This window comes from Canis lupus, chromosome 21 (genome assembly GCF_048164855.1).
Source record: "Canis lupus baileyi chromosome 21, mCanLup2.hap1, whole genome shotgun sequence".
NCBI classification, from domain to species: Eukaryota; Metazoa; Chordata; class Mammalia; order Carnivora; family Canidae; genus Canis; species Canis lupus.
The window spans coordinates 16,183,452-16,435,090 of NC_132858.1; the positions used below are offsets into that span (position 1 = coordinate 16,183,452).

At 35.9% G+C, this 251,639-nt stretch overlaps 17 protein-coding genes, 1 long non-coding RNA gene and 1 pseudogene across 22 annotated transcripts; 6 read left to right on the forward strand and 13 right to left on the reverse strand.

The window, feature by feature from the left end:
• The first annotated feature begins 6,989 nt into the window (after nt 1–6,989).
• LOC140613392 (olfactory receptor 5L1-like) lies at nt 6,990–7,925 on the forward strand. Its single transcript, XM_072791921.1, has one exon. The coding sequence runs from the start codon at nt 6,990–6,992 to the stop codon at nt 7,923–7,925; it is 936 nt and encodes a 311-aa protein (XP_072648022.1).
• A 6,433-nt stretch (nt 7,926–14,358) lies between these two features.
• LOC140613619 (olfactory receptor 5L1-like) lies at nt 14,359–15,318 on the forward strand. Its single transcript, XM_072792051.1, has one exon. The coding sequence runs from the start codon at nt 14,359–14,361 to the stop codon at nt 15,316–15,318; it is 960 nt and encodes a 319-aa protein (XP_072648152.1).
• Nucleotides 15,319–27,776: 12,458 nt separating this feature from the next.
• On the forward strand, nt 27,777–28,712 carry LOC140613393 (olfactory receptor 5I1-like). Its single transcript, XM_072791922.1, has one exon. It carries the CDS (start codon nt 27,780–27,782, stop codon nt 28,710–28,712), a length of 933 nt encoding a protein of 310 aa, XP_072648023.1. The 5' UTR covers nt 27,777–27,779.
• Nucleotides 28,713–31,066: 2,354 nt separating this feature from the next.
• On the reverse strand, nt 31,067–34,623 carry LOC140613620 (olfactory receptor 5W2-like). Its single transcript, XM_072792052.1, has 2 exons — nt 33,674–34,623; nt 31,067–31,149 (listed from the first exon to the last, which is right to left on the reverse strand). Exons 1-2 carry the CDS (start codon nt 34,587–34,589, stop codon nt 31,067–31,069), a joined length of 999 nt encoding a protein of 332 aa, XP_072648153.1. The 5' UTR covers nt 34,590–34,623.
• A 20,323-nt stretch (nt 34,624–54,946) lies between these two features.
• On the reverse strand, nt 54,947–55,941 carry LOC140613621 (olfactory receptor-like protein OLF2). Its single transcript, XM_072792053.1, has one exon. The coding sequence runs from the start codon at nt 55,883–55,885 to the stop codon at nt 54,947–54,949; it is 939 nt and encodes a 312-aa protein (XP_072648154.1). The 5' UTR covers nt 55,886–55,941.
• An 8,255-nt stretch (nt 55,942–64,196) lies between these two features.
• Nucleotides 64,197–65,132, reverse strand: LOC140613394 (olfactory receptor 5W2). Its single transcript, XM_072791923.1, has one exon. The coding sequence runs from the start codon at nt 65,127–65,129 to the stop codon at nt 64,197–64,199; it is 933 nt and encodes a 310-aa protein (XP_072648024.1). The 5' UTR covers nt 65,130–65,132.
• A 9,540-nt stretch (nt 65,133–74,672) lies between these two features.
• On the reverse strand, nt 74,673–120,904 carry LOC140612759 (olfactory receptor-like protein OLF2). Of its 5 annotated transcripts, XM_072790823.1 has the most exons (9): nt 120,833–120,904; nt 117,494–117,612; nt 115,709–115,862; nt 115,457–115,482; nt 106,754–106,863; nt 103,302–103,415; nt 98,483–98,616; nt 77,831–77,876; nt 74,673–76,848 (listed from the first exon to the last, which is right to left on the reverse strand). In XM_072790823.1, the coding sequence occupies exon 9, from the start codon at nt 76,757–76,759 to the stop codon at nt 75,824–75,826; it is 936 nt and encodes a 311-aa protein (XP_072646924.1). In that variant the 5' UTR covers nt 76,760–76,848; nt 77,831–77,876; nt 98,483–98,616; nt 103,302–103,415; nt 106,754–106,863; nt 115,457–115,482; nt 115,709–115,862; nt 117,494–117,612; nt 120,833–120,904; the 3' UTR covers nt 74,673–75,823. The 5 variants fall into 5 exon arrangements, with proteins under 5 accessions (XP_072646924.1, XP_072646921.1, XP_072646922.1 ...); XM_072790820.1 differs by lacking the exons at nt 74,673–76,848; nt 77,831–77,876 and adding an exon at nt 92,392–94,285 and having other exon boundaries at nt 98,509–98,616; nt 120,833–120,903; XM_072790821.1 differs by lacking the exons at nt 74,673–76,848; nt 77,831–77,876; nt 103,302–103,415; ... (3 more) ...; nt 117,494–117,612; nt 120,833–120,904 and adding exons at nt 92,392–94,285; nt 101,184–101,222 and having other exon boundaries at nt 98,509–98,616.
• Nucleotides 85,397–86,561, reverse strand: LOC140613395 (olfactory receptor 5W2-like). The gene has a single exon (XM_072791924.1). The coding sequence runs from the start codon at nt 86,408–86,410 to the stop codon at nt 85,478–85,480; it is 933 nt and encodes a 310-aa protein (XP_072648025.1). The 5' UTR covers nt 86,411–86,561; the 3' UTR covers nt 85,397–85,477.
• LOC140613396 (olfactory receptor 10AG1-like) lies at nt 113,005–113,996 on the reverse strand. The gene has a single exon (XM_072791925.1). It carries the CDS (start codon nt 113,980–113,982, stop codon nt 113,047–113,049), a length of 936 nt encoding a protein of 311 aa, XP_072648026.1. The 5' UTR covers nt 113,983–113,996; the 3' UTR covers nt 113,005–113,046.
• LOC140612761 (uncharacterized) lies at nt 120,845–189,858 on the forward strand. The gene is made up of 3 exons (XR_012013914.1): nt 120,845–121,027; nt 127,591–127,640; nt 189,613–189,858. It is a non-coding gene; the product is annotated as an uncharacterized lncRNA (long non-coding RNA).
• Nucleotides 124,477–129,496, reverse strand: LOC140612760 (olfactory receptor-like protein OLF1). Its single transcript, XM_072790825.1, has 2 exons — nt 129,367–129,496; nt 124,477–125,587 (listed from the first exon to the last, which is right to left on the reverse strand). The coding sequence occupies exon 2, from the start codon at nt 125,547–125,549 to the stop codon at nt 124,605–124,607; it is 945 nt and encodes a 314-aa protein (XP_072646926.1). The 5' UTR covers nt 125,550–125,587; nt 129,367–129,496; the 3' UTR covers nt 124,477–124,604.
• LOC140613397 (olfactory receptor 10AG1-like) lies at nt 151,535–152,535 on the reverse strand (annotated as a pseudogene).
• Nucleotides 165,593–166,567, forward strand: LOC140613398 (olfactory receptor 10AG1-like). Its single transcript, XM_072791926.1, has one exon. It carries the CDS (start codon nt 165,593–165,595, stop codon nt 166,565–166,567), a length of 975 nt encoding a protein of 324 aa, XP_072648027.1.
• Nucleotides 175,570–176,535, reverse strand: LOC140613399 (olfactory receptor 10AG1-like). The gene has a single exon (XM_072791927.1). It carries the CDS (start codon nt 176,533–176,535, stop codon nt 175,570–175,572), a length of 966 nt encoding a protein of 321 aa, XP_072648028.1.
• A 5,199-nt stretch (nt 189,859–195,057) lies between the features above and the next one.
• Nucleotides 195,058–196,008, reverse strand: LOC140613622 (olfactory receptor 10AG1-like). The gene has a single exon (XM_072792054.1). It carries the CDS (start codon nt 196,006–196,008, stop codon nt 195,058–195,060), a length of 951 nt encoding a protein of 316 aa, XP_072648155.1.
• An 8,530-nt stretch (nt 196,009–204,538) lies between these two features.
• On the reverse strand, nt 204,539–205,462 carry LOC140613400 (olfactory receptor 10AG1-like). The gene has a single exon (XM_072791928.1). The coding sequence runs from the start codon at nt 205,433–205,435 to the stop codon at nt 204,539–204,541; it is 897 nt and encodes a 298-aa protein (XP_072648029.1). The 5' UTR covers nt 205,436–205,462.
• An 18,060-nt stretch (nt 205,463–223,522) lies between these two features.
• Nucleotides 223,523–224,497, forward strand: LOC140613401 (olfactory receptor 5T9-like). The gene has a single exon (XM_072791929.1). The coding sequence runs from the start codon at nt 223,523–223,525 to the stop codon at nt 224,495–224,497; it is 975 nt and encodes a 324-aa protein (XP_072648030.1).
• A 5,600-nt stretch (nt 224,498–230,097) lies between these two features.
• On the reverse strand, nt 230,098–231,054 carry LOC140613402 (olfactory receptor 10AG1-like). The gene has a single exon (XM_072791930.1). It carries the CDS (start codon nt 231,052–231,054, stop codon nt 230,098–230,100), a length of 957 nt encoding a protein of 318 aa, XP_072648031.1.
• Nucleotides 231,055–243,937: 12,883 nt separating this feature from the next.
• Nucleotides 243,938–244,909, reverse strand: OR5F1 (olfactory receptor family 5 subfamily F member 1). Its single transcript, XM_072792055.1, has one exon. It carries the CDS (start codon nt 244,907–244,909, stop codon nt 243,938–243,940), a length of 972 nt encoding a protein of 323 aa, XP_072648156.1.
• Between the last annotated feature and the right edge of the window lie 6,730 nt (nt 244,910–251,639).

A 251,639-nucleotide genomic window follows, 5' to 3' on the forward strand; every position in this document is an offset into this window, starting at 1 on the left:
AAACTCCAAGCACACAAAGTAGTATCTCTGCTATACCCAGTGGTGACACTCATGTTGAATCTTCTCATCTCAGCCTGATAAATAAGAAAGTCAAAAACAAAGAAAAGGGAAAAAAAGGAAAAAGAAAAAAAAAAGGGGGGGAAATAATAAACACTTTTCTTTTTTCATATTGAATGCATGCACTGGTAAATATTTATTTCTGTTATTATAGAACATCTTTCTGTGATTTTGAATGACCTGCATATCAATCTCATTTTTTAAAGATTTTTATTCATTTGAGAGAGAAAGAGAGCACACACATGCACACAAGCATGAGAAAGGGGTGGATAGAGGGACAAGAATTCCCATTGAGCTAGGAGCAGGTGCTCAATCCCATGACCCTGAAGCCATAACCTGAGTTAAAGTCAGATGCTCAACTGACTAAGTCACCCAGGCACCCCAAGCTCATTTAAAAATAAAAATCACTTCAAATAAAAAAAGACAAAACATTTACAATGGAAAAAATATGAATTTCAGGTCAGAGAAATTATACCTGGCTCTGATAATATAAGCTAGACCAGTTGATTTATTGGAGTCCATCTTTATCTACAAAAGTGGTATGTGATGTAGTTCATAAAGTGGTATGTGGAACAAAATAAAGGTAGACAACATATCTGGCTTATATGTGTGCAAGAAATTCTAGTTCTATTCTCTTTTCTTCCTTGCTAATGGATAGGTTGTAGGTGTTAAATAAGCACCTTTGTATTTTAAATTTAATGAAATAGATGACAAGGAAAGATATACATAGTCTCAGGTTCAAGAAACTCACAAGCCAGTGTTGTTAGTAAATATCATAATAGGTTTGGTAAGGAGACACCTCAAACTCATTTGTGGATATCAGAGAGATTGTCTCATAATTGCATGCCTCTTTTGCTTGATCCTGAAGAGTGGGCAAGTTTTTAGGAGAAACAAAAGAAAAAGACACAAATTTTATTCAGAAGTAAAGAACATGAACAATATTCAAGAGGTGAGCATATATAGTTAAGTCAATGATTCAACAATAATTTTGAGCTACTATTTTATGCTATAAGCACACAAGATATCATGTTAGGTGCTTGAAGGATTAGAAGTTTGCACAAAATAAAATTACTAATTCAGAAGGAATGCAAGTGCACAGGATACAAATATTTACAAGAATTTTAGAAATATTAGCTTGTTTCTCAGAATATTTAGAACAAAAGCAAAGAAAATATATTCATGTCCTATGTTTTATCCTTCCTTTTCATCACCTATCAATCAGCATAGATATATTATTAAATTATAGGGCCAATTGACCAAATTCATGTCCAATTCTCTTCATCAGAACTCCTTAGGCAGTCTTCATAAAATAATTGAATATATTTCTTGTAAATACTGAGAGCCATTCAGGGGCGCTGGGGTGGCTCACTGGGTTAAGCATCTGCATCTGGCTCAGGTCATGATCTCACAACCCTGGGATAGAACCCTGCATTGAGGTCTCTACTCAGGGCAGGTGAATCTGCCTTTACCTCTCCCTCTGCCCTTCTCCTAGCTGGTGCTCTCTCTTTCTCTCAAATAAACAAAAATGTAAAAAAAAAATCTCAAGAGTCATTTGCTTTTCTTAATTGTCATTTTAAATTAACTGTCATTTAAAACTATAATCTAAACAAATAAGTAATCAAACTTCGATTATTGTATCTATTAGGAAGGATTAATTTTTCTCTAGTACTAGTAATATTTATTATAAGATGGCCTTGTAGACACAGGTCCTTACATTTCAAAAATTTTACCAATTATATTTATCTTTCTTCTATCATTAATTTTGCTTGAATTACTCATATATCTTTTGTTCTGTACTCTGTTTATGGATAAAGCCCAAATTAGTGCAGTAAATTATATATAGAAAGAAAAAATTAGCTGTTTTTGTGGAGGGTAAAGTAAAAGGGTAGAAACAGAGGAAATTCCACTAATTTATGCAAGATGCCTACACTAAGTGCTCACAAACAGATTGGGAGATTAATAGATTGGTAAATATACATAGAAAGATAGATACATAGGTTAATAAATCAATAGGTCCACCAGTCATCCAGATTTGAAGTAAACTGATTTTATTCACATTATCCATGATATGTTAAGAAGAAAATCCTAAGCAATTCACACATACACACACACACATGCATACACTCACCCTACTAGAACTATTAGGACGAATAAATGAATTCATCATGATGAAAAAATACAGCATCCAATGCCAAAATTATCTTATTTTTTCATAGTACCAAAACAAAATCCCAAAGTAAAACTAAGAAAATAAGTTCCTGAAAACACCAGAAAGATGGCAACGCTGAAAAATATATAACAAAAGACTCCTACTGAGAACCTGAAAATTAGAAAATGTTGTAATTGGTACTAATATATGGTGAGCATATTATTTTTGCATAATAGAATTGAGAGTCCAAAAGTAAAGATATTTATGGTTGATTGACTCTGACAGTCTGCCCAGGAAGTCTCCTGGGTCTGTCTTTTCAATAAATGCTGATGAGTAAATGGATAAATTTCAATCTTACCTCACATCATATACAGACATCAACTCAAAACAGACCCGAGACTTAAATTTGGGAGCAAAAAGTGCAAGTTATATATCTGATGAAGGTTTTGTGCCCGTGACACATAAAGAACACTTACAAATAGAGAATAGAAAAGCAAATAATTTTTTTAAATAGACCAGATATTTGATTTGACATTTATAGAAGATATAATCTGAAACAAAAATTGTATAAGATGGAAAAAGGGAGAGATGCCTGATTGATTTGCCAGTGCCCTGAATGATGACCTTAAGAACACCAATATTCACATTATCTCTTTGTTTTGGCCTACAGATTCCCACTTAGTGGGCAACTTCAAAAAAGGTAGTTGATGAGAATTTTTTTTCTCTTTTGTTAATTGTGAAAGGTGATTTGGGAATAGAGATCCAAAGGGAGTATCTCCTCAGCCTTGGGTGCAGTCCTTGGCACAGCAATTTTAGGAACATATTATAGAGTATACAAATTAATTTACTTGAAATTACTTTCTGACCATATATACTTTTTAAATTTTATGTGTACAGCCAGTGATACACAAAAACAAATGGAATCCTGTGGCCTGGATTGATATTATAAAGTCAGAAGAACACACCTAGAACAGATAATTGATGCAGTCTCATTTGATGGCTTCTAGCATTGGACATGCACTAGGAAAAATGAAACCTCAGAAGCCTCCCTGGCTTTGTTTTTTCTTCTGTACATTCATAGGAGTGGAAAAACCACAATTGCTTTGTTGGCAATTTATTTTGAATTTATCCAAGTGGCAACTGTCTGTGTCTCCATCATCTCCTACGTAAGATTGGCATGAAACCCAGAACTCTCGCCTGGCTCGTTACTATGAAACTAAAAGGATTTAATACTTGCATAGTATTTAGTCTAGATTACAATACAAAACAAGGGCTCAATAAGCGTGAACTATCATATAGTTTTCTGACAAGTTAGATCACTACTTTTATGGTATTTAAAGGAATTCTGATGTGGCATTGGTCACTGTGTCCTACAGGAATCCAGGGGATTCTATCAAGTTATAAGAAAGAAAGAATTCCCAAGAAATAGTCACATTTTTTCATAATGGCCTTATAAGCTGTGTCCCACACACATATGACATTGAGATGTAATCACATGGCACCATGAAATCTGTCTGGAAAGAGGCATGTTTGCTTTTGAGCAGTTGTTTCCCAAGTTGGGATAATTTAAACAATAAATCTCCTGATGCTATGCCATAGAGAGTAATTATTAGTTGTGTTGTATCACATGTAGTCTCAGCTTCATTTTTATATATTTTGTTATTCCATAGAGATTAGTAATTGTTTGGGGGCCTAAGGAGCTCATTCCCTACATAGAAGTCTCTGTTTGATATACACGTCTTAACGTCTTCAGCACCAGGGAGAAAACGTCTGTCACTCAGGTCTGTTAGCTAGAACTAGGCTCCAGTTACTTGAAAATAGAAATGTCAACAATTATTTTAAAAATGTATGGAACTCATGTCTCTTCTAATTAGAGAATGTTCTAACAGGACTTCTATTTGTGTGCAGTTACTGTTTAAAATGCTTTTGTGTTTTAACATTTAGAAACAGTTAATGGTGAATTTAGAACAGTTTTCCCTGTCACATCAAACATGGGTGTGTATGAAAGAATACAGAATGAGCAAATGGTACCCCTCTTCTCTCTCTCTCTCTCTCTCTCTCTCTCTTTCTGTTTCCTCCTAACAGACCAGTTTCTGTCATGAAATCAAGAATTTATGATGATGGAGGAGCTCCCTTCATTGTCATAGTAATATGGAGGTTTGAATTTATGTGCCTGCCAGATGGTCTTGGACAGTCAGGACCTGTGAGCTCTCTCTGCTCAGAAAATGAGATGACTTCTTTTGGATTTGTTTTGGGGTTGCCATGAAATAGGTTCTCATTATCAGCCTAGAACTTTAGGAAGAAAATTTACCATGTTGATTTTCTTGTTGACTGAGAAGCAATCAAATAACTCAAATATTTTATTTTGTTTTGTTTCTGTAGTTGGTTGGGTGATGAAAAAAACATGACTTCAGGAAAGTGATATATTCCCACTTCTTTAAAGTTAGTTTAATATATGGAGAAAATACCAAGTTATTCTTCTAGTCCTGAGCGTCTTCCCTCAGTTTTCATTACACATATGTGTAGAAGTCATGAGTATATTCCTGCTGACTAGAAGGGAGGGCAGAGAATAAAATCCCTCAATGTTAGTTTGCCTTTTCTTTAAGGAAAGATCTTGCGGAGTCTCAATTCCCCTTGTATAGGATATACAGTGTAACTCTTTCTCCCAACCAATACAGAATCCGGGAGAGTTTTCACTTACCTCTTTTTTAATGTGGGTAAATTATAGATAGAACTCTATCATATGAATTCATACCTCTGGGTGGAACCTTTATTTACATCTACGTATATGCAGCAAGTGTACTATTTGGTGTTCTTTCTTTTTTTTTTTTTTTTTTTTTCAAATACCACCTCCAAGATGTAATCTTATTATTTTTTTATTATTTTCTTGGAGATTTTATTTATTTATTTGACAGAGAGAGACAGAGAGAGAGAGAGAGAGAGAAAGAAAACAAGCATAAGAAGGAGCAGCAAAGGGAGAGGGAGAAGCAGGCTCCCCACCGAGCAGGAAGCCAGATGCTGGGCTCAATTCCAGGACCTGAGATTAAGATCTGAGCCGAAGGCAGACGCTTAACTGACTGAGCCACCAAGGTGCCCCAAAAATGTAATTTTAAGTAGCATCATAATTTTATGTCTTAGATATGGTGGATCACAGTTTAACAATTACTCTATTTCTCAGAATTAACTTTTTCATTGTTAATATTATAAACAGGACTGCAATATAGTTTTGAACATAGTTATTCATGATTTTTTCAATAAACCTAAGTATTTTTTACAACAGCTTATTAAGAATAAAATCACTCATAAGAAATACCATATAGCTTTTATTGTTGTCAGGGTTAAGACTTTGGATGTATATTTCCATATTACATTCCAGAAAAAAAATGTATTTAAGAATCTTATCTTTTTTCTTTTTTTTTTAAGATTTTATTTATTTATTTATGAGAGACACACAGAGAAAAGCAGAGACATAGGCAGAGGGAGAAGCAGGCTCCAATGCAGGGAGCCTGATGTGGGACTCGATCCCAGGACTCCAGGATCACGCCCTGAGCTGAAGGCAGGAGCTTTAGCTGCCAAGCCACCCAGGGATCCCAAGAATCTTATCTTTTTTCTTAAGATTTTATTTATTTATTTGAGAGAGAGTGAGCATGAGAGATAGAAAGAGCACAAGCAGGGGGAGCAGTAGGCAGAAGGAAACGGAGAAGCAGACTCCCTGCCCAGCAGGGAGCCCAATGCAGGGCTTGATCCCTGGACTCCAGTATCATGACCCAAGTCAAAGGCAGACACACAACTGACTGAGTCACACAGGCACCCCTCAAGAGTTCTATCTCTTTGAGTCTATGTTAGCATAGATCATTACTGTGGTAATTGATTAAACCACTTAATTTGATAGGTAAAACTCTCACTTTCAAAGTGTAATTCATTTATATATATTTATATATATATATAAATATAACCTCTTATTACAGTAAGTATACTATATCTATATATAGATATAGTATTTTATATATATATATATATATATAACCTCTTACTATGGGTTTCTTTCTTTCTTCCTTTTTTTTCCCCCAAAGATTTTATTTATTCATGAGAGACACGCAGAGAGAGGCAGAGACATAGACAGGGAAAAGCAGGATCCTCGCAGGGAGCCCCATGTGGGACTCGATCCCCATACTGGAGATCACTCCCTGAACCAAAGGCAGAGGCTCAACTGCTGAGCCACCCAGGTGCCACTCAAAGTACATTTTATCTCTCTTGTTTCATAATTCAAAATTTAAAGGTTTTTTGTGAGCCACAAACCTCAAAAACTTGGTCACACTTTTCCAAAATGGACTATTAGAAAGCTTTGTTTCAAACTTCTGTTCCTGATACGCTCCAATAAAAAAAAAAAAATGTTTTAGAGAATCACAGTAGGTGTCACTGGGCTGGATAGAGCTTATTAAGTTTCTGCAGAGAACAGAGCTAATTTCTGTGGGGTTTTGAAATATATCACTGAATCTATTTTATCTTCTATCAAACAACTTAATCATTTCAATGTTCTGTGATAGGTAAAAGTTGGTTCATTAAATTTTTCTACTGATGCTGAAGTCAATTTTGATCTGTGGGATCCACTGAGACATTTAACATTTTGAATTAACAACTGTGTTTCTGTTCTATCTTATAAATACAGTATTTGATATCAATTTTATATTTTTCTGAAGTTAATATTAGCCCATTTTGTCCTCCCATTTTAGAAGACACAAAAGCTTAACATTTCGTTCTGTAAGGCTGACATACGGCAGAAATGGGGGAAGAGAACTGCACCAGTGTAACAGAGTTCATTCTGCTTGGATTAGCAGATGCCCCAGAGCTGAGAGTCTTCCTCTTCCTGCTGTTTCTTCTCATCTATGGAGTCACGGTTTTGGGAAATCTGGGCATGATCGCAGTGATTCAGGTCAGCTCTCAGCTTCACACTCCCATGTACTTTTTCCTCAGCCACTTGTCCTTTGTGGATTTTTGCTACTCCACGATCATCGTGCCAAAGATGCTGCCCAATATCTTAAACAGGGACAAAGCCATCTCCTTCCTCGGTTGCATGGTGCAGTTCTATTTATTTTGTACTTATGCAATCACTGAGGTCTTCCTGTTGGCTGTGATGGCCTATGACCGCTTCGTGGCCATCTGCAACCCACTGCTGTACATGGTCACCATGTCCCGGAATCTCTGTATGGAGCTGGTGTCCTGTTGCTACCTCTGTGGGACGGCCTGTTCTCTGATCCACTTGTGTTTAGCCCTTCAGATCCCATCCTATAGATCAAATGTGATTAACCACTTCTTTTGTGATCTACCCCCTCTCTTATCTCTTGCTTGCTCTGATGTCACTATGAATGAACTGTTGCTGTACATCGTGGCCACCTTCAACGAGCTCACCACCATCCTGATCATCCTTACCTCCTATTTGCTGATTCTCATCACCATCCTGAGGATGCGCTCTGCAGAGGGAAGGCGCAAAGCCTTTTCCACCTGTGCCTCCCACCTCACAGCCATCCTTGTCTTCCATGGAACAATCCTTTTCATTTATTGTCGGCCGGGTTCGGGCAACAGTATGGATGCTGACAAGGTGGCCACAGTGTTCTACACCATAGTGATTCCCATGCTGAACCCCCTCATCTATAGTCTGAGGAATAAGGATGTGAAAGAAGCTCTCAGAAAAGTGGTGAGCTCCAAAATGTTTTCCTAGAAAATCTTTTCTTAGCAGGACTCAGAGTCCCAAAGTGGAGGCTGGTGGACACATGAATGGGTGGGTTGTAATGTTGGAGTGGAGGGAAGAGCCAGGATGTAGGTGGTTCTGAGTGATCCTTTTTGATTCACTTGCCTTTGTGCCTCTTCAATTTGCTTCCAGGTTAGGACTGACCACATTTCAAACTTGAAGCCTACTTCTTTGCTTTCCTTCAATCTAGTGTCTTAAATGGATATGAGTAATGCATTCTTCAGACACCTTTAGTTTGCTCTAAAACCTTCATGAAATTAATGAAGAACACTTGAGGATAACACTTTCTTTCAGTACCTATTATGGAACTTTGGTCTTTTCCAAAGTTGAATTTTTCTTAGTTTACAATGAAGTGCACATCTTTCTCCAATAGTTTATGTACAGAATGAGATTTCCACATGCATATGGGTCTATAATATGCTTGTATCTTTTTTTAAGATTTATTGCCTATTTCTTCTTTTTGTTATTATATTTGCTGCCGTTGCAATGTCCAGTGATTTTGGAACTTCAGATATGATCTCATTTGAAAATATGGAGATGGTACTAATGATGAGTTCCCATGAATGTTAAGAAAATTAAATTACATGTCATATGCAAAGAGACTGGAATGATTTCTGGGACACAATTATTTCCTCACTGTTCCTCTTTCCCTCCTCCTCCCTGTCTTATATTTCATATTTACTGTCTGTTTCATATATATACACACATATATAGGAGTGTGGATATATTACAGATAATGCATATAAATAAAAATATATATAATATAAATATAAATAAATAGATATATTTATATATATAAAATCTCTACACAGAGATATACTTGACACAGTGAGTAACCATTTCCATGGTAACTACATCTCTGACTTAGGTCCCTTGTCACACTTTATTTTTTTGCTTGTTTATTTATTTTGAATCTTCATCTAACTCTCCTTTGTGGAAAAATGCTGTCACTGCTAAGAGGAATTTCAACCTTTTTGTAGAACACACGAATATTTCATTTTCAAGCCAAATTATGGAAGGAGCCCAAATGTCCTTCACCTGAATAATGGACAAAGAAAATATGGTATACACATATAATGGACTATTACTCAACCATCAGAAAAGATGAAATCTTGCCATTTACCATGGTGCAAATGAGACTAGAGAGGATTATGCTAAACAAAATAAGTCATCGGAGAAAGAAAAATACCATATGATTTTACTCATATGTGGCTTTAACAAACAAAACAGGTGAACATAGGGGGAAAAAAGGAGATTCAAACCAGAAAACAGACCCTTAACTATAGAGAATAAATTGGGGGTTGCTGGAGGGGGGGATGGATTAAATGGGTGATGGTTATTAAGAAGGGAGAGGGAAAGAGAGAATCTCAAGTTGACTCAGTAGTAAGAACAGAGCCAGATTTGGGATTCAATCCTAGAACTCTGAGATCATGACCTGAGCCTATATCAAGAGTATATAGCTTAACTGACTAGGCCAACCAGATGTCTCTTAAATGTGTTTATAAATTAACAGTCATTTTTTAATTATAATCTAAACAAGTAATCAAACCTAAATTATTGTGAGAGTTAGGAAGGATTAATTTTTTCCAGTACTAGTACTATTTATTATAAGACGGCCAAATAGATATGGGTTCCTAATTTTCACGAATTTTATGATATCATGTTTATCTTTTTTCTTTTTTTATGTTTATCTTTTTTTATCTTTAGTTTTGCTTGATATACTTATATATCTTTTGTTCTGTACTCCATTTATGGATAAATACCAAATTAGTTCAGAAAATTATTAAGAGAAAAAATACTAGCTGTTTTTGTTGAGGATAAAATACAAACTGCACAATAATGCTTTATTGCTTAATGAAACAATTTGGGAAGGTGATGTGATTTTAAATTTATACTAAGAAATTAAAATGAACTTCATTTCAGAAATTTTGATATATATTATATCCCACATTATTTTACATAATCACATATATGACACTGTCTTCCTTTAAACATTGTCACTTACTTGATTTGAACTCAACTTGGAACACTTGTAGAAAAGTATCAGAAATGTTACATTGCTCCTGATTGGTGTCAATGATGAAAATGAAAATCAACTATGAAATTTTAATAGACGCTTCCTAATGTTTGCAAATAAATTTAGGTCTTTAAATAACTACATAAGAAAAGAGGAAAACTCTTAAAACTAGATGCTTCAATTCCACATTAAGAAACTAAAAAAAAAAAAAGTAGAAGAACAAAGGAAGCTTTTTACAGACTAGAACACAAGCCAATTAAGTAGGAAGATGAAAAAAGAGATGGATGAGTTTGTACTGTGAAAAGACTAATATAATTGACAACATTTTAGCTAGAATTGCTAAGAAAACAAGAAACAAGAAACAAAATTTGCACAATCATTAAGGATAGCAAACTTGAATAAATTAAAATGAGTGTATGAATAGTATAAACAATTTTGTACCAACAATTTAGTCAACTTAGATGATACAAACTCGAAAATGATCAATTTACCTAACCTGACAATCGAAGGAACAGAAAATCTGAATGGATATGTAATGATAAATTCAATTTGTAATGAAGATATTCCCTCACTCCCCCTACCAATATCCAGACACAGATCACTTCAGCAGTTGCTTTTTCTAAGTAAGTATATAAGCAATATCACCAATTATTAATTACTTCATTTAGAAGATAGAATACATGATGCTCTTTCCAGTTCCTGTGAGTATGCCAGTATTCCCCTGACACCAAAGCCAAACAAAGACAATGTAGGAAAGAAAACACAAATCAATATTCCTCATGGATATAAATACAAGAATTCTCAACAAAATATTCTATCCAATAGCAAAATAAAATAAATGGAATAAAACATATAAAAGAATTATGAACAATGATTAAGTCAAATTTATCCCAGAAATGAAGATTGGTTGAACATAGGACAGACAATGCAATATGTCACTTACATAGAAAAACAGGCAACAAAAATCACATGGTCACCTTAGAGGTACAGAAAAATTATCTGACATCAATCAACACCCATTCAAGTCAAAACTTACCAGTAAGGTAGAAATGGAGGAAATTACACTAATCTATGCAGGATGCCTACTCTCAGTGCTCACAGACAGATTGAGAGATTAATAGATTGGTAAATATACATAGAAAGATAGATACACAGATTAATAAATCAATCAGTCCACCTATTGGTCATAAAGATATGATTAAATTGTTTTATTCACATTATCCATGATTCTTTAAAAAGAAAATCCTAGGCAATTCTCTCTCTCACACACACACACACACACACACACACACACACAGACATGCATGCACTCACCCTACTAGAAGTATTAGGATGAATAAATGAATTCTTCATGATAAAAAAAAAGCATCAATATGCCAAAATTATCTTATTTCTTCATAGTACCAAAATAAAATCCCAAACTAAAACTAAGAAAAAGTTTTCTTGAAAATTCCAGAAAGATTACAATGCTGAGAAATATATAACAAAAGACTCCTACTGAGAACCTGAAAATTAGAAAATGTAATTGGTACTAACATATGGTGAGCATATACTTCAGCATAATAGAACTGAGAGTCCAAAAGTAAAGATATTTATGGTTGATTGATTCTGACAACCTGTCCAGGCAGTCTCCTGGGGATGGATAGTCTTTTCCATGAATGGTGATGAGCAATGGATATTCTTTTTTTTTTTATTTTAAAGATTTTATTTATTTATTTGAGACAGAGTGAGTGCTCATGAGTGAGGGAGAGGGGTAAAGGGAGAGGGAGAGGCAGACCTTTCCTCGCAACTTATTTTGAATTTATCCAAGTGGCAACTGTCTGTGTCTCCATCATCTCCTACGTAAGATTGGCATGAAACCCAGAACTCTCGCCTGGCTCGTTACTATGAAACTAAAAGGATTTAATACTTGCATAATATTTAGTCTAGGTTACAATACAAAACAAGGGCTCAATAAGCGTGAACTATCATATAGTTTTCTGACAAGTTAGATCACTACTTTTATAGTATTTAAAGGAATTCTGATGTGGCATTGGTCACTGTGTCCTACAGGAATCCAGGGGATTCTATCAAGTTATAAGAAAGAAAGAATTCCCAAGAAATAGTCACATTTTTTCATAATGGCCTTATAAGCTGTGTCCCACACACATATGACATTGAGATGTAATCACATGGCACCATGAAATCTGTCTGGAAAGAGGCATGTTTGCTTTTGAGCAGTTGTTTCCCAAGTTGGGATAATTTAAACAATAAATCTCCTGATGCTATGCCATAGAGAGTAATTATTAGTTGTGTTGTATCACATGTAGTCTCAGCTTCATTTTTATATATTTTGTTATTCCATAGAGATTAGTAATTGTTTGGGGGCCTAAGGAGCTCATTCTCTACATAGAAGTCTCTGTCTGATGTACACGTCTTAGCGTCTTCAGCACCAGGGAGAAAACGTCTGTCACTCAGGTCTGTTAGCTAGAACTAGGCTCCGGTTACTTGAAAATAGAAATGTCAACAGTTATTTTAAAAATGTATGGAGCTCATGTCTCTTCTAATTAGAGAATGTTCTAACAGGACTTCTATTTGTGTGCAGTTACTGTTTAAAATGCTTTTGTGTTTTAACATTTAGAAACAGTTAATGGTGAATTTAGAACAGTTTTCCCTGTCACATCAAACATGGGTGTGTATGAAAGAATACAGAATGAGCAAATGGTACCCCTCTTCTCTCTCTCTCTCTTTCTGTTTCCTCCTAACAGGCCAGTTTCTGTCATGAAATCAAGAATTTATGATGATGGAGGAGCTCCTTTCATTGTCATAGTAATGTGGAGGTTTGAATTTATGTGCCTCCCAGATGGTCTTGGACAGTCAGGACCTGTGAGCTCTCTCTGCTCAGAAAATGAGATGACTTCTTTTGGATTTGTTTTGGGGTTGCCATGAAATAGGTTCTTATTATCAGCCTAAAACTTTAGGAAGAAAATTTACCACGTTGACTTTCCTGTTTAACTGGGACTCAGAAAAATATCTCAGGTATTTCATTTTGTTTTGCTTTTGTTTTGGGTTTGTTTATGTTCCTGACAAAAAAAGTAAAAAAATGAAAAAAACATGACTTCAGGAAAGTGATATATTCCCACTTCTTTAAAGTTAGTTTAATATATGGAGAAAATACCAAGTTATTCTTCTAGTCCTGAACTTCTTCCCTCATTTTTCAGTATAAATATGTGTAGAACTCATGAATGTATTCCTGCTGACTAGAAAGGAGGGCAGAGAATAGAATCCCTCAATGCCTGTTTGCCTTTTCTTTAAGGAAAGATTTCAGCGGTAGACCCCACTGCATTCAGTACATTAATTAAGCACTTTTCCTAGCCAACTAATTAGAGAACTTGCAAGAATTTTCAGGCACCTCTCTTATGGTTAAAGGATTAATATTTCAGTTATAGCAAAATAAAAAAAAATATTGGTAGACAGATCTATCAATTTCTATATGTACATCTATATTTACATCGAAATATGTACACTAAGCAGACTATTTGATATCCTGTTTGTTTTTTAATCACCAACCAGCATGATAATTTTGTCCTAAATACTGCAGTTGAACGATTGCTCTATATCTGATCATTAAAATTTTCCATTGTCAACATTAAAAACAGTACTCCAATGTAATTTTTTCACAATTTTATTGATGTAATTAAATATTCCTAACAATAGCTTATTAAGAATGAAATCTCTCATAAAATATATAGCTTTTAGTGTTGTCAAGATTGAGACTTTATTACTGTAGATCATTACAAAGACAATTGATTACATGACTTTGTTAATTTGGTATGTAAAACTTTCATTTTCATGGTATATTTTAAATTTCTTGCTTCATAATTCAAAATTTAAAAGGATTTTGTGACCTCAAAAACTTGATCACACTCCCCAAAAATGGAACATTAGAAAACTTTGCTTCAATATATGTTCCTGAGAGACTCAGTGGAAAAACGAAAATATATGTTTAACAGCATCTTAGTAGGTGATACTGTGCTGGATGATCTTTTAAGGTTTTTCAGAGAACAGAGATTCTTTTCTCCATGGCTTTGAAAAGTATCATTGAATACATTTTAAAATCCACCAAATAATCAAACATAGTTAATCATCTCAATGTATTATGATAAAGACTGGAATCATTTAAGTTTTTTAATGTTTATGCTGATACTGAAGTCAATTTTGATCTGTGGGATCCACTGAGACACTTAATAATTTGAATTACTTGATAACTAACTGTGTTTCTGTTCTATCTTATAAATACAGTATTTGATATCAATGTTATATTTTCTGAAGTTAATATTAGCCCATTTTTGTCCTCCCATTTTAGAAGACACAAAAGCTTAACATTTCGTTCTGTAAGGCTGACATATGGCAGAAACGGGGGAAGAGAACTGCACCAGTGTGACAGAGTTCATTCTGCTTGGATTAGCAGATGCCCCAGAGCTGAGAGTCTTCCTCTTCCTGCTGTTTCTTCTCATCTATGGAGTCACGGTTTTGGGAAATCTGGGCATGATCGCAGTGATTCAGGTCAGCTCTCAGCTTCACACTCCCATGTACTTTTTCCTCAGCCACTTGTCCTTTGTGGATTTTTGCTACTCCACGATCATCGTGCCAAAGATGCTGCCCAATATCTTAAACAGGGACAAAGCCATCTCCTTCCTCGGTTGCATGGTGCAGTTCTATTTATTTTGTACATGTGTGGTAACTGAGGTCTTCCTGTTGGCTGTGATGGCCTATGACCGCTTCGTGGCCATCTGCAACCCACTGCTGTACATGGTCACCATGTCCCAGAATCTCTGTATGGAGCTGGTGTCCTGCTGCTACCTCTGTGGGACGGCCTGTTCTCTGATCCACTTGTGTTTAGCCCTTCAGATCCCATCCTATAGATCAGATGTGATTAACCACTTCTTTTGTGATCTACCCCCTCTCTTATCTCTTGCTTGCTCTGATGTCACTATGAATGAACTCATGGTGTCCATCGTGGCCACCTTCAACGAGATCATCACCATCATGATCATCCTCACCTCCTATTTGCTGATTCTCATCACTATCCTGAGGATGCGCTCTGCAGAGGGAAGGCGCAAAGCCTTTTCCACCTGTGCTTCTCACTTCACAGCCATCCTTGTCTTCCATGGAACAATCCTTTTCAATTATTGTCGGCCCAGTTCTGGCAACAGTATGGATACTGACAAGGTGGCCACGGTGTTCTACACCATAGTGATTCCCATGCTGAACCCTCTCATCTATAGTCTGAGGAACAAGGATGTGAAAGAAGCTCTCAAGAAAGTATTGCGATCTAGAGTACCCTTTGAAAAACTATTTTCTTGACAAGACTCAGAGTTTCACCAAAAACTTTTAATGAGTGGCTGATTTGGGGTGGATGTGAAATAAAAATAAAATAACGAAAGAAAAATAAAGAAAGAAAGAAAAATATGAAAGAAAAACAAAGTAGGGAATAATTCCATGAGCTGGAGGACTTATGCCTGCTTTTTGAATTTCCACTTGATTATCTTATTAAGCCATATATTATCTCTTTTATGAATAATTCATATACATTTAGTGGCTTTGTTGCCCTTATCCAATCTTTAATTGATTTTTAAGATTTATTTATTTATTTGTGAGAGACACAGAGAGAGAGAGAGGCAGAGAGACACAGTCAGAGGGAGAAGCAAGCTCCCTGCAGGGAGCCCGATTTGGGATTGAATCTCAGGACCCTGGGATCAGGACCTGAGCCAAAAGCAGACACTCAACCACTGAGCCACCCAGGTGCCCCAATCTCTAATTGTTTTCAATGGGTTTGGGTTGGTATTGTTAGACTCAATATCTTGGTTTGAGATGACTTCAATATATTTCTAACAAAGTGCACATAGATAGACATGTATTTTCATCATCATTAAAGCATTCAGCCTTTTTTTTACTAAATTGACTTAATTTCTTTTAATATGCAATGAGTGTACATCTGCCTGATATTAATGTTTTTAAATGAAAATTTAGAGTAAAATTTCTGTGTATTAATTTTTGTTTTTAATTACTTTTTCCAACACTATATTATAACTTTAGAACTCTTTTTTAAAATTTTTAAAGAGTTTATTTATTTAATTTTTTTTAATTGGAGTTCAATTTGAACTTTAGAACTCTTACAACTTCTTTTAGGGAGATTAAGAAGCACGAACTGCTAGTTATAAAATAAATAATTCACTGGGATGGATAGTACAGTAAAGGGAATACAGTCAATAATATAATAATCTTGTGTGTTGATGAATGATAAGCACATTTATCACGGAAGCATTGTGTAATGTACATGATTGTCAAATCACGATGTTGTACCCCTGAAACTAATATAACATTGTATGTCAGCTATACTTTAATAAAATAGTTAAAAAAACTTTCTCATATTTTTTCATAAGATTTCCATGAAAATTAAATGATGTATCATAAATTCTTAACACTATATATGGTATAAGTGACTAATAAAGTATTTGCTGTTATTACTATTGTTACTTTTAGTTTTTTTTTGTTACTTTTAGTTTTACCTTTTGTTATTTATTCTATCTTAAATCTTGATCAAATAAGTATATCATGTATTTGATGCCTTACCTTTATTAAGTTTATGTTTTTGTTAATATTTTTTTTTGTTTTGCCTGATATTATTTTAGGCATTTACTATATTTTCAAGTCTATTACATTTTAAACCTATTGATTGCATTAGTTTCATATGGCTTCTGAAAAAAATTACTATAAATTTGATGGCTTAAAACAATAGATTTTTATTCTCTTACAGTTCTTGAGGGAAAAATTTGAAATCACTGTCACTGGGCCAAAATCAATGTGCCAGCTGAGGGGAAAATGCTTTTCTTAGCTCTTCCAGTTTCTGGGGGGCCACAGGCATTCTTTGGCTTGTAGTTGTATTACTTCAGTCTTCAAGGTTTGCATCCTCAGACTTCTCTGCTCTCCATCTTTCCTACATTTTCTCGTGTGTGTGTGTGTGTGTGTGTGTGTGTGTGTGTGTGTGTGAAATAGTCTCCCTTTTTCTTGTAAGGTCACCTGTGAAGGAATTTACACCCCACCAGGTAATCTTTAAGATCTCCTGATCTTAAGATCTTTTCCCTAATCATATCTGCAAACAACCTTCCCCCAAATAAGGTGGCATTTACAGTTTCCAGAGATTAGAATTTGATATATATAAAAGTCCATTTTCAAACTTAACATACCTACCTTTTATTTATTTTTTTTTAAAGATTTTATTTATTTATTCATGAGAGACAGAGAGAGAGGCAGAAACACAGGCAGAGGGAGAAGCAGGCTTCCTGAAAGAGTCCGATATGGGACTTGATCTGGGATCCTGTGATCATGCCCTGGGCCAAAGACAGATGCTCAACTGCTGAGCCACCCAGCCATCCCAACATACCCGCCTTTTAAAGGCTGAAGTATGATTCGTTATTCCTGCATCCCTGCAATGTTAATATTTCATTTGTTTTCTCACTTTCTCAGGATTTCAATCTATATTAATTATTGTTTATATTTTTATTGAGATCACTTATTTTAAGTAACATATGTCCTTGTTGGTTTAGTGAAGTAAGATGGGCCCTAGACTTGGGATTAAACAGGTGGGTTCAGATTCAGATCCTCAAGAGTGATTTGAGTAAAATAGTTAAACTTGCTTAACTTTGATTCTTTCAAATATAAACATGATAAGCTGCAAGCCTCATAGTTATCTCTGAACCTAAATGTAGTGACAAAAATAACTGCAAAAACCTGGCTCACAAAATGCACTGTTTCTAATGCTTCTTTTTTAAACTGTTATTTAAATTCAATTAATTAGCATAATATATTATTGGCCTCAGAGGTAGAGGTCAGTGATTTCCTAAAAAAATTTTTTTTGAGGGCAAGTTATTTAGAAGTATTCCAGTATACCTGCAAAGACATCTACTCGTTATTTCTTTTAATAAATTAATAAATAATAACTAATAGAATGGAGTTATGTAGTGCATATGATGAAAACATGGCTCTGTATTGCTTTTCAAATATTGTAAATGGAGTGAGATTTCCCACTCCCACATCACTCATGAGAGCTTGGATTTTAAAGTGAAGGTGAGAGAAACATCTTTTACCTTTGGTCTTCCAACTAGAATAGTTTCTCCACCTTGGCACTCTTGGCCTTTTGCTCTAGATAATCCTGTTCTATGTGTGAATTATGAGATGGCTAGCAGCATCTCTGGCCTCTACCCATTAGTTGCCTTTACCACCCATCCCCACATTTGTGATAGGCAGAGTGTCTCCCAACATTGCCAAATATCCCCTAGAGAGCAGAATCACCTGAGTTGGAGTCATTGGACACTAGCAGGCATCCATATACAAGAATTCTAGTCTCCTCAGAGGAAAGCTCAATATTGAGTTTCCCAGTGTTTGAAAAGCCTTTTCAGCATCCAGGAGCTGACAGTTTAGCCACTTAGTAACTTGATCTCTCTTCAGAATCTGCAATATCCCCTTCAGAGACCTTGGGTTTTAGGGCCTCAGGGATATAGGGTAGCTCACTTGAGCCTGGGTAACTACTTGTCTCCATATCCTAAGAAACAGACATAATTTTCATACCCAAAGACTGATTTGTTTTATTAACAAAAGGGAAGTCTGATTTACAGTCAGCTTCACAAAATGTTTCAAGTTTCTTTCTCCCTCCCAAAGTGACTCCATAGGTAACATCCCCAGTTATCTGGAGATAATCAAGTTACATTGAGTGCTTTGCAAACATATATGAAAAACAACCACTTAAATTTTATTTTATATTTATATAAATGGTTTGATTTCATTCATACAATCTGATCACACCCTCACTTGTAAACTATGGGAGTTGATATGTAATTCTTATTCTCTTACTAATTGCCTGTAAGTTTTCTGGTAGGGATTCAGCCGCTCCTATTCTTGGTAGTTCTCTCTACTTGCACTGTTGATTTGCAACCCTTTTGGGAGCTTCTCGTGTGTAATTAAAAACTGGCCCTTTATTTGTTTGTTTTTTTATTATTTTTTATTTTTTATTGGTGCCCAATTTGCCAACATATAGAATAACACCCAGTGCTCATCCCATCAAGTGCCCCCCTCAGTGCCCGTCACCCATTCACCCCCACCCCACCCCCAACCACCTCCCTTTCTACCACCCCTTGTTAGTTTCCCAGAGTTAGGAGTCTCTCATGTTCTGTCTCACTTTCTGATATTTCCCACTCATTTTTTCTCCTTTCCCCTTTATTCCCTTTCACTATTTTTTATATTCCCCAAATGAATGAGACCATATAATGTTTGTCCTTCTCCGATTGACTTATTTCACTCAGCATAATACCCTCCAATTCCATCCACGTTGAAGCAAATGGTGGGTATTTGTCGTTTTTAATGGCTGAGCAATATTCCATTGTATACATAGAACACATCTTTTTTATCCATTCATCTTTCGATGGACACCAAGGCTCCTTCCACAGTTTGGCTATTGTGGACATTGCTGCTAGAAATATCGGGGTGCAGGTGTCCCGGTGTTTCACTGCATCTGTATCTTTGGTGTAAATCCCCAGCAGTGCAATTGCTGGGTTGTAGGGCAGATCTATTTTTAACTCTTTGAGGAACCTCCACTCAGTTTTCCAGAGTGGCTGCACCAGTTCACATTCCCACTAACAGTGCAAGAGGGTTCCCCTTTCTCCGCATCCTCTCCGACATTTGTTGTTTCCTGCCTTGTTAATTTTCACCATTCTCACCGGTGTGAGGTGGTATCTCATTGTGGTTTTGATTTGTATTTCCCTGAAGGCAAGTGATGCGGAGCATTTTCTCATGTGCTTGTTGGCCATGTCTATGTCTTCCTTTGTGAGATTTCTTTTTATTTTTTTATTTTTAATAATAAGTTTATTTTTTATTGGTGTTCAATTTGCCAATATACAGAATAACACCCAGTGCTCATCCTGTCAAGTGCCCCCCTCAGTGCCCGCCACCCATTCACCCCCACCCCCACCCTCCTCCCCTTCCACCATCCCTAGTTCGTTTCCCAGAGAGGAGTCTCTCATGTTCTGTCTCCCTTTCTGATATTTCCCATCCATTTCTTCTCCCTTCCCCTCTATTCCCTTTCACTATCATTTATATTCCCCAAATGAATGAGACCATATAATGTTTGTCCTTCTCCGATTGACTTATTTCACTTAGCATAATACCCTCCAGTTCCATCCACGTCGAAGCAAATGAGATTTCTGTTCATGTCTTTTGCCCATTTCATGATTGGATTGTTCGTTTCTTGGGTGTTGCGTTTAATAAGTTCTTTATAAATCTTGGATACTAGCCCTTTATCTGATACATCATTTGCAAATATCTTTTCCCATTCTGTAGGTTGTCTTTTAGTTTTGTTGACTGTTTCTTTTGCTGTACAAAAGCTTCTTATCTTGATGAAGACCCAATAGTTCATTTTTGCTTTTGTTTCTCTTGCCTTCATGGATGTATTTTGCAAGAAGTTACTGTGGCCAAGTTCAAAAAAGGCGTTGCCTGTGTTCTTCTCTAGGACTTTGAAGAATAGAGAATCCAGAAGTGGACCCTCAACTTTATGGTCAACTAATATTCGACAAAGGAGGAAAGACTATCCACTGGAAAAAAGACGGTCTCTTCAATAAATGGTGCTGGGAAAACTGGACAGCCACATGCAGAAGAATAAAACTAGACCATTGTCTTACACCATACACAAAGATAAACTCAAAATGGATGAAAGATCTTAATGCGAGACAAGATTCCATCAAAATCCTGGCCCCTTTATTTGGAGGGCAGGGAGAGACTGGAAGAAAGAGGCAGGCCACTCTGGGTTGATAGGTACCAGTTTTATTAAACAAAGGGAATTTATATATGAGGCTTGCCTTGGACAACAACAAGACAAATGGATCCCTATGGATCCCTACACTGACTCATCAAATCCTAAAAGTTTGTAAAAAGACCCTAACTGTGTTCAGTCAACACCATGCAGGTATCTCTTTTTTTTAAATTTTATTTTTTTATCGGAGTTCAATTTGCCAACATACAGCATAACACCCAGTGCTCATCCCATCAAGTGCCCCCCTCAGAGCCTGTCACCCAGTCACCCCCACCCCCTGCTAACCTCCCCTTCCACCACCCCTTGTTCATTTCCCAGAGTTAGGAGTCTCTCATGTTCTGTCTCCCTCTCTGATATTTCGACTCATTTTTTTCTCCTTTCTCCTTTATTCCCTTTCACTATTTTTTATATTTCCCAAATGAATGAGACCATATAATGTTTGTCCTTCTCCGATTGACTTATTTCACTCAGCATAATACATTCCAGTTCCATCCATGTTGAAGCAAATGGTGGGTATTTGTTGTTTCTAATGGCTGAGTAATATTCCATTGTATATACAGATCACATCTTTATTCATTCATCTTTCTATAGACACCGAGGCTCCTTCCACAGTTTGGCTATTGTGGACATTCATGCAGGTATTCTTAATGCCATATCACTATCCCAAGCCTAAGTTCTTAGAGCAGCCTCTGGGAGGGGCAAAGGCAGGGAGAACCTACATTTCAAAGACAAGGGGGAAGGTGAGGACCCTCTGAATGCTGAGTCAGGTTCATGGGTTATTCTGTAGTCATGTCTTTTGATGATGTTCCCCAGCAGGCAACCAAAGGGATTTGACAAAGTGTTCACAGCCAGTCAGCAAGAGACACAGTGATTGGTTTCTGAGTAGTTAATGAACTAGTGACTTAACTGTGAGATTCTGCTGGAATTATTGGTAAAGAAGTTTCTTTTTATTGATAGTAATCCCCTGGCCATATAAAAACTCAAATCTGTTCGTTATTCTCTTTCCCAAGATAGATAGGTGATAGATAGATGACTGATAGATGATATAGATAGATAGATAGATAGATAGATAGATAGATAGATAATCTATACAACCCCTCCCTACACAAAAACACAAACGCACATCTAGTCTTATTTCTCTTCATGAGGCAACACATTGTCTCTAAATCTCATTTTCATGTCTACAATCATGCCACACAATTTCCAATCCTTGTGCAATTGCTTATGTTGCTTCTTTTACCATCTCTCATTCACTAATCTGTAGTTGGCAAAATTCTTAAATGTGCAGTGTAAGTTATCCGCTTTTCTGTTTTGCTACCTGGCATACACTTTCATAGAGTAGATGTAATTTTTAAAGTTTATTTATTTAAGGAATCTCCACTGCCACAGTGTGGATCGAACTCATGACCTTGAGATCAAGAGTTGCATGCTCATCAACTGAGCCAGCCACATGCTCCAAATAGATGTATTTATTAAAAAAAAAATTCTCTGATCTATTCTGGCCTTGGATGGCTAGAATTATACTAGTAAATAACACATATCAAAGTCATTAACTTCATTCATAATTGGTTTTCCACTGATACTTGAATTTCAAGGTCTCCTATGTTCAACAGCCAGATAGATATATTTTTGCTTCTTTCTAATTTATTCTCCTATCCTATCACCTCGGATAATACTCTGATAATTGTTTGATAAATTTCTCTGAGTTGGTTAAATCAAATTATTTTTCTTTTCTTTTTTTTAAGATTTTTATTTATTTATTCATGAGAGAAACAGAGAGAAGCAGAGACATAGGCAGAGGGAGGAGAAGCAGCCTCCATTCAGGGAGCCTGATGGGGGACTCGATCCTGGAACTGTGGGATCATGCCCTGAGTCGAAGGCAGACACTCAATCACTGAGCCACCCAGGCATCCCTAGTTAAATCAAATTAGACAGCAAATAACATAATAAAATTTTATACATAATAATCTGCCATTTCAAAACCAGAAACATATTTTTCTTTGATACATCCTCAACATGTAGAAAAACAAATTTCATCATTTCATTTTGTGTTGATTAACCAATTCCTCAGTAGAACTGTTTGTCACATATCTTTCCCACTGGGATTTGCATATGAGAGTGTATGTTCCTGGGATCCTAAGTGAGATCTGAAAGCTAACCTCAAAAGACTGGATGCAAAATATAAAAGGTCTTGTGTTAGCCTAAGAAACCAGTACCTTCCTAAAGGAGGCACAGATTTCTTCTATGAACACAAAAGGCCTGCCTAAATGGATTATGGAAAATGTTGCAATGGGTCAATTTTTTAACTCTCTAGCCATCAAATCTAATTTTTCCAATGAAAAATGAACTGACACTGACAACAGCGTAGCAAGCAGGAACATGAAAGAGAGATCTGGTACGTACTCTTCACATAATCCTGGGATATCAGAGTTGGACAGGTTTTTAAAGAGTTCATCTCATAGTCTTTTGTTTTACACCCAGGAAACTGATGTTTTGAGAATACACATGCCTAGAATAACACAGGTCTTAATCCTAAAGATATTTCCAACAAAAACAGCACTATCAACAACAACGAAGTACATTTAATGGATGGTTTTCTTAAGACAATCTTCAGCATCACTGGACTCTAATTAGAAATCTAACTATATACATAAACCACATCTTCTTTATCCACTCATCTTTCGATGGACACCGAGGCTCCTTCCACAGTTTGGCTATTGTGGACATTGCTGCTAGAAACATCGGGATGCAGGTGTCCCGGCGTTTCATTGCATCTGTATCTTTGGGGTAAATTCCCAACAGTGCAATTGCTGGGTCGTAGGGCAGGTCTATTTTTAACTCTTTGAGGAACCTCCACCACCAATAAAAAAAAAAAAAAAAGGGAAAAAAAATAAAAATAAAGTTCATAGACTTATACACCAAAAAGGAGAGGCAATTTTAAACATATATAATCAAAGAATATAATCAAGAAAAAATTTAAAAAAAAGAAATCTAACTATAAACAAAGTGTTCATTGCCTATTATCTTTTTTTAAGTTGAGCAGACTGAGATATAAATTAAGGCTAACTCAACTTGTATACCATATTACTTATTCTATCATGTGGTAATGTGTTGATACAAACAAGTATCAATACATAGGTAATAGGACTGGGGTAGGGTTAGGGGAGTGGCTTTGAGGAAACAAAAAAAAAGCATACATTCATTTTTGTTCTCACCTGCCAAGTGCATAGAACAGATTTGGCTCCTCTTCAGACTCTTCTTAATTTTTTTATCTTATATTCCTTTCCCCTGCTATTGTCCCAATGACATTCATATTTTTTTTTAATTTTGAAAGTCTTTTTCAGTCTTAAAGCATATAACATCCATGAAGATTATTACAAGTAAATAATCTCTATATAAATGGGTTTCTTCAGTACCTTTACTTCTATGGTTAGAAATAAGGCATTTGGTAGAAAATAGCTTCAGCAGTGACTGTTCTCCATGGCTCAGACACCAAGCTTATTTAAGCATTGTCCCTAAAGGTAAGCCCCTTTCTTTCATGTCTACTTTTTAATAGTCATTTTTCATGTTTCCCAAAAGAGTGAATAGCATGGCAAAGAAGCATTTTCATCCACCTTGCCTTTCTAGACACTGGCTATATATTTTTCTTTTCATAATAGTGGCATTGTTCCACTTTTAGGTCAACTGACAATCTTGCCTTTCATATTCGTCAATAGGAGCAGATGGGCTGTCACTCAATGACAGTCCATATTTTTTAAGGAGGATGCCATATGTATTTCAGGAAAGAAGAACTCCAAAGAGCTCCAAGATGCTTCTTTCTCCAGTTAACACTTTTTTTTTTTAAAGCAAAGTGTTTGGAGTGAGATGGAATATAGGAGATAAAAATGGGAATATATGTGAAAACTAAGTATTTTTAAAAGCTAAGCTTGTAGGGGACAGGAAAGAATTTAAGGGTTTAAGAACAGCAAAATAATACAAAATCTATTTTATACAGGTAAAAGCGGGATCCCTGGGTGGCGCAGCGGTTTGGCGCCTGCCTTCGCCCCAGGGCGCGATCCTGGAGACCCGGGATCGAATCCCACGTCGGGCTCCCGGTGCATGGAGCCTGCTTCTCCCTCTGCCTATGTCTCTGCCTCTCTCTCTCTCTGTGACTATCATAAATAAATAAAAATTAAAAAAAAATAAAATAAAAAAATATATACAGGTAAAAGCTCTCACAGTGGTTTATGGATACATTTTGGATCATGTTTGGAAGCAGGAAGGGAATTAATTAGAGGGAATTGGGACAATTAAGAGGTTCAATTGAGGAAAACGAGGGATGATGGAATAATGGAATGTCAGTGATGATAAGAAGGAAACATTGGATATTTGCCATGTTTTGCAGATTGAATCAATTGTTCTTGTTCAGTTTTTAGCTAGACAATGTTTCTTATTTGGACTATCAGTGGAGGTGGGAGAAATATATACCAAGATAGGGATAGAATAGGCATAAATTGTAGGAAGTGATGGTAATTACATTTTTGTTTTAAGCATGCTGAAATGCACATGTGCCTGCTTGATAGCTCTCTTTGAGTTGGACCCATGTTTTGGAATGGGTACGTGAAAATTATCACTATATATTTGGCATTGTAAGAAAAGGCACAGAATTATATAGGGAGAGTATATAATAGTGAGGAGAGAAGTAGGTTGAAAATGAAGCCCTAGGAAAGTGCCACCATGTATGAAGGAGGTTGAGAAGGACTGAAATCAAGAGAGAAATCTAGAAACTGAAAGATGAGGCGATGTTAAGAAGAAAGGAGAGATCAAAACTATTAATGGAATAGAGAAATAGAGTTTATTACCTACTGAAAATCTCTGGATTTGACAGCTAGGATGTAGTTTGGGATTGAAACAAAAAGGACTTTAAATTGTTGGGATAAAAATCCTATCGGTAGGCTGAAGTGAGAAACTGGAAACCAGTGTAGATGTCTGTAAGAAAATATTGAAAAAAGGAAAGAAAATAAATGGAAGTAGATACAGAATATTATATTTAAAGGTGAAATTGACTTCAATGTGATATGCTGCAAGTTTATAAAGGAAAGATTTGTAATAATAGGATAAGTATCTTAATTGATGCAGATAGTCAGAATTGGATGCACAGTTAAAGGGATTAACTTCAGAGTGGCAGAGCACGATATTCCGAGAAAAGAAAGGAAGGGCCGGAGGAAGTCACTGATGAACCCAAAGGCTTATATGATGACTTGATGAGAAAGATGAGCACATACTTCTTCGCTATCGGGTATTTTTCTCTACAAGGTAGAAATCATTTTCTGACAGTGAGAAGGTCATAGAGTGAAACCTAAAGAGAGTGATGCAGGTTTACAATAGTGATTAAAGGAGGAAAAAGGTTGTGTGAGATATGAAATAGTAAAGAACTTTTTTTTTAAAGATTTTATTTATTTATTCATGATAGTCACACAGAGAGAGACAGAGAGGCAGAGACACAGGCAGAGGGAGAAGCAGGCTCCATGCACCGGGAGCCCGACGTGGGATTCGATCCCGGGTCTCCAGGATCGCTCCCCAGGCCAAAGGCAGGGGCCAAACCGCTGCGCCACCCAGGGATCCCTAAAGAACAATTTTATTCAATCATCCATACACATATATATGTCTAAGAATTGTGACTTTTATACAAATATAAATTGGAACTGTGTCAATGATTTTACTTCATTCATTCATTGATTCATTCATTTAACAGTTCCAACTGGTATAAAAGATAATGCAAAGGATTATAGATAAAGAATTCACAAACAAATATACAAATAGATACAAAATTGACTTTTTCCACAGGAGGGAGGGCAATTGATTGTCTGTACACTGAATAAAATGTGTATGTCTGTAGACAAGTATCATGTGTGTTGCTGTTGGTTGTCTAATAGATTTCTAAACCAGAGCAAGGGCAATGAAAGGCAGAAAGGTATAGAGGTAGGTGCATGAGGAATTTCCATATATTTTACAATTTTTCACTGTGGAGGGCATGGGAACATTCCTGGATAGCATTATCACATTGCCTGGATTGAATTTAACATTTTTGTAGGCATGAGGATGTCTCTAGTTGTATTCCATAGCTTGAATTCCAAAAAAATAAAACAGATGCCTGGATTGACTCAGAATTGCTATGCTGCCAGCTTTAGAACCATGAAGGAACAAGATGGTGAGGAGACTTAATCTGCAGAAAGACATTCCTTTAACACTATATCACTCTCATATTTTAGATGATGGACGGAAATTCGATGGTTCATTGACCTGACTGAGGTCTCACAACTTCTGAGTGACAAGAGCTGGGATTCAGTGACTTTTATAAATAATGCATAACCTTTCTTCTTTCTATTTTATCAGTGGATTTCAAATAACTCTAAGGTGTTCCTTAGTTCCTCAGAGGTGAAACCACATTGTAAGGTTAGAACTTCTGCTCCTCTATTTATACAGGGTTTTACCTGGAACAGCAATGCTGTCTGTTGTGAAAATAAAAACAGCACAAATGGGGACAGGGGATATTTTTCCAGTTTGCTATATAACCATGTGATTGACCACAATTCCTTGATATTGGTGGAAGATGAGGGAGTTGAAGAAAGTGGAGTTCAACAACTGATTTGATGACGGTGCTCCTAAATTTGGAAAACAATTTCTTTAAGTAATAGAAGTGATGCATTCTCAGTTTACTAAAAATGCAAAAATCTGAAGGGCCTGTGTGACTCAGTTGGTTGAGCATCTGCCATCGGCTTGAGTCATGAAAATTTATAATGCATGATACTACATGAGCTATAGATGTGCCTAGATGTTATGAGGATGCCCACGTGGAGTTAGAATTCCTCTTCTATTTATTTTGACTGTTTTATTTCTTATTTTTTAGTGAATGCTGAGGTTGTTGTTAATATTGCCATCACTATCGTGCCACCACTTCAGAAGTCCAGGGACACTGCGGAGAATGGAGTTGGAGAACCACACTGTGAAGTCTGAGTTCTTTCTCTTGGGATTTAGTGACCATCCAGAACTTTGGAGGGTGCTTTTTGTTATGTTTCTTTTTATCTACTCTGTTACCCTCATGGGGAACCTTGGGATGATCTTATTAATCACAACTAGTTCCCATTTGCACACCCCGATGTACTTTTTCCTCTGTATATTGTCCTTTGTAGATGTATGTTACTCTTCTGTTATTGCCCCCAAATTACTTGTGGACTTGATTTCCAAAGAAAAGACCATTTCTTACAAGGGCTGTGCTGCACAGTTATATTTTTTCTGCTCTTTGGTTGACACAGAATCTTTCCTCTTGGCTGCTATGGCTTATGACCGGTACATAGCAATCTGCAACCCTCTGCTTTATATGGTTATTATGTCCAAGAGGGTTTGCTCCCAGTTTGCCATTGGAGCATTTTTGGGAGGTACCATGAGTTCAATTATTCACACTACTAATACCTTCCATCTGTCTTTCTGCTCCAAAGAAATTAATCATTTCTTCTGTGATATCTCCCCACTCTTCTCTCTGTCCTGCACTGATACTTACATGCATGACATCATTCTGGTAGTCTTTGCTGGTTTGGTGGAAGCTATCTGTCTTCTAGCAGTCCTTCTGTCTTATGTCTGCATCATAGCAGCTATTCTTAAAACAGGGTCTGCTGAAGGAAGAAAGAAAGGGTTTTCCACTTGTGCCTCCCATCTGACCGTAGTCACGATCTACCATGGTACCCTCATTTTTATTTATTTGCGCCCCAGCACTGGTCATTCGCTGGATATTGACAAAGTGACCTCTGTGTTCTATACATTGATCATACCTATGTTGAACCCCTTAATTTACAGTCTAAGGAACAAAGACGTCAAAAATGCCTTTAGGAAAGTAATAGGCAGAAAATTGCTTTCTTAAGGAAGAATGAAACTGAGCCTGACAATTTTTCAATAATGTCTGTTCTTTGAACTTTGGTTCTGTTGGGAAAGTCAGTTTAATATGAATGTTTCCCAAATTTGTAGGTAATGAGGTCTCAACTACAGAATACTGCCCAGGCCTAACATCAGAGCCAGATCCCATCATATCGTTGTATTACATCTCTCTCTCTATTATTTTAAATTTGACATTTTTAATACATATTCCAGAGTAGATTTACCTTTTGCATAATGTCCTATAGTCCATAGTCTTATTCCTTTTCTCTCCCATCCTAAACTTTATCATAATTATTCTCAGTATTGAATAAGCCATTAAAATATCACAACTTTCTTTTGCAGAAGAAAATAAATGCAATTAACTAAGACTTTTTCAATTAATTTTTATTTCCATGTAAATATGTGTGCATTGCAGCTAAGCTAATTATATTCTCTCTAAAAAAATTTTCCTCAAATTTTAACTTCTATATGATTTTTTTCTAATACCCTTTCAATTAGAGACGGTAAGTAACATCCTAAACCTCACTAGAACCTTAAGGGTACTTCTTTTAAAACTCTTAGAATTTTCTGTCTAATCTTGTAGTTTGTGTTTATCCCTCTACTAGACTCATCATTAACTATTGTCCCTTATTTGATGCCTTACCTCTTTATCACATTTTCTCCAGTGCAGTTATTGAGTAAGTTTTAATGAAATAAATATATTTGCTATTTGTTGTTTTTAATTTGGATTATACACTTATAACAGGCAGAAACTATTTCTCTTGCAGTTTTTTGTTTGTTTGTTTGTTTCCTTCTCTGGAGGAGTACTGTATACACATGTGACAATTGCATGATATTGTCAAGTATAGTGACTTATTAAAAAACAATTTGCAAATATCAACAAAATTAAAGTCTGGCTCATAAACTATTTCAGTCTGAAATCTCTTGATTGTTAAGCAAACAGCTGAACTTCCTGAAGGAGGCTATCCTCTGACAACCAAATATGGGATCAGAAGCCAAGAAATGGTGGGATCAAAGTTATGTAGGCTGTTGGGACATGACCAATAGACATCATAGCTGAAAGCCTAAAGAAAGTGCTGAACCAAAGGAGAGGTTGAATAATGGGAGAGAAGGCAAATTAGACATGAAAGTCGTATGACAGTGAAAATGCATGTTGGGGTATAAACCAACATCACAGTTCCATTCTCAGCTCCAGGCTTTAAAAGTAGGTTTTTGTTCATATAGCTCAGTGGTGAGGTAAAGCTCTGGTCAGTGTGGGCTATCAATAGGGAAGAGTGGAATGTCAGCTAGTGCCAATGAAAAGCAAGTGTTTCATCCTAAACACTTAGTAGAAAATGTTCACCACAGTGTATGGGTTCATCACAACATATGGGTATTGATTCCTTTGTTGTTAAGTGTATGCTGGTTCATTAACCTCTCCTCTATCTCCCTAACCCTATGGAAAGTAGGGAGAGACAGAAGAAAGAAACAGACAACTCCAGACTGGTAGGTGGCAGGTGCAATGAACTTTTGGCTACCCAAAATAAGCCAAAAGATGAGTAGATCTCCACTCCTGCCCTCCAGAATCTTAAAAATTTATACAGAGGCCTTAATTGAGCTTGGTCATATAAAGTGTCCAGGTGGTGTCAACAACACATTGATCTCTCAAGGATATGTCCTTGGAACAATTCAAACTGTGGGAATTGTAGGCAGAATGTACATTCCAAGGACAGAGGAGGGGTGAGGATCATTTGATTCCTTGAGTCCAGCTAACAGATCAACCAGTAATCACCTCCTCTCCATGACCTTCTCCAACAACATCCTATTTCAGCTGTGGCTCTTGGGATAGAGCTGCACAAATAACATAAAATAGGTATTCTGGGATTAGTTATTTAAACTCATTTTTTGGCAATAAGTCTGAGACAAATCGTTTTTTGGCAATAAGTCTGAGACAAATAAGTCTGAGACTTATTTCAGAAGTACAGATTCAGGCATCTAGCCTGGACATGGAAATGATGTGTCCAGCATGGGTAGTAGTGAAGAAATCTTTGCTCAGCTCTAATGAGGAATGAAGGTAGTATCAGGAAAAACAAGTCCCAAGGTATCTGGGCAGGGAGCGCCATGATGTACAACTGGAATCTGAATAACTGGGTGAGCAGACTCTCAAGTAGATAAAAATGGATCTTGGAGATACGATTTCATGACAGGACACCAAGGATTATACCATGTTTTCTTGCAGCCTTAGGGTTTAGTTCTTGAGAGAGACTTAGTTGGCTCTGAGTGATCTTAGAAACTCCATTATCATCCTCAGATAAATAGATATATACCTGGTTATAAAAATAGCTATGTCTATGAGGACACTTAGTGTTCACAGAACAAGTAATCTACAGTCCCACAGCTAACAAGTAAATGATAGTATATAGATGTGAACCAGGTCTGTCTCTCTCTGAATTCCAGTTCTTATCTTAAAATTTCTCTCATCTTTACTATTCTTTAAAATGAAAATAAAGGGGATGCCTGGGTGGCCCAGCAGTTGAGCGTTTGCCTTTGGCTCAGGGTGTGACCCCAGAATCTTGGGATCGAATTCCACATTGGGCTTCCTGCATGGAGCCTGCTTCTCCCTCTGCCTATGTCTTTGCCTCTCTCTCTGTCTCTGTCTCTCATGAATAAATAAATAAAATCTTAAAAAAATAAAATAAAATGAAAATCAAGCATAAACAAAAACAAAAAAAAAAATCCTGTTTTCCTGACCATGTATAAAGGCTATTCATTCATATGGGGAATATAAAAAATAGTGAAAGGGATTATAGGAGAAAGGAGAGAAAATTCCTGTGAAAAATTAGACAGGGTAACAAAACATGAGAGACTCCTAACTCTGGGAAACGAACAAGGGGTAGTGGAAGGGGGAGGTGGGCAGGAGGATGGGGTGACTGGGTGACCTACACTGAGGGGGGCACTTGACAGGATGAGCTCTAGGTGTTATGCTATATGTTGGCAAATCAAACTCATATATATATATATATATATATATATATATATATATATATAATATTAAGGTTTTTAAAAGAAAATATAAAGAAGAAAAGGGAATATCTTTTATTCTTACATATATATATATGAAAGCTGACCAGTGAATCCAATTTTGTATAATATGGATAGGTTTAATCTTTACAGATAGGAATATATTTAATACAATTTCAATAAAGTACATTGTGATGGGAAGGGATTTCAACAGTGATGGAGAGGTCCTGTTATATGATACATTCTATGAACAACAAATTATTTAAGGTTGTAAATTAAATTACTCAATAGATAATGAAATACTAGTAACTTGCTGAAAATTGCAACTTTTAAATGTGTTATTTAATTCTATGGCATTTTGAAGTACACTTAGCCCATTTTAAATACTAAAGGAACTTATAAAAATATTTAAGAAGATTTAAATGGAAAACTTTGTACTGCCATTATTTTCTCCTCATGGAACCAGAAAAAAAAAATGCTCCTATATTCTCTTCTTGACAATGACCTAAAATAAAATGAATACTCTTGAGAACCTCTTGTTATGTTTTTCAGAAGTGAATTAATTCTTAGTGCATATAACATATGCAATTGAGTTTATAGAAATGATACAAGATTACTTAACATCAGCTACTCAGTAATTAAAATTGTGTTTATTTCATAGATGCACAGGGATCCTATTATTACAAATAGAATTCTATGTAAATATTACTTTGTCTTTATTTCATTAAACATAATATTAATACATTTTCCTTTCCACTTAAATTGTATTAATTAGGAATTTTAGTTTTTTTTTTTATTATTTTGTTAGTATAATGCTGTGAACACATCAAGGGAGACTGAGTCATCTTTCCAGTGGCATTTGGACAAGGTAAAGACCCTCAATTTTCTTTTGTACAGTTTCTGTATAGTTGTCAACAGCGTCATATCTGCTCCCCAGAGTAAGAGCAAGAAGGGAAATTCACAGGCTAATGTGCAAATGAGGTGCAGCATAAATTAAGAGCAATTGTTCCTTCAGATGTCTACTGGGCCAGAATGATGAGGAATACATGGTCCAAAAAGATTTTTACTGCAAGTGTTATCTGTCCCTGATAGTTATTTCAGCGTAGGCCAAAATAAAAGATGTGCAGGAAGATTTAATCTAAGACAAACGTACTAGAATAATATTTAAAAGTCAGGTTTGTGTGTGGGTGTGTTTGTGTGAGTGTATGAGTATGTATTGGCATGTTTGTGTGTGAGTGTGGGTGTGTGTGAATTTGCAAAGGCTCCTTTGCATCAGTTTTGCAGGAGACACAGATGCATTTATTTAATAAATGTTTTAAATGACATCTGGAGCTCAGCTTTGTAAATAATAAAGTAGAAATATTGGTAAACAATCCTGGAAAGGGCATTGCATTTATGGAACTTTGAATTAGGGCACAGTATTTTTTTATTTATTCTTATGTATTTACTTACTACTGATATACATCTAAGTGCTATGATGGAACGTTTATAGGGTGATACCCGTCCCTAGAAAGGATACAAACAAACTCAGCTTAACTCATTAATACTACCTTCTGGCTGGGCAAGTTTATTGAATTCATGGCTTCAAAAATATCATAAGTTTAAGTGCAAAAGTTTAACTGATGTGAGGAGAGTAGTTGCTATTCCCATGTGATCTCACTGAGCCATCTCTATGAACAGAGAAGGCAGGTATAAAAAGATCTTTTTTTGCAAATCAGCAACCAAACCTAGTCCTACTCTTTCTTAGTTTAAACAGAAAAATAAGATCAATAATGACTCTCTCCACATTCAGGTTAGGTACAATGATAAATAGTAGGAAACATCTAGAAGCTTGTATTGATGAGACTACAGGAATTGATGTCAAAGGACCATACTTCAGCTCTCAGAATCTTTAAATAAACACTTTTGGGTGAAAAACACAACTTCACCCAGAACATAATTTAGTGCTGATTGCTTTTTTCAGGGCACCTTTCACATCCTTATTCCTTAAGCTGTAGATGAGTGGGTTTAACATAGGGATGACCACAGTGTAGAAGACAGAAGACATTTTGTCTGTGTCCATTGAGTAACTGGAGCTCGGTCGGAAATACATGAACAGAAGTGTGCCGTGAAATATAGCCACTGCGGTCAAGTGGGAGGCACATGTAGAGAAGGCTTTGCGTCTCCCTTCAGCTGAGTTCATTCTAAGGATGGTAGTTAGGATATAGCTGTAGGAGAGGAGAACAGTGATGATGCTGCAGCCCACTACACAACCAATGAAAGTGAACATCACTATCTCATTGATGGATGTATCTGAAGAGGAAAGGGCTAGCAAGGGTGGGATGTCACAGAAAAAGTGATTGATGATATTGGAATCGCAGAACGACAATCGAAATGTGCAGCAGGTGTGGATTGCTGAATCCACAAAACCGACGATGTAGGCAAGGGACACAAGCTGGATGCAGATTTGCCTGGACATGGCGATTGTATAAAGAAGTGGATTACAAATGGCTACATACCGGTCATAAGCCATGACAGCCAACATGAGACACTCCACATCTGCAAAGACCCCAAAAAAATACATCTGAATTGCACATAAATCATATGGAATTCTCTTTTGCTCAGACAAGAAGTCAGCCAGCATCTTGGGAGAGACAGTGGAGGAGTAGCAGACGTCACAGAGAGACAGGTTGCTCAGGAAATAATACATGGGCGTGTGGAGCCTGGAGTCCAGCTTGATCAGCAGGATCATCCCTAGATTGGCAATCATGGTTGTGCTGTAAACTAGCAGAAAGAGCACAAAGAGCCCCTGCTGCACATCTTTTCTGCCAGAAAGTCCTAGGAGTATGAAATCAGTAATCACAGTGCAGTTCTCAACAGCCATCACTCAGATCTGGGAACCCCTGCTTGTGAAAGAAAGAAATGGTACCAGGATTAACATCATTTTAGTAGCTAAACTGCTGGTCTTCTTTCTTTCTTTCTTTCTTTCTTTCTTTCTTTCTTTCTTTCTTTCTTTCTCTTTCTTTCTTTCTTTCTTTCTTTCTTTCTCTTTCTTTCTTTCTTTCTTTCTTTCTTTCTTTCTTTCTTTCTTTCTTTCTTTCTTTCTTTCTTTCTTTTGTATTTAGGAAAAGAGGCAATGTCAAGACTGCTAAGGTGAAGCAGACTTTCCTGGAAATATATCCAAATCAATACATTGGTATAGTGATAGTGATATTAACATTGCCTACATTTGAACAGCACTATACAGAATTCATAGCACACTTTCATTCAAATTAAAGCATACTATTTTCATACCAACATACACTGTATGTATGATAGATTTTGTTACTTCTTTCTTATATAAAGACATTAATGTCTTCATAGTTTGAGGCGATGGTTCTTATAATTATTTGGCCAGATAACCATGTATTCTACAAGATTTTCTTTTTAGATCTAGTAGAAATATTGATATATTCTGTAATAGAGAAGCTTAACTGAGAGGCACAAGTAATGAATATATTCCTTTGTTTTCCCCCCAAAAATTCCAAAATAGAGGGCCATAAGAAAAAATCCTTCATGCAATATGCTTCCACTTCCCCACTCACCCCAGGTCCTATCCAGACTCAGTAAACAAGGGTTAGAGATAGTCTGTGATTCAGGACCCACTAAAGCAGGGAGGGTGTGGTTGCTGAAGAACAGGGTGGGAGGGTCTCCATGTTCAATACTCTAGAATGAGAGACCACAAAATGTCAAGGCTAATCATGTTGCTTTCTGACAGTTGCTGTTGCTCAGGGGAGATTATGGAGAACATTTGGGCTCTAATCATAGGGATTCTGGAGGGATTCTGGTAATGGGTGATGGAGCGTTAAATGAGGGAATGTGGTGTACTGAGTCTCCCTGCCCCAGTTCATTAGAACCCTCATAGTCTATTCACCAACTGTTCAGATCTGTAAGAGGCATGTTAAAAATACTGATGCCCACAGTCCCACACCCCAGAGAGATTCAAGCCTGACCTATACCTTTTTCCCACTTCCCTAGGCTTTTTAAAAAGATTTTATTATTTATTCATGAGAGACAGAGAGACAGGCAGAAATGTAGGCAGGGGGAGAAGCAGGCTCCTGGAGGGAAGCCCAATGTTGGACTCCATCCTGGAACTCCAGGATCACATCCTGAGTGGAAGGCAGATGCTCAACCACTGAGCCACCCAGGCTTCCCTTTCCTAGACTTTTAATTATTGTTTTATTTTATCACTTTGTCTTTAAATATCTCTGAAATCTGCCTCCTCTTGTTTAAAAAAAAATGGTGGTTGAGGGTCAGTTAAATTATATTGCCCCACTGTCTTATTTTAAACCAACTATATTGTATGTAATATCATACAAGTCCTCCTCTATTCATCAGAATATAGGAGATGAAATTAGATGAAGAAGAGATTTCAAAAAATACCTAAATAATGATCTAGTGATCAATGTGTAGGTCTCCAAACCCTTGGCTTAAACTCATTTAAATAACAGTCCCTGTAGACACATTAAAAAAAAAAATGCTTCCTTAGAAGGATTGAGAATAAGCTTTTTAAAAGAATATATAAAAATACAAGTAAGAGATTAAAAAAAAATAGGTGATATCTCTGCAGTCCATACTTGCTTTTTTTCCTCCCTTCTTTCTATGTGTATATTTATTTTAAACAAGCAGATTTATAAAAGTAATTGAAATAAAAGTTTCTATAGCATATCACACACTTCTTTGGTTTTATATCATGTTTTCAGTTAAAAAAGGATAAAAAAACCCTAAAATTTAAAGTATAAATCAGAAAAATAGCAAAAAATGTTAGTGTCTTCCCCAGAATTACTGACCTCTTTGTTCCATGCATTTCTGTCTGCAAAAGGGTTCAACATTGTCTCCTGACTGACCTGGATTTATACATAATTATCTCTGTGTCTGGTCCCTGGTTTCTTGGTCTCCCAGGAATAAGCAAGATATATTATACTGTGATGGTTTATTTTCTGTTATTTCACAGGGGTAAGGTGTTTGAACAAGAAATACAGACCATTAAAAAAAAATGTTGTACCTCTCTACCTTACCACCTAAAATTATTCCTATTTCAGCAGTAGCAAAATGACCCCATTCAACAAGCATTCCTTATTTCTAGTTTCCCAATTCCTACACTCTTATAAAATTTATTTTTGTGATAATTTAATAATTTATAAAACAAATACATACCTATTCAAGACAATTCATCACAATGTAAAAATTTTGTAGAAACAGAAAAAAACTGACCAAAATCACATTGTCTATCAATAACTATATATTGTTGTTCAAATCACTGAATTTTTAATTTTTAAATAAGTGACATCATGATAAACATACTTTATGTATATAAATAAGTATGATTAATACAGGCCATGCATTCCATTGTATTAATGTACATTAATTTGTTTTATTTATCCTCTGCTAAGTGACCACTTAATTTATATACAATTCTACATATCACAAAAACTTTTATGTGACTAAAATTATATATGTATATATAATTTATCATATCTATATATTTTAAAAAATGAATTTTAAATGTCTTTTAAGAGCACGAAGATTGACTTTAAATAAAGGCAATTTTGGCCTTTCACCATAGTCAGATATTTCATGTTATCTAATTATAAGCACATATTATGACATATTTCATAAGTATCCCATGTCCTGACTTGTCTCTTCCCACTTCATAATATGATACAGAAATTGAAACTGAGAGGTAATAAGTAAAGCTCTAGAGTCTCACTGATACTAAGTTTCATTGAATCTATAGAAATTATTCACAAGAGATTCTTGAAAATAGTTCAGTGAAACAAATTTTGTTCTAAAAAAAACAGCACTCTAAATCCTCTGATAGAATGTGATAGTGTGTTTGTGTTAAAGTGACATTCGACTTCCCAAAGATCCTTAGATTCCTGACAGAACTGAGAAGCTGTCTTGTCCCACTTCTCCACCAAAGTAGCATCCCAACAATAATGGAAGGCAGAAGTGTTGTCACATGAGAGGTAATACAATTTATTTATATTAGCTGGGTACTTGCACATTATTAATGTTGGCATGAAGAAAAAGTGATTTGAAAAGAACCTGCATTGCACAATTCCAAGAATCAAATAGAAAAGAAAGAAATTGTATTTCTTTGAACTTGTGCAATCTGGCAATTTAGAGAAATCATCTCCGTATTGCCTGTTTTCTGAGTCATAGTATATCATGTGGGTGAATCGTGTGTGAATCATTGCTATCCACTTACAAGCATAGGTTGCTATGTATTCTTTAAATATCTACTCTTGACTAATGTTACAAAGATTTTTTAAAAATAACATACATTAGATTTTGAGGCAGGTAATTTAATGGCCACAAACTTATAAATGCAAAATCTGTATAAACAAATAGCAAAATAGTAGGATGCACAGGCACCTACCAGTCCTGCATCCCAATGCCTCAGGTACTTTCCTGTTTCTCCTGACACGTCACCTGAAGCAAATAGAAACATAGGTTTTGTACTTTTTTCCCCCACTTGTTTGTCTTTTTTGTCATAGAATTGCCCCTTACTCGCTATAAAATTAGATCATCCTTCAAGCAAAAGTCAATGAAATAAATATATTTTTAATTTTTGGAAAAGTGATATTCGTGGCAATTGTTAATGCATTTTCCTACATGTATTGTTGTTTTTGCGTGATGATCACAATACCAAAATACCAAATGTACTCCTCTGGGAGATATTGTTGAGACAACCCCCAAAGCTCCTAAGTAATTGTCAATACCTTGCCATCAGATGAACTCAAGAAAATGATGTATTTGTGCTACCTCAGTGCTTTCCTACTGCTTCTCTCTTTTTAGGCATCTTCAGTCACCTTCCTCTGATTCCTTTCCATACCCATTTTCCCTGCAGATGTTTTTCTGTCTGCAGGGCGGTCAAATTTCCCCAGGCTACACTCTGTTCATATGGGAGCCAGACTCGAACTTAAATATGGTCCCCTAGCCACCCCTCCCCTCGACTAAGTAGTCTAATCCTAGTCCCCATTAGATCTGGAGTGGGTGTGGAAATACATTGCACAAAATTGGATAATCTAAATTAATTCCCAAAGGAATTTGTTAATGGACAGTAGCTTTCTTTAATTATAAGGTGGGGGAGAGGCAAGACTAAAGGTTAAATTTAAGATGTCAGAAACAGACAAGTGAGAAAAAAAAATCTACAATTCAAGAACTCCCTTGGTGACATGGGTGCCCTTAAATATAGCACTATCGGGCAACCTGGGTGGCTTAGCAGTTTAGCGCCGCCTTAGGCCCAGGGCATGATCCTGGAGACTCCGGATCGAGTCCCATGTTGGACTCCCTGCATGGAGCCTGCTTCTCCCTCTGCCTGTGTCTCTGCCTCTGTGTGTGTGTGTGTGTGTGTCTCATGAATAAAATATATATAACACTACCTAGGAACTCCTTCCTTCAGGGGTACCTGGGCAGCTCAGTCAGTTGACCGTTGAACTTTTGATTTCCGCTCAGGTCATGATCTCATGTCATGATCTCAGGGTTGTGAGATTGAGCCCTGCTTAGAGCTCCATGCTGAGTGTGGAGCCTGCTAAAGATTCTCTCTCTCCTTTCTCCTTCCCCCTCTACGCCTCTGCCGCCCACAGTGTGATCTCTCTCTCTCAAAAAAAAAAAAAAAAAAATCCGAAAAAAAGTTCCTTCAGATAGTAGTGTCTGGCCCCAAGTTAAGAGCCTTTATGAATAAGTTCCATGTGTGATACTGGTATCAAGTTCACTAAGTCTTCCTGTTTCAGGAAGCATGAAAATCAGGAGTTGTAGATTGCTAACATCTCTATTCTATAAGCAAACAATCCATTTTTAGTGGCATATAAGATAATTATTTAGTGAGATATTTTCAAAAAGTTGCAGGCTTTATTAGTTTTATATAGGTATCTTGAAAACATCATGAAAAAACTGCTAGAGATTTTAAAAATTAATATGAAATTCGGTAGTTGTCTACAATCTGATAGTAAATATCTTTCCTTTTAAAATTAATTTTGAAAACAAAACAAAACAATAAAATTAATTTTGCAATTATAATGTGTGTATTTACTACTTAAAAAAACAACTAGTGACTTTTCAGAAAAAATGAAACATCTCTGCACACATAACTTAGACCAAAGCACGAACATAACAGCATTTCGGGGACTATAAGCCCCAACACAAATTGATATAAAATATGGATAGCTTAGTATTTTTTTTAAAAGTATATGGAGATGAAATTATGTGGTTTGTAACCTTGTATATCTGGATTCTTACACTCATTGTTATATATATGATTCCCTTATGCTGTTGCACGTGGTGATAGTTTTTTCACTCTCTTTGCTGAGAGGTATCCCAAATGAACAAATACCCTATGCTATTGTCAATTTCCAAATAATGCTACTATGATAATTTTTTGTACAAGCTTTGGATGTACATAGTCACTCATTTGTATTGGATATAGAGGTAGGGATAGAATTTGGAGGCCAGTTATAGTAGATCCTGCCACACAGCTGTCCAACGTTGCGCATCAATTCTGATCTCTGCTGTCAATGTATGAAAGCTATAATTGCCCCATATCCACACAAGTGCTGGATGTTAACATTGTGAATCATTTTCATTATGGCCATTCTTTAGGTGGTCAAGGTATAGCACTGAGGTTTTAATTTTTATTTACCTGAATACTAATACTGTTGTATAACCATTTCTGTGGTGTCCATTGGATTCTGTAAACAGAATAGAAGACCAGGAAAGAACCTCTATTTATAAGTATTTGGCCTTCCACCACTCATACTCTCTAGTAGTTATCATTACCACTCAGGTCAAATCAGCCTAGAGACATAATGCCATTCTTTTGTATAAAGAGGAAGTCACTTGTTTGGTTTGTTGGCTTATCTTTTTAAATATTTCCAATAGTGAGCACAGGTTTACACAGCCGCAGAACCACAGGAATAGGAAGATGAATTATAGCAACTCGAAAGGGCCTTAGAGAGAATCTAGTGAGAGGTCCTCTTTTATAGAGTGGTGGGGATGAGGTCTAGTGAGGAGGAAGAGCGAGTTGTTAAACACCACAGTGATTTCAAGTTGCATTTGCTGCCAGATTCGCAGCATATTTCTGGGGAGGAATGACCAAAGAGGTTTAAAGTTGCTGCCTCTGACATTTACACAGGAGCACCCACTTACTGGGTTATTGAGCTTTACCACTGTTGAATTCTAACACATGGTGCTAGACAGACTACCACTAGTATGCGTCTATCTGCTCACTGTGTTACACGAATGCCTAAATCTATCATCACTATGTCATTTTTATCCATGGGATTTCAATGGAAGGCTAAAGGAAAGGAGTCCAGATATAGAAACTAGCCTATTATATCAATAGTCATTTATCATATAATACTGGATAATGATTCTTTCATCAGCCCATGGTGGATATGTGAGAACCCTGTGATGTAGCCATGCAGAGAGTGGAAGGGAACAGGTGAGGAAGGAGGTAAATGAACCAGAATAGAGCAAAACCTTTTGATGTTTTTCCCTATTTCTGTAGAATCCCACATGGAAGGGTTAGTCCAGGCCATCTGTCCCAAGTTCCTATTTAAGTCATGAGTCTAGTAGTCAACATTCCCAGTAAGTGATTTTTTTACTAATTACATAAATTCAGGGAGATGAAAGCCTACAATTAATTAAATTGATCTCTTCCATTTTTAGACATACATTTGTTGAGCTAAAAACATCTCATTTAATTGGTTTATGATTTTCTTCTTGTCAGTTCACATTCATTATATGTGATTGAAGAGGCCAACATGCAGATCAAATCAATCTTTACATGATATTACTGTCATATGTCATATGGAAGGACGATGGCATATTTATAACTTCTGAATTAGAAGCCTCTCATCCACTGAGACTCTTTGTTTAGACTTTAATACATTTCAAAAAAATGGCTTTTGCTTTGTTGTTTCTCCTAAGAAAGATTAACAAAAAAAAAAATATTGATAAATTTTGGCGCACCTGGGTGACTCAGTTGGTTAAGCATCTGCCTTTGGCTCAGGTTGTGATCCCAGGGTCCTGGGATCGAGTCCTATATTGGGCTCCTTGTGGAGCCTGTTTCTCCCTCTGTCTTTTTTTTTTTTCCCTCCCTCTGTCTTTATCTGTCATGAATAAGTCAATGAAATCTTTTTTTTTAAGTATTTATAAATTGGGAAAATATGGCACAAGTGGAAAACCTTATAACTTTCTCCCCAAAAGAAGCCTTCCTTATAGATTTATTTTTCTACCACCACACTTTCCCCACAATCTGTCATAGTTTCCCACAAATGCCACCATCAAAATCAGAGGAGACTTTTGAGGTTTGTTTCCTTTCTGAAATTCTTTCACCAAGAACAATTATAATTACTTAAGGGGTACAATTCTAATAGTTGCTTAAGAATGTCATTGGGTCTTACATGGTCCTACAAACACATAGCCATATCCATGTTTTCTCAACAAGCTGCTTCCAGTGGTCGGCATCAGAAAAGTTGAGTAGAGGCAGATGAAGAGAGCACATCCAGAAAGTACACAGGTCTGTGTACTTCTTATGATTTTCTTCTTATTCCCATGTAATTAATATAAGTATCTTTATAGGTTTATTACTTTAGTATCCACAACCATTTTTATGTATTTTCTTAAAGGCTGTTAAATATATATATATAGCACACATTATACCCTTATTTAATTAGGTTTCAACAAATATCTCATAAACATTCAAAAATGTTATCGTGTGTGTGTGCGCGCACGTGTGTGTTTAAGATTTTACCTATTTATTTATGAGAGATGCAGAGAGAGAGGTAGAGACACAGGCAGAGGGAGAAGCAGGCTGCCCACAGGAGCCTGATGAAGAACTGGATCCCAGGACCCTAGGATCACGACCTGAACCAAAGTCAGTCTCTCAACCTTTGAGACACCCAAGTGCCCCAAGTATATGCTTTTTATTATTTATTTGTTCTTCCATTTTGTGTTCCAGATATGATAAAGGAGCTGGGTTGATAAGAATGATACTCAACCTTCAGCAAACAATGTTCATGGTCTTATATTGGAGACAGTGCTCAGATCAATTGAGCCATAGGTACAACGATGCCTTGAGTGGAGTTTTATTTATAAACCACAAAGAAGAGCATTTAACCAGGACTGAGAAGTTGGAAGAGGGGAAGAAGTGCCAAGTGGAAGTGACTGATTTGAATTTCAGTACAAGGATGTACTTTACAAGGACCCCCTACCATGCACTTTTATCCTTCCCATGTTGGACTTTGAGGAGGAGCAGACTATACCACACCAAAATAAACCACTTTGGTTATTGATTATTTTAAGTTAAAGTTATTTAGGAAACAGAAGGTGCAAGAAGGACACTCTGGCCCTCCTTTGTCTTTCTGAAAGCAGGAAATAAATTTCCCATCTGAAGGGTACTCTCCCTGTACCAGGAGAAGGAGAGACCTCTTCATCACCAAAGAGGGAAATTAGGGCTGAAAAGGTTGTTTAAACAAACTCTGTCACTTTACTTTTTTACTACCCCAAGTCGAAACTGTATTGGCATGTCAATTCTTCACAAGTACATTGTTTTTTGTCTACAAAATATATCAAATACCTTCTTTGGTCACTTCTTTGAGTTTCATATTTTTATGAGATGCTGTACATATAAAGTTGAATTATTTTTCTCCTGTTAATTTATCTTATATCAATTAAATTATTAGATCAACCAAAGAACCAGGAAAGGTAGAAAGAGAAAGTTTTGTTCCCATACAACTATATAACCTCTAAGAAGACATTGTCTTGTCCACCTCAGGATCTGTAATTCCACCCTCTCTGCCTGGATTCTTCTCTCTATCCCCACTGTATCCCTCTTCACCATTTAGATCTGAATAGAATTTCAAGGAAGCTTTTCTTCTCTATACTCCAGAAGTAGATATTTTGTTTGAACTTGGAGTATCCTGCCTTTTCACTTAAGAGAGATTTAGAGTTTATCATGAATAATTTGTAAGATTAATTAATTTTACTTATTTTTATTATGTTATTGAATTAGTTGGAATACAAACTAGTGGAGTCACCATGAAATTCAAGATACCTATAATGCAAAAAAGTGTATACTAAATACTTGTAGTTCCTAGAATAATTAAATTAATGCATAAAATAAACAACTAATGCAAGACTGGGAGGTTTGCACTAAGATGAAGACTGGAAAGTTTTCCAAATATTAAGTGTGCCTTCCTTAGAATGGACACATACAATAAAATATAGCATATTTAGGAAACTCCAAATATTGGTATCATAGTAGCATAGTAAAATACTTACTGTATTAATTAAGATATTTAAGACAACTGAATAGTATAGTATAATATAGTGGTTAATAGAAGATTTGAAAACAGAAGAGTATGTTTGTGTGTATATGTGTATGAATACATATTTATTCACACTATATGACTACTTAAAATCAAATTTTATTTTTCAAATTTTTCCACCATTTCTTTCACATTCTTTTCCATAGGCTGTAAATCAGAGAATTTAACATAGGAATTACATGAGTGTAGAACAAAGAGTTCATTTTGTCTTAATCTAAGGAGAAAAAAAGAATTTGGCCCAGAATATCTGAAAAGCATAGTTCCCCAGAAGATTGCAACAGCTCCTAAGTGGGAGGTGAAGGTGGAGAAAACTTTGAACTTCCTTTCAGAAGAGTGGTTCTTCAAGATGAATAGGATAGTAAGAGTCAAGCTAAAATGGTACTCAGTTCAGTGAAGACAAAAATGTTAAAAATAATGAAATCATTGAGAGAGAGAGATATCACAGAAGAAATGATATATCACATGACCTACAGACAGACAGTGGAATGTTAATGTCAGGAGTATCAAAGCATTTGACATCCCTCATGAAATCCTGGCCATGAGCAGGAAGCACAAGGGTTGCCAATAGCTTTGTATCAATCAGAGATTGTCACCAATAGCAATAGACATTCATTCTGCAGGTGCAGAAGCTCAAGAGTGATGGAAGCCAGTGATGGAAATTGTTTTGATGTTGGCAAATGGATCCAGCAACATCTTGGGTCCAATTGATGTGCAGTAGCAAAGGTCACAGGAGAGGTGGCTGAGAAAAAAGTATTGGTGTGTGAAGTTGGAAATCCATTCGAATTATAATGAACATTCCAAGATTTGCCAGGAGATTAATAAATAACTAAAGATATGGTACATGGGTTCCCTTTGATGTCCGATTATTGGTAATTCCCAAGAGAAAGAATTTATCTTGCCCATCTTCTTTTATTTTTGCTGTAAACTCTTACAAAAATAATCAAGAAAATTATAGTTCAGAATTTGACTCTTTGGGATAAATCCAAAAATTATTATTTCTAAGACAGAATGTGATTTTAAAAAAATATTTCTTCGTGGGAGACACAGAGAGAAAGAGGCAGAGACATAGGCAGAGGAAGAAGCAGGCTCTCTGTGGGGAACCCAGAATGTGATTTGTTTTTTGTTTTTCATAAATTGTCCTTTTTAACCTCAGAAAATAGCCCACTAAGTGTCACTTTTCAAACAGCATTTTTGTCTTGTGAAAAAAACAAATTTTCTGGGATTGGAAGTTGATAAACTTTAATTCTGAACCTGTATATTATTGCTGACATATGTGACTTGTCTTGGTTTCTGAAGCCCAGTACCAGGTACTTCATTTAAATGAACTGAAAGCTCTTCCTAGATTCAAAATAACATTAAAGAGACAATAAAATTAGAGATAAGACTAGAAGGTACAATACTAATATATGCTTGACAAAAAGAAACACATTTATTGCATTATTAGGGAAACATAATTGATTCTATCACTGAGAATGATACTGCATATAAATTAATAAATGAAATTATACTACAGATTTTGGCATGTGCTATCTTTAGTGTTTATGGAAGCATGAAGCACTGTTTTATAGAACTATTTCACCATTCTTTTCCTCACTGGTTTGTCACAACATTTAGAACCATTTGCGTGACTGATCTTACCCATAGGACAAATTCTTTGATAAGCCAAAGAAAAACGATAAAGAGAAGAGGGAAAGATTATGATGCGTAAAGTTGCATATTTTGGATTTTAAGTTGACTTTCTTTATTAAAATGAAAATGAGAAGAGGGAAAACAAATGTTCCTGAAGCATAGGGTTTTTTCTCTCTTGTATTTGTATAACAATTATGTATGTGTATCTCTGTTGATAAATGAATATTGTAATATGGATAATGGTTTGATTTTTACATTTTCTAGACTCATATATTATAGTCCATAAGGACTTGGATTTATATATATTAGTATTTGCAATATGTTATCTCTAGAACAAATTTTAAATTCACATGTACAGCAATATCACTTATACAGTAATAAAAAAGTGATGGTTTCCTTATCTATCTCTATTATAGTATGAGTAATTAAAATCTTTACTATCATTATAAAAATGTCAACCTAAAACTGTCAGGAGGCAATATTAAGTAAGAGTATTTGTTTGGGATCAAAGAATCACAATTCAGGGTATGTAGATTTGGGTAGCAATGTAAATAGTATCACACTAGGGAACAAAAGTGTTTAAAGCCAAAAGGAAATGTTTATATGCATTCTTCACAATAATTTTTGATTAGTGTTGGCAACAGAAAGCCAAATCTTGACTGAATATAATTGATTGCTAACACTGCTACTGAGAAAAGTCTCTTCCTGTAGCAAGTTGCAGGTGTTCAGGCTGAGTCACTGAAATATTTCTGGTTTGGCCCACTTCAAAAGTTTACGCTTCTACCAGTGAGGATATGCATAAGGCCTATTTCTTTATAGTCTCCCAATTCTATTTAAAAATCCCTTGAAAGGGGCATGTGGGTAGCTCAGTAAGCTAAACATCAGACTCTTGGCTTTGGCTCAAGTCATGAGCTCAGGGTCCTGAGATCCAGCCCATCTCAGACTCCATACTCACTTGGAGTCTGCCTGAGATTCTCTGCCTCTCCCTCTCCATCTGCTGCCCCTGCTCTCTCTCTCGCTCACTCTCTCTCTCTCTGTCTCTCAAATAAGTAAATATATAAATAAAATCTTAAAAAATAATAATTAAAAAAACGCTTGGCACAGGTGACCCAATTTTATTTCATGTTTCACACAAACAACAGATTAGTCAAATGAATACAGACAGCTAACAAAGAAATATAATTGTTTGGCTATTAGATAGCAGAGTTAATTCAACTGAATAAACAGGTATAAAATGATTATTTTACACATTTCTTCGTGCTTCTTTGATTCCTCATTTTTACAAAAAAAAAAAAAATACTTTCTTTCTGGTATTCTTTGAATTTAGTAATTTAGAACCCTACTTGAAATGGGTGTTTCTGTTCTTACAGAATACACAATAGCAGACTGTATCTATTTTCTATCTAGTGATTATTAAGACTTCAATCTAAAGCCACTGCCTTCACTCATCTATGTTATGTTAATATAGTTGATTAGATTTGTGATTCTGTATTTTCCTTGGTGAGTGGTGCACCAAATTTAATAATGGTCAAATTTTCTACTATTACCAAACTGATCATTGACAGAAATTAACAGAATTTATTTTAATGTTATTCTCATGGCCACCATGAATGTACACCCTCCTTTAGTAAAACCAGATGTCTAATGAATTTCAAATAGATCTACTTAATAATTCTCGTCTTTGTCTCATTATTCATCCTGTTTCTTCCTTTTCTGAAATATCTCCTTCACCTTCTATTTATAAATATTGTAATCTTACATACTGCTTTTTTCATTAATCATTTCCTGGTTCTTTCCCCTCAATTACATACCATAATACCCATTTCAACGATTTTATGACTGTATAACATTCATTACTCCTAATGCACTCTTTATTGAATATGACTTTTGTCTATTCATATATGTGTATTTCTACATTCCCATAATCCCTGGCACATATAAGTGCACTAGTAATGACTCAGGAAACATGTGTTTAATATTTTTGCATTGTAAAGCTGGTGGATACTCAACAAAGAGTAAAAGTAAAGAAGTTTTGAGAGCTCTTTCTACCAATATACTTCATTTGTACAAGAACAATTATTTTAAAAATGTGTTGGGATGATGCTTTAATAAAAACAACAACAAAACCAAGTTCTGTTTATTTCCAAAAATAATCTTTGCATGCTATAATTTAGGGTAGTAATTTGAAAATTGGGAAGTATTAGAAGTGTGAATTTTGAGTCTATCCAGATTCCTCCCCCACAGCTATCAATGTAATGCTCTACCTTCCCTGAATCTTGATCAACCATTTTGCTGTTCCCTTTGGACTCTTTCATTGGGACAGAGAGACAAATCCTACAGTCCCATTTTTCTGACCATAAAATCACCTCTATCATCATTTTAATAAATGTCTTTTAAGCATTTTTTTATTTGACACTGGATTCCAGAAAGCAAAAGGTGTGAACTTAATATAGTTTATTGTGGAGTTCTTAGCAAATGCTTCATGTTTTTCATATATAACTTAATTAGATTATCTCATATTTATCATCATATATTTCAAATAATATCTTGTGTTTTCTGAACTGTCTCTAACAACCTCATTATACAAATACTGAAAGTATGGTACAGAAGTAATCAGTAAACTGGAGTTCCCTAGCCATTATGTTTGTTTGATCCAATAACTTCCTCTTAATAAGTTCCCAACTACAGAGTAATTAAAAAAAAAATCCCTCTTTCCCAAACAAATAACTCTGTTGACTATTGTCATGAAATGTTCTAGTGTGCTTATTTAAACTTACAAAAACAGCAATCCATGGATTCTTAGATTTGTAAAAAACTGAGACCATGCCAGTCCTACTTCTAAACCAAGAGAAGATTCAACAGGTAAGGAAGGGCAGATGAGAACAATAGGAAGGGGTTGCAGATTGAGAAAAGAATCTTTCATTTTATTTTTTTTTACCTTAGCTTGACACTTTATTATTATTGTTGTTCAATGGGCTACTACTATGTTGTGCAAATCCAGGGAGCATATAGGAAATAAATAATGTAACAATTAACTTATTCTCTATATTTATAGGGCTGATTCTGCTTTTTGTCTTTCTGCTTTTTTTTTTTTTTTTTTTTTTTTTTTTTTTAGATTCCACATTTAACTGATGGCTGCCAGAGGAGAGGAGGGCAAAATGTATGAAAGAGAGTGAGAAATGTAGACTTCCAATTATGGGATGAATAAGTCACAGACATGAAAAGTAAAGCACAGGGAATATAACCAATGATACTGCAATAGCATTGTAGGGTGACAGATGTAGCTACACTTATGGTGAGTATAACATTAAAGTATGGACTTGTTAAATCACTATGTTGTACACTTGAAACTAATGTAGCATCATGTGTCAACTATATTAAAAATATATAAGTAATCTAGTGGCCCTAAAATCTTGCAATATGGGAATCTTGGGGAGTACTCACTTGGCCACGTTCTGTGTGATACTTTATAGTAAGTGAATCATTGCAGGATGCAAATGTAGGGGCCATGGCAGGCCACTTGAAATGTGCCACCTAGGCATATTGATTATTTAAAATAGAAATTTTTTAAGAGACAGCCTGTGCAGGGAGGACACTCTGATCCTCCTATGTCCCCCTGAAAACAGGAATGAAATCTCCCATGTGAAAGGTACCAGGAGGTAGAGAGGTAGAGACACCAGATGTCTAGAGCCTAGAAGGCTGTATAAACAACTCTTATTACATTTTATAATTTGCTACCATGGGCCAAATTCTGTTTGAAATTTCTTTTTTTTTTAAGATTTTATTTATTTATTCATGAGAGAGATAGAAAGAGAGAGAGAAAGAGAGAGAGAGAGAGAGGCAGAGACACAGGCAGACGGAGAAGCAGCCTCCATGCAGGGAGCCCAACGTGGGATCACGTCCTGGGCTGAAGGCGGCGCTAAACCGTTGAGCCTCCATGGCTGACCCTGTTTGAAATTTCTTAATTAAAACTTGAGAGTTCAGTTCTCTTTGTTCTGCCAATCTCTTACGGATTTATTATCCTTTTGTAAACGTAATATATAAAAACTGCTTGCCTTGGTCATTTCTTTAGATCTCAATTTCATTACTGGGCCACTGTGAGCATGTAATAAAATCTTATGTTTTTTTTTTTTTTTTTAATGCCTGCTAAGCTGTTTCATGTCAATTTCATTCCTAATTCACCTAGAAAACCTCCAAGGGTAGAAGGAAATTCCTTTCCTCCACTAACAAGCACAGATGTATATGTGTCATTAAAGTCTACTGTTTACTCCAGTGTATAGTGATGCATTTCTGCTCTATATGTTATCCTATTGAAGTTAATTTATTTCTTTAAACCAAACCAAGTAATGCCAGATTTGTGTATTCAAAAAATAATTTATGAAGTAATAAGCACAACCAGTGTATGGGCACAAATATTCCAGGTGATTTTTCTTCATCTGAGTCCTCAGTAGGGACTAGACAGGGGCATAGTCTTTTATGATGGTTCTTACAAATCTAGAAATCTAGATCACATCATAGGTTAAAATCATTAAAATAAAGTATTCTTGATGTGGGAAAAATGGCTTTGAGTGATACATTTCAACGGCCTTTTTATTTATTACTATACAAACATAATCTCCTCCCTCAGAGATACTATTGTATGTAAGGCCAAACTCAAACCAAGTAATTGCAATAATTTGCCACCCATTCACCTGAAGTCATAAATGCAGGAGTGTGGTACCCTAGAACCGTACTACCATTATTTACTTCTCTGGTTCATTTTAAAGGAATTATATTTATTCTAGGTCACTTTATATGATTCCTTTCTAAATTCATTTTTGCATCAAGTGTTTCTCTGTGTCTAGGAATGACAAACCTCTTCAGGTTATGTATGCTCTGTTTAGATAGAAAGTAAATTTACCTCCCTAAGCTTGACTGCTCCTTAGATCATCTAGTTTCATTTCCCTTTAAACTTTTCCATTAAAATCTGAGCCTTAGTGACTGTATTATTATTAAAAATTGGATAATTAACATCTCAAAGGATTTGTATTTAATTGAAGATGGCTTTCTTAAATAATGAAAGATAATGACTTTGTTGCAATGTAAAACACCAGAGACAAACAAGTAAGGAAGAAAAGAGTATCTAAATGGCTTCTTTGGTGCCACTTTGATGGATGTAGGCAACTATCTACTTATAAAATCCATCCCTCAGAAAGCAGTTGCACAGCTGAGTCATAAGCCTTTGTGAATAAGCTTAGTGCATGATAATGATATCAAGGAAAACAAGGTTTACTAAGTCTCCTTGTTGCTGAAAATAACAATAAAGGGCTTACAGGTTAAATAAGACATATTTGCTTTATAAAAGGATAGCAATTTTTAATAACAAAAGTCATGGTTGAAATATTCTATGAAATTTGCACCATTTATTTTATAAAATACATATTGAACTTTGTTGTCTACATGGCCTTACTAGAGATAAAAATTTATAATAATAAAATTCTGAAGTTTCCTACAATATAATGGTGAATACACTATGTTTTGGAAAGTTATTTGATATTTAAAATACATATAAAAATAAGTAGATGATAAGTATACCCCTAGATAAATGAAAGCAAAACAAAACAAAACAAAACAAAATACCTGTAACCAAGACACTGCCCAAGAAATAAAACATGACCAGAATGACCAAAGCCTTCCACTTGTTACTTTCCAAATTACTAGACTTTTATCCCCAAGGAATATTTACTTTCTTACCTCTTATCACAATAGATTAGTTTCATATTTTTTGAGTCATATATAAGTAAATTCCTGCCTTGTATACTGTGTTATTCAACAACATACTTGTGTAACCCAGTTCATTCCTTCTTATTGCTGTATATACAGATATAGCATTATTGATTTATTTTCTCATTGATGTGAACACGAGTTTGGAAAGGAATCATATAAAGTGACTAAGGTTAAATCCCATTCCTTTAATATGAACCAGAGATGTAAATAATGGTAGTAAAGTTCTAGGGTACTATAAACACATTGGTGTCTTCAGTTGAATGGGTGGCAAATTGATTTATCTACTTTGATTATAGGAAATTTCAGATGGGTAGTCAAGTTAATTTCCCTTTTTCTATTCCTAATATTGTTGAATGGACATTCTCATATATGCATTCTGATAGAGATATACACTTATTTATTTTGTGTATGAAACCAGGAATAGGAAATGTGTGTTCACATGCGCATGTGTATGTGTAAAATTTAGATTTACCTAGTGTTAGCATACAGTTTTCCCAAGCAGTATACCAATCTACACTTCTGCTATCACTCTCAGTGAGTGAATCCTGTGTGTGATCCACATCCTCACTAGTAGGTAATGTTGTCTGCTATTTTAATTTTGGCTATTTTGTGGAGTACATGATTCCAAGTTGGATATCCACTTTTATGAATTGTGTCTTAAAGTCAAAATGAAGAATAGAAAGTCAGTTGAATGGGTCCACCTTCTTGGTATGGGAGCTCCTACAGTCAATGCTATCTGTCTGTCATTATTGCCAATTCCATTTCAGGTCAAATTGGCCTGGGATTATAATATAGTCTCACCCATCTGTTATATTCCAAATCTCCCCAAAGATAGAAGTGGGTTTATGCATTATGCATTTAGAGAATCATATCAGTACGGGTACAAAATGTGGTATCTGGAATGCACAATAAGGATTATTCAGTTTAAAAACCCTTTCGATAGAGTGAAAACTGTGGCCCAAAAGAGAAGAATGATTTGGTGAAGGTCACAATTACTGTGACTTGATAGTAGAGAGTCACATCCAATTTTGCTGTCATTGCTTTTCCAATACACAGCGTGTTTGCAGAGTTCAAGCAAAATTTGCTTTCTCTGAAGAACTACACAATTACCAGTTTGTGAGAATTATTACTGTTTTGATTTAACAAATTTTCCTAACCAGCTCTTCCTCAGTATAGAGCTGATTGCTTGAATCATTATACACATTTCCTATCTTTTACCACAGTAACATTAATGTTTAGGGATGCCAGTCCCTGGTCAGAATAAGAAATTTTTAAAAAGAAAGACCTATAATATTGACTCATTACATAGAAGCATTGATAAATGAGCTATAATTGCTGCCAATTGGTGGTGGGTATATTATGAGAAACATATAATTTATGGATATGGAGTCTAAGAAATAGTTAGGATTGAATTAGATAAAATGAATTAAAATATTTTGTTACTAACATTCCCTGATTTTCTATGGAAAATAAAGATATAAGTCTTCCGTAGTCATTAGCCCAAGCCCCTACTTCATTCATTAGTTCCCTAAGTGATTATTTATCCTCTAGTATTACAAGTTTAGGCATAGGCATCTCACAGATTTTCCAACTCAATCAACTCCCTTTTTGGACACCCTTTTATTGAACTTAAAATGCCTCATTTAATAGACTTAATTTTTTTTTCTCTAATTCACGCATTAGACTTAGATTTGCTTATAGAAACCAAGATTCAGATCAAATACATTACAATAGTCTTATGGGAGAGTAGTGTGTTAGTTGATGGCATCTTTATGACTCTAAAGACACCCCTCTGTGCTTGGGATTTAGTCTGATTCAAATCTTCTGTTGTCCTGATCTTCAAGACAATGTCTAATTCATAGGTAAATTTTTGAAAAAAACCAAAAACAAAAAAACCCCAGAATCATTGAGGAGAGATTGTAACTAAAAGAAGCATCCCCTGTTTGTTTTGTTTATCTGTTTGTTTTACTTTTACACCTCCTTCTTCCATGTCTCAGAATCCCAGGAAAAAATATCATCCTGGACAACAGAAGGATCCTCATTATTCTACATGGGTTTTATTGGCAATCTGAAAGGTTTTCACCAAAGCCTTTTATAATGGCACCTAGGTAGCATTAAACATTAAATAACTTTAGCTTGTGTAATTGTAGAAAACATTTAAGAGTGCCCCTGATTCTTGTATGGACCTTCAAATATATGTCGTTGTCCCTGCTTACCAAACAAGTCACCGCAGTGATTTGATCATCATCAAACTAGAGCAGAGCCAAGGTTAGTCACAAATATCTTGTAAATGCCTGAAGCTCTTTGGTTTAATTATTTTCCAAATAACTTTGCTCTAATTATCTTCCAAATGATTTGTACTTCCTTAACTTTTCCTTATGTTTAGCATCCACAACCATTTTATGTGCCTACATATATGATACAAAAAAATGTATTTAAGACACATACTTGAACTCAGTGATTTTTTTCTTGCTGCCCATAAATAAATATTCAATAAAAATTAACTTTTTTTTTTTTTTGGATGTTTCTTCCTTTCTTTACCCAGATGCTATGGTGGTGCTCAGGTAAAGAGAGAAAAATGCATAGTCCTTAAACTCTGAGTGTTCATTACCCAATATTGAAGGGAATGATTTAGGAAGCACTCATAGATTCAACAATGTTCCCAGACACAGGGTGGTGTGTGAACCAAGATTAACAAATGCTGGAAGAAGGAAAGCCCCTGGAGGAAGTGACTGATTTGTGAAATGTGGCACTAGAATCCACTGGTTTTCTTTGAATTCCACAGAAACTATTAAGGTCTTGTGCCACTGACAACCTTCTAGTTGCTGATCCATCTTCATAGAATGGTTTCTCTACTTACATGTCTCTCTCCTTTGATGCTTACTATTCATTTAGATCCCAGATTGTCTCCATTACCAGAAAGCACTTTTCAACATTCTTCACTATATTTGAACGTTGTGCATAGGGCTCAGTCTTTTTACTTATGGCATAATTACAGTTTATCATAAAAAATTTGAAAAATATTTAATTAATATTTGCCATTTCCATTAGAAGACAAGATTCATCAGCGTGAAAACTACTGGATTTGCTATAAAATGCAAAACACATAGAAATGGAATAAGTACCTATGAAATGCTCAATAACATTTAGAAAATTCAATTTATGCACAAATGAAAGATTGAGGAAACAAAAATTTGGCAAACTAGGAGTCTAGAAATTTTCAAATAAAGACTACCAAATACAAACTCAAGACATAAAATGAACCATGGAGTATTTAGGGAATGACACATTTGGGTACGGCAGAAACGTATTACAGATAGTTTTTAGATCATACCATATTAGTCAAAACAATTTTGATTTTCTTGAATAAGTAAGACTGGGAGAAAAATATGCACATGCAAGTTTTCAATGAAACCACTTATTTTTTATTTATTTTTAAGTTTTTAAAATTTTTTTTAGTTTTTTTTTTAGTTTATTTTTTTAAGTTTAAGTTTTTTTTAAGTTTCTTCAGGGCCTCTTTCACATCCTTGTTCCGTAGGCTATAAATCAGAGGGTTTAGCATGGGAATCACAAGGGAGTAAAACAATGAAGTAATTTTGTCTTGATCAAGGGAGTAGGAAGAGCTTGGCCGGAAATACATAAAGAGCAGAGTTCCCTGGAAAATTGCAACAGCAGTTAAGTGGGAGGTGCAGGTGGAGAAAGCTTTGAACCTCCCCTCAGCAGAGTTGATCTTTCTCACCGCTAGGATAATATAGCAGTAAGACACAAAAAGCCCTGAAAGAGTAATCAGTTCAATGAAGCCAAAAATGGTGAATATCACTAACTCATTAACTTGTGTGTCTGAGCAAGATAACAAGAGGAGAGGTGGGACATCACAGAAGAAATGGTTAATCACATTCGACTCACAGAAACATAACCGGAATGTTAATATTGTATTTACTGAAGCATCCATAATTCCCACCATGTAAACCCCAGCCATCAGCAGGGAGCACACTCTGCTGGACATGCTGACTGTATAGAGCAAGGGGTGGCTAATGGCTTTGTACCGATCAAAGGCCATCACTGCCAGCAGTAGACACTCAGAATCTGCAAAAATACAGAAGATCAAGAATTGCAGAGCACAGCTGTAGAAGGAAATTGACTTGTTCTTGGCAATGAAGCCTACCAGCATCCTGGGTCCGACTGCTGTAGAATAGCAGACGTCACTGAAGGAGAGATGGCTCAGGAAGAAATACATGGGTGTGTGAAGCTGGGAGTCCATCCTGATTAAAATGATCATCCCGAGGTTTGCAACAAGAATGATGAGATAGATAATTAGAAATGTGATAAACAGAGTCACTTTAACTCCAGGCTTATTGCTAATTCCCACGAGAAGGAATTCATTCACGGAAGAGCAATTTTTTCCATCCATTCTTCTTGATTTTTCTAAAATGCTACAGAAATGATCAAGAAATGGTATATCAAGGTTTTAACTCTTCTTGACACTCAGAAAAATATAATCTATGTGTCAGAAAGGATTTATTTCAGAAAAAAACCTGGACATATATCATTGTTATATTGCTGATAAAGTTAAAAGTTAAAATTGTTTGACATAGTATTTAGGGAAAGTTTGATTCTAAATTTGGAGATCACCTACAAAGTATATGGCTTGTGTGCACTTTCCCTGCTTTATCTCAGTAGCCAATCAAGAATGAAGTCTCAACACAGGTCAAATATAATTTGAAAGTCACATCTAAATTAAAGACAAAGCTGAATATACATCCTTGTATCTGAAAAACAGATATCTGGTTGAGTATGAAAGTAATTACACTTACCAAGTTCAAGAATTAGGATTTCTTTAAGAATGTATTAAATTTGATCACAGTAAACAGATATCCAATTTAAAAATAATAAAGAATACAACATTTTTACTGCTTTGCCACATTTTTATTACTTACACTCAGGAGTAGTCTGGTGCTAGAAGTCATGTCCCTTGACCAGCAAAGGAGAAATGCTAAAAACAAATGAAAGTAAGAGAACTTAACATATACTTAACATATACAGTTCCAATCTTTTGGTTATTTAACTTGACTTCTTCATAAAAAATAAGACAAGGGAGTGACACCAGGGTAGTGTAATTGGTTAGGCATATGCCTCTTGGTTTCGGTTCAGGTCATGATCTCAGAGTGGTGGGATTGAGCCCCAAGTCAGGCTCCACACTCAGGGTAGAGTCTATTTAAGATTCTCTTCCCTCTCCTATTGCTCCGCCCTCTACTTTCACGCTCTCTCTCTCTAAAATAAATAATCTCAAAAAATTAGAAATGGGAACAAAATGTATATATTTTTGATATTTTGCAAATTTTATTTGTATTGTGATATCTTAATTATTATTGGTTTAAAACTAGAACAAAATTAATTTGCATATACCCTTTCACATGTTTAAAAATGTTTTTCTTTACTTTGGTTTAGGTATAAGTAAAACTACACATTTGCTAATGAAAATTACTCCAAAACATCCTACTTTATAAGAAAAATATATTTTTGCCACTAGATTGATGATTATTATCCAAAGGAAGAAAAGTAAAAAAAAAAAAATATTCATTTACAATTTTCTTAATATTTGATTACTCATTTTTTCAAATGTAACATTTTTTATTCTTCATTCTTTAAATTTAGTGACTTGGAAACCTACCTGTGATGAGCAAGTCCTTCTGAGCTTGCCCCTGTTAGCTGAATACAGATTGTATTTTGTTTTTATTTAGTGTCATTTGGGACTGAAGTCTCTCAAGCCTCTGCCCTTACACTTCTTTATTATACAAACATGTGATTAATTAGATTTCTAGTTCTGTGTTTTCCCCCTTGAATGTTGCAACAGTTTTAGCAAAGGCTGAATTTAAATTCTTTGCACTTGAACCAGATGGATCATCTTTAGGACCGTAAAATGATTTTTATAGTGTGATTCATTCTACCCTGAGTCTGTACCATCTTCCTCCAGACTTCTAATGAAATTTAAATAGACTATTATGTAATTATTTTATCTCAATTACTATTCATTATGTTTAATTTATTAAATAAAATTACTATTTATTTGTTAAGCATTATGTATTACTAATTACTTTTATAGTGTTTTTTTTTCACTTCAGAAACAATCTCTTTTCCCTTCCCATTTAGAAGTATAACCATTCTTCAACTGTTATATTTAATACTTTTTTATCATGAATCACATTTGATGCCATTCTTTCAACTACATGTTATCCAACAGGATTTCAATTATTTTATGATAATAACATCCATTTACCTAGCACACTTTTTCTTGAATTATTTTTATTTCATTCAGATGTGTGTCTTTTACTATACTGTAAATTCCTTAGAAATAATAGCTGGCCTTGGCTAATTTCTGTATATCCTATAGCCCTAGCACCAGGACTTGCACAAGCAATGTCTAATTTACTGCTAGTCAGTAAATATTTTAAGTGATTAGATGAATTGGTGACAGAAAGAAGAGTAGATAAAGAGGTTTTACAAACTACTTCAACTTATAGAAGTCATACATACATTTATACAGAGAAGAGGCTTGGGATGCCTGGGTGGCTCAGCAGTTGAACATCTGCCTTTGGCTCAGATCGTGGTCCAGGGGTCCTGGGATCAAGTCCCAAATCAGGTTCAAATATCATTGTTATATTGCTGATAAAGTTAGGGTGCCTGCTTCTCCCTCTGCCTGTGTCTCTGTAGGTCTCTTTCTGTCTCTCATGAGTAAATAAATAAAATCTTTTTAAAAAGAAGTTTTAGGGAACACCAGGGCTCTATTTGTTTCTGTTTTTTTTTTTAATAGTTTTCTTTCATTCATTGCAACTTTTACGAAGTTAAGAAGTATTGAGATATAATTTTGTGTCCTCTCCAAATATTTTTTAAAATAGCCATCATATTACCTACAGTTATCTACATATTCAATGCAATCCCTATCAAAATTCCAATGGTCATTATCACAGAAATAGGAAAAACCATATTAAAGTTAGTATGAAACAAAAAACAAGCTTAAAAAGCCAAAGCAATCTTGAGAAACCAGAACAAAACTGGAAACATCACACTTCCTGATTTTCAACTGAACAGTAATTCTTCCAATATATAAGCATAAAATATCTTTCCATTTATTTGTGTCTTCTTCAATTTCTTTTATCAATAACTTCTAGTTTTTAGTGTACAGTTCTTTCACATCCTTGATTAAATTTATGCCTAAGTATTTTATTTTTTACGTTAACGTAAGTGGCATTTTATTTTTAAATTTCTCTAACAAGTCATTGTTAATGCATAAAAAAACAACTAATTTTTTGTATATTGATTTTATATCCAGTAACTTTACTGATATATAATATATTATTTACTATAATATATAATATCTAATACATATTTATTATAATATATAATATATATTATTAGTTCCAGTTTTTTGGTGGTCTTTAGGGTCCTATATATATTATATCATGTCATCTGCAAATAGAGACAATTGGATTTCTTCCTTTTCAATTTGGAGGATTTTATTTCTTTTCATTCTTAATTGCTATGGTTAAGATTTTCAGTATTTTCAGTATTGTTTTCAATAGAAGTGGCAAGGGTGGATGTCCTTGTCTTACTCTTTATGTGAGAGGGAAAGTTTCACCTTTGCACTGTTGAGTGTTATGTTAGCTGTGGGCTTTTTATATATTATCTTTATTTATGTTGAGGTAATTTCCCTCTTTACCAAGTCTGCTGATAGTTTTATCATAAAAGCTTGTTGCATTTATTGAGATGATCATATAATTTTTTAATCTCTTGTTTTGTTAATGAAGTAAACACATTGATAAATTTAGGGATGTTGGAGCTTCCTGTATCTCTGGATTCTTGATTATTGCTTGATTCTTTCTACTCACTGTCGAATTTGGCTTGTGAATATATTGTGGAAGCTTTTTGTATCTATGTCCATCAGGGATATTGGCCTTTAATTTTCTTGTAGTGTCCTTCTTTGGTTCTCGTATCAGGGTAATGCTAGTCTCATAAAATGAGTTTGGATTGCTTCTTTTTCTAATTTTTGGCAGAGTTTGAGAAGATCTTTCTATTACATCTTAAAATATTTGGTAGAATTCACCAATGAAGATATCTGGTCCTGAATATTCCTTTTGAGGAGGTTTAATTTTTTATTTATTTTTTCAAATATTTTATTTACTTATTCATGAGAGACACAGAGAGGCAGAGACATACACAGAGGGAGAAGCAGGCTCTCTGTGGGAAGCCTGATACAGGATTTGATTCCAGAACACCAGGATCACAACTTGAGCCAAAAAGATGCTCTACCACTGAGCCACTCAGGTCTCCCTTGAGGAGGTTTTAGATTACTGATTTAATCTCCTTGATAGCAATTAGTCTATTCTGATTTTCTATTTATTTGTGATTCAGTCATGATTAGTTGTGTCCTAGAAACTTACTTTTTACTTCTAGGATGTCCAAATTGTTGGCATATAATTGTTCGTAGTAGCCTCTTATGATTCTATATATTTATGTAATATCAAGTGAAATGTATCTTCTTTCAGTTGTAATATTATTTATTTAAGTCTTCTCTGTTTTTGTATTGGTAAGTCTAGCTAAAGATTTGTCTTTTATCTTCCCAGAAAACCAGGTTTTAGTTTGATTGATCTTATTTATTTTCTTTTTAGTGTCTCTTTCACTTATTTCAGCTCTAATCTTTGTTAATTCCTTCCTACCACCAAATTTGGGCTTAGTTTGTTTTTCTTTTCAGGTTCCTTGAGGTGTAAAGTTAAGCTGTTTATTTCATTTCTTTTTTTTCTTAATGGTAACATTTATCACTATAATTTCTTACTTAGAATTGTTTTTGCTGTATTCCTTAACTTTTGATACATTGTTTCCATTTTTCTATCAAGATATTTTTTGAGGTATTTCTGAGTTTCATCTTTAACCTACTGTTGTTCAAGGACATGTTGTTTAATGTCCACAAATTTGTGAAGTTTTTGTCTTCTTTATGAGTTCTAGATTCATACCATTATAGTTGGAAAATATGCTTGAAATGATTTTAAAATCCTATGGTATTGCTGAATGGAAACACTGTTGGCTATCAGAATCAGATGATGTGGGAATACATTCCTAAGAATACAGTTGCAAAAACTGGGGTGCAAGCATTTGTACAAACTCTTTCCCGGGAGATATTGGTGATTTGGGGTCAACGGGAGGGAAAGAGTTGGGGACATATCCATAGGCTTCTCTGGTGTACATGGAGGATCCCAGTCAGCTCCTAGAAGCATGCAAAATCAGAAGCCTGACACTTAGGTTTCTAAATTGTACAAAAGACAAGACTGAGAGATGGGCTTTTCTGTTATCTTTGCTCTGAGCTCTGGTGTGATAGCTGGAGCTCTTATTTTATTTGCTATAGTCTTATGAATCTTGTGATTTAAGACTAATTGGCTTTTGGAGGGGGAGGATTTGGAAGTCAGCCCCTTAAGTGGGACTATTAAATGTTGGGACATTGGATGTGGGATATAAAGCTTTCACTTCTCATGGAGAGGCTGGGAGCCAGGGGATCCCTCCCAACTATATGTCCCTGTGCCCAGGGTGGGGTTTATAGCAAAGTTGTGTCTTAGTTTTTCTTCTGATTTAATGTGGATATTTTCTCATTTGTGCATTGGGTAAAAGTTACTCAGTTTCTTGTTTTCTTTTAGAGGGAGTTGCACTGTCTGTAGCTCTTAATTTGGGGTACCCATGGGAGGAGGAGAATTTGAGGTCTCTTAAAACATCATCTTTAAAGACCTCTCCTTTACTCCAAAAAGCTGCATTTGGACTATAATATTTGCTATCAGTCATTTGGTATATGTGATACAGAGATTATGGAGGGAAGGGAATGATGAGAATTGAAGTAGGCTAGAATATATCAAAGCCTTTTGATGTGAGGTTCCTTATTTAGGTAAAATAACAAGATAGAAGAGTTATGGTAAGCCATATACTCAAGCTTCTATATGAGGCACAAATCCCCTAAAAATTGTTCCCCATAATGTGTTACTAAACCTCTCAAAATTCAGGGAAAGGAAGCTCATAATTAATTAAATTAGTCAATTCTACATTTGAAATTACATTTATTGGGCTTAGAATTTCTTTCTCTTTAAAATCTCCTTCCCTCGAAAGATGAATGTATAAAGAAGATGTGGTTTATGTATAATGATGGAATATTACTCAGGCATTAGAAATGACAAATACCCACCATTTGCTTCAACATGGATGGAACTGGAGGGTATTATGCTGAGTGAAATAAGTCAATTGGAGAAGGACAAACATTATATGGTCTCATTCATTTGGGGAATATAAATAATAGTGAAAAGGAATATAAGGGAAGGGAGAAAAAATGGGTAGGAAATATCAGAAAGAGAGACAGAACATGAAGACTCCTAACTCTGGGAAACGAACTAGGGGTGGTGGAAGGGGAGGAGGGTGGGGAGTGGGGATGAGTGGGTGATGGGCACTGAGGGGGGCACTTGACAGGATGAGCACTGGGTGTTATTCTGTATGTTGGCAAATTGAATGCCAATAAAAAATAAATTTATTATTAAATATAAAATTAAAATAAAATAAAATAAAATAATAATAAAATAAAATAAAAAATCTCCTTCCCTCTAGCTCAGACTCACTAGATCTGATAAAACTGCCAATATATAGATCAAATCAGTCTAAAGACTGATGTCTTTAGATGTTGTTAATATATAGCTGTTGAAAGGGAGAGAGATGGGTTAACTAAATAACATATCACATTCCCTAAATAACCAGCAATCTACTTACACCTTACTTTTTTTTGTACAATGTATTTCAAACAGTATTTTCTACTATGCTCCAGCTCATAAGTAGCAATTTCAAAAGAATATGTGTTAACTGAGAACATACGGTTCAGATACAAACACTTAAAGCCTTTTGTATTAAAAAAATATACTCCATAGATTTTTTTTCCCCCAACATGATACTGTATGACAGGTGAGGGGTCTCACAAATGCTCCTTTGAAAACTGGAGAACCTTCTTGGGTTTATGTCTTTTTTTAATATGTTTTTATATGAAGGCATTTCAAAATAGCAACTAGAAAATCTAAGATATTCAATGGCTTTTTTAAAAAAAGATTTATTTATTTGAGAGAGAGAGAATGCACAGGTGGGAGAGGGACAGAGGGAGAGAATCTTTAAGCAGACTCCCTGCTGAGCTCCAAGCCCAAAATGGGGCTCAATCACATAAACCACGAAATTATGACCTGAGCCAAAAACCAAGAGTCAGATGCCCAACCAACTGGGCCACCCAGGTGCCCCTATATTCAGTAGCTTTTAATTTTTATAATTATAATTAATAATTAAGGGTGTCCTTGCATCTTATATGATCCTGCAAATATATGCCATGCCCATGTTGTCTCACCAAGCGAATGCAGTGCTTTAACCATCAGAAAGTAGAGTACAGACAGATGAAATGGCATATATCGAGCAAGTACATGGAAAGACACTCTATTTCTAGTGTAATTAATATGTAGTTCTTTATAGATCCATTACTTTAGTATCCACACCATGTATGGTGTGTATGTATGTATGTTCTGAAGAAATATAAAATATATGTGTATATGTTTATTCAAACCATATCTCATACCCTCAGTTAATTGTGTTGTTGATGTCTAATAAGCTCTTAAAATGTTACTTAATATTTCATTTGATGTATGTTTGTTTTGCCATTTCTTGTCTTTGACAACACACGGGTGCTTAGGATAACAGGTATAGAATGCTCAATCCTTGAACAAAGAATGCTTACTATCTTATACTGGAGGTAGTGATTTAATAAACCAAAAAATATTAAAACAATACTTAAAAGAGATGGTTGCCTATGAATTATAAAAAGGGACATTTAACCAGAGCTAAGAAGGGGAAAGATTGTAAGGAAACTTTTCCTGAAGACGTGATGGACTTCTTAATAATTTCAGCGCAATGGTGTAATTTACCAAGGTACTTTACATCACTCTTTATAACCTATACATGTTGGACTTCGTGAATTCCAAAAATACCAAAAAGGGATAAGGTATAGAACTATTCACCTCAAGACTTCTGTAACTGTCAGACTCTCTGCCTGGAATCTTTTACTTTCCAACTTGCAGTTTTTTTCTTAAGATATGAGATTGAATATCATCACCCAGGGAAGTCTTTCTTCTGCACACTAGCTTTTGACATTCTAGAATTTTTCCATTTATTTTTAGATATTTTTCATTTTATCTAGATTATTAACTCCTAATATTTTACTTCATGAGAGTTTTAAGGCTTATTATGAACTATTTGAGTGCTTAGCTAATTAACATTTGTTTATTCCTCTAGATTATAGAATTCATTAGTTTAGAACTACTGGATTTGTGATGAAATGCAAAGCATGTAAATATACAAAAAGTACATAGTGACTACTCAACAGTAAATCAGAGTATACTTGTAATAATGCTTAAATGAAAAATATATGAGTAGATATACGGCAAAATTAGAAGAGTCAGGATGTTTTGCATAAAGTAGTTTCATAAGTAAATTGAAGACCATAGTGAAGCAAGATAGGTTTGAGGAACTACAGCATTTTCCTATGGATGAATTTTAGTGCAGATACTCATTTATTTAAGTATTTGAGAAAATTATGTTTTTCATAGATCATACCATATAATTTTATGAAAATAACAATCACTATGTGTGCATGTGTGATATATAAATATTTAAAGACATATTTTATTTTTCAATTTTTCTAGGGCCCCTTTCACATCTTTGTTCCGTAGGCTATAAATCAGTGGGTTTAACATGGGAATCACAAGGGTGTAAAACAATGAAGTAATTTTGTCTTGATCAAGGGAGTAGGAAGAGCTTGGCCGGAAATACATAAAGAGCATAGTTCCCTGGAAAATTGCAACAGCAGTTAAGTGGGAGGTGCAGGTGGAGAAAGCTCTGAACCTCCCTTCAGCAGAGCGGATCTTTAAGACTGATAAGATTATATAACAATAAGAGACAAGGACTCCTGTGATGGTACTCAGTTCAATGAACCCGAAAATGGTGAATATCACTAACTCATTCACCTGTGTATCTGAGCATGAGAGCAATAGGAGAGGAGGTACATCACAGAAGAAATGATTAATCTCATTTGATCCACAGAAACATAAACTGAATGTTAATGTTGTGTGTATCAAAGCATCTGCCGTTCCCAGCAAGTAAACTCCAGCCATCAGCAGGGAGCACACTCTGTTGGACATGTTGACTGTGTAGAGTAACGGGTTGCTAATGGCCTTGTACCGATCAAATGCCATCACTGCCAGCAGTAGACACTCAGAATCTACAAAAGTACAGAAGATCAAGAATTGCAGAGCACAGCCTATGATAGGAATTGATTTGTTTTTGGCAAATAGATCCACCAGCATCTTGGGCCCAATTGCTGTGGAATAACAGAGGTCACAGAAAGAGAGATGGCTGAGGAAAAAGTACATTGGTGTATTCAGCTGAAAATCCATTCTAATTAGAATAATCATTCCAAGATTTGCCAGGAGATTAATGAGATAAATAACCAGAGTGATGGTGAATAGGGTCACTTTCATCTCAGGATTATTGGTAATTCCCAAGAAAAAGAATTCAGTCAAGGAAGAGCAATTTCCTTTGTCCATCCTTCTTTCTGCTTCTTCTGAACTGTTTAAAAAATGATCAAGCAAGTGATAGATCAAGATTCGACTTTACTGAATACACAATACACTATCTGTAAGACAAAATATGATTTTATATTATCTTCTTAACCCTCAGGAAAGAGCCCAATGAGTGTCACATTCAAAGAAACATCATTGTGTTATGAAAAAACTGAACATGGTTGGGATAGAAAGTTGATAACTGTGGGTTCTAACTACATATGTCTTTCCTGAGATATGTTACTTGTTTAGGCTTCTGTTGTCCAGTGTCAAGTACTAGATCTGAATAAACTGAAAGTTTGCTCTAGATCCCTAATAGTATAAAAGAAACTACAAATTGTTGAGAAAACTCCAGAAGATACTGGACAATGTTAGACAATAATAATTTAAATAAAAAATAATAATAATTGCATGTGCTGCTTTATTACAGAAAAATAATTGAGTTTATCACTGAAAATGATATTGCATATAATACATGAAAATTATTATGGTATAGTGTTTAGTATATGGGTGTATGCTGACTTTAGCGTTTACTGAAATATGAATATGTTCTATACAATTATTCTATCACTCCTCCTCACTGGTTTGCCACAGCCTTTAGAATGCATTTAAAAGACTGACCTTTGCTATAGGACAAATCCCCTGAAAGACAAAGTCTGTTGATAAACAGAAGAGGAAATAACAGACTATCATGTATAAATTTGCATATCTTTGGGTTTTAAGTTGTCTTTTCCATCAAAATAAAAAAAGAAAGAAGAAAAACAAATGTTTCTGAGATATATAACCTCCTGTCTTGTGTTTATATACACATTCTGTATGTGTGTGTCTGTTAATATACAGAAATTGTAATGTGGGTGGTGGTCTCATTTTTATTTTTCTAGATTTAAATACTAGGATATGTAGTCTATATATACTTGGATTTATTTGTAATGTGTTATCTTAATTATTTTTTGATAAAACTAGAGCAAATCTCAAGTTTACATGTACAATATCACTTGCATGGTGATAAACAGTGATAGTGTACCTATTGAACTTGGTTATCTTTACTAACCTTACACAAATGACAAACAAGGTCAAATCCACACAGATCTCATAAAGAAATATCATTGTTTGGATGATAGGTTGCAGAATTTGTTTAACTTAGTTACACAGGTATAAAATGATTAATTTATAAATTCCTTAATACTCAATTCCTAATTTTTCCAAAATTAGTAAGGTACTCTGCATCCTATATTTTTAAAATTTAGTTGTTTAGGAACTTACCTGAAATGATCATATTTCTGTTCTTATTTCTGGCACATGAACAGAAAGCAGATGGCATTTTATTTCTACCTGGTGACTTTGGGGACTTTAATCTCTAAAGACTGCCTTCAGTCTTCTGGGTTATATGAACATGATTAATTAGATTTCTGCTTCTGTATTTTCCCTCATGAATGTTGCTTCAAAAGCTAGACTTTCAATTCTTTGCTCATTACCAAATTGATCGTCAGAAATTTACTAGAATTTATTCCAATGCTATGCTCATGGCCATGAATCTACAGCCTCCTCCAGTGAAAACGAATGTCTAATTAAATTCAAATAGACTTTCTACTTAATAATTTTCAGTTCCTTTTCATTGTTCACCCTGTTTCTTCCATTTCTGCTTCATCTCCCATTTGGAAGTATGATAATCTTACATACTGCTTTTTTAAGTAGTCATTGTTTGTTTCCTTTCTCTCAACTACATCTCAACCACCTATATTTTTGATTGTGTAGAGGTGCAAAACTTTTTCCTTCTTCTAGGTTCTTTCAGTGGCCTAGTAATTAAATTGGCATAAGGCAGATTAACAGGAGAAAACAAATTTAATTTCATACATATGAAAGCCCCATATAAAATATGAGCTTTAAAGAAGTAACCAAATCAGGCAGCCTTTGTACCTTTAGTCAAGAAATTGATAAATCTTGAAGAATTGATAAGGCAGAGGTTTGGCCTCAGGGTAGTATATTAGTGAGGAATTAATGTTTTGTTTGTTTTTACAGCCTTCTTGGGCCTAAATTCCCTCTCTGGTAATAAGGATATCACTGTACCACCTGGTACAGGGAGATTAATTTCCTGCTTTCAGAAGCCTATTCTGCTCTCCTTCAACTGTATAACATTTACTATACCTAACATCCCTTACTGAATCATTTGTTTTGCCTATTTGTGTCTTTTTACACTCCTACAATCCTTAATATAGACTATGCATAAGTAATGACTCAGTAAATGTGTGGTATTAAATATTTTCCTGTTGTTAGGCTGGTAGATATTCAACAAAGAGGAGAAGTAAATGTTTCTACTTATATAGTTCACGTGTGTGAGGATGAACTTTTATTCTTTTTTTAATTTTTAAAAAGATTTTATTTATTTATTTGAGAGAGAGAGGGAGCATAAGTGGGGGGAGGAGAGGCAGAGGGAAAGGGATAAGAAGACTCCCTACTGAGCAGGAACCAGGACATGGGGCTCAATCTTAGGAATCAGAGATCATGACATGAACAAATGTCAGACATTTAACTGACTGAGGTACTCAGGTACCCTATGGGATAAACTTTTATTAAAAATGTATTGGAGGGGCAGCCCAGGTGGCTCAGCGGTTTTGCGCCACTTTCAGCCCAGGGCCTGATCCTGGAGACCTGGAATCGAATCCCACGTCGGGCTCCCTGCATAGAGCCTGCTTTGAGCCTGCTTCTCCCTCTGCCTGTGTCTCTGCCTCTTTCTCTCTCTCTCTCTGTCTCTCATGAATAAATAAATAAAATCTTAAAAAAAAATGTATTGGAGGGCAGCCCGGGTGGCTCAGCGGTTTAGCGCCGCCTTCAGCCCAGGGCGTGATCCTAGAGACCCAGGATGGAGTCCCACATTGGGCTCCCTGCATGGAGCCTGCTTCTCCCTCTGCCTGTGTTTCTGCCTCTCTCTCTCTGTGTCTCTCATGAATAAATAAATAAAAATATTTAAAAAATGTATTGGAATATGCTTTTAAAACAAAACCAACTTTTGTTTGTTAAAAAAAAGTTTTGTGTGCTATTATTTTTTTTATTTTTTTAAAGATTTTATTTATTTGTTCATGAGAGACACACACATATAGGGCATTATTCTGCCCTATAAAATGTCTCTATTCTCTATCCTGTAACCATACCTTTCAGCATCTCTTTATTCAACACTAGATTTGTGATACAAAAAGTATGGAGATCTTACCAAATTCTTTGTGGTTTTCATATATTATTTAACTTATCCATATATATCATCACATGTTTTTACTATTATCTTGTATTTTCTGAGCTGTCCTTAATAACTTCATTATACAGACTCTGAAAATGAGAGCCAGATAAAATCAGTAAACTTCTGGGGTTTCATAGCATTATGTTCTTAAGAATCAAAGAGCTTGCCCTTAATAGTTTCCTGACTACAGTGTGATGAATTGCAGCTCATTATGCTAAGTGAGCTAAGTTAGACAGAAAAAGAAAGACACTGTGTGATATGACATATATATATATATATATATATAAAATCTAAAAAAAGCCAAACTAACAAAAACTTTAGAATGTACAATGGTGGTTACCAGGGACAAGAATTGAGTGAGGGAATTGGGAGATGTTGGTCAAAGGGTACAGACTTGTGGTTATAGGATGAATAAATTCTGAAGATCTACTGTACAGCATTATGATTATAGTTACAATATAATACTGCGTGAGATACTTCAAAGTTGCTAGGAGACTAGATCGTAAAAGTTCTCACTACAAAAAATAACATAATTACATGATGGAATGCAGATATTAGCTAATGCTATGATGGTAATCATATTCCAATATATAAATGTATCCAATAAACACTGTATTTCATAAATCCAGGAGGCCAAGAAAATAAGTAAAATGGTGCCTTTCAGGTTGTGCAATTTGGCAGTCTTGGGGGACACTCTGTGTTGACTGTGTTCTGAGTGACATTTTAGAATATATGAATCATTGCAGGATGCTAACAAGTACAGATGTTTGTATGTTGTTAAAAATCCACCCTTGATTATAATGTAAATAATATATTCTTGCTCTATATTTTGTGTTACTGCAGTTAATGTATTTCTTTAAAAAAGTCAAGTAAATACCAAATCTATGTGTTCCAAAAATAAACATGTGCTACCTAGGAACTTTATTTTCCAAATTCATTTTCTCATCAGATGAGAAATGCAAATTCTCTTCAGGTTGCATTCTGTTTAGATAGAACTTAAATTTTCCTTCTTAAACTTAACTGCCCCTATAGGCAATTTCATCTAACTTCCCTTCATACCTTTCCATTAAAATCTGAGCTTCAGCAACTACATTATTATTAAAAATTGGAAAATTACTATCTTAAAAGGCTTTGTTTTTAATTCAGTTGACTTTCTTACATTATGAAAAATTGTCAGTTAGAATTTAAGACATGAGGGTCAAACAAGTGAGACAAAAAAATCTTTGCCTGCATGACTTCCCTGACACCATGGTGCTTGTATATGTAATCCTATATAGGCAAGTGCTTACTTATAAACTCCTCTCTTTGCAAAATAGTTGTAGGGCGTTGAGACATGGGCAAGTGTGTCATAGGCCACTGTGAGGAAGTTTAGTGCATGATAATGGTGCCAAGGAAAAGCAGGTCACTAAATCTCCTTGTTGCTTTAAAGAGGATGAAGAGTGCTTATGGTTTGAGTAAGACAATTTTGCCTTTTTCTTTACATTAACAGTAAAAGATATAATTATTCAGAGAAATATGAAAGTTGCCCCATTTATTTCACAAAAATATGCTGGATTTATTGTGTATAAAACATTTCTAGGTATAAAATGTTATAATAATAACATTCTGAAGTTTCTTATAATCTAAAGATGAATAGCCCTTGCTTTTGGAAAGTCTTTCTGATGTATAATATAAATATGGAGAATACTTTATATATATATTTTTACACACATAATATATATAACATCTATAAATATATGACATAACATAATATGTATTATATTCATATATATATATAGAGTGAGAGAGAGGGGGAGGAGAGAGAGAAAGAGAGAGAACTTAAATGATAAGTATACTGCTAGATAATTTTTAAAAAAATACCCCTATATCCAGGTGGTATTTTTAAATACCAGACCTAGAACAGGAACATTATCAGAATCAACAAAGACTTCTACATGTTCTTTCTTAAGTCATTAATTGTTTAGTCCTGAGGAGTAAATAATTTCTTGACTTTTATCATGATAGAATTTTAGGATTTTTTTTTTTTTTACTCACACTTTAGTGGATGCCTACAGTATGTGCTGCTTCATTCTAAAACATACTTGGCAATCCATTCGTGTTATTTTCTCAGTTACAGTCCATGTAACTCTCATTATTGAATAGTATCCATCATAGAAAAATATCATTATTTACCTAACTTTAATGTTAATAGACAATTGAGTTATTTTATTTTTTTCTAATACCAGTAATGTTAGTTTGAACATTTTCGTACTTTGGTGGAAGTATGCATTCACTTATCTTGCATGTAAAACCAGAAGCTGGAAACATGTGCATACACATGTATGTATAAAATTTAGATTTATTTTATTTATTTTTTAAAATATATTTTTTAAAGATTTTATTTATTTATTCATGAGAGATACAAAGAGAGAGGCAGAGACACAGGCAGAGAGAGAAGCAGGCTCCATGCAGGGAGCCTGATGTGGGACTCGATCCTGAGTCTCCAGGATCACGTCCTGGGCTGAAGGCAGGAGCCAAACTGCTGAGCCACCCAGGTGTCCCATAAAATTTAGATTTAATAAATATCTTTACATAGCTTTCTAAAGAAACATGCCAATCCATGTTCCCAGTATCCCACTTTCAGTGTGTAATCCCTCTGGCTCTTCCACATCCTTGTCAACACTTAATGATGTCTGTCATTTTAATTTTAGCTATTATGTAGAATATGTGATTTCCCAAGGGCTAATAAAGTTGGGTATCCACTTTTATTAAGTGTCTCTTAAAGTTAAAATGCAGAGCAAGAAGACAGAAAAATGAGTCTAGTTTAATGGTATTGAGGTTCCTATAACCTATGGTATCTGTCATTATTACCACCCTTTATTTTGGGTCAAATTGGACTAGTGATGTAATGTGGTCCTTCAGTAGGAATATATGCCCCCATATCTGTTTTTATTTTTTAATCTTCCCACAGATAGAAGAAGGCTTCTACATTATTCATTGATAGAATCTAATCAATTCAGATACAGAACGTGGTACCTGGAATGTATGATAAAGATTATCTAGTTAAGATCCCTCTTTTGACAGCGTGGTACTGAGACCCCAAAAGGAAAAGTGATTTGTTAAAGGTCACTGTTATAGTGAGTTGCAAACAGATTCAGATGCAACTTTTGTTGCTGCTTCTGCAATGCATAGCATGTTTCTAGGGAGGATATCAAACTAGGTTAAATTCTCTGCCTCTCTTAAGAAAGAGCCACACATAGAGTGCCTGGGTGGCTAGTCAGTTAAGTGACAGACTCTTGATTTTGGCTCAGGTCATGGTCTCCGGGTCATGATATCAGCATCCTGAGATTGAGCCCCACCTCAAGCTCTGCATTCAGTGGAGCATCTGCCTAAGATTCACTCCCTCGACCCCTCCCTTAGTCTCTCTCTCTCTCTCTAATGAGGACATAGACCTATATGATTGACACATCACATGCAGACATTGATAATGTCCTCCTGGGACAGTTATATTTGCCACCAGTAAGTAGTGGGTACATTATGAGAGGCATATGAGTTACAGATATAGACAGTAAAGGGAATGATAAGGATTGGGTTAGATAAGTTAACATAAATTATTTTGATAAAACATTGTCTGAATTTCTGTGGAAAATCAAGAGAGATTTCTCTACTGACCTTTTGTAGGTCTTAATCCCAACCTCCTATCTTGGTCTTAAATTCCCTAGTTTTTCATGAAATGGTCACTCATCTTCCACTCTCACAAATTTAGGCACAAGGATTTCACAAATTTTATAGATCAGTCAGTTCCATTTTTGAACACTTTTTTATTGAGCTTAAAATGCCTCATTTAATACACTTCACGTTTCCTTCTTTTTAGTTCACACATTCGACTTAGATTTGCTTATAGGAGCCAAGATACAGATCAAATCTGAGCTTAAGCCCACTCCAGTTGTCTTAGAGAAAAGTAATGTGGTAGCAGGTGGCATCTTTAAGATTCTAAGATTGACACCCATCTGTGCTTGAGTTTTAGTCTGATTAAATTACACTCCTGCCATGCTGTTCTTCATAAGAATACCTGATTTATAGGTAAAATGTCCAAATAGCATTGACTAATTAAGAAGATATTGTGACTAAAGGAAACATCCTCCATTTATTTGTTTGTTTGTTTTTTACTTCTATACCACCCCCAAAAGAATCTCCAAAAGAATTTCACCCTGGACAACAGAGGACTCTCATTATCTTACTTGGGCTTTACTGGTAATCTGAAAGATTTTCACCAAAGCTAACAATGACATCTAGGTAACCTTAGACATTGAATGGCCTTTAGCCTGTGTAATTGTAGCAAACAATGAAGATTGCCCCTTGTGCTTTTTTTTTTTTTTTATTTTTAAGATTTATTTATCCTTTTGAGAGAGAGTGAGTGAGTGGGGGGAGGAAGGGAGTAGAGGCTGAGGGAGAGGGAGAGAGAGAATCCCAAGCATATGCTGTGCTGAGTTTGGAGCCCAATATGGGGCTCAATCCCATGACCCATGAGATCACGATCTGATCTGAAACCAAGAATCAGACACTTAAGTGACTGAGCCACCCAGGCTTCCAAGGATGCTCCTTATTCCTGTATGATCCTTCAAATGCAAGTCCTTGTCTCTGTTTACTAAACAAGACACTTTAGTGATTTTGATGCAGGCAGGCTGCATCCAGGGACACAGAAGGAGGTCCTGCAGGATCAGCCAAAAAAGTCTTTGGCTTCATGCAGGATAGAAATCAAACCTGAGCCAGCAGGAGATAAAAGCAGAGTTTATTGAATATATATATATATATATATATATATATATATATATAGAGAGAGAGAGAGAGAGAGAGAGAGAGGGAGGGATACAGATGGATCATCTGGGAGATTTGGAAAAGGATAGAGGGAGTCTTTTCTTTGTTTGGGTTTGAAATTTTTATTGGTGATTGTGGTCTGGTGCATGTGTTTTCTCAGGCATCCAAGAACTGGTCGGAAGAAGGATGGGGTTAGGTGTTTTTCAGAAGTCACTCATTCCTTGAAGTCAGGGATTTTTTTTTTTTAAGATTTTATTTATTTATTCATGAGACACACACACAGAGAGAGAGAGAGAGAGAGAGAGAGGTAGGCTCTATGAGGGGACCCCCATGTGGGACTCAATCTCAGGACTCCAGGATCACACTCTGGGCCGAAGGCAGGTGCTAAACCGCTGAGCCATCCAGGTGTCACCAGGGATCTTGACCTTGAGATAATGCCAGTGGTCTGGCCTAGTCACATGACTCGGCTCCAACATTCCTTATATATCATCTACTGTGCAGGAGAACTACAATGCTATCATTACATCTTTGTCCTTTACAAGGAGGACATGTGTTATTTGCATTCCAAGGCATGTGTAGAGTGGGGTGGGGTGTAGGTGCTAGCAAGAATAGAAGCCAGAAAAGAAGTAAAGGGAAAAAAAACAGCTTTTTCTCTTATGAGGTCCTTTCAGTTTTCCTGTCTCAATTTCACCATCAGCAAACTAGAGCAGAGCCAAGTTAAGTTGTCAAATATCTTGTAAATACCCAGATAAGGGCTCTTTGGTTTCATTATTTTGCAAATAATTTTTATGTCTTTAACTTTCCCTTAACTCTTAGCATTCACAATTATTTTATGTGCTTACATAAATGATACAAAAATGTATTTAAGGCACATACCGGAACTCAGTGATTTTTTTTTTTTGCCCCCATGAATAAACATTCAATAAAAATTAACTTTTTAGAAAATATTTTTTTCTTTACCCAGATGCTATGATGGTGCTTGAGTAAAGAGATAAAAATGATTAAACTTAGAGTGTTCATTAGCATACAATGAAGGGAATGATTTAGGAAACAGTCATGGGTTCAACAATGTTCCCAAGCACACCATGGAGTGTGAACCAAGTTTAACAAATCCTGGAGGGAAGAAAAGCCTCTGGGGGAAGTGAATGAATCTTGAATTTCAGTGATAGAATCCAGCCACACTGGTTACCTTTAAATTCCGCAGATTACTAGGTCCTGTCTCCCTCAGCACTCTCTAATTGCTGAACCATTTGCATAGAATGCTTTTTCAATCTACCTAAATCTCTCAGCTAGTCCTTATTTTATCTTAGATTCCAGATTAATTGTCTGCATTTGTAAGAAGTATTTTTTAACTTCTGTGTTTTTTGGGGGAGTGTGGGGGAGGCAAATAAATGCTCAGAGACTGAGTTTGTCTTTGCTAGCAATTTATGTAACAGAAGTTCACTGTAGAAATGTCACTAGCCTATAGCACACACAATAAGGTCTCTTCACAAACCAATAAAGGAATAACATACTCCAATCAATAATAGATGAATCACATTATTGCTCCAGGTAGGGGGAGATGAAAGGAATGAAGTCCAAATTTAGTTGAAGTGGAACTTTATAAGAGTTGATGCTCAGGAAAGACAGCTTTGCCAATATGTCCAGCTGCCAGTGCAAAAGTAAAAGTCCCTTATTGCTAGAAAGAATTACTGGAGAATGACAGATTAAGTGTTGATGAGCAGGATGATCTTCATAGGCTGCTACCTGGCTATCTGTTATCACCACTGCCCCTAGAAGAGTCACCTTTACCAGGCAGTAGCTACTTGTTCCAAAATCATTGGAGAGCTAATTAAAACAAACAAAACAACAACAACAAAAACAACTTATTTCATTCTTCCATCAAAACACATTACTCTTTATTTTTTTAAAGATTTTATTTATTTATTTTAGAAAAAGAGACAGCATGCTTAGGGAGAAGGTCAGAGGGAGAGAAATGCAAACAGATACCCTGTGGAGCATGGAGCCCAATGTGGGGCTCAATTTCACCAACCTAAGATCATGACCTGAACCAAAGCCAAGAGTGAGAAGTCTAACCAACCAAGCCACCCAGGGGCCCCCAGCTCTACTCTTACAGACAAAATTATTTTCTCATAAACAAGTCAATTTGAAGTCATCTCAAACAACAATTTCCTTCACTATATTTGAACAGTGTACTTTGGGGTCATAGTGTCTAGTTTTGTTTGTTTTACATATGAGTAATTATAGTTCATTATAAGTAATTCAGTATTACTTAATTAAAATTATAATTTGCATTAGGTGATAAGATATATTAGTAAATAAATTGCCAGAGTCACCATGAAATTCAAAGCTCATAAAGGTACTTAGAAAAACTTAATAACACTTAGAAAAGTCAATTCATGCACAAATGAAAAATTGAAGAAACAAAAATTTGGCGAACTAGGAGTCTAGAAATTTTCCACAAATAGAGAGTACCACATATAAATTCAAGACATAAAATGAACCATGGAGTATTTAGGGAATGACACATTTTGGCATGGCTGGGACACGGTATAAATACTTGTTGAATCACACCATAGTATTCAAAACAATTTTGATTTCCATGAATTATAGTGTAAGATTGGGAGAAAAAATACATACATACATGTTTTCAATGAAACCACTTTTTATTTTTAAGTTTTTTCAGGGCCTCTTTCACATCCTTGTTCCGTAGGCTATAAATCAGAGGGTTTAGCATGGGAATCACAAGGGAGTAAAACAATGAAATAATTTTGTCTTGATCAAGGGAGTAGGAAGAGCTTGGCCGGAAATATATAAAGAGCAGAGTTCCCTGGAAAATTGCAACAGCAGTTAAGTGGGAGGTGCAGGTGGAGAAAGCTTTGAACCTCCCCTCAGCAGAGTTGATCTTTCTCACCGCTAGGATAATATAGCAGTAAGACACAAAAAGCCCTGAAAGAGTAATCAGTTCAATGAAGCCAAAAATGGTGAATATCACTAACTCATTAACTTGTGTGTCTGAGCAAGATAACAAGAGGAGAGGTGGGACATCACAGAAGAAATGGTTAATCACATTCGACTCACAGAAACATAACCGGAATGTTAATATTGTATTTACTGAAGCATCCATAATTCCCACCAAGTAAACCCCAGCCATCAGCAGGGAGCACATTCTGCTGGACATGCTGACTGTATAGAGCAAGGGGTGGCTAATGGCTTTGTACCGATCAAAGGCCATCACTGCCAGCAGTAGACACTCAGAATCTACAAAGGTACAGAACACCAACCATTGCATAGCACAGCTGTAGAAGGGAATTGACTTGTTCTTGGCAATGAAGCCTACCAGCATCCTGGGTCCGACTGCTGTAGAATAGCAGACGTCACTGAAGGAGAGATGGCTCAGGAAGAAATACATGGGTGTGTGAAGCTGGGAGTCCATCCTAATTAAAATGATCATCCCGAGGTTTGCAACAAGAATGATGAGATAGACAATTAGAAATGTGATAAATAGAGTCACTTTAACTCCAGGCTTATTGCTAATTCCCACGAGAAGGAATTCATTCACGGAAGAGCAATTTTTTCCATCCATTCTTCTTGATTTTTCTAAAATGCTACAGAAATGATCAAGAAATGGTATATCAAGGTTTTAACTCTTCTCGGCACTCAGGAAAGCATCATCTGTAAATCAAAAAGAATTTATATCAGCATATTCTATTCTTTATATTCTTAATTTTCAGACAGTAGTCAAGACAAATTTCATTGTTATGTTGCTGACAAAAGTTAAAAAAAGTATTTGGTATAGAATTTAGAGGAAGTTTGATTCCGAATTTGGAGACGTCCTTAAGGTATATGATCTGTGTTCACCTGCAGTGCTTTTATTTCAATGGTCGATCATGAATGAAAGCTTATTACAGGTCAGATAATATTAAAGCAACACTTACATTAAACACAAAATTGGAAATTGCATTCTTATATTTTAAAAATAAATATAAAATTGAGCATAAAATGTTTATGTTCACTGACTTCTTCAAGAATCATGATTTGTTTAAGCCTCTGTATTAAATTTGGGAACAATGAATATATCTTTGATTTAAGAATAATGAATATGTTTGTGATTGTTCCCATTCACATTGTTTTTTGTATTTATTGAGACATTAGATATATTTTAATAAACTTGTCTCTAGTAGTATGTTACTACTTTGCTATGTTTTTATTACTTAACATGCAGGAGTGATCTGGTGCCAAAGAGTGTTTCTTTTGACCAGTAAAAAAAGAATACTAAAACCAAGTGGAAAACACAATATTGAACACATACATTTCCATCTCTTTGGATTTTAGACCTGACTTGTTTATTAAAAATGAAGACAGGAACAAGAGTAATAAATATATCTTTTATAGGCTTCCAAGTGTGTATGCATGCACCTTTCTGTTGATATGTGAAAACTGGCATATGGGTGATGATCTGATTTTTTTTAGATTTAAATAAATATGATTTGTGGTTTGTATGGGTTGAATTTACACAAATTAGTGTTTGTGTTGTGATACCTCAACCATTACTGGGAAAAAATAAAAATAAAGTCAGTGTTTTTCTTTTTAATTTTGATTAGGATAGAAGTAAGTAAAAACAGTTCATTTGCTAATCAAAATGAATTTGACTCACCCTGCTTAAATGGGAAACACCTTCTTTTCTGCCATCAGATTGCAGACTATGAACCAATGAAAATAAGTAAAAAATCATTTTTAATTTTGTAAATATTCAACTCCTCATTTTTCCAAATATAAGCATTTTTTTCTTGATTCTTTAAATTTAGTGCCTCAGAAACCTACCTGGGAAGGGCAAATCATTCTGTGCTTGCCCCTAGCAGCTGAACAATACAGACACATGCATTTTATTTTTACTCCATGTCATTTGGGACTGAAATCTCTCAAGCCTCTGCCCTCACACTTCTATATATACAAATGTTATTAATTAGATTTCTAGTTCTGTGTTTTCCCCCATGAATGTTGCAACAATTTCAGCAAAGAATGAATTTAATTTTTTGCACTTGCACAGAATGGACCATCTTTGGGACTATAAAATGATCTTTATAGTATGATTCTTTGCTACACTGAGTCTATACCATCTTCCTCCAGTCAGATCAGAGCTTCAAAGAAACTCTAATAGATCTTCTACTCAGTTACATTATCTGTTAATTATTCTCTATTCTGTTAAATGTATTACATTAATAAGTTTATGAAATAAAATGATTATTTTCCTGTTAATTATTTCTTTTTCTTATTTTTATCCTGTTTCTTTTATTTCTGAGCAAACTCCTTCACCTTCCCATTTACAAATAGAAAAATTTTTCAATGGTTATATTAAATACATTTTTTCATTATGTGTGATTCCATTTCTCCAACCATGTCACCTGATTGGATTTCAATTATTTTATGACTATCACAGCCATTTGTGCATAGCATACTTTTTCTTGCATTATCTTTATTTTATTCAGATATGTGTCTACATTGTAAGCTCTTTAGTAAGAATAGCTGCATGAGAAATTTCTGTATATCCTGCAGCCCTAGCACCAGCACTGGTACAAATAATTGAATCTTTGTTCTTATTTTAGGTAGATAGGTTGTAGGTGACAGACAAATAGTTGAAATAAAGAGGTTTTTAGTTGCAAACGGTTTCAACTAATATAGATCATATATACATGTGTGTATAGAAAAGTGTTTAAGAAAAAACAAGGTTCTATTTGTTTCTTAAAAGTTTTGTTTGTTTTTATTTTACTTATTGAAATTTTTACAAAGTTTAGAAGTATTGGAGTGTAATTTTGTGTTTTTTTCCAAATCCCTTCCAACAGTTATGATGTAATGCTCAATGATCCCTGAACCTTTTCCTGACCTCTTGGTCCCTGGCACCACTGATATCCATCAGCAGTAACCAAAGCTAATCAATCATTCACACCAGCCTGACTGATACAAACTTCCATTTACCTTTCCTTTCTGTAATGTGAAATTCAAGTATATTTTCAACCAGTGCATTTTGTTCCGTGTATGCTTGTAAGGAATAAGAAAAAATTCATTCACACGTACTTATGTATTTAATTTGAATATATGAAAAGCTAATGACAAAAGAATGGGAAAATGAAAATTTTCAAGGTTCTACTACTAACTGATGGTAACTGTGTCTAATTAAAGATGATTTAAAATTCTGACATATCTCCCATGGACATACAATGTCTTCCCCCCCCGGTTACATTGAGCTGGCCTTTGACTGCTTGGATGAATACAGTATGGAAAAAATACTTACCTTTCTGGGATTAGTTTTCAAGAGGTATATACTCTTTACAAACATAATTATTTTAACAAAGTTAGTAGTGATCAAAACTAGAAATGAGGAGATGCTCATGAATAGGGTCATAAATAAATGGATTAAGATAGCTCCATTAAATGGAACATGATATAATCATTAAAAGGAATATATGAGAGTCTTTTATATAGGTGGAGAAAGATTTGCAAAAGATTACAGTTAATTGGGATATTTAACATGCAATGAATTATATATACACTATTTCCTGAAAAGCAAGTGATGATCATATATTAACTAATGAATGAGCACAATGAAAAACTAAGAAAAGATAAAGAATAAGCTGTTATCATGGGTCATGGGATTTTTGAGCTGTACATTAGAAAAAAAAAGATGTAGCATACTAGAGATGAATGTGTGGAATAGAGTAGTGAGGGGAAAGATCATCTACTAAGAAAATAAAATTTAAAAACTTTAAAAAATTATATGTGTATGTATGTGTGTGTTTTGTGTGCATGTCTTTTCATTTATGTATTTCCTTGAGGATATTATTTCCTAGTTTTACTGAGATACAATTGACATGTCACATTGTACAGGTTTCTTCCGCTTTTTGAAAGTGTGTGTTACACTACATTTTTACAGAAGATCTACATTTATACTTGCTTTTGCTAACTTCCTGATGTGTAGGAGTCACTCAACTAATTTCTTGATCTCTTTCAGAAGGAATTTTGCCATGTGAGCTACTCATTTGGTGTGTTCGTGGAAAGAGAGGTATTGGAGTCTCCTATGTTGCCATATTTAAAGACTTTCCCTTGGCCCTGGTAATACTGCCTTTGGAAACAGCTAATTTCTATCAGTCCCTGGGGATATGTGAGAAGGATATGGTGTAGAATGACTCAGAAGGGAAGAGAATGATGAGGATTGAAGTAGACAAGCAAGAATACAGAAAGCCTTTTGATGTGGTGTCCCTTATTTATGTAAAGTACTGAGATAGTCATTATAGGCCATCTGCCCCAGCTTCTGTTTGAGTCACGATTCCCTAAAAAATATTTTCCATAATGTGTTATTCAATTTCACAAATTCAGAGAGAGGAGGCCCATGATTAATTGAATCAGTAAATTCTACTTTTGTAATTTCTTTGGTAGGGCTTAAAAATTCCCATATTTTTAGTTTAAAAACCACTGGATCTGATAAAACAGCCAATGCATAAATCAATCAATTTTTAGATGCCATGATATATAGCTGTCCTAAGGCAGAGAGATGAGTTAATCTTATTACAGGTTTACACGGTCTTAATTAGTAGTAATCCACTGACATCCCATCTTCTTGGACAATATATTTCAAACAATGTTTTCTACCATGCTGACGCTGATAATACCTTCAAAAGAGTAGGTATTAATTGGAAAAAGATCATACAGGTGAAAACCCTAACAGCCTTTTGTAATAATAATAATAATAATAATAATAATAATAATGATGAAATTCTTCATAGGTTTTTCCAGCGTGGTACCTCGTGAAAAATCAGAGTATCCCACAAATGCTCCTTTTAAAACCAGAGACTCTTCTTGGACTTTACATCCATTTTGAAATGTTTTCACACAAAGGCATTTTGCAATAGCACCTGGAAAATCTAGGTAGTAGTTTTCATATATCATTTCTTTCATTTCTTTAAACTATCACATATTTCTATGTTAGCTCATATATTCCAACTGGTTATTAACAACCTCCTCGTACAGATGCAGACATTGCATATGGAATCTCAAAGACACTAGGTTTTTCTGGCTGCAAAGCCCTTGCTCTTAATAGACTCCTGATGACAGCATCATGAAATAAGTTCCTTTTAGCAAATAATTCTTTTGGCTAATCTTATAAAAGGCTAAAGTGTGTTTACCATTAAGTTTCATTTGAAAATGAATAAAACCTCCTAACTCTGGGAAAAGAATAGGGGGTAGTGGAAGGTGAGGTGGGCCGGGGATGGTGTGACTGGGTGACAAGCACCGAGGGGGGCACTGGACGGGATGGTCACTGGGTGTTATACTATATGTTGGCAAATCAAACTCCAATAAAAAAAATACAAAAAAAGAGAAATAAAAAAAACTAAATAAATAAAACCAGGGAGGACAGGTTTTCAGGATTCTCAGCATCTGGGAACTCCTCTAAGTATGCTCTCTAATGCAGCAAGATTTCAGTCTGTGTGATGAATGAATGAGAGGGCAGCCTAGACGGAGGGTCACCAGATGGAGCCATGGTCTATGTTATATATTATAATTGAACTCTTGAACCTCACCGACATTAGTGTGAAGAGAAAGTAATGTGGAAAGTGGCAGCACTGCACAATTCCAGAGACTAAATAGAAAATAAGACAATCGGTGGCCCCTGAAATTGTGCACCATTGCAACCCCAGGAGAAACTCTCTGTACTGGCCATGTTCTGAGTGACACTTACAATATGCCAATCAAGACAATACGCCTGGCATCACAGATTGTTCTATATTCATTGATGATCTACTGTTGATAGATATTTCCCGATAATATATAATAATCATGTACATCCCCTGTATTTTCTGAGTCTTACTGTAGTTAATTTTATTGCTACTAAACCGGTAAATACAAAATTTGAGGAGGGAAGAAAGTAAGTTGTGTTAGGCATAGACTAGTTTCTGTTCTTGAGTACTCCGGGCACTTTCCTGTTTATTCAGAAACTTCACCTGGAGGTTAGCAGAGGCACAGGGTTTCTTTCTTTTTTTTTTTTTTTTTCTCTTTTATTACTGTGTTGCTTTTGTCCTTTGCTTTCTATAAAGCTGGAACAATCCTCAACAAAATTAATACATTTTTAAGTTTGGGAAAAGTGGTTCTTAGTGACAGTTTTTGATGCCTTCATATATTTCTTTGTCATTCTTTGTGTGATGGTCTCAATACTAAGATACCAAAAGTATTCCTGTGGGAGATTTTGTGGAGGCAAGGCGGAATCATGCAACCAATTGCTACTAATTGTTCACCTGTTAAACTCAAGAAACTGATGCATTTGTGTTCCTCAAGACATTTTCTATCATTGTTTACTTCTTTGATCCATATTTGGAGGATGTGGAATTGTCCTTGGTCCTTTCGTCTGATTCCTTTCAAATTAATTGTTCCCTCAGGGGATTTCCCTGTCTAGAGGGGTGTGAAAATTCCTCAGGTTCCATTTTGTTCAACCAGAACCTAAGTTTAGCCTCTCAAGCAGGGCTTTCTCCTCAAGACCATTCAGTCTACTTCTTCCCATGATTTACACCTGAGCTTATGTGACAACATTATTACTGCAAGTTAGAAAACCTAATTTAATTCTCAATGGATGTCAATTTTCATTAAGAATAAAGTTATAAATAATTGAAAAAATAATGTTTTTAGGATAAATTCTATACATCAGTTAAAAGCAAGTGAGGAAAAATTATCTCTAACTACAGGTTTGTGGATAACCATGGTGATACTAAAGCAATACCAAGTAGGTGACCATCCACCCAGAAGATCATATTCTTTCAAAGTAGTTATCTGTCCCTGAAACATTGAGTATCATGACAGAGTGTTCCTGACATGATGCTGGTACTAAAGTACACTAAGTTTCAATTGTCTGCATTTTTTATAATCTGGAGGGGAGTCATAATATACTACATTTAAGTATTCATTTTTATTCCTTGAATATCAAGAAAGTTGGATATCCATTTTAGAAGTTTCTACGAAATTTTGAATTTGCATAATTGTCCACTAAAATGGGTCATATTTACAAATATGTGACCTTCTGAAATATACATTACCAGGCTTTAATTTTAGGAAGAGGAAGCCCACAATCAATCGAATCAGTTCATTCTATTTTTTAGAATTCCATTTCTAGGGTTTAAAAGTTCTATTTCTTATTTCAAGCTCACTAGATCTGATAAACTATACAGTATGTGGATCAAATTAGTCTTTAGATGCTGTAAAATATGGCTGCCATAAGGGAAAAAGGTTGGTTAATCGAATTACATATTAAAATTCTCTAAGTTGTTTGTTTGTTTGTTTTTAATGATTTTATTTAATTATTTGAGAGAGAAGCATGGAGAAGCATGAGCAAGGGGGAGGCAGAGGGAGAGGCAGAAGCAGACTCCCCACTGAGGTGGAAGTCCTATGCAGGACCTACCTCAGGACACTGGGATCATGACCTGAGCCAAAGGCAGATACTGACTGAGACACCCAGGTGCCCCTAAAATCCTCTAAGTTTTAACAGCAATCCACAACCTTTCTATTTTTCTTGGACTTTTATATTTAAGGCAATGTTTTCTTCCATGCTGCTGATCATAAGAAACAATTTCAAAAATGTATATGTTCCTTGAGAAAAAAAATGTACACATAGAAACCTTTAAAGCATTTTATTTAAAAAAAAAGTAAATTTCTTTACAGTTTTTTTTTTTTTTTTCCCAGCATGATTCCTAGTGACAGGTCACACTCTTCAACAAATGCTGTCTTAAGGAGCAGAGGAGCTGTTTCTTCCACTCTGAAAGGTTTCTGCCCAAAAATAATTAAAAACAGCAGCTACAAAATCTAAGAAATTCAGTGGCTTTTAGCTTCTACAATTGTAATGGGTAATTAAGAGTGTCCTTGGGTCTGATATGATTTTTCAAACCTAAGAATATTTCCATGTTATTTCAACAACTTGCCTTTTGCTTCAATCATTAGAAACTAGAGCAGAGAGAGATGAAATAGACAAATTTCAAGAACATACACACATGAATACTCTTTACCTCTAGTGTAATTAATATGTAGGTCTTTATTGATCCATTACCTTAGTATCCACAACCATTTTATGTACTTTCTTAAAAGTTATAATATATATGACTATATAATGCATTATGATACATAATATACATACATGTAACATATATAATGTATTATATATACACTATAATGTATATATAATGTATTATATATACACTATAATGTATATATAATGTGTGTGTGTGTGTGTGTGTGTGTGTGTATATATATATATATATATATATATATATATATATATATACTGGCCACATACCATATAGTCATATAATTGTGTTAATAAGTTCTAATAAACACCCAAAAATGTTATCTGGTGTTTTAAATTTCTTATTTATTTGTTTTTCCATTTTGTGTCCTAGAGTATATACAGGTACTTTGGATAATGGGACTGTAATGCTCTATCCTTGAAATACAATGCTCCCAATTTCATATAAGAAGCAGTGAGTTAATAAATAGAATTATATTAAAACTGTTTTTAAAGGAGATGTTTAAGATCTGAGACTCAGTATCTCTAGCCAATGAAGCTTTTCTTTTACACTAGATTTAGATATTTTCTTTGGATAAAGCCCCCTGTCTTTACTTCATATTGAGTTTGAGATTTGTGAATTATTTGGTGCCTTGTTAAGTATTGTTGGTTACTTTGAATAGATTATAAGATTCATTAATATGAACACTACTAGGTGTACTATGAAATTTAAAGCACTTAAATACCCAAGTTCACTTAGTAAGCACACAGTACATCTAAATGTAATAAATTCATGTTTGAGGGATGCCTGGGGGACCAGTGGTTGAGCATCTGCCTTCAGCTCAGGTGGTAATCCCAGGGTCCTGGGATGAAGTCCCTCATTGGGCTCCCTGCCGGGAGCCTGCTTTTCCCTCTGTCTATGTCTCTGCCTCTGTGAGTGTGTGTGTGTGTGTGTGTGTGTATCATGAATAAATAAATAAAATAAAATAAAATAAATTAATGTTTGAATGAACAAATGAACACATAAAAATCTGGCAAAATTAGAAAGGTCAGAAGAGTTTTACACAAAGATGGAGTACCATATATAAACTCTAGACACCTAATAAAGTATGTTATATTTAGGGAACTGTAAAATTTTTGTGACAGAGCATTAAAACAAACTCATTTTGTTAAATTAAGGTTTTGAGACAACTTTCTTTCTCTTGTGCGATGCAGTATAATTTTACAAAACAACAACCATGATGCCTGTGTGTGTGGTATAAATATTTAAAACCACTTTTTAATTTTCAGTTTTTTCAGCGCTTCTTTCACATCCTTGTTCCGTAGGCTATAAATCAGTGGGTTTAATGTGGGAATCACAAGGGTGTAAAACAATGAGGTCATTTTATCTTGATCAAGGGAGTAGGAAGAGCTTGGCCGAAAATACATGAAGAGCATAGTTCCCTGGAAAATTGCAACAGCAGTTAAGTGGGAGGTGCAGGTGGAGAAAGCTTTGAACCTCCCCTCAGCAGAGCGGATCTTCAAGACTGATAGGGTTATATAACAATAAGAGATAAGAACTCCAGAAATGGTACTCAGTTCAATGAAGCCAAAAAAGATGAATAATGCCAACTCATTGATCTCTGTATCTGAGCATGAAAGGAGGTAGAGTGGAGGTAAATCACAGAAGAAATGATTAATCTCATTTGATCCACAAAAGCATAAGCGGAATGTTAATGTTGTATGTATCAGAGCATCTGCCATTCCCAGCAAGTAAACTCCAGCCATGAGCAGGGAGCACACTCTGTTGGACATGTTGACTGTGTAGAGCAACGGGTTGCCAATGGCCTTGTACCGATCAAAGGCCATCACTGCCAGCAGTAGACACTCAGAATCAGCAAACATACAGAAGATCAAGAATTGAAGGGCACACCCAAAGAAGGGGATTGATTTGTTTTTAGCTAAAAGGTCTACCAACATTTTGGGCCCAACCGCTGTAGAATAGCAGAGGTCACAGAAAGAGAGTTGACTAAGGAAAAAGTACATTGGTGTGTGAAGCTGGGAATCTATTATAATTAAAATAATCATTCCAAGATTTGCAAACAGATTAATGAGATAAACAACAAGAAACGTTGCAAATAGGGTCACTTTCATTCCAGGGTTATTGGTAATTCCCAAGAAAATGAATTCTGTCAAGGATGAGCAATTTCCTTTATCCATTCTTGTATATTCTTGTCTCAAATTTTGAGAAAATGATCAAGAAAGTGATAGATGCACATATAACTCTTCTGACCACCACAAAATATCTGTAAAGCAGAACACAATTTCTTTTTGAGATTGTCTTTTATACTCATAAAATTACTAGGTCAATAGTTACTCTTTAAAGAAGCACTACTATCTAATGTGGCAATAACAGAAAATATCTATGGTAGGTGGTTGAGGAACTTTGATCTAAATCTAGCTGTCGGGATCCCTGGGTGGCGCAGTGGTTTGGCGCCTGCCTTTGGCCCAGGGCGTGATCCTGGAGACCCGGGATCGAGTCCCACATCGGGCTCCCGGTGCATGGAGCCTGCTTCTCCCTCTGCCTATGTCTCTGCCTCTCTCTCTCTCTCTCTCTCTCTCTCTGTGACTATCATAAATAAAAATTTAAAAAAAATCTAGGTGTCATTTATGAGGTCTGTGACTTTCTATAAGCTCTTTGATTTCCCTGGCCATTATCTTCCTTATGTCAAGGAAGATATTTGGATGAGCTAATAGATCATTACAGCTTCAAAATTATATGGAAGAAACACCAATGTTAGAGCACGATGCAAGATGTAGGACTAAGCATTTTGTACACTTGAAAATGTTCCATGAACACACAAAAAAAGAGTAATTATTATATCCTTTCAATAGCATGATTTGTTTAAAAGATTTTTTTTCTTTTAGTTTTAGAAACAATGACCATATTACACACTAATAATAATGAAAATAATTATGTTACTGATTCTGGTCTGAGTTGACTTTAGCTTTTGCTGAGACATGAAATAAGCATTATTGACCTTTCTCTGGAAATGTATTATTGCTTTGCCACGGTACTCACGACCTATTTGTGGAGTGGTCTGGTGCTGAAGAAGGAGTCTTTTCACCAAAGAAATGTGCTAAAAAAACCCAAAAAAACAAAAAACAAAACAAACAAACAAAAAAGTGAAAACAACAGAATGTAACACACACATTTGCATCTCCTGGATTTTGAATGGACCTCTATAATATAAAATGGAAATAAGATAATGGCTGAGTCAGCTAAGTGTTTGACTCTTGACTTTGTCTGAGGTCATGATCTCAGGGTCGTTGCAGTCCCACATAGGTCTCCATGCTCAGCATGGAGTCCACTTCAGAGTCTCTCCCTCTGTCCTCGTCTGTCCCTCCACACCAACCCTGTTCTCTGTCTCTCGAAAAAACAAAAAACAAAACAACAACAACAAAAAAAAAAACCAAAAAACCAAAAAACAAAAGGGAAAAGGAATTAAGATGAAGTACATCAAATGCTTCTGAATGATAACGGTTTGTGTATGTATGAATGTGACATATATTTTCATGTGTATATGTCTCTGCTGTACCTGAGAATAGAAAATGGACAATGGACTTGTTCTTTAGACTGAAGTGAATATGGCATGTGGTTCACATGAAAATGCATTTGTGTATATTGCTATTTGTAAGGTTGTACCTACATTATTTTTTAAAGAAAGCAAAACAAAACAAAACAAACAAACAACAACAACAAAAAAAAAAACCCCACTTAGATTCACGTATATAATTACCCAGTGATGAAAGGAATAGAAGCCTGGTTGGTTCCTGTAAATCAACATCAAAGTAAAATAACCAAAAGATTATATTGCGAATACTAAGTTCAGATAGATCTTTTCAGTTTTGAAAAGAAAATATATTTGGTCATTAAATTGTGGAGTTTCTTTAATTGAGTAAGCAGGAAAAAGATGCTTTTAGAAAAACACAAACCTTTTTTCCCCCTACACAGTAAGGATTTTTCCTTATATTCTATAAGTTGGAACCTTGAAGCCTACCTGAGATGAGCAGGTCTTTGGTGGCTATACAATAGGCAGCTGGCATTTTATTTTAGCAGATGCTTTGGGGACTTAAATCTCTGAAGCTACTGCCCTTAGGCTTTGATGTTACACAAACATGTCATTAATTATATTTCTGGTTCTGTGTAACCTCTGTGAATTCAGAAACAACTTTAGCAAGGGCTGAGCTTTAACATTTCACTACTGTCACCAAATCGATCTATGCCAGAAAGAAAACTTCAAATTATTATTATTATTTTCAAATATTTTATTTATTTATTTGACAGAGAAAGAGAGGGAGAGAGAGAGAGAGAGCACAGGCAAGGGGAACTGGAGAGGGAAAATCAGGCCCAGCTGAGCAGGGAGGAACCCAGCACCCTGAGCCAAAGGCAAATGCTTAACCGACTAAGCCACACAAGCACCGCACCCCCAAATTATTTTTATAGTATGCTTCAGCTTCTCCATATTTATATCATTCTCCTCTAGTCAAAGAGAAAATCTGATGAAACCCAAGTCGACCCCTCCTTAATCATTTCTAACACCTTTGGATTGTACATTTAGTTTCTTCTGTATTTGAAACATTCTCCTTCACAGCCGATTTAGGTATGTTACTACAATTCCCTAATACTTTATTTTTTTATTAAAGTGTCATTGAGTGCTGTAAAACTTACTCTTTCAGAGTATATAGATTTGTTTTGTTTTGTTTTGTTTTGTTTTGTTTTTTGGTTTTTAACATATTTTCAAGGTTGTTGAGCCATTACTACAGTCTAATCCCAGGGACCAATAACCAATTTTCTGATCTGCACACTGCCTGCTCTGCACATCCCATAGAAACAGCATTATATGGCATTTGTTAAGTGGGGTGAAACTTCTTTCCTCCAGCCCAATGATTATAAAGTTCATCCATGATTATGCTTGCATCAGAATTCTTTTTTTTAAATATTTTATTTATTTATTCATGAGACAGACACACACAAACACAGAGAGAGAGAGAGAGCGCAAAAGACTGAGAGAGAGAGAGAGAGAGGCAAAAACACAGGCAGAAGGAGAAGCAGGCTCCATGCAGGGAGCCGGATGTGGGACTTGATCCTGGGTCTCCAGGATCATGCCCTGGGCTGAAGGTGGCGCTAAACTGCTGAGCCACCCAGGCTGCCTTTGTGCCAGAATTCTGTTTCATTTTACGGCTGAATAATATTTCAGTTTCTGGATATAATACTTTTGGCTGATTCATTCTTCAGTTGCATGAACATTTGGGTTGTTTCTGCCTTTTGGCTATGTGAACAAACGTGCTAAAAGCATTCTTGTCAATTATGCCTTGCTTGCCAGGCTGCTGCTCATGAGGGAGCATATCTTCTTCCCACCCCCCATCACACATCATCCAGCATTTCATTGACTTTAAGATTCCATCACCTTTTCTATACCTAGTATATCCTTTACTGAATTATGTTCCCTTTGTTCATATAAAAAATATATAAGAATATATAAAATCTACTACATTTGAGACACTTCAGGAATAAGACCAACTTTTATATTTTGTGTTCTCTAAGCTTCCTAGTACAAGATTTGCAAAAGTAACTGCTCTGGGATGCCTCGGTGGCTCAGCGGTTGGGCGCCTGCCTTTGGCTTGGGTCGTGATCCCGGGATCTGGGATTGAGTTCTGCATCAGGCTCCCTGTGAGGACCTGCTTCTCCCTCTGCCTATATCTCTGCCTCTCTCTCTCAGTCTGTTTCTCTCATGAATAAATAAATAAATCTTTAAAAAGTAACTGCACTAAATATTCATTACTGAGTCTTTTTAGCTATTTAAAATGAAAGATGATATGCAAAGAATAGTAATATATTGGATTTGGGGATTTTTCTATTAATATAACTCATATATCTACCTAGATGCTGGTAATTCTAAAAAGGCAGAGAAAAAGAGGTAGCCCCCGTCTTATTATTCCTAATGAAAAAATTTGCTTCCTATCCTCACAATTTTAGGGGCTGTTGGCCTTTATTTAAAAAAAAAAAAAAAAGTAGAGATGCCTACCTGGCTCAGTGGTTGAGACTTTAGCTCAGGGCATGAACCCAATCCTGGGATCAAGTCTTTCATCTGCCTCCCTGTGAGGATCCTGCTTCTCCCTCTGTCTATCTCTCTGCCTCTCTCTGTGTGTCTCAAATAAATAAATAAATAGATATAAATACTAAATAAATAAATAAATAAATAAATCTTAAAAAAAAAAAATCTTAAACAGGGAACAGAAAGTGATTCCAATGAACTAACACCAAGACTGCATCTGGTCACTTGGACCTTATGCTACTTAGTCAACAGCCAAACAGTAGTTTCTCTACCATTTGAGGGTGATTGTTCTTAAAATAAGGGGAACAGGTGATTATTACTATAGAGTTAGGGTAATGAGGTGTGTTTCTGGAGTGTAAGAGAGCCTCTGAGGGTACCTCTGAGAAGTCCCATGCCTGGTATTAAAAAGAGGATGGAAGGATGCCTGGGTGGCTCAGCGGTTCAGCATCTGCCTTCAGCTCAGGGCGGGATCCCAGGATCCAGGATCGAGTCCCATATTGGGCTCCTTTCTCTCTCTCTCTCTTTCTGTCTCTCATGAATAAATAAATAAAATCTTAAAAAAAATAAAAAGAGGATGGAAAACTTAAAGAGACCCAGATAAAATGATCTAGAAATGATACCTATATTGAGGGATAAAGCTTTGGGCCACTTCACAAGACAAAAAAAAAAAAAAAAAGACAACTGGGATGCTTCTTAAAATTAAAGGGGATACAGCAGAGGCTGTGGAGGAAAGGGAATTCTATGTACCAGCTATGATCATGTGGCCTGTGGGGAAAACAAGACTGTAGAAGTTAAAATGTTGCTTTTCCTTTGTTGTGATATAAATATATTGACTAATATTTCTTTCTCTCCCTTTCTGTTCCCCTGATTCCTAACATAAGATACAGTGAGAAGGTTTAAACTTTTATCTCAACTTTTTGCAAGTTACAGAGTATCAAAGATGTGTGACTTAGCCTGAAGGACCCTAGACCACTGCACAAGGATAAATTGGCATAAATACTTTCCATTGCATCTTTTTTCTTTACATTGTATGCATGCATCTGTTAGCAAAAGTAAGCATTCTTTTGCTGTTGTCTTATTTGAAAGTTGATTTTGTTTTCAAGATGCCTCTGAATGGCATGTTGAAAAAAGGGGTGGATTATTTGAGAACCTGCTGCCAATGTGGTTGTGGCTGAGAGCTGCATTTCCCAAATCTTCCCAGCTTGGTTTCGATTTAGCATTATTAAAAAGAGAAATTTGCATGAGGTTTGGGCATAAATAGCCTCCTTCCTTAATATTTATAGTGTTTTTGCTTCTATTATCAAAATGCAGCTTCAATAATACAGGCCACACTGCTTCAACACAAACCACAGAGGAAGGCCCAGTTAAGTGGGTGGCTTCGGAAAGTTCTGACCATGCTGGAGCTAAAATAAAAATTCAGGCCGTGGAGGCAACCATACAGTCTTGGGAATTTAGCAGGTGCCTGTACTCTCCAGGGATGAAATATAGGATGTTCCCGGTGGGAAAAGCAGTGTGGGCCATCTAGAAAGCTTTGCAAGTAATAGCAGCCCTGTGGACCTTGAAAAAATTACAATACCCTATAATTTTATATGTGTCTTCACTTGGAAATGGCTATATTTTCTCATAAATAGTGTAATATTTGGTGCCATGATTATTGAGCATCAAAGGCAGTGCTGTTGCAAAACTAAGAGTTTCATAAGCAGCTGGATATGTAATATTGCACCATATACACTCCGCCTAATAGATACTTGTGTAATTTTAGAGCTTAGCAAGCATGAAAAGCTGTAGATAATTACTCATCTGATACGGCTTTGTGTGATTTTCTATAATCTCAGACAAGTAAATCTTGCTAAGAAATATAAACTTAATATTGGAGTACTTTGGTGAGTGTGTAGCTGTGAGTGACTCTTCCCTTCTTAGCAAATGAAATAATCAAAATGCTCAGGAGAAACACTATTGGTCTGAAATCCAAAGACAAGATTCCTGCAGGAATTTAAAACTGACAGTGATTCACACTGTGTCTTTTGTGGATTTTTGCAACAAAGAGTACACAGATTTAAACATACTTTGTAAACGTTGATATTTCCAGGTCAAAGCTTATAAATATTTATTATCATAGAGAAAAAATAATATAGTAATAAAAATAATGTACAGTAGAAAATTTTAATTATGGAAATACACTTTGCAGGTACATGCCTCTCATTTCAGTCCTCAAATGTGCCACCAGGTCATGTGGGTTGATCTCTGCTTGAGGATACAGGTGATATATTGTGGGGCTGATTCTGTGTCTGAGATGCCAGAGAAAGATGTTCCATCCCTCTAGTAATACTTTGGTACTTAAGATAAAAATATAGACAGGAAGGCAAATAGTCTTCCTTGAAATTGATCTATATTCTTCAAGGTGCTACTTAGACAAAGCTTCCAAATTACTTTGGAGTAGATTGGGTAGAGAAGGTTAGCATCATATTATTAAACTGAGGTTAAGAAAATGGATTTATTTTGTATTATTGCTTCCAAGACATTCCATGACATTCCATAACCATCTAATTGTACAATGTACATTTCAATTAATGTGAGCTATTACACAAATATATGTACTTAACATCTATCAAGGACTTAAAATGGTGCAGGTATTATTTACAGCATAGTACTATTCACGTTCTCATCTGTAAATCTACCATGTGAATGAGATACACTACACAGGAACAGACACATGCACACCGCTACACACTTTTCTGAGGTATTAACTATATCCCTTAGGACAACATGAAAAAACACATTTTAGCATTAACTTCAAGCAAATAATCTTTCAATAGTAATCTTATTATTTAGCAGCAATTTTGAAACTTTTAAATGCTTTCTTACATTGTGAATTTGGCTGTATGAAAAATGAGTGTTTGATAACATCCATTGTGTATCTGCTGGTGGGCATGTCACAAATTCCATTTAGAGTTTGTAACTGGGGATTTAGATGAATCCCAGAACCTTATAGCTCATGAGGAATCCACTTTTAACCTTACAGCTCTCTTAGCGGCATCTTTTACATCTTTATTTCTCAAACTATAAATCAATGGATTCAGCACTGGGATAATAATGGTGTAGAACACGGAGATAATTTTATCAGTGTTGGGAGAATACAGATAGCTGGGCCGTGAGTAAATGAAGAGAAGAGTCCCCTGATAGATGGCCACAGAAGTCAGGTGAGAGGCACACGTGGAGAAGGTTTTCTTTCTGCCACTGGAAGAGCGGATCCTCAAGACTGAGCGCAGAATGAAATAGTAGGAGATGACAATGACGATGAAGCAGATAATTTCCACTGAGCTGCCATATGTGGAGAGAAGCCACTCATTAACTGAGGTGTCTGTGCAGGATAGCTTAAGCAGGGGAGGGAGGTCGCAGAAAAAATGATTAATGACATTTTTATCGCAGTATTTCAAAATAAAGGCAAAGGACGTGTGAACCAGGGAACTCATGTTACCTCCAATGTAGGACAAGACAATCAACCATACACAGATGCCCCGAGACATCACAACTGTATACAGTAAAGGATTACAGATGGCAACATAGCGATCGTATGCCATGGCAGCCAGGATAAAGGATTCTGTATCAGCAAAAGCACAGAAAAAATAAAACTGTAGGGCACAGCCATAATAGGAGATAGATTTATTTTCTGAGAGGAAATTGACCAGCATTTTGGGAACAATGACTGATGAGTAACAAAGATCTGCAAAGGAGAGGTTGCTAAGGAAAAAATACATAGGGGTTTGAAGGTGAGGGTCTGTCCTGATTAACATCATCAGTCCAATATTCCCTGTTAAAATCATACCATACAATGTCAGAAACATGAGGAATAGGACAATCTGCAGTTCAGGGCGGGTCGGAAACCCTAAAAGAATAAACTCAGTCACCAAGGTGTAGTTTCCATCCATCAATTCCATATTCTGTGTTGTTTTCTTTCTATGAGAATTCAAACATCCTAAAACGGTATATTGAGGGAAACAGAAGAGAAGATATAATAATATGGGTATTTTATTTTTGCGGTGAACAAACAAACAAGCAAGCAATAAAAGACTCCAAGCCCAAACTCCCTTTCAAATATAAACCTGAGAGATGTATTTCAGAATTTAGTAGCTATCAGGTCCCATGGCTGATGGTTTTATCTTACTGGTTTGAATGACTCTGTCTTCCATTGGAGAGTTGGCTTCTGCATGTAGGGATCTGAATTTGCTTACTTTTTTGTACCTAAATATTTCACAATAGCTGGTTCAGAGGATTAAAGAATTGATGGATCAATGGATGTACTGACGATGATATAAAGAGAAGAAGAATATAGCTATTATTAAACAGAAATTGACTTTAGAGTCTGCCTTAGAATGATGGCTAGAGATGAGTTTGCTCTTTCTGTCCAGATTCAATAGACAGTGGTATGCTGTACTCTTGGCAGAGCAGATGGTGTGGTATAATGAAACATTCTGGTTATTTTTTAATTTAAAGTATAAGTGATAATGATGAAGTGAAAACAAATGCCAGGAAACATCATCTGTGAATATATTTTTTGATTGGAAGGAGTTTAGGGTGACTCCACAAATCCTCTCAAGACACTAAACCAAAATGATTAAATTAATCATTTCTCCATCTTTGGCATTTACTAAAATTCTTGGCTTCTAGTGAGTGCCTGATGAATATTAGTTGGCTGATTGAGGAAAGTGGGCAAAAAATTAGTCATAAGTTGTCTTCTAATTAAAAAATATTACTTTATTGGCCTCCTCACTGATTATATGTTCTGTGCAAACAAAAATAGTTAGCTGCCATTTACTTTCATGCTAGTATAATTCAGGATGTTGAGTCTAAAAATTCTGCCAATGCTTGCTTCTGGGGTCTCTGAATTTTTCCAGGAGTGGAAAAAAATTGAACTCAAGCTTGAAATGCAAAAACTTTTCTCCTAATCTTAAAAGATATGCTTGGAAATATTTAAAGCAAACAAGTAAAGTATTCAATGAGCCTTGTTAATATTGCCAGCAAGGGAACAAAATGTTTTTGGTTGTTCTCTCATTTATGTAAAGCATATCCTGTCAGTGATTGTGATGTGAACTTCATTTGTTTATGCCAGCTAACCATTCAAACACCCTGTGGGGCAGGCACAGAGAAACCTAAGGGAACCAGAAGGATTAATATGCTGTCATGTTATTGCCTCGGAGTGTGAATGAGATGTTGGACTACAATGGACTACAGTGGGACAGTGGTTCATTTATTCTTTTGTATGTTTTCAGTGGTTCATTTATTCTTTTGTATGTTTTCAAAGTCATCAAAATATTCTAAAAAGACAGGATTTTACTCTAGAATTAATAAGAATTTGGTTAGAGTCTCATCTTGGCCACAAGTGAGCCATGCGTCCTAGTGCAATTTAACATATAAATCTTCATCTGTACTGTAAAAATGACAAGTATCTCACAAGGTTGCTGCATGGTTTAGAAAAATTTATCTGTCTGTCTGTCTGTCCCTATCTATCCATCCATCCATCTACCCATCTATGTAACTATGCTTCTTTTTTTTTAAATTTTTATTTATTTATGATAGTCACAGAGAGAGAGAGAGAGAGAGAGAGAGAGCAGAGACACAGGCAGAGAGAGAAGCAGGCTCCATGCACCTGGATCCTGACGTGGGATTCTATCCCGGGTCTCCAGGATCGCGCCCTGGGCCAAAGGCAGGCGCCAAACTGCTGTGCCACCCAGGGATCCCCTGTATCTATGCTTTTTTGTGGTCAAAATTTTACAGAGACTGACACATGGGAGGTAAACAGCAAGTATTAATTTCAATTGTTCCCCTGCTCTCTTCCTTCCTTAGCTTATGAGCAGCCCTAAGTGGCAAGGCTTTATTACTAATGGCTATCTCTTATATAATGGTTATCACATTCAATGCAATATTCTAAACACATTATATAGAATTTGTCAGACACACACACACACAATAACAAAGTAAAAGTGATAGTAACGTGTGAAAACAAATGCCAGCAAACATCAGCTGTGAGTATATTTTTGACAGGAATTTCAGGGTGACTCCACAAATTCTCTCAAGACACTAAACCAAAATGATTAATCAGTTCTCTATCTTTGGCATTTATTAGAATTCTTGGCTTACACTCATTGTCCTCTTTCTTTTTCAGATGAGGAAACTAAGGTACAGAGAGTTTGATAGGTAAGATGTGAAAGAAATGAGATTGAAACCCAAGCTCCTGACCTCAAAAAGTTGTGATACACTGGGTCTCTTAAAGCTGCATTTTTATTATTAATTTAATATTTTAGATATAAACATTATGAGTAATATGCCACATCATTCAACTACTCATTGATAGGTGTAATTCAAATCCAAGTGTGTTCCCTGCCAAAGCTCATGAGAGTGACCATGTGGTGGTTGGAATTTTAAGGAGGGGTGGCTATGGTGAGACAGGCTGAGCTGCAGATAGGTCCTGAAAGGGGGAAGAAATGCCTATATGTTTATAGAAAAGCAGGGGACGTGTTCATGAGAACTTCTGATTGGTCACCTTTTCCATTTAGAGAGATGAGGGAGGCATGTGGGTCAAGGTAAGAGAAGATAATGAATCTTAGATTCTTGCTTCAAAAAACAATGAAAGAGATTAAATCAAAATATTACGATTCAATTGTTGGTGGGAATGCAAACTGGAAAACAGTATGGAGTTAAAAATAGAACTACCCTACAATCCAGCAATTGCACTAGTAGGTATTTACCCAAAGGATACAAAATACAGATTTGAAGGGGTACATGCACCCTGATGATTACAGCAGCATTATCAGTAATAGCCGAACTATGGAGAACACTCAAATGTCTATTGACTGATGACTGATGAATGGATAAAGAAGTGGCATTCATATATGTATATAATATGAATAAGTTATATTCATTATATTCATATATAATATAGGCATATATATGTGTATATATATATATATATATATATATATATATATGATGGAGTATTACTCAGCCATCCAAAAGAATGCAATCTTGCCATTTGCAAAGACATACTTAGAGCTAGAGTATATTATGCTAAGCAAAAAATGTCAGAGAAAGACAAATATAGTATTTCACTTATTTGTAGAATTTAAGAAACAAAACATGAACATATGGGAAGGAGGGAAAGAGAAAAAAAAAGAGAGTGAGAGGGGAAAAAGAAAAAAAGAGAGTGAGAGAGGAAAGCAAATTATAAAAGAGTCTTAGGGATCCCTGGGTGGCGCAGCGATTTGGTGCCTGCCTTTGGCCCAGGGCGCAATCCTGGAGACCCGGGATCGAATCCCATGTCAGGCTCCCGGTGCATGGAGCCTGCTTCTCCCTCTGCCTGTGTCTCTGCCTCTCTCTCTCTCTCTCTCTCTGTGACTATCATAAATAAATAAATTAATTAATTAAAAAAAATAAAAGAGACTTAATTGTGGAATAGAAACTGAGGGTACTGGAGCGGGGAGGTGTGTGGAAAGATGGGTTCAGTAGGAGATGGGTATTACAGAGGGCACTTGTGATGAGCACTGGGAGTTGTATGTCAGTGATGAATCACTGAATTCTAATCCAGAAACCAGTATTGCACTGTATGTTAACTAAAATTTATTTTTTTTGTTAACTAAAATTTAAAGAAAAATTAAAAAAAACTATAATTCTAAATTCTTCCCAAAGCTATAGCAAAATAATCTTAGTATAGAAAATAATTTTTTAAAGATTTTATTTATTTATTCATGAGAGACACAGAGAAAGAGGCAGAGACATAGGCAGAGACAGAAAGAAGCAGGCTCCATGAGGGGACCCTGATGCAGGACTTGATCCCAAGACTCCAGGATCACACTACATGAGCCAAAGGCAGACACTCAACCACTGAGTCACTCAGGCATCCCTATAGAAAATAAATTAATTCAAACTATCAGCTAGTCATGCTTCAGTTTTCTTATCTGTAAGAAAAAAGCTTATTTAAAACAGAAGTATTTTAGACCCCTGTAGAAGCTATGTAAAAAAGAATGACCCAAGATAGATTATGCTGTGGGTATAATACTAACTGATGCGTGTGATTTCTGAACCATTTAGACACAATTCGGTGGTTCTTGCTCTCAAATCCACAAAAGCTTGTTTCTGTGCCATTAAAGCTAATCTAGTAACCACAGAAGCCACTTACCAAGGAAGGAGTTGTTTTCCAATTACCTGTGTGAATAATTTCACCAGAAGAACCACAGGCCTTTACATGCATTCTCATGTCCTTGGGGACCTAATAAATGAAGGATTCCAAACATGCTCATTTCCAAGGGGCACCTAGAGAACAATTAACAGATTATTGTTATTGTGAATTACTTTTCTAAAAAAGGGGTTTGTAATTATAGTAGAAATTATTTCAGTATTAATTTGAATAGACAATTTTCATTATAGTAATATTATGGTTGTTTGTAATGACACCTAGAATCCTGCAGGAACCCCATTATAGTAGAGATTCTTTGGAATAGTTCAAATATTTGAAAATAGATCACTATTTAATTTTTTCCCAAAAACCTAATGGAAGCTCAAAAATTGTTAATTATTATTATTATTATTATTATTATTATTACCAGTACCGAAAATTGGTCATTTTTTCTTGTGTCCTCAAACCTGATAACAGCAGGTGCTTTCTGAGAAGATGGGAGGATTTACAGATGAGTATGTTTTGCCAGAAAACATAAATGGCAGAATCATCCCAGTTAGTAAGGACAAGCTCTCCTCAGCTAATTAGTCTCTCTCTCTCTTTTTTTTTAAAGATTTTATTTATTTATTCATGAGAGACACACAGAGAGAGAGAGAGAGGCAGAGACACAGGCAGAGGGAGAAGCAGGCTCCATGCAGGGAGGCAGATGTGGGACTCGATCCCGGGTCTCCATGATCAGGCCCTGGGCTGAAGGGGGCGCTAAACTCCTGAGCCACCTGGGCTGCCCTAATTAGTCTTATATACACATTATCTGACAGTTTTACTACAACAACGGTATTTAAAGGCTAGTGGTAATTAGCAGAACTCCGAATTTTTTCACAGCATAACATGGGTTTATTAATGACTCATATTTAAGAATCTTAGAGGGAATCCTGCTAAAACTTATAGCCAATGTAAAGGTCTACTTCTAATTCAGGATTGTAAAATGGCCAGCCAACTTCAGTTTAATTGTTTCTAAGGGCAAGAGTTTCACAACTTCAATTTATTGTGGGTTTTCTAATCTTTGAAAAATTCTCCATTAGAGTGAACTGCAATTGAATTTATTTTTCTACTTTATTTGCAGTGTATCTTCTCATCTATATGCAAGCCGTATTGAAATTATTTTCTTTAGTGATTAGGTTGAAGGACTATAAGCTAATAATTTAAGCAAAAATGAAAGTTCTTTTAGCATACATGGCTGTTATGGATTTTAACAATTAAAAAAATTTATTGTAAAAAAACAAAAATAAAAAAAATTTTACTGTGATAATAATGATGGTAATGAAAAAAATTAGGAAATGTTTTAAAATAAATAATTTTAATAAAAATGATTTCATATAAACTTTCCATACAAATTTACATTTTAAAAATGCAATTATTTAGAATTTCATCCATTAAAAGATAAAAATACCCATTCCCTTTCCCTATTCCTACCTTTCAAAGAGGAGAGTAATAACCTAATACCAATTGAGTGATCTATTTGACCCACAGGTGGAGGTCCAAGTATTTAAGACTGTTGTAAAATGCACTAGTAACAATGCTTCTGTAGTAAACATTTGGAATCTTGGTATAAGTCCTGGGATTTTACATTTTTCGTGATAATTTGAAATGTCCCTACCATAGTATTCAGGAGAGCTAGAAGGCAAGGTGGAGCAAAGGGAATCTTTCTTATAACGATAAATTAATTATACTCATTTTGGAGTGTTCTAGAAAAACACAGATGTTTCACAAATGGATACAGTTGAAATTTTACTTTTTAACATAAGATCTACTGGTATATACCAAGAATACTATTGGCTGTTAATTTTAGATCTTAGTTTGCAAAGAAGGCCCTACAGGTGATATTGCTTTGCTACATCTAATTGTACACTATCTGATACCAGAATTACACAGGACTTTGTAAGCAACTGATCAGATCTCTCTCATGTAGGAATTATTGAGAGGAGAATGAGATAATCGCTTCTTGGCCTTTTGGTTAAGATCAAGTGAGGAGAAAGAGATACAGTATTTACATAACTCAATATTCTCCATTATTTTCATAAAAATTAAAAAGAAAACAGCTTTTCATTTGAGGTAGGATGTGATCAACCATAGTAGCTTTTGGTTTCATTGATAATTTTTGGGGGGGAGAGGAAGGTAAATTAAAAATAACATATGGAACAGAAACTGTCTACCATCATACTTAATCTGAAACAGAGAACTACCTTAACATCTACATTAAAATGACTTAGCTATTGGGGCATCTGGGTGGGCTCAGTGGTTGAGCATCTGCCTTTGGCTCAGGTTGTGATCCTGGATTCTGGGATTAAGTCCCATGTCAGGCTCCCCAAGGAAGCCTGCTTCTCCTCTGCCAATGTCTCTGAATCTCTCTCTGTGTCTCTCCTGAATGAATAAATAAAACCTTAAAAAAAGTTTACTTAGCTCTTCCTCTGTTTTTATTATCATGACTATATTTATCTAAGAGGGTTTGCCCGGGCTAATATTTTGATTGTCTGTTACAATAATTTATACAACCCATAGACTCTTCAATGGAAAACATCAACAGTTTGCTCCTCAAATTCTTTGGATCTCTTGCCACAAAATCCTCTTTTTGTTTCCACAAAACTGATGGATTGTCTCTTGACCTCCAGCTAATTCTATCAAATCCTTGCTTTGAACGACCTACCTTAAACCAAACTTCCAAGTCTTAATAAATTCATTCTTGATTCCCCTTCCCCATGGAAACTGTGAAAGCTCTGTGAGGTGATTTTCTCCCTTATGAAGGTGAGCGGTAAACTCACCTTTGTCTTATCAACTGTTTACTTTGGTGATATGCGAAGAAATCACCTTTTGCATCATATATGTAGACTCATCATTATGGACTAGAGAACCTCAAGAAAGGTTATACCTATGTAGAGGTGAGCTGAAAACTTACCGATGACCCTGTAGGAATTTATCAGGTATGAGTATGGGCAAGACCCTGAGAATATGGACTTGTCTAGCACTTTTGGCAGTTACATTGGGCTAGAATAGCAAAACGGAGGATGTAAGGAACCTCAAACAAATGGTAGATTTTTTCTTCAAGACATTTTCTAAATTCAAAGCTTTGTCATGTAGTAGACAAAAAAGCACCAAAACTTTTGGAAAAGCAAAGTGGACTTCCTCCTAATTTCTTGTGCTTAGGATATAAAGTGCTATGAATTTGGATTCTGAGAATAAAAATGTGTACAACCCTGGAGGGATTTGACCTAACAGTCAGAAACCACATTTCCTTGAGAATCTAACCTGAGAATACGGGTCTGGGCCCTGGAATAGACTTTAGCTGGATCAAACAAACAAACAAAATCAGAAACCAGCAAAAGCAAAAAAAATCAAAAAAAAAAAAAAAAACCACAAAAACCAAAACCCCCCAAAAACTTGCTGAACTGTTGGTGATAGCACACACAGGAATAATTCAAAACTGGAAATTTGTGTGTTCTCAAATGCTAGCGCTCTTCCCTGCATGGCATTTGCCAGATTCTAAATTTGGTCTGGGTGGGAGATTAAAGATGTAAGCCAGAAACCTCCGAAATACAGGAGATTCTTTCATTCTCTTCTTGCTGAAGAGACAAAGAAAGCCTGGGTTCTTAAGTGAATATCCTGGATTGCCATGCCCTAGAAATAGGGGTGACCTGGAGGTACACTGAATCTTGCCAAAACTGTAAGGAAGATTCAACTCAGATTAGTTTCTGATTGAATTGAGATTATTAGCCTTAACTTCAGTAGAGGAATAATTTAACCCTCTTTGGTAGGTGAAGCCATCTGGAACATTTTTCTTTGTTGTCATTGTAATGTATGTGATAAAAAAATAAATTACTACAGAGAGGGTGGGCAAGATTTATGAGCAACGGACAAGGAGAAAAAAGGCTAACAGCAAATGAAGATTGAGCCCTATACTGGAGTTGGCAAGTAAGAACTTTAAAATAATTGCAAAAATATGTTTAAAAAATTTAATTCGAAAAATGACAAAAGAGAGAAATCACTGAGAAATTGGAATCTAAAGAAAAGAATTTACACTGAAAAATCTATGATGGGCAACTTACTGAACTAATTTAACTTAGTGAATGGTGCATTGAATATTAGAAAACGGGGAATGAATGAACGTTGATGAACCAGAGGGCTCATATTCGGATCTTTGCTTGGAACCTGAAACCAATGTGGTACAGAACGCCATCAGAGAAGTATATGCTCTGTCACCCAAATATCTAGAATGCACACCTTGAACCTACTCTTAAGAAATCAGATTTTCCCAGCAAGGGCTCTTTCACCCTGGGAATGCTTGGGAAGGAATAAACTCAGCACTTTCTTTTGCCCCAGAATCTACAGTTGTTACATCTTCTACACACTGGATGGCACCAGAGACAACTATGTCACCACCTAAGGAGTAAGTCAGTCCTGAAGCCAAACCTAATCTTCCAGTGTTCTTAGATAACGTTTGGCGTGATTATTATTTCGTTAGGCTGGACAGAATTGGATTTCTTATCCTGAAGGGGTGTTTTTCAGATTTTGTTATTTTATTTTAAAAGACACTTCTGTTACTTGGGTAAAATATACCTCTTCTCTCTGCCCATGACATTCTGATTTTCAGCCCCAATAAAGCATCATTAAACAGTAAATCCTGATTCTACACTTTCCCACCCTGTGGTGTCAACAGTTCTATAGGTTGAAATAATTTTATGGCAAACTGGATAAAATACAATAGATTTAATATTAAAGTCATGTTTGGGGCACCTGGGTGTCTCAGTGTGTTAACCTCTGTCTTTACCTTAGGCGGTGATCTCATGGTCCAGGAATCAAGCCCTGCATTGGTCTACCCCATCATGGAGGCCTCTGCTTGTCTCTCTCTCTCTGCCCCTCATCCTGCTTGTGCACTCTCTTTCTAAAATAAATAAATAAACAAACAATTTAACTTAAAAAATATTTTAAAAATTGAACCCATGGTTTAAAACAAGTATCAAATTAGCAAAATTAGTGGTAATTTAACCATAAATATGTCCCACAGAAACCGTCAAAGCAATGGGAAAAGCTAGTTTTTCTGAATGAACAAATATCTTGCAAGGAGACTCTACTTTTGTTACTGTGACAGCCTATAGTATTCTTTTTTTTTTAAAGATTTTATTTATTTATTCATGAGAGACACAAAGAGAGAGAAAGAGAGAGAGAGGCAGAGACACAGGCTGAGGGAGAAGCAGGCCTCATGCAGGTACCCCACTGCAGGACTGGATTCCTGCAGTGGGCTGAAGGCAGGAGCTAAACTGCTGAGCCACCCAGGGATCCCAAGCCTAAGGTATTCAGACCAGCTATCTTACTGAAAAGAAAATCATGAATAAAGCTATTTTAAATCTACACAAAAGCATCAAAGGATGAACAAGTAACTGTGTCTTTACTAGACTGAGTACGAAAGCAAGAAAATCTTCATTACCTCACTATGTATGAATAATAGAGATATTTAGAGCCAATGGGGACATGAATCTAGTTAAATTGCAGCAAATTCCAGACCAAGCTCAACTGACAATTTGATGGACTCAGCCCCTCAACCTAACAGTTACAAAGAGGATTCATTCATAATTTTGAAGGGAAATATTATCTACTTAAGTCTCTACTGTTTTTTTATGCAAAATTTTCTTACAAAAATTGTAGCAGCCCAAAGGGCTTGTCTGGTGAACTCTAAATATTTTAGCAAGAAACAGTTTCAAAGTATGCAAAATTGTTAGGAGGATAGACAAATATAGCATACTGTTATTCTTTTTGTATGAAACCCAAATAAGCTTAAAATCAAAGCTGAGAAGAACCTGAGAACAATGAAAACATTATAGTCTGACTTATGGAAATAGATGCAAAAATGCCCTTAATAAAATATTAGTAAATCAAATCCAATGTTACTTAAAGTAGATAATGTAACATGTCAAAGGACTTATTTCATTAATTCACGTGTACTCAATTGACTCTGTGCACACACACACACACACACACACACATGAATGCACAGACATGTTTTCATAATTTCCCTCTGATATCTTTTCCTTTGTTTGGAGAACCGCCTTAGTATATCTCCTAATAAAGTAGATGCACTGGTGATAGATTCTAATACTATTCCTTAATCTAAGAACAGTAAGGATGTTTACAGCATGGGAATCAGCAAATGCTACAAAGGGACAAGAAGATGAATCATAATTCCTTGTGAGACCATTTGTAACTACTTAGCAGACTTTATCTTAAGGACGAAATATTAGTTACAGGAACTTATCGTTATGGTCGTATGGATGTTCAAAGGAAAGTTAGATTGAAATAAAAAATAAATTTTTATTAACTTATTTGAAAGAGAGTGCATGCACTTGCAGGGGGGAGAGGCAGAGGAAGAAGCTGGCTGCCCCCTGAGTAGAGAACCAAAGGTGAGGATCCATTCTAGGACCCCAGAATCATGACCTGAGCAGAAAGCAGACACTTAACCAACTGAGTGACCCAGGTACCCTTTAACAATGTTTTTCAATGCCAAAATGATACAGGAATGGCAGCAAAGCTGATGAGAGTGAAATATTTTTTTAAATATAAAAATATTTGTGAAGAAACTACTTGCAAATGATCAAATATCTGGCATATGATATCATTATAAGAGCTGTGCCTAGAGAAACAACCCTTTGTTTTAAAATATTAATGGATGATTCCTAGAACTTTCTTGCTACTTCCCCATTGCTACTTGGAGTATATTGAATTCTTGTAAAATACTACTAAAAGGTGTTTGTGTTCACAACTTTCTATATCCTCAGAAGTTCATATATCAGGTGAAGGTGTGTTAAATACATGCAAAGTGAAGAAAAGCATCCTTAAACACCTGAAGTGTTTGATCATAGAAAAATACCAGGACCTGCCTTCCTGAGAAACATTTCTTACCACAAAAGGATTTTCACACCAGCCGAAAATTACCTAAGAAGTACTATCCATCACCAAACTTTGTGAAATATTTATATTGTAGATATTTTCTCCTTTAGAATGGCATGCAGTCGTATACAATGAAACATTTATTTGCATCACATGCCAAATTTTCTAGGGAATGGGGTAAATAATCTAGGGCTTTTTACCTCAGAGGGCTACATTTCTCTCATCTTCCTGATTTTTGATTCTAAATTTGACCTCTCCAATCTGCCAAGAATGAGAGAAAATGGAAGTAAAAGAGCATATCTACATTCATCCCGTCATCCAGCATTGAGTCATCTGCTCATATTTAGCTAGAAGGGGGGCTGGAAAGTTGGTATTTCAAATCCTCAAATGTATAGTTAAATTGGTTATAAGATAGAAGATGGAGGTCACTATGTTCTAAGCCCATCTACAACATCTCCGACATCATTTTGCATGAATCTGTGTATTAGTTTCCTATTTCTGTTGTAATAAATTGCCACAAATAGATTGAGTCATAATAATACACATTTATTATCTCATGGCACCGTAGGTCATAGATCCTACATGGATCTCAGTGAACAAAAATCAAAGTGTGGGCTGTGCTGCACTTCCTTCTACAAGCTCTAGTGCAGATTCCATTTCCTTGCTCAATTAGATTATTGGCAGAGTTCAGTTCTCTGAGGTTGCAGAACAGAACACCCTGTCCCTTTGCTGGTTATCAGCCAAATGTCATTCTTAGCTTCTAGAGGTCACCAGAGAAAATAGGCCACATACCACTTTGTGACTTAAAGTCACTATGTTCAAACCTTTTATATATGCTCTAAAGATACATGTATATGTCATATACAATTCTTTGATAAAATAACCTTTTAAAAAGTAGTTTTTATAAAATATAATCACTACATTCTTATAGGTAGTTGTGTTTCTTAATTTTATAAATGTTTTCTTCAGAGGAACATTATATCCAAGTTGTTATTTTGTTAAAGAAAGAATGTATAAATAGCCTTGGGAAGAGGGAATCTTTTACATATAACAACCCTCATCCAAAATGAATTTAGACAAGAGTGTGTGCGTTTCCTTTCTCATTAAATACATATTGTCAATGACGGATTTATTGCCTAGGCTATTTTTTAAAAGAGTTTGAAGATTTTATTTATTTATTCATGAGAGACACAGAGAGAGAGGGAGAGATAAAGTGAGAGGGAGAAGCTGTCTCCCTGCAGGGAGCCTGATGCAGGACTCCATCCCAGGACCCCGGGATCATGCCCTGAGCCAAAGGCAGAAGCTCAACCACTGAGCCACCCAGGTTCCCTGACTCACCTATTTTGAAATAATGGAGAATCTAAATCCTCAGCAACTGGTACAAGCCATGTATTGCAGTCTGCATATACTGGGTGGCCAGAAGTCAGTAAATGATGCTATCTAGAAGACTGGTGCAATATAAAAATCAGAAAAAAAAAAAAAAAAAGGAAAGCTGCATGAGAATAATTTCTTGTTCTCTCCTTCAAAAAATGTGTGCAGCCCTCACTAGCAATCATGGCTTAGTTAAAGTGTATGTTAGTTCGAATGCCCATTTTTCATAAACTATGTCAAAATTTCTTTTTATTATTTCATTATATTATATTATATTGTTATATTATATTATATTATATTATATTATATTATATTATATTATATTAATTATTATATTTGAGGGAGAATAACAGAGAGAGAGAGAGAGTGCAAGTAGGGGGAGGGGTAGAGAGAGAAGATGAAGCAGACTCCCTGCTGACCAGGGAGCACTACGAAAGGCTGGATTCTAGGACCCTAAGACCTTGGTCTGAGTCACCCTTAACTGACTGAGTTACCTAGTGGCCCCTCACAGTTTTTTTTTTAATCATCCTCAAGCACTGTAGCTAATAATGGATAGCATATATAATCAAGTGAATCCAGGGAGTAATTCCTAGAAGCTACTTCATTGTGAATTGACAAACTGGGAAGATGGGATAGAGATACAAAAAGAGAAAATACAAAAGTCTCAAGGAATTTTTAAAAGTATAAAAGAAATAATAATCCTACAAATGTCTGTTAATATTTTATTTGAATACTAAGGAATATTTAGTTTTGTTCCATAATTGTTGTTTAGAATACCAAAGAGTTGAGTAGCACATTTTTGAAAGACTAACCATTAAGAAAGTAAAAAGAAAATAATTCTAAGGTGTCTTTAAATAGATTTTCTTCCAAAGGTAATTAATATTGTGGAATGTCCATTTTTCTCAAAAAATAGCATCAAATTGTTTACCTCTATGAATATGAGTATAAAACAAAACACTAGTGATTTCACTAAGAATTATACTGAAATACAGCCAATACTTCCATTTTTGGTGTTTAAACCATCCCAAATGCTTCTCCATGCTAGGTGGCTAGTGATCGATCTTTATAATGGTCCTGGAATTTCATAGAAAATAGTATGTTTTTACCATTTTATTAATTGTGAATTGTTAAAGACAAGACAACAGGCTCAAAATGGAGCCATTCTAAGTCCCACATCACCTAACCAAAACTTAGTTCCAGTTTTGGCTCTCCCAAGAATGGAATCTAAGACCACACAATCAGGAATTACCTGGTTAACATAAGCTAGGTAATATACCTGATTCCTCCCTGCCATGCCCTATAAGAAAAGTAACTTTGCAATAACCAATTCAATTTTTTTGTTCCTTGTTCCTGCTCCTTTCTTCCTATAAAACCCCTTGCCTTTGTAGCTCTTTAGAGCTCCTTTCTACTTGTTGGATTGGATGCTACCTTTTTCATGAAGTGCTGAAAAAAGCCAATAAGATCTTTAAGATTTACTTAGTTGGATTTCTGTTCTTAACAGAATATACTGAAAGAAAGTGCTTAATGAACTTCTCAAGATATTGGTAAAAAGATTTAAATCGAGTTATCTGAACTCCTAAGATAGCACTGTATCTGTGACATCATGATTCCTGCTTTACTAAATTTCAGAAACAGCAAACACCACCACTACTATCTTTATCATAATCATCATCTTTATCATCATTATCATCACCACCACCACAATCATCATCATCTTCATCATCATCATCATCACCATCATGGTCTTTATCATAGGCATACATAAATTTCTTATGTAAAACATTGAATGAGAAGGGTATAAACATGTTTAGTTCCAAGGATAAAATACAGAAATAAATGAATGTGGTACATTATGTTAGGTGGTAGAGGATGTAGTTGGCTTGATAAAGTAAAATATAACCAAATAAAGAACGGGAACTAACATTGTCATACAGGCATATGTACGATTATAGCTAAAACTGCAGAATGTCATAATTGTCAAAGAACTGTTAATAGATGTTCTCAGGGACAGATGAACTAATCATGTCTTCATGCCAGTGACTAATATGAGAACCTGGAACTGGGAGGATAGGCATTAGTGGTTCTGTTGACAGGGGCTCACTTTCCTTGAAAAAACCAGTTCAGACCATGGCTTTGCAGTACAACCTGAAATCTGGCATTGTGATGCCCCCAGATATGGTTTTCTTTTTTAAAATTCCCCTGGCTATTTGGGGTCTTTTCTGATTCCACACAAATCATAGAATAATTTGTTCTAACTCTCTGAAGAAAGTCCATGGTATTTTGATAGGGATTGCATTAAACGTGTAAATTGCCCTGGGTAACATTGACATTTTCACAATATTAATTCTGCCAATCCATGAGCATGGAATATTTTTCCATCTCTTTGTGTCTTCTTTAATTTCTTTCAGAAGTGTTCTATAGTTTTTAGGGTATAGATCCTTTACATCTTTGGTTAGGTTTATTCCTAGGTATCTTATGCTTTTGGGTGCAATTGTAAATGGGATTGACTCCTTAATTTTTCTTTCTTCAGTCTCATTGTTAGTGTATAGAACTGCCATTGACTTCTGGGCATTGATTTTGTATCCTGGCATGCTACCAAATTGCTGTATGAGTTCTAGCAATCTTGGGGTGGAGACTTTTGGGTTTTCTATGTAGAGTATCATGTCATCAGTGAAGAGGGAGAGTTTGACTTCTTCTTTGCCAATTTGAATGCCTTTAATGTCTTTTTGTTGTCTGATTGCTGAGGCTAGGACTTCCAGTACTATGTTGAATACCAGTGGTGAGAGTGGACATCCCTGTCTTGTTCCTGATCTTAGGGGAAAGGTTCCCAGTGCTTCCCCATTGAGAATGATATTTGCTGTGGGCTTTTCGTAGATGGCTTTTAAGATGTTGAGGAATGTTCCCTCTATCCCTACACTCTGAAGAGTTTTGATCAGAAATGGATGCTGTATTTTGTCAAATGCTTTCTCTGCATCTAATGAGAGGATCATATGGTTCTTGGTTTTTCTCTTGCTGATATGATGAATCACATTGATTGTTTTACGGGTGTTGAACCAGTCTTGTGTCCCGGGAATAAATCCTACTTGGTCATGGTGAATAATTTTCTTAATGTATTGTTGGATCCTATTGGCCAGTATCTTGCTGAGAATTTTTGCATCCATGTTCATCAGGGATATTGGTCTGTAATTCTCCTTTTTGGTGGGGTCTTTGTCTGGTTTTGGAATTAAGGTGATGCTGGCCTCATAGAACAAATTTGGAATTACTCCATCTCTTTCTATCTTTCCAAACAGCTTTAGGAGAATAGGTATGGTTTCTTCTTTAAACGTTTGATAAAATTCCCCTGGGAAGCCATCTGGCCCTGGACTCTTGTGTCTTGGGAGGTTTTTGATGACTGCATCAATTTCCTCCCTGGTTATTGGCCTGTTATCAATGGAACAGAATAGAGAACCCAGAAGTGGACCCTGAACTTTCTGGTCAACTAATATTCGATAAAGGAGGAAAGACTATCCATCGGAAGAAAGACAGTCTCTTCAATAAATGGTGCTGGGAAAATTGGACATCCACATGCAGAAGAATGAAACTAGACCACTCTCTTTCACCATACACAAAGATAAACTCAAAATGGATGAAAGATCTAAATGTGAGACAAGATTCCATCAAAATCCTAGAGAAGAACACAGGCAACACCCTTTTTGAACTCGGCCACAGTAACTTCTTGCAAAATACATCCGCGAAGGCAAAAGAAACAAAAGCAAAAATGAACTATTGGGACTTCATCAAGATAAGAAGCTTTTGCACAGCAAAGGATACAGTCAACAAAACTAAAAGACAACCTACAGAATGGGAGATGATATTTGCAAATGACATATCAGATAAAGGGCTAGTTTCTAAGATCTATAAAGAACTTCTTAAACTCAACACCAAAGAAACAAACAATCCAATCATGAAATGGGCAAAAGACATGAAGAGAAATCTCACAGAGAAAGACATAGACATGGCCAACGTGCACATGAGAAATGCTCTGCATCACTTGCCATCAGGGAAATACAAATCAAAACCACAATGAGATATCACCTCACACCAATGAGAATGGGGAAAATTAACAAGGCAGGAAACAACAAATGTTGGAGAGGATGTGGAGAAAAGGGAACCCTCTTACACTGTTGGTGGGAATGGGAACTGGTGCAGCCACTCTGGAAAACTGTGTGGAGGTTCCTCAAAGAGTTAAAAATAGACCTGCCCTACGACCCAGCAATTGCACTGTTGGGGATTTACCCCAAAGATACAGATGCAATGAAACGCAGGGACACCTGCACCCCGATATTTATAGCAGCAATGGCCACAATAGCCAAGCTGTGGAAGGAGCCTCGGTGTCCATCGAAAGATGAGTGGATAAAGAAGATGTGGTTTAAGTATACAATGGAATATTACTCTGCTATTAGAAATGACAAATACCCACCATTTGCTTCAACGTGGATGGAACTGGAGGGTATTATGCTGAGTGAAGTAAGTCGGTCGGAGAAGGACAAACATTATATGTTCTCATTCATTTGGGGAATATAAATAATAGTGAAAGGGAATATAAGGGAAGGGAGAAGAAATGTGTGGGAAATATCAGAAAGGGAGACAGAACGTAAAGACTGCTAACTCTGGGAAATGAACTAGGGGTGGTAGAAGGGGAGGAGGGCGGGGGGTGGGAGTGATTGGGTGATGGGCACTGGGGGTTATTCTGTATGTTGGTAAATTGAACACCAATAAAAAAAACAGTTCAGAGGTTTAATAATTTCAGATTTAAAAAAAATATTTATTTATTCAAGACAGAGAGAGAGAGAGAGAGAGAGAGAGAGAGGTAGAAGGAGAAGCAGGCTCCAATCCGGGAGCCTGATGTGGGACTCAATTCTGGGTCTCTAGGATCATGCCCTGAGCTGAAGACGGCCCTAAACTGAGCCAGCCAGGCTGCCCTAATTTCAGACTCTTTAGAAAGGGTTAAAGGCATGAAAGTTTAGGCACCCATCTATGCGGACTTTGAGTAGTTCTGCAAAAAATTTCTAACACATTCCTTCACTTTCCAACTCATGGATATTTTATTTTCAAAATATGAATTGGTGGAGTAGCTGTTTGGAGTGCCATGAAAGAAGAGGTGAAGTAATTCAAAGCAAATTACTTTGGGACCAAAACAGTTAAGTTAAATACAGAAGGATGTTATTAGAAAAAGAGCTAAGTGAATGTAAGGTTTTCTTTTGGTGTTATGTTTAGTGTAATTCCACATGGCTGTGTAGTATGTTAAATAAGTGCACTTTCTTTCTTTTTTTCTAAAGATTTTATTTATTTATTCATGAGACACACACACACACACACACACACACACACAGAGGCAGAGATATAGGCAGAGGGAGAAGCAAGCTTGATGCAGGAGTCTGATATAGGACTGGATCCTGGGACTCTACAATCACTCCCTGGGCCAATGGCAGGCGTAAACTGCTGAGCCACCCAGGCATCCCAGATAAATGCACTTTCAATGTTTATTGATGCTCTGAAATCTCTCGATTTTGCCAGATGTCTGAGGTGTGTCCTAGCAATATTCATTTACCCATTAATTTATTTAATCACTCATTCAAGAGAACTTTATGTATGTATGTATGTATGTATTTATAAAGATTTATTTACTTATTCATGAGAGACACACAGAGAGAGGCAGTGACATAGGCAGAGGGAAAAGCAGGCTCCTTGCAGGGAGCCTGATATGGGACTTGATACCAGATCCTGGGATCACATCCTGAGCCGAAGGCAGATGCTCAACTGCTAAGCCACCCAGGCATCTTAGAACATTTACTATTTAGCTGCTATTTTCAATCTCAGGGTATAGAATCAAGGAATGATAACAAATAGAAGTGTGAAGTTTTAGGAGATTATTTATGTAAATAATCTTATATATTTTTAGGATAATCAATCCAAAAATCTTAGCAGATTGAATTTTATTTAATATAAATTTTATTTATATTTGAATTTCATATGAAATGAATAGTACACATTACTATTTTATTCATGAGGGCGGTTTATTATTTAGGCTTGGAGCACTGAAGTCAGATTAATTGCCTGGTATGTATCCAAGCACAGTAAATTGTAGGTTGGCAACTAGAAGTATGTAGAAATACATCATAAACTGGAAGTGGCTACCTTCTTACAAGGGAATGTAGAGATTATAAATGTTCCTCTGATCAATGTGTGGCAAGCAGCTAAAGCATTTACAATTAAACTCATCACACTATTTTTTTAAGTAACAGTCTTCTGAGTGCTGCAATCACATCCTTGTTCCTAAGGCTGTATATCATAGGATTAAACATCGGGGTCACAATGGTATAGAAAAGAGAGAACATCTTGTCAGTTCCTGCAGAATGATTGGATTTGGGCCTTAAGTAGGTGATGGTAGCCGATCCAAAGAATAAAAGCACAACAATGAGATGGGAAGAACAGGTGGAGAAAGCCTTGGCCCGTCCTCTGGCTGTTGGCAACCTCAGAATGGTGGAAATGATTTTGCTGTAAGAGGCAAGTATTAACAGAAAAGGAACTGCAACAAACAACACAGCTAGTACATAGACTGCTATCTCATGCACAACAGTGTCCCCACAGGCTAGCTTGAGGATGGGAGGTATGTCACAGAAGAAGTGGTTGATTTGGTTAGAATTACAGAAATGTAGAGAGAAAATCTGCCATGTTTGTCCTATTTGGCCTGGGACTCCACCAATCCAGGACCCAACAGCCAGTTGGATGCACATCTTGTGGTTCATGATGAGAGGGTAGTGCAGAGGGTTACAAATGGCCACGTAGCGGTCATAGGCCATCACAGCCAGGAGGAAACATTCAGTGGCTCCCAGCATAAGGAAAAAGCACATTTGAGTGGCACAGCCCAACCAAGAAATACTTCTGTCCTGAGTCCAAAGGTTCACCAGAATCCTGGGGAGGGTGACAGACACATAACAGATTTCCAAGTAGGAAAAATTTGCCAGGAAAAAATACATGGGTTTCTGGAGTGCAGCATCAAGACTGGTTATTATTATTATGAGGCTATTTCCAATTAAGATAATAACATAAATGATGGAGAACACCCCAAATAGTAACCCTTGGAGGTTTGGAAGGTCAGAAAATCCCAAGAGTACAAATTGTGTTATTCTGGAACCATTGTCTTCTGCTCTCATCTCTTCAATGTCATCTGTGGGAATGATTGAATCAGAAGTCCAAGTTACTCTGATTTCTTTGGTTCTTGTCTTCTTGCACACATGGCATGCCTGCCAATTTTTCCCATCCTCTGTTAAAAAAAATCTGTAATTGCCAGCACTCTAGAAGTGTGGTGAAGTGTAATTTTCATTATTATTAAATGTATTTGTAAGAAAAAAAGTCCCCATGGCCTTTTTTTTTCTGATATGGATTATATTGCTTTGCTTCTGAAGATAAGATATGTAATTATCATGTCCCTATCCATTGTAACACTCAAAAGTACAAAATCTGAATTTATGTTCACTTGTGACAAGGATTCCATTCTTTCACCTCCTATGTTTTCTCCCCACTTTTCCACTATTATCAATTCAAAATGAACCTCCTTGCACAAGTAAATATTTTAAGCCACCTAAATTGGCATTAGGGCTGAATACAGTTCATTTTTAAAGTAGTGGGCTTTTTTTGGGTATTTCTAAATCTCTTTGAGCTTTGACATTCTGCATGCTTAGACTATTTTTCTGTAAAACAAAATTGATGAACCAAACACTAAATATCATAGGGTGTTATTTTATCTTTAAACTGTGTATTTCAGTGTAAGATCCCTGAAATCAGCTTTTTTTTTTCAGATTTTGCAGAGTGGAGAAAAGGAAGTCAAATGCATTTTATTTCTCTTTTTAAATTTTTATTAATTAATTCATTTTTTAAGACTTTATTTATTTATTCATGAGAGACACAGAGAGAGAGGCAGAGACATAAGCAGAGTTCTGGAGAAGCAGCTACATGCAGGGAACCCTATGTGAGACTCTATCCTGGGACTCCAGGATCACACCCTGCTGAGATACCTAGGCATCCCACAAATCCATATTTTTAAGTTCAATAACATGATACTAACCTTCTATACCCAATCTACTCCAAAGTAACTTGGAAGCATTTTCTAAGTAGCAGCTTGAAAGAATATAGGTTAATTGCAAGCAGACTATTTGGCTTCCTGTCTATCTTAACTTTAATACGCCAAAGTCTTATGAGAGCTATGGAAAATCTCTCCTTGGCATCTCAGAAACAGAAACAGATTCTCTCTCTCCCTCTGCTGGCTCCCCTCAACCCTGCTCTTTCTATATATCTCTTAAAAAAGAAAAAGAAAAAGAAAAAAGAAAAAAGAAAAAGAAAGAAAAGGAAATAAGATGAGGAACAATAAATTTTTCTGAGAGATCCAGGATTCCTTTCTTTGTGTGTGTGTATGTATGTGTGTGTCACACTTTTACATGTATGTATGTTTCTGTTGTACCTGAGAATAGAAAGTGGACAATGAAATTGTTCTTTAGACAGAGGTAAATATGGCATGTGGTACACATGAAGACACATTTGTGATTATTGCTAATTGTAAAGTGCTGCCTACGTCATATTTTAAATTAACAAAACAAAACAAGAAACACTTAAATTCATAGATATACTTACCCAGGGATGGAAGGAATAGAAGCTTTCTGTAAACCAACATCAAAATAAAATAATTAAAAAGTTATATTGTGAATACTAAGTTCAGATAGATTCTTTCAGCTTTGAAAAGAAAATACTTTTGGTCATTAAATTGTGGAGTTTATTTAATTGAGTGAGCAGGGAAAAGATCATTAAAAATCTCTTTTTTTTTTTTTCCTAAAAGGTTAGTTTTTTCCCCCCCTATATTCTTTAAATTAGAACCTCAAAGCCTACCTGAAATGAGCAGGTCTTTATTGGCCAAACAATAGGGAGCTGGTATTTTATTTTAGCAGATGCTTTTGGGACTTAAATCTCTGAAGCTATTACCCTTGGGCTTTGATGTTACACAAACATGTCGGTAATTATACTTCTGGTTCTGTGTAGCTCCCTGTGAATTCAGAAACAGGCAAAGACTGAGCTTTAATGTTTCACTGTCATCAAGTTAATCTATGCCAGAAAGAAAACTCCAAATTACTATTATTTTTTTAAAGATTTTATTTATTTAATATTTATTTTAAAGTTTTAATTTTTTATTCATGAGAGACACGTAGAGAGAGGCAGAGACACAGAAAGAAGGAGAAGCAGGCTCCCTGCAGGGAGCCCAATGGGGGACTCAGTCCCAGGACCCCGAAACCATGTTATTTGTTTATTTTTCAGAGAGAGAGAAAGAGAGAGAGAGAAAGAGCACAGGCAGGGGGAACTGGAGAGGGAAAAGCAAGTCCCCTGCTGAGCAGAGAGGATCCAAGGACCCTAGGATCATGACCTGAGCCAAAGGCAAATGCTTAAACTACAAAGCCACCCAAGTGCTCCCAAAATTATTGTTATTTATTTTTATTGGTGTTCAATTTGCCAACATATATAATAACACCTAGTCCTCTTCCCATCAAGTGCCCCCCTCAGTGCTTGTCACCCAGTCACCCCCACCCCCCACCCACCTCCCTTTCCACCACCCCTTGTTCATTTCCCAGAGTTAGGAGTCTTTCATGTTCTGTATTCTTCAGCTTCTCTGAATTTATATCATTCTCCTCTAGTCAAAGAGAAAAATCTAATGAAAATGAAGTTTACCCCCCCCTTAATCATTTCTAGCTCCTTTTGATTGTTCATTTTGTTTCTTCTGCATTTGAAACATTCTCGTTCATAATCAGTTTACGTATGTTACTACAATTTCAAGGTATTTTCTTTTTTTATTGAAGTGTCATTGATTGGTGTAAACTTCACCCTTTCAGAGTATATAGTTTTTTGGTTTTTAACATATTTTCAAGATTGTTAAACCATCACTATAGTCTAATCCTGGAACTGTGAGAAACCCATTCCTGTTAGGTGCCACACTCCTTGCCCCCTTCCAGCTCCCAGGGACCAATAACCAACTTTCTAATCTGCACACTGTGGGACCCAGGAAATTTAACAAAAATCCCCTACGCCTGGACAAGCAGAGCAGGACTAACTCCATTTTGTGCTACACCTGCCACCTCCTGTATGACCCCCACATAACCTGCTTATTGCTTAAGGCGCTGCCCCACCCTAGTCAAGCCGCTGGGCCCACCCTAATCAGAAATCAGCTCATAACAAAGTAACCCTGCTTTGTGCCCGACAAAACTGCGCACCAATTCTGACCAAAGTAATAGGCCAGCTCAAATGGATACTATAGGGTAAGATGTAATTCAATTGGCCACCTGCGTGTGGATCGACATGACTGTGCAACTTTCTGCATATCCCATGGGCCACTGGCCCCTATAAAGCTGCTACGCCTCTTAGTCTCAGGGTCCAAGTCCCTGCTCCGCTGTGTGGGGTGCACTTGGACCCAAGCCCGAGCTTGTAAATAAACCCTCGTGTGTTTGCATCAGTGTCGGGTCCTCGGTGGTTTCTCGGATTTGTGATCTTGGGCACAACATTTGGGGGCTCATCCGGGATCCGAGAACCCCCAGGACCCCATCCAGAAGGTTTCACGCATGGTGAGTGCACTCAACTTTTTCCACCTTTTGTGCGCATATTTTCTGAGAGCTTTAAACTGTACTGTACCTGTAGGAATTCCGATCTGTATTGGGTCAACATTGGCTTAGGCAGACGCGCTGGCAGGCTGTCGACCGGGGGTCTTGAGGAGACGTCCCTTGCCCCCGCCTGGAGGATGGGGTCCTCATCTGTAAGGAGGACGGAGGTCCTCATTTATAGGAGGACGGGGGTCCTCGTCTGTAAGGGGGACAGAGGTCCTCATCTGTATGGAGGACGGGGTCCTCATCTGTAAAGAGGACAGAGGTCCTCATCTGTAGGAGGACGGGGGTCCTCATCTGTGAGGAGGACAGGGGACCTCATCTGTGAGGAGGGCCAGCTGCCAGCCCTTCGGGTTACTTTCTGTTTTGTCTCTGCGATTGCATAGGAACGTTGGTCTGTGTTATTATGTCCTTGTTAACTTTTTTTTGCATTTGTCTGTGTTGTTGGGTCCTTGTTAATTGTCTTTACTGTCTGTGTCTTGGTGTGGATTGGGGACATAATGGGGGAGACAGAAACCACTCCCCTGTCTCTTATGCTCTCCCACTTCTTGGATGTTACGGAAAGAGCTCGTATTCTGAGCATAGACATACAGAGAGAGAGATTCCAAATTTATTGCATATCAGAATGGCCAACCTTTGATGTGGGATGGCCCCGAGAAGGAACTTCCCACCTACCTATTATCTTACAGGTTAAGGCCGTGATCTTCAGGGACAAACCAGACGGCCACCCTGACCAGGTGCCCAACATCCTGGCCTAGCAGGACATGACCGAAAAATTCCCTTCCTTGGCTAAAACCCTTTTTACACCCCTCAAAGTGCACAACTCAGCTGAAGGTAAGGAGAGACCCCAGGTCCACCGCCAGACTCTAGGGGCAGGTCTCCAGGCTGCCGCGCACAAGCCTACCAATCTGGCCAAGGTCTATGATGTGAGGCAGGGTAAGGATGAGAGTCCAGCAGCCTTCTTAGAGAGAGTTTTAGAGGCTTTTAGGCAGTACACCCCTATGAACCCAGAAGCCCCGGAAACAAAGGCCGCAATTATCATGGCTTTTGTTAACCAGGCTGCTCCGGACATTAAAAAGAAATTGCAAAGAGTAGAGAGACTGAGAGAGAAGAGCTTGCAGGACTTAGCGATAGTAGCAGAATGAGTCTACAATAATAAGATTCGGAAGAACAACAAACCAAACTAAGTGACCGGCAGACCTGAAACTTGGCCAAGATCCTGCTGGCCACAACCATGAATGACCCGCAGGAAAGACGGAGGCACCTCAAGAAACTGGCTTCAGGGACAGGTAAGGAGGATGGCCCTGGTCCCCATCGGGAGCACCCTAAGCTGAACAAAAACCAATGTGCTTATTGCAAAGAAGAGGGCCACTGGGTAAAAAGCTGCCCTAACAAAAGATCTAAGGCCCCTGCCAAGATCTTGGAAATGGAGGACCTAGACAATTAGGGGAGTCAGTGTTGGGCACCCTTCCCCAAGCCCAGGATAACTCTTAAAGTGGAGGGGCAACCTATTGAATTCCTAGTGGACACTGGGACACAACATTCAGTTTTATTACAACCCCAAAGGAAATTGGCAAACAAGACTTCATGGGTGCAAGGGGCCATGGGCACGAAACAATACTCATGGACTACCCGAAGAACTGTGGATCTCGGCACGGGCTGGGTATTCCACTCCTTCATGGTCATCCCTGAGTGTCCCTACCCGTTGTTAGGTCGGGATTTTCTCACCAAGATGGGGGCACAAATTTGCTTCCACCCCAAAGGGGCAAAAGTCCTAAACAAGAAGGGGCACCTGATTCAGGTGCTTGTCCTGAGTTTAGAAGATGAATATCATCTCCACCAAATGCCCTCAGCCCCAATGACTGACATTGACCGTTGGCTGTGGGAATTTCCCCAAGCGTGGGCAGAAACTGGGGGAATCGGGCTGGCCCAGCATAGACCGACCATATACATAGAACTAAAGCTGGGGGCAGACCCTGTCAGGGTACGCCAATACCCCATGCCTCTAGTAGCACGAAAGGGAATCACACCCCACATACAGCGACTACTGGACTCGGGCATATTAAGGCCCTGCCAATCAGCATGGAACACTCCCTTGCTTCCGGTTCAGAAACCGCACTCTAACGATTACAGGCCAGTCCAAGACTTGAGGGAAGTCAACCGAAGAGTAGAGGATATGCACCCTACGGTCCCAAACCCATACACCTTCCTCTCCACCCTGCCTCCAGACAAAACTTGGTATACGGTATTAGATTTAAAAGATGCCTTTTTCAGCCTACCTTTAGCGCCCAAGAGCCAAGACCTCTTCGCCTTTGAATGGACGGACCCTGAGAAAGGCATCAATGGTCACCTCACCTGGACTCGACTACCACAAGGATTCAAAAATTCACTGACCATCTTCATTGAGGCCTTACACGAAGACTTGGGTGAGTTGCATTCCAAGCACCTTCATTTGACTTTATTACAATATGTAGATGACATCCTGTTGGCGGCAGAGGACCAGGACACATGCTTGTGAGGTACCAGGGACTTGCTCCAGACCATAGTGGCCCTAGGATACTGGGCCTCAGCTAAAAAAGCCCAGATCTACAGAGCAGAGGTGAGCTACCTTGGGTACAATTAAAGGATAGACAAAGATGCTTGACGGATGCACGGAAGGAAACTGTCTTAAGAATCCCACAGCCGCAAACTGTCCACCAGGTACGTGAATTCCTGGGGTCAGCAGGGTTCTGTCGCTTATGGATTCCCGATTTTGCTGAGATGGCCAGACCCCTCTATTAGGCCACCAGGCACCAGCAAAATTTTGAATGGACAGAGGCCACGAACAGAGCCTTTAATGACCTTTAAACAGCCCTTACTGTCTGCCCCGGCTCTTGGGTTGTCCGATCTAGCCAAGCCTTCTACCTGTATGTGGATGAGAAAGACAGGGTGGCAAAAGGGGTCCTTGTCCAGTACTTAGGTCCCTGGAAGAGACACAGCCTATCTCTCCAAAAAGCTGGACACGGTGGCTGCTGGATGGTCCCCATGCTTAAAAATTATTGCTGTGGTGGTCACTATGGTCAAGGATGCAGACAAACTGGCCATGGGGCAAGAACTGCATGTTACCACCCCACATGCTATTGAAGGGGTACTCAAACAGCCCCCAGACCGCTGGATCAGCAATGCCCATCTGACCCATTATCAGAGCCTGCTGCTAAACCCCACCAGAATTTTATTTAAGCCACCAACAACCCTGAATCCCACAACGGTACTCCCTAACCCAGACTGGGCCCCCCCCCCCCCCCCCGCATGACTGTCAAGAAATTTTTGCACAGGTGCACGGCATCAGAGCTGATCTCCAGGACCAGCCACTGCCGAATGCGGACGTCACCTGGTACACGGACGGCAGCAGTTTTGTGCGAGAAGGAGTCAGATGTGCGGGGGCAGCCGTAACCACGGAAACGGAGACCATCTGGGCGGAGCCACTGGCAGCCAGAACGTCAGCTCAATGGGCAGAACTGATGGCACTGGCCAAGGCGCTGACCATGGGGGAAGGTAAACGAGTAAACATCTACAGTGACAGCAGGTACACCTTTGCCACCGCTCACATCCACGGAGCCCTTTACAGGAAGAGAGAGCTCCTGACAGCAGACGGAAAGACTGTTAAAAACAAAACAGAGATTCTTGAACTCCTGAGGGCCCTCTGGCTGCCCAAGGCCCTAGCCATCATCCACTGTCCGGGGCACCAAAAGGCAGACACGCCAGTAGCCAGGGGAAACCAGCTAGCTGATTTAAAAGCAAAGGAGGAGGCCCTTATGGTGACCCAGGTCTTAGCAACCTGCTCATGAAGGAGCATATCTTCTCCCACCCCCCACCACACATCATCCACCATTTCATTGACATTAGGACTCCATCACCTTTTCTATACTTAGTGTATCCTTTACTGAATTATGTTCCCTTTGTTCATAAAATATATATATATATATATATATAAATATATAAAATATACTACATTTGAGATTTCAGGAATAAGACCAATGTTTATATTTATATTCTCTAAGCTCCCCAGTACATGATTTGCAAAAGTAACTGCTTTCTAAATATTCATTGCTGAATCTTCTTAGCTATTTAAAATGAAAGGTGATATGCGAAGAATAATAATACAATGTATTTGGGGATTTATCTATTAATAGAATTCATATGTGCAAAAATAATGCATTTAAAGAAGTTCATCTAGATGCAGATAATTCTAAAAAAGCAGAGAAAAAGAGGTAGCCCCTGTCTTATTATTACTAATGGTCCACTAATGAACAATTTGCTCATTATCCTCATAATTTTAGGGGCTGTTGGTCTTTGTTTAATAATAAAAAAATAATTTTTACATCAGGGAACACAAAGTGGTTCTCTTGAACTAATACCAAGACTGCATCTGGTCACTGACCTCATGCTACTTAGTCAACAGGAAACAGGGGTTTCTCTACCAGTTGAGGGTGGTTGTTCCTGAATATAAGGGGAACAGGTGATCTTTACTATAGAGATAGGGTAATGAGGTGTGTTTCTGGAACGTAAGAGAGCCTCTGGGGGCACCTCTGAGAACTCACATGTCCAATATTAAAAAGTGAATGGAAAACTGTAACAGACCCAGATAAAAAGAACTAGAAGTGATACCTATATTGAGGGATCAAGCTTTGGGCCACTTCACAAGACAAGGAAACAAGACAACTGGGATGCTAATTGAAATTAAAGGGGTTATGGTAGAGGCTGTGGAAAAAAGGAAATGCTATGGTACCAGCTATGATCATGTGTCCCATGGGGAAAACAAGACTGTAGGAGTTACAATGTTGTTTTTCCTTTGTTGTGATATAAATATATTGACTAGTATTTCTGTCTCTCCTATTTCCTCTGATTCCTAACATAAGATACATTGAGAAGGCTTAAACTTTTACTTCAAGGTTTTTGCATGTTATGGGATATGAAAGCTGTGTGACAGCCTCAAAGACCCTGGACCACCGTATAAGGATAAATTGGCATATGAAACTTTGTGTCACTCCTTTTCTTTCCATTGCATGTATGCATCTGTTAAAAATAAGCATACTTTTGCTGTTGTCTTATTTGAAAGTGGATTGTGAGTAAAAGACATGCCTCTGAATGGCATGTTGAAAAGGGGGTGGATTATTTGGGATCCTGCTGCCAAGGTGGTTGTGGCTGGGAGCTGCATTTCCCAAATCTTCTCAGCCAGGTTTCAAGATAGCATTATTAAAAAGAGAAATTTGCATGAGGTTTGGGCATAAATAGCCTCTTTCCTTAATGTTTATAGTGGTTCTGCTTTTATTACCAAAGTTATGAATTAAGCAGCTTCAATAATACGGGGACCACAGAGGCTTCAGCACAGACCAAAGAAGAGGGCATAGCTAAGTGGGTGGCCCCAGGAAATTCTGACTATGATAGGGCTAAAAAATAAATTTGGGCTTTGCTGGCTACCACAGAGTCTTGAGAATTTGATAGGTGCCTGTACCCCCGGAGGAAATATAGGATTCTCCCTGGGGGAAAAGCAGTGTGGACCATCATGAAAACTCACCAAATAACAACAGCCCTGCAGACCTCGAAAAAAATACCAATACCCCTTAATTTCAGGTATTTCTTCACTTGGAAATGGCTATTTTTTTTTTTAGTGGTGTAATATTTGGTGCCATAATTATTCAGCATCAAAAGGCAGTGCTGTCGCAAAACTAAGGGTTTCATAGGCAGCTGGGTATGTAATATTGCACCATATACACTCCTCCTAATAGACGCTTATGGAATTTCAGAACTTAGCAAACATGAAAAGCTATAGATAATTACTCATCTGATATTGCTTTGCGTGATTCTCTATAATCTCAGACAAGTAATCTTGGCTAAGTAAAAATAAAAATATTAGAGTACTTTGGTGAGTGTGCAGCTGTGAGTGACTTACCACATGAAACAATCAAAATGCTCAGGAGAAACACTATTGGTCAGAAATCCAAAGAGAAGATTCCTAGGGGAATTTAAAACTGACAGTGATTCAGGCTGTGTCTTTTGGGGATTTTTGCAACAAAGAGTACCTGGCTTTAAACATACTTTGTAAACATTGATATTTCCAGGTCAAAGATTATAAATATTTATTATCATAGAGAAGAAATAATATAATAATAAAAATAAAGCACAGTAGACATTTTTAATTATGAAAATACACTTTGCAGATTCATGCCTCTCATTTCAGTCTTCGAAGTTCCACCAGGTCATGTGGGTTGATCTCTGCTTGAGGATACAGGTGATATATCGCAGGGCTGATTCTGTTTCTGAGATGCCAGAGAAAGATGTTTCATCCCTCTAGTAAAACTTTGGTTTATAAAAGAAAGAAGACAGGAAGGCAAATGGCCTTCCTTGAAATTAATCTATATTCTTCAAGGCGCTACTTAGACAAAATTTCCAAATTACTTAGGAGTAGATTGGGTAGAGAAGGTTAGCATCATATTACTGAACTGAAGTTAAGAAAATAGATTTATTTTGTATTATTGCTTCGATAACATACTTGCCTCTCATTATCTCATTGTAAATATACATTTTAATTAAGGTGAGCTATTATACAAATATATATATTAACATCTATCAAGGGCTGAAAATGGTGCAGGTACTGTTTACAGCATCTGCTCAGTTAACCATCCAACAGCCAATGATATGTGTACCATATTCTCCTCATTTTACAAGAAGTTAACTGAAGCATGAAAAATGAAGTAACTTGTTCAAAAAGTCACTCATTAGCTGAGTATGCAGCTGGCATATGAACCAAGAGAATCTAGCCTCCTTCATCATCCATTAATCTACCATGTGAATATTGTTGTATATTGTTGTATATTACACATGAACAAATACATGCATTCTTTACTATATCCCTTAAAACAACAGGATAAAGCACATTTTAGCATTAACTTCAAGCAAATAATCTTTCAATAGTAGTCTTATTATTTAGCAGCAATTTTGAAACTTTTAAATGCTTTATTGCCTCATTTTACAACTTGAGTTTCGGCTGTATGAAAAACGAGTGTTTGATAACATCCATTGTGTATCTGCTGGTAGTCATGTCACAGATTCCATTTAGAGTTTGTAACTGGGGATTTAGATGAATCCCAGAACCTTATAGCTCATGAGGAATCCACTTTTAACCTTACAGCTCTCTTAGCGGCATCTTTTACATCTTTATTTCTCAAACTATAAATCAACGGATTCAGCACTGGGATAATAATGGTGTAGAACACGGAGATAATTTTATCAGTGTTGGGAGTATACAGATAGGTGGGCCGTGAGTAAATGAAGAGAAGAGTCCCCTGATAGATGGCCACAGAAGTCAGGTGAGAGGCACACGTGGAGAAGGTTTTCTTTCTGCCACTGGAAGAGCGGATCCTCAAGACTGAGCGCAGAATGAAATAGTAGGAGATGACAATGACGATGAAGCAGAAAATTTCCACTGAGCTGCCATATGTGGAGAGAAGCCACTCATTAACTGAGGTGTCTGTGCAGGATAGCTTAAGCAGGGGAGGGAGGTCGCAGAAAAAATGATTAATGACATTTTTATCGCAGTATTTCAGAATAAAGGCAAAGGACGTGTGAACCAGGGAACTCATGTTACCTCCAATGTAGGACAAGACAATCAACCATACACAGATGCCCCGAGACATCACAACTGTATACAGTAAAGGATTACAGATGGCAACATAGCGATCGTATGCCATGGCAGCCAGGATAAAGGATTCTGTATCAGCAAAAGCACAGGAAAAATAAAACTGTAGGGCACAGCCATAAAGGGAGATAGATTTATTTTCTGAGAGGAAATTGACCAACATCTTGGGAACAATGGCTGAGGAGAAACAAAGGTCTGCAAAGGAGAGGTTGCTAAGGAAAAAATACATAGGGGTTTGAAGGTGAGGGTCGGTCCTGATTAACATCATCAATCCAATATTCCCTGTTAAAATTATACCATACAATGTCAGAAACACGAGGAATAGGACAATCTGCAGTTCAGGGCGGGTCGGAAACCCTAAAAGAATAAACTCGGTCACCAAGGTGTAGTTTCCATCCATCAATTCCATATTCTGTGTTGTTTTCTTTCTATGAGAATTCAAACATCCTAAAATGGTTTATTGAAGGAAAGAGGAAAACAGATATAATTACACGGTATTTTATTGTTAGTGAACAAGCAAACAAGTAAGCAAATAAAGACTCCAAGCCCAAACTCCCTTTCAAATATAAACCTGAGAGATGTATTTCAGAATTTAGTAGCTATCAGGTCCCATGGCTGATGGTTTTATCTTACTTGTTTGAATGACTCTGTCTTCCATTGGAGAGTTGGATTCTACATGTAGGGATCTGAATTTGCTTACTTTTTTGTACCTAAATATTTCACAATAGCTGGTTCAGAGGATTAAAGAATTGATGGATCAATGGATGTACTGACGATGATATAAAGAGAAGAAGAATACAGCTATTATTAAACAGAAATTGACTTTAGAGTCTGCCTTAGAATGATGGCTAGAGATGAGTTTGCTCTTTCTGTCCAGATTCAATAGACAGTGGTATGCTGTACTCTTGGCAGAGCAGATGATGTGGTATAATGAAACATTCTGGTTATTTTTTAATGTAAAGTATGGAGGCCAAGAAAATTAAGGCCATTCCACTTTAAGTTCAGCGTTAGCACAAGTACAGCCATCCAAGTCCCCTGTGAATAAGAGCTGAGATTTTCATTACTTCAGTTACAGGAAGAAACAAAACAAAACAAAACAAACAAAAAAACAAAACAGCTTACAGCTTAATGTCCTAGAAAGCCCCATATTAGAATGAGAACAGAGCTGAATCCCCTTGAAAGCCCCATATCAGAATGTAAACAGAACTTGAGAAATTCCTCCACCCCTTCTGGAGGTCCCCTAGACCAGTCCATAAAACTAAGCTGAAACCCACATTTTTCCAGAAGTGGAAAAAAATCAAACCCAAGCTTGAAGTGCAAAAACTTTTCTCCTAATCTTAAAAGATATGCTTGGAAATATTTAAAGCATACAAGTAAAGTATTCAATGAGCTGTGTTAATATTGCCAGCAAGGGAACAAAATGTTTTTGGTTGTTCTCTCATTTATGTAAAGCATATCCTGTCAGTGATTGTGATGCGAACTTCATTTGTTTATGCCAGCTAACCATTCAAACACCCTGTGGGGCAGGCACAGAGAAACCTACATTGTAGTCCAACATCTCATTCACACTCTGAGGCAATAACATGACAGCATATTAATTCCTCTGGTTCCCCTAAAGCTAAGACTGCGCTGTTCTCACTTACTTCCCAACTCCAAGACTCCCTAGTCTGAGGTTGTCCTTCAAAATAGAAGGGGATTAGACTTAGTCTTCTTACAACAAAGGGGGGGGGCAGGGTTATGTGCTGCCTTAAACGTAGGATGTTGCTTCTTCCCTGGGATGTAAACGGGAGCAAGGACAGCAACAAGGTTGGTTCAAATCCTGGTTTAATCATTCCCTCTGGCTCACTCTGAGAGCAACCTGGACCCATGATTGGGCCCTTCCTTAGGTTCCTCTGAGAGAGGGAAATGTGGAGGCCGAGAAAATTAAGGCCATTCCACTTTAAGTTCAGAGTTAGCACAAGTACAGCCATCCCAGAGCTGAAATTTACATTACTTCAGTTACAGGAAAAAAACAAAACAAAAAACAAAAACAAAAACAAAACAAAACAAAACAAAAACAGCTTACAGCTTAACTCCTAGAAAGCCCCATATTAGCATGAGAACAGAGCCCAAACCAGTGGCAGAAAGCCCCATATTAGAATGAGAACAGAGCTCAATCCCCTTGAAAGCCCCATATTAGAATGTACTACAGTGGGACAGTGGTTCATTTATTCTTTTGTCTGTTTCAAAGTCATCAAGATATTTGAAAAAGATAGGATTTTACTTTAGAGTTATTAAGAATTTGGTTAAAATCTTACCTTGGCCACATGTGAGCCATGTGACCTAGTGCAATTTAATATACACATCTTCATCTGTACTGTAAAAATGACAAGTATCTCATACGGTTGCTGCATGGGTTAGAAAAATTTATCTGATTGTCTCTCTCTCTCTCCATCCATCCATCCATCTAGGTATCTATGCTTCTGTGTGGTCACACTTTACAGAGACTGACACATGAGAGGTAAACAGCAAATATTAATTTCAATTGCTCTCTTCCTTCCTTAGCTTACGAGCAGCGCTAGGTGGCAAGGCTGTATAAGTAACGGCTATCGTTTATATAATGGTTACTACATGCAATGCAATATTCTAAGCACATTTTATATAATTTGTTTGTCACACACACACACACACGGGCAGACACACACACACACACACACACACACACTATAACAAAATTACAATGCAGTTACCCTCTCTGTGCTCTTTCTATTACGGATGAGGAAACTAACACACAGAGTTTGAGAGGTAAGATGTGAAAGAAATAAGATTGAAACCCAAGCTCCTGACCTCAAAACCTTGTGATACACTGGGTCTCTTAAAGCTGCATTCCTATGATTAATTTCACATTTTAGATATGAACTTTGAGAGCAATATGCCATGTCATTCAACTACTCATTGATAGATGCAATTTAAGTCCAGGTGTGTATCCTAGAACTAAGCTCATGAGAGCTACCATGAAAGTTGTTGGAATATTAAGAAGGGGTGGCCAAGGTGAGACAGTCTGAGGTGTAGACAGGTGCTGAAAGGTGGAAAAAATACTTATATGTTTACAGAAAAGCAGGGTATGTGTCCGTGAGAATTTCTGATTGGTCACCTTTTCCATTTAGAGAGATGAGAGAGGCATGATGGTCAAGGTAGAAGACAGAGTCTTAGAATTTTAGATTCTTGCTTCAAAAAGTAATGAACAAAATGATTAAATCAAAATAATATAATTCAATTTTTGGTGGCAATGCAAACTGGAAAATAGTATGGAGATTCCTCAAAAAGTTAAAGATAGTACTCCCCTACAATTCAACAGTTGCTATAACAGCTATTTACCCAAAGGATACAAAAACACAGATTTGAAAGAGTACATGCACCCTGATGTGTATAGCAGCATTATCCCTAATAGCCGAACTTGGGAGAGCGCTCAGATGTCTATTGACTGATGACTGATGAATGGATAAAGAAGACATATATACACATGTGCATGATGGAGTACTAGCCATCCAAAAGAATGCAATCTTGCCATTTGCAAAGGCATGTGTAGAGCTAGAGGGTATTATGTTAAGTGAAATAAGTTGTTCAGAGAAAAACAAATATGTAGAATTTAAGAAACAAAACAGATGAACATGTGGGAAGGGGGGAAAGAGAAAAAGAGAGAGGAAATAAAGAGTAAGAGACTCTTAACTACAGAGAACAAATTAAGGATTACTGGAGGGGGAAGTTTGTGGAAGGATGGGTTAAATAGGAAATGGGTCTTATGGAGGGCACTTGTTTTGATGAGCACGGGGTATTGTACGTAAGTGATGAATCATGAATTCTACTCATGAAACCAGGGTTGCACTGTATGTTAACTAACTAAAATTTAATGAAAAATTTGAATGACTCTATAATTCATTACATTCTTCCGAAAGCTATAACAAAACAATCTTAATATAGAAAACAAATTAATTCTATCAGGTAGCCAGTCATGCTGCAGTTTTCTTTGTAAGGAAAAAAAGCATATTTAAAACAGAAATTTTTTAGACCCTTGTAGAAGCTATGTAAAAAAGAATGACCCAAGATAGATTACATGGGTGCAATACTAACTGATGAGTGTGGTTTCTGAACCATTTAGACACAATTCAGTGGTTCTTGCTCTCAAATCCACAAAAGCCTGTTTTTGTACCATGAAAGCCAATCTAGTAACCACAGAAGCCACTTACCAAGGAAGGAGTTGTTTTCCAATTACCCACATGAATAATTTCACCAGCAGAACCACAAGCCTTTACATGCATTCTCATGTCTTTGGGGACCAAATAAATGAAGGATTCCAAACATGCTCATTTCCAAGGGGCACCTAGAGAACAATTAACAGGTTATTGCTATTACGAATTATTTTTCTAAAAAAAGAATTGGCAATTATAATAGAAATTCTGGTAGTGTAAATCTGAATAGGCAGTTTCCATTATAGTAATGTTGTGGTTGTTTGTAATGACACCTGGAATCCTGCAGGATCCCCTTTTTGGTGGAGATTCTTTGGAATAGTTCAAATACTTGAAATTTTGATTTAATCACCATTTAAGTTTTTTCAAAAACCCCATGGAGAAAACAAACAAACAAACAAACAAAAAAACAAAAACAAAAACAAAAACCCCATGGAAGGTCAAAAATCGTTACTTATTTTTATTATCAGATCTGGAAAATTGATAATTCATTCTCATGTCCTCAAAAGCTGAGCACAGGGGAGGTTTACTGTAGAAGCTGATACTGGCATATGCTTTCTGAGAAGATGGAAGGATTTACAGATGAGTATATTTTGCCAGAAAGCATAAATGGCAGAACCATTCCAGTTAGTAAGGACAAGCTCTCTTCAGCTAATTAGTCTTATATATACAGTATCTGACAGTTTTACTACAACAACGGTATTTAAGGGCTAAGGGTAATTAGCGCAACTCTAAATTTTTTTCACAGCATAACATGGGTTTTTTTTTTTTTTTTCATAACATGGGTTTATTAATGACTCATATTTAAGAATCTTAGAGGGAATCCTGTTAAAACCTATAGCCAATGTAAAGGTCTACTTCTAATTCAGGATGGTAAAATGGCCAGCCAGTTTCAATTTAATTGTTTCTAAGGGCAAGAGTTTCACAACTTCAATTTACTGTGGGTGTTCTAACCATTGAAAAATTCTCCATTATGGTGAATGCTGATCTGAATTTATTTTTCTTCCTTATTTGTAGTGTGATCTTCTCATCTATATGCAAGCCATATTGAAATCATTTTGTTTAATCATTGGGTTGATGAACTGTAAGTTAATAATTTAAGCAAAAATTAAAGTTCTTTTAGCGTAACATAGCCATTATGGATTTTTACAATTAAAAAAAATCGACTGTATAAAAACACAAAAATAGGGATCCCTGGGTGGCGCAGTGGTTTGGTGCCTGCCTTTGGCCCAGGGCGCGATCCTGGAGACCCGGGATCGAGTCCCACATCGGGCTCCCGGTGCATGGAGCCTGCTTCTCCCTCTTCCTGTGTCTCTGCCTCTCTCTCTCTCTCTCTGTGACTATCATAAATAAATAAATAAAAAATAAAAAAAACCACAAAAATAAAAAAATTCTACCATGATGATAGTGATGGTATAGAAAAAATTAAGAAATGTTTTAAAATTTTAATAGTTTTATTAAAACTAATTATTGATAATTGTTTCTATACATACTTACATTTTAAAAATGTAATTATTTAGAATTTTATCCATTAAAAGATAAAAATACCTATCTCTTTTCCCTATTCTTACTCTTCAAAGAGGAGAGTAATAACTAACACGAATTGAATGATCTATTTGACCCACAGGCAGAGGTCCAAGTCTTTAAGTTTTGTAAAATGCACCAGCAGCCTTGCTTCTGTAGTAAACATTTGGAATCTTGGTGTAAGTCCTGGGATTTCACAACATTAAAAAAAATATTTTATTTATTTATTTATTTATTTATTTATTTATTTATTTATCTATCTATCAATCTAGCTATTTATTTATTTATTCATGAAAGACACAGACTGAGAGGGAGAGAGACAGAGAGCCTGCCAAAGTAGAAGCAGGCTCCTTGCAGGGAGGCCAATGTGAGACTCGAACTCAGATCCCAGGATGACAACCCTAGCTGAAGGCAGGCGCCCAACCATTGAGCCACCCAGGCATCCCTTTACAACATTTTTTATGATGATTTGAAATGTTCCTGCCATAGTATACAGGAGAGTAGAAGGCAACGTGGAATGAAGGGAATCTTATAATGGTAAATTAATTGTACTCACTTTTGAAGTGCTCTAGGAAAACACAGTTGTTAGATAAATAAATACAGTTGAAATTTAACTTTTTAATATAAGATCTGCTAGTATAGAGCAAGTTTGATATTGGCTGCTAATTTTAGATCTTTGTTTACAAAGAAGGCACTGCAGGTGATGCTGCTTTGCTGCATCTGATTTTATACTATTTGATACCAGAAAATTACACAGGACTTTGTAAGCAATGGATCAGATCTCTCCCATGTAGGAATTACTGAGAGGAGTAAGGGATATAGTATTTAAATAACTCAATATTCTTCATTATTTTCATAAAAATTTCAAAAAAACAGCCTTCCATATGAGGTAGGATGTGATCATTTATAGTTTTTTACTTTCACTGATATTTTTTGGGGGGAGAAAAAAGTAAATTAAAAGTAACATATGGAACAGAAACTGTCTAACATCATTTAACCTGGAAACAAGGAACTAACTTAATATTTACATTTAGATGACTTAGCTATAGGGGCATCTGAGTGAGCTCAGTGGTTGAGCATCTGCCTTTGGCTCAGGTTGTGATCCTGGGGTCCTGGGATCGAGTCCCACAGTGGGTTTCCCAGGGAAGCCTGCTTCTCCTCTGCTTACGTCTCTGCCTCTTTCTCTGTGTCTCTCATGAATAAATAAAAAAAAAAGTCTTAAAAAAAAGATGACTTAGCTCTTCCTCTGTTTTTATTATCATGACTATATTTATCTAAGAGGGTTTGCCCAGGCTAATATTTCGATTGTCCATTACAACAATGTACACAACCCATAGACTCTTCAATGGAAAACATCAACAATTTACTCCTCAAATTCTTTGGATCTCTTGCCACAAAATCCTCTTTTTGTTTCCACCAACTTGATCTATTGTCTCTTGACCTCTAGCCAATCCTATCAAATCCTTGCTTTGAACAACCTACCTTAAACCAAACTCCCAAGTCTCAATAAATTCATTCCTTGCTTCCCCTTCCCCAGGGAAACTGTGAAAGCTCTGTGAGGTGATGTTCTCCCTTATGAATGCGAGCAGTAAACTCACCTTTGTCTTACCAACTTTATTTTGGTGATATGTGAGGAAATCACCTTTTGCATCATATATGTAGACTCATCATTATGGACTAGAGAACCTCAAGGAAGGTTATACCTATGTAGAGGTGAGCTGAAAACTTACTGATGTCCTTGTAGGAATTTATCAAGTGTGAGTATGGGCAAGACCCTGAGAATATGGACTTGTCTAGAACTTTTGGCAGTTACATTGGGCTGGAATAGCAAAACGGAGGATGTAAGGAACCTCAAACAAATGGTAGATTTTCTCTTCAAGACATTTTCTAAATTCAAAGCTTTAGCATATAGTAGACAAAAAAGCACCAAAACTTTAGGAAAAGCAAAGTGGACTTCCTCCCAATTTCTTGTGCTTAGGATAAAAAGAGTGCCATGAATTTGGATTCTGAGAATAAAAATGTGTAAAATCCTGGAGGGATTTGACCTGACAATCAGAAACCACATTTCCCTGAGAGTCTAACTTGAGAATACGGGTCTGGGCCCTGGAATAGACTTCAGCTGGATCAAACAAACAAAATCAGAAACCAGCAAAAACAAAAACAAAAACAAACAAACAAACAAACAAACAACAAACTTGCTGAACTGTTGGTAATAGCACACACAGGAATAATTCAAAACTGGAAATTTGTGTGCTCAAATGCTAGCGCTCTTCCCTGCATGGCATTTGCCAGATTCTAAATTTGGTCTGGGTGGGAGACTAAAGATGTAAACCAGAAACCTCTCAAATACAGGATATTGTTTTATTCTCTTCTTGCTGAAGAGACAAAGAGAGCCCGTGTTCTTAAGTGAAAATCCTGGATTGCCATGCCCTAGAAATAGGGGTGGGTGACCTGGAGGTACACTGATTCTTGCCAAAACTGTAAGGAAGGTTCAACTCAGATCAGTTTCTGACTGAATTGAGATTATTAGCCTTAACTTCAGTGGAGGAATGATTGAAACCTCTTTGGTAGGTGAAATCATCTGGAACATTTTTCTTTGTGATCATATAAGGCATGTAATAAGCAAATGAATCACTACTCAGGGCGAGCAAAGTTTATGAGCAATGGACAAGGAGAAAAAAGGCCAACAGCAAATGAAGATTGAGCCCTATACTGGAGTTCGCAAGTAAGGACTTTAAAATAATTGTAAAAGTATGTTTAAACATTTTTTTTAAATTAGAAAAATGACAAAAAAGCAGAGAAATTCCCCGATGAATTGAAAGCTACAGAAAAGAATTAAATTCATTTAAAAATCTATCTATAATAAGCAACTTACTGAATTAATTTAACTTAATGAATGGTGCATTGAATATTAGAAAACAGGAGGATGAATGAACATTGATGAACCAGAGGGCTCATATTCGGATCTTTGCTTGGAACCTGAAACCAATGTGGTACAGAACGCCATCAGAGAAGTATATGCTCTGTCACCCAAATATCTAGAATGCTCACTTTGAACCTGCTCTTAAGAAATCAGATTTTCCCAGCAAGGGCTCTTTCACCCTGGGAATGCTTGGGAAGGAATGAACTCAGCACTTTTGCCTCAGAATCTACAGAGTTGTTACATCTTCTACACACTGGGTGGCACCAGAGACAACTATGTCACCACCTAAGTAGTAAGTCCTGAAGCCAAACCTAATCTTCCAGTGTTCTTAGATAACGTTTGGTGTGATTATTATTTCATTAGGCTGGACAGAATTGGATTTCTCATCCTGAAGTGTATTTTTCAGATTTTGTTGGTTTATTTTAAGAAACACTTCTGTTACTTGGGTAAGATATATCTCTTCTCTTTGCACATGATATTCTGACTTTCAGTCTCAATAAAGCATCATTAAACAGCAAACCCTGATTCTATTCTTTCCTACCCCTTGTATGAAAAACTCAATAAGTTGAATTAATTTTATGGGATATAGCCTAAAAGACAGTTTATTCAATATGGAACTCATGTTTGGGATTATCTGCTTGACTCTAGTTAAAGTCTGTCTTTAAAATTAGGTGGTGATCTCATGGTCCAGGGATCAAGCCTTGCATTGGGCTATCCCATCAGAGGACTCTGCTGCCCCTTTCTCTCTGCCCCTCATCCTGCTTGTGCTGTCTTTTTCTAAAATAAATAAATAAACAATTTAATTTTAAAAATATTTTGAAAATTGAACCCATGGTCTAAAACAAGTATCAAATTACTAAATTAATGATAATTTATCCATTATCCATCCCACAGAAACTGTCAAAGCAATGGGAAAAGCTAATTTTTCTGAATGAACAAATATCTTTCAAGGAGACTCTACTTCTGTTACTGTGACAGCCTAAGGTATTCAGACCAGCTCTTTTACTGAAGAAATCATAAATAGAGCTATTTTAAATCTACACAAAGCATCAAAGGATGAACAATAAATGATGTATTTACCAAACTGAGCTTGAAAGCAGGAAAATCCTCATCATCTCACTCTGTATAAATAATAGAGATATTTAGAGCCAATGGGGATACAAATCTAGTTAAACTGCAGCAAATTCCAGACCAAACTCAAATGCCAATTTGATTGACTCAGCCGCTTGTCCTAGCAGCTACAGAGAGGATTCATGCATAATTTTGAAGGAAAATATTATCTACTTAAGTCTCTACTGTTCTTTTATGCAAAATATCCATTGTAAAATAAACTAAAAAATCATGAGACATATAAAGAGGCAGGAAGATGTGATCCTTAAAAATAATGATGATAATAATAATAATTCTTTTTTTATATCTTTTTTTATAATAAATTTATTTTTTATTGGTGTTCAATTTGCCAACATACAGAATAACACCCAGTGCTCATACCATCAAGTGCCCCCCACAGTGCCCACCACCCAGTCACCCCCACCCCCTGCCCTCCTCCCCTTCCACCACCCCTAGTTCGTTTCCCAGAGTTAGGAGCCTTTATGTTCTGTCTTCCTTTCTGATATTTCCCACACACTTTTTCTCCCTTCTCTTATATTCCCTTTCACTATTATTTATATTCCCCAAATGAATGAGAACATATAATGTTTGTCCTTCTCCGACTGACTTACTTCACTCAGCATAAAACCTTCCAGTTCCATCCACGTTGAAGCAAATGGTGGGTATTTGTCGTTTCTAATGGCTGAGGAATATTCCATTGTATACATAGACCACGTCTTCTTTATCCATTCATCTTTCGATGGACACCGAGGCTCCTTCCACAGTTTGGCTATTGTGGCCATTGCTGCTAGAAACATTGGGGTGCAGGTGTCCCAGGGTTTCATTGCATCTGTATCTTTGGGGTAAATCCCCAACAGTGCAATTGCTGGGTCGTAGGGCAGGTCTATTTTTAACTGTTTGAGGAACCTCCACACAGTTTTCCAGAGTGGCTGCACCAGTTCACATTCCCACCAACAGTGTAAGAGGGTTCCTTTTTCTCCACATCCTCTCCAACATTTGTTGTTTCCTGCTTGTTCATTTTCCCCATTCTCACTGGTGTGAGGTGGTATCTCATTGTGGTTTTGATTTGTATTTCCCTGATGGCAAGTGATGCAGAGCATTTTCGCATGTGTGTGTTGGCCATGTCTATGTCTTCCTCTGTGAGATTTCTCTTCATGTCTTTTGCCCATTTCATGATTGGATTGTTTGTTTCTTTGGTGTTGAGTTTAATAAGTTCTTTATAGATCTTGGAAACTAGCCCTTTATCTGATATGTCATTTGCAAATATCTTCTCCCATTCTGTAGGTTGTCTTTTAGTTTTGTTAACTGTATCCTTTGCTGTGCAAAAGCTTCTTATTTTGATGAAGTCCCAATAGTTCATTTTTGCTTTTGTTTCTTTTACCTTCGTGGATGTATCTTGCAAGAAGTTACTGTGGCTGAGTTCAAAAAGGGTGTTGCCTGTATTCTTCTCTAGGATTTTGATGGCTCACATTTAGATCTTTCATCCATTTTGAGTTTATCTTTGTGTATGGTGAAAGAGAGTGGTCTAGTTTCATTCTTCTGCATGTGGATGTCCAATTTTCCCAGCACCATTTATTAAAGAGACTGTCTTTCTTCCAGTGGATAGTCTTTCCCCCTTTATCGAATATTAGTTGACCAGAAAGTTCAGGGTCCACTTCTGGATTCTCTATTCTGTTCCATTGATCTATGTGTCTGTTTTTGTGCCAGTACCACCCTGTCTGGATGACCACAGCTTTGTAGTACAACCTGAAATCTGGCATTGTGGTACTCTCAGCTATGGTTTTCTTTTTTAAAATTTCCCTGGCTATTCGGGGTATTTTCTGATTCCACACAAATCTTAAAATAATTTGTTCAGCTCTCTGAAGAAAGTCCATGGTATTTTGAAAGGATTGCATTAAACATGTACATTGCCCTGGGTAACACTGATATTTTCACAATATTAATTCTGCCAATCCATGAGCATGGAATATTTTTCCATCTCTTTGTGTCTTCCTCAATTTCCTTCAGAAGTGTTCTATAGTTTTGAGGGTATAGATACTTTACCTCTTTGGTTAGGTTTATTCCTAGGTATCTTATGCTTTTGGGTGCAATTGTAAATGGGATTGACTCCTTAATTTCTCTTTCTTCAGTCTCATTGTTAGTGTATAGAAATGCCACTGATTTCTGGGCATTGATTTTGTATCCTGCCACACTGCCAAATTGCTGGATGAGTTCTAGCAATCTTGAGGTGGAGGCTTTTGGGTTTTCTATGTAGAGTATCATGTCATCGGCAAAGAGGGAGAGTTTGACTTCTTCTTTGCCAATTTGAATGCCTTTAATGTCTTTTTGTTGTCTGATTGCTGAGGCTAGGACTTCCAGTACTATGTTGAATAGCAGTGGTGAGAGTGGACATCCCTGTCTTGTTCCTGATCTTAGGGGAAAGGCTTCCGGTGCTTCCCCATTGAGAATGATATTTGCTGTGGGGTTTTCGTAGATGGTTTTTAAGATGTTGATGAATGTTCCCTCTATCCCTACACTCTGAAGAGTTTTGATCAGGAATGGATGCTGTATTTTGTCAAATGCTTTCTCTGCATCTAATGAGAGGATCATATGGTTCTTGGTTTTTTTCTTGCTGATATGATGAATCACATTGATTGTTTTATGAGTATTGAACCAGTCTTGTGTCCCGGGAATAAATCCTACTTGGTCATGGTGAATAATTTTCTTAATGTATTGTTGGATCCTAATGGCTAGTATCTTGTTGAGAATTTTTGCATCCATGTTCATCAGGGATATTGGTCTGTAATTCTCCTTTTTGGTGGGGTCTTTGTCTGGTTTTGGAATTAAGTGACGCTGGCCTCATAGAACGAATTTGGAAGTACTCCATCTCTTTCTATCTTTCCAAACAGCTTTAGGAGAATAGGTATGGTTTCTTCTTTAAACGTTTGATAGAATTCCCCTGGGAAGCCGTCTGGCCCTGGACTCTTGTGTCTTGGGAGGTTTTTGATGACGGCTTCAATTTCCCCCCTGGTTATTGGCCTCTACAGGTTTTCTATTTCTTCCTGTTCCAGTTTTGGTAGTTTGTAGCTTTCCAGAAATGCGTCCATTTCTTCTAGATTGCCTAATTTATTGGCGTATAGCTGTTCATAATATGTTTTTAAAATTGTTTGTATTTCCTTGGTGTTGGTAGTGATCTCTCCTTTCTCATTCATGATTTTATTAATTTGAGTCTTCTCTCTCTTCTTTTTAATAAGGCTGGCTAATGGTTTATCTATCTTATTAATTCTTTCAAAGAACCAACTCCTGGTTCTGTTGATCTGTTCCACAGTTCTTCTGGTCTCAATTTCATTGACTTCTGTTTGAATCTTTATTAACTCTCTTCTTCTGCTGGGTGTAGGATCTATTTTCTGTTTTTTTCTAGCTCCTTTAGGTGTAAGGTTAGCTTTTGTATTTGAGTTCTTTCCAGTTTTTGAATGGATGCTTGTATTGCGATGCATTTCCCCCTTAGGACTGCTTTTGCTGCGTCCCAAAGATTTTGAACGGTTGTATCTTCATTCTCATTAGTTTCCATGAATCTTTTTAATTCTTCCTTAATTTCCTGGTTGACCCTTTCATCTTTTAGCAGGATGGTCCTTAACCTCCAGGTGTTTGAGGTCCTTCCAAATGAAGGATTGTGATTTAGTTCTAATTTCAAGGCATTATGGTCTCAGAATATGCAGGGGACGATCCCAATCTTTTGGTATCAGTTCAGACCCGATTTGTGACCCAGTATGTGGTCTATTCTGGAGAAAGTTCCATGTGCACTTGAGAAGAATGTGTATTCAGTTGAGTTTGGATGTAAAGTTCTGTAGATATCTGTGAATTCCATCTGGTCCAGTGTATCATTTAAAGCTCTCGTTTCTTTGGAGATGTTGTATTTAGAAGACCTATCGAGTGTAGAAAGCGCTAGATTGAAGTCACCAAGTATAAGTGTATTATTATGTAAGTATTTCTTCACTTTAGTTATTAATTGATTGATATATTTGCCAGCTCCCACATTTGGGGCATATATATTGGGGATTGTTAAGTCCTCTTGTTGGATGGATCCTTTAAGTATGATATAGTGTCCCTCTTCATCTCTCACTACAGTCTTTGGGGTAAATTTTAGTTTATCTGATATGAGGATGGCTACCCCTGCTTTCTTTTGAGGACCATTTGAATGGTAAATGGTTCTCCAACCTTTTATTTTCAGGCTGTAGGTGTCCTTCTGTCTAAAATGAGTCTCTTGTAGACAGCAAATAGATGGGTCCTGCTTTTTTATCCAGTCTGAAACCCTGCGCCTTTTGATGGGGTCATTAAGCCCGTTCACGTTCAGAGTTACTATTCACAGATATGAGTTTAGTGTCATCATGATATCTATTCAGTCCTTGCTTTTGTGGATTGTTCCACTGGACTTCTTCTTAAAGGGGAATTTTAAGAGTCCCCCTTAAAATTTCTTGCAGAGCTGGTTTGGAGGTCACATATTCTTTCAGTTCCTGCCTGTCTTGGAAGCTCTTTATCTCTCCTTCCATTCTGAATGAGAGCCTTGCTGGATAAAGTATTCTTGGTTGCATGTTTTTCTCATTTAGGACCCTGAATATATCCTGCCAGCCCTTTCTGGCCTGCCAGGTCTCTGTGGAGAGGTCTGCTGTTACCCTAATACTCCTCCCCATAAAAGTCAGGGATTTCTTGTCTCTTGCTGCCTTAAGGATCTTCTCTTCATCTTTGGAATTTTCAAGTCTCACTATTAAATGTCGAGGTGTTGAACGGTTTTTATTGATTTGGGGCAGGGGGGGCGGAATCTCTCGATTTCCTGGATCTGAATGCCTGTTTCCCTTCCCAGATTAGGAAAGTTTTCAGCTAGTATTTGTTCAAATACATATTCTGGACCTCTGTCTCTTTTGGTGCCCTCGGGAACTCCAATTAAAGGTAGGTTTTTCTTCCTCAGGCTGTCATTTATTTCCTTTAATCTATCCTCATGATCTTTTAATTGTTTGTCTCTTTTTTCCTCAGTTTCCCTCTTTGCCATCAACTTGTCTTCTATGTCACTCACTCGTTCTTCCACCTCGTTAACCCTTGTCATTAAGACTTCTAGTTTGGATTACATCTCATTCAAATGATTTTTAATTTCTGCCTGATTAGTTTAAATTCTGCAGTCATGAAGTCTCTTGAGTCCTTTATGCTTTTTTCTAGAGCCACCAGTAGCTGTATAATAGTGCTTCTGAATTGGCTTTCTGACATTGAATTGTAATCCAGATTTTGTAACTCTGCGGGAGAGAGGACTGTTTCTGATTCTTTCTTTTGAGGTGAGGTTTTCCTTCTAGTCATTTTGCTCAGTGCAGAGTGGACAAAAACAAGTTGTATTGGGAAAAGGAGAAAAAGAGAGGAGAGAAAGAAGGAAAGAAAAGAGAAAAAGAAAAAAGGAAGAAAAAAGAAAAAAGAGAAGAAAAAGAGAAAGAAAAAGAAAGGGGATAAAAGGATGGGAGAAGCAAACAGAAATCAAAAAGCAAAAAGAAAAAAAAAAGCAAAACAACAACAACAACAACAACAACAACAAAAAAAATACGGGGGAGTATCTTCTGATTCTGTGTACTTTAAGCCCCTTGACTTTCCCTGGAACTTGTCCGTCTAGCTGGTCTTCTGGGGGAGGGGCCTGTTGTGCTGATTTTCAGGTGTCAGCACTTGGGGGAGCTGCTCTGCCCCCTGCCTGGTGAAGGGCTCAGTGGGGGTTGTTTACCCCGTGAGGCCCCAGGAGGAACAGCCCCAGGGGCGGGGCCAGCTCTGCAGCCCTGGATCAGCTCCCGCCGTAACTCCGGAGCTCTCTGTCTGCAGGGCCTGGAGGCTCCGGGGCGGGGCCGCTGATCTGCTCAGCTCGGGGCAGGAGCGTCCTTGCTGTCCTGGGCCCTCCCGGCCTCTGCCTGTCCCGGGGGAGGCCGGATCCTGGGCTGTGTCCCGGCGCCCTGTGCTCCGGGGCCTGGGCTGTTGGATTCGCGCTCTGGCCCTGCAGCCCCCTCCGCGGAGCCGCCGCCCGAGCCCCTCCTGCTGCTCCCGCCCCGCAGCCCCCTCCGCACGGAGCCTCTTCCTCCGCCCGAGCCCCTCCGAGCTGCTCCCGGGGCCGCACAGCCCCCTCCGCGGAGCCACCGCCCGAGCCCCTCCGAGCTGCTCCGGGTCCCGCCGTGCGCGCTGCAGCCCTTAGGGAGCTCGGCGCACTCTCCCGGGGCGCCGGTGTCTGTTAGTGTCCCCGGGAGCCCGAGGGCATCCCCGCCCTCCTGGGTCCTGCTCCAACTCCCTGCGGGTGCCTTTCCTCCCGGGAAGGTTGGTGCAGCTCCTGCTCCTCCGGGACGGGGCTCTCCTGTCCTGGGGACACTCGCCCCGGCCTCAGCCCGGCTCCTCGCGGGGCCCCTCCCCCTTGGAGGCCTTTTGTTTCTTTATTTCTTTTTCCCCGTCTTCCTACCTTGATAGAAGCGTGAACTCTGATCACTGTAGCATTCCAGCTGTTCTCTCTTTAAATCTCAGGCCGAATTCATAGATTTTCAGGATGATTTGAAGGTTATCTAGGTACTTTGGTGGGGACAGGTGACTTGGGGACCCTACTCTTCTGCCATCTAATAATAATAATAATTCTATAAGAACACAGAAATTACACCAACACTCAGATCTAAACTCTCAGTGAACTTATAATGAATGCAAAGTGAATTACATCTAGGTTTAGGATAGCTAAGTAAAATAAAATTAAGCAAAACAATAACAAAAATAGCTATACATAGACAAAGCAGCCCAAACAACCATCAAATGAAACAGATATAAAAATGAGTATTGATTTCTCCTCAGAAATAAAGGATTTCAAAAGACATTAGAATGACAACATTAGAAGAATGAAGTTTAAAAAGTCAATCTATAATTCTATAATCAGAAAATACATGACACTCAGAATTTTCTTACAAAAATTGTAGCAGCCCAAAGGGCTTGTCTGGTGAACTCTAAATATTTTAGCAAGAAACAGTTTCAAAGTATGCAATATTGTTAAGAAAATAGTCAAATATAGCATACTGTTATTCTTTTTGTATGAAACCCAGTTAATCTTAAAATCAAAACTGAGAAGAACCTGAGAACAATGAGAACATTATAGTCTGACTTATGGTAATAGATGCAAAAATGCCCTTAATAAACTATTAGTAAATCAAATCCAATGTTACTAAAAGTAGATAATGTAACATGTCAAAGAAGGACTTATTTCAGAAATTCAGTGTGGATGAACATTTTAAAATCAATTTATTTAACCATATGAAAAAAATAAAGGAGAAAAACTCCTTTATCAAATTATCTCAATAAATGCAGGAAAAAACCCACAACAATGTGACACATTCAATACATATACCAAGTAAAGTATCCTGATGGATTAGAGGCCTGGGATGCCTGGGTGGCTCTTGGTTGAGCGTCTGCCTTTAGCCCAATGCTGGATCCTGGAGACCTGGGATCAAGTCCCACATCGGGCTTCCTGCATGGAGCCTGTTTTTCCCTCTGCCTGTGTCTCTGCCTCTCTCCCTGTGTCTCTCATGAATAAATAAATAAAATATTTAAAAAAAAGAAAAAGAGCTCTTTCCCAAGCTTATAAGGATCATCTAATTAATTATCTATTGCTGCATAACAAACTACCAAAATATTAGAAGATTAAGTCGGTAGTTATCATATCATAATCTCTGTGAGTGAAATGTGAGCAGGGTTTAGTTGGGTGATCCACAAAGCTGTGATCAAAGCCTTGGCTGGAGCTGGGACATCATCTGAATGCTTGGTTGGGGAAGGATTCAAGTTGTCGACAAAGTTAACTTCTGTGCCATTGTAAGAATAAGGCCTCATTTCCTTGTTGGTTATTTGCCAGAAGCTGTGACAACTTTAGATAAGGAATTATTTTTTCTGCCATTATGCTGACTAGATGGTCAAACTATTGGCAATGGTCCAAGAGTCTATAAAAAGGCAAAGATGGAGATAATTATTGGCCAGAGTACTAAAACGACTGCTTGCAGTCTGAGAAATTGTGCCCATTCTGGATCTCATCTGTGATTAGAGATGTCCTGAAAAGGGACAAAAAGCAACTGCTATGAAGAGTTCTATCATGTACAATGGTAGGGATGTTGTCTTTAAAGTGTAAACACTCCCTTTCCTGTACACACTTGACTCCAACTGCTCCAGGATTATCCAAAGGGTCCAGGAGAGAAGGAACTCACTGAACACCATGGTCTCTAGCAAGGAACTGAAGACAGGAGAGGCCACATACTCCTGCAAATGGGATATACGAATGGGTTCAAGTTAAGCTTTATGTTGTAGCAGGGAGGCCTCAATAACTGCCCTAATCTTGTGGGGGTCCTGCTTTGCTTCCCTGACACAAGGCACAGTAGGCAGCTAATAGGGTGTCATGGGATTAGGACTTGTGAGAGCCCCTGTTTTCAGGAGACTGCAGTATACACTGCAGTTATTATCTCAATGATGGGTAGTCTGGAACTGAGGAGGGTAGTTTCTTGTACTAGAAGTTCTTGGAAAATAATGGCCACCTTTAGAGAACCAGAGATTCTAAGATTCTAAGACTAATGAGGTTGCCAAAGCTTCTAGAATGAAGGACTCTCTGGGAGGCACTAACAGGACAGCCAGTTATATTATAAATTGGGCAGATTCAAGAAACTCTTTTTAAGAAGTCCCATTAACAATGGGACAAATGAGTCAAAGTATAAGTTGGCTTAAGCAAAATCAAAGATATATTGCTTCTAGAGTCCCCAAAAATCTATAAGATATTACCTTTCTTTTAATATTGTGGGTGCTAAGATGATCAATAGGTATTTCTTTATAGTGGTAGGGATAATTCAAGCACTGGTTTACTAAATAATCTTCAGAGGTGAGATCTTATACATTTTGGGAGATAATGGTCCACCCTCTTTTTATGGGCTCCCTTATAAATGTTTGTATGGTAGAAATGAGTCTGTCAAATGAATCTCCTAGAAGAGGACACATTAAATACAGTATCATAGCTATGTTTGTAGAGAGAGATGAATGCAACTAAAATCTTGCCTGAAAAAATGTGTAGGATGGCAGGGACACCTGGGTGGCTCAGTGGTTGAGTGCCTGCTTTTGCCCCATGGTGTGATCCTGGAGTTCCAGGATTGAGTCCCACATTAGGTTCCCTTCATGGAGCCTGCTTTTCTCTGCCTATATCTCTGCCTCTCTTTCTCTTTCTCTCTCTCCCTCTCTCTTGAATAAATAAATGCAATCTTTAAAAAATAAAAAGGATGGCAGGGCTGTTGAGATACCCCAGGCATGGCGAAGACAAAGTGAATTATATCCCTTTAGAGTTGAAGGCACACTGCTCTGAGAGACTATTGAAATAAGCACTGAACAGAACATATTAGCCAAATCTATGGCTACAAAATATTTAACAGTTGTTGATTGACTGAGTCAATAATTTCAATAATGTTTCCTGTGGAGGCTTTAATGAGTGGGACCATGGGATTAAAGTTGTGGTAATCTCATGACATCCATATTTCCAAATAAAAGCACAGGTCAAATTGTGTTTCAAGATGGACAAGGGGTGTGGATTGTCACCAGTTCTCAAAAAATGTCTTGTTTAAGGGCTTAAATCCTTGGCGACCTTGTTTTATAGTACACTGGGCTATTTGAACTATTTTAACTGTGTGGGTACTAGGACAAACATTATGCTCCCCTAAAAGTGTATATGCTGAAGCCCTCACCAATATGGTGGTATTTGGAAATGTAGAGTTTTGGAGGTATAGTAATCAGGGGTCTCCATCACAGCAGAATCAATATGATAAATGATGATACAGAGATGATGAAAGATGATAGATGATAGGCAGATAAATGATAGATAGACATAAAGACATACATAGAAAGGAAAAAGAAAAGTAAAGGGAAACCCTTTTTTTTTGTAGCATTTGATGATTTCCATGCTGTAAACATCCTCACTGTTCTTAGTTGAGGGAATAGCGTTAGAATCTATCACCAGTAATCTGCTCTAGAAGATATACTAAGGCGGTTCTTCAGAAAGAAGGAAAAAACATAAGAGAGAAACTTCAAAAACATGTGTTTGCGTGCATGTGTGTGTGTGTGTGCACAGAGTCAATTGAGTACACGTGAAACCAGGAAACTTGGAATAAGACCAGTGGTTGGATTCATGGCAGTATCCTGGTTATGACATTAACTTATAATTCTGCAAAATGTTGCTATTGGGAGTAACTGGGAAGATTATAAAAGGGAGCCCTTTGTATTATTTCTTACATATTATGATCTATAGTTTTCTTAATTTAAAATATTAGTAGGGGATGGAGACATCTGCTCTTTCTTATGCCTGCAGTCCCATTCCCTGACAATGCCAGAAAACTGTCATATACATTCTACCATAATATTCTTTTAAAGAAGCAAGAGAAATAAAAATTTATCTGTTACAGCAAAAGAATTACATAAATCTTACATTTGAAAAGAAAAAAAGAAATCCCAATAATCTCAGCCTCCACATTGAGAACAACAGCTTAGAATTTTGGAGAGGGCTGGAATTGTGCCTTAATGGTGTTTATGATTATACAACTTCACAAATATGTGAAATCTTGTGGAACTTACACTGAAAAGAATATTGTTTTGTATGTAAATTTAACATTTACTGTATGTAAATTAAAAATAAACTTTAAAATGCTACCAATTAACAAAGTCTTCACTAAGACTTTACATATTTTTTTACATATGCCATTTCCCCGAAACCCTCTAAAGAATATATTTTATCCGTATTAAACAAACAGCATCTCTTTTTAATAAATTTATTTTTTATTGGTGTTCAATTTACCAACATACAGAATAACACCCAGTGCTCATCCCGTCAGGTGCCCCCCTCAGTGCCCGTCACCCATTCACCCCCACTTCCTGCCCTCCTCCCCTTCCACCACCCCTAGTTCGTTTCCCAGAGTTAGGAGTCTTTATGTTCTGTCTCCTTTTCTGATATTTCCTACCCATTTCTTCTCCCTTCCCTTCTATTCCCTTTCACTATTATTTATATTCCCCAAATGAATGAGAACATTCACCATGACAAACAACATCTCTTGGCAACTCCCTTAAGAAACCCTCTTCCAAGATCAGCCTGCATATATAAAAATAATCTCAGATACTGAAAGAAGGTCTGCTTTGCTCCCCAGAGGTGAGTTTTTTTTTATTATGGACTTTCTTATGTACTCAGTCAATAGACCCTGTAGAAGGGGAGACTCACAGACAAAGATGGATGATAGAACAGAATATGTGTGGTGTTTATGTGACAAATATCACTAAAATATTTGCACACTACGGCTAAAATAGTCCTTTATTTTAAAGACAAGAAACAGAAGCTTGTCAAGACAAGAGGATGAATCATAATTCCTTGTGAGACCATTTGTAACTACTTAGCAGACTTTATCTTAAGGATGAAATATTAGTTACAGGAACTTATCGTTATGGTCGTATGGATGTTCAAAGGAAAGTCAGATTGAACCATAACCATGAATCACACTGTTAATCATATGCTCTTCACCTAGTTTTCCCTACTTCAGGACACTGTTTCAAATAATGGTAAAGAAGTCACATTCTTTGTAAACCAAGTGATAAAGTATATCTGCAAAGTCACAGATTTAATAATAATACTTTAAAAAAGATTTATTAATTTATTTGAAAGAGAGTGCATGTACTTGCAGGGGGAGAGGCAGAGGAAGAAGCTGGCTGCCCCCTGAGTAGAGAACCAAAGGTGAGGATCCATTCTAGGACCCCAGAATCATGACCTGAGCAGAAAGCAGACACTTAACCAACTGAGCGACCCAGGTACTCCTTAACAATGTTTTTCAATGCCAAAATGATACAGGAATGGCAGCAAAGCTGATGAGAGAGTGAAATATTTTTTTAAATATAAAATATTTGTGAAGAAACTACTTGCAAATTATCAAATATCTGGCATATGATATTTATAAGAGCTGTACCTAGAGAAACATACAACACTTTATTTTAAAATATTAATGGACAATTCCTAGAACTTTTATGGCACCGTAGGTCATAGATCCTACATGGATCTCAGTGAACAAAAATCAAAGTGTGGGCTGTGCTGCACTTCCTTCTACAAGCTCTAGTGCAGATTCCATTTCCTTGCTCAATTAGGTTATTGGCAGAGTTCAGTTCTCTGAGGTTGCAGAACAGAACACCCTGTCCCTTTGCTGGCTATCAGCCAAATGTCATTCTTAGCTTCTAGAGGTCACCAGAGAAAATAGGCCACATACCACATTGTGACTTAAAGTCACTATGTTCAAATCTTTTATATATGGTCTAAAGACACATGCTTTTCATATGTCATATATAATTCTTTGATAAAATAACATTTTAAAAAGTAGTTTTTATAAAATATAATCACTACATTCTTATAGGTAGTTGTGTTTCTTAATTTTTTAAGTGTTTTCTTCAGAGGAACAGTATATCCAAGCTGTTCTTTTGTTGAGGAAAGAATGTATAAATAGCCTCGGGAAGAGGGAATCTTTTACATATAACAACCCTCATCCAAAATGAATTTAGACAAGAATGTGTATGTTTCCTTTCTCATTAAATACATATTGTCAATGACGTATTTATTGCCTAGGCTATTTTTTAAAGAGTTTGAAGATTTAATTTATTTATTCATAAGAGACACAGAGAGAGAGGGAGAGCTAAAGTGAGAGGGAGAAGCTGGCTCCCTGCGGGGAGCCTGATGCAGGACTCAATCCCAGGACCCTGAGATCATACCCTGAGCCAAAGGCAGAAGCTCAACCACTGAGCCATCCAGGTTCCCTGACTCACCTATTTTGAAATAATGGATAATCTAAATCCTCAGCAATTGGTACAAGCCATGTATTGCATTCCGCATAAATTGGGTGGCCAGAAGTCGGTAAATGATGCTATCTAGAAGACTGGTGTGATATAAAAATCAGAAAAAAAAAAAAGAAAAGGAAATTTGCATGAGAATGATTTCTTGGTCTCTCCTTCAAAAAATGTGTGCAGCCCTCACTAGCAATCATGGCCTAGTTAAAGTGTATGTTAGTTAGTTCATGTTGCCCATTAGTTAGTTGGTTCAGATGTTAATTCAGATGCCCATTTTCATGAACTATGTCATGATTTCTTTTTATTATTTTATCATATTATATTATACTATATTATATTATATTTGAGGGAGAATAACAGAGAGAGAGTGCAAGTAGGGGGGAGGGAGAGAGAGAGAGAGAGGGAGAAGCAGACTCCCAGCTGACCAGGGAGCCTTATGCAGGGCTGGATTCTAGGAACCCGTAAGACCTTGAACTGAGCCAAAAGCCAATCTTTTTTTTTAATAATAAATTTATTTTTTATTGGTGTTCAATATGCCGACATACAGAATAACACCCAGTGCTCATCCTGTCAAGTGCCCCCCTCAGTGCCCCGTCACCCATTCACCCCCACCCCCCACTCTCCTCCCCTTCTACCACCCCTAGTTTGTTTCCCAGAGTTAGGAGTCTTCATGTTCTGTCTCCCTTTCTGATATTTCCTATCCATTTCTTCTCCCTTCCCTTCTATTCCCTTTCACTATCTTTAACTGAGTCAACCAAGCATTGCTCACAGTTTCTTTTTAATCAGCCTCAATCACAGTAGCTAATAATGGATAGCAAATATAATCAAGTGAATCCAAGAAATAATTTCCGCCTCATTGTGAATTGACAGACTGGGAAGACAAGGGATAGGGATACAAAAAGAGAAATCACAAAAGTCTCAAGGAATTTTTTTAAAAATATAAAGGAAACCATAATCCTATAGATGTTAATTGGCACTGAATTCATAGTGATATAAAGATGCATTAATGTTTTATTTGAATACTAAGAAATATTTAGCTCTGTTCCATAATCATTGTTTAGAATAGCAAAGAGTTAAGTAGCACATTTTTGAAAGACTAACCATAAATGAAGTAAAGGAATATCGTTCCTTTTAAGTAAAAGGAATGCATTCCTTAAATGTATTTAAGTAGATTTTCTTCTCTAGGTAGTTCATATGAAGGGATGTCCATTTTTCTCAAAAATAGCACTATATTGATTATATTATATTGATAGTTTGAGTATAAACACAATGCAGCTAGTGATTTCACTAAGAATTATACTGAAATACAGCCAACACTTTCATTTTTGGTGCTTTAAGCCTTCCCAAATGCTTCTCTATGCTAGGTGGATAGTGATTGACCCTTATAATAATCCTAGAAGTTCACAGAAAATAGTATGTTTTCTTTTTTTTTTAAAGATTTATTTATTTATGCATGAGAGGCACAGAAAGAGAGAAGCAGAGACACAGGCAGAGAGAGAGGCAGGCTCCGTGCAGGAAGCCTGATGTGGAACTCCATCCCAGGACTACAGGATCATGCCCTGGGTCGAAGGCAGGTGCTTAAATCTCTGAGCCACCCAGTGATCCCCGAAAATAGTATGTTTTCACCATTTTATTAATTGTGAATTGTTACAGACAATACAACAGGCTCAAAGTAGAATCACTTATTCTAAGTCTCACATCATCAAACCAAAACTTAGCTCCAGTTCTGGGTCTCCCAAGAATGGAATCTAAAACCATGCAATCCAGAATTGCCTGGTTAACATTAGGTATGTAATATACCTGATTCCTCCCTGCCATGCCCTGTCAGGAAAATAACTTTGCAATAACCAATATTTTTGCCTAGTATAACTTCCTTGTTCCTGCTCCTTTCTGCCTATAAAACCCTTTGCCTTGTGTAGCTCTTCAGAGTTCCTTTCTACCTGTTGGATTGGATGCTACCTGATTCATGAAGTGCTGAAGAAAATCCAATAAGATCTTTAATATTTACTTAGTTGGATTTCTGTTCTTAACAGAATGTACTGAAAGAAAGTGCTTAATGAACTGCTTAAGATGTTGATAAAGAGATTTAAATTGAGTTATCTGAACTCCTGGGATAGCCCTGTATCTGTGACATCATGATTCCTGCTTTACTAAATTTCAGAAACAACAAACACCACCACTACTATCTTTATCATAATCATCATCTTTATCATCATTATCATCACCACCACCATCATCATCATCATCATCATCTTCAACATCATCATCATCACCATCATGGTCTTTATCATAGGCATACATAAATTTCTTATGTAAAACATTGAATGAGAAGGGTATAAACATGTATAGTTCCAAGGATAAAATACAGAAATAAATAAATGAGGTACATTATGTTAGGTGGTAGAGGATGTAGATGGCTTGATGAAGTAAAATATAACCATCTAAAGAACGGGAACTAACATTGTCATATAAGCATATGTACAATTATAGCTAAAACTGCAGAATGCAATAATTGTCAAAGAACTGCTGATAGATGTTCTCAGGCACAGATGCACTAATCATGTCTTCATGCCAGTGACTAATGTGAGAACTTGGAACTGGGAGGATAGGCATTAGTGGTTCTGTTGACAGGTGTTCATTTTCCCTGATAAAACCAGTTCAGAGGTTTAATAATTTCAGACTCTTTAGAAATTGTTAAAGGCATGAAAGTTTAGGCCCCCTGTTACAGCTATGTGGACTTTGAGTAGTTCTGAAAATAACTTCTAGCACATTCCTTCACTTTCCAACTCATGGATATTTTATTTTCAAAATATGAATTGGCATAGGAGTAGCTGTTTGGAATGCATGAAAGAAGAAGTGAAGTAATTCAAAGCAAATTACTTTGGGGCCAAAATTGTTAAGTTAAATACAGAAGGATGTTATTAGAAAAAGAGCTAAGTGAATGTAAGATTTTCTTTTGGTGTGATGATTAGAATAATTCCACATGGCTGCATAGTAGGTTGCACTTTCAATGTTTACTGATGCTCTGAAATCTCTTGATTTTGCCAGGAGTCTGTGATGTGTCATGACAATATTCATTTATCCATTAATTTATTTGGTAAATTATTAAATTCACTCAACAAAACATTTATTGTTTAGCTGCTATTTCCAATCTCTGGCTATAGAATCAAGGAATCAAAGAATGTTAACAAATACAAGTGTGAAGATTTAGGAAAGCATTTAGGTAAATAATTTATATATTTTTTTAGTATAGTCAAGCCAAAAATTTTAATAGTTTGAGTTCTGTTTTACATGATGTTTTTAAAGATTTTATTTATTTATTCATGAGAGACACTGAAAGAGAGGCAGAGACATAGGCAGAAGAAGAAGTGGGCTCCCTGTGGGATGTCTGATGTGGGACTTAATGCCAGGATCCTGGAACCATGTTCCAAGCCAAAGACAGATGCTCAACCACTGAGCCACAAGCATCCCTAGTTTATATAAATTTCATTTCTATTCAAATTTCATATGAAATGTGTGGTGCATATTAGTATTTTATTCATGAGGCAGGATTATTCTTTAGGCTTGGGCCACTGAAGACAGATTAAATTGCCCAATACATAACCAAGCACAATAAATTATAGGTTGGTATTTAGAAGTAAGTAGAAGTACATCATAAGCTGGAAGTAGCTAACTTCTTACAAGGGAATGTAGAAATTAGAAATGCTCCTCTGATCAATGTGTGGCAAGGAGCTAAAGCATTTACAATTAAACTCATCACACTATTTTTTTAAGTAACAGTCTTCTGAGTGCTGCAATCACATCCTTGTTCCTAAGACTGTATATCATAGGATTAAACATCGGAGTCACAATGGTAAGAAGAGAAGAGACAACATTTTGTCAGTTCCAGCAGAATGAATGGATTTGGGCCTTAAGTAGGTGATGGTAGCCGATCCAAAGAATAAAAGCACAACAATGATATGGGAAGAACAGGTGGAGAAGGCTTTAGACCGGCCCCTGGCTGAGGACAACTTTAGGATGGTGGAAATGATTTTCACATAAGAGCCAAGTATAAATAGAAAGGGAATCATTGCAAATAATATAGCAACTACAAAGACACACATCTCATTAAGTGAAGTGTCCCCACAAGCCAGCTTGATCAATGGGGGGATGTCACAGAAGAAGTGGTTAATTTGGTTAGAACCACAGAAAGGCAGCGAGAACACCTGACATGTTTGTCCTATCTGGACTGGAATTCCACTAAGCCAGGCACCAACAGCCAGTTGGACGCACATCTTGTGGTTCACGATGAGAGGGTAGTGCAGAGGGTTACAAATGGCCACGTAGCGGTCATAGGCCATCACTGCCAAGAGGAAACATTCAGTGGCTCCCAGCATGAGGAAGAAGCACATTTGAGTGGCACAGCCCAACCAAGAAATGCTTCTGTCCTGAGTCCAAAGGTTCACCAGAATCCTGGGGAGGGTGACAGACACATAACAGATTTCCAAGGAGGAAAAATTTGCCAGGAAAAAATACATGGGTTTCTGGAGTGCAGCATCAAGACTGGTTATTATTATTATGAGGCTATTTCCAATTAAGATAATAACATAAACGATGGAGAACACCCCAAATAGAAACCCTTGGAGGTTTGGAAGGTCAGAAAATCCCAAGAGTACAAATTGTGTTATTGTGGAACCATTGTCTTCTGCTCTCATCTCTTCAACGTCATCTGTGGGAATGATTGAATCAGAAGTCCAAGTTACTCTGATTTCTTTGGTTCTTGTCTTCTTGCACACAAACAAGATGGCATGCCTACCAATTTTTCCCATCCTCTGTTAAAACAAATCTGTAATTACCAGCATTGTAAAGTGTGTTGAAGTGTATCTTTCATTATTATTAAATATATTTGTAAGAAAAAAAATCCATGTTTTTTTCTGATATGAATTATCATATTGCTTTGCTTCTGAAGATATGTGATTATCATTTTGCTATCCATAGGAATACTCAAAAGTACAAAATCTGAATTTATGTTCACTTGTGACAAGGATTCCATTCTTTCACCTCCTATGTTTTCTCCCCACCCCTCAACTCTGTTTTCCAGTATTATCAATTCAAAATGAATCTCATTGCACAAGTAAATATTTTGTAAGCCACCTAAATTGGCTTTCGGGCTGAATACAGTTCATTTTTAAAGTAGTGGGGTTTTTTTTGGTATTTCTAAGTGTCTTGAGCTTTGACATTCTGCATGCTTAACTATTTTACTGTAAAACAAAATCGATGAGCTGAACACTAAATATTATGAGGTGTTATTTTATCTTTAAACTGTGTATTTTAGTGTAAGATCCCTGAAATCAGCAGTCATTTTTTTTAAGGTTTTGCAGAAGGAAGAAAATGAAGTTTAAAATGGTGTATGTGTCCTGAAATACCCAACAGTAGAAGGCAGGCTCATCTAACATTTATGTTCAAGAAAGCAATCCCAATTACAATGTACACCCCTCACAAATTTACCTTATAAAAAAAAATCAACCAAAACTCATCTTTGAGACCTTCCTAAATTACCCAGATCCTCAATAACTGTTATCATTCTGATGATCCCATTAATCCTTTCTCTCTTTTCCTTCCACACATATGTGTCTATGTTTATGCGCGTGAGTGTATCGGGAGGAATGTACTTTTCTCATTGCTATCAGTCGATTATAAACTTCTTTTGATATTTTCTACATCTTTCTACGCAATTCATATTATATATATTTTTTTTCAAAATGTGATTTACTCACTTCTTGAATAAATTACAAATGAGCCAAATTGGTAGTTTCTTTGGAACAGTCTTAGATGCTTATACCTTAGTGTAAACATGAGTTCCTATAAAATGCAGACGTCCCCAGCTTCTCTCCCTCTTATAGATCGAGCATGCCTTCTGTGGTTTTGTGTATGTGTTTGAATTATACTCTTTTCATTCACTCTTGTGGAAGTAGCAAATTGCTTCATTTTTTTCAATATGTCTAGATAACTTGCATCTTATGAGTTAGCTATTTTGGAAGCCAATAGAAACTAACTGCAAAGAGCAGATATGTCTATAACTATATTCTAAGTGTGTTTTATATGGACAATGGTCAAATTTAAGCTAAAAACATAGACTCAGGTAAGCCCTGGTGGCTCAGCAGTTTAGCACTGCTTTCAGCCCAGGACATGATCCTGGAGACCTGGGTCGAGTCCCACGTCGGGCTCCTTGCATGGAGCCTGCTTCTCCCTCTGCCTGTGTCTCTGCCTCTCTCTCTCTCTCTCTCTCTCTGTGTCTCTCATGAATAAATAAATAAAATCTTAAAAAAACAAAAAACATAGCTCAAAAGGGGCAGGAACAACAGTCCATGCAAACCTTGAGCATCCAATGATTTTCTGTGGCTTAGAAAAGGAAAAATTAATGCTAATTTCTTTTACAGTCTACAATATTCCAAACTATATATTAAAGTAATAAAGATATTTAAATTTTACCCCACTATTAAACAATTCTTTCAATGGAAACTTGGTTACAGAGAATGTAAAAATGCTATAAGTGAGTGTAAGATGGTCAGAAATTAGCAGCTGATAGGTGTTATACAAGACTACACAACCAAGGCTGTTTTTCGCTATACCATCCTACACACATTTACTATGCTTTATTCACCTATTTAATTTGACATAGTGTCCAATATATGCACAATTACTCAAATTATTTGTTGAATTAATCACTGCATCTTTCTACACTAGCATGCCTCATGCACCCATATTTGATCAATAAACCATTGCTCTCAGAAACTGCCATTCTATTTATTCTCTTTATTGGATCTGCTCTTCATGTAAGCTCTTCCCTCATTATTTGGTTTCCTTTACATTTTTTTCTTAGTGTTCAAATGGACTAGTATGTTTGAAAAGCAAATTGAAACTAAGAAACTAACAAACAATTAACAAGGAGAAGCAGCATCAAAACTTGCACTCAAGAATATAATGTTCTAGAGGTGCTTGGGTGGCATCTGATTCTTGACTTTGATTCAGGTCATGACCTTAGGGTCATGGGATTGAGCCCGGCATCAGGCTCAGAGTGGAGTATGCTGAAGATTTTCTTTTTCCACTCTTTTTACCCTTCAGTCCAATTGTGCATTCTCTCTCTCTCAAACAAATAAAATATTAAAAATATATATTATATATATAATGTTCTATATTTACTGAAGCTTTTCTGTTTGCCCTCCACTTTTCATTTGTAAAATGGAACAAAATTTTATGAATATTTGATGGAATTCTCAGTGTAAAACCATTTATAGAGTAAAAAAGGATTTAACAATTAATATTTAATAATGATTAAAAATAAATATTAAAATATTAACTGAATCATGTGCTTATATTCTGAACACAACCTCACCAACAAAAGCATCCTCAAATCTTGCAGCATAGCCCTAGTTTTTCTGACTTCTGGAAACCTTTAGATGTTCTACTTATACAACTCACAAAATACTATATCATGCAGGTAAATGTCAATTCTGCTTTTGTTCAAATATTTTGTTTGTTTTCTCTGGTCTTCCACTGAAATAATTTTTTGATGTGGAGATTGGGATTTCAATGGGATCTAACATCTGATGTATAACATGCTTGTATTCAAAACAGGTATATAAAATCAAATTGAAGTTAAGAAATAAAAAATCAGAATTTGGTGGATGTAATTCAGAAGGCTTTTTCCTTTAGAAGTTGCTAAAGATAAAAAATGAAAACATGCTGAGATCTCTTTAGCATCTTTAAACTCATTTATCATGGAACCTCTTTTTTTAATTTATTTTATTTTTATTATTCTTATTATTATTTTTTTTTGAAATCTAACTCTTAACAAGCAAAAATTACCTTTGTTATTAGCTGGATGGAAACTCATTTCAAAAAGGTCCACTTACTATCTTGTTCCTTAGTTATACATAATTAAATTTTCCGGAGATATGATCTTCAGATTTAGTACTGCAAACTACTTAACACATAGTAGTTATGCATGTTAGCACCAAAGATGTTGACAGTGATGATTATCTTGATGATAATACAGATGTCAGTAATCTTTGATATATTGGTCTATTATGTCACAAAGTACTTTATATTTTCTTTCATGTTATAATAATAAGTCAGAAAAATTAAAAGGCAGTCTGAATCAGTGTTTTGAAGTTAAACCAGAGCAACAATATTGACAAAAGATCCCTTTTAAAATTTTCTGTAAATAAAATTTGTTCAGTTCTTTGCTGATCACCAAAAACATGATTGTTAGTAAAGCTAAATTTGGTATTAGACAAAAATTCATGCTTACCTATTTGGATCGAGGTTAAATACAAGGCTTGCCTTTATTGATCGAAGAAGACAGAATGAGAACTGTATTTTTGACAGGTAATTTACTTTTATTTGAAACAGAAGTTAATTCCATTCTAAAATATGTTCACACCTAGTGCTCTTTAAGAAGGAAATATCTTATACCCTTGGGATCAGCTCCTTTCCTGTGTCACTTTCTAATTAAACTAAACCATTCTGTCTGCCAATCAAGGAGTTTGGTACAATAACGAAAAACACATCTGGCCATACCACTCTCTCTAAATTCTCTATGTCTCTTACTTTTTTTTTAAATGATCATTAAGAAATATAAGCAATGTAAAATCAGAAATTTATGGTTACATATTATTTATAATAGAAACTAAGATGTTCTAATAAAGATTCAAGTGTGTAGTGTCTTAAAGTTTATTTCTCTGTCATTAAAAATTCAGAGGTAAGAAATCTAGGGCTGTTGGGGCAGTGATGTCACCTTCAGTGTGAACCTGCCATCATCATGTCCATGTTAGTCAGACAGTCTCATCATTTCCCACAGGATAGAAAGGGAGGAGGGGGTTGAAGGGGAACACTCACTTATTCCTTTCTAGAATGAAAAGGAAACTAGAAGAAACAGCATGCAGAATTTTCAAGCATAATCCCCTATGTCAAATTTAGCCAGAAGACCCTCCCTCTCCAAGCTGGAAGAGAAACTATAAAATACTTCTCTAGGTACTGCCATGAAACCAGCTAAGACTCTATGACTATCATCAACTCCTCTCAAATGACCAAACAAAAATACCAAGGAGTTATGGCACCCAGTTCCTCGCCAAGTATATTTTCAGGTTAACTGTGGCTCCTTGTGGTGTAATAATAATAAAATAAGAGAATTTAGATATTTTAGATAGATGTTCAATTGTTCCAGTGTTGTTTGTTAAAATGAACATTCTTTTTGTTTTCCACTGAAAAAGATAATACATATTGTCCAAATGAAATTGATTCCAGGACTGCATATTTGGTTTAATATCTAGAAATCAAGATAATGCACCATTTTACCTGAACTGGACAAAAATACATGATTATCTCAACAGATGCAGAAAAAGCTCTTGACCAAATGTAATATCTATTCATGACAAAAACTCTCAATAAATTGAGCTTCATTTATGCTATTTTATGAAGTAATCTACAACAAGTATCACTCTTACTGATAGAAAACAGAATGATTTCCCCTAAATCAAGAATAAGACAAGGAGATCCACAATAACTATTTATATTTGACAATGTACAGGAAATTCTACACAGTGCAGCAAGACCAGAATAAGAAATAAAAGACATACAGATAAGAAAAGAAGAGAAGAAAGAAAAGAAGGGAAATAGGTACATATTTTCAGAAGACATAATCTTTTATACTTTTACTATCAAATAAATATACAATATAAATAAATATATTACCTAATAGAGAAAATATAAATATATAATAAAGATACATAAAACCATCGGAAAATGAGTGAAAATATCAGTGAGGGTGACAAAACATGAGAGACACCTAACTCTGGGAAACAAACAAGGGGTAGTGGAAAGGGAGGTGGGCGGGGGGTTGGGGTGACTGGGTGATGGGCACTGAGGAGGTCACTCGGCGGGATGAGCACTGGGTGTTATACTATATGTTGGCAAATTGAACTCCAATAAAAAATAAATAAATAAATAAATAAAACCATCTCATATATCAATTGTAAATAGACACACGATTCAATTACAATGGAACACAGGTCTAAATAGATAGATGTTTCTCTAAATAAGATATACAGATAGACAATAAGCACATGGAAAATTCTCAATATTATTAGCAATGAGGGAATTGCAAATCAAAATCACAACGTAATTATATTTCATGCCTGACAGAATTACTATAACCAAAAATGAAAATAATAACAAATTCTTATGAGTATGTGAATTGGTTAGAATTCTTACATATTCCTTATCTGGATGTAAAAAGAAGCCATTTTGGAAAGTTTGCATACTCCTTAAAATGTTGTACATAAATTTATTTAATGACATTTCAATACCACTTCTAGGTATATACTCCAACCACTCCCTCCCCAAAGATACATCTACATAAACAGTTGAACATGAATATCTATAGCATTTTTATTTATAACAGCCTTAAATGTTTAGAAAGGCCTCAAATGCCCATTAAGCAAATAGATAGATAAACAAATGTATATGCATATGCTACAAGTGAATAAACCTCCAAAAAATTATGGTAAGTGAGGAAAAAGTTACAAAAAGTAACACTTTATGATCACCTTTATGTGAAAAGTCTGTAATAGCCAAATCTATAGAGAAAAAGTAGATTAGTGGTTGACTAGGGCTGGGGGTATGAGTAGGCAAGATGAGAAGTGGTTGCATAATTCTATAAATGCACTGAAATTATTGAACTGTTTATTTTATTGAACTGAACTGTATATTTAAATGTATGTTTTTTGTATGAGAATTATATTTCAGTACATACATTAAAATCAATTATAATGAATGCAATTATTGATGAACAATACAAAGTAAAATTAAATATGCAATTCCTTTTAAATACCATGTATGAAAAAATGCTTAGGAACAATTTCAAAAGAGAAGTACAATAATATACTGACAACTACACAAAATTATTTTTTTAAGTTTTAAAATTTTTAAATATTAAAGCTGGGAATATTTAATATCATTATGTTGGTAATTATCCCCTATGTGACCTTTAGACTGTATATAATCTCAATCCAAGTCTTGGATGGCATTTTTGCAGAAATGACCAGTTGATCCCACTATTCATGTGGAAAGTCATTTGGAAATCTGACAGATGGAGTCTTAAAAAGGAAAAATGGCTAGACATGAAATTCCGTATTGATTCTTGGATTAAAGGCAATGGTTTGACTGAATGGTCAAGGACTTGGAAGGAATATAATTGAAAATTGATGACAAGGAGGTTTTTGTTATTTTTTTAAAGATTTATTTACTCATGAGAGACACACACATACAGGGAGAGGCGGAGACATAGGCAGAGGGAGAAGCAAGCTCCATGCAGGGAGCCCAGTGCGGTACTGGATCCCGGATCCTGGGATCATGTTCTGAGCAAAGGGAGATGTTCAACCCCTGAGCCACCCAGGCATCCCAATACAAGAAGTTCTGAAGATAATATGTGTGGATAGACTTCTCTGAACATGCAAAAAAAAAAAAAAAGTGAAGATCTATGTGTTACATTGAATGCTTACCAATGAATCACTTTAGACAGGAGAATTTTAATAATCAGGCAGACAGGGTTACCCTTTCTGTGGTTACTATTTAGCCTTTTAGCCAACTATACCTGTCATGGCACGATGTCTTCATGAACAGAGTGGACTTGAGGGAGGGAGAAGGTTATACATATGCTCAGCAACATGAATTTCCACACACCAAGCATGACCTGATTAGAGCCACCACTTTATGTTCAAATGTCAGTGGCAGAGACCAGCACTGACACTCTTAGACACATGGATGTGCGCGTGCACACACACACACACACACACACACACACAGACTTATTTCAGGAAATTGGGTATGAGACTATTGGGGCTGGAAAAGCTAAAATGTGTAAGGCAAGGTAGCCTCCTGAAAATCTCAGAAAGAAGCTGTCTTGAGGAAGAATTTCTTCTTTCTCAGGGGAACCTCGTCTTGCTTTTGAGGCCTTCCAACTGATTGGATGAAGCCTACATTATCAAGCATGATCTTCTTAAAATCAGTTTATTTCATTTTTTAAATTTTTATTTATTATTTCATTTATTTATTCACCCAGGACCCCAGGATCACATCCCGAGTTGAAAGCAGATTCTGCACCACTGAGCCACCCAGGTGTCTCCCAAATCAGTTTATTTAAAATTTTTTAAATAATAAATTTATTTTTTATTGGTGTTCAATTTGCCAACATACAGAATAACACCCAGTGCTCATCCGTCAAGTGCCCCCCTCAGTGAACGCCACCCAGTCACCCCCACCCCCCACCCTCCTCCCCTTCCACCACCCCTAGTTCATTTCCCAGAGTTAGGAGTCTTCCATGTTCTATCTCCCTTTCTGATATTTCCTACCCATTTCTTCTCCCTTCCCTCCTATTCCCTTTCACTATTATTTATATTCCCCAAATGAATGAGACCATATAATGTTTGTCCTACGTTGACTTACTTCACTCAGCATAATACCCTCCAGTTCCATCCACGTCAAAGCAAATGGTGGGTATTTGTCGTTTCTAATGGCTGCATAGTATTCCATTGTATACATAAACCACATCTTCTTTATCCATTCATCTTTGGATGGACACCGAGGCTCCTTCCACAGTTTGGCTATTGTATTCTTGGTTATCAAAATACTCATAGTTTGGAGACTTTAACATGATAAATATTCATGGTGTGTAAAAGCATGATACATAACTGTACGATCTTACTTAAAAGTTTATTTTAAATGTTAACCACATCTGCAAAATACTTTTAGAACAATGCCTAGATTATGGTTTGACTGAACCCTAGGCACTATAGCCTAGAGATGCTGACATAAAGAACTACCCATCACAGTCATTGCTGGTCAACTTGGCAACTGCACAAATTTCCTTAAGCCAGATTTAGTCTCCAAATAAAGGCAATACAAATACATAATTCCACTTAACCTGATACAAGTATTCAACCTGCAACCGTGAACATGCTTACTCTTTTGCCAGACAGAAAAGAGAAGATGCAAAGTCCTTGGGTGATGTTCACTCTGGTTCTTGATATTTTGACACATTCATAACAAAAAGAGGAAGAGATACTCATAACAATTATATTCCTTGTTTCTGAAACTAATCATAGGTCATCGCTACTATTTATAACCATCTTCTTTCAACACCAAATTCGTATTCCCTTAGCCCTCAGAAAGCATTTCAGTTGGTCGTGGTTATTTCTTTGGTGAGGTGATCCAAAACTTCATTCTTGAATGGTCTGTAGCTCTGTTTCAATGCACCTGTTGCAGTTTTCCATTGGATTTAATACTTTCCTTTGAAGTTAATAGCAGGGTACATTATCTATATCTATATATCTATTATATATGCATATCTATTATATATGCAGTATATATTTTATTTGTATCATATGTGATACACAAATTCCTTAAATCTTAGTTATGATATTTTCTTTCACAAATACTTCTGATTTTATCAATTCTTTCACTTATGATCTACCTTTAATCTCTCTACATGAGTACTTCATGTATAAATAACAAAGTAGGGATCATTATAGAGGTCAGAAGAACACTGGTAAAGTAAACTGCAAAGGTCAGGAGAATCTCTGAGTATCCATGGTATAATAAAGACATTTCTTAAAAGCTCTAAAGAATACCTAACTAGTTAAAGAAGTTTGATTATTTGCTAGAGACAGATTTTTTAAAAAAAGAACAAAGCACAAGAAAGACAAAATGCTTGAGAGAACAGAAGAGTAAGACATACATAAAAAATGTTATGGCCAGAGATATTTGGTTGTTTCCCAAAATATTTGAATGGCAAACATAATGAGTTCATTCAATTAAACGGTGATTTGGGAAAGGACACATTCCCACAAGACAGAAAGACATTTTTTAAAGAGCACTATTTGCTTTGAAAGAAAAATATTGATTAGAAAGTTATCTGCAACTCCTAATATTTAAATAGTTTAAAATTTAATTTCAATAGAATTTAACTAGATCCACATTTTCAGAAGAATGATATTTAATTGAAAAAAAAAAGAATGATATTTAAAACACTCTGTATCAAAGAAAGAAATAGTTTCACTCGAATCCATAAAGGTAAGTGTAAACTTTTACATCAAAGGTCTTATTTACATTTTAGATTGGCTTTCTGAGATATTGTATCTTCAGTATCAAAATTCAGAAAGTCTAAATATTTATAGAATATTAAGGGAATAATCTAATGAACTTAAAACTATATTTCAGGACACATCTATCCTTTTATTTGTTTTTCTATGAGCAGATCAGTGAGCTAAGCAATAAAAACATTGGAAATTTCCTACTTTGAAAGGTAACATTTGTCATAATGAAACAAAACATTCAAATATTTGGGGCAGTTTTGACAAAAAATTCTAATGTAGCAAAACTTAGTAAAGTGGGAACTGGATATTTTAAACATAAGTTTGTACCCTGCCATCAATGAAGTAAATAATTATTTCTAAAGAAATGCTGTCTTGAAAAGAAATCTGAAACTTTTAGGGCATTGAAAAATTATTGATATTAGATTTTTCTGATTAAGGAGATACTACAGACCCTGCAAACATAACTGCCTGTTTGTTGTCCTTATCTAAGGGGATTTAGTGCTCTGAGGTAATTAGCTGGATAAAACAGAGAAATTTTCCTGTGTCCCTGAGAAAAAAAAAGTCCAACTGCAATGAAGTTCTGTCTATTAAATGTACAAAAGAATAAACTCTCTGTTTACCTTTCAGCTTGAAGGGCTTTTGACAATGAATAGCGTTAATTTCAGAGTAGTGGCATGACCTTCTTTGCTCTATACATAATGCAGGAACACATACATGCAATCAAATTATGCTTATAATACAATCTCATCTCCAATGCTAGGCATGGTTTTAGTGGATTTAAAACATTAGAAACTATTATATATTTTAATGTTTTACTAATTATTAAGGTGAAATTTTAGTTGTGAAAATACTTAGAAGAAATCTCAGGTTGTCATTTCCATCCCCTCCTTCCTACCTTCCTCCATCCCTCCTCCCTTCCTGCCTGCCTTCCTTTCTTCCTTCCTTCCTGTTGCTTGAGTTTCATCTGGTTCCTGATTCATTTATTCTTTAAGAGTCATTTGAGAAAATAAATTGTACACAGCTTTACGGGAGATGTAGGTAATCTCTTTGCATTGCAGAACATTATAATTTCATTGGAAATTTTTGGAAATTAGACACAAAATCACTTAAATGTATAAAATCATTCATATAAATGTATATTAAATATAAAACCATGGAAGTAGAAGCTGTCAAACAGAGTCTGAAATATATAGTGGAATTAGAATAAGGTTTGCAGTCAGAGACTGTTGGATCTCTGCACTGATTCTTTATAACTCAGTTCTCTCCAATTTTCTGGGTCATTAAAAAATTGAAGATTAACTTGTGAATCCTGCATATATCTGATCAATATATGATAACTTCCAATATTACAGTAAATCCTCATTATTGGAATAGACTGAAAAATTATCAAATTCACAGAGAAAATGTACATATTATTAAGGAAAGATCTTTATGGTATTATAATATCTAAGAAGGGAATTAGAAATTAGATAGAAACTGATTATTCTAATTCCTTCATTTCTAGAGCCTTTATTGTGCAATGGCTCATTTAATATTTATAATGTTTATAATATTTATAATGTTTGTGAAATTAAAAAAAAACTCATCATTACTTCTTATTCAGAACTTGCATCAAACCCCATTTGAGCAAATTAGTTACTCAGTAACTTGTAGATTGTTAGTTTCCAATTTATTTTCCAATTATTTATTAATTCTACTTTGTTCTGTTTTTCCAAAATGCTCACCTATTAGAATACTAGAGAAGACTAAAGACAGGACCACCATGTGAGAGGAGAAAGAAGTAAATACAAACACAGCATGAGAATAGCATATCCTACACCAACCTCTGATGGAGAGTATAGTGCATGACAGTTAATAATGGGAATTATTATACATTTATGAATCAAATGCATATTGAATGGTTTATGTACATTAAATACCCAGGAAGGATGTAGTATATAAATATGATATTTTATGTTCTCTTCGTTTTACTTGTTGTAGTAAAAGTAAGTTGGACTTTTGAATTGTACAAGCCTGAATTCAAACTTTAATAATGCCATTTATTTGTTGTGATCTTGGTTGATTCATATAACATTTTCATGTTGAAGTTATCTTACAAATAGAATGGTAACAGAATTACCTCCCAGCACCATTATGAGGATTGACTAAGACAACATCTGTGAATATACCTACCACAATGTAGAATCCCTGCTTTGGAAGTTACATGCTTAAATGCAATCTTCCTTTAGATACTGGAATATGTGCATGTCCTCTACTCGGTACTATAGGAATGATACCATCATACCAGAACTTTCCATTTTCCAAGTACTAGGTGAATCAAACACAGAACTTAACAAGGTGATGTTGGCACTACAGAAAGATTTGTAGGATGTACTTTAGGAGCTCGTTGGAAGAAAGAACATGTGTAGGGAGACAATAGAGCTCAGAAAGGAGAGCCTGATAAATGAACTGGGAGTTTTGTGTTACTTATAGAATATTTTAGTAAAATAGGTAAACATACGATCAGAGTAGGAAGGGCAACCTTCCTCTTGGATCCTTTTAAAAAGGGATTTTTCTCCCTTTGACTTAAGTCTTTTTTTTTCTTTTTTTTTTTTTAATTTATGATAGTCACACACAGAGAGAGAGAGAGAGAGGCAAAGACACAGGCAGAGGGAGAAGCAGGCTCCATGCACCGGGAGCCCGACGTGGGATTCGATCCCGGGTCTCCAGGATCGCGCCCTGGGCCAAAGGCAGGCGCCAAACCGCTGTGCCACCCAGGGATCCCTTGACTTAAGTCTTGATTGAAAACATGGCTATTCATATCAGGAATTAAATCTCAAATGCGATATTTGCAATTTGATAAATATCTGTTTCCCCATTGATAGCCAGTTTTGAATGACTTTCAGTTGAAATAAACTGGCTATAACAACCATTCATTACAAGACAAAAAAAAAAAATCACAGAGACCACTCAGGAAAATCACTTTCTTCAGCTTATTTATTAATATATAATGGCATGATGACACAAAAATATTTGAGACAGCTTAAATCCAAATGTGAATGTATATAAATATTTTACAAGAATAACATGAAGAGGAAGTTCGGTTTGCCAACATATAGTATAGTACCCAGTCCTCATCCCATCAAGTGCCCTTCTAAACAAAATTGTCAAATGGCTTCTCTAAAATGAATATTTTTATTAATTTTATTAATGTGATACCAATTAGACATTGATATTCCTATCCTCAAAGCTGATAACAAAACACAGCCTTACTCATCTCATTATATTTTTAAAGATTTTATTTATTTATTGATGACAGAGAGAAAGAGAGGCAGAGACACAGGCAGAGGGAGAAGCAGACTCCATGCAGGGAGCCTGATGTGGGACTTGATCCTGGGTCTCCAGGATCACATCCTGGGCCGAAGGCAGCGCCAAACCACTGGGCCACCGAGGCTGCCCAATCATCTCATTATTAGTAACAAGAAAATATATCAGTTTTCAGCAGACCTAATTCCTGAAAGGAATATTTTCTGATCAATAATATTTAGTGACAGAATGGACATTTTAAAAACTTATGGCTTAACATTAAATGCAGATGCTTCTCTAAGACTCATTGTTAGTGACTTTATCATTTTAAAAGTGCAGTACACTTATTTTATAGGCTAACAAACTACAACTCAGGCAGATAAAGTGATCTCACATGTTGAATTCTTTATTTTCACAGATGCTACCCAGAGACCAAACTACAGAAGGCAATTTGTCTTCAGTTGTGGCATTTGTTCTCCTGGGATTTTCTGACCTTCCTAACATCCAGGGATTTCTATTTGGAATTTTCTTTCTCATCTACATGTCCATCTTAATAGGAAATGGTCTTATCATAATAATTACAAGGGTAGACTCTGTTCTCCAGACACCCATGTATTTTTTCATTGCAAATTTTTCCTCCCTGGAAATCTGTTATGTGTCTGTCACCCTCCCCAGGATTCTGGTGAATCTTTGGACTCAGGACAGAAGCATTTCTTGGTTGGGCTGTGCCACTCAAATGTGCTTCTTCCTCATGCTGGGAGCCACTGAATGTTTCCTCTTGGCAGTGATGGCCTATGACCGCTACGTGGCCATTTGTAACCCTCTGCACTACCCTCTCATCATGAACCACAAGATGTGCGTCCAACTGGCTGTTGGTGCCTGGCTTAGTGGAATTCCAGTCCAGATAGGACAAACATGTCAGGTGTTCTCGCTGCCTTTCTGTGGTTCTAACCAAATTAACCACTTCTTCTGTGACATCCCCCCATTGATCAAGCTGGCTTGTGGGGACACTTCACTTAATGAGATGTGTGTCTTTGTAGTTGCTATATTATTTGTCATGATTCCTTTTCTATTTATACTTGGCTCTTATGTGAAAATCATTTCCACCATCCTAAAGTTGTCCTCAGCCAGGGGCCGGTCTAAAGCCTTCTCCACCTGTTCTTCCCATATCATTGTTGTGCTTTTATTCTTTGGATCGGCTACCATCACCTACTTAAGGCCCAAATCCAATCATTCTGCAAGAACTGACAAGATGCTCTCTCTTTTCTACACCATTGTGACTCCTATGTTTAACCCTCTGATATACAGTCTTAGGAACAAGGATGTGAAGACAGCACTGAAAAAATTATTACTCAAGAAAACAGTGTAAGCATCATACAGATCACTTTTTAATACATTTGTTTCATAGCTATCACAAAAATAAAATTAAATTCCATTCTACTTATGTTTACTGATGACACAATCACTCATATTTATTATGTAATCATTGGCGATTATTGTGTGTTTTAGAGTTCTGGCCTAAAGTCACTTGTAGCTGCATCTTTAACAAGCCAATTAATTAATTTTAAAATCCTCTATTCTTTAGGACAAGTTAATTTTTTTCACAGAATATTATAAATTTACCTACCTTAAAAATTTTCAGATGATTTTAACTGCTAGAACTATTTTTTAAAATGTGTAGAAGTAGGCCTGGACTTACCCATTTGTCAAATATTTACTAATACTATGCTGGTATTCATGACACATTCATTTCTTCCTGACAGGTTTTCACCTAGATATGTGTTAAGGGAGTGAACACAAGACAAGTTATAAATCATACTGAAATTGTAAACAGAAATTAAAAACAAAATGAAATTATTTAACTGTATCCACTTTCTCAGTATGAATTCAGAAAATGTTTCCATGTGTAACCAGAGGAAGTCAAACACCTGATCTGGCTCTGTCATTCTGTTTTAAATATAGTTCATGATTGGATGAGGAAATGGGGTAAAGTGGGTGATGGGCATTAAGAAGGGCACTTGAGGGGATCCCTGGGTGGCGCAGCGGTTTGGCACCTGTCTTTGGCCCAGGGCGCGATCCTGGAGATTCGGGATCGAATCCCACATCGGGCTCCCGGTGCATGGAGCCTGCTTCTCCCTCTGCCTGTGTCTCTGCCTCTCTCTCTCTCTCTCTGTGACTATCATAAATAAATAAAAATTAAAAAAAAAAAAGAAGGGCACTTGATGGAATGAGCACTGGGTGTTATATGCAACTGATAAATCACTAAATTCTACCTCTGAAACTAATGATACACTATATGTTAATTAATTGCTTTTAAATAAAATAAAAAATATATTTCAAGTATAACTTTTCTCACACTTAAAGAACCTATTTGAAACTTTAAAGGGGAGAAAGCAAGAAAAAAACATTTACATACGATTACTCAATATCACAAATAGTAATATATACACATTGAATGCCCAACACTGTCTGCCTATAAGTTATAGGTAAATTAGTGTAACGGTGACTATTATTTCCCCTTTTATCCTTGTTTCATTTATATAAAATAAGACTCTTTTTACTAGAGAGTACAGATAAAATCAAGAACTAATCAATCATAAGTATCCTACAGATAAGAAGACTTAAGGTATTTATCAACATTGCACTTAAAATCCACTTCTCTGTTTTGAGTGTGCAACTCAGAGGATACTGTCATTATTTCTAAACATTTTTTGTTAATGTTTGAAGACTGTATTATTTATCCAACAACTATGTCACTTTATAAGTTTGCTTATCCTTGTAGATATTTGTCCCTTTGGATTAGTTTCTCTTTATAAAGGCTTGCATTTTTAAAAAATTATTTCTTAATTTAAATTCAACTAGCCAATATATAGTACATCATTAGTTTCAGATGTAGTGTTCAATAATTTATCAGTTGCTATAACATCAGGGTTCATCACCTTACTTGAAAGGCCTGCATTTTAATTATAATATTGGATGTATAAGTTTGAATTTTCATTTTTAAGGACTAGCATTTTAACCTTCCACCTTAACATGATGCCCTATGTCATATTTGTTTTTATAAGTATGGATGGATGTAAATATGTTAACCTACCTCATATATTTTCTTACACATATGAAGAATTGCATATATTCACCATGGTGATAATGATAGGATGTTGAAGATAATGACAATATATGTGAGAATGCTGTTTTGATCTCTTCTTTGTCAAGCACATGCTATAGTGTAATGGAAATAGCATTAGTTCAGGAATCAAGATAGCTGATTTTTATTTCTAATTTACCTTAAATGTTCATTCTTGAGCAACTCAACTGTTATTTGTAAAATTGTCTATAAAATAGTAATAATGTCTAATATTACTATCTCATAACAATATTATGAAAATATAAACATGATCTTTGAATCCAAAAAGTCTTGTTAAAAATTCAAAAATTTTGGAGAAGAAGGCAAAATCTAGTTTTCCAGAGAATTAAGGGTACACTTTTTTTTTTTTTGAGATAGAAAGAGAGAGGGCAGCCCCAATGGCCAAGGGGTGTGGTGCCGCCTTCAGCCCGGGGTACGATCCTGGAGACCCAGGATCAAATCCCATGTCAGGCTCCCTGCATGGAGCCTGCTTCTCCCTCTGCCGGTGTCTCTCTCTCTTTCTCTCTCTCTCTCTCTCTGTCTTGAATAAATAAACAAAACCTTTAAAAAAGATAGATAAACCATTAGCCAGCCTAATTAAAAGGAAGAGAAAAAAGACTCAAATTAATAAAATCATGAATGAAAAAAGGAGAGATCACAACCAATACCAAGGAAATACAAAAATACAAACGATTTTAAAAACTTATTATGAGCAGGTATATGCCAATAAATTAGGCAATCTGGAAGAAATGGATGCATTTCTGGAACACCACAAATCAACAAAACTAGAACAGGAAGAAACTGAAAATCTGAACAGGCTAACCAGGGAGGAAATTGAAGCAGTCATCAAAAACCTCCCAAGACACAGAAGTCCAGGGCCAGATGGCTTCCCAGAGGAATTCTATCAAACATTTAAAGAAGAAACCATACCTATTCTTCTAAAGCTGTTCAGAAAGATAGAAAGAGATGGAACACTTCCAAACTCGTTTTATGAGGCCAGCATCACCTTAATTCCAAAACCAGACAAAGACCCCACCAGAAAGGAGAATTATAGACCAATATCCCTGATGAACACAGTTGCAAACATTCTCTACAAGATACTAGCCAATAGGATCCAACAGTATATTAAGAAGATTATTCACCATGACCAAGTAGGATTTATCCCCGGGATGCAAGACTGGTTCAACACTCATAAAGCAATCAATATGATATATCATATCAACAAGAGAAAAAACAAGAACCATATGATCCTTTCAACAGATGCAGAGAAAGCATTTGACAAAATACAGCATCCATTCCTGATCAAAACTCTTCAGGGTGTAGGGATAGAGAGAACATTCCTCAGCATCTTAAAAGCCAACTATGAAAACCCCACAGCAAATGTAATTCTCAATGGGGAAACACTGGGAGCCCTACCCCTAAGATCAGGAACACGACAGGGATGTCTATTCTCACCACTGTTATTCAACATAGTACTAGAAGTCCTAGCCTCAGCAATCAGACAAAAACAAAGAAATAAAAGGCATTCAAATTGGCAGAGAAGAAGTCAAACTATCACTCTTCGCAGATGATATGATACTGTACGTAGAAAACCCAAAAGCTTCCACCCCAAGATTGCTAGAACTCATACAGCACTTTGGCAGTGTGGCAGGATACAAAATCAATGCCCAGAAATCAGTGGCATTTCTATACACTAACAATGAGACTGAAGAAAGAGAAATTAAGGAGTCAATCCCATTTACAAGTGCACCCAAAAGCATAAGATACCTAGGAATAAACCTAACCAAAGAGGTAAAGTATCTATACCCTCAAAACTATAGAACACTTCTGAAGGAAATTGAGGAAGACACAAAGAGATGGAAAAATATTCCATTTTCATGGATTGGAAGAATTAATATTGTGAAAATGTCAATGTTACCCAGGGCAATTTACACATTTAGTGCAATCCGTATCAAAATACTTGGACTTTCTTCAGAGAGTTAGAACAAATCATCTTAAGATTTGTGTGGAATCAGAAAAGACCCCGAATAGCCAGGGGAATTTTAAAAAAGAAAACCATAGCTGGGGGCATCACAATGCCAGATTTCAGGTTGTACTACAAAGCTGTGGTCATCAAGACAGTGTGGTACTGGCACAAAAACAGACACATAGATCAATGGAAAAGAACAGAGATTCCAGAAGTGGACCCTCAACTCTATGGTCAACTAATATTCAACAAAGCAGGAAAGACTATCCACTGGAAAAAAAGACAGTCTTCAATAAATGGTGCTGGGACAATTGGACATCCACATGCAGAAGAATGAAACTAGACCACTGTCTTACACCAAACACAAAGATAAACTCAAAATGGATGAAAGATCTAAAAGTGAGACAAGATTCCATCAAAATCCTAGAGGAGAACACAGGCAACACCCTTTCTGAACTTGGCCACAGCAACTTCTTGCAAGATAAATTCATGAATGCAAGGGAAACAAAAGGAAAAATGAATTATTGGGACTTAATCAAGATAAAAAGCTTCTGCACACCAAGAGAAACAGTCAACAAAACTAAAAGACAACCTACAGAATGGGAGAAGATATTTGCAAATGACGTATCGGATAATGGGCTAGTTTCCAAGATCTATAGAGAACTTATTAAACTCAGCACCCAAGAAACAAACATGAAATGAAATGTGCAAAAGACATGAACAGAAATCTCACAGAGGAAGACATAGACATGGCCAACAAGCATATGAGAAAATGCTCTGCATCACTGGCCATCAGGGAAATACAAATCAAAAACACAATGAGATACCACCTCACACCAGTGAGAATGGTGAAAATTAACAAGACAGGAAACAACAAATGTTGGAGAGGATGTGGAGAAAGGGGAACCCTCCTGCACTGTTGGTGGGAATGTGAACTGGTACAGCAACTCTGGAAAACTCTGTGGAGGGTCCTCAAAGAGTTAAAAATAGACCTGGCCTATGACCCAGCAATTGCACTGTTGGGGATTTACCCCAAAGATACAGATGCAGTGAAACGCTGGGACACCTGCACCCTGATGTTTATAGCAGCAATGTTCACAATAGCCAAACTGTGGAAAGAGCCTCGGTGCCCATCGAGAGATGAATGGATAAAGAGGATGTGGTCTATGTGTACAATGGAATATTTTCAGCCATTAGAAACGACAAATACCCACTATTTGCTTTAACGTGGATGGACCTGGAGGGTATTATGCTGAGTGAAATAAGTCAATCGGAGAAGGACAAACATATGTTCTCATTCATTTGGGGAATATAAAAAATAGTGAAAGGGAATAAAGGGGAAAGGAGAGAAAATGAGTGAAAATATCAGTGAGGGAGACAAAACATGAGAGACACCTAACTTTGGGAAACAAACAAGAGGCGGTGGAAGGGTTGGTGGAAGGGGAGGTGGGCAGGGGGTTGGGGGGACTGGGTGACGGGCACTGAGGAGGGTATATATATATATATATATATATATATATATATAGAGAGAGAGAGAGAGAGAGAGAGAGAGGGAGAGAGAGGGAGAGAGGGAGAGAGAGAGAAAGGGGGGAGGGGTAGAGGGAGAAGGAGAGAGAGAATCTTAAGCAGGTTCCATGCTCAGCACAGAACCTGACACAGGGTTGAACTGAAATCAAGAGTCTGATTCTCAACCAACAGATACCCAGGCACCCCTACACATTGTATTTTTAAAGGCTAAAAATTTAAACATGGAAATTATTTTAACTTCCACTATGTTAATGCAAATCCTTCTACAACAGCTTCCAAATTTCCCCTATCATTCATTTGGGGAATATAAATAATAGTGAAAGGGTATTTCCCTTTCAGGGAAGGGAAGGGAGAAGAAATGGGTAGGAAATATCAGAAAGGGAGACAGAACATGAAGACTCCTAACTCTGGGAAACGAACTAGGGGTGGTGGAAGGGGAGGAGGGTGGGGGGTGGGGGTGAATGGGTGACGGGCACTGAGGGGAGCACTTGACATGGTGAGCACTGGGTGTTATTCTGTATGTTGGCAAATTGAACACCAATAAAAATAAATTTATTTAAAAAAATTCCCGTATCTTTTTAAACAAACAAAAATCTAGTTTGATTTGGCTTCTCGAGTTATACACAAAAAGGATTTGGGTTCCTGGGCATCAATGATCTATAATTGTTTGCAAACATGGAATATCATTTAGATTTATATCAATTCTTCATATCATGTTATTTTCTTGTCATGTCTCTTCTTGCTTCCAGTCAATTGATTTTCAGAGTATAGACTTCTTTTTTGTCTAATGTCTTTCCCATTGTCATCTATTATTTTTCCTTATCATTCTGAAAGAAAGCAGGCAGTTGTTAAATTATTTTACTTGAATTCTAAACGTGGCCCCGCTTGAAAAAAAAAGAGCACAGATTTCCTGAAATCTCGTTTCCTTTCATTTGACTTAGGATATGAAATAATTTCTTAATGTTTACGTATATTTTCAGTATGTAAACAAAATGTATGGAGAAGACTGTTGATTAATTAATGGACTCACTATTTTGCCAAATATTCTGACTGCCATAGAATAATGACCCTCAAAGAAACATCATATATATCAGTGTATGTGTATGGCAATAGTTAATTATCAAAAGTATAATTAATTGTATGAAACCATCTAGAAATTAATGTCTACTAATGTGCTGGAGTACACACACAAACATCCAAGAACTCTGTCATCTTTCCTATATATCTAGTTAGCTAGCTAGTGATCTATTTGCCTTATATGCCAATGGTAAACACAAACACACACCTAGGTACTTTTTGTGCATACAGCTTATTATGGAAAAGTTTGACAATTCTCCTTTGAACTTTTAGCAGCATTTTTCCAAAACATTTTGCTTTCTAATCATATATATATATCATATATATATACATATATATAAATCATATATATCATATATATATAATCCATCAGAAAGGATGAATACTCACCATTTAAATTAATGTAAATGGAATTGGGGAGTATTATGCTAAGTGAAATAAATCAATCAGAGAAAGACAATTATCACATGGTTTACTCATATGCAGAATATATGAACAAGTACAAGGACGCTAAGGGAAGGAGGGAAAACTGAATGGGAAAAAAATCAGAGAGGAAGACAAACCATGAGAGACTCTTAACTCTGGGAAACTGAAGGTTGCTCAGGAGGAAATGGTGGGGGATAGAGTAATTGGGTGATGGGCATTAAGGAGGGCAGTGATGTGATGAGCACTGGATGTTGTATGCAACTAATGAATTATTGAACACTACATCTGGAACTAATGATGTACTACATGTTGGCAAATTGATTTAAAAATAAAGAAGAAAAGTTAACTTCTTAGCACTATGAATGAATTATTCTGGATAACACAATCTAAAAATAAGAAACAAAGTTTATCTTGAAAATAAAGATATTTATAATCTACAAAGTACATACATTAGGTGCACATATTCATTATATTTTTAAAAATTTGTGGGACACATAAATTTTTAGTGTGATATTACTACTGAAAGTGGTATCTTGTTTGTTTCAAGTTTTTATTTAAATTTCAGTTAACATACAGTGTATACTTTCATTGTAAGATGACTAGGTGAGAAAATAATTGTTGATACTGTTCACAGATTTGGAGGGGGAATATCTGGAAATTCATTATCTAGCAAAAAAGAATCACAGTGTCCCAAGAATATAGCTCTTATCTGCCCTTCTATAAGAATGATTAGTTGACATTTATTAGAGTTATTAATATTTGTAAATGTTCTCCCCCTATTTTATCTTATATCTCAATTTTCTTTTTTCTGTATTAGACAGAAAAGACAAGGAAAATGGAGGGAAGTTTTTATATCTGTCTCATTCCATTCCACATATAATAAATACCTTTGGGAATTATCTGATTTCTGATTGGAATTTTTCTGGAATTTTTTATTGTTGATATTATCTTTCTATTTTTTAATTTGTTTCTATAGCCAATCATTTCCATTATATCTTTTATAGTTTTGATATGTTCATATGCAAGTGAATAGAACTGAGTTTTTCACTTATGGACTAAAGTTCTAAAAGCAGGTGCAAGCTTCAATGTATTCTTTTTTAATTGGAAAAACTAGTCATAAGTCATGCTTCCTTTGAGATCTGTTGCCTACATATACAAAGGATTCATTATATAGACATAAATATTGACAATTAATAAGGTTAGTTATATCAATACAAATAGAGAAAGAACATAAGTTATAATCATAACCTAAGCAAAACCATGAGTTGGAGGCTCAATCAAATGAACCACCCAGGTGCCCCTATAGTAGATATATTTCATACAATTTTCTTTTCTTTTCCCTAATTTTCCCATCACACTATCATCTCTAGAAAATCATATTAAAATATATATTCCCATAACTTTCTCCACTTTATATATGAATTTTAATAATAATATTCGCTTTTATCAAATCATAAGACTCAATTGTATAGAAATGATTAATCTGATAGTAGCATAAATTGTGCTTAATATTGACTGATATTGGTGCACCGAAATCATTTAGAAAACTATGTTTCCAGTGAACAGTGCTTTTTTCTTTAGGAAATGATTTCTTGAGGCACCTGTGTGGTTCAGTCAGTTAGGTGTCTGCCTTCAGCTCAGGTCATGATCTCACTTTTGTGGAATCAAGCCCCACATCAGGCTCTCTGCTCAGGGAAGTCTGCTTCTCCCTTTGCCTGTGGCTTCCCATACTTGTGTGAGCGCTCTCTCTCTCTTTCTCTCTCTCTCTCTCCCTCTCTCTCTCAAATAACTAGTCTTTAAAAAATGATTTTTTTTTGTAGAGTCATTGCTAGATATACACATTTCCTTATTTTAATGTTTGTTGTAAAAAAAAATGTTCATTGTCAACCTGGTTCTTAAAGTATCTGTTACAATTCCACGGAAATGAATGATATGGTTTCCAGTAAGTGATATAACAGAATTTATATTACAGCTACATCTATTACATCAATCCTTGTCAAAAGTTCTTACTAAGAGAGGACAATAAAATACAATAAAACTATAAAATTACCAATGGAATGACTTGGTATTTGATGACATGTACATAAATGTATGACTTGACACATTACAATATTACAAGTAACTTTTAATTTGGAAAAAAATTTACCATTGTATAAAAAATATTAAAGTTTAAAATAAATACCAGTTGATATTTCAACACTGATATCTAAGGAATCAATTCCTGCAAGTATAACATTTTTAATAAAGTGAATTATTTACATAGCAATTTTCTCAAAGCTGTTATGACTTCCTTGTTCCTTAGACTGTATATGAGAGGATTAAACATGGGAGTCACAACTGTGTAGAAAAGAGAAAGCACTTTGTCAATTCTTGCTGAGTGACTGGCTTTGGGTCTTAAATAGGTAATAATGGCTGATCCAAAGAACAACACCACAACTGTAAGATGAGATGAACAGGTGGAGAAGGCTTTGGCCCGACTTGTGGCTGAATGCAATTTAAGGATTGTGGAGATGATTTTGCCATAGGAAATAAGTATCAACAGAAATGGAACTGTGACAATCAACACGGCAACTATGTAGACCATCATTTCATTCACAAATGTGTTCCCACAAGCAAGCTTGAGTACTGGGGGGATGTCACAGAAGAAGTGGTCAATTAAATTAGAGCCACAAAAGGGCAGAGAGAAAATCTGGACTGTTTGCCCTATCTGGACTGGAATTCCACTGATCCAGGAGCCAGCCGCCAGCTGAATACAAGTTTTTTGGTTCATCATTAAAGGGTAGTGTAGAGGGTTGCAAATGGCCATGTAGCGATCATAGGCCATCACTGCTAGAAGGAAACATTCAGTGGTTCCCAGCACAAGAATGCAGCACATTTGGGTAGCACAGGCAACTAAAGAAATTGTTCTTCTCTGGGTCCAAAGGTTCATGAGCATTCTGGGGAGAGTAACTGATACATAGCAGATTTCCAAAAAGGAAAAATTGCCTAGGAAAAAGTACATAGGGGTCTGGAGAGAAGGGTCCAGTTTTGTTATTAGAAAAATGATGCCATTACTCATCACAATAATGATGTAGATGACTAAGAACAGTCCAAATAGAAGCCACTGGAGATGGGGAACATCAGCAAAGTCCAAGAGAACAAATTCTATCAGTTCAGTTAGATTATCTTCTGGTGGTTTTTCTTGGTGTTTCATCTGTGGAAAGGGTAAATTTAGCATGTACTGTTATTTTACCTTAATGGATCAGTTCCCATTCTCTAAGTTTTATTAGGTATCTACATTCAGTTTTTATAGTCACTGTAATTGTTTCTAATTTAATAATGTTACTATTTGTGTATTTCTCACTTTCTCAGTTTAGATCCTGTGGATTATCACTGAACGCACTCCCTTGAAATTTCCTTTAAGAGCATTCTATACACTTTCTGAAAAACCAAACTATGCCTTGCTCAACATAGACACTGGGAAAATTGGCAATCACTGAAAATAGAGCTCCAGCTATGCCATATGATCTAATTCTTAATTATATTTCTTGACAATCCTGTTGTACTTCCCTATGATTTTTCTCTACCATACTTTAGTAGAACTGTATCAGACTTTGTCTTCCCCATACATTTGCAACTTTCTACTTGAACTCTTCATTACTCTATCACTTCTTCACTTGATGATCTTGATCTTACATTTTCTTATTATACAGTTCTTATTATTGGGCAGTCTACAAAAAAGAGAATATTTTATCACACATGGGGGAATAAAACAAATACCTTTTGGTAGGATACTAAATGGGGCATATTATTCAGGAAAACTTGCCTTGGAACATAGATACAGATGGACATAAGAGAGTGATCTTAGGAAAACAAGAATAGCCTGGAGTGTGTTCATTATCTGGGGTATGTGTGTGGGAGCAGTGGGAGAAAAGATGTGCGTCTGTGTGCAGTATGCATCTCCACTATCTCTGCTCCTCCTCAAAAACTCTCCAGATAAATTTATAAACTCATTTCTCTTAGAGATAAGAATATTGAGACTCACTAATGATAGATAATTTGATGATGTGCATATAGGTGTTCTGAATACAAATCAGTGCCTATTTTTTAAAGATTTTATTTGTTTATATGAGATAAAGAGAGATTGGGAGAGCACATGTGAGTGGGGGGAGACACAAAGAAAGAAGGAAGAGGGAGAGAATCCCAAGCAGATGCCCCATTGAGCATGGAGCCTGACTCAGGCTTACTCCCAGGACCCCAGGATCATGATCTGAGCAGAAACCAAAAGTCAGATGCTTGACCAACTGAGCCACCTAGGTGCCCCAGTGCCTACTTTTCAAAATTGGACTTGAGTTTGAATCCTAACTCAATAATTTATTATCTGTGTGGTATTTAAAAAAAGACTTTATTTTTCATGAGAGACACAGAAAGAGAGGCCAAGACATAAGCAGAGGGAGAATAAGGCTTCCCACGGGAAGCCTGATGTGGAACTTGATCCCAGGATCACGGGATCATGCCCTGAGCCAAAGCAGATGCTCAACCACTGAGCCACCTGGGTGTCCCTTTATGACATTAAGCAAAATTGTTTAGATTTTTTAAAGTTTGCTTTCTTATTTGTGATACTTCAATTAAATAATACTGGTAAAATTACCTATCAATTTTATTCTGACTTTTTATTAGTTATGGTTTTATAACAATAATTATGAATATACTATGAATATGATATTATGTTCTTAGGTCTTTAGTCTCCAGGGTTGCACCACATTGTTTAATGAAATTATATTTAATAAAATTATTGAGTTACTTGTTGGTGATCATGTTTATTTTTTCATTCTTTCCTTTCATCAGGGCCAGGACTAGGGTAAGGTGAGTGAGACTCCTCAGATACAAAATTTAAGAGGCACTCACTCATTCTCAGAGCTGATTCTGTGTTGCATAAACATGAAAGTGAATGAATTCTTAGACATTTCACCCTTGGAATTTCTGGGCTCAAGATTCGTCCTCAGGCCTTCCATTTCTCCATTCTGGTGTGTTTGGACTTTGGCCACCAAACTGCATACTACAGTGCCATGGATAAAGGAATACAGTCTTGCCAAGATGGGCTGGATTTAAGTTACGGCTCCACCATCGGGTATCTCTGTGACCTCAGGAGAGATGCTTCATCCTTGTGCATAGTTTATTCAACTACAAAACTGGCTAACTATTTTACCAATCCTTAGTATTTTTATATTAATTAACTCATTTCATATGTGTAAAACAACTCGAAGCACTTATAAAACTCTCTCTAAAGGTAGCTACTATCACTTATTAAAAAATAAAATTTATTCTTCTGAATTGTATTCTCTGTTCTAAGCAGCATGAAAAAGGTTCTCTAATTTACTTTTTCTTTGTTTCACATGATTAATGTGGATATTGAATAAGATCTCAGAGCAATCAACAAAATGTTATAAAAATGTCAAGCTCTTAAGATGTGAATTCTCCATGAATTCTCTGCTAATAATTTTGTTTATATTATTATCTCTACTCTATGAACCTAATGTCAAGAGTACTTATCACCGTTCAGCCAAGAGTGTTGCAGTCTGGCTAATTCCTTTTATATGCCTTTTCTTCCACTAATACTATAGGCCTTGGGAAGTAAGGACTGACTGTTTTTCTAGTTGGGATTAATATGGATCTATAGATCTTGTACACCTAAGAGCGTGCTGAGTATTTAATCCTGAAATTAGGTAGAGAAGCAGACATGTTTAAAAAGAATCATTATTCTCAAAGGAGAGAAATGGATAAATAAACAAGACAACAAAATTCCAATCTTTATGTATCTCTTTTATGAATGGCATTTATTTAACATAAATAATCCCATGCTTATTATTGGAAGAAAATTACTTCCTGTGCTAAATAAAATGTAATTTCTAACTGTGCAAACCCAACATCTTGATGATTAAACAATTGATGTATAACATGAATTAGTGAGATTTATGTATGTATTTTCAAGAGCAGAGCAAAGCAGGGCATCCCAGGTGGCTCAGTGGTTTAGCGCTGCCTTCAGCCCAGGGCATGATTTGGAGACCAGGGATCAAGTCCCATGTCAGGCTCCCTGCATGGAGCCTGCTTCTCCCTCTGCCTGTGTCTCTGCCTCTCTCTCTGTGTCTCTCATGAATAAATAAATAAAAATATTTTTTAAAAAAGCGGAAGAAAGCAGAAAGAACAGAGATTTGCTTCATGTGCTCCCACAAAATTATGCTACTTTACTTCTTGTAAATATTTAAGTTCTTATTGATAAGGGGAAATAAAATTTAACGTTGTAATAGTTTTATTTAAAGCCAAGCTTTGACTCTGTGAAAAACTCCAACTGATTAAGGGAAGATATAACAGCACTCTACTTCAGTTAAATGCTGGAAGCCACCTGAGCTTCAGCTATATTTATATATTTAATATAAATTATCAACTTAAACCTAAAATTAATTTAAAAGCAATATAGAATTTAAAATTATTTTCACTATTTTCTGTCCTTAATTTTATTATTATTATTTTCTTTAAAGTAAATGTTCTTTGGATTCCCCAATGGTTGTAACATTATTTCATGAATTGCTTTGCTTTAAATCTCTCACTGAATTATCAAGTTGCATGCATAAATATAACACAAATTTGTTACAGTGTATTGGCTCAAAATGAAGTTTCCTATAATATTGTCTTTACCTAGAAAAAATACTTCAGATCTTACAGTTTTCAGTATTTCAAAGTGACTTAATACTATTATTCATTAGTATGATTTCATTGTAAATTTTATTTAATAAAATCAGAATTATATGAGTTTCTGTTATAAAATGATATGTTTGTTACTTTGCTAAAGACTAATTTTAAATTAAAAATATGATCTAAGTTTAATATCATTATAAATTAGTTCATATTTACCTTTCTTCTTTGGGATGCTGCTGATTTCTTTCACTACAGAGGGTTTAATGGTTCTGTTACTATAGTTGAAAATCACTTATTTCATCAAAGATATGCAAGATACCTTTATAATACCTTGTTCTTTCTAAACATGAACTGCTTTTTAAGTGAAAGTTAGGTAGCTCTACCCCAGGGATCTCTTCCACCTCACAAATTTACATTTCTAATTAGAAGCATCACTATAGTACTCTCTGATGTGTGGTATTTTATTTTTTCTACATAGCTCTTGGTCTTCCCAGAATATTTTCGCTTCAACCCCTCCATGTAACAGTGCACAGGACATCTTATTTCTTAGACATGAACAGGGTGTTGAACATTACTGAGAACATCCAAAATTGACACACAACCAATTTTCACTTTATCTATCATAAATGTTCCATAAGGAACCTTTGTTTCTATCAGATTGAGATCTTGAACTCATTTTTCTTATGTTCTCCTCTATGATAGGTTCCTTGATCACTAGTTAGAGGCTGGCCTGTGCAATCATTGTATTAAATATTCTGATGACAAATGTTATTTTTATGTACAAAACTATTATACTATTGGTTTCTTCATGGCCACCTGCACATTCTGAGATTTAGCTATTGAGTGTATTACACAAGTTTCAAAAAATTGACATTTTAACTCAAGGTTCATCTGAATAGGGAGGTTTTTTTTTTGTTTGTTTGTTTCTTTTGCAGGCATACCACAGTCTTTTTCCAATTTCATTTTACATCATTAAGGTGTGAATATTTTCAAGTTTTACTTAGGATAAAACCAGAATCTTGAAATAAGTCCAGCTGAAATCATGAGAAAGACTCTGAGCAAATGGTTTGTGAATTCTAAGTTTTAATTCTGGGAAAGGCAATTTTTTCCAACAGATTGTTTAAGAATTATGACTTGGGATCAATTTTTCATGTCAAAAATAGGATGTTCCTTCCAGTTATTTAGTAAATAATGATGTCTATGAGTTTGGGATTAGGTAGGGAAATTATTTCAGAGAGAAGGAACTCCTATAGCAATGTGATAACAGGGAGTGATTAAGAAAGCCAATTATGTCTACTAGGAACACACATCTTAGATCATGGAAGGCTGTGAGGAGGGGGACAAGGGCTGCACAGGAGGCCAGATGTCACAGAGCTCAGCAAGGAAGTGAAAGGTCAGCCTGGCTGGGGCTACTGAGGATGCACATCTATGAAGCAACCCTGCTGAGGACTTAAAGTCTATTGGCAAGGTGTAGTGCTCAGCATGGGTACAGAGGTCTTCTGATGCCATAAAATAGAATATTGAGGAAAAAATACTCAAATACAAATGAGAATTTGTCATTCAATAAATATAGCCTACCAAATTGGCAAAAAATGGACATTTAAACCACATGTTCTTGGGATAACTGGGCAGCCAGAGAGCATATATTACAGCAGGAAAACTCACTGCTCACATAGGCTCAAAAACCTTGGTAAGTGAAGTGATGAAAGCATTCTAAGGAGAAGGTCTTATAATTTTGGAGTGATGAAAGCTTAGGACTTAAAATTTAGAAGTCAGGACACAAAAATTGAAAAAAAAAAAAGAATGTGTCAAACTAAATAATACTGCAAGACAAAAGAAACAATCCTCAAAGTACGATCATTAGAATTGATACAATAGCAAAAATAATTATAAATGATATCTCAAACGAAGGGCTCTTGGCTTGTTCTTAAATATCAGCCCAAAGTCCAAACTATAAACAGAAAAATGTACTAAACAGATGAAGTAACAATTGACAGAAAAGAGAGAAAAAATATTCCTTAAATAAGGACAGATATTCAATCTAATTTATTAAAAATAATTAAATTGTATTATTTATTTATCTATTTCTTTATTTTTAATAATGAAATTTTAATCTGAATAATGATTTAGTTTAAAAATATTAGGGGCATTTTCCTATGCATTAAAACGTGGAGAGGAAGTGGGGACCATTGACCAGTCTCACAATAGTGGTTCCTTTTTTTTTTTTTTTTTTTTTTTAAAGATTTTATTTATTTATTCATGAGAGACACACACACATATAGAGATAGAGACACAGGCAGAGGGAGAAGCAGGTTCCATGCAGGGAGCCTGACATGGGACTCTATCCCGGGTCTCCAGAATGACGCCCTGGACTGAAGGCAGCGCTAGACTGCTGAGCCACCCGGGCTGCCCTAGTGTTTCCTTTTTGTATCAATCAATAAAACATGCACACACATGAAGTTACACAGTCCCATGATATAGCAACAAGTGCACACTTGCAAAATATTGGAAGTCCCATAAGTGTGAAAAATCACTAACTTGAGCCTTAAGTTTGATACTGTCTTCAATTTTTTTTTCTCCCATAGCGGTATTGTGCTTCTAAAATATGAATTTTATAATTTACTCAAATTTTTCCAGTTGCTTGCAACAAGAACAGCTTGCTGCCACCCAGCACATCTGAAACAGAAATGGAAATTACTTATTTGATTTCAATGTTGGAAATAATAGGTGGCTTATTTTTAAGAATGTCCATTTATAGAAGTCTTAATTCATGTCTTCTAAATGATTCAGTACTATCAACAATCCCAAACCACTTTTGTTGTCAATTTTTTTTCAATGAAAAGCAAGTCATTTTTCTGAATTAATTTCAGGAAAAAATATAAGCATGACATAAAAATAATAAAAAAGTATTAGTTTTTTTCTTTCCAGTGCAAACATGATGTTTATTAAAGAAAACTTAGCAAATAAATATATGTATAAAATTAGTGGGCTTCCTAAATACTTCTTTTAACCTTAACTAAAAGTTTATGTATATATAATACAGTTATGGCTGGTCTTACTCAACAATATGCTTCATCCATGTTATATATACTTGTGTTTTATTCTTTTTTTTTAAAGATTTTATTTATTTATTTATTTATTTACTTATTTATTTATTTATTCATAGAGACACAGAGAGAGAGAGAGGCAGAGACACAGGCAGAGGGAGAAGCAGGCTCCACACAGGGAGCCAGACATGGGACTCGATCCTGGGTCTCCAGGATCACACCCTGGGCTGCAGGCAGCGCCAAACCGCTGTGCCACTGGGGCTGCCCTGTTTTATTCATTTTTATTTCCTTCTGGTTTGCCTCTGTGTTAAGAATCACAATTATTTCTCATTCTAATTTGATAAGGATTTACTTTTATGATTGATGCAAAGACGAACATTCTTGGAGATGTCCCTTTGCCCACAAATGCTTGCATTTCTGCTGGTACATACCTAGGAGTAATTTCTCTAGATGAAAGCAGGCTGTCTGCTAAAGTTGTGTACCAATTCGTATACTGGCATGGGGAGAGTTTCCATTACTCCACATATTTGACACATGTGATATAGTTAGTCCTTCTTGTTTTAAATTTTTGTCCTTCTGATGGGTATGCCATTCCGATATTGTGATCTTAATAGGAAGATCTCATGTTGATCTCTGGCCTTGACTGCTGACACAGGGCTCCTGGAACTCTTGTAATTTCCTAAGCTATAAGCATACTTGGAGTATCTTTTCTTCTAATATTTGGTCTTTGACCCTGGTTCCTGACACAGTGCCCCTGAAACTTGTAATTTCTTAGGTAGAAGGAGTGTCTTTTCTCCTAATGAGGCAACCTTGGGTGGGCTCCTGGATGGCTTTCAGATGAGGATTGACTGATCACCAGAAAGGACCAAGCCATGACAAGTCTTAGAATTTTCAGCTTCCCTCACCTACATTCTGTGGAGAAGAGAGAGGGGTTGAAAATGGAGTTAGTGGCCTGCCATTCCTATGTGGTGAAGCCTCCATAAACATCTTCGAAGCTAGGGCTTGGAGAGCTTTCCAGGATGGTGAACACACCCACGTGTCCAAAGATTGTCCTTTCTGCCCCTGGATGCCGCTGAGTAAGCATCATTAAAGTCTCCCATGTCTAAGTCGTAGTCTCCCAAAGAGCCCGAGCAGCTGCAGAAGCTCTTCATTGGAGGTTTGAGCTTCAAAACAACCGATGAGAGTCTGAGGAGTAATTTTGAGCAACGGGGGATGCTTAGGGACTGTGTAGTAATGAGAGACCCCAACACTAAATGCTCCAGAGGCTTTGGGTTTGTCACATACACACCGTGGAGGAGGTGGTCACAGCCATGAATGCAAGGCCACACAAGGTGTATGGAAGAGTCGTGGAACCAAAGAGGGCTGTCTCCCAAGAAGAATATCAAAGACCCGGTGCCCACTTAACTGTGAAAAAGATTTTTGTTGGTGGCATTAAAGAAGACACTGAAGAACATCATCTAAGGGATTATTTTGAACAGTATGGGAAAATTGAAGTGATTGAGATCATGATTGACCGAGGAAGTGGCAAAAAGAGAGGTTTTGCTTTTGTGACCTTTGACGACCACGACTCTGTAGACAAGATTGTCATTCAAAAATACCATACTGTGAATGGCCACAACTGTGAAGTGAGGAAAGCCCTATCGAAGCAAGAGATGGCTAGTTGCTTCGTCCAGCCAAAGAGGCCGAAGTGGTTCTGGAAACTTTGGTAGCGGTCGTGGAGGTGGTTTTGGTGGGAATGACAACTTTGGTCATGGAAGGAACTTCAGTGGTTGAGGTGGCTTCAGTGGCAGTCAAGGTGGTGGTGGATATGGTGGCAGTGGGTATGGCTATAATGGATTTGGTAATGATGGAAGCAACTTTGGAGGTGGCGGAAGCTATAACGATTTTGGCAATTACAACAATCAATCCTCAAATTTTGGACCCATGAAAGGAGGAAATTTTGGAGGCAGAAGCTCTGGCCCCTATGGTGGCGGAGGCCAATACTTTGCCAAACCACTAAACCAAGGTGGCTATGGTGGTTCCAGCAGCAGCAGCAGCTATGGCAGTGGCAGAAGGTTTTAATTACTGCCAGGAAACAAAGCTTAGCAGGAGAGGAGAGCCAAAGAAGTGACAGGGAAGCTACAGGTTACAACAGATTTGTGAACTCAGCCAAGTACAGTGGTGGCAGGGCCTAGCTCCTACAAAGAACACATGTTTTAGACAATACTCATGTGTATGGGCAAAAAACTCAATGACTCTATTTGTGACTAATTGTATAACAGGTTGTTTTAGTTTCTGTTCTGTGGAAAGTGTAAAGCATTCCAACAAAGGGTTTTTTTTTTAATAATAAATTTATTTTTTATTGGTGTTCAATTTGCCAACATACAGAATAACACCCAGTGCTCATCCCATCAAGTGCCCCCCTCAGTGCCCGTCACCCATTCACCCCCACTCCCCGCCCTCCTCCCCTTCCACCACCCCTAGTTCGCTTCCCAGAGTTAGGAGTCTTCATGTTCTGTCTCCCTTTCTGATATTTCCCACCTATTTCTTCTCCCTTCCCTTCTATTCCCTTTCACTATTATTTATATTCCCCAAATGAATGGGTTTAATGTAGATTTTTTTTTTGCACCCATGCTGTTGATTTCTAAATGTAATAGTCTGATCATGACGCTGAATAAATGTGTCTTAAAAAAAAAAAAAAGATTGACACATCTCACTGCATAGGGACAGAAGTTCATGCACTCAGGAACCTCCAAGACCTCACAATATGTATGTATCTTTCATCTGGCTTTTCATCTGTAATCTTTATCATATGCCTTAATAAACCCATAAACAGAAGTAAATATTACCTGGAGTTCTATGCATCACTCTAGCAATTTAATTGAACCCTAGGAAGGAGTCATGGGAACCTCAGATCTATAGCTAGTTGTGGAGGGAAAAACCCCATCTATTTGGTGACCAGAAGTGTCAGAAGGGAAATGCTCTGTGAGTAGTAAAGGAGATTCACAGGGAAGGAACACACAGTAGAGAGGGATGAGTTTTCCCTATCACAGGAGAGAAAGGCTGAGTTTTTCCAAAAGAGCCATAGTTTCTTATTTGGTTTCCATTTGCATTATGATTCTTTTTCTTTCTTTCTTTCTTTCTTTCTTTCTTTCTTTCTTTCTTTCTTTCTTTCTTTCTTTCTCTTTCTTTCTTTCTTTCTTTCTTTCTTTCTTTCTTTCTTTCTTTCTCTTTCTCTTTCTTTCTTTCTTTCTTTCTTTCTTTCTTTCTTCTTTCTTTCTTTCTTTCTTTCTTTCTTTCTTTCTTTCTTTCTTTCTTCTTTCTTTCTTTCCTTCTCCTTCCTTCCTTCCTTCCTTCCTTCCTTCCTTCCTTCCTTCCTTTTCTCTCACTGGCTATTTGGATTATTCTCTTTTGTGAAATACTTCCTTAAGTTTCTTGTCAATTTTTTCCAAATTTTCCTTGTTTTTAATCTGGAAAACTTCTTTATATATAATGGATTTGAACCCCTTGTGTTGAAAACTTCCTCTCTGAATGGCTCCCTTGAATGAAGAAGTACTGATGTAACACAGTTCAACTTATCAATGTTTTCAACTATAGCAGCTAATTTGATTAAAATGTTTTTCTTGCCCAAGGTTATACAGATAATATACATTACCTTTAAAAAGCTTCATTGTGTTGCATTTTGTATTCAGTTTTACAAAGTATCTAGAATTTTTTTATATAAATGACATGAAATAAGAATCAAGTTTCTTTCTTTCTCTCTCTCTTTCTTTCTTTCTTTCTCTTTTTCTTTCTTTCTTCTTTCTTTTCTTTCTTCTTTCTTTTCTTTCTTTCCACACTTGTATCCATTTAAATCAATACAATTTATTAGAAGGCCATCTTTTCTGCAGTATTCTGTAGTACAAACTTTGACATATTCAGGTGTATCTATATTCTATATTCATTCAACAAATATTCTATAAAAGCTTTCCACATATGGGGTGCCTGGGTGGCTCAGTCAGTTAAGCTTCTGTCTTTAGCTCAGGTCATGATCTCAGGGTCCAGCGTCCAGAGTCCTAGAAGGGAACCTGCTTCTCCTTCTCCCTCTGCCCCTCCCCACCACTTGTGCTTGCTTGCTTTCTTTCTTTCTTTCTTTCTTTCTTTCTTTCTTTCTTTCTCAAATAAATAAGAAAAATATTTTTTAAAAAACCTTTCCATAAAAAAAACCTTTCCATATATAATATTGTTGACTTCTTAATGTAAATGATAAAGAGGGAAAGGAACTAGAACATATATTATGAATTTTAGGGAAAAATTTGGAACATGAATTGCTAGATAAAAGATACTACATATTTTAGTAAACAGTCTCACATCAGCAGTGAATTTGTGTTGACAGAAACTAGTCCACTAAATATGAAATTTGCTGAGGGACACCTGGGTGGCTAAGTGATTGAGCATCTGCCTTTGGCTCAGGTCATGATCCCGGGGTGCTGGGATCAAGTGCCACATCGGGATCCCCACAGGGAACCTGCTTCTCCCTCTGCCTATGTCTTTACCTCTCTCTCTCTCTCTCTCTCTCTCTGTCTTCCACGAATAAATAAATAAAATCTTAAAAAAAAGAAATTTGCTAAAATATTTGTTTCTTGTTTTAAATACAACCACTTGGGATGTAGCCCTGCTACCAGAAGGTCCAGGATAAAATGGGAAGTTCAGGAATGAGTAAAGATAATCAACTCATATTCAAGCAGGAAAGTAAATTACAACATAACTCCTGATTAGACAACAGCAAAATGAGAGGAAAAACAGATAATAAGTTCAAATCATTGGCTAATGCAAGAAACATTAAGTAGCCACTTTCTCAAGGCCATCATGAATCTTTACTCCTTAGAGTATATATCATGCATGGGTTTAAACATCATAATGACAATGGTATACAGAAAGAGAAATAAATTAGTCTATTCTGAAAAATATATTTGGATTTGGGTCATAAATATGTAACAATTTGGGATCCAGAGAATCAAGCTACAACTATGATGTGAGATGAGTAAGTGGATAAAGCTTTGGCTGGTCTTGTTGCCAACAGCAACTTCAAGATAGAGGGGATAATTTTACTATAGGATCCAAGTATCAGTGAAAAAAGAATAATAATAAAAAGCACAGTAACTATAAAAGCTAACATCCCATCCAGGAAAGTGTCCCCACGGGCCAGCTTGAGTAGTACAGGGATGTCTCAGAACAAGTAGCTGATTTGGTTAGACTCACAAAATGGCAGAGAGAAAATCTGGCATGTCTACCCTATTTTGACTGGAACTCTACTGATCCAAAAGCCAGTCAATGTCAGCTGGACATGGAGCTTGTGGTTCATAACTGGAGGACAGGATGGAACATGACAAATGGCCATGTAGTGGTCATAGGCCAACGCTATCGGGAGAAAGCATTCCATGTTTCCAAGCATAAAGAGAAAACATATTTTTGTAACACAGGCAGAAAAAGAAATGTTTCTTTTCTGAGTCCAAAGGTTTAGGAGCATTCTAGAAAGAATGACAAATACATAAAATATTTTCAGGAAAGAAAAATTACTAAGGAAAAAATTAACAGGCTGGCCAATTCTAGTTATGAGAATAATGATGCCATTTGCCATAAAGATTATTATGTAGATGAGAAAAATATCACGCACGCACACACACACACCCACACATACACACCATTCAGGGACTGGAAAACGAGAAAATACCAAAACAACAAATTCCATCACTGAAATGAGATTTGCCTCTGGTCATGTGTGTTTATGTTCCAATTGTGAAAATAGTGAATTTAGTCATTTATCCTGTGAGTCCAAACTATTTTCTGTGGACTAGAGGAGTTTGAGGAATTAATATATAAAATTTATCTCCATTCAAATTCCAGCGTTTGATATCCTAGCTTCAAAGAGCAAAACTGAATCCAAAGGTGAATGTGTGCTATATCCTAAACATATCAACATCGTTAACATATATTAGTAGGTTTGAATTTTACAGTGGTTTCTCTTTTTTTTTTAAAGAATTTGTTTATTTATTCATGAGAGAGAGAGAGAGAGAGAGAGGCAGAGACATAGACAGAGGGAGAATCAGGCTTGTTGTGGGGAGTCAGATGCAGGACACAGTCTCAGGACCCCAGGAGCACCACCTGAGCCAAAGGCAGATGCTCAGCCACTGAGCCACCCAGGTGCCCCTATAATGTTCTAAAATAAGTGAAGAATATTAATACAAAAACATATTGACATAAAATAATTCATACTTTGTCTTCTAGGTTTAGTTATAGCTGTTATTTGCATCTTCAGTAGAACAGTTTAATTACATGCACTTTATATATATTATATATTGTATATGTATATAACTATATGTAATATAAATGTATACATAGGCTTATAATCATATATATGAAAGAAACTTTTGTTTTAATAGGAAATTGACATTTTTTCTCATAACTGAAACATATTTATTTCAAAATATACATGCTTTCAAAATACCAAGTTTCCTTTAAATAAGAGCATCCCTTTTATTCTACATTTCTTTTTCATATATGACCTTAACTTTATGTTTCTATTTGTCACTCATTATAATTTGTTTTTCCAGATATCCTGGACAAAGACAACCTTGTGGACAGTCACCCAATGGAATTCAAGTCCCCTGGCCATCCACCTTACCCCCATACTAGATCTTGGCAGGGAGAAAGAAAATTCTTGAGAAAGCAGCACCACTTAATTGTCCACTAATATTCACTGGAGAATATCTAAAGTCAAAATTGTGCATGTCAAACCTTTTCTTAATACACTTTCCCTAATGTTTTTCATTTGATCTTCCATATGGGCCTTTGAATACAGAAACACTAGAATTCTATTATCATTACACGTGCGTGTTTTATTTGTGATCAATTTCTTTTCCTTTTTTTTTTCCTTTTAACTGACACAATCCTGACTGGAATATTAATTAATTACTTTTAAGATTTAATTAAGTAATTTATTTATGTATTTGTTATATAGTGAAATCTCAAAGAGAGAGAAAGCAAAAGAGTGTATGAATGGTGGGAGGAGTAGAGGGAGAAGGACAAGTAGATTCCTCTCTGAGCATGGAGCCCATTGTAGGGCTCCATCCCATGACCCTGAGGTCATAACCTGAGCTGAAATCAAGATTCAGATGCTTAACTGCCTGTGCCACCCAGGCACATCTAATTAATTATTTTTTAATTTTTATCAGATAATATGGATTCTAGTTCAATTTATACCTTCAGTCTGTGTTCAAAATAAATATTTTAAATAGAAAATACATCAGAGGGGAAAAAAAACCCCTACAGGGTCTGCTATTGTTTCCAGTCTACTTCCTTAATCTGTGTGAAATTTTTTTGTTGGCTATAACTCAGATGTATTAGCTTATTCCCATATAACATTTTAATTTGCAATTAAATATTTGACTTTTTTTTTCCCTTTTCTCTCCCTTCTTCTGGTTCCAAGACAAAACTCCCCAGGCTTGCCTCAGTTTGTAAGTTTTTAAATGAAACTATGATACATACATATTCAACTGATTTTCAATATTTTTCAAGAAAATCTTTTGTCTTTTTCTTTGAGTTATTATTGCAATAAATTATATCATGACCTTAAAATTACTTTAAAGGCATTGGGCAGTTGTAATTAAGGTCAAATACTAGTTGAATTTAAATTAGGGAGGTAGTCCAACTGGGCCTGACCTAATGACGAAAGTTCTTAAAGTCTAAGTACAGCAGCGAGATCCAGGAAAAATATCAGAGATTCAAGGTGAGGGAAGTGGAAGAAGGAAGAGGGCATGGAATATCTTTGGCTTCCAGGAGCACAATGTCACCCAAGTAGTACCCAAATTTCAGCCTCTGAGATCCTCAGCAGAAAAACAAGCCCCATCATGCTGGACTTCTACCTATACAAACTGAAATAATAAATTTGTGTTAAGTTGCTAAGTTAGTGGCCATTTGTTATACAGCATTTGAAAACAAATGCAATAGCTTAACAGGTATTGAATTTAATTGTTAGCATTGAGTAGACTTTTTGGAAAAGTCTAATCTCTACTTTGGGAATGTCTGAATGCTTCATTTTTAATTCTTGGTTAAGATAAGACCGGTGGACTTTTTGATATGGTAGGTAAGATCTAATACTACCCTGGAGACTCCAATCAGTTTCATTATTGATGGTTTATAACTACCTAACCGGTCTGGCAATCCTTGCTTGATTACATGACCCAGACTCAACTCCCCCTGCTCTGTGAACTCCCTAAACATGTAGATTCCTTGCAGGATTCATTTGATTTCAAGCAAGTGAACACTCCTCAATATAGGAAGGAAAAGGGACCTGGGAGGTTCTTGGTCTTATCTCAAAATTCTAATGCTCCCCTGTGTTAGAGAGAAGGGCTCCAGCGAAGCGGTGCATGGTGGCCTCTGGAGGCTCCGGAAGCATGCCTCTGTGGCTTGCCCAGGGCTGGGGTGTTGGAAATGATAGAACCTGGTACACATTATTTGCCTTTAAATAAAATCCTTGTGAGTACATTCTGCGGCATATAATGAAACCTTCCATAACCAAACTGGAGAAAGCAATGCAACTGTATTTATTTTCTTTTAGGGTTAATAATAACTATTTTCATGAATAGAAAATATTTGATTCATGATTTGGCATATTCAGAAGGATGTCAATAGGAAGTCTCAGAAAATTTATTTATTTATTTTATTGTCATTGAGTTTAAATAGACTTACCTTAATTTGTTGTTTCATAAGCTTTATTTCAAAAGATATTTAATTTTTAACGTTTTTAGGGCTTTTAAAAATATTTAGATATTTATTTGTTTTTTTTTTTTCAAATTATTATTGTCAGAAAGTACCCCAAAGCATTTCTATACATCTTTTTTGGTACTGAAAGAGAGACATGCCCAATTTATAAATTTACCATCTATATGATCTCAGATAATCATGCACATTCATTTTTTAAATTTGATTTATAAATCTACAAAAAAACCCTATTGATCAATATTTGTGTAATTTTTGTATTCTACATTATCTGTCTGATTTGTCAAAACCTGAGAATCCCTTCGTTAATTCTACACTCATTGACATTTTTCTCTTTTCTTCCTTTGTTTGATTTCAAGATTGTTTTATTTATTATCATTATTTAATGATTACTAAGAGGCATTTATTTTTGACTATGTCCAATTTATAATCTTAAATTTGTCTCTTTGTATCTATTGTAAAAGTCCTTTTGGTAGTTTTTATTTTATTTTACTTATTTTAAAAAGAAATGACTGCTAGTGTTATGTATCTTGAATCCTCTTAGTAAAAAGAATCTATTGATTCTTTCAAAAGTCAAAGATGATTTGATTGATATTGAAATTTCTCTGCTAGATGCTAAATATTCCATAAGACATTTAGTAGCAATGAGAAAAGGGTAATGTAAGAATTTTATTTGCTATATGGTTTTATATATTCTGAGCAAAAGTTATTTCTTATAATTTACATATTTTATTATCTTGTAATAAATAAAAAATACAAATAAAAATATAATAAAAAACAGAAATCATTGAAATCCTGTCAGGAAGCCAGTTTTCTCTTCAAATCCACATCCTCTCAGATACAAAGTAGGCTAACATGCACAATACCCACTACCAACTTGCACATGTAAAATGTTGTATGAGATTATGGAGTGCTAACCTCTATTTTACAAAAATAGTTATGGTTTTTTTTCAAGATTTTATTTATTTATTCATGATAGACAGAGAGAGAGAGAGGCAGAGACACAGGCAGAGGGAGAAGCAGGCTCCATGCCAGGAGCCCAACGCAGGACTCGATCCCGGGACTCTAGGATGGCGCTCTAGGCCAAAGGCGGCGCTAAACTGCTGAGCCACCCAGGGATCCCCAATAGTTATGTTTTATACATACATTTACTTTCTCACATGTCAGGAAATCTTGGAATTTCTTCAGTGAAGCAGCTATAAATCATTGTCTTGAAAGGCTGTGTTGTATTCTATGGTGTAGATGTATTCTATTGTCTTAATATGTTCCAACAGAGAGCACTTTCCCTTTGCTTCTTATTTTCTTTTGCACTATAAAAAACCCTTTAATAGACACTCTTGAACAAACACATTTAATAAAAATTCTTAAATGCAGGTAACAATTGTTCTTGGATAAATATTATTTCTACAAGATGAGTTTTCATTGATAGAGTTCTTAAAATAAAAGGGTATTTTACTTTTTCATTCAAAAGAAAAAAAATGCCAAATTACTTCCCAAAAAGATACAGAATTTATTCCAGAGGATTTCAATACAAGTGCTTCAATGCAAAGACTATTTACATGGTGCAATACTTTCTTAGAGCTACTGTAACAAAATATTACAAATTGAGTGGCTTAAAACAATAATAATTGAAACTCTCACAGTTCTAGAATCCAAAGTCCCAAATCACAGTATTGTCAGGCTCTCCTCATTTCCTCTAAAAGATCTAAGGGGGAATCATTCTTTGTTTCTTCTAATTGTTGGGGGCTCTTGATTTTTATTTTTTTATTCTTGGTTGTATCACTCCCATATCTACTTCCACCTTCATATGACTTTCTTCTCTGTGTATCTATCTATTTTTTAAAAAGATTTTATTTATTTGTTCATGAGAGACACAAAGAGAGAGGTAGAGACATAGGCAGAGAGAGAAGTAGGCTCCATGCAAGGAGACTGATCAGGACTTGATCCCGGGGCTCCAGGATCACACCCTGGGCTGAAGGTAGGTGTTAAATCACTGAGCCACCCAGAAGTCCCTCTATCTATTTTTTAAATTTCCTCTATTTCTCTGTTTCATAAGGACACTGGTCATAGGATGTAGGGCCCATGTTAAATGAACACAATCTCAATTCCTTGGACATTATTACATCCCCAAAGAACTTTTTCTCTTTTTTTTTTTTTTCCAAGTGAGGCATATTTGCAGATTCTAAAAGGACATCTATTTTAGAGAGACCAACATTTCAATGTGCTACACATTCATTTAGATAGTTTATGGTGTTTGGGATCCCTGGGTGGCTCAGGGGTTGAGTGCCTGCCCCAGGGCGTGATCCTGGAGTTCCAGGATCGAGTCTCACATTAGGCTCCCTGCATGGAGCCTGCTTCTCTCTCTCTATGTCTCTCCTTCTCCCTCTCTGTGTCTCTCATGAATAAATGAAATTAAAAAAAATAATTTATGGTGAAAATTCCAGAGATGTGTAATACTAAAGAGGTATTACCAAAGCAAAACCTGAAACTGTCGGGGATCCCTGGGTGGCGCAGCGGTTTGGCGCCTGCCTTTGGCCCAGGGCGCGATCCTGGAGACCCGGGATCGAATCCCACATCGGGCTCCCGGTGCATGGAGCCTGCTTCTCCCTCTGCCTGTGTCTCTGCCTCTCTCTCTCTTTCTCTCTCTCTCTGTGACTATCATAAATAAATAAAAATTAAAAAAAAAAAAAAAACCTGAAACTGTAATGGAAGGGAATTATGTCACCAGAGTAAAGGGGAATCCTCCAGATTTGTAGTCTTAAAGCAACATGGGCAGTGACAAGAGATAGACAGGCAAATACAAAGAAAACACTAAGCTTCTCCTGCTTTCACCATCTTGGCTGCTGCTGGGTTTTGTTATTGGCTAAATTCAATCATAGGTACAAAAGAGTTAGCAAATATATCTGAAGCAACAGGAAAATTAAAAAAAAAATGATCACGGCACATGACCCTAATCCCTGCTTATAAGATACACTGAGTTCAGTATCATTGTATTGCCCATGGAATCACTTAACTCACCTAGTTCACCATAGTTCCCTGTCATAGAGGACAGATGGGTCTTCAAATCAGATTGTTGCAACTGAGATTATTTGTCTTTTGATTACACAGAAGCCCTTGACTTAATCCTATGAAACTAAGGTTCCTTAACATAATGTGAGGTTGATATGATTACATTAAATATCATTATTGTGGAACAAAACTAGAAGACATTTTTTTTTCCACTGTCTCTACATGACAAACATATAAGCAAATTCTTTCTGTAATTTCAAGTATCTGAGTCACGGTAATAACTTCGTTAGTAGTTTTCTCAGTGCTACCATGATATCTTTGTTCCTCAGAGTATATATAAGGGGATTCAATGTTGGGATCAAAATGGTATAGAAAAGAGAAATCAATTTCCCAACTCCTTCAGATTGATTTGGTTTGGGTTGTAAATAAGTGATAGTAGCTGTTCCATAGAATAAGACTACAACTATCAGGTGAGAAGAACAGGTGGAGAAGGCTTTAGCCCTTCCTTTGGCTGTTGACAATTTCAGAATGTTGGAGATGATTTTGCCATAGGAAACAACAATCAACAGAAAAGGAATCATGACGAAGACCACTGCAACAACATAGACTGCTATCTCGTTCAAAAATGTGTCCCCACAAGCAAGCTTGAGTACTGGGGGAAGGTCACAGAAGAAATGATTAATTGTGTTAGACCCACAGAAGGGCAGAGAGAAAATCTGGCATGTTTGTCCAATCACAACTGGTACTCCACTGATCCAGGCAACAGTCACCAGCTGGACACAGACCTTGTGGTTCATGACGAGAGGGTAATGCAGAGGGTTACAAATGGCCACGTAGCGATCATAGGCCATCACTGTCAGGAGAAGACATTCTGAGCCTCCAAACATAAGGACAAAACACATTTGTGCAGCACAGGCAAAGAAAGAAATATTTCCTTTCTGGGTCAATAGGTCCATGAGCATTCTTGGGATAGTGACTGTTACATAACAGATTTCTAAGAAGGAAAAATTGCTAAGAAAAAAATACATGGGGGTCTGGAGAGCAGGGTCAATTCTTATTATCAATATTATGATGCTATTACACATCAGTATAGTTAGGTAGATGACTAAAAATATCCCAAAAAGAATCCATTGGAGATTGGGAATATCAGAAAACCCCAAGAGAACAAATTCCACAATGGTAGTAACATTAAAATTTTCTGTTTTTAATGTGTTCTCCATCCACAGATACAGTAAATTCAAGATGGTTAATTCACTAACTTTTTTTTTTTTCCGAGAGAGAGAGAGTGCAAGTGGGGGGGGGGGGGAAGGGGAAGGAGAGAGGAGAGAGAGAGAGAGGAGAGAGAGAGAGAGAATTAATTTCAAGCAGGCTCTGCACCCAGCATGGAGCCTGACACAGAGCTTGATCACATGACCCTGAGATCATGACCAAAGTCAAAATCAAGGGTTGGAAGCTTAACCGACTGAGCCACACAAGTGCCCCAATTCACTAACATTTTTGAACCACATTTTTCTCTCCTTTTACCTGGAGTAGATGCATGATTGAATTTATGTAATCTCTTAAATTATTTCCACCATCACTTTGCTCTGTTTCTAGGCAATGATATGTGAAACCTCAGAAATGAACTGATATGCATTGTCAATCAATTCAAGAAATAAAATCCTAATATATATGTTTTATACTTGAATATAATAACAGTAGAGATAAAGAGAAGTATACATTGTTATTTACAGCATATTGTACAGGAATAATATGTAGTTATTTTACTCTATTAAGTGAAATTATTTTTCTATTGCTTTTGTCTGGGTTCATCATTTTTTTTTCTGTATTGGTTGGTTTATTCTATCTTCTTTCAATTCAAATATTTGCCCTCAAAATTTTTTTCACTTCTCATTCAAAATGAGGTTTAAATCTTCCCATTTATATTCCAATGAGAATCAATTTCTTAAACCGATCTTTTGTTCCTGGGGGAATAAATATATGCAATATTATTGTTCTACTCTATATATCTCTCCCATCAGTCTGCTAAATATTGAGAGCATTAATCTCATCATGCTATTCAATAACTTTTCCTGTTTATACCCTCTGTGTAATGCATGATAAATTCCAATTAATCTTTAATCCAATCAAGAAAAATGACTCATTCATCACAATCTTTTGCCATATATTCCTTCTTACCTATGTAAGATTCTGCGATGCACTGTCATATAATTCCATTGCAACCAAATCCAACTCACTTTCTTTATATTCCCTGGGTAATTTAGACTATTAAAGTACAACTTCTATTAAACCTAATTATTATTTATTCTGAGCATGCAAATGGCCAGAGGATAAGAATGGGACTAACACACATATGCTGTACACACACACAGAGTCTTCACTTAATATTGCCATCTAATATTAGGCAGTCAATACCACTTAAGAATTCCATTACACTTTATTAATATTTGTTCTCCAACTTTCCAAAACAAATCTTATGCATTTTTCTATTTCATCAAATCCATTACTCCCATCCCCACTTTATCTTTCTTCCTATCAGCAGATGTATTTGGGTTTAATATTTTGATAAATAAAACTGAGCAAATTCATATTTCCCATTTCCATTAGAACTAGTTTTTAAAATTACTTTAAATGAATCATTTTTATTATAAATTCATTATTATTGTTTTTTTTACATATATCTAATTTTGCTTTATCATTAAGAAAGGTAAGAATTATAGGATCATGCTAAATAGAGCTGAGGCTGGCCCCAAACCTGCCATAATAGTATAATGATTATTTGTATCAGAGTTACTTAAGAAGCAGCCAGTGCAAGAAGAGCACCCTGAGACTCCTTCCTTGGTCTCCAGAAAGTATAAAATAAATTTCCCATATGAAAGTTACTCTCTGTGCCAAGAGGTAGAGAGACATTCTTCTCTTTAGAAATAGGGAACTCAGGGTGGAAAACCATATACAAACAAACTTTGTAACTTTTACTAATTTACTACCCCAGTCCAAATTCTGTTTGGAATTCCTTTGTCTAAAATGTATAAAAGCAACATGCTTTGATCACTTCTTTGAGTCGTTTTTTTTTTGTTTGTTTGTTTTTTGTTTTGTGTTTTTTTATTTTTTTGGTATTGGGCATCTGTCCATGCAAAATTAAATCTTTTTTTTTTTTCCTCCTGTAATCTGTCTCATGTCAATTTCTCTTAAGCCACAGAAGAATCTTGAAGGGTAGAAAAAAATATTTCCTCCCCAAGAGTATTTGGGGAGGAAACTCATTTTCAGATAAAGATCTAGACACTGTATACTTTTCTATTTTGTTTTTTGTATTTTTAGCCTCAAAGTTAAAAGTATCCTTAAACAAAATAGCCCAGCAGCACAATTACAACTTACCTTTAAAGATTTGCATGAAGCTATCTATGTGAATGTAGGTGTTTTGTAACCTGTAAACTTTGTCAATAAGTCACTGTAATTTGACAGTATTCTTGCTGGCTTCAAACATTAGCTGCTTTTAAATAAGAAGTAGTCATGTTCATCCTGGGGGACATCTTCTCTTGTGTATCGTTTTGATTTCCAGGAGACTGCTTCTGTTTAGTAATCATTTGAGTTTTTTTTTTTTTTTTAACTTTATAGATGACCTGTCCTTCTCTTCAGGCCCTTCTTGGCATAAAGCTCCCCTATTATGGGGGGAGTCCCTTGGGAGAGAAATTCTATTTCATTGTCTAGTATTACTTTCAGGGAAAGAGTTTAAAAACGCTTTTATCTATTATATTTCATATCCTTAATAATTGGTGTGGATTTGCTTTTATGACTTTTATTCTGTAATTCACCCAGATTTAGATTATCCTCGGCCTTAGAAAAATGTGTCACATATTTTATCACATGAACATGGTATGCTTGGTTCTTAAATATATTAAGGGGTGAGATCCATTTTCTAAAGTGGAGAACTGTGTTCCTAGATTAAATTTTGTGAAAATTGAAGCATGTCGTGTCTGCTGGCACGAGAAATCCAGATATGGTTATGGTATCTACTCAGGCATCAGGGAAAGTATCTAGCTGACTCAAAATATAAACTACCTAAAAAATAAGCATTTTAAACAAAATTACTTAAGAAAGAAAGAGGGAAAAAACAAATTTCCTGTTAAAAGCCTTTTCCGGGATCCCTGGGTGGCGCAGCGGTTTAGCGCCTGCCTTTGGCCCAGGGCACGATCCTGGAGACCCGGGATCGAATCCCACGTCAGGCTCCCGGTGCATGGAGCCTGCTTCTCCCTCTGCTTGTGTCTCTGCCTCTCCTTCTGCCTGTGTCTCTGCGCCTCTCTCTCTCTCTGTGTGTGACTATCATAAATAAATAAATAAATAAAAAAAATTAAAAAAAAATAAAAAAAAAATAAAAGCCTTTTCCTAGCTCAGCTACTTCTAGGCAGGTATGGAGATAAAATTATCATACATAAAGTTGCAAACTCAATATCTACTCCTACTTGTTGTTTTTTTTTTTTTTAAGATTTTATTTATTTATTCATGACAGACACAGAGAGAGAGAGGCAGAAACAAAGAGGGAGAAGCAGACTCCATGCAGGGAGCCTGCGGTGGGACTCGATCCTGGGTCTCTAGGATCACACCCCGTGCTGAAGGCGGCGCTAAACCGCTGGGCCACTGGGGCTACCCTTTCCTACTTGTAATTATATTTGTTTCTTCCTTTTTGTGGTTCTTTGACTATTTGTTAATATAGTGTGCTTCTATTTGTCATAATAATGTGTTTCTGTTTGTCCAGATAGTATGTTTCCAAAACTGCCTTTTATTTTTGTATTTTAAGTCTGCTTTTCTTCTCTATAACATGATTCTTATACATTGGCCCTCCGTACTCTTTTATTGTGACTGATTTGGTATTGCTGAGGGATTTCATTCATGTTTACATACAAATGGGAACTTCATTCATGATTTGCCTCAAATAAGATCCCTGTTCCTATAGGCTGGGACAAATTGAATGTCCATCCCCCATTGGAGTAGACTGATCTAATCCCTATCTTATTCTTTAGACAGAATTGAGTGTTTCCTTATTCAGTTAAATATTACCATCATGAAAAAAACTTAATTTAAAAACTAAAAAAATGGATAAATATACCAGTTGCTTCACAAAATAAACATCTTCTACTCTTACTACAGTACAATTTTGTGATCAGCAATCAAGAAATTCTGCTTTGTTTCATGTTGGAATCCCATTGTTTACTAGTTTGTTCATTTTTTGATTCCCTATTGCACCTTCAGCATTCAGACAGCTGAGAATTAAATATAGAAAATAAGGAAACAAATACACTCTTAGGAGCCTCAACATAGAATAGACACATCACTTTGTGCTATTGTAGAAACTAATCACATGGTCTAATGTTAATCTGAGAGGGCTAGGAAATATTGTTTACTGTAGGTCAAAGAAATGGAAATACGTTTGGGGAGCATCAAGCCAGCTTCTGCCACTCTGCTCAATTCTAGTCACTAGCAGTATGCTATAGCATGCTATAACATGTAAACCTTTAGATTGAAGCTCTAATGTGGCATTTACCTAAAAGTAATTATTTGTGGTACATATTTATATTTTTGCATTTTTTGAAGATATTATTTATGTCTAATGCAATGTCATTTTTATTCTTAAATTAGCAACATTGAGACACAGTTTACATAAAGATTGCAACCTTCAAAATATATTCAATGAGATTTAAAATTTGATGAAATCTGACATGTATATACACTTGTGAAACTATCACCCCAGTCAAGATACAGAATATTCACATCATCTTGAAACATTCCATGGGCATCTTCACAATCTATTTCCCTTCTACCCCCACTTCCGGGAAGCCACTGATCTGGTTTCTGTAGCTTTAGATCATTCATAATCAGTTAGAATGTCCCCTTTTATCCTGGAGTCTTTGCTCAGTGTGAGAAAGATTCATCTATGGTGTATATAACAATATTTCATTCACTGTCACTAAAGAATTGGACTCCATTGAATAAATATGCTTTAATGTGCTTACTCATTTATCTGCTGATGGGATTTTAGTTGTTTCTATTATAGAAAAAGGAAAGAAATTTTAAATTGCACTGAAATTCAGTTTATTAAAAAAATTATTATTTTAGTTGTTTCTATTATTTAGTTGTTTCTATTATAAGTGCTGTGTATATTTATGAACAAGTTTTGGAGTGGGGTATATATTTTCATTACTTTTGGGTAAATATTTAGGACTGCAATGGTTGGGTTAGATTTTAGGTATAATGTTCAGGCTTTTATGAAATTGTCAAAATGTTTTTCAAAGTGGTTACAATATTTTACACTTCCACCAGCAGTGAATAAGAGTAATAATAGCTTGACATCTTTGCCAACACTATATATCATTAAGTTTTCACTTTTTGCCATACTGATGGTGAGTTGTGATATTTCTATGGTCATGATTTGCATTTATCTAATGGCTAAGTATGTGCATATTTTTATATTCTTATTGCCTATTTGCTTACTTTTTTGATGAATGTTCAGTTCATTTGTTCTTTTTTGTTTTCTTTCTTCATTGTTACTATGTTGATTGACAAATATTCTTTATGTATTCTGGATACAAATTCTTGGTCAAAACATGCATAATAAATATTTTTCACATAATACAATGCTCAGTTTGTGAAATTAATTAAAAATCTATCTAATTGAAATCATTGCCTTAAAAGGGAAAAATTAATATTCAAAAAATCTAGTCCTTCTGTATCACTTTTAGGAATAGTAGCATTTAATAATTACACTCAATAAATAAAATGATGTCAAGTGCTAAATAAATGTAATTTCTAAATGTACAAACCCAACTTTTGGCAACCAAATTATCAATGTATGACATGAAATTCATAAGATTTGTGCGTTTTTCTCCACCAGGTAGAAAAAAATGCACTTATCTTGGATGCTGTCACAAAGTTACTTATGTAACTATACTTTCTTGTGAATTATTTTGAATAAATAAAATTTAATGATCTAATATTTCTATCTTATTTTGTTTCATTTTTTAAAGATTTTACTTATTTATTTGAGAAAAATAGCAAGATAAACTTGAGTTTATCTTGAGTGCAGGGGGTCGGGAGTGGGAGGGGAGGAGAAGCAGCATCCTGGCTATGCAGGAAGCCCCACATAGGGCTGGATCCTAGGACTCTGGGATCATGACCTGAGACAAAGGCAGATGCTTAACTGAGCCACCCAGGGACCTCTAATGTTTCTATTCTAAATCACCTGAAAAGAATCTAAGTGGTTAAGAGAATGTGTAACAATATTCTAAATCAGTAGATATTAGTCACGGTCAGGATTTGTACCTAATCTTCAGCCATGTTTGCATACTATATAAATTAGCTATTTAAATCCTGAAATTTATTTTAAAACCAGTTTTGAACTGAAAACTCACTTTCACTATTTTATACATCTTTAACTTTATAAAATATTTTCTTTTCTTTTAATAAATGCTCTTGGATTCTTGGGTGTTTATGATTTTATTTGCTGGATTTTTTTGTTTTAAATCTCTTCTTAAAATATCATCAAAACAAAGATGAATAAATACAATACTTATTTGTTATGATCTTGACTCAGAATAAAGCTTTTTTTTCCTCTTTTACTATTTACTACATTGACAAAAACTATATGTTATTCAAATTTTCAGTATTTAAAATATCAAGAAGTCAAAAAGAAAAAGAAAAGAAAAAAAGAAATGGGCTGACTGAGATGAAGAAATAGCCTACAGATAAGAGAAGGAAATCATTCTCTAACCTTATGAGAAGATACTCAAATCTGTTCATGAAAAAGGAAAGAAATTTTAAATTGCACTGAAATCAGTTTATTAAAAAAATAAACATTTCTAAGCATTCCCTTGGGAAAACACATTATTTACCTTGATCACATGGGTGAAATGCACAAGCCCTGTGGACAGGACCCAGGCATTGACCCCTATTCCAATTGTGTTCACTCTGAATCAAACCAGCTTGTGAGTTTACCCAGTTTTGCTTTTGGCAACATTGTTGTACTTACAAAAGATGGTGAGCCAACTACTGTGATCATGTCAGTTACCTTTCTCTGATTTAATGAGTCTTAATTTTGATATTGTCATCTATTATTTTTCACAGCTAATCAGAAGCCTTCCAAATAAAACTTTCATAGTATGTCTAAATTTGTCTAGTGCTTTCAGCAGGAAAATAGGCTTGCTGTGACCATGTGCATCACAACCAGAAGTGGAAATTAATTTTTATTTGTTTAAATATTGGAAATTATACATAACTTGATTTGAAGGATGTCTACTATGCACTTTTGATTCATTGATCCAACACAATTCAGTGGTATCACCAGTGTTGGATCATGAGGTTTCTGGTTGGTTGTCATGATTTTTGAGGAAAAAGTCAATTGACTTTATTGACTTGATTTCAGCCCAAGACAAAATTATTACATTGAAAGAATAAAGAGCATTAGGTTTTTGTTTTCATTACTGACAAGATGTGTTCATTAAAGAAAATGTAGAGGAAAAAAACAAAAACAACAAAATTGTCTCTCCTGTGTGAACATTTTGGTGTATTCCATCTTTTTAAAACATAGTTGTGTTTGATTTAAATCCTATGGCAGAAATATTTATGAACTGAGAGTCATGTGAATCCTTATAAAACAAAAATCTTTGCAACCACTGGTCAAGTCAGCTATAGAAAAATATAAAGGCTACAGGTGCTTCATTCATTCCTCTCCAATGGGAGCCATTAAATCAGTAGGTATCCCAAAATATTGTCTTTTGACATTTCTCTAAAAGGACATATACAGTATGTTTATGGTTTATTTTATTCATTGATATATTTCATTCAGGTTGTGCACAACTGTGTTTTGTTCATTTTGATAGAACTCTGTTTTTCCTTTCTATGAAATTTACACTGTTATGTTACAATTTTTATTTGATAAGTGTTTGCTGTTATGAAGGATGCTAAAATAAACATTCTTAGAGGGGTCTCCAGCACTCATGTGTATGCAGTTCTGCTGGATACACACCTAGGAGTAGGATTCTCTAGACAAAGGCAGACTACATGGGGTAACAAATCACATGCTAACATCAGATGAAAGTTTCCTTGCTACATCTTTTACACATTTTCTATGTGAATGAGGAGAGGGCTTTTATTTATTTGAGCTTTTCCTTAGGTATTTTCTAAATCATAACAAAGAAAATTCAGTTTGATGAATGGTAAAATATCTAAAAGTATAAGCATATAAACATTTTCAAATATTGCCCAAAGGCTTACCATATCCTTTACAATCTAATAATTTCATGAAAAGAAAAAAATACATAAAAAGGAAAGTATCAAAAACATTAACTATACTATTCCTTAGTTTCCTGTTTCTGAAATAAAGCCTATTTGCTATAAGTAAAAAAAACAACTATAGTTTTAGGGGGAAAAAGTATATGATGTCAATTACTTGATAAGCTATATATACTTTTCAGTAAAAAGTATCCATCACTACTAACTTTAAGGGAGAAGTAGAGTGGTGCCCTGAATATAGGATTGGCTGGATACATAGTTTCTTGATGTCTTATCAGCAAGACAAACCTGTGGATATAATCCTGGTATCAGAGTCCAGCAAAAAACAACAAGCTCAGCAATGAGCAGAGGTAATAAATATATAATAAAGTAGGAAAGCAAACTGAACATTGATTTTTGATTACACAATGGTAGAATTAAATAAGAAAACTGACAATGAGTTCAAATCATCAGCTAATACATTAAATATTAAGGCAACAATTTTCTCAAGGCCATCATGGCATCCTTATTTCTCAGAGTGTATATCATGGGATTAAACATTGGGGTGACAATGGTATAGAAAAGAGAAAGAAATTTGTCTGTTCTGGAAGAATGTTTGGATTTGGGTCGTAAATATGTGATGACTGCAGAACCAAAAAACATGGCCACAACTATGACATGAGATGAGCAGGTGGAGAAAGCTTTGGTTCGTCCTGTTGCGGATGGCAACCTCAGGATGGTAGAGATGATTTTACTGTAGGATCCAAGTATCAACAGAAAGGGGATCATAACAAAGAGAACAGCGACTGTAAAGACTAACATCTCATTCAGGAAAGTATCCCCACAGGCCAGCTTAAGCAGTGGGGGGATGTCACAGAAGAAGTGATTGATTTGGCTAGACCCACAAAATGGCAGAGAGAAGATCTGGCATGTCTGCCCTATCTCGACTGGAACCCCGGTGATCCAGCAGGCGGTCACCAGCTGAACACAGACCTTGTGGTTCATGATTAGAGGGTAGTGCAGAGGGTCACAAATGGCAACGTAGCGGTCATAGGCCATCACCATCAGAAGGAGGCACTCTATATTCCCAAGCATGAGGACAAAACACATTTGTGTTGCACAGGCAAACAACGAAATATTTCTTTTCTGGGTCCAAAGGTTTGTGAGCATTTTGGGAAGAGTGGCAGATACAAAACAGATTTCCAAGAAGGAAAAATTACTGAGGAAAAAATACATGGGAGTCTGGAGAGCCTGGTCAGTCTTGGTTATGAGAACAATGATGCCGTTTCCCATCAAAATTATCACATAGACAAAGAAAAATATTACAAAAAGAAACATTTGAAGATTGGGAATATCAGAAAATCCCAAAAGAATAAATTCCATCATCGAAGTGAGATTTACTTCTGCTGTTTTTTTTTCCATCTGTGAAAATAGTGAAATTATTTTTATCTTTTATAAAAAAAGTTCATCGGTTATCTTTCGGGGGCTGTTTTCTAATATCTAATAGACTAATAGATTTGGAGGGAATTAGCACATAAAATTTCTATTGTTTATTAATTTCCAGCTTTTTATAAACTAGGCTCAAAGAACACAACTGAGGCCTAACAGAAAATATATGCTAAATTCTAAATATATCTATCTATTTAGTATTTAATACTAGGTTTAAACTTGAATGAAAGTGGTGTGTTCTAGAATTACTAGTTTTCAATTTTTGTATGTTTGTGTGCAGACCAAATTAGTCAATTTTTTTCATATTGACAGAGTCCTGAGTCAGAAACTTTTACACCACATTTTCTCAGTAGTATGTACCATCAAATTTTGAGTTATATACATATTTTTAAAATTTCTCAGTTCTTCCATGAAATCTTCTGTAAGTACAAGGGTTGCCTTCATTCCACATGGTACAGCAGTGTTGCTATTTGTGCAAGCATGTTATTTGAAACCATTCTGGTTTCATTTATTTATCAAAATAAAATAAACAATATGGTTATAAGGTATATAATGCAAGATCTTTTACTTATCGTATTCAAACATGCAGTGGATGTTTGATATTAAGTAATAATGACAATATTGAAGGAATTATAGCAATGATATGATTTCTGAAACTCTGCCTAGTAAATTTATTTTCCAGTGACCTGCTACATGCCATTGGCCAATTTTCATTTTAAAACTGTCAGAGAAAAAAAAATAAAAATAAAACTGTCAGAGATTAAAACATGAAAATCAGGCACCTGGGTGGCCCAGTTGGTTAAGCATCTGCTTTAGGCTGAGGTCACGATCCCAGGCTCCTGGGATCAAATCCTGCAATGGGCTCCCTGTTCAGCAGAAAGTCTGCTTCTCTCTCTCTCTTTCTCTTTCTCTCTTTTCTCTCTCTTTCTCTCTGCCCCTATCCCCCACCCCCTACTCATGCTGTCTCTCTTGCTCTCGCTTTCTCTCTCTGTCTCAATAAGTAAATAAACAAATTTTTAAAAACACAAAAATCATAATGGAATGCTATAAATTATTATAAAATATCATTTTTAGACTCTTCCCAGAAATATCAAAGGCAGCGAATATATATTTTAGCTAGAGAGTGAGCAGTATATTTTGATCATGAGTAATTAATGAGAACTACAGAGACCCAATAACTTTTCATGTATTGAGATATAGGTGGACAATATAGAAATTTAAACAAGAAAGGGAATTACATTGTCATTAAGTAATATCTGGGAAACAAAAGACAATTGATTTTAACTAAGATATCATTATGTTGCTCAAAGGTGTGCAATAAGATCTCTTACTTAGTATAAAATAATCTTCTTGAATTAAGTGTCGATGTCTTTGTGGTACATTATAGATGGAGGTACTTAGGCTCAATGAGTTGCATGCCTAAAAAAAAAAAGTTCTATTGGGTCCCAAGATTCATGAGCATTCCGGGAGGGTAACAGATACATAGAAGATTTCCAAGGAGGAAAAATTGTCAAGAAAAAACAAAACTATCCGGTAATCTGGAGAACAAGGTTCAGTTTTTTTATTAGAAATATGGTTTTATTATCCATCAGCCTTATGATACGGACAATGAAGAACAATCCAAGTAGAAACCGCTGGATATGGGGAATTCAGCAAAATCAAGAGAACAAATTCATGAATTTGGTTAGATTTTTCTTCTGGTCACTTTTCCTGGCTTTTCAGCAGTGGAAGAAACTTAGTGTGTACTTTTCAATTTACCTCTCCTGACTGCTTGTTCTTCAGACTGTCTCAAAGTGTCCAGATGGGCTTTCATGATCATTGAGCTGGTTACTAATTTAAGGGTATTACTATTTATATGTGTCCCACTGTTCCAGTTTAGGTCCTGTGGATTATCACTGTTAAAGCTCCCCTGATAGTTACATTAGGGCCATTTCACAATACTTTCTGAAAAGAGCCCATGATAAAGAAATGATACTCCACTCAGCACAGGCTCTGGAACCTTGACTACTGTGAAGACAGACCCAGAGCTTTGCCATATGACCTGACAATTAACTGTACTTTTTGACAATCATACTGTACTTCTCCATGCATTTTTCTGTTCAGTAGCTCTTTTTTTTTTTTTTTTTTTTTTTCAAAAAGTGTCCTTTCACATATATTTTCAGCTACGGATATTAGGCCTTCATTCTTCTATTCTCACTTGTTGATCTTGAGCATAAATATCCCTATTATTCAGTCCAAATTATTAAATTTTAAAAACATATATTGTTAGAACTGTTATTGTGCACATTTAGAAGGCTGCTAAGTGGAAAACGTAAGGGAGTTTTATTCAGAAAGATTAACTTGAGAATACTGTTCCATATAAAAAACATTAAAGAGGATTGATCCTGGGAAAAGAGGGACAGCCAGGAGTGTGTTCACCACCTGTGGTTTGTATCTATGTGGCCACAGGGAGAAAAGATATCTGACATCTGGCTTAATCCTGCATGCTATATGCCGCCCCATTGTCTTTGTCGTCCCTCCAGAGAACACTTCTTCATAGCCTTTTCTAAACTCACCATCCTATAGAGGTGAGGATACTGAGTCTCATGAGAGGTAGGTCATTGGCCAATTGCACCCATGTTTCGATTGTAAACTAGTGACTTTTTTCTTTTACTTTTTCTTTTTCTTTTTCTTTTTCTTTTTCTTTTTGGTGTGAATTCTATTTCCATGATTTATCATCATTTGTAAGATGTTAAGCAATTATTTAACCTTTCTAATTTCTGCTTCCTCATTCATAAGAAATGAATGGGAGACTATTGACAACACTATTACCTATCAAATTTAAACTTATTGTTTATTAGTTGGGATTAAGTTATGATTATATTTTGCTCTTTGAACATACTCTGCAGGGTTATAGTGCAACATCTAACAAAATTGTATGTAATAGAATTATCACATCTCCTTGTTGTTGATCACTCTTTTCCACTCTTCCCTTTCACTGGGGCCAGGACTAGTGAGAAGAAGGAGACTCTGGAAAGTGACTTTAAGAGGGGCTCAGTCATGCTCAGGTCTGCTCCTACACTTGTACAGATCTATCTCCCTATGAGTGCCTCCTCGGACATTGCACCCCCATGTCTCTTGGCTCACCACGAGGTCCGCCCAGCTTGTCTTTCATCTCTCTGTCTTTTTTTTTTTTTATCTCTCTGTCTTGATGGGGTGGCACATTGTCTACAAAATTTAGCATCAGCGCAGTGTCGTGGGTAAGGAGTACAGTCCTCCACAGATGAATAGAACTGAAACATGTTCACACCACTGCTAGTTGTGTGACTTCATGCAAGTGACTCTATTCTCAGCTAAAAATGAGCCAGCCGTTGTTCTTATGCTTCTGGTCATTACATAAATTAAATCATTTAATATATGCAAAAACCTTAAAGAAGCCCTGACATTTATAAAAGTTTATGCAAGTGTTAGTTATGATTAAAAAAAAAAACTAGGTTTTATTCTTCTGGATTATACTCAGAGTTCCACACAACTTGGAAAAACACCCCATAAATAACTTCTCTTTGTGTCACCCAAGTACTATAAAATGCAATGAGATTTCGAAGCAATCATGAAATGTTATAAAAATTCCAAGCAATTCAACACTCAAATTGCAAACTCTCGATAAATTCTCTGCCAATATACAGTTTTTCTGTAGTATTATTTTTGCCTACAGGATGCATCTCTGTTCAAGACTTAGTGCTGCAATTTGCTAAATTCCTTTTGTTTGCCTTTCTTTCACTGACACTAAATTATCTAAGAGGATGGGCTATAATTCCTTTCCTACTTGGGATTTATATGGATTCCCCCAAATTACAATATAGCTAACACAGTGCTGAGTATTTGATTCTACAATGAACTGAAGCAGTAGATACTATTTAAATGGAATCATCACTCTTAAAAGGGATAAAAGAATTAGTACAAGCAAGAACAAAATAATCCAATATTTGTGTCTCACTTTTAAGAATGGCAGCATTTAATTTAAATAATTTCACTCTAATTATTTCAATGTAATAACCTCCAGTGCTGAATAAAATATAATTTCTAGTTGGACAAATCTGACTTTTTGACACTTAAATTATCAAGGTAAAACACAAAACATGTAAGATTTGCTTATGTTATTCTCATGAGGGAATGGAGTAGAAAGAGCAAATATTTATTCCATGTGCTCTAACAAAATCATTGATATTATTCTCCTTTCTTGTAAATGTTTAAATATTTATTCATCAAGAAAAATAAAACCTAATGTTCTAATATAGCTATTTTTACATTCAAACTTCTATTCTCCTGAAAAATCCAAATGATTGAGAGGGACTGGACAACAGTACTCTAAATCAGTTTGGTTGGTCATATCAACATGTCTACCTACTTCAGTTATCTTTGTATATTTGCTATTCATTAGCAAACTAAACCCTCTAATTAATTTTAAAACTTTTTTTATTTTAAAGAATAAAATATTCCCTGGATTTCCCTAAAATTGTGATTTTATTAGCTAAATTGTTTAATTTTAAGATCTCTTAGTACAATATCATTAAGGCTAAAATTAAGAAATAATGTGTATTCATTACCAGAGCTTGGCTCAAAATGAAGTTTGTCTCTGTTATTTATTTACCATACTTACAGAAAATATATCAGTTATTCAAGTTTTCAGTATTTCAAAGAGATTTAATATCACTATTTAATATTATTATTTGACTGTAAATTATATTTAATAACAGAAATAAATATGTAGTACTTGCTTTAATATGACACATTTGCTGCTATATATTAAATATTAATTTTTAAACTTAAATATATTATGATCAAAGCTTATAACAGTATAAAATAGTTCATAATTACCTTTCTTATTTGGAAAGATAGTAATTTTTTTCTCACTGTTTAAATATTCATATTACTTTAGATGCAATCACTTACTCCACCATTCAACTATTAATTGTTCTGTTCTTTCCAAAAATAAAGTGCTCTTTAAATAAAAAAGTTATCTTTACACTGTGGGATTTCTCCCATCAGACACACTTACATTTCTAATTAAAAGTATCACTTGGGCACTCTGTGATTTGTTACATTTTTTTCCAGATAGCTCTCACTCTACCCAGAATACTTTCTCTCAGACACTCTGTGGAATAGAGCATGGAGCGCATCTTATTTGTTACCTATTGATAGGATGTTGAGCAATATCATTTAAGTCCATCCAAAACTGACATACATCCAATTCATCTTCTGTTATGAACACTCCATACCGAGCTTCTGTTTCTATTAGACTGCTCCCATCACACTTTCCTGAACTGTTTTCGTCTACTCTCCTCTATAAAAGATTTCCGGATCCATGTTTAGGGTTCTGCCTATAGCTATAAATGTTTTGAAGACAAGTAATATTTTAACTCATCAAACTGATATTTTAGGTCAGCCTGGGTGGCTCAGCGGTTTAACACTGCCTTCAGCCCAGGGTGTGATCTTGGAGACCCGGGATCGAGGCCCACGTTGGGCTCCCTGCATGGAGCCTGCTTCTCCCTCTGCCTGTGTCTCTGCCTCTCTCACTCTCTCTGTGTCTCTCATGAATAAATAAATAAAATATTTTTAAAAACTGATATCTTATTGACTTCTCCATGAGTACCAAGGCAGCCTGAAAGCCAGCTGTTGGATGTATCATACCTAGTTTAAAAATTAGTTTTGTAACCAATATGACTATTGACAGGGAGAAATTCTGCATAATACAGCATTTTGCCACCTTCCCCTAAATTTATTTTCAGTGTGAACCCACTTTTAAGTGGAAATGCTATCCACCTCATGTAGGATAATAAATGTCTTGAATTTTCCAACTGAAGGTGGTGGAAAGATGCCACTAAAACAGTTGGTATCTTCTAGGCTTCAACGACAACGGTTTCCAACACTTAGATTGTTTAAGAATCCTGGCTTGGAATTGATTCCTCATGTCAAAAATAAGATGTTGCTTCTTATTATTCAGTAATCTGTGATTTCTACAAGTTTATGAGTAGGAAGAGAAAATATTTCCAAGGGAGGGAACTCCTACAGTAATGTGATAGCAAAGAGTTATTAGGAAAGCTAATTGATATATCAGGAACATGTGCAGAAGAACATAGAAGGCCAGAGAGGAGAAGGTGAGAGTCCTCACAGGGGAGTCAGATGTGGTAGAGCACAGCAAGTGAGTGAGAAGCGGGCTGGGCAGGAGCTACCGCGGGACCACATCTAAGAAGCAGCTCTGCTGAAGGTTCAAAGCCTCATAATCAGCACTGTATAGTGCCAGGCATAGACACAAAGATCTTCTGATGCTCTAGAGTACAATTCCAGAGAAAGGCTCAAATACAAAAGAATTTGTCATTCAGTAAAGATAGCCTACCAAACTGGCTATTTTAAATGTGGACATTTAAAATACATGCACTTGGGACAGCATGGAAACTTCTGGAGAAAAAAAAATACAGATTTTTTAGTAATACATTACACTACAGTAAGGAAATCTTCTAATGATCCACATGGTTAAATATTTTAGAAAAAGAGATAATGAAAGAGTTCGAATTTTTTATAGTTTTGAAGCACAGGAAAGCTTTGGCTCAAGATTAGAAATGCAGGCCATCAAAACTGAACAAAAAATAAAACAGCTACATAAAAATAGTAATTCTATGTGATAGAAACAAACTTGGACCAAAAGTAAAATCAAAATACTATCGATAATGTTGATATAATGTAGTATCTCAGATAAAATGCTATTTGCCATTATGAATAACCTCTACTTAAATATCAAGAAGTCCAGAAAGAAAGAGGAAGAAAAAAAGGAAGAGAGGAAAGAAGGAAGGAAGGAGGGAAGGAAGGAAGGAAGGAAGGAAGGAAGGAAGGAAGGAAGGAAGGAAGGAAGGTGGGCAGATTGGCCAAATAAATGAAGTGATAATTTATAGAAAGGGAAAGAAAATCATCCTTTAAACACATGAAAGGATCCTCAATTTCACTCAAGAAAAAAAAAGACTAATTGGGGAAAATAGAATTTTTTTTTTTAATTTATTTATGATAGTCACAGAGAGAGAGAGAGAGAGGCAGAGACATAGGCAGAGGGAGAAGCAGGCTCCATGCACCGGGAGCCCGACGTGGGATTCGATCCCGGGTCTCCAGGATCACGCCCTGGGCCAAAGGCAGGCGCCAAACCGCTGCGCCACCCAGGGATCCCTGGAAAATAGAATTTTGAAGATCAACTTTGTGCAATTTAGAATTTGTGAAAGCTATTTTTGCTTTGTCCTAACTTTACTGTGCTGTCAGAGAAATCCCCTCTGACTCAAGGTATGTCTAGGCCAGGTGATTATCAGAAAAATCTTAGCATTATCTTTAGCTTCTCAGAGTGCCAAACTTTCTGATACATAAGGATGGGACAGATGATGGAATGATGGAATTACAAAGTCATCATTGTGGCATTAGGAATTAAATTGTTTCAAAAATGGCTTAAGATCAATAACATGTGGGATCCCTGGCTGGCCCAGTGGTTTGGCGCCTGCCTTTGGCCCAGGGCGCGATCCTGGAGACCCAGGATCGAATCCCACATTGGGCTCCCAGTGCATGGAGCCTGCTTCTCCCTCTGCCTATGTCTCTGCCTCTCTCTCTCTCTTTCTGTGACTATCATAAATTAAAAAAAAAATTTAAAAAAAGATCAATAACATGTGATTTGAAAGGGAGAATATTTATGGCTAAAGGAGAAGTGGTCTCCAGATATTTCTGTTCCCCAATCAATTTTATTAAAAAGTTTTCTAGTACCTCCCTCCAAAAAAAAAAAAAAAAAGAAAAGAAAAAGGAATAAATATTTAAAGGGCACAGATACTTAGTTTATAAGAAATCTTAGGACATTTTCCCAATGTAATCACTTGGAAATACACATTTTATATACTAATGGTGAGGGTGTGCAAGCCTTGTGGGAAGGAATGGTACACCATCATTTATTCCTTGAACAATGCAACTTACACACATATGAGTCTCTGTAGTTTTGGAAGCATTGTAAGCAATTCTGCTGGATACATATCTAAGGCTGAGAGTCTCTAGATGAAGGCAAGCTCTTTTTTTAATTGAGTTCCTGTCCATATACCAGCATTGAATGAAAGTTCCCATGGTTCCCCAATCTGATTCCGGTAGGGAGTCCTTCCATTTGCTCTTTGTCAAGCATGCCTTAGATATTGTTGGCTGTCATCACTTTCAAAACTTTAGAATTGGCCTGTTAAATTACACACAAATACACCCCCCCACACACAGATGGGATTCTACTCTGTCATTGAATTTGTGGTTCATAGTGAGGAAAATTGGCTTCTTTTCAATGTTGAGTCTTCCAGTACATTGTTTTAATATCCATTTATTTATTTATTTTAAAGGTCCTTCAAATTATTTCATAGTTTACTAGATAGACTTTCTACATATTTTTATGAGAATTATAGCACTCAAGTATTTGATATATTTGATTCTATTTGCACATTTTTGGCACAGTGCTTTATATATCAAACTATGTTTGCCTCTTTTAATAAAAATAAATTAATTTCTATTTATTGACTGTATTCAGCAAACTTGTTAAACTCATTTATGAACTATAATAATTTCATTGAAGATTCTGGAATATTTTCTCTATAGACATACATTTATATCATGTGACAATTATAGTAACTGTCGAAATTTTTACTCTGCCTTTCTTCTCTTTTAATCTGCACTTAATTATCATTTTTCTTTTCTTTTATATAGTTAATCACATATAAAATTCTGTTGTCTAGGCAAAAGTTTCATTGGTGAGATAAAAGAGATACATAATACCAGTTATTATGGGAAACTGTTTTGTAATTTCTGACTACCCAAAACAAATTAAACACCACCAAGTACTGGAAATACAATTTTTATGCATATGATTGTATTTTTTTTGGTTATTTTATGTAAGCTTAACAATGTGTTTTCCTAATTTTAACTGTTTTTCCCCAATAGAATATGTTACACAAAAATAGATTTTTTCAAGCCATTTTATACATTCTAGATCAGACTTATCACCTTCTGACTACTCCTGAGTGACCACAATCAGTGCCACAAGACAAAATAGTCACCCAGCTGTGTCCTGCCTGAATTCCATACATTTATGAGATACAATGAAGTAGTATTATTCTAAGTTAAAAAGTCTGGAGTATTTTTTTTTTAATGAAGCAGTAGAATACTGGAACAGAGGCATTACATAATTGTTATAAAATCAACTTTCTTGGTAGTTTTTCTTCCATTATTTCTCTAGATTGGCACCATGTAGAAATATTTGATCATCAGTTACTATTAACATTCTGTGCTCTGAAATTATTGTCTTAATTCATTGGTGTTGTTTTCATAAAATGATATTACTGGAACCATATCTACTCAGATTACAAAAGAACTAACTAGGTAAATTAGGGTGTGCCAAAAATAAATAGTGTGAACAAGTATTATGTTAAAGGAGAGAGAGATTTTAAAAAAATAAAACTTCATTCATCATTTAATCCAGTATGATTGAAAATGGACTCAAATGAGTTGCCAGTATTTACTGGGAATGCTCTGAAGGAAAACAAACCAAAAAAAAAAAAAATGGCTTTCTTAATGGAACTTCTTGCTATTTGTTTGGGCACCATCATGATTCTCTTTTCAGATGTCACCTTTCTCAACTAGGAAGACTTGGCAGAATGATACAGTGAATACTTCTAGCACAATGATTTTAGTTTCTTTTTTAAGATTATTTATTTATTTATTCATGAGAGACAGAGAGAGAGAAAGAGAGAGAGAGAGAGAGGCAAAGACACAGGCAGTGGGAGAAGCAGGCTCCATGCAGGGATCCTGATGTGGGACTGGATCCCGGTCTCCAGGATCACACCCTGGGCTGAAGGCGGCGCTAAACTGCTGAGCCATTTTATGACTGGGTTGTTTGTTTCTTTGCTGTTGAGTTTAGTAAGTTCTTTATAGATCTTGGATACTAGCCCTTTATCTGATACGTCATTTGCAAATATCTTCTCCCATTCTGTAGGTTGTCTTTGAGTTTTGTTGACTGTTTCTTTTGCTGTGCGGAAGCTTCTTATCTTGATGAAGTCCCAATAGTTCATTTTTGCTTTTGCTTCTTTTGCCTTCGTGGATGTATCTTGCAAGAAGTTTGTGGCCGAGTTAAAAAAGGGTGTTGCCTGTGATATCCTCTAGGATTTTGATGGAATCTTGTCTCACATTTAGATCTTTCATCCATTTTGAGTTTATCTTTGTCTTCCTCTGTGAAATTTCTGTTCATGGGCAAAAGACATGAACAGAAATCTCACAGAGGAAGACATAGACATGGCCAACAAGCCCATGAGAAAATGCTCCGCATCACTGGCCATCAGGGAAATACAAATCAAAACCACAATGAAATCCCACCTCACACCAGTGAGAATGGGGAAAATTAACAAGACAGGAAACAACGAATGTTGGAGAGGATGTGGAGAAAGGGGAACCCTCTTGCTCTGTTGGTGGGAATGTGAACTGGTGCAGCCACTCTGGAAAACTGTGTGGAGGTTCCTCAAAGAGTTAAAAATAGATCTGCCCTATGACCCAGCAATTGCACTGCTGGAGATTTACCCCAAAGATTCAGATGCAATGAAACGCCGGGACACCTGCACCCCGATGTTTATAGCAGCAATGGCCACGATAGCCAAACTGTGGAAGGAGCCTCGGTGTCCATCAAAAGATGAATGGGTAAAGAATATGTGGTCTTTGTATACAATGGAATATTGCTCAGCCATTAGAAACAACGAATACGGTGATCCCTGGGTGGCTCAGCGGTTTGACGCCTGCCTTTGGCCCAGGGCGCGATCCTGGAGTCCTGGGATCGAGTCCCGCGTCGGGCTTCTGGCATGGAGCCTGCTTCTCCCTCCTCCTGTGTCTCTGCCTCTTTCTCTTTCTCTATGTCTATCATAAATAAATAAATAAATAAATAAATAAATAAATAAATAAATAAACCTTTTATAAAAAGTCCTGGATTGTTCAGATAACTAGTTCCAATTTCTCTTAACAGCTATCCATCTCCACTAGTTTAAAATTTTAGGGAGTGGAAAAACTTGATATGCATTGCTAAATTGTACAACTTCTACAATATCTTTTTTTTTAAAGGTTCTACTGCTCATCCATTCTTAGATTAATGACAGTTTAAATTGTAAATAAAAAAGAGGTAACATGCATGTGTTAAATGCACAAAACTTCTAAAAATATAAACTAGAATCATTCAGAAGTTATTCTCTAAAGGCTAACGATACAGTATTCTTTATTAGCTGATGTCTTTTTGAAATGAATAAAAAAATACATGATGGGGGAAAGGAACAAGAATATTCTCACATTTTTTTCTATATTTAGGGAAATAGTATTGGGACATTAAATGTTAAATAAGAGAGGCTTTATTTTTCAGTAAAATAGTCCCTAATTACCAGTGAATTTCTTAGGGACAGTAGACTACTAGCTCACTAAATATGAGACTTAATGAAAAATTAGTTTCTCATGGGCAGCAGCAGAATCTGGATATATCAGAAAGTCCAGAATAAAACAAGCTCAGAAATGAGTAAGGATAATGAAGTACACAGTTTATTCATTCACTAGTTGATGCACATTTTGATTATTTCTAGCATTGCAATATAGTGAATAAGGCTGTTATAAATAATGCAATGAGGACTTTGTGTGAACATATGTTTTCATTTGTCTTAGGTAAAGAGCACAGAGCAAGATTTCTGAAGTAAATGGTAACTGTATTTTCACTGTAAGAAACCATCGGATTGTTTTCTAAAGTGGCTGTACCATTTTGCTTCTTACTAGCAACACATGAGAGCTCCCTGTGCCCTGTATCCTTAAGAGAACTTTCTATTGTTATTTACTATTTTTTTTAAAGATTTTATTTATTTATTCATGAGAGACAGAGAGAGAGAGAGGCAGAGACACAGGCAGAGGGAGAAGCAGGCTCCATGCAGGGAGCCCCACGTGGGACTCGATCCCGAGTCCCCAGGATCACACCCTGGGTGGAAGGTGGCGCTAAACCGCTGAGCCACCCGGGCTGCCCTGTTACTATTATACTTTAAAACTTTTAGTCATTCTAATAGGTGTATAGGATTATATTGTGGTTTTAAATTATATTTCCCTCATCCCAAATGCTCTCGAAAAATTTTTCATGTGCTTGAAAGATACACAGTTAACATCTGTGTATCTTCTGCGATGATGTGTTTATTTAAATTTATGTCTATCTTTTATTGTTTATTCTTCTCTCCATGTTACTGAGTTTTTAGGATCTTTATATATTCTGGATATACTGTTTATAGGGTAGCTATTACATATTCTGTACAAGTCTGTGGCTGACTCACTCCCGCGACATTGTCTTCCACTAAGCAGATATTAATTATGAGGAACACTTCATCATTTTTCTTTCCTCTGATTCATGAATTTTGTGTTTTACATACAGATTTGTGACTAGCCCATGGTCACACAAATGTCTTATGCTCTCTCTATAAACGTTATAGAATAAGGTTTTATATTAGGGCCTAAGGTCCATTTTGAGATGAGGTTTTTATTTGGGGCAAGGAATGAGTCGCTGTCTCCTTTTTGTGGAGTAAGGTTATTCTACATATTTAGCATCATTTTTTAAAAGATTATATTTTCTCCATGAATTTTTCTTAGAAGCTGTCAAAAATCAACTGATTATGTTTTGTGAATGAAATTCTGAAGACTACTGTACTCCATTGATCTAGTCTATCTTGTCATGAATGCCACACTCTATGTTAGTTTAGCTTTGTGGTAAATCTTGATCAACTTATGGGAATCCTCCAATGCTATGTTCTTTTTCAAAATTGTTTTGACTACTATATTTCTTTTGCCTTTTTATATGAAATGTAGAATTATCCTGTAATTTCTGCAAAAACACTTGTTTAATTTTAATTAGAGTTACACTGAATACGTGGGTATTTTGCATTTAATGAATATATCTTTGTTCATAATAGAACTGGCTACAAATACCGTCTTCTCAGTTGGGATGCCTATCATTTTTTTCCTTCCTTCTTGCCTCCCTAACTTCCTCATCCTCTCTCTCCCTTCCTTCTTCTTTTTTCTTTCTTTTCTTTTTTTCCTTGCCTTTCTTCCTTCCTTCTTTCTTTCTTTCTTTCTTTTTCTTTCTTTTCTTCCTTTCTTCTTTCTTCTTTCTTTCTTCTTTCTCTTTTTTCTTTCTTTCTTTCTTTCTTTCTTTCTTTCTTTCTTTCTTTCTTTCTTTCTTTCTTTCTTTCTTTCTTTCTTTCTTTCTTTCTTTCTTTCTTCTTTCTTTCTTCTTATCTTCTTTCTTTCTTCTTCCTTCCTTTCTTTCTTTCTTTCTTTCTTTCTTTCTTTCTTTCTTTCTTTCTTTCTTTCTTTCTTTCTTTCTTTCTTTCTTTCTTTCTTTCTTTCTTTCTTTCTTTCTTTCTTCTTTCTTCTTTTTCTTTCATTCCCTTTCTTCTTTTTTCCTCCCCTTTCCCTTCCTTCCTTCGTTCCTTCATTCTTTCCTTCCATTTCTTTTCCTTTCTATCTCCCTTTCATCCTTTTTTCTCTTTATTTGTCTCTTCCTCTCTTTTTCTCTTCCTCTCCCTCCCTTCCTTCCTCCTTTCCTTCCTTCCTTTTTTTCTTTCTTTCTCTCTTCCTCTCTTTCTTCTTTCTTCTCTTTCTCCCTTTATTTCTTCCTTTTCTTTTTCACCCATATTCTATGGCCAACATTCTTTGCTAATTTAGAAACTCTGAGTGTACAGTTCAGGTATCTATGTATTATTTACAATTTAAAAAAAATTTAAGTACATAACTAAGTACTAAGATATAGATTAGTATATGGGATCCCCAAGACAAGACAGGACCACATACAAGGCAAAAAATTGACATTTATCTCTGCCACATCTCTAATATTCTAATGAACTATATAAAATACTGTAGTTGTCTGTACCCTACATCATATCTCCTGTCAATACTTGCTATTCATTTATTTATATCTCCTTTGTTAAACTCTCAATGAACTTATATATATCTCTTGAACTACTTAGAAGTATAGCACTTTAAAAGTTAAATAAGTACAGGGCACCTGGGTGACTCAGTGGTTGAGTGTCTGCCTTCAGATCAGGGTGTGATCCCGGGTCTTCAGATCGAGTCCCACGTTGGGTTCTCCGCAAGGAGTCTCCTCTCTCTGCCTATGTCTCTGCCTCTCTTTCTGTGTCTTTCATGAATAAGTAAATAAAATATTTTAAAAAATAAAAGTTCAGTAAGGACGATAAGCCTTATTAAGTGATTTTGAAGTCCATTATAGGTTATGCTTTCAAATTATTTCATTATGTACATGATTACAGAATTTTGAAAGAAGGAAACAAATATTTTTCCCATGAAGGAGAAACTACATTTTCCGAGAACTTAAGTCATCAACCCAATGGCATGTAGCTATTTATATCAGAGCCAGGATTATGTTGTGTAGCATTAGATTTCTTTCCCAGCCCTACGCATATATTTTTCCCACTGAGAATCAGGTTGTATGAGGCCAAAGTGCATCACATAGTCATTTTTCTCATGTAGATAATTACTCCAGAACTAGTCACTTGTTCATTATGCAAAAAAAAAAAATTAAGTCATCTTGTTATTTTTCTGTCCCAGAAGAGAATTAATGCTTTTTGTCCTTGGGGCATCATTGTGGACTTCAAGAAGAGCTTGAGAACCTGGCACACGAGTCCAAATGCTTAATATTTGTAGTGTACCTTAACTGAGTGAGCAGTTTATTTCCACAGGTAAGAGGAAAGGTTTTTCATACCTTACAAACTATTTTAGAAGCTATGAACGTAAACTTCAAACTAGATTCTACATTTTAAATTTAAATCTAAGATAGAAATTTCTAGTCCACTTACTGTTGAATTAAAAATTGAATGAAGGTATTCCAGGGAATATAGTAGGAGAAATTGGAAAGTTCCCATTATATTTAGATCAATAGAGCTATAAATTAGAAAATTGCTTTAATTTCTTCGATGGGCGGTAACAGTGAGAATGAGGATAGTAGTAATAAATGGCTATATTTAAAATTTAGGAAAAGCATTAGGTGGAAAAATCAGTTATAAAACAGGCATTAGGTATATGCCATTTTGGGATCATAGATCAACTTAAAATTATTTTGCTAGTTAGCTAATCTACAAGCTACTGCAGGTTTTTATTTTGTGTGTCTTAAGTGTACTTAAGCCCGATGGCTTTTTAAAGAAATTCAAATATATGCAGATGTTATTTTGTATTGATTCGAGGGGATAGCACTTCCAGAATTAGCGCATGTCACAGCGGGTCTTCAATATGGACATGTGGAAGTAGCTTAATATGTGTGACAGAGAAACCTGGAATTTAATCTTGCCTCTGTTAGTAATTTACTATGTGAGTTGGGTTAATTTACAGCTCCAGCTGGTCCTCTGTGTTATCATCAATAAAGGGATCTGAATTATTTAGTTTGTAGGTTGCACACAATGAAGCACACAAAATTCCTAACATCTTGTAGCCTCTTCATAATTTATGGCAATTGTCATCAGATCTTGCTTTCTTCTCAAGCTTAGTGTTTGTAGTACAGTTCTCATGGCGTCCATGTGGTCTATTTCTGACTGTATTAGAGTTGAGGAACTCTTGATTTTAGTTTGGGATCTGTATTTTGCCTTTCAAGCTTCTGTCTTTGAAAATCAGCTAGATGTAAAAATAATCAGTTCTAATGTCTTTAAATGTTAGTTGACAGAAATGCCTGTTTGAAGAACCATCTTGGATAAAGTAAATGAACCTCATATTTTCTGTCATAATTTGGAACAAAATGTACCTTTATTCATAAACTACCTTCTTGCCCTACACAAATGATCAGATATCAAGAGTTATGGGAAATTATTATGGACAAAACTATGGGGGGGATTTGAGTAAACATACTATTATTTTACTGACATGTCCAAAATCAGTATGCAGTGACAGAGCTACATTTTTAAGATGTCTGATACCACAGGATATTAGGATTCATTAGGTTTAGTCTCATGAGATTGGTATTTTAATATGTAAGTGTCATCTAAGAGATATATACACAATAAAAGAATAACCACTTGGGATTCTTTCATTATTCAATGCTTTGATGAAAAATTGATCTTCTAACTCCATATTTATTTTGTTGTAATTAAATAAAATTTGGAAGTCATATTTCATGTGTATGTGCCCCTCACGTATAACAAATACTTTACTAAAACATATTTTAGTGCATCTCATATATAAGCACTCTGCAATCACATGATGTTCATGTAGATGAACAAGAGATGCACAAAAATTTTGGTCAATCTTAATCTTTTGTTAGAAGCATAGAATTCTATTCCCGGGTCATATTAGGTGCTAATTCTGAGATTTTAATCCAGGATTTTAGAGTCTTAGTATAATGTTCTTTGTCTTCCACAGGTGTGCTACTTCAGACACATCAGTTAAGTAAAGGTTAGAACTGTATTGAAACTGGAATTTCCCATATGTATGTCAGTCAACATGTATTTCTTAATGGAATCCTCTAGTAGACCATCTATTAGTCCATTTTCAAAATTTGCTTTCATATTTTAATTTCTTTTCACTCTGTTTCTTTCTACCTACTTAATTCCTATTTTGTATCTGATTCTCTTTAGTAAATATTTATGTACACAATACATGGATTCTTGAAAGAGAGAGAGAAAGAGAAAACAACAAAAAATTTTGAAACATAATGTATTTTTTGATGGTCAAGCAATACAATCATACATTTTAATGTTGCTAATTGATGGTTTTATAAGTTATTTTATCACATAACCATTCAAACTAAGTTATTTTTTAAGAAAACATTTGAGTGTGTGTGTTCTCATGAGTAATGTATAAGTTGCCTGAATTAACAGAGAAGTCAATATTTAGCTTCATTACATTTTTTTTTTTGCTCTATAATTCTCTAAGGATCAAATGAACATTTTTTTTTTTTGCTTTGAAACCCTCATATTCAAAAAGCTATTTATTCTATGTATTAAGAAAGATTTTCATATGAATCTGGGAGGAATTTTTGGGGGGAAAATAAAGGTGGATTTTTTTTTTCCTTCTAATAATAGTTCTAAGCTGATTTTCCCATTCTCTCCTTGATGTGTGGGTATCTCAGTATAACAAACATGGTGTGCTTCATTTAAGTTATAAGTCAATTGTAGCTCACTGAATTCACCAGTCCTATACACTATAGATTTTCTACTCCTTTATAAATTTTGGTCTATGACACGCAGAGGAAAAACAAGAGTCGCCATGCCAAAATCTGCCATCTAAATATGGTAGATGCAATATTTAATTGTTTCAGGGATGGAGGCTTTTAATCCATTTACTGGTGACTCTGCAACATTTTGTTCATTTGTTATGTGCTTATGTTTCTTCATGCTCCACTGGGTAGGAAACAGTCTGACAGCCTAGAAAAATAGAGCAGTAATAAAACACTATGGTGTGCTTATATAATGATTTTATTGTTTTAGAATTCACTGGTACAATTTTATTATCTATTATCAGGTGATATTTATTTCATAGTAAATATAGAAATTCTATATGCAACCATAACCCAGTAAAGGAATGGCCATGAATCATTTTTCACAGAAATGTATTTCAAAATACACCCAAGAGCTCTGTGAGGATAACGACCATATGTGTAGAGAAAGATCTTGACTTGGTACCAAGTTAAAATTTGAAAAACAATAAAAGTAAAATAAACTATGGAGAGACATGGGAAAACTGGAAATTGAACCACATGAAGTGCCATTGTTTTTCCCATGGTAAATTTAGCCAACAATGAAATGAAGTAACTTGTTTAATCTGTTTGTTCAGGGTAATGCATCCATGAGGACTCCGTTTCTTCATTGCTGCTTATTCCTTCAGTGCCAAAGGTATCCATACATCCTTCTAAGAGACAAACATGAGGATATGACTGAGTAGATTATATTTTCAAAAAAAATATATTGTCTTTAGAATCTATGAGTAGAGACTGAAATGTCAGCAGTGCTGTCAGATTCAGATTTGTGCAGGGTTCAGATGGAAAATGTGACTGAAGTCACCACGTTTATATTGACGGGCTTCACAGGTGATTTTAAACTGCAAGTTTTCCTATTTTTACTATTTCTAGCAATCTACCTTTTTACAATGATAGGAAATTTGGGAATGGTTTTATTGGTCCTTGGGGATTCTCGGCTCCACAACCCCATGTATTATTTTCTGAGCGTGTTATCATTCCTGGATGCCTGTTATTCTTCAGCTGTCACTCCAAAAATGTTAGTCAATTTCCTAGCAGAGGATAAAACCATTTCATTCCTTGGATGTGCAGCACAGATGTTTCTCTTTATTTCTTTTGGGACCACAGAATGCTTTATTTTAGCTGCAATGGCATATGATCGCTACGAAGCGATCTACAACCCTCTCCTGTATTCAGTTCGAATGTCACCCAGAGTCTATGTGCCACTCATAATTTCCTGCTATGTATGTGGATTCCTGCATGCTACTTTACACACTGTGGCTACTTTTACTCTATCCTTTTGTGCATCCAATGAAATTAGACATGTCTTTTGTGACATCCCTCCTCTCCTTGCCATTTCTTGTTCTGACACCCACACAAACCAGCTGCTAGTCTTCTACTTTGCGGGATCTATTGAGATATCCACTATTCTGATAGTCCTGGTCTCTTATGGTTTCATTCTGGTGGCCATTATGAGGGTGCATTCTGCTGAAGGGAGGCGGAAAGTCTTTTCTACATGTGGCTCTCACTTAACTGGAGTGTCAATTTTTCATGGTACGGTTCTCTTCATGTATGTGAGACCCAATTCCAGCTATGCTTTGGATCATGATATGATAGTGTCAGTATTTTACACAATTGTGATTCCCATGCTGAATCCTATCATCTATAGTTTGAGGAACAAAGATGTGAAAGATGCAGTGAAAAGGGTATTTGGTAAAAACTGGTTTGCCAATTAAGTATACTTTTCACACTAAACATCCAATTGAAAGAAATTAAGACTGCTGTAATTGTCTTCATATCAAAAAGCTATGATTAAAGTGTTTTGTTTTCATTTATTAGTGTCTTTCTATTCTTCTTGGACATGTTTAAATAAAGATCATAGTCAACTCACTGCTAGTGTGGTTTTCACACAAGCAGAAACTGTGTCATCCATTTGTTTCTGAAACTGAATAAAGAGAAACCAATTTAAAAAGGAGTCAGGAGGCCAGCAGAAGGAGCACTTACACCTACCACGTGTCAGTAAGAGAACCAACAGGAAGAGATGTATCTTATATTCCTAATAGAAGAAGAATTCTTATTTTACCAATTCCAGCAAGAGGAAGGAAGGTTTCCTCCTCCCCTGGCAACAGCCCAGCCAATGAGAGACAGTCACAACCCAGCCAATGCAAAACCACTATACTTTGAACTCTGTTTACTCCAATAGACTTTTTGTTTATAATAGCCTTTCCCAAGTCTCCCCTTCCTCTACAAAAGAGAAACTCCTCTTCTTTGTTGTTTGAACTTGCCAATGTTTTTCCCATAGCTTGCATGGCCCAAATGTAATTCTCTGCTACTTGAATAAACTCATTTTGCCACTAAGATAATTAGCTGTTTTTATTTTTAAGGTTAGCACTTTTTATAAGGCTAACTGTCATATTGGACACAACATCATTTTGAGCTAATTATTCCTCAAAGATCCAATCTCCATATAGAGCTATATTCTGAAGTAGTAGGGGAGAAGACTTCATCATACAAATATTGGGTTTATTTACACATACATACTCATGGAGTCACATATGCATTCACTCTTCAGATTAAATTGTAGTACTATCTTTCATCTCCATGTAACTCAAATTGTATAGGCTCCCACAGTTGCAATTATAAATGAACATTATACTCATATCTGACTATCTTGAGCAAATACCACCTCATTCATAGCAAAATCACAACTCACATAATCCCAATTCACTTTTCAAGGAGTCATTTGTATCTGACTTCAGATTGAACACTCTCTTCTAACCTTTAATCTATGCATTGGCAGCAGTCTAATCCCAGCCTGTGATTCTGGGACCACAGATAGTGTGTTCAAGTCCCTGGTGTTCTTACCATGTGTTTTTAAGGATGCATTTCTTCCCTTATGATTATTTTATGCAGGACATGGACATTAAATCCACTTTTACTTCCTCATAGAACACAGAGACCAGGCATTAGCATTAATCAAAATTATACTTAAATTCAAGAATGACAAAAGACAAGCACGATTCGGGGTAAATTACAACCAGCTGGCAGAATTAGGTTGACACAACTAAGCCCCAATCTATTTTTACGGGTTCTCTACAAGCTTGGTACAAACTCAGCTTTGGCTCTGTTTTCTCTCCACCCTGTGATGCCCTTGCAGATGGCAAAGCTCCTCATTGCCCATGTCTAAGAAGCAAGTACAGAAGAGAGTCTTTATCATACACACATTGAGCCCTGCTTTCTCTTTTTAAAAGTAATTAATCATCTATTTATTTATTTGACAGAGAGAGAGCCAGAGAGCAAAAGCAGGGGGAACAGCAGAGGAAGAGGGAGAAACAGGCTCCCCGTTGAGCAGGGAGCCCAATGCAGGGCTCCATCCCAGAATCCCAAGATCATGAACTGAGCCAAAGGCAGACACTTTACTGACTGAGCCACCCAAGCTCCCCTAAGCCCTGCTTTCAACAGGCCTTATTTGCATTGCAAGGATAGATCTCCTTCAAAGTTAATTATAGGCATACAACAGAGACTTTGCAGGTTTAGTTCCAGACCACCGTAATGAAGTAAATATCACAATTAAGCAAGTCAAATGAATTTTGGGGGAGGTTTCCAGTGCATATAAAAGTTATGTTTACACTATACTGTAGCTTAAGTGTGCCAAAACATTATGTTTTTTAAAAATGTTCATACTTCAAGTTAAAAACACTATATTGCTAAAAACAAAAAACAAAAAACAAAAAAACAAAACAAAAAAAAAAAAACGCTATCATCTCAACTTCCAACAAGTTATAATCCTTTTGCTGGGGGTGGGGGGGTCTTGTCACAGTGTTGATGGCTGCTGACAGATCAGGGTGGTGGCTGATGAAGATGGGGGCAGCTGTGGCAATTTCTTAAAATAGGACAACAGTAACGTTTATTGCATTGATCGACTCTTCCTTTCATGAAAGATATCCCTGTAGCACGTGATGCTCTTTGGTAGAAGGCTGTTTCATCTATAGTGAAAATCTGTTGTTTAGTGAGGCCACCTTCATTAATATCTTAGCTAGATCTTGTGGATAACTTGCTGCAACTTCCCTATCAGCACTTGCTGCTCCATCTTGCACTTTGATGTTATGGAGACATTTTCTTTCTTAAACCTCCTGACTTCTACTGGCTTCAGAGTTTTCTTCTGCATCTTCACCTCTCTCAGCCTTTATGGAATTGAAGGGAGTTGTCCATTGCTCTGGATTAGGCTTTGGATTACAGGAATGCTGTGGCTAGTTTGATCTCCTATCCACACAACTAAGACTTTCTCCATATTGACCATGTTGACAAGAAGGCTGTTCCACTTTCTTATCATTTATATGTTCACTGGAGAAGCACTTTTAATTTCCTTCAAGAATTTTTCTAAAAAAGTAAAAAAAAAAAAAAAAAAAGATTTTTTCTTCTTTTGCATTTAAAACTTGGCTGTTTGGTGAAAGAGGCCTACACCCTATTTTGGCATTGAGCATGCCTTCTTCACTGAGCTGAATCATTTCTAGCTTTTTATTTAAAGTGAGACGTGTGTGACTCTCCCTTTCACTTGAACGTTTAAAGGCCATTATAGGATTATTTATTGGCCTAATTTAAATATTGCTGTGTCTCAAGGGTTAAGGAGGCCCAAAGAGAGAAAGAGAGACAGGAAAAGCTGGTCAGTGGAGCAGTAAGAGCACACACAATATTTATTAATGGAGTTCATTGTCTTATATGCAAACAGTTCATGGCATCCTCCCAAATTACAAATGTAACATCAAGGATCACTGATCACTGAGTAACATAACATGTCTAATAATAACAAAAGGCTTGAAATACTGTAAGAGTTACCAAAATGTGATACAGAGACGTGAAGTGAACAAAGGCTGTTGGGAAAAGAGTGCCAATAGGCTTGCTCAGTGCGGGGTTGACACAAAATTCAATTGATATAAATGCAGAAAATTTTAAAAGCCTCCCTCAGGTCAAATGTTGTATATTAGTACTCTTTCCTCTGTGGGAGTCAACAGAGATAAAAATGCCTATAAGTTAATGTTCTATGTCTCCAAAAACTTGGTAGTATTTTGCAGCTCAAGTTCTCATCTTCACATGGGACTTGCCTCTGGCATGGCTGCCCTCCTCATCCAAGAAGTCAGGCTGAACCTAGAAAGTCCACCCTTCTCCTGGGATTCACATGACTGGGACAATTCTCCAGACACACAAGAGTTTTGTCACTTTCAATAGCCTTTCTATGATATTCCTATTTCTTTCATCCTTTTTATTTTTATTTTTTAAAGATTTATTTATTTATTCATGATAGACAGAGAGAGAGAGAGAGGAAGAGACACAAGAGGAGGGAGAAGCAGGCTCCACGCCAGGAGCCCAACATGGGACTCGATCCCGGGACCCCAGGATCACGCCCAGGCCAAAGACAGGCGCCAAACCACTGAGCCACCCAGGGATCCCCTTTCATCCTTTTTAGACTGGATTTCCCATATGTAGTGTCTAATACAACATTCTAGGGGCATACATTTTAGAGGGAAATAAAATTTTGATATTCATGTATAGACTGATAGCATAGTTTAGAATACCAACACTGTATACACTGATACTCACCCTTTGTTCTGCTGCTGCAGACGTCTTTCAGAATTTTAATATTCCAAACATAATAGACAAGTCTGATCTTATCGGAGGAGGGGCAGTTCTAGAGGTGACGTTGCTAAAAACTAAAATGACTGGTCCCGTGATATTTGTTTTGGCCGTGCTTTCACATTAACATCTCTAAGATCTGTTTTCTTATGATATGTCTATCTCTTATATACAAAGCTATATTTTGTTAAAATTGAATATTATTATTATTACCTTGATAATTGTTTCTTAATATATGTTGTTCATTTTTCTTCTATAAGTTGAGGTTTTATGCCAAGAAAAATTGTAGAGAAGTTGTGTTATGTGCACTCTCTCCTTTTAAAGGACTCTGATGGTAAATACAGCTGGGTGATGCAGAATGTGGAGGGAAGTAAAGGTACTCTGTATTTGGAAAGGAACATTATAGGAAGCCTGGTAGGAGTACCCAAGGTCCTGGAACGGGTGGTGCACAGAGGTTTACAGAATTCAGGATTGTGTGGAGGAAATGGTTACAGGAAGAACAATGTTGACTAATATGAGTTTTATAAATTTTTTTCTTTAATGTTCAAAATTACCCTTTCCTATCTTTCAACACAGCTCTTTGTCATTAAAACACTATAAAATTTCTTTTAAAAAAAGATTAAAAAAAAAAGAGATAGGGCTCTTGGATGGTGGCCCAGTAGGTTAAGCAGTAGACTCTTGATTTTTGGCTCAGGTCCTGATCTCAGAGTTGTGGGATCGAGCCTTGTACTAGGCTCTGCACTCAGGGAAGAATCAGCTTGAATATTCTCCTTCCCTCTCTCTCACTCTAAAATAAGTAAATAAAAATCTTTAAAAAAAAGAAAGAAGGGAAATTGCTGGTTTCTTCTTCAGGAAGGGAGAAAGAGGTAAAAAAAAGTAACTTACACAACCCAGAATTAACATTTTAATAGTTTTATAAAAAATGTGTTTCAATTACTCAAGTACCTTTATCTTCACCCCCCTCACACACACATGCTTTTATCCTCTATATATATTTACAGTATATCTACTTAAATTATCATCAAGTCTTCTAATTAACACAATGAAAGTAAAGGGGATGAGCTAGTATTTTATACTAAGACTGGATTCTGGAACTGAGATAATGTGGCACCCCTTTTCATATGTGAATTCAGCTTTAGGGAATTAGCTGATGAATCACCAATAAAAACAGATAGGATGTCAACTCTGTAACATGTTAACTGTACTCATTGCTGATGGATTCAAATTTTTCTTTTCTTTACATGACCCCACCTGATTATAATGAAATTGTTGATCATAAGCAGATAAGACATCAGTAGTTCAACTTTTGCTATTAGTCATGCTTTTAATATAACATAGTTAATTAGATGTCTGTTATTTTTTTATGCAGTGTGTTGGGACTGGAGAGATAAAAATGAATAACCTCTTTGTGTAAAAGAAAACATTGGCCATATTCTGGAATCTTAAACAAGTAACAACAACAGCAACCTTTAATAATAGAACCTTTAATAGAAATGTGTTATTTTAAGTATTTCAATACTTTGGATTAAGTTTGAAATTAATTTACTATTTAAAAATAACCTCCAGATTTATTTTATGTTAGATAAAAATATGACATCATTTACATAAAATAAGTAAGAGTCATTGCAAAACTGGAGAAGAACCAGCATGAGTATATGAGGACTTGATAAATAAGTAACAAATTTTATAGAGTTATGTTTCTGAGTCATAGTACAATCCATTTTGGTAGGGATTTTTTGAATGCCACCATAACTTCTTTGTTTCTTAGACAATATATTATGGGGTTAAACATTGGTGTCACAATGGTATAAAAAAGAGAAAGAAACTTGTCCATTCCTGTTGAATGACTGGACTTTGGTCTTAAGTATGTAATGATGCCTGATCCAAAGAATAAAGCCACAACCATGAGATGTGAAGAACAAGTGGAGAAGGCCTTGGCTCGCCCAGCTGCTGATGGCAATTTCAGGATGGTTGAGATTATTTTCACATAAGATGCAAGAATCAACAAAAAAGGAATAGTGACAACTAGAACAGCAACCTCATAAACCAACATTTCAATCATGAACGTATCCCCACAGGCAAGCTTAAGTACTGGAGGTATGTCACAGAAAAAGTGATTCAACTTATTGGACCCACAAAAGTGTAGAGAGAAGATGAGGTAGGTGAACCCTATGTGTACTGGAATTCCAGTGATCCAACAGCCAGTTGCCAATTGGATGCACAGCCTGTTGTTCATGATGAGAGGATAGAGTAAGGGGTTACAAATGGCAACATACCTGTCATAAGCCATTGCAGTCAGAATGAAGCACTCACTGGCTCCAAAGATCAGAAAGAAATACATTTGAGTAGCACAGGCCAGAAAAGAAATATTTCTATTTTGTCTACAAAGATCTGTTAATAATCTGGGGACAGTGACCGACACATAACATATTTCCAAGGAAGAAAGGTTCCCAAGGAAAAAATACATAGGAGTCTGGAGGGAGGGATTGACCTTGGTTATTATGATAATGAGGCTATTACCCATCAGAATAATCACATAGATTATCAGAAACACCCCAAAAAGTAGTCCTCGGAGGTTAGGAACATCAGAAAAACCAACCAGGATGAAATCCATTAATGTAGTGTGATTCGCCTGCAGAGGATTTTGTCCTGTGGATTCCATCTACAAGCAAAATGATTTCAAGGCTTAGAATTCACTTGTTGCTAGGCTCAGTTGCAGAACAGGGCAAATTAAACAGATGGTTTAAAATCCACTGACAAACAATAGATATTCAGCTTTTATTTTGTTTTGTATTGTTGGTAATAAAAATTGCAGTATATAAAAACAGAAAGCAATCTTAAACTCTAATCTCCCTGCAAATACTAATAGATATATAAATGAATAACACACTGAAACAGACAACAATAAAATAAAAGCAAAACGTGTCAGGTACCCTATTCTCAGGATAAGAACTTTGCTAGTTAACACAGGACGTTCTTTAATGAGAAATGTGCCTCCTTCCTCATCACTCTGGAATCTACTGTATTTTGTTTGTATTGTTTCTGCCTAGCATCTTTTAATTTACAATCCATTTATATTATTCTTTCTTGTTTGGTTTGATGTTTCCCATGTGAACTGCATCTCAGATAACCACAGGACAAGGTGGTCAGTAAGACTGCATAGCCAGCCCCAGTTCAGGCCAACCCTGGCTACAGTATCTGGGAAAGAGACTGAGACTCTTTGGAAAAACAGAGAATATTACCTAGCTTCCATCATAGAAAACTATTTCATTTAATATATCATACAAAGTTATATTAGAAATAATGCATCATAGCAAGTCATATATTTAAAATGTAAAATAAATTATATACAATTTTATTATAATAAGTCCTTAACCCTACCATGGCCCCCAAAATCATAGTAACTCTGCTTATCTTTCAAATATTATGATTCAGGAATAATTAAATAAGTTTGGTTCTTTTATGAGATATTTAAACTAGGAAAAGGGAAAATAAAATGTGCAAGAGAATTTGATCTTAGTGTTCATACACTTGATGCCAAACATAATGTGAGATCTGTTTTTGCATACCTTTTCTTCTTCCTCTAAGTATGAGTTTCTAAATATATGTAGTATATATTATTAATATACAATACATGATTAATTTAAATATATATTATGAACATATATTTTGTAGTATATATTATAGTTTATTTTGGATAAATACTGTGTATTATGACTATAATATATCCAGTTGACCCTCGAACACTGCACCAACCTTACTCTGGGCAGCCCAAAATCTTCTTTTAGGGAGGGTATGTGATGTGATGAGCACTGGGTGTTACAGGCAACTAACTGATGAATTATTGAACTCAACATCTGAGACTAATGATGTACTATATGTTGGCTAATTGAATTGAAGTAAAAAGAAAAAATCTGCATATAACTTTGGCTCTCTCAAAACTTAATTACTAATATAAACAACTCATGTTTTGTATATATTATGTATTATATCCTGTATTCACACAATAAAGTAAGAAAGGAAAAAATGTTACTAAGAAAATCATAAGGAAGAGAAATCACTTTTACAGTGTGTACTGTAAAAATCTATGTATAGTGGACCTGTGTGGTTCAAATCCTTATTGTTCAAGGGCCACCTGTATTCTAAACATCTACAGCTGACTAACCACCAGGGAGTACAGCACTAAATGCAGTGTAGACAGAGTCTACCTAGCTCCTTCCATAAATAAGCATTTTTAGACCACCTAAGTTAGGTCTCTGCCATGGCACTACACTCTAGACACCACAACCCTTTTTGTGATGTCCATCTAGACTTCATTATTACTAACCTGTGACCTTTTTAAGATTGTTACATACTCCAAAACCCATATTGCCATGACTTTTGAAGTCTCTTCCTCAATTTCCCAGTCTCCAAATTCTCCTTCCTTCTTCCAAAATACAATCCCCACTTTTCTTCTTTTGAGACCTGGTTCTTCTCACCTCTGACAGATCCCACATGACTGAAACAATGTATAATTTATATTTTATGTTTACTTCTGACCAATCCTAAATATTTCCCTCCTTCATTCAGAGAATCCTCCATTCTGACTTTAATTTTTCAGAAAATTTTCAGAAACTTTCAGAATACTCTGAAGATAAAAGCCCTCTCCTGGCTAACATAAGTCAAGAAAAGGGATCAAGACCTGGATGTTTCAGGTTCAAATAATATGTTCTATAAACTGAGACCAAGTGCACGCTCCCCAAATCCCCTTTTGCCATCATCTCTACCTTTGTTTTGTTGATCTCTTTCTCTGTTTTCTCCTCTTTTCACACTTTGGTAATTATTTCTCCATCTTATACCTTCTCAAAACTTTCAAGATTTTATACCACCTTTCTTATATATTTCTTTTTCTTCAGAAGTTGTACGTTAATGAAAAACAACTGCAATAGAAGAATTAAATTTTCAATGACCCAGACATGTTTGATGAATGTACCAGGCAATCAATCAACATACATTTTGTAGTATACGTGTGGTTTTAATGGACAAATTTAGTGCATTCAATACAAAGTAGACTAAGGATAATAAGGGAGCGCCAGACAATTTATTAAGGTCATGATGTCTAATCTGGGACTTCATCAGATTTTAAGGTATCACAGAAATCATTTTGTAGGGACAGCCGGGGTGGCTCAGTGGTTTAGCGCTGGCTTCAGCCCAGGGCCTTATCCTGGAGACCTGGGATCAAGTACCACATCGGGCTTTCCTGCATGGAGCCTGTTTCTCCCTCTGCCTATGTCTCTGTGTGTCTCTCATGAATAAATGAATCTTAAAAAGAAAGAAATAATTTTGTGATGTTTACTTTTAAGAGAAAGTAATAAAGCATATTCCAGGAATAAATTGCCCTCATGTGCTCCTTCAGTTTCATATTCCAATAGCTAGTCAAATGCTTACAGGGATGAATGATCTTTTAAATAATTCCCCCTGGGTAGTGGCACAAATGAATATTTCCCATCTATCTCAGCAATCACGCTGCATTCAACTAGATTCAAATTCACTGACCAAAGAAGTTCATATTGAGTAACTTACAACAGAAATTAGATATGTTCTGGAAAACTGTCCTTATTCAAATGATCAGAGCTCAATTTTCCTTTTTTGATGCTGTAATGATAACATGTAACTCAAGGAGTTGTTTTGCAGACTAAGCAGCATAGTTTGCATTAATCACTTTACTTAAAATAAGTTGTAGTTCTAGTAGACACTATTAGATAATTATCATACTTATTGATATATCATTATGATTTTAACTTACATATATTTTTTCTTTTGAAATTTTCTCATCTTAAACTCTTCCCTGGAGAAGACTTTTCTTAACCTAGGAGAAGAGAGAATGTACAGGTCATGTTTTGGCAGGAAAACAGATTAAAATCAATAGACTTGGGCAGCTCGGGTGGCTCAGTGGTTTAGCGCTGCCTTCAGCCCAGGGTGTGATCTTGGAGACCTGGGATGGAGTCCCACGTCGGGCTCCCTGCATGGAGCCTGCTTCTCCCTCTGCCTGTGTGTCTGCCTCTCTCTCTCTCTCTCTCTCTCTCTCGAATAAATAAATAAAATCTTTTAAAAAAATCAATAGACTCTTCTATGCTGGAAAGATACTAGCCAGCAGCAATATCTGGGGAAAAACCACTCTAACTGGGATTTTATTTTCAATTTTTTTCTCTCATCTGTGCCAGTGTCCTGTACTTTGAGTAAATTAGACAAGTAGGCTTTGTTAAAGGTATATAAGCAAAATTAAATTAGAAAGTTTAATTTAAAAAAAGAAAGTTTAATTCAAATCCTATTTAATAATGAAAACATCCTGAGAGAACTTTCTTCAACTATTTTCTTTTCTGAAATTGATCTATTTTCTTTATTAACAGTTAAAGACATTGTGCAGTTTTAGCATGAGAACTTGAGTTCTTCCTTTACCAATATTTCTATTTTAGCAGGAACAAGCATAGCTATGGACAGTTGAGAGGCCTGATTATTTGAAACTACTTTTTTATTGTTAGGTTTTGAACAATTATTATGTGCTAACCGGTCTGTTAATGACGTTCCCTGTGTTATCTTGTTTATTGCATTCTGAATGAAGTAGGTACTATTATTATTCACATTTTGCATAAAAAGCCAGAGGCATACAGAGATTAAACAATTTGCCCAATATCAGGAAGCTCGGATGTGACCTGACTTCAAACTCACCCATGTAATCAAAGGGTCAATTTTCTTAATAAAAATACAGTGGGCTTCATAGAATTTTATGGTGATGGATGGTAGTTGCACTTGTGAGTATAGGATAATTTACAGAGTTGTTGAATCACTATGTTGTACACTTAAAACTAATGTAATATTGTGTGTTTGTATGTCAATTATACTAAAAAAATAACCTTAATAGGGTCCATAGAATATTGAATAGGAAATACAATTTTGAATTTAATATTTTTAGTAATATGAATACAACTAAGAAATATAAAACATTTCACAATCACAAAAAGATTCCATGTCCATTTTATGTATCATTTACTTTTATAAAAATGAAAGATTGATACCTGTAGTTATAGTTTGTATATTTCAAGTTCAGAAGATTTATCTCATAAAAGAATCTAATTGGAAGAAAGTATTTCCTTTATGGCTTTTGATTCTTGAATTGAAAAATATGTGAAATAAAATAAGCAGGGTAAAATAATTACTGCTTACCTCTTTATACTGTGGAGAAATCACCGTGTCACTCTTTAATAAAGACTATGATCTTATGTCATGTAAATTTTGGTTTTCTATTACTCAAGGAACAAATTCCAGCCATTCTTATTTTTCTATGAAACTCATTCTTTACTTAAATTGAGTAGTGGAGGTTTGGTAGAAAATAGCCCCTTATTCATTGCAGGGGCATCTTCTCTCCATGACATGTTGCATTTTTAAGCTCAATAATCTGTTTATCAGGTGGTAATTTAGAGAGTAACCAAGGCTGTCTCCAGTTGGATCAGTGCTACCTTGAAGATTCCCTCCCTATGGAGTATGGTCTGAGGATCAGTAGCCTCCTGGCTACTCCTCTTTACCTTTCTTGCCATCCTCTCCTTCTTTGGAGAATAGAGCAATTCCCCTACTACTCTTAAAGTTGGTCTATATTAAAAAAAAAAAAAAAAAAAAAAAAAAAAAAAAAAAAAAAGTTGGTCTATATTTATGCATGAAATCTGAGGATACTAAATTTAGAATTATTAAAACACCATTTCTTAAACTCAAATAATGCAATTTTGCGATTATCTTGAGTCCATGCATCATCTGGATTGTTTATATGTGAAGGTCCTCTGTGCCATAGGTGGGATTTTTTATTTACATATACTTACATGAGAAAAAAATGAATTTGGACAGGAAGATTCAGTACATTGAATTTCAAATTTTCTATAATCATGAAGTTGAAGATGGGAAAATGATATGATGAGGGTTTTAAAAATATTAGGAGGGAAAGGTAGACTGAATATTGTTGCTATAAACCTTTGGTAAGTTATCAAAATAATTAAGTTACTACATGCAGCTTTTCTCTATTGAATCATTCAACGAGTGTCTAAGTATATAACGTGTTGTGCTATGGACTACATGAGGCTCAGAAAACTCTGTACTCTATAGATTGTTTTGACTGTCAAACATCTGTTCTTCTATTAAAGTGACCCATTTATTCCTGCAGGCAAAGTTAAATATTTCTACTATAATGCTCTCATAGCCCTCCTATACAACTAATTTGACCCTTATGATATTATGTTTTAATTTTTATTCCATAATTTGACCTTCTCTTCTTGTCATTGGCTCCTTTATTCCAGGGCATTTGTGTTGTTTACTGGTTAACATTCAGCTCCAAGTATGGAGCCAGCCACATAGAACATTCTGGGGCTTTTTAGGGACTCAATAATTCACACTTGTATCATTTAATCTTTCTAAGTCACTAATCATATTTATTGTGTTATCTTCCATTGTTATCACTGACTAAAATGTCTGAAAATGGGATTAGATAAGAGTACAGCATACTCTGTCATGGACAAGAGTGGAAGCCAGAAGACATTCAAGTTTAAGGGGGTGGATTCCAGTAATCTATGTGGGATCTGATGGTGGCTAAGGTGAAGATTGAGGTTGTGTATCCATTGTGAGGCATGGTAACAGGATTTACATAGAGATTGTTTCCAATGGCTTTCTTTTGTTTTGATTCTCAATTTTACCACATAAAAAATCAGCTACATTAGAAAATATGACATATTTATCATTCTCCATCACTTTCCCCACATAATCTAGTCAATCATCAAATTGTGCTGACTCTATGTTTTAGATATTAGTTAACTCCACTTATATCCTTCATGGACATAGACACTCCCTTAGTTCATATCTTTGCAATCTTTCTTAATTGAAATACTTTTAAAAAAATTATTCTTTCTTTTCAAAAGATAAAATTTTTATCTCACATTCATCAATCTTCTCTTTAATATTTCAAAGATAACATTTTTTACAATGAAAATTAAATCATGGCATTTTTTGCACTTCATTTCTTTTATTGGCTCTCTTTGGCTTTAATGATAGTAGCACGCAAAATGCTAGAAACTGTGTCTGTGAAATTCAATTTTCCTTCTTCCTTTCTTTTGATTTCCATAGTAGCTAGGATGTATTTCCAGTCTCTTTTGCACCTTTTCTGACTTAATTTTTGGCAATGAAATAGAAGGTAGAACTCTGTGTGCACATTTACTCACTTGCTTGAGAGGATATCACCTGCAATTCCACTCCTCCCCACTTTGGTTGGCTGGCCCAGAAATGACCGCAGCAACCATGGGACCAGCCAGTAAAATATGTCAAAGTCACCTATCCTGGAATGATTATTAGACTTGAACCTCACACTAAACCTGGGATCCTGTCCTATATTATTCTTCCTCAAAACCCTCAGAATCATAGGGATTTTTGATTCTTCTGCTTAGCAAATTAACATAGATACCTTGCTTTTTCTACTCACCCTCTGCACACATTTTCTAAGAATATTCTTCACTCTGACCTGCTCATCATACATGGCCACTATGTACCACCTGACTGCACACATCTGGCCCCCGTTGATTGGCTCCATAGTAGTTGTTATACCAAACATGGTTCAACCAGAACCATTTCCTGCAATGGTGTGAATAAGAACCAAGAGGAAGCCATTTACCCTCTGTGCCTCTGGATGTATTTTTTTGAATTTGGAAATTGCTGGACACATCTCCTTCCACACTGATTGGAGGAAAGTCAGAACTCAGACATAGGATACATAGAGGAAAATTAAACAGGTGTGTGAACACTATCAAACTTGGCATATAAAGGGATCCCTGGGTGGCGCAGCGGTTTGGCGCCTGCCTTTGGCCCAGGGCGTGATCCTGGAGACACGGGATCGAATCCCATATCAGGCTCCCGATGCATGGAGCCTGCTTCTCCCTCTGCCTGTGTCTCTGCCTCTCTCTCTCTCTCTGTGACTATCATAAGTAAATAAATAAAAATTTAAAAAAAAAAAAAAAAAAAAAAAACTTGGCATATAAAAAATAGTGGAAGGGAATAAAGGGGAAAGGAGAAAAAATGAGTGGGAAATATCAGAAAGGGAGACAGAACATGAGAGACTCCTAACTCTGAGAAACGAACAAGGGGTGGTGGAAAGGGAAGGGGGGGGTTGACTGGGTGACAGGCATTGAGGGGGGAACACTGGGTGTTATGCTATATGTTGCCAAATTGAACTCCAAACAAAAAACAAAAAAAAAACACTTGACATAAGAAGATATGAGTCCTTTTTTCAAGTTATTTCCCAGATCTGGATCTTGTGCTCAGGTTCTGGCAGCTTCTATGGGTACTATGAGACAGTCCATTAATCATGCAGTATATCCTATTACAATTTGGTGAGTTTATTTTGTATTTCTGCAGTTTTTAGTTAGAAATCTAGCTGCCAAATGTTTCTCCATGCCAAATCTCAGTGAAGAGAGGCACACAATCAGATGCTAACATTAACTGTATGTAAAAAATAATTCGTGAAACTCTTGTCACCTAGACCCTGAAGTGTTAGTGTCATCCTAGTCTCTTCCCCAGTAAGGTGAGCACAGGTGATAATGACAGTTACATTTTCACTGAGAGAAGTAACAAAGGGGTAATGACAGGGAAGTGGAATAAGGAAGCTAGAGCAAAGAGAATGAGTCAGATGGTTCCTGAGCATACATGATTTAGTCTGCTCATTTCATTCCTTCTTGTGCTGTTTACCTGGTACATAAACTCCTCTTAAAACATTTAAAAGTCCCTAGCTGAATCAGTCTATCAACACATTCTGCATGCATGGAATAAAAGATCATCTTAAAAATCCCATCCATTTCTTTGGCTTTCTCTTTATAATTCGTGTACACTGCCTTGCATATAGTAGCCTCCTGTTCATACATTCTTGAGTATTTAAGGCTAATTATTTGTAATATATTTTAACTATGTCTTGGCTAGTATTAGCACTTAAACTTCTTTAATGACTTCCATAAATTACATCACTTTTAATATGAAAATTTATAATTTATTTTATTTTTTGAGTTCACATTGTCCAGTATTTATAATTTATATTGTCATTTGGAGCACGTTACTTTGATAATTTTCAATATCCATGTACATGGGAATTTTCAATGTTATTAATGTCTTTTTATTTAATTATGATATCATATAAAATGCTATATATCCTTATGTTTTATAGAATATATTGATTGCTTTGGGTTTGGGACATCCTTAGGAGTCCAAACTCATTCTACACAATCCAGTGTCTACGTAGCAGTTAACATTATTGTCAAACTGTTAGTTTTCATGACTATTGTACAACTATGCGAACTGTGATGATATTAGGTCAAGTTACAGTGCCATAAATCCTGTTATTCTTACCAAAATTCATCAGTTTTATTGCTCTTCACATTGTTTCTAACTTTTGGTTGATATCCAGAGCTCTGAAAAAAATGACTTAACATTTTTAAAGTATTTGTTTTATTAAAGATATAGTGATCATGGAGGTCCTTGGTCCCCCATTATTGAAGTCCTCTACATTTCTTTTACTTCTTATTTTTTGATTGAAAACATTGAAATCACTTATTAATATCATTCATAATCACATATATTTTTGATACTATAGACAGAAAGCTAATCTAGTAATCACCACTAGATATATCTTCATATTTGTATTATCGATATTCAGATTTTCTAAAGTCTATTTGGTGACAAAATGTAAAACATTGCTTTTTTTTGTGTTGGAATGTCAATTTTCACCATTGAAGAATCACTGCAGGAATTAGGATGTTTTCACAGCAAAAATATTAGGATCTGTTCATCTGAACCAATCAATAATAGACAGCTACTTCATATGGGTATCACATGAAGTTATCAGCCTATCCTCAGGGGATAAATTTAACACACATGGCATTTTAATTTTTATTTATTTATTTTTAAAGGTTTTATTTATTTATTCATGAGTGACACAGAGAGACAGAGGCAGAGACATAGGCAGAGAGAGGAGCAGGCAGGGAGTCCCAGGTAGGACTCAATCCCAGGACTCCAGGATCACACCATGAGCTGAAGGCAGGCACTCAACCGCTGAGCCACCCAGGTGTCTCCACATGCAATTTTTAAAGGGAAAAATAAAAATTAAGAAATAAGAAAATAGCATATGTTGCAATGCCATATGTTGCATTTTTTATTCATAAATTTATTTTATTGGTGTTCAATTTGCCAACATATAGAATAACACCCAGTGCTCATCCCGTCAAGTGCCCCCCTCAGTGCCCGTCACCCAGTAACCCCCACCCTCCGCCCACCTCCCCTTCCATCACCCCTAGTTCGTTTCCCAGAGTTAGGAGTCTCTCATGTTCTGTCTCCCTTTCTGATATTTCCCACTCATTTTTTCTCCTTTCCCCTTTATTTCCTTTCACTATTTTTTTATATTCCCCAAATGAATGAGACCATACATGTTAGAAAAAAATAGCTGGTTCGATTCCAGGTTTCGGCACCAAAAAAAAAAAAAAAAAATAGCTGGCAACAACCATTTAAAAATAAAATTTGTTTCTTGAACTCTGCTTGGCACCATCTTATGAGCTCATGTTTGTTGTCTATATTGGACCCTACCACTGGAGGTTAAAGATACACCACTGCAATTAGCCATAGATACATCTTTAGTATTTACTTCTTAAGTGTGTTTTTCCTTTTGATTACTCTCACCAAACCTAGCATTTAGGTTCTCTTCTGTGACAGGTGACTCGGGCATGATAATGTTATTATTTGTAAAATCAAACCTCAATCTTTATTTCACATGTTTTTAATGCTACTTATTTTGTTTCCAAGCTAAATAAACTTTCTGTTTTCATGTGACTCTGAGTCTGTAACTTCCTTTTATCTTTCTGCTTCTCTCATCAGTGTATAAATGAATCTGACACACTCTCAGCACAATATTAGCTGATAAATTATATTTTATTTTAAAACACATGGTTAAAATGACCATAAAACTTCAGGAGGTTAAAGGTTAGGAGCCCAATTATGACGGCTTTTAACACAGATCTTCATCCAGTTGATCTTCTGTTTGCAAAACCTCAAAATTACATGGCCAATATTCACTACCTTCCTCTTTAGGGAAGATCTGGATGTAATAATTTTTGTTAAGTAGCTGGAATATACCAAGAATTCTTCTAATATTTGGGAATGATACAAGGACATATGCAATGATTTCACATTAAGATTAATCTTAATCACAAAATTTAAAGAGAACCTTAAAAATAGTACACACCAATTTCCCACCCAAAATAGTAAATAATACCTAAGTTTAGCAACAATGACCACATTTCTGTGTTCTGCTACAACAAATTCTATTTGCTCTGTTTTCAATAAACCTATTTTAGATTGTTTCTATAATGCTATGTATTTCAATAAAGCTGTATATTTTATTTCTTAAAGATTTATTTATTTATTTTAGAGATGGGGGGGTCAGAGGGAGAGAGAGAATCTCAAGCAGACTCCCCACTGAATGTGGAGTCTGACACAGGGCTTCATCTTACAACTCTGAGAATATGACCTGAGCTGAACTTGAGAGTCATATGCAAAACAGACTGAGCCATCCAGGTGCTCCAAAGTTATACATTTTTAATACAGCTTTTTGTACATTCCTTTTCTACAAACTATATCTTCTCACATCACCTTAACTTTTTCGTATTTATTTTTTTTCCCATTCACCCAACCACTTAGATATTATCTTCTTGATGAAGTATTGCTTATTATCTTCATCTTTGGAAAAACGTTTACTATGAGTTAACAGAGTATCTTTATTTTATTTGAGCAGTGTTAAATTAAATAGGATTATTACTTGACCTATTTCAGCACCTAATCTTTACTTAGTTATTGTTTACAAAGGTATACCTGCCATTTTTAATGGACTGATGGAAATTATCTTGTCCATATTAATTTATGCATAATAAACAAAATCCACAATTATTTTTATGTATAATTCCAAACTGTATGTACACATTTTTCTGCTTAAACACAGGATTTCAATATTAATAATATTTCTTTATTTTTGGATGTTTATTTGGATCTATCTGATTCTTGAATATTGATTCTTTGACTATTTCCAACTTGTCTGTTCACTCAGTGTAATAATTAGAAGCCTCAGCGGCTTTACAGATTAAAATTATTTTGAGTTTTTTATTTTTTATTTTTTAAAGATATTTGTTTGTTTATTTATTTATTTATTTATTTATTTATTTATTTATTTATTTATTCATGAGAGACACAGAGAGAGAGAGGCAGAGACACAGGCAGAGGGAGAACCAGGCTCTATGCAGGGAGCCTGATGTGGGACTCAATCCCGGGACCCCAGGATCACACCCTGAGCCGAAGGCAGATGCTCAAGCATTTAGGCCACCCAGGCATCCCAAAATTATTTTGAGTTAAAGAAAAATCAACAATATTTGGAGTATATTTGCATAAATGCACTTTACAATATACAAGAAATTAGGATACTTTAAAAATGTTTTTATGATTTCCTGGGTAAAAATTAATGAAAATTTACATAAGAAATACATATTTAAGTAATTAAAATAGACGATATAATTAAGTAATTATAGCTCTCCAAATTAGAAGTATTTGTAGATTCTGTAAACGAGACTAAGTAAATGTACAAAGTTTATCTCCATATTAGCAAAGCATAACTTTAATATTGAATTAAATTGATTTTTACTGGCAATTGATTGTTATCTACAAGCAGGAAATTCATGAGCTTATTTTAAAAATGTGCCAGATACACCCACTGAACATTGATCTACTCCTTTTGTAACTATGCACTGATTAAACTCTGCAGCAGCTGAATGCGTGGGTATGTAACTTTGTGGCATATATTAATCCAAGAGACAGAAAGAGAAAGAAAGGTTGGAAATTTTGAAGAACAAAGAATGAAATAGGAGATTTGTAATTGATACATTCTAAAGAGATGGCATTTCTCTTGATAGCATATTTGGACAAGCTAACATTTATTCATTAGTGAATATATAAATATGTGAAGAGAAGAATATAGGGAAAAAGGTGATAAGTTTATGGTAAAATTAAATATAGTCCTGAAATTCAATTTAAGCATCCTTCCAGGAGATAATTCAACATATTAAACTGTAAATCTATTTTAAATTAAAACATTATAAGGATATCTGATATGTAACAATCTCTACACACCACAAAATGGTAGAATAAATTGCATAAGAAAAAAAATAATTCAATGATTACAATTATTCTACATGGCTTTTTTTCATTGATATATTTACTTTTGAATGTAAATACTGAATCTCTTTCATTCTCTAACCAAGATTTCATTAAAAATAAGCCCTATTTTTTAAAGACCCAGCAAAAATAAAGAGAAATTAGATGAAAGTCCTAGGTCCATATATAAGATTGATGATTTACTTTATATCTAATTGGGTGCACGCAAGTGAGTTAACATACTTAGAAATATCCTAATGAAAAATCTAAGATTCAATCAACCTAGAAAGTTCATTTAATACCTAGTTCAGAAAATTTACTAAGGAGATCAGAGAAATGAAGGGAATCCTTGTCCTGATAGTTACATTCCATAAAGCTTTCTTTACTTCTCTATTCCTGAGGCTGTAGATCAGAGGATTCAACATGGGGATCACCACTGTGTAGAACACAGAAGCCACTTTGTCCTTATCCAGGGAGTAGCTGGAACTAGGTCTCAGATAGGTGTAGATGGCGGTGGCATAGAACAGAGTTAAAGCTGTCAAGTGAGAGCCACAGGTTGAGAATGCTTTGCGCTTCCCCTCCCCTGAATGCATATGGAAGATTGAAAACAGAATGTAGGAATAAGAGGTCAGGATGACCAACAAAGCCCCGACCATATTCATACCAGCAAATGTGGAAAAGATGCTTTCATTCAGGCGTGTGTCAGAACATGAGAGTCTAAAAAGTGGAGGGCTGTCACAGAAGAAGTGGTGAATGACATTGGAACTGCAGAATGGCAAGCTGCTTATATAACTTGTGTTAACCATGGAGTTCAAGAATCCTGCTGTAAAAGCCCCTGCTGCCATTTTGAGGCAGACAGTCCTGGACATGATCAAGGAGTAAAGTAGTGGGTTGCATATGGCCACATAGCGGTCATAGGCCATTAACCCAAAGAGGATGCATTCAGTTGTGGCCAAGGCGATGAAGAAGTACAATTGCAGGAAGCAGCCAGCAAAGGAGATGGTTTTCTTCTCTGACAATAAGTCTACCAGCATCTTTGGGGTGATGGTGGAGGAGTAACAAACATCCACAAAGGACAAGTTAGCCAGGAAGAAATACATGGGTGTGTGAAGTTGGGAATCAGTCCTGATTAAGAGGATCCTCCCAACATTCCCCAAAACAGTAAGTGTGTAAATCACCAGAAAAAGCAAAAAGAGGATGACCTGTAGCTCCATTGTGTCTGCTAATCCCAACAGGATGAATTCAGTTAGTGAAGTATGGTTTCTTCTGGTCATTTGTTACACACTTAGTTTGCTTAAACTTGCATTCGGTGTAAATATTTTCTTCTCCTAAGTTTATGAGCAATAAACGTGTTAATGAAGTCTTTCACACATGAGAGAATACAACAAGGTAGTAAACAGAGTGATGGAGGAAGAGGAAATTGGGGGACAAACAGATCAGCCTTTGAATTTAATGAACAACTGTCTATATTGAATCAGAGTCAGGGCCTCTCAGCTCACTAGGGAAAGACCACACACTCGCATTCGGTTTCTGCAAAATTTAGATATGTTGTTCTGTTCTTTCATTCCAGCCAACATCCATATACAAATGATAACAATATTCTTACTGCAAACTCTCTCATTCTGTAAACAGATATGTGTGTTTAATTTTTTTTTTCACTCAAGAGCACTCTGAATATTTTTCAACACCAAAACTCCCAGGAATCATGCCTGTCTACCCCAAGTAACAAATATTGGGGCCATTTCTAATTACCAATATTTTGACACCTCTCATTGACTCAAGAATAATTCTGTGAGGTTTGAAAAGTGAAGGAAACAATTGTTCTTGTACAAATACACTCTCAATTAACATCATGTAGTAGCAGACATACTACTTGTCCACCTCACTGAGTAGTAGCATCAAATCTTGCTAAATTCCTTCCTAGTATCTTACCTGTATAGATTAGTATTTTCTTTTTCATTAGGAATTCTCGATTGAAGTTTAAAAATCAAACACAAGAAATTTTTGTATTTAAATGAAATATAATGCAATGAAAATGTGAATTAACCATTTGTTAAAACTTGAGAGACCTAAAAAATTCACATTGCCATGCTTTTATATAGTTTTTCAGAAAGAGAAAAGGGTAACCATAGGAACCAGATTATGTATTTTAATTGTGAGTCAATCCTCTACAGGCAGAAACTCCAGTGTCAAAGGAAAACACTTTATGATCACATGCAGATATACGGAATCAAACATTATGTGGATCTTGCATCATAAAGGCACTCTTGATCTCTGTGTTACTTTAAAGTCTTATCAAAATAATTGATGAATTATTATATCATACAATGCATATTAACTACATTGGAATGTAAAATAACTTAGAAAGCAGTCTTTTGCCAATGTAAAAAAATCATTTTAATTGGCTATTCATGTTTCTTCTTTGTATTTGTAGCTTATTCCAAATGAGTACATGGCCCAATACCAATATATTATTCTTCCCTTATCTTTTCACTAATTGAAAGAATTATTTTTCTTTCCCACCCCTTTTGTGTGTATACGTGTTTACAGTGTGTGTGTGTGTGTGTGCACCTTTGCCTTTGTCTTGGCAAATTTATCCTTTAATCCAAATATCTTGCTGAGTGAATTTAATGACAATGAGAAACTAAATACATTTTAAAATGTTTAAAGAAATATTATACCTTAAGTAAATAAGATAATGGATCAGAAAACCTAACTTCTTTTTTTATTATTTTAAAATTGTGTTGGCTTTTTGCAATTATTGTCTGGTGGAACAGGATATTTTCCATATCTAAATACAAGTAAAAAGAAAGTGGAAAAAAAAACCCACATTGAGCAACATTATTAATTTACACATTTTATAACTGAGGTTTCAAGTTATTAGATGACTTTTCAATAGACAAACTATGAAGAAGTGGAAGAATCAATTTGAGGACAATCTTCAACAGAAAGAAATAATAGAAATAATACCCACCTACCCACCTACCTAACTTTCTTGTCCCATCTCATTTTATCATAGTCACTTAGAAGATTATAAATATATGTAAATACATATATGTTACATGTTAACATATGCACACGTATTTGCATGTATCTTTCAGTAAATACAATCTTCCAATCATCAGCACAGACAGGGTATTTTTGCATCTAAAAAAGAATTTTAATATCATGCAAGATATTAATTACTTAAAAGCTTGACTTGTAAGGATGTCATTCTTATGCCATTAAAAACTACCTCCTAACCGATCTCTAAAAAATCCATAATATTTTTTTAGAATGTATAAAAATTAATTAGCAATGTAAGAGATGGAGTGCTTCAAAATATTTGTAATTAAACAACCAGAAATGTGAATTAAGAGAGACAGAAGGATAATTAGCACAGTGAGTCTTCACAGATGCAAGGAAAGGAGACAATGTTATAAACAAAGAAGAGATCAATATTATTATGCCAAAATAAAAACAAAGATTGAAAAAAGATTAAATTTGTTGAACAATAGAATATAATTACAAGTCTTGAAAGGAGTTTCACTGAAGAAGTAGAAAGAAAAACATGAAAAAATTTAAATTTACAACATAGCTAACTAAAAACGATAAAATTTTGAGTTGGAAGCTGTCAGTTTTTTAAGGTCAGGCTTGATGCGCCATAGGTTTCCTATGGTAAATTATCACCATGTCTAGGTACACAGTTTGGTGAGTTTTGACAAACACAGTGTTACAAACATCACCACAATCAAGACAGAATGTTGCTGCCAACCTAGCAAATTCCATTATGTCCCTTTATAGACAGTTCTACCCATTTCTCCAGACTGACAATCACTGGGAAACCACTGATGCAATTTATGTCATGCTTTTGCTCTTCACAGGGTGTGATCTAAATGGAATCACAGAGTTGCTAGAGGAGGTGATTGAGAGGATGTGACCTCCAGTTGAGTTGTGAGCTGAACCTAGGCAATCAGAGGTTCTTTACTCTTTTCTTGCTCTTGAAATGCACATTTTGCCCATTATTCCAGTGTTAGCAGCCATTTTGAGGACATAGCCTTGAGAGAGTAAGATGTTGTCAAGACCATCGGAACTGAAAACATGACTGAATCCAGAAAAGGCCTCTATATAATAACTTTTAAGATTCTGGTGAGCGGATGTGGAAATCTACTTGTTTTGCTGTCTCCCAAAACAAGTGTTGTATATAAGTTACCTTGCTTATTAAACCTGCCACCATCTGGAATGATCTGCCTCTTTCTTAAATCTCTCCTTGCCATCTGTGTTTGAGGCTAGTTTGCAGACCAACCATAGTGTGTAACTTTTTGAGTCTGGCTTCTGTCCCTCATGGTAATTTTGAGATTCAATGATGTTGTTACTTTTATCCATTTTTCCCCTTTGTATTACTAGGTAGTAGTTCATTCTATAGATGTGTCATCAGTTGGATCTGTTTCCAATTTAGAGCAATTATGGATAAAACTCCTGCTCATCTATGTTTTTATTTATCTTGAGTAAATAGAAGTAAAATTGCTGGAAGCTATAGTAAGCATAAGCTGTTTAAGAAATTGACAAACTTTAACAAAATTATCATGTTGCTTTTTATTGTCAACAATTTTGAGAGTTCCTGTTCCTTTTTTTTTTTTTAAAGAGGGAAAGAAATTGACAAACTTTAACAAAATCATCATGTTGCTTTTTATTGTCAACAATTTTGAGAGTTCCTGTTCCTTTTTTTTTTTAAGAGGGAAAGACATTTTTTTTAAATGTGCAAACAGTCTTTGCACATATGAGCAAGAGAGAAAGAGAGAGAGGAGAATGTGTATGTGAGCAGTAGGCAGGGGCAGGGAGAGAGGGAGAGAGGATCTTCCAGGCTCCACACCCAGCATGGGGCTCCACTTGGAGCTAGATCCCACAACCCTGACATCATGACCTGAGCCAAAATCAAGAGTCAAACTCAACCAACTGAGCCACTCAGGCACCTCTGTTTTATTCAAGAATTTTTAAATTAAATTTTACTTCTGGTCTACCACTTTTCCCTTGATTTTGGTGTATGATTTGATGTAAGTTTCCTTTCTCCCTCCCTCCCTTCTTGCTTACTTCTCTCTCTCATTTCCTCTCCTTTTTTTTTCTTTGTCTCTTTTTCCTTTTCTCCTTGTTTTGCTTTTGTTTATTTGTTTGTTTGTTTTTGGCAATGTCCAGTTGATCAACCAACCAGTGAGTTGAATCTTTCCCTGGTTTTCAAGGTCTTCAAGTTCTGGGAAACCGGCATTTCTCAGCACTCCCCTAAACTGCTTATTCGAATCCAGGCTCTAGCACTTGAGTTGATAATATTTGTTATTCAGTGGTCAGGCCACATGCACATATCAATTCCATAAAAAGAGTAAGCAACAAAGTAGGGCTGTCTTCTGTAATGCAAGCTCACTACATATCTATCAGGGTTTCCATGTCCCTATAGGATAATGAGGAGCTGACAGGGATAGGTCATCTCTTTTGAAGACCTCTGAGTTATAAACTTCACCAAGACCCTGATCTTTAACCGAAATAAGTGGCCATGGTGTTTGCCTTCAACTTCCTTATCACAGTAACTAATCCAGGTAGCCATGACTTCTATAACCTGGTCAGACTAAAACAACATTCTTATGATATTATTTTCTTAATGGGGTATACTGTTCATAGGTACCAACTTTTCTGTCCTACACAGATGACTCCTTTTATAATAATACAGGAAAAATAGAAAACAACATAGCTGCTCAAGCAGGCTTAGAATGCTGATGATATTCTTGCTGTTTCTTCTATAATGTGTTCATTTCTATTATATAAAGATAAACATTTAAGGGCTCAAATATTGAATATATTAGAATTACTTTGCACAGAGGGGAGGAGTGGGAAATACATCTTTGAGTAGACAGATATCATAAAGTTTGAGACCCTACATTCAGTATTGGATCTTTGCTACTGGTGGCCTTCTTTTTAATGCCATCAGTGACTTGCTTTATGCTAAATCCAATGGACTTATTTCATTATTTATCTTAACAATCTTTCTAAAAAATTGTACACATCTGTGAAACTTTCTTTCAATGTATTGATTCCTTCTGATTATTTTATAGACTTTCACAGAAGGTGCATGACAAATCATCTCTAGTGTTTTGATGATTGCATTCTCTTAACCTGTTATAAATTTACTCATCAAAAGGATATTACAGTGTATGAGATGCACAGTATTTTTTATATTTTCACATGTCACATATTCAGTTATTAGCAAACAAAAGTGTCTACATAAAAAAGAAATCTTGAAAGGATAATTTTAAATAAACTAAATTTTGTTAATCATTGAGCTTCATCATAGAGGATACTCATTTTTATTGATTCAGATTTCTATACATCTTCATATTATGATATATGATTATTGTATACCTTAAATATTTTATAAAAAACTTCAGAATCAAAGATAGAATAAAGCCCTTAATTAGAAAAAAATTATTCAATTATAATCTCAGGACACATTAATAATAAAATTGATCATTTCAGTTACTTGTTCATATATTTTTTCTTTTTTATTTTTTTCTAACAAATTTTTTGGAGTACAAAGCTTTACCCTTATTAACCAGGTTAAAAGAACAGTCTTTGTCATATAGTGGACAAAAAATATTTGTGAAAAAAAATTGTGGATAAATAAATAAAATGAATTCACCTGATTATATTTTAAACTGTAAATTTAAAAATATTTAAGTCATTTTTATAAATAATTAGATATAATTAATCACTTCTTAGATTATAAACATTTTTATCTATGTAATTTATCTAAAGATCAATCTTAAAATGCTAACATTTTATTCTAATAACTTTATTCAAATTAATAAAGCAAATACATGTAATAAATTGTAAATATTGTAGGAAAATGGGTTTTTATTTTTTTTAAAGATTTTATTTATTTATTCATGAGGGACACTGAGAGAGAGAGAGAGACAGAGACATAGGCAGAGGGAGAAGCAAGCTTCATGCAGAGAGCCCGATGTGGGACTCGATCCTGGGACTCTGGGTTCATGCTCTGAGTCAAAGGCAGATGCTGAACCGCTGAGCTACCCAGGCATCCCTGGATTTTTAATTTAGTCATTTCTGTTGCTGAAATGTATGTGTGGATTTTTTTATACTTAGAAGAATGAAAAATGTTGATTCATTAAGTAACTCTAATGTCTATTGATTTCTCTTGAGATTCAATAAGAAATGGCATAATTAGGAAGCATTCTGAAGCTGAACCCTATATTTTCCCCAATGAAAAAGGTAATAATTCACAATTTTCAAAGGGATTTGTTACATTAGAATAAAAACAGGAGTCTTGATTTCTTTATCATATAGTGATTATTTTTCTCTGAGGATAATCATCAACACAGTTCTTATCTCTTCAGTAATAATTGCACTGTATATTCTTTTAATTTAAGCTAAAAAAATGCACCAAAGATTATTGTGGAGGAGACCCATTGGGCATTCACTTTGAATGGTTGATCTATCTCAAAAGGTAGTAGCATCAGCAATGAATATTTGTGACTTAAAAAGGTGAAATGATGATGCTTTACAAAATAGTAGAAATCACTTTTAATGGCATGTCTTCTTTTACAATTCAATGATAAAAAGTTTAGGATTTAGTTGCTTAAAGTTTGATTTCAAAAGATTTGTCGTTGCAAAGGTTTTGTTTTGTTTTGCTTTTATATCTTCCTTTATGTTAATGATGATGCAAGACAAGCCAGGCAAATTGAATTTGGAGGCTCAGACATAATTCCAATTAAGACCAAAGATTACATGATTAAGTTGGCATCCTATAATGAAAACCAATAAACAAGACTAGAGATATTACTTTAAAATTATATAAAAGATAATGGTGTTCAATGTTGTCCATTCTAGGTCACAATTCAATGGAAGATACAGCTAGCAGAAAAAAAATGAAAACAGAACTTTAAAATCCATATGAAATATATTCATGGAATATAAATAAAATAGCAAATTATGAAAAGTTTTACAAAGTGATCTTTTTTT

Excerpts from the sequence above, each read along its gene's own strand:
- LOC140612759 (XM_072790820.1), bottom strand. The coding sequence starts at position 98,560 with ATGAGAATGCATGTAAAGGCCTGTGGTTCTTCTGGTGAAATTATTCAC. Across the intron at positions 94,286-98,508 it reads TGGTGAAATTATTCACACAG|GATGTTTGAATTCTCATAGA; the intron begins GTAATTGGAAAA and ends ATACCGTTTTAG.
- LOC140613398 (XM_072791926.1), top strand. The coding sequence starts at position 165,593 with ATGTTGAATTCTTTATTTTCACAGATGCTACCCAGAGACCAAACTACA.
- LOC140613395 (XM_072791924.1), bottom strand. The coding sequence starts at position 86,410 with ATGGATAAAGGAAATTGCTCATCCTTGACAGAATTCATTTTCTTGGGA.
- LOC140613399 (XM_072791927.1), bottom strand. The coding sequence starts at position 176,535 with ATGCTAAATTTACCCTTTCCACAGATGAAACACCAAGAAAAACCACCA.
- LOC140613619 (XM_072792051.1), top strand. The coding sequence starts at position 14,359 with ATGGCAGAAACGGGGGAAGAGAACTGCACCAGTGTGACAGAGTTCATT.
- LOC140613621 (XM_072792053.1), bottom strand. The coding sequence starts at position 55,885 with ATGGATGGAAAAAATTGCTCTTCCGTGAATGAATTCCTTCTCGTGGGA.
- LOC140613392 (XM_072791921.1), top strand. The coding sequence starts at position 6,990 with ATGGGGGAAGAGAACTGCACCAGTGTAACAGAGTTCATTCTGCTTGGA.
- LOC140612760 (XM_072790825.1), bottom strand. The coding sequence starts at position 125,549 with ATGGAATTGATGGATGGAAACTACACCTTGGTGACCGAGTTTATTCTT.
- LOC140613620 (XM_072792052.1), bottom strand. The coding sequence starts at position 34,589 with ATGGCTGTTGAGAACTGCACTGTGATTACTGATTTCATACTCCTAGGA. Across the intron at positions 31,150-33,673 it reads TGCCCTGAAAAAAGCAATCA|AGAGACAGACCTGGTTCACA; the intron begins GCACTAAATTAT and ends TGGAATTCAGAG.
- LOC140613401 (XM_072791929.1), top strand. The coding sequence starts at position 223,523 with ATGTCAGCAGTGCTGTCAGATTCAGATTTGTGCAGGGTTCAGATGGAA.
- LOC140613396 (XM_072791925.1), bottom strand. The coding sequence starts at position 113,982 with ATGAGAGCAGAAGACAATGGTTCCAGAATAACACAATTTGTACTCTTG.
- LOC140613400 (XM_072791928.1), bottom strand. The coding sequence starts at position 205,435 with ATGATGGAATTTATTCTTTTGGGATTTTCTGATATTCCCAATCTTCAA.
- LOC140613394 (XM_072791923.1), bottom strand. The coding sequence starts at position 65,129 with ATGGACAAAGGAAATTGCTCTTCCTTGACTGAATTCTTTTTCTTGGGA.
- LOC140613622 (XM_072792054.1), bottom strand. The coding sequence starts at position 196,008 with ATGGAGAACACATTAAAAACAGAAAATTTTAATGTTACTACCATTGTG.
- LOC140613402 (XM_072791930.1), bottom strand. The coding sequence starts at position 231,054 with ATGGAATCCACAGGACAAAATCCTCTGCAGGCGAATCACACTACATTA.
- LOC140613393 (XM_072791922.1), top strand. The coding sequence starts at position 27,780 with ATGGAGTTGGAGAACCACACTGTGAAGTCTGAGTTCTTTCTCTTGGGA.
- OR5F1 (XM_072792055.1), bottom strand. The coding sequence starts at position 244,909 with ATGACCAGAAGAAACCATACTTCACTAACTGAATTCATCCTGTTGGGA.